Here is a 288,358-nt window from a genome sequence, read left to right on the forward strand (position 1 = left end):
AACAACAAAAGAAAACACAAACCTCCCCACTCCCAATATCCTTACCTTCAGAATGTAATTTCCAGGTTTTACATCCGTAATATCAATCCACTGGCAATCTATATCAGCATTGTAAGTGTCGTAGCAGCCAGGGCTCAGTCCCTTAAAAGTTAAGTTAAGATGGATGTCAAAAAATCATTAGGAATAGTAACATTCTAGTCATTAGGGACACTCAGACTGAAGTTCACTTAACCTTCACATTTCACTAAGAAAATTACCTCAGGAAATGAGGTTTATTTTTTCCTGTCATCTTATGTGAATATCTAAACCAGAACATGTAAATCTTAACGTATCACTTCCATAGACAGCACTGTATTACTACTGCATAAGAAACACCGATACTATTGATAGATGTTCATCTGTGAGATACCTGTATTTTATCTGTATTTCATTATCTCTTGTTACAGTACTCCTTTTATGTAAATATTGTTGATGCTGTTACTTACTGTTCTTTACAAAAGGTGAGAAAAAAATCAAAACTGACCAAAGCCTGGACCTCAATATCTGTAAATCTCAAGAAAACAGCTGCTGAGGTCCCTGAGTACAAACTCGCTCACCATGTTGGAACCTGTCTCTACTCTCCGGAATGATGGAACTTTTTGCTATAGACGCACTCTGCCACAGTGCCATCTTCAAATAGCAGAGCCCAGGCCCATCGTCACATTGAGTTTTGCACGGAAATGGCGTCTTTTTCAGGCAAATAGTGACACAGGAATCTGAGAGAACTGAAAACATCGCCTTTTTCCAGGTGAATTGTTTCTGAAAACTTCTTTGCTGTTAGGAACATCAGTAAGAATCTCCATATATGAATGTATTGGTGGTTCAAATCTGGTGTCTTTAACCGTGGCCGATACAGATTGCTCTCGGCAAAGCTGATCTGTTCTGGCAACACACAGAGTACGCGCACAAAACCTGAGTCCTGCAGGAATTCCCTCTTGACCTAGCTGGTGATCAGCTCAGACTCTTGCACGTATGTGCCAAGTCTGAGGCTGGAGGAAAGTTTTACGGTCCAATTACAAACCCCTGAAATATGGGCTTCCAGTGGAAACGCTGACACAGCCGTGATTCTAGTGACACAAATACTCCAGCTGTAAAACATGTACATTGCTTAGTTAGATGTCATAGTCTACAGAAGGAGAAAAGGTAGTTATAAAACCTCTTCAAAGCCTTTATGTATTGCAGATCATTCATTATATTTAAAATTCAGATGTGGACACGTCAGCCAGTGAAGCATACTGTCATTTCTCTGTGATAAAATAACTACCTCCTAGATTAAAAACTGCAGAATAAGGGATACAAGTTTATGTATAAATATGGCCACATTGAGTTAAACCACAGATCCATCAAGTCAGTGTCATGTCTCTGGCAGTGGTCAGCAGCAGATGCTTGAGGAGAAAAGAACACATGAAATGAGATGTGTAATATCCTTTACCCAGGCAAATTCCTTCCACCAGGCATTTAACTGTATTTAAGACATGGGGTAGCATCAGATTTTTGTGTTTAATAGCCTCCATTACGTCGCCCAAATTTTTTTTGAACCCATGTAGATAATTTTGATCTCTGCAACATCCTACAGCAAGGAATTTAATACTTTATTCATGTGTCAAAATAGCACTCCTCTCCATTTTAAAGCTTTTGTCTGGCAGTTCTTTTGGATATCCTTAAATCCTTGTACTGTGAGAAACAGTGAATATCAACAACTTCTTCTTTCCATCCAGGACCACTCAAGATTTGGTATTATTTCTGGTTTTCCAAATGGAATAGTCTATGAAATCTCTTAGTGTGGTAGCCATACTACACTGCTGATCATCCTTGTTCTCCTGGGCTTGGTTGGTTTGTTTTTTGAAGCTTTTCTGTAGGAATTTTGAGAGGTGGTGACCATGCAGTCCATGCAATATTCAAAGTAGGAGTCCATTGTGGATTTGTATAATATCATAATGGTATGTTCCATTTTTTATCTATTCCCTTAATAACCTTGCTTTACATTTGTATATGATCCATCATAATGTTCACATGGCTGCCATTCTCTCTAACAGCATTCTATATATGCATAAAACTGTGCTGCAAGTTCTCTGTGTTGGACTGCCAGCTGGTAGCTATAGGTGTTATGGGAATTCAGCATCTTGCAGGCTCATGCTCTGCAAGGGAGAAAATACTAGCTGTGAACACTGGGACCAGCCAAGGACATCACCGAGCAGTTTGTGGGGGATGAACACCGGAAACGACTCCTTTACTTACTTTGTCTGGAGTTCCCTTTAGCTCGCTTGACCAGTCCTGCAACCACAAGGACTTGTGGTGTGTTTTAATACAGTTCAGTTACCAGTGATGCTAGGCTAATGAGTGTCCTTGCATTTTAATGAGATGCCCACATTTAGCAGCACCTGTATAAGTCTCCAAGTTGCTATCCTGACCTCTACGATGGAGAATTTCAGAGCTAGTTAGGGCATCAGATAATTTAGGGCATCAGACGATTGGTAGCAAAAATATCCACAGATAAATTAGAGGGGGAAAAGAAAGTTGGTTGTCTCTGAACCAACTCTTACCTGTGTATGCGCTGTACATGCATACCGTCTATAATATCCATAATCACAGGAGGTATCTTCAAGACAGAAACTTGCTTTGTGTCCTTCAGCAACTTTTCTGTGTGAGCTTGCATCCAACAAGTCATAGTGGCTGAATTCATCCATGCTGTGATAATGTCTGTCAAACCATAGACAGATTGATCAGATCTTGTCAATAACATTTTAACATATTCCTATTTGATCTACCTTCTGTTAGATCTGGCCAAACTTTATTTATTACACAGAACTTGTGTGTTAGTATACTTTCCTACACTGGCCATTCAGTTAAGTTTTATTTTTGTTACTCTAATTTTCAATGACTATAAAAATGCCATCTTCTATAAATAATAGATTTTAATTTGTAAAGGGAAAGACTCCATAGCAGCACTGTTTTCCAAAATTTCCTGTTTCGGATCTTTTCCAATAACAATAGCAAGTACTACGTAGTTCATATTTGAATTGTACATCTTGTAACTGCCTTAGCCAGCGTTTCACTAGGAATGCTTACCTTACATACTATAAATTCCAGAGAAGTTTGCTACTTGTTAGCAAAAACCCAACAATTTACTTTCACATTTCCATGGCCCTCAATCCGTGTAACACATTCATAACATTAGAGAAAACAAAATCTGCACAAAGAAATCAGCTTCTGTGTACTGGCAATGCAGATCTCGTCCACTGCCAACAATTTTTGTAGTCGATACTTAATGTAGTCTCCATTTCAAAACTGTGTATGCTTTTGCTCTGTGCACGGTGATGCATTTTTTTTGCTCTTACACCAAGTGAGTTCTAGCTCTTAGTGTGGACTTGAACGCTTATTATTCTTGTAATTTCACTTTTTCCAAACATGTGGAAAACTGAACTTGTACTATCTACCTGCGCTTTGTCTGTGCAGCATTTGGCTGCTGTTACTTATGAACACCTTCAACTCAAGAGGTATATGAAAAAGATGTAATTAAAAAGAATTCAAATGTATTGTGAAAACAAAAAGGAGCACACAAGTCTCACAAGTATGCACGTCAAGAACACTAAAACCAGATGATGATGACTAACACTGAAGTCTGATGACTAGCCAAACTAATTGGCAGTTATAGTTCATTTCCAAATGAGCTTGTTTCACTGTCATGGAAATGATCACAAGAAATGCATTTTTTTTGTAGGCAGTGTATCATCTGTCCAAGAACTGAATCAACATCAGAGACACTTTGCATCTGGATAGTGATAGCTGGGCTATCGTGGCAGAGTAAGAAACTGCTTTTCTACAAATGGAAGATTTCACTGTTCTCTATCCATTTCATCCATTTATCAACTTTGTAACCACCGGGGTTGGGGTTTTTTTGGTGGTGGTTTGGAAGTTAGCTAAAGCATTTATGGAGGGGGGTTTTGTTTGGTTTGATTTAGTTTTAGCTTTTTGATCCCTACAAGATTTACAAACTAGTAATATCAGTCTTTTTTTAAAACAATTTGTTCCAATGGTACTGACCTCTCATTCAAAGTGTACAGCTTCTGAAGCCAGAGAGAAATATTCTATTGACTCCAGCCCACATTACATATTTTTTTAATAGCATAATACTAAGTTATTACTTATGTACCAGTCACAGCAGAATTGTATTTTACTTAAGGTGGAAGTAAGGTAAGATTTCTAGTATTTTACAATTGGTCCTGCTATGAAATAGTGAAAATTGGAACAAACCTGCAAACTGTTGCACGTGAATTTTCTGAAAAGGTACAAGTTTGCAGTGTTACCTGCTCCCAAACTGTTGAAAATGTTCTACATTTGCATTGCCAAGTTTCCAGCAATTCTGCTATTCCTAGAACAATACTGCTATGTGAAAGTATCATGACAGGATAAAGATATTGATAATACAACTCAGTATCTTCTCGTTTCAATATTGACCTGACCATCCCTTGCCAAGAACTAACCCATGAAATTCAGGTCAAGAAGTATGGTCCAATATTTACAATGATATATTATAGGGAGCATGTTAGTAAATGTACATTTTAGGGTTTTACCAGTTATTATAACATTTTATTTAGTGGTTCCACTTAAATGTAACTGGACTATAGCCTATGTAAAATATACTTAAAGGGAGAAGGTGCCACTGTCAAAACCGACTTGAGACTTGGATTTGTAATGAATTTACAGTCGTAAGAGTTCTATACTTTCAATAAGCTTCATATCCATTTTGGTTTCATGTGGCTATATAAAGAGTAATTGCCACTAACACAAAATCAATCAGACACTAAAAGGTTAAAGTTTCCCCATTACTTCCTCCTGCTTCACTGCAGTTTTAGAAAATGTCACCTTGTAAGTGACAATTTGTTAGTGAAAAAGATAACTAGAAGGTACCATACTGAGCACTTCACTCACTGGTGACAGCTGTGCCACTCCCATGAATAACGGGGTCTGCTGGGCAGAAAATCTGACGTGCCTTGATTTTTCACTCTTTGGGGGAATCTCAGGAGCACCCGATTGTCATAGTCTCTAACATCTGCTCGATAAGCTGAACTGTAATAATGCAAAAAACAGATGTAAGTATATGCAAGAAACACTTAAAAAACACATATTGTCTCAGAAGTAACAGAGCACAGATCTTTTCAGCCCCATTAAAGCTCACGCATTGGAGACACATAAGAATTCCACATGGTATGCTAAGAAGTGCCTGGTGTCAGACCAAGACCTGAGTAAGATTCAGATCTACTGCTCCTAATAATATAAACAGGAGTTTGACCACTGACTCTCTGCCTCCATCTCTGAAGCAGATCACCACTTCACTGTAAAATTACTCTGGTACCAAAAATACAATTTCATTAGTTGCTGTTAACCAAAATAACTCACTGTGTATGTAAGATGTTTGTTTCTGTTGTAAAAACAAATGAATAAATATATGCCTCAGGCTATATTTTCCTATTTCCCATAGCTATTATCTACAGTCTTTTAAGTACTGGAATACTTTAATCAACTGATAGCCAGCAAGAACATTTCAATTAGTCTTCACTGTAAAGTCAGCATAAAAAATACTGCTTCTTATGCCAGGTCTTCTTTTTCCAGCAAGTGAAGAAAGAGCACGACCCTGAAAACAGTCTGACATCAATTAATGATGTTGGTAAATAAATAAATCTGTTTTGCATGATAAGGTATCAAACAAGTTAAAATGGTTAAAAACAGCCATGTTCATTTCTTTCCAAACAAAACAGGAAAAAACCCTCTTTGCCAACTGGACAGGACCTAACTTCATAGCAAAGCTGTTATTTCAACCCATTAAAAGACTTTGAAAAACTTTTCAGGGAGATTTCAGTCTTAAGAGACATTACAGCACGTAGGCCCAGAAACAATTAGTGTGTTACGATTTTAGTAGTAACTTGTGCTGGGTTACGAATAGGGTTGTTTTGTTTTGTTTTTTTTCATGGAGTAGAATATGATCTGGTTGGATTAGATGAGGGAGATGAAAATCACCAGACTCAAGTAGGTTCTTTAGGTGCCTCTATTTTGCAAAACTCAGATATGTTCAAATGAGCCTGAAAAGAGAAATGTGCAATATAACTTTTCACAAAATGTAGGTTCTTCAAAGTATCTGTAGTTTGTCTCTCTAATATGGCAGTACGGTTTTCTTATGTGCATACCCTACCATCTGCCACAGGCTTAGAAGAAGGTTACAGACTGGGCTATGTTTCCTCAGGCCCTCCAGCCTCACTTTCCTCGACTCTTCACCATGTCCTCAGGTGGGCACAGGAGCACAAGAACCCACAGTGAAGAGGCAAAAGCCGGGGTGATGCCTACCTTGCCAGGCAGTTCTCCTCGGCAGCACATCTCAAGTTATACATGGACATCCTCTGGACGTATGTGGACGCCTGGATGTAATAGGGATCCGGGACTAAGTCAGGGAGACCTGCAGTTCATCAAACCAACCACATAACAGCAAGATCAACCCAGGACACGTCTGCAAATACTTGGCTTCCATCCCGATCGTTAGGAGCCGTCGTTTTGCGACGGACCCCTGCCCCCTATTAAGCTCACTCTCCCTTTTTGCTCAGGCCCTTCGGCTTTTCCCAAAGACCCCATCACGAGCGCGACGCCCGGACACCCCCCCCGCCCCACCGGCGGCCTTCCCGCCGGGCCCCGTGCAGCTCGCCATCCCCCCCGATCTCCCCCAAACCGCGGGGACTGCCGCCCACCGGGCTTCCCGCGGGCGGGAAGCCGTGCAAACGCCTGCCCGGTCCCGTTTTGCCCCTAGAAAGGGGCGGGCAGGGCCGCCGACCCCCCCAACCGCATCCCGCGGGACGCGCCGCGCTGGCACCGGCGTGCGCGGGAACGAGCGGGGCGGCGCGGCGGGGCCGGGGCCGGCGGGAAGGGACGGGACGGGACGCGACGGGACGCGACGGGACGGGACGGGGAAGGAGGGCTCTTACCATACTGGAAGTAGCCGGTGCCATAGCCGGGTCGGTACCTGCTGCCCTGGCGGGGCCTCTCGTAGGTGTCGTAGTAGTTGTAATAGGGGTTATCGTCCGTGTACTTGTAGGGGTTGTAGGGGTCGTCTCCAACCATGACATCTTCTCGCCCGGGTCTGAAGCTGCTGAGGGGCGGCAGACCGCCGGCCCCGGTGCTGCTCCGGTTGCCGTCGGTGCCGGCGCCGCCGGCGGGGCTGGTGGGGGCGCTGGGTCGCGACGCCCCCGAGGAAGCGCTCCCGGCCGCCCCGGCGGCCGCGGGGGTGGCGGCCCCTTGGTTCTGCTGCCCGGCGGCGGCGCGACCCCCGGAGGGAGCTTGGTAGCCGGCCTGGAACCAGTGCCGTGCGCCGGAGCCTCCCCGGCTGCCGGCGGCGGGCTGGGGCTGCGCGGCGGCGGCGGCGGCGGCTCGGGCGGCGGCTCCCCGCGGCAGCGTGCCGTTGTTCCGCAGGAGCAGGATGGGGCTGCTCACCACCTCCGCCGCCTGCCTGCGCCGGGGGGGCTGGTACTGGGAGCCGAGGCTGAGCAGGCTGTACACCTGCCCGTTGTTCTCCCACTGGATCCGCTGCCTCCAGGCGGCGGGGGGCGGCGGGGGGTCGCGGCGCGGCGGCGGCTGCTGGCAGCCGGCGGGCCACAGGCAGCTCCAGTAGATGCACGCGTGGAGCTGGGCGAGCAGGAGCCCCGGCGGCGCGAAATGCATCTTCTCCTTTTTCCTGGGTGCCGGCGCGGGAGAGAAATGGGCGAAACCTGAGCGGAGGAGGGGGGGGGGGGGGGGGGAGACACGGGTCGACGGGACGGACGGGTCGGCGGCGAGCGGAGAGAGAGAGGGGCGCCTTCCTGCCCGGGATGGGGCGGGGGTTGGGGTGTGGGAAGGCCGGGGGGATGCGGGCTGCGCCTCTGGAAGGGTTAGGCGGGCAGTGGGGTCTCAGGCGCGGCGGCACCCGGGCGGTGCCATCGGGCAGGTCGGGCCGTCGGGAAGGAAACCCGGCCCGGGGGAGGCGGCGGCAGCGGCTTTTCTTCTCCCCGGTATTTATAGGCGAGGGGATGCGAATGGGAGCCGGAGCAAACAATCAGCCTCTCATCGTCCTCCGGCCCGCGCTGGTGTCTGGAGCGAGGGAAGGAGGAGGAGGAGGAGGAGAGACCAGGGACTTTAAACTTGCTGGCACGCTCGCAAAGTTACACAAGCCCCGCTGGCTGGGCTGGCTGCGCCCCCGCCATTTGTTCACGTAATGCGGCTGGAAACGTGCGGCCCTGACAGTTCCCCCCACGGCCGCCCCCCGCCCGCCGCCGCCCGCCCCGCGCCGGGGGGAGGAGGGGGGGGCGGAGGGGGAGACGGGGCGGCGAAGGCCGGCGCGGCGGCGGGGGCTCCCCATCCTCCCTCCATCCCTTCCTCCCTCCCTCTCTCTATCCCTCCCTCCCTCCATCCCTGCCTGCCTGCCTCCCCCCGCGCCCCGAGCCGAGCCGAGCCGAGCCTGCGGCGGGCGGGCGCGCTCAGACACACGTAGGCTGCCAGAGTATGCCGTGGGGCAGCGCCAAAGTATGCAAAGGAAAAATGCGATTAGCTCATCAGCGCTGGAGAGACTAGAAACGGGGTGGCGGGGAGGGGGAAGGGGCCGCTAAGCGAGAGAGGAAACATGTTTCTGGAAAATGTGCTGGCCGGCACATCTCCCGGGCTGGAGCAGCTGCTGGGGACCTTCGTCTCAGCGCTGAGTAACAGTCGGATCCCCTTAATGACCTCTTAATTAGGAGAAAACCTCCATCAAATAAACTCTTGACTATTGACTTTTGGGTTTTCTGCGTATGAGTCACACGAGAAATATACTGGCGGTGCTCCTCCCGGAGTAAGTTTTCATTGAAAAGTGAAATTTCACATGGGAGAGGCTTAGCCCCATCACCAGAACAAATAAACCTGGCTCGGGCAGTGTCTCCCCTAAACCGTGCTGGAGAAGAGGAGCAGGCTGTGGCCCGAAAGCCTCTCCCTCCCTTCCTGCTTTTACAAGAGTTCATCAACGCCGTGTTTTGATAAGTCCAATCACCCAGCAAGCAAACGAATTAAGGTCTGTGGACTTCAGCCAAAACTCCTTTTGGGTGTATTTTTCCAAGGGCTGCTTGCTTATGAATCCTTGCAAAGGAATGGAGGAGAATACACAAAAGTTCTCCTTCACCAAAAGTTTGGTGGTGAGGATATTTTTTAAGTGATTCCTGTTAAAGGCAATCAGCCCAGGCTGGAAATCTTTACCCTACTGAGACAGATGCAAGGCACCTTCCTGCTGCTGCCAGCTTCCGCAGGTCAGGTTAATAGTCCACACGCTACTGGCCAGCCAGATATTTGCCACTGCATTTTGATGTTCTTGATACAGTTATCCTGTCTTTTTTTTTTATTTATTGTATTGTAGTTTATTTTACTTGCATATTCCTTCAAACGGTTCACACTTAATAACTGAAATCTCGCAAAACGCAGTCCTGTGTTGCGGCTGTGGTAGATTGTGAATGCTGATTTCTACTGCTGTCCAATTAGTAGTAGCAGTAGTACTTAGCTTTAAAGTAGCTCTTTATAGCCCCTGAAATCAGTGGTGCCATCCTGGGTGCCAGAGTTACGCCTGTGGGCAACTTGGTCAGAGGCTGTGACCAGTGCCTGGTGCCGGCTGCTCACCAAGCCAGCCTTGCTTGCTCTGCTGGTGACCTTGGGAGACCGGTGCTGCATACAAGTGTGCAGCCTAGTGGACTTACTTAAGCACTGTTCACTTCCCTGTGGTCACTCAAACACCACAGAGGATTACAATCACTGGGAAATCAGCAGCTAACTGTAAAAACTCCCAGTCTGGAGAACACTGAGGAGCACAGGGCAGGTATGCACCAAAGAGAACAAAGTCTTCTTACTTGGAAATTTCCCCAGTAGCAAAGTATTTGTTATTGCTGCTAGCCAGCACCAGGCTGGCGGGGAGCATCTGCTGGACTAGGCCCCCAACCAGAACCAGTAACTGGTGTCTTTCCACAAGTGGGTTGTGCCTGATGCTCCAGTTAGTCCTAGTTCCGGCAGCGTGCTACAGAGGCGGTTGTGTTTGGGTTCTCTTATTCATCATATTTGCAGACTGCTCATCCTCTCTGATCTTTCTCATTGTGGGTTTGAAAATATTATTCTCCATTTAAGGGTTTGCCTGGAACAATCAGTGACTAAGACTGAGTGAAATGGAAAGGTTGAAGATAGGGAAAATACAACACTGAAGGAATGAAGTTTCTGTCTTTCTAATCTTCCTCTAAATCTTACTAGTGTTACAAACAGCAGGTTGTTGCCCAATGTGTGATATTAGACAATGTTTCCACACAGTGGGAATCTATCCAGTTTTGGTTTTTTGATGTTTTTTTTTTTCCCTGATTAAGTAGGTATTTTTCATGACACTGTAGAAAGCATAGTTGAGGCTAGTCTTGCCCATTTGTCAGCCATTCACAGTTTGCCATTTTTTTCCACAGCGCAAGTTTTATTTGTTAATTAATTTAGGTTTCATAAACCATGAAAAGCACTATCAGCATCACTAGAGAGTCACGTCCTTCACTTATCACTAGGTGCCTATGGCCACTCAACTACTGTCCTCTCCTCACAGATTGCCTAATTATACCTAGTTTTTATACATTGGGTATGTCTAGATCATCAAAAAGCCCACCTGTATCTGTGACCAGAGGTATGGAGGTGAAAATCTCTGCAATACCTTACAAGTCTTGTAAGCAAGCCAGGTACTGTGATTGCTTTAAAAATGTCCTAAAAACTGTTGAGTACTCTGGTATTAAGCTTTCTCATAAGGTTAATACAGCTTCTTTGTAAAGCCCAGTTCTGATACTGGATCGCAGTTAATATAGTTACTTAAGCATTTGCCTACCTCTTTCTTTTTTGGCTGGAATGACTGATGTGGCTGGGTACTTGCTGCACTGGGGATTTTGATTTCTACCACCTACAGAAATAAATACAGTCTATATCAACTAAGAAATTAAATTTTCCCTCACCAGAAAATGACACTAATTGAAACAGATATCACTAAGTCATCGCAGCAATTTCTCAAAACCTGATATCAGGAGATATTTTATATTTAAATTTAATTGGTAGATTGTTGCAGTCCTCATTCAAAGGTTACAAATGGAAAAGTGTCTTCCATGGCGTGTAGCATTTGGAGTCCTGCTTCTGTGTACACCACTACTGAACAGCAGTTGTGAATCTCAAAAATGGAAAAAGATTGACCTGTTCTTCAAAAAAAAACAAGAAAAAAAACCAAACAGAACCAAAGCTATCTGAATGTGGCATAGCTTAGTACATGTCCTGAGAAAGACATTTTAAAATTCTCTAAGCTTAGTGTTTAGTGTGTGGATGAAAAAAGTGTGATAGTGTAGAAAAGGGGAAGTTATTTTAAATGACAGTTTACACCAATCACGGTATTTGTTGCTTTTAATATTATTTTTAAAAAATCAGCAATTTGGTTGTTATAGGATGGCTAATTTGTGTTCTTGTTAGTGTTACATTGGGATGCTTAGCTGGATTTACATACGTGAAGCAAGAAATACAATTAATTTTATAAATTCCTAACATGAACCTAGACAAACCTGTTATGTGTTAAGTATATTTCTTTGAAGCTAGTATTTATTTGTGTGGGATTGAAGGGTTGGTTACTGAGGAGTCTCTATGAGAAAAAGCTTGAAGAGTAGTGGTTGGTTTCAGCTTTCTGTATCTGAGGAAAATCAGTATCTGAGAAAAACAGTTTACTCATCTGAGTTATGCTTGAGTAGACGAAGATCTTAGATTGATCGCATAAACACTGAGTTGCAACTAGATTATTGAAATTCATTTTGCTTTGCAGATCTTACTTATAATATTTTTTATAACTTCTCATTTTTTTGATTCAAATATTCAAAACTAGTTAATTTTATTGCACACTAGAACACTGTGGATTTTTCTGAAGCACATTTTACAGCAGGTCCAGGTATCTTTATTTAGAAACTTACTTGTTGCTGCATTGGATTAAAAGGTTCCTAATGATAATGAATTCCCCTTAACAGCTGTAACTGAGATGTTAAGATATTCTTTACAGTATGTGAACTTCACTAGAAACTAAGAACACTGAGTATTTTCAGACTCAGGTCTGTAATGAGATTTTTTTAACAAACCAACCTAATTAGAGACCAGGGTTATAGAGTTTTTCTGACATCAGTAGTCTTCAGAGCAGACTGTAAGAATTTATTTTCCCAAAAGTTAATCTTCTGCTTAAATTTAGCTACCATTTGTAGGTCTGATTTTAAAGTCTCTAATCAGGCAGCTTCCTATAACCATAAGCAAAGTGCAAAACTAAACTTTCAGACTTTTTTCTGCTCTGAATTTATAAAGGAACACATAGATTGTTGTTGCAAGAAGAAAATGGTTAGAATTTTATTAGTAGGTAATGTCATAAATTCAAAATTATCAGCCAAAATACCTCCTGGCCCCTATCTAGTAGTTTGGGTTTATCTATCTGCATTACAAAACTAGTTTGTAGTTACTTTGTTATACACATTGTGGGTAGAGCTACTGAATTGCAGATATCTATGCCGAATGAAGGAAATTAAGCACACTTGTCAATCTCTGCAGGGTCTGACAGCATCATCGAGAAATGCAGCTACAGGACCTGAGATAACTGTTGTTCTTTTCTTGCATGACACCTGAAGACAAAAGTCTTCTGAAGTCAGTGTTTGTTGGTTGTTTTTTTTTTTGTCAAATCAGGGTTTTCCAATGAAGTTTTAATAGCAGTATTTTTTAAGTTTAGAGTACTGATGTGTTGGTAAAGTTGCATATGAGTAGTTTCACAGCATGCAGTTACATGGTTTCTTGAATCTGGATTTTAAAATAGCACAGCGAAAATTAAACAAAAAGCCTCTCTCTTCTTGAATTCACAGCAGGTTTCACCTCTTAATATTGTTTTCTAACTTTTCTATGTGTTTTCTGTTGGTCTCCCAAAGGTTTCCGTAACAAGTGAGATTTCTAAAAAAGTGAGATAGATGGATAAATAGGCAGCTGCTTCAAGTTCAATCAGAGATTTGAAAATCCGCCAAAGTTATTTCTTTTCTAACATCTCAGCATCTGTAATGAGAGCTTCCCTAACTATTGTCTTTGAAATATTCATTGCAACGGTATGCAAAACTACTGTATCTGTAATATAACCAGGTATGTTCGTTTCCATTTCAGTTAAGTTGTCTGATGACATGTACAAAGGAATAGAAATCCAAGACACTCAAAGTAAAAAGCCCACTATCTGTGCATTAATGCCTATCATTGCCAGATAGTTTCATTAAGAAAGGTTAATAAATTTAAGATTAGATTTGTACAGTGCATGTGTAAACAGTACTTTTCTCTTTAGGGAGTTCACTCCTGAATTGTCTTCATAAGCAGACCACGCGCTCAACAACTGCCTACCATCTCAGATACAACTGCCTAATTTTATTGAAGTTTTTGAATACTGAGAAGAGGTAATCATGATAAACTTGAAAAACCCAAGTAAATTCAGAAAAAAACAAATGTTTGGCTGAACAGTTCTATACACAGGCATATCTTCATTGTGGCAGGACTCCAAAATGAGTCTTCCCTTCTGCGTAGTTTGCACAAAAGCAAAAAAAAACCAGCTAGTAAATCCAAGCTGAAGAATATTGAGAAAACAATTAGTTTTGAATTGCGGCATTCACTGGACTGTTCTGAGATTAAGAAGATGACGTATGAAGAGAGAGGAAGGGATAACATTTCAAATCCATCATTTTGCTTTCCTCTTCAGCAGGGAAGAAGTCCTTGTAAATCTTTCACAAAACGGAACACTGTCCAACATAATGTAAGAGCAGAACACATTGGCAGAAATTTTGGAACATGATTTTACTGTGCATCTCATCAAAGATAGATAGATGGTCCAGCAGTGATATCTCTAAAACAAAGTTAACTTTGTAGAAATAGCATAAAGGAATTCCAGATTCATTATGTCTCATTCATCATACCCAGGTTGCTTACTTTACAAGTAGATATAATTCCTAACTCTCCTATATACCTGGACCTGATGGTTCTTTTCCATCTAGTGTATAGCATCTTCATAACCACCCCCGAATTCAACAAGGCCAAGTGCCTGGTCCTGCACTTGGGTCACAACAACCCCATGCAGCACTACAGGCTTGGGGTGGAGTGGCTTGAAGGCTGCCCGGCAGAAAAGGACCTGGGGGTGTTGGTGGACAGCCGGCTGCATATGAGCTGTCAGTGTGCCCAGGTGGCCAAGAAGACCAACAGCATCCAGGCCAGTATCAGGCATAGTGTTGCCAGCAGGACTAGGGAAGTGATCATTCCCCTGTATTTGGCACTGGTGAGGCCCCACCTCAAGTACTGTGTTCAGTTTTGGGCCCCTCACTACAAGAAGGACATTGAGGTGTTGGACCGTGTCCAGAGAAGGGCTACAAAGCTGGTGAAGGGTCTGGAGGACAAGTCTTATGAGGAACGACTGAGAGAACCGGGGTTGTTTAGCCTGGAGAAGAGGAGGCTGAGGGGAGACCTTATCACCCTCTACAACTACCTGAAAGGAGGTTGCAGAGAGGTGTGGGCTGACCTCTTCTCCCTGGTGACAAGTGATAGGACAGGAGGAAATGGGTTTAAATTATGTCAGGGGAGGTTTAGATTGGATATTAGGAAACACTTTTTCACTGAAAGGGTTATTGACATTGGAATAGGCTGCCCAGGGAGGTGGTGGATTCTCCATCCCCAGAGGTGTTTAAAAAAAGGGTAGATGTGGTACTTAGGGACATGGTTTAGAAGTTTTTTTTGTCAGGGTATGTTAATAGTTGGACTTGATGATCTTAAAAGTCCCTTCCAACCTCAGCGATTCTATGATTCTATGAATTTGCACGTCTGTCACAGAGACAGTTAATTTTCTTTGTGGAACTTCAATGTCTGATGCAAAAATACCAGGGAAGAGCCCACTTTCAAATCCTGAGGTGAATTTTCATACTTGACATTGGAAAATAATTCTGTGTTATACTGATAAGGTGCCTACGAAGCTCAATTAAAATAGCAATCAATAATGCTGTTCATAATGCAAATGTGTATGCATAGAAGATGGGACAGTGGTGAAGGTAATAAGGAACTGGAGAGGAACTCCCATATCCCTATGACTAGGATTTTAATTGCCTGCTACTTTGTTTTCACTGAAGAATATGTACACAGTAAACAGCAAACAGCTAACAAAAACACCCACATCTTTTCATTAGAGAGAATGTTTTAGAGGTGAGTATCAAGGACACTACGAATACAGTTTGCACTTTGAATTCAATAAGAAATGAGGGAAGCATAGAGATGGAATCACAGCTTTTCAGTGCTTAAAGGGGGCCTGCAGGAAAGATGGGGACAAACTTTTTACCAGAGTCTGTAGTGCGAGGACAAGGGACAATGGTTTTAAGCTGAAAGCAGGTAGGTTTACATTAGTTATAAGGAAGACATTTTTTACAATGAGGGTGGTGAAACATTGGAACAGGCTGCCTAAAGAAGCTGTGGATGCCCCATCCCTGGAAGTGTTCAAGATCAAGTTGGATAGGCCTTTGAGCAATCTGACCAAGTGAAAGATGTCCCTGCCCATGGCAGGGGGGGTGGAACTAGATGATCTTTGAAGGACTTTTCCAATCCAAACCATTCTATGATTCTATGAAAATAGGTATATTTCCAGTCCTGAAACAAATCAGCTTACATACAACAGTGGAGATATGCCAGTTTGCCTAAATTCACAGAATCACAGAATGGTAAGGGTTGGAAGGGACCTTCAGAGATCATCTAGTCCAAGGCCCTTGCCAAAGCAGGTTCACCTAGAGCAGGGTGGACAGGAATGCACCCAGACCTGTTTTGAATATCTCCAGAGGAGACTTTACAGCCTCTCTGGGCAGCCTGTTCCAGTGCTCTGTCACGCTCAAAGTAAAGAAGTTTGTTCTCATGTTGAGGTAGAATTTCCTATGTTCCAGGTTGTGCCCATTGCCCCTTGTCCTGTCACTGAGCATCACTGAAAAGAGTTTTTGCTCTATCCTCTTGACACCCACCCTTTAGATATTTATAAGCATTGGTGAGATCCCCTCTCAGTCTTCTCTTTGCCAGGCTAAACGGACCCAGGTCTCTCAGCCTTTCCTTATAAGAGAGATGCTCCAGTCCCTTGATCATCTTCATAGCCCTCTGCTGGACTCGCTCAGGTAGTTCATCCTCTTTCTTGAACTGGGGAGCCCAGAACTGGACACAGTACTCCAGATGTGGCCTCACCAGGGCAGAGTAGAGGGGGAGGATCACCTTCCTCGACCGGCTGGCCATGCTTTTTTTAATGGATCAGAATGCCACTGGCCTTCTTGGACACAAGGACGTATTGTTTGCTCATGATCAGCTTGCTGTCTACCAGGACTCCCAGATCCCTCTCTGCAGAGCTGCATTCCAGCAGCTCAACCCCTAACCTGTACTGGTGCACAGGGTTATTCCTCCCCAGAGGCAGTACCCTACACTTGCCCCTGTTGAAATTCGTTAGGTTCCTCTCCGTGCAACTCTCCAGCCTGTCCAGGTCTCACTGAATGGCAGCACAGCCTTCTGGTGTATCAGCCACTCCTCCCAGTTTTGTGTCATCAGCAAACTTGCTGTGGGTACACTTTGTCCTCTTATACAGGTCACTGATGAATATGTTGAAGAAGACTGGACCCAGTACTGACCCCTGGGGAACACCACTAGCTACAGGCCTTCAACTAGATTTTGCGCCACTGATCACAACCTTAACTTGATGGTCTGACTGGTAAGCATTCCTTGGCTGTTGAGGATTTCTTTCTGTGGGCATAATTAAGTATAACTATTCCAGGAATATTGAAAAAAAGTAGTGTCTAATTGAATGAGTCTTGGGGAAGAACTGACTTTATTTATTTACCTTCCTTATAAGACGAAGAGGACACTAAACCTATTGAGAATTTTTTTGTTGTTTGTATTCTCATCCTATCCAAATATGTGATCTCGATCCTTTTATCTTCCCTCCTTACTACTCTCAGGTTTTTCAATTGTTATGTCATTTCTCAAGCTGGATTGTTAGCTCTCCAGGGCATAGAACATGGCTTCCTATGTATAGGCTCAGTGATGCTCACAATTGGGCACTGAGTTTGACTATTACTTTTGGCCACCACTGCAATATGAAGAGCAGCACTGAATACAGAATACTGTATTGAACAGATGCGACATTTAGAACATGTGAAAACCCTCATGCAGCTGTGTGTATTATTGAACAAAGTTGACACTCAGCAATTCTGACTCAAATAAAAAACCCATGGTGGTTTTCCCTTTGGGCTAAATTTCATCATAATATTTTGTCTTACATACCAATATTATGAACTCTTTTACTATTCTGCTCTATAGTAGATCCTTTTTGAAATGCATTCCTAATCTAATTCGTATTTTCATCCACGGGTAGTTACCAGATTTCACTTTAGGTCTTCTCATTGCTCAGATGACTAGAGAAATTATTTGAAGTAAAATGTTAAGTCATGCAGTTAGACTGAAAGGAATGTTTATTAAAAGGTGTTGAAGGTGTATCAGGGCAATGACTGCAACATTTGCTTTACCAACTAACAGTAGAAGAAAAGAGATATACTTAGAAAGTGCTTGTTTGGCTTTACTGAGCTGAAATAAACTTTGATGGTAAATACTATTTTCTCTTCACAGTGAACAGACTAAAGCAGCTACTAATTGAAGACCAATATTTGAGGGTAAGCTCAGAAACTGTCATGGTATGCCAGGTTGATGTAGTTGGGTTTATTCTGTCTGAGTTGAAGCCTAACACAGTAATTGGTTTAAACTGCACTGCATGTGTTCTCAAAGCATTCAAAATTATCTCAACATTTGATGTCATATAGCCAAACACAAAGTTCCATGAAAATACATTATTCAGAAACACATGCACTCGGTTGTGCTCGTTTCAGTTGAATACTGTAGTGACAGAAGTGGCTGCTGCCTTTATCTGAGAAAGTGGAGCCCCTTCCCCATCCCTCCAGCTGACTTGTGTTGGCTCCTGTGATATATGTCTGTGCTGCGTGACTGCGTCGTGCCAGGCCATGGGGTGATGCTGCCAATAGGGTCTACAAGAGGACAGGCAATGGGATGAGGGAGAGAACAAATGACAACAGTCTTGACTCTGGTGCAACACTGACTTCTCTGTAGCTCTGGAAGAACTAGGGAAAAGCTGTGGTTTCACAGAGTGGCTGGGTTTGTGTGAGTTATCTGTGTGGTGGCATGGGAGCAGGATGTGAGGACACGAAATGGGGAAAACCAGGAACAATTAAACCCCTTACTTATCTTCCCCAGTAAATCTACAGCTGAACCCATGGTAGTTTTTCTTTTAGTCTAGTTTCACCATGCTAATTTCCTTCTGTACTTTTTCTTGTTTAGCAAAACTTCCTATATGTGCCTACCTATATGATATTGTACCCAGGTACAACTACCACTTCCCTGCATAGTTTGAACAAAATCAAACTCTTCAATCTATACAAATACACGGACCATCATAAACAAATACATGCAGTCCTAAGCTTTACGTGATTTCATATTTCTGATCCCCATCCATGCTTTTTTACGGGGAACTCAATAGGCAGTAGCTGTTCTGCATAACGGGGTGTCTCACCAGTCGTAGTATGACAGATTACACCTTCTAGCACAACAATCTGAAAGGATGGTAGGCAGGTATGCCTGCTCCTAGTTTTCTGATTTTTCTGGTGGAAGGTTACTGTGACTGCTCCATTGAAGTCAAGCTTTGTAGAGGAAGCCAGGAGGGGTTTCTCCAAAAAGTCATGAGAAATCGATAAGGAATAAGAACGTCTTGACTCGGTGGCATTATTTTACTCACTGTCATGGACCTCTTGAGGAATAAAGAGCAGAGCCTATAGGAACTCTGAGGGTGGTGAGGGACTGGAACAGGTTGCCCGGAGAGGTTGTTGAGGCCCCATCCCTGGAGGCGTTCAAGGCCAGGCTGGACATGGCCTTGGGCAACCTGGTCTAGTGAGAGGTGTCCCTGTCCATGGCAGGGGCGTTGGAACTAGATGATCTTCAAGGTCCCTTCCAAACTAAACCATTCCACGATTCTGTGATAACTGCTATAGGGCTTCTCTAGGAATCATATCAGCTGAAGAGAATCTGTAGGAAGAGAGAACCTGAATAAGCATTGGCAAGTTTAAGAAGCAAAGATGCTGCTTCAGGAGGATGAAGCTTACTGATTGTCTGGTTCCAGAAGGAGGTGTTTCCTCCACAAGCATGGAAGGAATACAGTGTGTCTGGATTCCCCTTTAAGGTTTTTGTGGACAATACTCAATTCTAGTGAATAACTCCCATGGAAATCAGCTGAGTTACACCAGGGTGGGACTTCGCAGCTGGGAGTAGAGTATTTAACGTGTTTGTATGTGCCCTGTGATGTATTTTTTAAAGAATGAAAATTCCTCCAGACACTGTATTTTTCACATTTTTTTACTGTAGCTCTGGCTTTTCATGTCTCGCACTAAAATTTGAATGGTTTCTAACACAACTGTCCTGTTGTCAAACTTTGGTTAATTAAATTTTAAATTTGACTGTGGCAGGAAGAAGGAGCAGAGCACAATTTAAAATGGTCAAGTTAATTAAGAAGGGCAAGATACTGTGTTTCTCAAACTGCCATCTGCCTTTCTGTCATTACTGTACTGTCCTTATAGGTGAATATTTGCCAAAGACTAAACAATAATAAGTAGTAACTTTAGATTGCATTACATCATGGAAGATTCAAAAGCACGTTATAGAAATCTCTTCCATCACTGTTCTTTGCACACCATTGAGGAAGAGCATGTCATCTCTCTTAAAGTACTGTTAATGAGCGGTGTTAGACAGGAAGAAAATGAAACACTCTTTTATAGAAACCTCTGGGGAAATCCGTAACTAAGATTACATGTGTTAGAATTTGGATTGGAATTTGGATTTACAAAATTTTAAAGCCAAGAAGGACCCATACAATCTGATCTTCTGCATAACACAGGCAATGGAATTTCACCCAGTAATTTCTGCATAGAAGTCATAATTAGTCGCTGAGCTAAGATATCTTTTTTAGAAAGACAGTCTTGTATTAAAGAGGTCAAATGATAGAGAGCACACCACATCCCAAAGTCAGCTGATGCAATAGTTTTTTTCTTCACTTCAAACCAAACCAATCCAAAACAAAAGAAAACAAAGCAAAACAAAGCTGTGCCTTATTTATAATTTGAATTGAACACCTCCACTGAAGTTGTCATTCGGGACAGCACCTGTCATAAGAAAGCACCTGCTATCACAAGCATGAACATGTTTTAAGCATGAACACTGGTGACTGGAGAAGTAAGAAAAATAAAGCAAAGCTTTGTCCACATTTCGTGTTCACTCACCTTTGTTAGGTCCCTCACTTTTCCCTTCTGGCTCCTTGCTTCATGAGGGAGGGTCAGGATTGTGTTGAAGAGCAGCAGAAGCTTTGAAGCGCCTTTTGAAATGAACCCTACCATTATCTGGTATTTAGAGTGACTGCTCTTCACTGGTTTTCTACCTGTGAGAAAGGAGCACATTGCTGTAAAGGAGCAGTTTTGGATGCGGCATCTGGTGTGCTGAAAATGTATTTATTTATCTAAACTTGCATTCTTCATGCCAAATGATGGGGTGCTACTGGACTGAGAAAACCACCAGTGAGTGTCAGTGAAGGGGAGGAAACCTACTTAACCCTCAGAGGCATTTTGGGAAGTTTTGATATCCAAACACCTGAAGATGGTCTAGTGCCATTTTCTTAAGGAGTGATCAAACACATTAATTAAGAGAAATTGCTAAATATTTTCTTTTTTTTTTTTTACAGGGGTATTGCTTGCTAAACACTGGGATCAGAAAGAATACTGATTATCTTGAAAAGATTCCGTTTCCTTCACCACTCAAAATTTACGTTCAGAACACATGATCATAATTGTAGTTTATAAAACTACATTTAAGATCCATATTCTAGTGAAAAGGCACACTGGGTGGAGGGACTGCTCAAAAAAAGCCTGATACTGGGGGACCACAGCGCTTCAAGTACTCAGTCCTACATTGTGATTTGCAGCTTTTGCCCAGGCTTAAAATATATCAGGTAAACTATATCCTGTACCTGAAGAAACTGGCCAGGTTCCTTTCTTTGGGGTTAAAAGATAGCAAACAGACACCAGAAACAAAAGAAAAATTTCCATCATGGTTGGTGTGACCCAGTCAGTCCTGTCTCACCTGTGCAGTCCCAGTGAATCCTGTGCATTCCAGACTGTCTGGTGCACTTCTATGCTCTATGTGATCAAATCCTTACCAAGACATACTTCTCCCAAGAAGCTTGCAAACAAGATGAGACTACTGGAACATTCATTCCCATTAATTTGAATCATTGATACCTGTGTAGCATCTAGAGAGCATATCTTACATCTTTAGGTTTTCAAATACTGTTGAGATAAATTTACCTTAATTTTTATTTTGCTCACTGTCGCAGCACCCTGATTATAGAAGTATTACTCTCATAAATAATCATGGTTTTTCTGTTTAAGAATACAAAAATTAATTATTTTCTGTGACAGAAAATGGTCATGCTGTTATTCGTATTACATAAAATTATGTTTTCATAAAATATAGAGATATTTAAAATATATTATTTCAGAAAGATGTTCCAAGTAGTGAACAATTTGTGTATGTTAAGTGTGATATAGTAATATCCTTGAGAAACACAAACTCAACTCGTTTGAACCCATAAAAATCTAAGCACTAAGGTTAAACCATAAAATGTGGTGGGCAGTTTCTCACTATGGTAAACCACTAGACTATTAGGTATGCAGGCAATATGTGTGTGTTTGCTCCTGTGGATACTGAAAGTATTCTGAATTCCTCAGGACTTTAAATATTATGTTATAAAATGTTAAACCAATACCTTTAGGACAAAACCAGAATCCAACACATGCCACCTAAATTACTAAGGTTGAAAAATAAAAAATCAGGACTCAGGCTTCTGAAGAATTTTTTTTTTTGATGGAACATATTTCCACTTCAGCTATAAAAAAACTCCAGTTTAAACCCCTGCACTTGTTTACACCTGAGAATAACGATGTACCTTATTCATTTGCTTTTGGAAAAGGTTATTTTTGCTTCAGCCAAAGCAACTTTTTTTTTTTTCTTTCCCTTTTTTTTTTTTGTATGACAGCATCTTTGAAGTTAGATGTTACCCTGTCTTTTTAAAGGGAGTTTTCTGTTAAAAAAAAACTAAGAAAATTATATGCCTCAATCCAGCAGGACAATTTATTGTTGTTTATGTCTGCAGTGGACCTAACAGCAACACATATAGCATCAAGCTTTCTTTCTGGGAAAACCAAACAAATGTTGTCCTCCTTTTGTTAATGAAAAGATAGATTTTTCAGAGTTCACCAAAAGTTAAACATTTTTCTGAAAGAGACCAAAATGCACCAAATAGGCTTCTTAAAAATAATATGCATTGGGAAAGAAGCAGCTCAGAGAGTGCATTCATGTGAAGACTGTTGTGAAAGCAATTTCTTAGAACAGATCTTTGCAATGTTTTTTCCACTTCTAAATGCTGATTGTTGTTTTTTTTAATGCAAATTTCTGTGGCATTAATTCTGGGAATATTTCCAGTTAAACACATTCTTCCATTTAGCCCAAGAGGAAACTCTCGGCAGCAATTCTGAATTGTTTTTTATTTTAGCAAGATTGATGTGGAAACCTTTGTTTTGTTTTGAGAGACCCTTAGACCTATCGTGTGCAATGTGATGATATTTAACCTCAGAAATGCAGCTACTTCAGATCCAGTGATGGGGCAAATAAAAGTTTACCCCCTGATTAAAAAGAGGAAAATACCATACCATTCAGGAACTGGGTCTTTCTAGCTATCAACAATACTCTGTGTGCTCATTGCCCTCTCCTGGTTTCATCTGGTAGTATTTTGGGTTTAAAATATCCAAAACGGGTCTCCTGAGAACATTGTGCATTCCTCTGGCAGACTTTTTTCCTTTTCCTGTCCAATATATCACTCAGGAACGTGTTTTTTCAGGTAGTACTGATGACCTCTCCCATCAGTGTACTGGAGGCAGGCTATGAGGCAGCACTGGAGTCAGAGCTGGTGAACTCTGTTCACTCCTCCTGCTGTTGTGGTATGGGTCTGCAACACGTACTTAGGGCAATCCAGGCAAAGCTGGAATTTAAAAAAAAAAAATGCTTTTGATAACATCCTGCCTTAAACACTTACAAGAAAAGGAAGCCATTATGAGATAATAGATCATTACAGGTAGGGTTGTCTCAGAGGGCAGAAGTGTATGTTTCTTCACAAAACATATGAGGCCCAGTTTTAGCAGTTTGTTCAGGGCAATGCCGAGACAAGTTCTGAATATCTCCAGGCAGGGAGATCACACATGCTTTCCGGAACCATTCAAGTGTTTCACCGCCATCACAGTAAATTATTTTTCTTAGTATTAAGTCAGGGTTTGCCATGTTCTAATTTGTTGAGCTTGTTCCTTGGAATAGGACCTTTCATTTCATAAAGCAGAAAACTGATCATGGCAGAGGAACAGTAGAGGTTAAAAATCATGACCAGTGCAAAGAAGGGGAATAGGGAGAAATTTTTTTAGTACTCAAAAATATGACCGTTGCCAAGTTTACATTAAAAAAAATGTTAAAAAAAAAAAAAGGAAAATCTTTTCTTCTTTTTTTGCCAGGATATAATTATCTTGCAGACTCCCTACTGCTGGGTAATATAGAGGAGTTGTGAACTGAATTGAGAAAATACTGGAAGGCAGAACCCGTAAGCATCTATTAAACCCAGTGGTCTGAAAGCAGCTGTGCTCAGGAGTGCTGCAGCCTGCTGACTTCCCCAGGTTAGGAGTATGTTCCCAAGGTGGATCACCCCAGACACAGCCTTGTTGGTATATGCCCCCATAGCCATCCTGTGCTGGGTACTGGCAGGGGCAGCATTCATGATAGAGGTGGCACATGTGGTATAGGATTTTGAATTAGGATCCCTGTGGCCTGCATTTATTGTCCAGAAGAATGAGAAATTTTAAGTGCAGCTTTACTGGTACGAGATGGGAAAAACATTGAAAAAAGAAGTAGCAGAGTCTGACTCAATGCAAACAGTCTTATGTGGGAGCATGAGATCTTATTTCCCACATTCTTGATTTGAAGGAAATCATCTTGGATCCCCATGTAGACTGAAGCTTCTTACTGGTATGTATGTCCTGCTTCATGAATCAGGTGTTTGTTTCACCTGCATTGCAGATAGATGTTATTATATGTCTATTTTTAATATATATATATAGAGAGAGAGAAAGAGAGAGAGTGTTTGTATTACGGATGCATGCATGTGTGTATGTATGTATAAAATGTAAACAGAATGACTACATTTCATTTAGAAAGTTATTGCCTGACCTGCTGTCCTCTGTTTCTGTGAAATGAGAATGCTGGAGTAGTAAAAGAGACTTTAAAGGCTCACATCTGGGGAAAGACTCTCCAAGCCAAGGAAGCGGGAGGGACAGCCACCTGGCCAGGTGTCTTGCAAGGACACCTTCATAAGGGTCACATCAGCAGTAAGCCTGGGGGTGCGATTGAGACATAGTACTGAATCATCCCAGGTTTTCCTGCTTTGAATGCAAAACCCTGCGCTTTATAATGCAAGATCTAATTCCTCATATATGGCATTTTCAATTTACCAAATCCCCAGGTACTTGATCAGTTAGAACACTTACATGAAGATCTACAACTATTTAAGCAAAGTTTTGGATCTCTCCAATTCATAGACTCCCACAAACACATTAATACATTGTTGTCCTGAAAGCCACAATACTGGGACGTTCTTGAAACTCCACTTTTCCTTTAGCTATGTTATTTATTAATCTACTTCATTTGAAGATAATTCTGTTCAGATCCCGAATTGTCCATGAGGAATGTTGGTGTTTCCAGGACCTCCCAGGCATAAGAGAAGTCTTTAACTTATGATGGGATGAGACTTAAACTGAATGTTTAGACTAAAGAATTTGTCTAAAATAACTTCATAGTGCTCCCAAAATAATCTGTCTGCCAGATTTAGCAGACGTTCTGGTAGGTTTTAGTGGAAATGTCCACATCCTGAAATCTGGCTTTTATATAACATGGTAACGCTAAAAAGAGTTAGAACTTTTGGTTGTTCTTCCGGATAAAGAAATAGTGATTGTTAGTATACCAGGTAACATACGCTAGCCACTAGGCATCATATCCTATGTTGTAGTAGGTAGATCTGCAACCAGATTATAAAAGAGGTTACATCATGTGTCAGGTAGAGGGAGTGAATATCTAAGGCACATCAGCATTTTTAAGTTCAAGGTGAGAAAGTCCTGTAGTTTAAACTGAAAATAAAGACGTATTCCAGAAGCGGATACACTTAGACTATTCTTTATATACCTACACGCTTTGTTCAGAACAGGTTCAAATCCATGAAAAACTTCATGGCTTTTAAGGAGAGACAATACATATAAACTGTTAGAAAGGTAAGATTCACTTTGTCTTTCCTTTAGTAAATCTTCGTGCTTGTACAGTAGTTTTTCTACTGAGGCTCAGGGTATAGTTTTATTTTCCATCAAGGGAATAATGTTCCCTGGTGAAACCAACTCAAATTCATCACCCAAAGACTTTGTGTGGTTTCACATTGTCCTGGTTTCAGGCCTAAACCATGACACACATCTATTTCCCTCTTTGTTTCTACTGTGTATAAAGTTCATAAGATAAATTGGCTTTTATTGTCATCATCATCATCATCTTGCCATTTATTCTTTGAAAAGGTAGTCATTTGCTTCTCTCCTCTTAGCCTTAGGGGTGGGTGTGTTGGAGGGAAGATCAAGTAATTTGATTTTTCAAATGGTAACACCAAATTAATACCCAGACAGAGATTTTTAATTCTTCTTTTAAACCACTATATTTTTAATGGCATTTTGTGCTCCAAGCTCATTTCTAAGTGATATGATTCATTTAACTAAGATCAGAAATCCCACTGGAGACCAAAAAAGGCAAATATTTTTCTTCTAAAAATATTTTTAATGTATTTAGTAAACCATAAATATAAAGCAATTTTAAATGGAGAGCTGGAGATTAGCTAAAGCAAGATAAGAGAATAGGTGAGAAACAATGTCTTAAATGCAGCCCAGAAGAAGTTAGACCAGATATGGTGATCTCTCTCTGACTCTTTATACTGCTATAAAATACTGTACTATATGGTGATAACAACTCAGTGGGTGACAGCTTTCTTTTGTATCACTGCTAACTAACCCTGTTGTCCAGCACAAAGGTAGGAAGTGCTGTGTTGCTCGAGGTACAGTATGTTACATAAGATGAGGGTAGAATTAGGGTTTAAATAACTTGCAGCCATTATATATCTAGAAGTGTTCATGAAAGGAAGGATGTTAGCCTTGGCAGAAAAGTCAAGTGATAATATGAATGGGTAACAACTACACCCACGTTAATTCTCCTTTATACTTGCATCATACGGATTGACGCAAAAACTACTTATAATTTATTTTCTTGTCAAAGCAACATATTTATCATGTATAAGCAAACAAACAGAATTTTGCAAGGCTGATGTGCCAGTAGTATTTATAATTCGTGTATTCTTTACCTACATAAATAAATTCAAATTAATAACTTAGCACAATAGTGTTTTTATTGGCCAAACAATTACTTCCTGGAATGTCCCCAGCCAAAATTAAATTCAAGAATTTTTATGTAGCCAAATCCAGACACTACTCTATTTAGAGCTTTAATTATACCTGTAAATGGTACTCAGATTTTTTTGGAGCTCCTGGCAATCTGACGGTCTGTGATTTCTCGTCAGGATGATTCTACGCTTCTCACTCAACTGTGGTTGTCCCAAATAGAAATTTTTTCTGAACTGTTCATCTGTTTTGGGACATGAGGTATTGTATATTCTATTTTTTTTTCCTTCAGTTCTTTTTTTCTTTGGCTACTCTTTTGAACAATACACTCCAAGTGTCCATTGCTGTTACACCATCTGGTCAAACCCACTTTGTCCCAACTAAATGGACATGATTCTTCCATTGCTTTATACTACCCTGCTGACAATCCCCTTCTCACAATTTGACAATGAAGGGTGCTGCAGCTGGTGGCTCTGCCATTCCAGACTTCTAGTCAGAATGAAGCGCTTCCAATATACAAACTAAAGCACAGGTTGCTTTAGCTGACTGCCCAATTTTACAGGAAAAGAACATTATTCCCAAATATTATTGCAGTTAACAGTCAAATTAAAAATGAGGTATTATTTTTGAAGCAAAACACACCTGTTCTACAAGGATAAGATGGGGAAACTCTCCAATAAGCAACATGAAGCAAGAAATGTTGGAGCACATAGTCCCATACTAGCATAGCTGTCATGCTTTAGACTCATTAGAGGACAGGATGTGATGCGATATACGTATGGATAAGTTTTGCTTCTTTCCTTGCATACAGGGAAACGAGGTATAGAGTCAGAAACACCAGAAAAGCTGAAATGGTCAGTTTTCATTAAAAGTAGGTGCCACATTGCATCTAAGACGTGAATAAATCATACGGTTCCCCACAGCCTCCTCCTAGAGAAACTGATGTTACTGCCTAGCCAAGTGGTCTGTGCGGTGGGTGGGGAACGGGCTGACAGGCTGCACCCAGAGGTGCAGAGGTGGCAAATAGCTCCTTTTCAAACTGGCAACCTGTCACATGTGGGGTTTCCCAGGATCGATACTGGCCCAACGTTGTTTAATATCTTCAGAAGTGATCTGGATGATGGGGTCAAGTGTACCCTGATCAAGTTTGCTGATGACACCAAACTGAGTGGGGAAGTGGACACTTTGGAAGGGAGAGCCACTCTGCAGGAAGACCTGGATAGGCTGGAAGAGTGGGCTAGCAATAACCTTATGAAGTTCCACAAGGACAAATGTAAGGTCTTGCACCTGGGAAAACATAATCCAGGAGTGCAGCACAGGGTGGGACCTACCTGGCTGGGGACCATCTCTGTGAGAAGGAAACTGGGGGTCCAGGTGGACAACAAGCTCAATATGAGTGAAGAGTGTGCTGCTGTGGCAAAGAAAGCCAACGGGATGCTGGATTGCATCAGCAACGGCCTCACCAGCAGAGACAAAGAAGTCATTGCCCCACTCTGCTTAGCACTTGTCAGGCCACACCTGGAATATTGTGTTCGGTTTTGGTCCCCATTATACAAAAAAGATGTGGGCAGGCGTGAGAGGGTCCAGAGAAGGGCCACAAAGAGATCAAAGGACTGGGATGCCTGCCACATGAGGACAGGCTGAGAAAATTTGGTTTGTTCAGCCTTGAGAAAAGAAGGATTAGGGGAGATGTTATCACCATGTTCCAGTGTTTAAATTGTGGCTACAAAGAAGATGGAGACTCCCTTTTTACAGGGAGTCACATGGAAGAGATGAGGGGTACAAGTTACACTTGGGGAGATTCTGATTGGACACAACAAGAATATTTTTCACAACGAGGACAATCAGCCATTGGAATAATCTCCCGAGGGAAGCAGTGGATTCCTCAACATTGGACACTTTTAAGATTCAGCTGGACAGGGTGCTGGAACATCTTGTCTAGACCATGCCCTTGCCAAGAAAGGTTGGACCAGATGATCCTTGAGGTCCCTTCCAACCTGGTATTCTATGATTCTTTGATCATTCTATAAAATAGACAGTAATCCAGTTGCTAAGTAAAAGTACTACATAGCAATTCAACCATTCATATGTATTTAGAAAGTGTTTCTGTTATGGCTTCAGTAAGAATTGAAGGCACAAAAATCCCTGACATAAGTAATCTTCACTGTATTTTAATAAAGCAATTCTTTTGGTTGTAAGCATTCTGGCAAAATAGAAAAATAGCAACTGTACTGCTATGAAATGTAAAAGGTTGACAACCACATAAATTGTCTTTTTCTCCAGCAGAAGAATTCATAGCACCATCCTCTCAATTCGCCCCTGTCCTGACCTGCAGGACTGAATTAAAACAGTTTGTACTTGATCCACTGCATCTTTGTATGCCAATAAGTACTAAAAACAGAGAAGGTTTTATTTCATATATACATTGAGTGACCCAGTACAAATCATGGGTCAGTAGGAAACTGTCAGACAAGTTCCTTTATGGCAGCACCACTCTTGAAACATATTGGCTAAAAATATCCTCTTTTTTTTCTTTCAAAAATATCTTTTTCTCATTTCCTTCTATCAGTAATATTTACTTTAGTCCTGTTTTGAGAAATAATGAAGCTCTGAAAAGGGAAGAAAAAAGGAAACCAGGAAAAATAAATATCTCCTAGAATCAAATAGATGAGGACTGGAAACCTTTTCTTGTGAAAACATTAATGTGTTTCAGAAAAGCAATTAAATGTGAAAGCATTTCCTTGTTTACTTCACCATACTTCAGGGTCCAGTGCAGCCACAATGTGTTTGCATTACATATATAATTTTTAACCTTCAGAAGTTTCCCAATAGCAGATTTTTCTGCTTCCTTGCCCACATGATACGCTTCATTTTATTGCTCATAGTTTGTGTAAAGCTCAGGCCATTAAGTATTAAGGGGCTGTTACAGGAAGGATTACTAGTCCCAAGAGTTCAGAACTTGTTTTAAAGTCTGTAGTTTCCGTAGTTGCCTTCAGAATTCCTTTCTTTACAATGCTTGTTATAGGTGTAATCTCAAACAGATGCTGATTTTTCTGTGATGTGTTGTAACAGATTGAATCTGATATGCTTTAACCACCACTGTCCACAACAGTGGCTTTTTTTCAGCCAAGATCTGACACCGTAAATTGCCTCCCACACCTGAAACACAGTAAAACTCCCTTAATCCTTTTTATTTTACCTCTATGTTCCTTCCAGATTTGGCACACCAGCAGAGAAATGGAGGGATCTTTTATGGTACAGGTTGACTGGGTAAATTGCAGGCAGGTGACCACTGTGTGAGACTAGTTCAGTCTGCATCAGTGCATATATTTGCTTTTGCCGTAAATAACTGCATCTGGGGCCGTTTGCATTGCTTCATAACGTCAGGAGTGTGCAAGTTCCCAAGTTACCCTTCCTCCTTCTCCTCACGCTCTCACCCTCTCCGACTTATTTCTTTCTTCATGCCTCTCTTCTTCGTATACACAAGCATGCACATATGCATATCCATGCTTATCCAGCTGCCATCTTTGTTTAGATGATTAAAATGCTGTAGATACAGTATTTGTTTTATTTTATTTATATTTCCTTTCTGTTTAATCTTCAGACCTGGTTCAATCTATGAGTTAGAGTAATGTTTTCTGGAAGATGAGAGAGGGATGTGGAGAAATTTGCTGGAAGAAAAGAACACGAAGAGTATCTTTACAAATCTTCAACACTAGTAAACTTTAAGTTTTATACCCCCTTCTAATCACAAACTGTCACTTTGCATTATACAATGTCACAGCACAGAGTAAAATAGCAAAATGGGCCTTATGGCCGGCACCTCTTTGCAGAGCTATGAAACACAATAGTGTACATTTGTACTGGGTGTCCATGGCAAGGTTTTTGCAAGGGTGGGGCTGCAGAGGCATCCTCTGTGAGAAGAGACTGGGCGCTGCCCCGTGCCAAGCCACAGCCATTCCAGCTGGCTCCAACGGGACCCCCACAGGACACAGCTGAGCCCCTCAGCCACAATGGTGGTGCTTCTAGGAAAGTCCATTTAAGAAAGGGCAGAAAATGCCATAGAGAAGGAGAGAACAAAAAGAGCAACAAACAGCACAGGGAAACACTAAGGTCAAAGAAGAAGAAGGAGGAGGTGTTCCGTGGCTGAGTAGATATTCCCTGCAGACCATGAGGAACCCATGCTGGGGAAGGTTTATCCTGAAGAACTGGAGCCCAGGAAGGACACCCACTCTGGACCAGGGGAACAGTGTGAGGAGGAAGCAGAGGCAGAGAGGTAATGGCTGTGTACTGACTGCAACCCCGCTGCACCACTTGGGGTGGGATAGAGGAGTCAGGAGTGAAGGAGTGAACGTGGGCCTGGGAAAGGAGGGTGGGAAGGTGGTTTTATCGATTGTCTTTGTTTCTCACCATCTGAATCTATTTTAATTGGCAATAAAATAAATTTCCCCAAGTCAAGTCTCTTGCCCATGGCAGCAACTGGTAAGCAATCACACTGTCTTTATCTCAACCCATGAACTTTCACAACCATATTTTCTCTGCCAGTCCTGGTGGAGGGGTTGGTGAGCAGCTGGGTAGGAGTCCGGCTCTTAGCCAAGGCTGACACACCACAATGTATTACAGTGTTGTGGTGGCACGCAGAGGTCTCAGTTGTCATTAGGCGAGGAATGACCCCTGACTCTAAAGACTATAGAGGAAGACTACGGAGGAGCAAGACAGAGAACACACACTTGTGCCACACACTTGCGAATCATCTGCATAGTCACCAGACTTTCCGATGGTCTAACACGTGTTATTGGGGAAAAGTGAAACCTTGACGTAAAGAAACACACAAGCTTGATTGGTACTTCATGTAATGAGTAATTGTTGATTTACATTGCAGCTTCCAAAAAACTGGACTCCATGGACTTTCTGTGGCAAGGCACTGCAGTCAGGATAACTCTGGCAGCAATGAGCACTCATCAGTGTGTTTAAAACTCAGTACAGGAAGGGTTTCTTTCTCTTCAATTTTGTCTAGTGAATAGCAGCACATCACAAGAAAATTTGACTCTACTGAGATAATGACAATGTAAGTGAAAGCTGGATTTGGTTTGAAGAGGATTTCAGGGCCAGGCAACAAGTCAAATGAGGTCTTTCCTCTGTATTGTCAACTTATTTTCAGCTGTCTTTATGTCCTTATTAAAAAAAAAAAAAGGAACCTGAGTTGCTGAGACCAATCCATAAACAGCAGCACTCTTCCAAGCCCACCCTGCCACTCATCTTGTCCTCAGGAACAGAGTTTCCTTTCCTTAACATCAAATGGAGACCAATGCAGCTTTAAACAAAACCTACTTAAAGCACCAAAGAAAGAAGAATGGCTCATACTGGGTTTGTGTCCTTGGATTTTATGTTTTTAATTAAAAAAACAAAACTCCAAAGTCTATGCTTAAAGCTTCATTCTAAGCATATTCAAAGTGCGTGCCCTCGGTGGCTGGGGATGAAAACAGCTTTCTCTGAGGGGGCACTGGGTTGGCTGCCTGTGTTGCTACTTGTTTGGGAATAGTTGTGTGCTCAGGAAACCTGCTCATCGACTTCGGTACAGATCTGCGCTTAATCTGCTGAAAAAGAGAACAAGCAAAGATACGTTGTACTGCTTATCTTTCTGACAGGTGTATCAACATGAGCAGGTTATCTTTTTGTTCAATCAGTATTTATTGTTTCAGAGACATGTTGCCTCAGGACTGCTGTATAGCTCCGTTAAACTGTATTGCATACTACGCCTTATTTTCATGTGAGGTTGCAAGTTCATTACACCAGGATGTTTTTCATTACTTCTGCTGTGACAGAAGGAGCACCTATATCTCAGTTTAAACATGTAAATAGTTATTCAGCTGAGTAGTGATGGGTTTTGGCAAGAGATGTTGCCTTAATATTTCACAATAAAAAAAGTAAAAAATGCTCAATGAAATATATGTAAAATCTTTCTGTTTACCCAGCTGGACAAGGCCTTTGTTAGAAATTGTTTGAAGTGGATGGATACTGATGTAATTCTGGAAAATGCATTAAACAGGGAAAAATGTTTTTCTTTTATTATAAGTCAATACCAGGAGGGAAGGAAATACAGTAAAATTTGCCGTAAGCAGTCTCTCAGGGGAACAACAAAAGTTGACTGCTTAATGGACATGGCCTTCTAATAAATTTGGAAAAGAATTTATTGGATTTTTTTAGGGATATTCAGAGCCTGTTTGTAGACAGAGCTGTCTGATAAAGTTTGTATTTTGTGTAGGGTTTATGTGTAATTTTATTAAGGAGAACATTTAGCCATAAAAGAAGTCTCTCTCTTTATAATCAACACTTTGATTTAGTAATTGTTCCGTAACAAAAAATCTTGCATAGAGTAACGTGCTGAAATATGTGGTTTCCCATGTGATTAGTTACTGTTTTCTAAATATGTTTGTTATTAAACCTCAGTATACTTTTCCCTTGAGCTGTATTTCACAGTGAGGCTACTTGAAGGGACTGCTAGGGTCTCTGCTTCTACTTTGGATAGCCAAGTGTTTTCCAAAACAGGAAAATGTTTTATTAAACAATAGTGAGGTCAGACACAAAATGACAGTGGCTTCTGACTGACTGGCTTTATGTGGTTGAGGGAAACTGGACCCTATTCTTGATGAGAAGAAGATGTGGAAGTGATAACCTACACAAAAGTTTTCCTGTGGAGTATTGCCAGGAGCTATCATGCTGCACTCTGTAGGATAAATGACTCAAAGATACTAAGTATAATCAATCTCACACTGCGGATTTTGATCTGTTAGTAATATGGAATTTGTTTGTAAATAAAACTTTCTGCAGTTACACTGTAAATTTCAGGTTCCCCCATGATGCATGGGAGAATTACGCTTCCAGAGGACCTGTGATGTATCAAAGCGACTCCAGATTTCATGGATTTAGTCAGGCATACAATTGCACAGAAGGTTACTCCTTATGGATAGCCATTTAATATTTTACTAATGGCAGCAAATCACTACCATCAGCAAGTTTCAATTGAGGAGTAGGTGCCTGTATGCCCTGGTCATAGGAGAGACAAAACTTGCCCTGTCAAGCTTACAGTTCAACTGTGCGATTAGAGACAAAAGGTACAAGCAAAGAATTCTTGTCAGAGAGAGTGTTCTTAAAACCCCAGCTATGTGAGTGTACGAGGATCTCTGCTTTCGCTGAAAAGTCAGACAACTTCTGATCCTAGGTCTCTGCTGAATCTGGCCTGTTGGCTCACTGTAGGCCTGCAAAATGCTGAAGCAATAGGGAGTATGAAACACTGGCCATTTGGTCCAATTTACACCCAGTGAGTCGGGGACAACATCTGTACCTCCCCTTACTGGCCATCAAAGAGTGCTTTTCCACTCAGAAGGCAAATAAGGAGAGCTCAACAATGACACTTTGCTAGAGTTAACCCATGATTTTTAAACTACAGAGGGAAGTCATCACATTGAGATAACAAAAATGGCACTAACTAGAGCAAGAAGTTACTTTCAAATGCTTGCCTCCAGCAAGAAGTCGCCCTTTATAAAAACAAGGAAGATGATTTTGTGCAGCTTGATCTGCAGGGAGGTTACACCTTACATGGACTCAACATTTTAAAAGGGCAATGTTTTATCTTTAGGCTTTAGACAGTTGCTGTGTCTCAGGGGATACACAAAAGGAGGCAAAATTAACAAGAAATTTAACAAGAGCTGACTGGCAATATGAGGACACAGGAGGTAGCAAGCAGCAGGAATTTATGGCCCAGTGTTGCTTTAGACACTAACACAACATGTTAATTACATTGTTTTTTACTTCAAACAAGTTTTCTTCTGTATTTTCACTATTCTGTTTGCAACCATGCAGCTATAAGATTACATGGAAAATAAGGAGGTGGTTGGTGACAGGCAACATGGCTTCACTAAGGGCAAATCATGCCTGACAGATTTGGTGGCCTTCTACGATGGCGTTACAACATCGGTGGGCAAGGGAAGACCAACTAACATCATCTACCTGAACTTGTGCAAAGCATTTGACACTGTCCCACGTGACATCCTTGTCTTTAATTGGAAAGACATGGATTGGATGGATGGACCACTCGGTGAATAAGGAATTGGATGGATGGTCACACTCAAGGAGTTGTGATCAATGCCTCAATGTCCAAGTGTTGACCAGTGATGAGTGGCATTCCTCAGGGGTGAGTGTTGGGATCACTGCAATTTAACATTTGTTGGTGACATGGACAGTGGGATTGAGTGCACACTCAGCACATTGGCCGATGACACGAAGATGTGTGGTGCAGTCAACACACTGGAGGGAAGAGATGCCATCCAGAGGTCCTGGACAGGCTTGAGATGTGGGCCCACGCAAACCTCATGAAGTTCAACAAGGCCAAGTGCAAGGTCCTGCACATGGGTTGGGGTAATCCCAAGCACAAACACAAGCTGGGTGGAGAATGGATTGAGAACAGCCCTGAGGAGAAGGACTTGGGGGTGTTGGTGGATGAGAAGTTCAACATGAGCTGACAATGTCTGCTTGCCCAGAAAGCCAATCACATCCTGGGCTGCATCCAGCTAGTCAAGGGAGGTGATGCTTACTCCCTGCTCTGTTCTTGCAAGACCCTACCTAGAATATTGCATCCAGCTCTGGAGCCCCCAATGTAAGAAGGACACAGAACTGTTGGAGTGGGTCCAGAGGAGGGCCACAAAGCTGATCAGAGGGCTGGAGCACTTCTCCTAGGAAGACAAGCTGAGACAGCTGGAGGCGTTCAGCCTGGAGAAGAGAAGGCTCTGGGGAGACCTTATAGCAGCCTTCCAGTACTGGCCTGCAGGAAAGATGGGGAGGAACTCTTTGTCAGCGAGTGTAGTCATAGGAGGAGGGGTAACAATTTTAAACTGAAAGAGGGTAGATTTAGATTATGTATCGGGAAGAAATTCTTTACTCTGAGGGTGATGAAACACTGGCACAGGGTGCCCAGAGAAGTTGTGGCTGCCCCATCCTTGGAAGTGTTCAAGGCCAGGCTGGATGGGGCTTTGAGCAACCTGGTCCAGTGAGAGGTGTCCCTGCCTGTGGCAGGGGGTTAGAACTCAACAACCTTTAAGGTCCCTTCCAACTCTAACCATTCTATGATTTTATCATACACATAGGAAAGCCAGACTGTGAAACAGCTTGACTTTCAGAAATCAACTGTGGAAATATTATGAAAACTGGATGCAATGCAAAACTCAAATAACATGAGAAAAGAACTCCTAAGAAACAGCATGAAACCCGTGGTGCTATTAGGTGCCTCCAGTGGCTACACTGGAGTTGCAGCAGTTTACCCCATGGAGGATACAGGCCACAACTTTTAACTTGGTAATTTCCCTTTAAGGATCAGATAAACAAAAATATCAATGACCTTGGCAACATGATCTCAGTGTCTTAGTTTCACTAGGATGAACTGTTCTTGGAAAAAATCCTCCCCTGTCTGAGTCACAAACAGGTTTTTCCTTCTGGAGTGGGAACGTGTGCTGTTCTTCCCCCTTCTGCCTTCCCAGTCAGGAACGCAGGCAAATTCCAGCTTACTAGTCTGGCATTTCGATTTCTGTAGGGTCTTCTCATGTTATGCCAGTGTAAGAGGTTTCACATTTTTGTAACATTCTTTCGAAACAGAACTGCTCCAGAGCACCTTACTAGATAGAGTCCAGTAGCTAGACTTTGAAAAGTCTATGGGGTTTTGCCTCTGTTCACAAGATGGATGAAAGTAAATTATATTAATCGTGGCATAAAACATAAAGAGAGGCTTGTAACCAACGATCACAGAAGTCATTATATGTAGGCGTAAGAATACAGTGGTAGGGATATTCATGTGAGAAAACAGAGGATAGCTACTATGCAATTTGAACTTCTATTATATTGTGAATAATAGATGTTTTTACCTTCTGTTGAACAAAAGAAGCAAAAATGTGTGTATTGTTCAGATCAAACTGCATTTAGTGGTTTTCTGTTTGTTTCTTTCTGTCGTTCTTTCCACAGGCATATAAACTCCCCTTCAGGAAAGAAATCATGCAGGCATTTCACAGACTTTTGAGAGAGTGAATGCTGATGGCAGTGCTTTTAATCATTAGTGAAGTGTCCAGAACAGTCAGTGATGTGGAGGATGCAGATCTGATGCCTTCCTTAGGCCACAGGAGCTGTGTTTGAACACTCTGAAGCAAAGAAGAGCTCCCTGCTCAGCAGAGGTGAGGTGGATCTGCTCTCAGCCCCTTGGGCTGCTCTGTTACGGAAGCTGGTATTGTTCACCACCAGGTTGAAAAGTCCTTCTGCCCCAGTAGCTCGATGCATTTTGAGCAGAGTAGGTTAAGTGTGAATAGACAGGTTCTTCCTTTGAACTCACCTGCCCCAGTCATAGGGCACTGATGTGACAAGTAGGTAATGTTGGTTCAAGCCTTTGCCCTGTGTCAGGCTGAAAGGATTTTTAGTGGGTTTTCTGATCTCTTAGTCATAAGTAATACCTTCAGTAATACAGTAATACCATTTTCTCCAGAACAAAGGAACCATACGCTGGCATGAGCTTATTCTGTATTACACCACTTAGAAATAGCTCTTAGCAGCAGTACACCAGCCAAAAATAATTACGGTGAATTCTCCATTAACTGACAGAAAGTAACAAGCATTTTCCCAATAGCAGAAAAACATGGATGATGCAAGTACTGGGAGCAGTCATGGAACCAGTTCTCATAAGACTGGCCAGACCTGGGAGTATCTCTGCAGTGCACCCCCCTGACACTCCAAACTGGAGGAGGACTTACTCATTCAGACACAGCACCCGACCTGAACTGACTTTCTGAGTGCACCACATTGCAACAGAGCTAACAAGCTTTCTAGGAATCCAGAGTGCTCGGCAGCATAGTAGGAGCCCGATCACGCTTGATATGGCATGAACACAAGTGCATAAAATCTGCTGGCCTTGTGCCGGCAAAGAAGAGCCCCTTGGATGCACCTCCAGAGGGTTCCACTCTACTGGTTCAGCATGCACGGTGCAGAAACAACAGGTCTGGCTCTCCACTGAGATAATTCCAGTCAAAGCCTATGCTATATTCTGTGTAAAAACTGCTGCAGTACTCCTGCATTCTGCCCCAAGATAATAAGTCAAGGAGCTTGGATAGGTTCTTGCACAGCCAGCTGCACTCTCTCATCTTCTGTGGCACAGTTAATCATTGGTACAGATCCCTACTGAAAAATAACCAAGTAAGAAATATATGGAGAAAAGTGTTATGCTCGTGCCACTTGGTTTATTGATGCTTGCTGTCTTGCCACCTGCAAGGAGGATATGGGTGTCAAACGCCACTGTGTTGTCCATGAAACCTTGATACAATGCTATTGCTCTCTTTTTGCCTTTCGTGACATCCTCAAGCATCTTCAAGGCAAAGCTGCAAGTCTGCCTCTGCCAATCCATGCTCAAAGAGAAAGTAGCAGAGAGAATGATGGGAGGGGAGAAGGAAAAAACAGACAAAGTGAGTGTATAACCAAAAGTGCCAAACTTATACACTGTCTTTAGCAGTCAGAGAACTTCCATATTTTATTAATAGACTCAAAACTTTTCATCATGGTATTGCACTTGTAACTGATGCCAAACCAATAAGAACACGAGCCCCGTTTTCACCTCTGAAAAAATACTGAAGTTGAAAATGCAAATGAGTCATAGTCTTTTTACAGTTGGCAGCTACCTATTACAAGGTGTTTGTTAATATTTTTGTTCTTTGTAATTCAAGCAAGCTCAAGATGAAGTAATAGTAATGAGTTACAAAGAGGTCTGAGCCACACGGCAAGTTTCTGTAGTAACACAGTAAAAAAACCAACCAACTAACTGCAGCATTTGCCATTAAAAAATGATAAAACAAACCACGGAGATATGATTTCAAAATTTTCAGATGGATTTCCAAACAATGTAGAGTAAACTTCTCTAAATTATTTCACCGTGCAATGTTCTTTAAAAATAACCTCACATGCCCTGTTTACTCCATATTGAGAGCATTCACATCACAGTGCACAGTGAAGCTAAAGTGAAATGGCTGATCAAAACCCCACATTCTCAGTTCTCAGAAAACAATAGGATTGAGTAGTCTTGCATTTTTTCCCTGAATATATGTCATTTAAAAAATAGGTTTCATTTATCAGCAGTATCTCCTTTTTTAGGTACCTCCCGAAGCAGGTAACAAAAGTTCCACTCTTCTAATGGCTCATGGAAGTCCCTGTTGAATTCTGGTAATACCCAAAAGTACTGTTCATATACAGTCAGAAGCAGAGCGTAGAAGTCTGCCTTAGAGTTAAGGATGAGAAAAACTACAAGGATACAAAAAGACACAGGAACATGATGTCCATACACTTTGTGAACAATTCAACAAAAGGCAACTATAAATTCCTGCCTGGAGTATCTAAATAATACTACGGGTACTTGCAGCCAAGTCCAGAAAAAAAGCAGAGCAAACAAACAAAATACCCTAACTGCCTGCAAAATGAAGTGAAATACTATTCTAAATCCTTTATTTGTTGTTACTAATGTTACTGTTTCTGTCTCTCTCCTGCAGCTCTTGGCAAATATTGAACTTAAACTATTTGGAAAAAGAATTGGTTCTTCCCACCTTATCCGTGCCTTTTCTTAACCCCCAAAATCATTAAGCATTGTGTTGCTCATTGAAATCCTGTTTACTAACGCTGCTTTGTTACGTGGGTATTTTCAAGTTTTTAAAGGAACTTTTTGTTCCTGCAGAGTGAAGTCTCCTTTTGTCATGCTGCAGCCAAGTTAGCCAAGGTGCTGATAGCCCCCTGCAGTGAAGGAACATGAGGAGAGAGAAAAACTGGGGGAAACAGAGCAGTCTTTTCAACCGTCAACATTTATTTAAATGTAATCATGAAATTTGGCTGTTCCTTGAGCCATGTGGTGTCTGCCCATTCTGCAGGGTGGGGCTGGAATTACTGCTGGCATGAATTTGTTTGGCCTCTTATTTTCATAACCCTTCAGAGCCACACAAGGGGAAAACAAGAGGCCACATGAGTACATTTGAAGGGCTAAATGTTTGTCTGGCGTGCTTGCATCATACAGGACTTGGAAGGGCCGAGGAAATCCTCTGAGCTTAGGGAATGTGAAGCGAGCTGCTTAGTTTAATATGCAGACAGAGGGCTGAGGAGAACACAGGAAGGGAAAACACTCGTGCAGGTACTGAGAAGGGTCAGTATGTGGGGGATCAACTTCAGATGAGAAAATGATTAACTTAAAAAGTTTAGCTTTGTTGTTTTCCATTATTATGACTTACAGCAAGAAGAATAATAGGGCTCTTTGTAGTGTGAGGTTTCCCCTCCTACAGGAATAGGATATGCCCTTTCATTTCATCCAACTGATTTTCAGAAGCCTTTTGTGGGCACTTTTATTTCCCTGCAGACCCTTTGGCTTCTCCTGTAGCATCTTGGTGGCCCCTGCCTTCTGAGAAGCCTCATTGTACAGCCCTCACCTCATCTCTTTGCAGCTCCCATCTTCTTGCTTAATCAGATCTGTCCTGTTCCCCACTTCTCCTGATCAGGCTGTATGAAAGAGAGGTGTGCCACTGCTGCTGCTGCTTCTCAGCAGGAAGGAAGGATGACTTAAGCAGGTGATGCTAATTGAAAAAGGCTCCCATGCGATGTCTTCAACTCCTCTGCTTCTCTCCAGAAGCAAAAATTATGAGAAGGATAGAAACTCCTAGAGAAATTGTGGGCCATGTGGGTATTTAGAGAGGCTGACAGAAATCTAGAAGATGACTGAGAGGAAGTAGCAGAAATACGGAAGGAGAACTGGAAGTGTTTTTCATATGGGCGAATTAGGAGTTCAACACAGTGCTTCCAGTTACAGGTTACTCACACGTATTGAATAGTAAATGGATACGTGCCTGGAGAAAGCAAATGTCTAGAAGAGTATCGCTGACAAAGATGGATGGTAAGTGTAGATGTTTGGGAACCTGACCATATGACTGAAATAGATAAGTGGCTGAGAAAGGAGAGAGAAAATGTTCAAATGGTACAGCTGGACAATGAAGACCAAAGGGCGAGCACACTGAAAAATGAAATGAGGGGGAAAGCAAACTGAGGGAAAAGAGAAAAAAGGATGAAGAAGGAAGGTTGGCACTGGCAGGTTTGCCACAGGAGAAGAAAACAGCACTGGAAAAGACAAGTGTTAGGAGAATATAGAGTGTAAATGGAAAGCAATACAGAACAAAGTAAGAGACAAGGAAAGATTACAAAATGGAAAAGAGGAGGCAGATGGAAGAAAGGGAGATATTGACCAATGTGACAGTGACAGATGCTTACACTTATTATTAATACAAAGGGACTGCTGATGTTGCAAAGTGCCCACTCTCTGCTTCTCAGACCAAGACTTTGCTTGGTTGCTTTCAGAATATAAATCCATGTCCTCAGGAAAGGCCTCAGGGTATGTTTTACATGTTTGGTATATGTTTACTCCGACACCTTGACAGACTGCACATTGGAGGCCTTGAAGTGTGTTCAGACCCATCTGAAGACTGGAGTATCTCTGACTTTTTTCACTGCTTGGTTGAGTGCAGAGAGATTTTAGATCCCTTGTCACATTTATAATATGCAGCTGTTGTTTTAGTGACATCTTGGCGTAGAAGTATGGGATAAAAACTGGTCTAAGCACAGTTCTTGTCTTTTTTTGGCTGTAATTAAATTCTGGATCTTGCTTAAGAGGGATTTTTAAGGAAGAACTGGAAATCAGTCCTTTCTGCTGTTATTATTCCTGGCTTATTTAATTTCCAATGCAGTTCATGGATGGAAAAAGGCAAAGGATAAGAAATCACTTATAGCTGTTCTACTTGGAGACCCATTTTGGGGGGCATACTGTGAAGAAATTGGAAGTGAGAGCCTGGTAGGTAAAAAAAAATAAAAATCTTTAACACGTTACTGCAAACAGAAATGGTAGGGGTTTAAGTCACTGAGGCTTAAATCCCTGTGGGGACCACTTAGGAAGAATTATGTGACTCATAGATTTTAAAGCCAGAAGGGATCAACAGATTGTTAGTTTGACCTACTGTGTAACATGGGCCATAGTATTTCATCCAGCTAATTTTGCAGCTAGCCTAAAGCTTGTCTTTCCCAAAGTCAGGTGGACTTGATTTGGAAATTTGAGGGGATGAAGAACTCAATGCATCAGTTAACAGTTTGTCTTCTGGTAGCTTATTCTGTGATGTTTTAAATCTGTTGGGTTTATATTTAACTGTACTTTATACAGCTTCAGCCTCTTTTTGTTGTTGTTGTTGTTTTGTTATGCTTTCTCTGCTGTATTGGAGGCCTTCGTTACCTAATATTTTCTTGACGTGAAAGATGCTTATGAAGTGAAGGGTGTACGCTAGGTACAAAAGATGTGTGAAAGAAAGGACACCCCCTGTCAAGACTGCAATAATATAAATGACTGGAAGGGTGAACATCTGTTAGCAAGAAAATTGCCTCATTCTGAAGTATACTTTCTGAAGTATACTGTGTGTAGCTGGGCTCCCCTGCAGCTGATGTGCTGCTGTTCCAGTTTGCACCTAGGTATCGATGCGAGCAGGCTAGGGGCACCGGCTCATCGATGGCTCTGCAGTGCAATAGCAGGGTAGAGCAGGCTGCCCTGGAGATAAGGTGATTCCAGCTCCTGGGACAGCTTTTGGCAATGGTGGTTGCCTATGTGGGATGTAACGAGAAGCGAGAGAGAGTGAAATGGCAGGCTGTGTGAGGCTGCAATGAGTCAGCCACTCCGAGGGGGCTGGAAGAAATGTATAGTCTGTATAGAGACTGTATTGGGCTGCCCTGAGCTGGAGGCGAGGAGTTCGGATTTCTGCAAATCCAATTCATCTGATGTTCTTGGCAGTCAGGGGAGGAAAGTCGCAGCAGAGAGCTCTGGTGTGTGAGGAGTGATGACTCTCAGGCTGCCTTCTGGGAAGACAGGCCAATAAACGTGGTTACCATGTACTGCAACAACAGCCCTGAAGAGGGAGCGTAAACTAATAGTAGTATCCAGGGCAATATAAATTGCCTCCTTTGTGGTGGAGCGAGCAGTGTATGACTAAGGGCTAAAGCACTGCACAACCATTCACAGGAAAAATTCACGTATAGATGTCTCTCATAACTAATGATTTTGCCCCTTTTTGCCAAGAGAGAGAAATTCAATGCATTAATTAAAATTCTTCTTCGTGCAAGAATTTTTCTGGGAAGTTCATCATCTCACGATCTTCGTGCTGCAATTTATTCTTCTGTGGCTTATTCTCCATACTGGGTTTGTTCTTTTTATGTCCAAACGTGAGGATCCTTTCCTCCCCCTTATTGCAATTTGGAATTTCAAAATTCAGTCTCAGAATTTCTCTTTCTCGTTAATGGTACTAATTCAGAGGATTTGACATTTCTCCTACCAATCTCTGTTACTAAGAAGTATTATCAGAGGTACTGCAGGGGCATAATTGTGAGGTAAAAGAGTTTTGGGAAAAAAAAAGCACTACGTATTTTCAGGTGGTCACACAGTGAAATGTCATTAACACTGTGTAATTTGCTTGGAGTAGTCCAACCTTGGAATGTGTGGCAGTATTTCACTGCGTGAAAAATTATTGTTGCTTCAGCTGCAGCCATATTCATCTCCCCGGGAAGACTTCCAGCTTCAAAGGGAAATCTGGTTGTACGTGTTTGAACTGTGTTTTTAGCTGCAACATAATCTTTTCTGTCTTCTGGCTGTCCATTAGAAATGGTAATGAAAACATGGCACACAGTCCTTTCAGCCTCAGTGTAACCTTTCTGTTTCTCAGGAAAGAAAAGTTCCTCAACTCAGAGGGTAATTCAGTTACTGATGTCCTTTCAGATGCTTTGAAAGTATGCTTTGTTGGAACATCTGCATACTAATCTGTAGAGTAAGACAAAAGGATGGCACCTAAAAAGGCAATGTCAAAAAATAAATACATTGGTCTCTTAACTAATGTCTTCACAACAACTGAATCATAAACACAGATTGATTTCATGGGCTGAATAGTGAAGTTCTTAAATCTTCAGTTACCAAAATATGTTGTCATAAGAAAGTCTTCAGTGGACCTAATGTTACTGCTTAACACACAGGAGAAAAGAAAGACTGGTAATGGGAAAGCCATATAACAAACATTTCTGAACTCTCAGAAAAGCAAGTTAGAAAGTAAAAATAATGTATAATGAAATGGACTTCCCTCATTTATTTTCTCTCCATGAGCAAATGAGCTATAATAAACAGTAAAAATAAAGAAGTCCTAGCAATTGACGACCTCTCACCTTCACCCCATCCAAGCTGCTTTTTAAGGCATTTTTCATACTCTTGGTTTGTTTATTGTTCCTCTGCTGCTTCCAAGTTGACCTTCAGATAGGATCCCACCCAGAATTTTGCAGGAAGCAAAATAGGGCAACAGAAGCAAAAGAGTTATTAGCTGGAATGATGGTTACAAAAATATGTGCAAAGCAATTATATCAGGGCTGTTCCTGTCTTGCTCAGATACAAATATTTTTATTGATGTTTGTCTCAGACCCTTTGGGAAATTTTCAGACACGTTGATATCCTATGAAAAACTTCTGTATTATTTCTTATATTTTCTCATGGCTTCTCTATGACCTTTCCTGTTGTTCCAGGATGCCCTGTTTGGAAAATATTAGGGCCATCATTGTTATTGTTGATTAATTAATAAGGAAAAAAAAAACAAAACAAACCAAAACAAAAAACCACAAGTAGTCTATATTCTTCACCATATAAATTTCCTGTAATTGCATATATACATGAAATGTAGATTAGTTCATATAATAAAGCCTGTTCTACCGTCTCTCTTGTCCGTTATGTGATTTAGTCTGGCTTAAAGAAGATACACAATGGAAAGCAATTGACTTCTGCTGTTTTTCTTCCTATGGTAAAAGTAAATCCTGTGTGTTTTCTTTGCATTTTATCTAGTCAAGAAGGGTTGATGATGGAGTCTGAAAAGATACAAACCAAAAGAACTTAAAGGCAATTTTGGTACTATAGAATTTAAAGTAGTGCAGAGATCTGTACCAGCCAGCTGCAGTAAACCGCATGTATGGCATATACAGAACCAATTTTCTTTTCAGTAATTTTACTTTGCAGTTAAGCCTCTTCTAACTCACTGAAATTAACAGCATATTCTTCAGACAGTGTCTGCTACCAGAGTGATAACATCTGATGTTTATAGTTAATACCAAGTAACAGTACACGGAGAAGCTTGTGCTTATACTTATTGCTGTAACAACCAAGGTCAGCTAACTTGGTTATGTGCCCCAAAACTGACCAACGGGGTATTCCATCCCATCTGCATCATGCTCAGTGTGAAAGCTGAGAGATCAAAGGGGAGGGATCAGCCTCTCTTCTTCAATGGCCGACATCCAAAGAGGGCTCTGTTCATCTGCCTTTGATCCCGATCCATGTGTTCCTGAATCCAGTTCCTGAGTTCAGCTCCTGTCCATTGGTGAGTCCAGTCCAGGACCTTTCCCAGTGCCTGTCTGTGATGTGATCGTCATCCTGAGAGCTCGATATGGGTTGTATATACTGTATATATTTAATTATTTTCTTATTATAATCTTTTCTTTTTATTAAATTTCATTAAAGTAGTTTAGTTTCTTTTTTTCAATCCATAAGTGTCTGTCTCTCATTCTTCTCTCCCTTGGCAGACAAGTTAAAGAGAGCATCTGCCATTCATTTTAGTGGCCAGTCCAGCCCAAACCACGACAGGAAACATTTTTTTTTGGGTTGTCCATTTTAGTTTTTCAAATATCTAAACATCTACACATATACAGGCATACATACATACATACATACATAAAATGCCAACCAGGAATTTAGCTGGAACGTTTTCATCAATTTTTAATATACTGTTCATATGAATGGATTTATGTAAAAATCTACCAAGTTTTATATCAACGTATATGAGAGATTAGTTTGCTTTATTGGCTATTTTTATAACATAAATTATATTCCATTCTCTTGATAAGAACTTTTTTAAGGAATTGGGTATGGCTTTTAAAATGGAGTTGAAGTATTGTTTAGTTTGTTCCTCATTTCTAATGTTCTGAACACACTTTTGTTTTTTCAAAGGAAAAAAACGTTGTGGTTTTTTTTTCCTAATAATCTTGTACTATGAGTACTTCCCTTGCCATTTCCAGACATTTGCACTGTTATCTGGGATGGCTCACATGGAAATAACAGTCTTATCTGTCTACCACTAACATGGATTCCACCTAAAATCTTACAATGGAGAAAAATATTTTCATATCTTCTGAAGACACACTGGTGAATGTAAGTTTTTACAAAATGCAAGCATACTTTTATTTCTTTTTATAACTTCTCTGTTATATAAATGAAGCAAAGGGTAACTTTAATCTTAGTGCTTCCTGGACTTCGAGTCTGTAACTGCAGTATTATTCTTTAGTATTTGTATTTGTCACATGTAGTCATCACAGTTTCATATACCTCAAATAACATGAAGCTAACAGTCTTGGGTGACAGAATTAGTGCTGAAGGTGAAGTAACTTTGTCATATATTTTCTCTGGCATCAAAGCATCCTGCAAATACTAGTAAAAAGCCAGTCTGCATCTGAATTGTGTTAAAAGGTGGGAGGTCTGTGTCATGCTGACAATAAATTTTGTGCGCTACAAATTGTGTTTGACCCCTAAGGCTAGGTGAAGGTTAAATGCCATTTGCTTTTAATCCAAGTGTTATGCATTTGATAAACACTTTTTGCCATATATAGCATAAAGTTGAATTAATTGTTTGGCATACTGGGTACTGCAGTGTCAGAAGGCCTAGACTACTCTCACTTTTGTCCTTCACACACTGGTGTTTTGCAATGCAAGTCATTCAGATCAGACAACCCGATTTTACTTCTTTTAAAGCCTTTTGTCATTTTCCTTTTCGTATCTCAGGCTTGGGAATTGATGTGATTTAGAGAACTTGATAAAACTGCCAGGGGATATGGTTAAAGAATGTGATGTTGTAAAAACCCCATTTGACATGTTTCATGTCTTCCTTAGCAGCATACCTGCTACACCAAAAATTTCAGTGTGAAACAGATATGAGAATTTGTTTGCAGTACATCTCTGTTGCTCAGCAGAATACAAGACATTGCTCTTGCTGAGACACCAAGCAAGTGATGCCTGTTGTGCATTTTAAGGTCTTCAGTAATTGACAACTGAAATTTGTTCTTCAGAAAAGGGTAGAATGGAAGAAGCACTGTGGGCTTGGACTTGCAATGGGAACATTTGAACCAGTGGTGTTTTCTTGTAGCAATTATTTATCATTGTTTCTGTGGAATTAATTTCCATGTAAAATATGAAGCTCGCAAAAGGTAAATATGAAAAAATGTTGAGCCAATTTGGCCAAAACCTGGGAATTTTCAAACGAGCACAGTGCACGGCTAGGAGATGGAATTAGCGCTCCTTATGCTCTTATTCTTCTCTGTTGCCTGGACTTCCCAAGGAGGCCATTTGCCTCTTTTTGCCTAGTCAAGAGGGGAAAGGCTTTAAGAGAGAAGACCCTGCCCGTGGATGCAGAGCCTGGGTGGGGACCTTTCCCACAGAACAACTTGCAGGTGTTAAGTCGATCACACAGACTTTCGCTCCCAAACATATTTCTGCCTGGCAGGAAAAGACCCGTTTTGCCCCAAAAGCTGGTCAGCCAAGGAGCTGCCCGTGTCCTTCCACACCAGCCACGACGAGAGGGAACAGGCACCCGGCAGGCGGTGCCCCGGGGGCGAGGGCGGAGCTTGCCCGTTCTGCCCCGCCCCCGCCGAGCACGGGCTCCTCCCTCCTCCCCGTCACCGCACAATGGCGTCGGCCAATCGGCGCCCGGGCAGCCGGCAGACAATTTGCATGTGTTGACGCGTTGCCGTGGCAACCCCGGGGGCGCGGGGACCGCGGGACTCCTCCAGGGCGCCGGCCGGGGGCGTCGAGGGGATGCCCGGCTTAAAAAGTAAAGCAAGGGCGGGGGGAAAAACTAAATATATGGTGTGTGGGGGGCGAGGTGGGGTGGGGGGAAACGTGTCTGGGGTGTGTTCGCCTAACTTTGCTGTTCAACTCTTTTCTTCCATAACGAGCAAACTGAACCAAAAGGCGACATCAGAGAAGCCTTGTGAAAACTCGGAATTTTTGAGCCACTCTCTGGAGTAAAGGTAATGTTTAGGAAGACATCGGTAGCGTGATGCCTTGCACGATCTCTTGAGCGTTGAGCATGAATAAGCCCGTGGAGTTTTTTAGGCTGGAAGGTGGAGGAGCTGTTGGGTGTGGAGGCAGTGTGGTTTTCCTTCAGTCCTGAAGTTGAAGCAACTCTCCTGCCTAACCAACAGGCGTGGGCAGATGGGATCCTCTGAGCTCGGATCCCAGGTTTCCTGTGTTTCACCTAATTTCCTTGTGAAAGTCAGGTGATGGTACTGATAACACGCCTGGCCTGCACCTTATCAAGCCAAGGATTAAATAATGCAGTCCTGTGTCCTGTCCTCATCCCATTGCATCAGTGCTTGACACCAAACTACCAGACAGGTGGATTCCAGCGTAGCTCAGAGGCCCGGTTATAAATAAGTAAAAAGGTCGATGGGCGATGACTTGAGTGACTTTCTCCCCTCTGACCAGCTAGCTGGTAATAAATGGGTGTGTAATAGTGCTTACTGCAAGGATAATGCATTTATTCTCTGGAATTTGTTTCCACAGAGATTTGCGTGGCAAAACCAGTGTGTGAGTAAGCAGCGTTTACCATGTCAGATGCTCTGATTTCCTAATCCCGCCCTTCACTTTTCTTGGGAAGTGGACTGAGTTCATTTATGCCTATGTTTTAAGGGGCAGGAGAATATAATTGGAATCATCATGGGCAAGCGTTTGGATACTGAAAGCTAGAAATGTTACTCTGTGTAGAAGATAACTCTATCTGGCACATAATTACTCATTGTCCCATATAACAGAAATTACCTCTTTCAATTCTATGCTTGGAAAATATGTTGTGCTCAGCAGTAATAAGAAGATTTGCTATAAAAGCCACAATATTCTTTTGGCTTGCAAAGCCAAGGGAAATAGAAAACTTTGCTGTCATTTCCAAGTGGTTTATCTTAAAGCTGATTACAAAATTTCTTCTTAAGAAACTTTCAGTGAACTGATTGCTTGACTTATAATTAACAACATTGACTTCATTACAAATTTATCTACTTATTTAAATTTACTTTTCTATTTATTTAATTCCCTAGGACATTGATCTACAATAGGATGCATTGGTTTCTAACTAAGTGAAATTATGGTTACACAGATAAGAGCTCAGACGTACATGGATTTTTACATGGCTGTTCACTTAACCCACGTTATCTGGGGATATTTCAGGTTTCTATTGCATATGTATTTCTACTGGCTCATGGAATTTAGTAATATTCTGTTAACTAAAGACTTATAAAACAGGACAATATAGATAGATACCTAGATAACAACTTCTAATATAAAGTGAGAAAAAGACCGCAGTTAAACATAACAAATTACAGAGTTGCCAAGCCCCAGGTGCCAAGTAAAACTTGATTAAATTTATCAGCTGTGTTGTCTCACACCAATTATAAATTACTGTTGATCTAATCTGGAGGAGAAAAAACAATGTAAGAGAATGATGTTTTAAGATTTGTTACCAATAAGTCTTAAAAATGAGTGTTCTCCTACCAGTAGCCATCCTCAGCCTTGTACTATAACGCCCTCAAGTCTCATGCTGGATATGATGAGTGTTTTCATAGTCCTGTTTTTCGTAAGAGACATTTAGTAGGTGGCAATTTTCTTTTTGTGTCACTATGTTATGAATGTTCTGCAAAGTATTAGGATGTGCTGTGTTGTTCATGCAAGATACAACGATGAGTATTTAATAACTTCTTGTTAGGATTACCAACATTTCACAAAAGAAAAGGGATGTCCAGAGTTTTGTTGTTCTAGCCATTTTCCACTTCAGATCATTTCATCTGCTTGTCTAGATCCCCTCTGTCTGTTCTCTGTCATTGTGGCTTTCTGCTCATCGTTTAGTTTTCATATTACTTTTAATAACTGGTGTATCTTTCTCAGCATAGGAATTGCCATGGTAATCAGATTACCTAGCTGAATACCCGGTTCATAAGAAAAGTAACAAAACCCTTAATTATGGAGTCCTTTGTCAGCAGGAACACTTTCTTTCTACTGAAAAATTAGGAAGGTTGATTTACATTGTAAAAGATGAGAACATTTAGCCCTTCTGATTATTTTATCCTGTATAACGTAACCGTGTTAATGCAGGTGAGAAGTGTCTTTCCTGCATTGAATCACTCTACACTTCTAGTGACAGGCCTTCAGCACATGTACATTGTCATCCTTCTTCTGATTTCCACTGACTTGTGTCACTTTGTATAAGTTGACATGCCTGGCTTCTATTTTTCTTATCAAACAGCCTCATAACCAATTACGCATTTATCCATCCGTCTATTTTTTGCCCCTAAAAGATCAACCTACTTTCTTGAAATTACTGCACAAATTGCATACTCGCCATCAAAATCACTGGGAATCAGCCAGATTCTGCACGCATCAGTTCCAGAAATGGAAATGTTGAGCAAAGATACCTGAGCTAGGAAGTACAGGTAGCTCACTTGCTTCAGTGTCTGTTTGCTCTCATGCTCCTGTGCGGTGGGCATGGTGAACACACCCAGCCTACTTGTTATTTGATGCATATCTGATATGCCCTCTATGATTTGCGTAGTGTTAAAAATTGCAGATCTACGGTGGTAACGGACAATGATTAAGAATGTGATGCATAGTAGCCCCAGTGTCACCCAAGTTGGGAATATGTCTATGCTGACTTTTACACAACAGTAGATGTGGAGGCAAGGTAACATTCATTTAAAATACGTAATGAGTGTGTTAAATAGTTGTATGTGAGTAAAACTAAGGTAATCGTCACCCTGATAAGTTATAATGCATCACTAAGTAAAATATGAAAAGCAAGAACCTTGTTTATAGAGCATAAAGGATAACTGAGAGAAAATGGCATTACTGGAGCAGATCCAGAATTTTGAAATTGTGTCAAATTACATTTTTTTTAACTAAAAATGTTTCACTTTTTCCATATATTTTAACTAGTATCTGTCATAATTCTTTCACAAAAGGTTATGAGTTTAATCAAATCAAAGGAATTATTTCTTATGTTTGGACTGAGGAGGACATAGTCACATGAAAGAACTGCTGCATCACTAGAACCAGTCTCCAGCTTTCTCTGGCAACACTCTCATAAACTTAAACAAATTTAATTAAATAAAATAAACTTAATTATTGCATAACTATACATAAGGTCTCCTCAGATGCCAAGTATACAGTGACTGCTAATGACATCAGTGAATTTTGGATTGACCCATTAAGTTTTAGGTAGGAAGAGAATCTGATCCAAAGATGTGGAATAATAAGTCAGAGGAAAATTACAAAAACCCCTGACTAGGTTGATTATCTCATCACAGCAAACACCTTAAATAGTTCTTTATCAGAATCGTATAGAAACCTTGGGGTTATATGTTTTCCTTCTCTTACATTCCAATAAACCTTTGCACACACACACACACACACACACACACGGTAGTGATTTCTCTCTTGTGTAATTGATACAGGTGCATCTTTGAAGGAAGTTTTAGTTTTGTCTAACTGACACTTTAAACAGTGGGGAAGAAAATATTTGTTAGAAAATTCCCAGACAGTTCTAAGCCCAGCTGTATACATCAGAAAACAGTGGCTTTTTAACCTGGTATATTTGGGTTTGAGTACTCTTACCTTGTCCTTTTAGCTGGCTGCATCTATGTTCAGTGAAGGTGTAACCACCAACCTCTGGGCTGCAGATAGAGTGGGGGAGAGGTTACTGCTATACGTGCAGCTGATCCTCTGATGGAACAAGCTTCATACTTGGATGTTTCTGAGTGTGCATTACTCATAAGACATTTAAGCCAGGCTGCTGTGATGTTAGATTTTACAGACTTACAAAGTCTTGAAGCTGCCAGAAGTGGGGGTACATGCCAATATTTGTGTGTTCAGAGTTTGCAAATTGTTTCTTGAGAAAGAAGGATGCATAAAAACACGGGTCATGCTCAGCTATGACAAGATAAAGGGTCCTGGTGTAGAAACTATGGATTTCCTACATCTCAGTGGTCTTTATTTAAGTTTAATCAAATAATAGATTACTCTTTTCACGTGACTGAAGGAAAAGATTAGTCTCTAGGACTAATCAAAGGAGACTCCTCCAGCCAGGAACTATGGAGAAAATGTAGTGCTGAGCTGGAAAAATGTGAGGGTTTTAATGTGTGGTTAATTTGCTAAAAATATTGTTGGAAACATAAGAATGTTTTTTCCTTTTATCTTTCAGTGAAAAACAGATTCAACAGTAAGATACTACAAATTATCCAATATTTTTGTCCAACTTATGTTTGAGTACTTTGTCTTAACAGATTTCTAAAATGATTTATAATTGACCAGTACAAAACAACATTTAGCACAAGAGAAAATACAGCTTAAGATGCTGGTTTAATTTCATTTGCTTTCCCTTAAAGAATAACGGGAAGCCTCATAGAAAACATTTTATTTGGAAAGAGCCTGAAGCAAGGCTTTTTGGCACTCAACACAGGATGTCAGTTTGGTCCTTTCTGACACCTCTTTTATATGCAAATACAATGAAAACCCAGTAAAGGGGAGAAAAAAAGACTTACCTTTACTTTGACTATAAAGTTAGGGACCAGCCTTAGAAAATCCTGTGACCGGACTGATTTAGTGTTGGGGTGCTAGAAAATCTAGATTAATTTCCTTTTCTTTCTGACTTGCTGTGTTTTATGCTCAGCAGATCACTTCATCTCTCTCTTTCTATAGCTTTTGTCCTTTTAGTCTGAGTTGTTGTCCTTTGTCTTTTTACACAATCCTGCCCAGACTGAGAAACCAGGATCTCTGGGTACTATTGTAGCACAAGAAGTTGTTGCTTGTTGCTTCTCATTTAAAGCTATCTGAGACACTTGTAATTTATTTAACAGTAACATTAGGTATCACAATTGAAACCACTTTTCTTTTAAAATACTTGTGAGTTTAGTCCAATTTACATGAATCAGCTTTATTAAATGACCCAAATAACAGCAACTGTGATGTCACAAAAAGAAAGCTTACGACTTCAAGCATTGAGTGATGAACAGGCGGAATGAGTATACAACATCGAGTCTGGTATTGAAGGCAAACAAAGGGAAAGCTTCTCAGAGTGAAGTGGGAGTTTGCATAAATAAGGGCTTACACAGCCAGGAACTCTTGAATCCGAGATACTGGATTAACCAGTATCTTTTCGCAAGCTAAAATTAGTTTATTCTTTTTTGATGCTAGCAGCCTGATCTGTAGCTGGGCTTCCACCAGGCTGTTGTATTTGGATGCCACCATTTTGGAGCCATATATTTCCCGCTTCCTTTATTGTATCTCTGTGGCCTGTCACACACTTCCACAGGCAGAGCAACCCACGCAGACATTCTCATAACTCTGTTACGTGAATCCTGATTTTGTAAGCACTCTCCAATTACAGATAACCTCTCCAAAGAGCCTCCTGGATGTAAGCCAATGCCACCTCAAGCAAGTACTTCATATAAATCCTTCTCATAGCTTTGTCAAGCACTGTTTTAAAAATAGTAAAGGAATCAGTTGTTCCCACTATTTATTTTGCTTGTTTATGGTTCTCCTTCCTAAATCCAGATGTGAAAATTGTCTCTGCCTTTAGAGGGAGTCAAGCATGTCCAAGGGGTATTTCTCTGAGATGTATAAGCTTGAAAGCTCTGTGACCTTTGTTTTAGCTCTGTGTTTATCCAGTGCAAGCATTTATCTTGTCCTTTTCTGTGCTGGCAGATGGGAACAGTGACAGTACGCCAGCCGTTCAGTTTAAATGAAGTTTACAGCCTGATACAGCTGTACATGGAGATGCTGTGCTATCAATTAGCTTTCATACACTACACATAAACAGATTCCCCAAATTGTCACAACTGTTCCTGTATTTTGTCCGTTGAATAAGCACAGTTATGTCCTGGCAGCAGGAGGCTTCACACAATGTGTTCTTCCACAAGGTAAACTCTGTTTTTTTTTCAGCTGGGAGGTCTCCATGTGGAATTCTAGCTAAGTCAAAGGCAGTAGTGTTGAGGATTCATTGGAAACAGCCAATTTAATCCCCCAGCTAGCTCGAGTATGTTTTGTTCAATTTGGTCAAGGAATCCAGGCTTATAAAATGACCTTATAATGGGTTTTGAGGAATTGTTTACATGAGAGAATCAAGAGAGATGAAAAACAGAGAGGGTCACTCTTTAGAAATGGGCTGCATACAGGAAATAGGAAACGTATGTGTCAACTTTGCTTCCAAGTTCCAACACCGACATGAAAGAAGACATAAAGAAGGCCATTTCAGGGAAGAAGTTTCCACTTGCCTGTATAGGTTGAATAACACATGGCAGCTAAGAGAAGGCAACATTTCTGAAACATGGATAATAATGCTATTGTTGCAATTTCTGGTTAGGATAAGCTTAAAAACAGTGTTCAAGGGTTCCAGTTTCCTCTTCAGGACAAGAAGGTAAGAGAGGTACTGAGTTCTTTGCACACTTGTCATTCTGCTCTATTTTGGATAAAGTGAAGCGCTCAGCCTGATGCTGAACTAGCCATAGTATTTCACTTGCTTTTAATTAAATTGAACTCATCCATTAGTTGCAAGTGCCCTGTCACTGCAGTTCATAAGATTGTTTTTCAAGTATTGTACTCAGTGGAGCTGCAGAGGGATGTTTTCCCACAGCAATACACAATGATCAATAGTATCTTCCCACTTTATGAAATACCATGCTGCAACGTTTTTAAAAGAAAAAAGTAAAAAAGTTTTATATTTTGAAAAGAAATGTTAAATCTTAATCCTGATTTACTTCAACATCTTTACCACTGAGCTCAAGAAAAGAAGATTTGAACTGCTCATATGTCTTTTCATTTCACACTGAATTTATAGGAAGTTTCCAAATAATAACGGTCAACTTGGCAGGAATAAATGTAGACCAAATGGTGTAATCCCCACAAGGAAGCATAATTCTCTTATGAAGTATTTACAATAGCAAGCTTGGAAATCCAACAATAGGTTATATTGTTAATAGGTTGTTTATAGCATCTTTTATTGACTGATTCATTCTTAATGGTAACAGATTTAGTCACCTAACATTCTTCATGTGGCAGGCAGTTCGATGTCCGCTGTTGCTTTAAGAATCCTCTCAGGTAGCAGAAAGTACCGTTCTGACATAAGTCAATAAATAGGACATAAATAGGACCTTGCAAGGTTCAGAATTTCCCTGAAATGTAGCTGAACTTTCTGATGCTCCCTTCCTGTGACCCTCCAATAACCCTTATCTCCCCTGCCTTCATGACCCTTTAATGTTTCCCTGGCTTTCCATTCCCTTCATCCTCCTAAAGAGCTTGGCTGCTTCCCAAGTTGGATTCATCCAATAGGCCACCCTCCTTGGAAACTCTCCCAGTCTTTGAAAGGGCCTTGCAATAGTGTGGCCTCAATGCTCGTTTGCAAATTTAAATTTCACATACGGTTGAACCAGTCACCTAACCGAATCACACACACAACCTGGTCAAAACTGGCAAACTCCTGCAGTGGGAAGTTGTGGTACAAAGTCATCAGCCTTCTGTAAAGTTAAGATCAGAAAATCTAGGCCTTCTATGAGGAAAACAAGGGAAAGGCTTTGGGATTTGTTGTACAAATAGCTTTTGTAATACTTTCTACACAGCAAAGTTTTTTTGCGTTAAGGGAACATTGCTGGTGGGGGCAAAAATTGTTTCTTTAAAATGGCATAGCACCAGTGTGAAGCTAGCTGCCCGAGTATCATTAATTGCTGCTGTCCAAACTGCTTGTAACCTTTGTTTATTAGTTTGTAGTATTTTTTTACACTAGATATTATTATAGATATTACACAATTATACATTGTGTAGGAGTCAGACAAAAAAATCTTTTTTGATATCTGAAACAAAAATTCCAGTGCTACAGTTTTACATATCCTTTAACATACATTATATGCTTATCTGGTAGCTTCAGACATGAGAGGATACTGCAGTCTTGTACTTTACTATATTTTTCCACAGACAGCAGTTATCTAATAGAATTTTAGAGGAGATGTTAACTTTGAGTGCTAAGTATAATGTCCCTCAAGAATTTTATTTTTAACAACTAACTGCAACACACTTGTTCACAGAGATTTGTTCCAGGACAAATCACATATTGGCTCTGATAGTCTTCACATCTTCCAATTTGCATACAAACAAATCTGAGTTTCACCGGAGATTTTGTAAAATGAGAAAGTGTCACAGGTGTCCCTGGAATATGCAACTTTGTGAATATTTAAGCAAGCAGTGTGAATGCAGCAATCTAAACATCTCTGAGTGCCTGGCAAGAAGATGACTAATGGTGTGAACCTGGTGACAACTCGTTTTTTCACTATTGCCCATGTCCTTAAGGTATCCCCTAGAATATTTATGAGAGACTAGAATCAGCTCAGTGCTTCTCGGTGGCAAAGGCAAAGTTTAGGTTTGCCATCTCAAGGGTGAGACAAAACTGTGCCCTCACCCTTGGGCAAAGTAAAATTCAGCCCCTGGGTTTAAAGTTGGGAGTGATAAGGGTGAAAAGGCTGCTGAGTGGGACCAAAAGTCTCCCATGGTGACATGACGAAAGAGCAGTTCAGAGCAGATCCGTGTTGGTTGGCGACTGCAGAGAAAGTGACCTGAGATGGGTCAGTGGGATCTCTGGGTAGATAAGTTTGGGAGTTAGGAAGTCTCTGAAAGTTTGGAAGGGTTGAGATAAAGTTTGGAATATTTTGTAAGGGCAAGGTGACTCTTAAGTTGAAGGAAGAATTGCTAACCCCAGAGCAGTGGCCATTACACCTTGCCCCTGTCCTTGGTGGCAAAATAAGCAATAATCAGCTCTTTCTTCTATTATAGATGAAGTAGACCATGGTGACCTTGCTATCCTTGGCAGTTGCCTGTCTATGCAACCTCTTGCTTGCTTATAACTAAAACTAGTCTGCCAGTTAATTTTTTGTTCTTGCAATAAAACAACAGTCTTGACTGTAACATGCTTACAAATTGAATTTCATTTTCTGATCCTTGGAGGACCAGCACAAAAGATTGTCTCCGTGAGGAACGAACATTTAAGTGATACAACACAAAGTTGTCTGTATACAGGGTTAGGCTGCAAATTGAAAAACTGAAATAAGTTTAGCACTGTCTTCTTGGGACTAAACAAATACAGTGCCCTTAACGTCTCTTCACATGACATGTGCTTCAGCCCCCAAAGCATTTCAGTAGCCCTTGCTGATAAACTTGCTCTTTTTAATTAATATCTTCCCTGTACTGGGAGAGTCCAGACTGGTCAGAGAATCTGAGATACCACCTCACAAGTGCTGAGTAGAGGGGCCTAATAATTTCCTTCAACCTACAGACTGGGAATGCTTTTCTTGCTAACTACCCCTTTGGAGACTGGACATTAACATCCCTCTTCTAAGGGACTTATTTTCATTTTTCTTAAGACATGGAAATTATGTTTAACTATCAACATAAATGGCTTAGAAATTAAAGACTGTGTCAGAAATACCAGTTCTGTCAATAACTGAAAATAAAGCATATTAACTTTACTCAAAACCACATGTATTTCAGCAGCTTCAGTTTGTGCGAACTCATCTTCTTTCACGTCCTTCATGACTTTACACCCTTTGAGACTAGAATTTCAGATTTACATTGTTCAGCTGATCATTGGGGGTAGGATATATTTGATATTATTTGTCTGCTATTTAAAAATATAACTAAGTAGTAAGGTAAACTGAACCTTGTGATAAGCTACTGGTTGGTAACCTTAGCAAAAGAGATAGTGTTTATTAATATGTACTGATTTAATTTGTTTCATGTTCATGTAAAACCAAAAGGCAAAGCGCAAACTCTCAGAAACTCTCTTTCCCTACTGAAATTGCCATTAGGTGCGGTTTTCCAGCTGTAAAGTCCATAGTATATTCTGTGTGGCCCATGAAACAGAATTAAGAAGATGGAGCATCATGCTGAATAACAGACTTTCCCAAGCTCTTTATACGTAAGAGAGAAAGAAGTTTCTTGAAATGTTGTACACTCCATGGAAACAGACATCAAGAAAAAGAATGTGAACAAAACCTGTAACGCTCTGCCAAGTGCTGGAGAGGCCCCTGCTGTTGTCTCTAGCATCTTGCCTTCAGAACAGGTTTCACCGTCTAATGTGTCAGATCTTTCCAGAATTTTGCCCAAAGTTGTACATCTAGAAGCTGGACCCCAGAAAAAGCGACCAGGCACTGCAATAATATCAAAACGGTCAGATTCTTCAAACATGTCACGGATGCCACTCAATCGACCCATCATCCCACCAAGAAGACCTTGCTTCAGGGTATGCTATATCTGTGGCAGAGAATTTGGGTCACAGTCTATTTCTATACATGAACCTCAGTGCCTAGAGAAGTGGCACATTGAAAACAATCAGCTACCAAGGCACCTCAGAAGAGCAGAGCCCAGGAAACCCGAGGTCCTTACTGGTGATTCCTGTACACCTGCAGCTGAAAATGAGGCAGCTTATCATAGCGCTCAAGCCCAGCTCCTGCCCTGTGGAAACTGTGGCCGAACCTTCCTTCCTGACCGTCTCATTGTACACCACAAGAGTTGCCGAGGAGGTAGCAGCAGTATGGGGCTGTCAAGCTCTAGCCCCCGTAAATCTTGTAAAGGCCCAAGCTCTGTGTCTGGCTCAGCAAGTGATGATCCATCCAAGACCTGTCAAGGAAAGAGCGGGGCTGCCCCAGCCGTATCAGACAAGGTAAATTGCTAAACATGTGCTGTATGAAAGGGTGTGGATGCATTTTGATGCTAGGCACTCCAGAGGAATCTGGGTCCCCATCAAATTTAAAATCACTTTCCTTCAGAAGGATCTTTTGGCTCCGTGCAAGTGTTTCTCTAGTGATTAGCAGGTAAAGGAAAAGGGGAATACTGTGTGCCTAAGGGAAACTATATATTCGTATTTCTTTTGATTTTCCTGTTGAAAGGGAGTAGTTCGGTTCTCATACTCTGTGGTCCTGTGAGAGTTACATCCCCAAAAGGGACTGTTCTGTGCTGTTGTCCCCTAGGAGATTTTGTTGAGCAGCTTAGGCAAGATTTGCATGTTATATGTTTTAGCAGGTTTTAGGTATTTTTATTTAGCTAATATGAAATAAAATGTTTTGTTATCCTGTAAACACTCCCGTGATTTTCATTTTTTACCGTTATTCTTAACCTTGGCGTGGAACACAAGTTTACTGAGGACTGCATGTTCAAAGGCAGCAACTCAGAGTATAACAACAACAAAATAAGACTGCACATTTCTTTCCACTGAATTTGATTCAAGATCCAGGAATAAAGAAGCTGATTCACATTATCCAAAAGCTACACAAAGTTTTGGAAAATGGCATATTTCTGCATTTGTTTCTGCACAAGTTGTCTTTTGGCCAGGAGTTTTGTAAAAGATAGATGTCTAAATTTAGGCCCAGTGTCTAAAATAAAAGGCGCTTTTTTTTTTTTCCCTGATGAGTGTTGGACTCCTGATTGCCTACGTTACATTTGAAAATGGGATGTAACTTTCTCAGTCACCAAAGGAATGCAATGCTATGCAGAACATTTCTTAAAATGTTTTAAAAGACAAAGCATGCTGTATTTCAGTTTTTCAGCTGCTGAATATAATGGAGGTAATAGCATTATCCTAACAAACATAAGAATAAAGACAATGTGATGCATTTTTATACTACTCTATTTGAGCCCACTAATTGATATATATTGGCAAATTAGATCCACTCCTGACGTCTTTTGTCAGCAAATTGCAAGCAACCCGCAAAGAGTTCAAAGTGCTGCACAGGTGCATCTATAGCTATAGGAAAGGTGATGTTCTTGTTGTGTTACACTACATCGTACCATTTACCAAAAAACCTGGCATTGCTTTAAAGCTGACTGTTCAATGAAAGGCATGGGTATGAAGCAGAGAGTTCTGTCCATGACACATAATTCTGTATCTTTAAAAAAAGAAAGCGGGAGGGTGAATGTCCATAGTTATAATGTCATAAAAAACCCAACAAGTTTAGAGTGTGGCTTGGCATTGAGAGTGACTCTGTAAAAATGTTGCCCTCTTGCACAACATATCTGCTCCCTGTGTGGATTCAGTCACATCTGGTGACTTGTTGAACAACAACTTTATTACCACTTTTTACTTCTGTGAGCTCCGCAGAGCCAGAATGAAATGTATTCGAATCTGTTCTCTCTTCTTTGTGAACAACAGGTTTCTTCCTTTACTTCCAAGCAGTTACAGTTCCTAAGTTGCAGCAGAACTAATGAGGCTGTACAGCTTGCTGTTTGTAATTGACTCTGAAGGACTTTATTATTAACAGTGATTTTCAGGAAGGGATGATGGATTTTACCCCTCTGAGATCCTTTATTATTTTTAGAGCTGTCCTTTTTTACAGAGGTGCACATGGGAGGCAGACACAGGAATGGAAAGAGTGAAAGAAATATCCCGAGATCCCACGGGCTGTTTAGGACTGGCAGACTGCTTCTATAGGTGGTCAAATGAAGCCTGTTTTCCATAGGTTTAAATTTTCTGTGTGAGGGTCTCCACCTCCAGTTGAAAGGTCCACACATTGAAGGATGTTGAAAAGCAATAAGCTCATGGAAGGACTGCAGATTCACTATGAACTGGGATGAGGTCTAGGTCTCCTCTACAGTCTTCATCTTTTTCCAGCATATGGTTTTAATTTTGCTCACCTTACCAGCTACTCAGCTGCTTATTAGTTCTGTTAAAAAATAGCAGTAGTGGAGCAAAACAGCAATATGCTTTGGTCTTGGCAGGAAAGCATTTGGGTCAGTCTGTGTCTCACTTAACAGGCCTATTCACTGTGACAGTGAATTATTTAAGTACCTGTTTAAAGTCCTGATTCCGCAAAAAGGTCAGAGGCAAGGAATAACTGAAAAAAACCCCAACCCTTATGTAAGTGTATTTAAGAAAGGTAGTGCTACTGTCAAATTAATTTATGCAATGAAAGATGTCCTAAATTAAAAAGCTGGGTTTTCCTTATTTTAAAAATAAAGATTTGGTGGTACACGTGAAGGGCATTTTAACTTTACAACTGCAAGCACTTTTTCCTGTGTGCCTCTGTCCTGGACCTCTATCCCTTAGCAAATGCAGGATCAGCCAGACCAGTATCAGTATGGACAAACACTTAATCACTTTGGCATTAAATGCCTTTAGAGGTGGGGACTCAGCAGCATCCATAAGCCACCTCTTCCACTGACTGTCCTCACTCAGAATGCCTGAACACATCTGAGCTAAACATGTCTGGCTGTGTAAAACAAACAAGAGCTTATGCTTAAGAGACTTCCAAGGATCACACCAGCTCAGAAATTCTGGTTTGGATTCTGCTGTGGTACCCCAGGCAATGGAAGTGATGTCTGGAACTACTGAGATTCAGACTTGATCTAGAGCAGAGTGTGCTTTTTATTCTTTCATAGACTAAAATGTCTGCTGCATGCAAGTGAGTGTTAATGACTTGCTGTGGGTATATGTGTTACAGGTTATTTTGACAACAGATAATGCTGATACTAAAATCCTATCAGACGTGTCACTAGCATCTGGTGCTGCCATCTGCTGTTTCCTTCTTATCAAGTTAACTACCTAAAAATATTTCAGTGATCTTCCTTTACTGTACTGTAGTGCATTTTAACACCACATAAGTCTTGAAAACATGTGTAACAACAAAATGTTGATGTTGTATCCTGATCTAACATGAAGTCATGTAGTCACTTGGTAAAATGAAAACTTCAGATGCTGTGTAATTCTAATGAAGGATAAGCTTTGCCTCGGTTGCGGCAGTTTTGAACATCTTTTTAGGACAAAGCTGACAAATACTGTAATGCTGTAAATACAGAAAGTTAGATGAGGATGGACAGTAAATGGATAGTTTAAATGAAACTTATTGAATATTATCAATGAGAATGAGTGAGCTTCCTGTCTTTCTGCTTTTATACAAACGCTGCATTCATAATACTGAGGTATTTCTTCCACAAGATAGCACATCAGGAGTAAAATGCAATATTCTGGTGCTTCCAGTGGAGTAAATCTTTAATTACCTGTGTAACCTGGCAGAATAACCTTGCTGCTCAAGGAAATTTCATACACAGGCGTATGACCAGTCCAAAAGTTAGTCTGTTGTTGTGTCAGGGCAGTGGCTGAAAGCACTCCAGAAGGCTGTGAAATGCACCTTTGGATGGTCATGAGAGCCATGACAGAGCTTGTCCCTGTCCCTTATGCAAAATGCCTCTTACTTTCCGGAGAGGAATGGATGGAAATGGCTGCTTTCACACAACACGATATTGTTGCTACAAATTTGCACCAATCTTTTCCTGAATCTCTGTTCCTTGGGCGATTCAAGCCTATGATGAGAGCTCTGGCCTGGAGCAGGAGGCCTCCCCTCCTCCCATTAAAATACACGGATAATTAAACTAATAAGAAAGATGGGGGTGTGTGCAGTCTTGGATGATAAATATTTATGGAGGGGAGTTTGGGAGTCAGTCTAATTGAGTGTACTTAAGAAGAAATTAAAAGCTTTGTGCAGTATGGGAGGATCTGACCTCATGTAACACCACAGCAGCTGCCTGGGGCTAACCTCAAGTAATGTCAGGTCTATTGAAAATACATAGTTGCGTAGCCCTCTGAGCTAAATAACTTCATTCATGGTCACACAGACATACTTAGCAGTCTTGGAGAAAAAAGAAAATACTGAGACACCAGAGGAAAGCCTAACTGCACTGCTAGGTATTTGTAGGTATTTTTATAATAACACATATCCTCAGAAACAGACCTTCCCTACAACCCTTTTTAAAAGTGAAAAACAAAGCAGTGAGCAGACAGCCTAGTCACTGGCCTGTGAGTAGTTTGGGTTGGAAAATTGTGGTGATTCCAAAAATAGTTTAGTTTCAAACTGCAGGCCTCCAGATGTGACATTTGGGATAGGCACACTCTGAAGAGAAAAAGAAATAAAGGATAAATATCATCAGCTGTAGAAGTTCCAAATAAAGCTTATCATACCTCGTATTCCCCAGTCAAGCCACAAAAGAGGTGTTACTGCCACTATTAAGGATATTCTCCTTCATGTTTTATTTTTCATCTTTTTAACATGTGTGTATTTACAGAGAAGGATTTGCGTATATAATTTGATGTGCGGTGATGGTTCAAACTCACTAAATTTCTGGAAAAAAATAATTCCATCCTTAGAGTGGTCTGATTCCTTCTAATTAATTCTGGTCTCTGCTATTGTTTCTGTACAGTTTTTAATTGTGGAAGTTACAAAACAGAGACATTTCTACTTGAACACATTTTTTAAACACTTTTTTTTCCAACAAATAGGATTTAGTTATGACTTAATCCCAATTGATAACTTTGGAAAACAGAATCCTCTGTTTAGCTGTAGACCTGTTTTTGCTCAGTTGCAGCACAAAATCCACCTATAAACTCTCTGTCAGGAGAGGAGGGATCACATTACTGCTCATTCAGTCTTTTAGTTTTCAGGTGAGACTACCAAAAGGACCTTCTCGGAACTGTGGAAATGTATCCAGATTGCACTGGATGGAGATCACTAACTTTGTCTTGCAGGTCCCTGGCAGCTATTCAGTAGTGGGACATCACAATGACTTTAGAACAAGCGTAACTGACTTGAATGAAGCAGTCAGAGTTACAACGCTATCTCCATTCACTACGGGTGGTTTTACACCCAGCATTTTTTTAGAAAACCATTTCTAAAGTGTTAAAGCATACACATAGCAAGCATGCACACTGAAATGAATCCTCTGACCTCAAGAGTTTACACTATAGTATCCTTATCTAAAGCTCTACAAAGCCTACAAAGAAATATACACTGCCTTCAGAAGACTCTGTGTCTGGATCCAGAGTCTTGTCTCCAAATCAGACAAGGTCTAGCTCAAGTGCTGAAGGAAGCAGGCAAAAATTGGTAATGAAAAATTAGAGGGCATTCCTAAAACAGCTGTTACTATATTCAGTTATGAATAGGAAGAGAAGGAGATATATATATATATATATAAAATACATAAAAAAATACCTTGTTATCGAAGATGGCTAGGGAAATTCCATTTGGAAGTTAAGAGGATGAAAATGTCTTTGGAAAGACTGTCTTTGGATAAGTTATATTTAAATTCACTGTGAGAACTTTCCAGATGAAGTCCAACTTTTCCCAGCAAAAATACACTTTGTAGAGTAGTATTTCTTCATGTAATTGAGTTTACATGTGTGATACAGGAAAGAAAGCTTATGCAGATTGTTCACTAATGACATTTTCAGACTGTAACATAAATGCAAGAAGAGCTGCCCAGAATTTCTTGAATACACTGATGGGCTGACAGAGGGAGTCGTAAATACTGGAACAGGTTATGCTTTGTCTTACACAGCAGCAGAGGAAAAAATGAAATCCCCCCACCTCCCTTGTTTGAGTGAGAAAGGCTTCCCGTGTTTGGTCTGGCATGGCTGTCCCTCCACCTTGTAGGAGGGCAGGGAATAGCTCGTCTCTTACTGGTATTCTGCAGTCAGGAGTGCAGGAAGTGCTGGCAGCTGTGAGACCCATCACTGTGCCCCAAAGTGCTGTCTCTGCAGTACGTTTTTACGCTGCTACTGGAGCAGGGCTGGTATTGACACCACGCCTAGCCCGGGACGTGCCTAAGGACACAGTCAAATCCATAATCTGCAATACCACAGTAATTATATGTTTTTCGAGCTTAGCATATGTATTTGTGGGGCTTGGGGTTGAGGGATTCTTGTCTTCTGTTGAGCTGTTTTTCTCTGCAAACAAAAGCAGATCTGCAGTGCAGAAACAATGACTTGCTTAGAGTCCACTTCTGCCCTCGCTGCAGTCACTGGCAAAGTTCACACTAAGGCCTGCAGGATAAACAAGCAACAGCTCCTATTTTGTGCTCCCCCCCCTATCCTGAAATATCCTGGATTGGTCTTAATCCTTCAAGGACAAGAATTCCACCAGCTAACTCATCTGTGGCAGAAGTAATGCGGGGTTAGGGACCGCAATCACAAGCCTGAGACAGCTGCCCTGGCTGTCCAACTTAAGACAGATGCTAAGGCTGGACACAGCGTTTCAACTGTGTTATGCCTGGAGGTGGGGTCTTTGTGCTACTGCACTGGACACCAGCAGTTCAGCTGAGGAAGCTTTTGTTGCTGCTTCCCATGTTACTTCTGTTTGGTAGATAAAAAAGGGGCTTCAACATTTAAGATGGACACTGTGCTGCAGGAACCTCATCAAGCAGGGGAGTTATTTCTGCACACGAAGACTTAGCATTTCCATGAACTTGGTGTGGTGTGAAAATAAAAGAGCTAAAACCTACCTAGCTAAGTATTAGTTAGGTGACACACATGAATTTTTAGCCCATTATCTCCAGAAGGAGCCTACCTGTTCCAGGTGGCCGGTTAATGAGGCAGTATCTCTTACAAGCTTCAAGACTGAATCCAGACAAAACAAAACTGCTATAAACGGTTACACTGATTTTACAGATATTAATCGGTTCCTTAATCTACATGATTGTTTTCATCTAAAGTTGTTCTGATTCAAAATGAATGTTGAAAACAGTATTTCTTCTTCTTCACAATTCTTATTTGCAGGCACAAGTGATAAGACGGCCACCAGCAGTGATTTGTTACATATGTGGCCGTGAGTACGGAACAAAATCTATCAGTATTCATGAGCCACAATGCCTGAAAAAATGGCACCAGGAGAATGACATGCTACCCAAGCACTTGAAAAGGTCAGAGCCCAAAAAGCCTGAAGTCAGTGCCGTACAAGGTAAGCTACAGACAAATGAGGAAATGGGAGGAAGAAAGTGGGAGGGAGGAAAAAAAAAAGAATTTTAAGCAGTAGCTTAATGATTTCTAAGTATTTCTTCATTTTGCTCCAAAGAGAAGGTAGCTATCATGGCTTGTTTTAAGCTTTCTTTTAAGTATGCTGTTCTCCTTTTGTGCTGCATCCATGAGAAGTGAGGCTAGTCGTTGCCTTGTGGGATATCCCTCCTGGGACAGTCCTCTTTACGTGTCAGTGTGCTCTGAATGAAAACACAAGAAAAGTAGCAACCTGCTTCACAGCTACATCACTACCTTTTGACTACTTTCAACACTGTAGAAAGGCATATTCTAAAATGGGCAAAAGCGCCCAAGAATAACGTGAGGACTTGACACATGCAGTCGAATACCCTTCAGGCAACATAGGGATAGACACTTCAGCCAGATTGTACAACTATAGTATTGGTTGTAAAAAAAGCCTGACGCTAACACTTAGCAGTGGTAAACAGTGAGCGGCCATGAAAATTGGAGTTCTGTGGTGAAATAGAAATACAATACTAGATGCATGATGACTGGTAGAAAATAAGGTATTTGTAAAACCTACCGATAACGTACACTGTAGTTTCAGGTTTATAGACGTGTTTATAGATAAAAACACACTATCTTCTAAAATGAACATCCGTGGATGTTGTTGGTCCCTTTTTATTCACCAGCCTTAGAAGCTTTCTTTTTGAGACATTATAATATAAGCACAGTGGGGAAAAAATATATGTAGTATAAAATAAACATTTTATTTATGCCAATTGTGTGTGTTTGTGCTGTGGGTTCTGTTTTGTAAGATGCCTAGATCCCACTTCTTCAAATCAATAAAAACTGATGATCCTCAGCACCTCACAGAGCTGGGCTCCCATATGTACCCCAGGGGTGTGTGCTTACTGTAGGAGCAAATGGAAACCTTATCTGTGCTTTGCCTGGAAGCAGCTCCCAGGACTTCCCCATTCCCACATAAAGTTATTTCACCATTTCATCTAAATGCTTTCCCTGGCCCTGCCAGCTGGTCTGAGCTACTTTGGGCCAAGTTTGGACCACTTGTTCACAAGCAGTTAACTCACCCACTTCTTTTTTTTATATATATTCCTCATAATTTCCTGCAGCTTCCCCTAATGTCTGGAAAAGTAGACAAATTCTCCTACAACTCACTGTGCAAGAGTCATACACTAGATCAGTTTACAGCAGTACAAAGAAATATGTCCCCAGAAGACACACGCAGAAGAGAGCAGGCTCACTGGGAACACTAACCAGCTGTTCAAAATAATAATAGTCGCAGCTCAAATAATATCAAATCAGGACTTCGTTAGCAGATGCTAAGCAGCAGAGTTGAATCTGCAGTAAAAGAGAGGTTCAAAAGACATTTTCGTTGTATTTTCTCTTTTTATTGTTAAGCTCTTTTTAATTATTACATGTTGAGTGGTAGAAAAAATGAAGAAAATGAGAATTCCATCTGACAAAGGCGGATGCAAAGGACAAATCAGGTTATTTTGAAATACCCTTTTCTTATTTTGAGGCAGTGGAAGCAGCAAGACAACCACTCTTTGAGAGAACAATCCAGGAGAAGGCTCCCAGATATGAATCAGAAAATTGTCTCATTTATGCAATGAGTCATATCAGGCGCCGTGCATCTCCTATGAGGTGTTGTGTGCCCACGGTTCCCCAGGGGACACTGACCTGCTTCCAGCATCTGTCCCTAAATGCCTGCTGATGCAAGTCTGATCAGTTCTGTAGCTTGAGCTGAAATTGTTGTTCCCCCTGCGGTTGCCTCATGCTCCTGGCCTCGAGAAAATAATCTCAGTGTTGTTCTTTTTCCGTAAGACTTACTCTCGATCATCTGGTAAATGCTATAACTGACCTTGAGACCACATACACGTACTGCATGTCTCACAGTTTCTCAATTTAGGGAGAAGGGATTACCCCTGTTGTTGAATGGAACAGGCACTGTTCAAAAAAAGCTCAGAAATATTAACTGCTTACATAAAACTTTTTATAACTTACATAAATCTTTTTCTGAAAACTCAAGTGTTGCAGGGAGACAACCGCTGCCCTGATTACACAGTGTTTTGTTTGTGGAATGCCTAACACATGCCTGCAAGGAGAAAGTCATCTCTCTTTCTCTTTTTTTTTTTTTTTTTTTTTAATATTCAATAAACTTTCCAAAGTACAGAAAATACACGTTCATTTCCTGCAAGCAAAGGGGTTATTTGTCTCAGCCAAGAAAAGAAACACTACTTGGTTGCTCTTCTAACAAAAAGAACATTAGGAACAGGCATATTAAGAGATCTAAGGCTTATTGTGGTTATGTGAACCATTGGATATGAATCATATTAAAACTGTATGGGCCTTTAATGAAGAGCTCTATCATGTGCCAATGACAGAAACCATGGAATATTTTTATATGTACAAGTCCTTTTCTTTTAAAAATTGTCTGCTGCTAACAGTTCAAAGACAAAACCAATTTTTTAGTCTTTTTTTCTGTATTGTCATACCTTTTGAGAAGAGCAAAGCAAACATGTCTTCAGATCAAGCCATGTAGATTTTTTTATGCATGTACTTCAAATGAAAACTCTTAAGATCTAAATCCAGGTATTAAGCAACCTACCTGGCTTTTTTGGAAACCAGTTTGAAACAACACTATGTGAGAGTCCATTTCAAGATGAAAGTCCATTTCAAGATGAAAGTAAACAAGATTTTTTTATACTCAAATAAAATCTTGAAAATACATCTGATGTGAGTGTTTAAAGAATGCTCCTGAGCTTTCAGAGCAGTCACTCTTCCCACAGTGGAAAATAACTGAGGGTAAGACTGGATTAGTGTTTAGAAGACAATAGATGCATCAGTGCAATGACCTCACTGGAAGTCGTGGCTTAAAAGAACTGTAGGTTTTTTACTGTAAGGTTTTAGGCTTACCTAAACTTTACTCCACTTATTGGCAAAACTTGTATAGACTTCAACAGGAAGAAAATTGGGGCCTTTGTCCAGAGCAGTACAAAGAGCATAGTACCAAGTACGATACGCTCCCACCCATTGCCATGGTCAGATAACACATGCACATTAAACAGAACTTGAAGTAAAGCCAAAAAGTGAAATTTGCTGATAATAGTAAGTATGCAAAGATGTTAATAATTAGCTGAGAATGCATATCATAACACACAGCATGATGTTTTCTCTGTACTTTCATACAATACAAAATGATTCAGTTTGAAGTTAATTTAATTCAACCCTTGGGACAAAAAGCAGAGTCTTTTTTTATATATTTTTTACTCTTTTGCTTCTTTCTTTTCTTTCTTTTTCATTTGCAAAAGCAATATGGTTTGGTTAAACTGAAAGGCTCAGTCAACAGGTATTTCCTGAAAATATTTTCCATAAAGAGTTGAATGTGGGTCTCCAGAATGAAAGCTGATACTTTCTTTTTTTAATTTTCCAGCCAAAGTTTTCTATGATCTTGATTCTTTAAATGAGGCTGCCTGGATCAGCGCCCAGAACCAGCTAGTTCCATGTGATATTTGTGGGCGTACTTTTCTTCCAGACAGACTGATCGTCCACCAGAAGTCCTGTAAACCGAAACCAGCAACATGAAGTGGATGCAATACACATGCATGCATATGCATGCATGCTTACACACACGCACATGAATACACACGCATTCATCCATATCTTTCAGCCAAACCATTAGAGAAATAAAATCCACCTGGAGAGCCATGGGAATCAAAACTGTAGGGTGTCATCAGATCACATGACCCAAAAGTCTCCAGAGTAAAATCAGCAGTTGCTACTGTATTGTAAGGTCAAATATGGTGACTTTTTAGTCCAGAAGTAGCAAAAAAGCCTCCTCATTTCTGTTGTTCAGGTAGCATCACCTTGAAACCACAGTTTGAGAAGGATGGCATAAGAATACTTGAAAGTAATCATAGAATCATAGAACGGTTTATGTTGGAAGTGACCTTGAAGATCATCTAGTTCCAACCCCCCTGCCATAGGCAGGGACACCTCCCACTAGACCGGGTTGCTCAAAGCTCCATCCAGCCTGGCCTTGAACACCTCCAGGGATGGAGCTTTCACTACTTCCAGTTTGTTAGGTGGTAGATTTGTTAACTATCATCTTACTTCTCTCAAGCCTGTGCTTTGTTGAGTGCAGGAGAACACAAGTGAAGAATGCTCCCAGGTTGCTTTCTGAATCGCTGTGCTCTTGTCATCTCTGTTGGTCGAGGGTGGAATGCTCTTCAGGCCCATTCCTTTCACAGCCTTTCAGATCTAGCTATCTGGACCTTTGAAAGAAGTTGGGCCTTCTGCATGCATTTCCCATTTTACATGGTATGTTTGTTGTTTGCATTCAGCGAAGGGCAGAAAGAAATGAGCCATAGCTGTTAGGGGCCTTTCAATGCAGACACCCCCAAGAGAGTATCCCACAGGGATCTATCTTGTCGTCTTGCTTTTCCACAGATCTGTGAGACTGGGAGAGACGGTATAATGTCAGGAGCTCACTTGTCCGTGGGGACACTTGGCTACATGTCCCTTGCTCAGTGAATATATTCACCTACTGTTTCAGAAACTGAAGCTTCAGACAACTTTTAGGAAATGAGAGCTTCAATGAGGAGTAACTCATTGAATCTCAGTGGAAGCAAAGCCGGAGTCACGTTGATCAGGAAAATTCTTTGAAAATTTTGTTTTCCCTCTGTTGAAGACTTGTCTAGACTGACTAACCAGAGAAACTAACTAGACCCTTTGAGTTTGTTGTTTTGGGTTTTTTGTCTGTGTCCTTGTCCATCTTTGACACAAGACTATTCATTGACTCCCACTCAGAGCTTAAATCCATGGAGCACTCCAGTGTTTACATCCTTGTGGGACAGTGCAGCCCATGAAGCCCTTGACCGCTACTAGTGAAACATTGCCATATAAAGGCATCCAGCCATGGGGTGGAAGCAGAGACCGGCTGTTATTAGAAAACACCCCAAGAGTGCCCTCTTCTTGGAACATTTCTTGCTTAAGAATGATACTGACCATGTGATTTATCCTCAGCTCAATAAAACGATCACGCAAAAAATTTTGTAAGTCAGAGGAGCACATCTTTGTCGTGAACTTGGTAAAAGAAAACGTATTTTTATGTCAAGCCAAAACAAGCATGATGTGTCAGATGGATGGAATAAAATGCCACCCTGCCCTCTGTGCCAAATGTGACCATAACAGAGTGCCAGTATGAGCAAAAGGGGTAGGTATTATACAAGAAAACAGTGGGGAAGGTGTTTTAATGTGCTGTTTTGAAAAATACTATTATGTTACGTAGCAGAATCAGTGCCAAAACACGTCAGTGAATAGGTTAAACACATGGAGGAGGTAATATTTACTTTAACAAGGTACAGCAGAGAGCAATTTTTATTATTATTTTACTCACTCTGAAGTGTTTTATTAAGTAGTCAGTGAGGTTATTCAAAAGGTATGAAAAAATCCAATACAAGTTGTTAACCAGCAATATAGGCTTCCTGATATCATGAAAGAAACTGTACCTCATGTATGTTTTCACCTTCAGGCTTAAGGCCTACAGCTGGCTGTTATGTATTGTGTGACTGATGTGACTTTTCTCAGAGCATTCACACTTACTATTGTACTTGCAAATCAGATGAAGTGGATGTCTTCATACACACTAAAATGAAATATGGGTACTAGCAACTTTTTTTCTTTTCCAAGCTATCAAGCTGTGTGATTTGTGGCATAAGTGAAATAAGAAGTAATATCATTGTTCTGTTATTAGAGGAACGCTCCTGGCTCCAGCCCTGGCGGGCTGTTAATTCAGACTGGGAGAGGTACCAGCATTCTTTGGTGAAAGTAATTTCCAAAACAATCAATGGCACCTCAGCAGCCCTTTCATCTTCAGAATGAGAATTGTATTGTCTGAAGATAGATATCTTCAGGAGTCAAAGGTTCCGTTTCTGTTCTACAGTGCAAAGCTGTGTAAACCCCACAAATCTGTCCTTGTTAGTGTCTCCAATGTAAGGAGAGTCACTGGTGGAGCTGGACGGGTGCCATCCCTCCTCCTTTTGGCTGGGAGAAGGCATGTGGCCTGAGGAAAGAAGAACAGGGGCACTAGTTTGTGATTGCTAGACTGTCTCCTAGGAGCTGTTGGCAGGCAACATACATTGCAAGACCCTGGCAGCTGTTGTAATTCACACCAAGTGCTGGCCTGCTGATGAGTGGCTTGGTAACTGGAAGATTATGGATGTCATGCAATCTCACCTTTGTCTTCTCTCTTCCTCTTCTTGAACCCCGCTTCGTGTCAGACATGATATGCATTCTTTTACTACATATGCCTCACAGAGTCATCAAGATTCATTATAGAGTCACTTCAAGAGCAGAAACATGTTTTAAAGCAAATAAACAGCCTTTGCAGTCTTTGGCATTAAAAATTTAGCCCTGCCTCTTGGTGGGATTCAGATATCAGAGTCCCTGTGTCATTCTGAAAGTTGGAGTTGGAGGCCTGGTGATTTTAGATCTGTCAGAAATTTCACCTATAACAACAGTTTTTCTGTGTTTCATTGTTAGTTCTACTCTTGTCTATTTTTTATTTTCTGGATTATTATCCCGAAAAGCAATAAAATCTGCCTGATGACCTGAGCAGAGTGTTTATAAACAATCACAAAAGTACTGATATTAACTGTACTTTTAGTGTGATGTTGTGTCTTGCCCAGAAATACCACTATATGGGAGCTCCTGAAGCCACAAGCCTGAAGTATGGTTTCTACATCAGCCTTTGAGGGAGTCAAATAATGATTTGGCAAATTATGAGCTGCCTCTACTTATAGGTGATTGCTGCTGAGCTCTGAACTTAACATGGGATCTGTGACACAGTGTGCCTTACCACTCACAGAGGCAAGTCAATGTTGGGCTGTGAGGGCTGATGGCTATACCAGAGCACGCAGGAATTCAGCAGGAGGCAACACCCCTCAGAAAGACCTCAGAGGCTGTAACTTCCCTGTCCCTCCATAACATCGTGCGTACAATGCTTTTCAAAATATGTAGAAACACAAAAATCACTAACATGGGAATCCATATTGTCCCATTTCAAACACTGACAGGATATTGCTGTCCCTCACATCTCCAGGTTACTCTGTCATGAGCTTTTCTGCTAAGCTCACCAGCTCTGGTGTTAGTTTGTGCCAGTGTTGATGATGGTGAATTCTGTGGCAAGATTTGTTCGCTGGGGGAAATACTGACAGTGCCTTCATGGTTTGCTCTCAACAGAGTTAAAATGAAATCTTATGAGCATTTTTCATTATTGCTTGGCATTTATCAAACTGACTTTTTTGAAGAAGAGGAAAAGGAAATGAGAAATTGAGCTACTTTGCTTCCTTTGTCTCCATACTTTAGCGATTTGTCACTTAACCTTATCTCGTCCACTGTTGGCTCACGGTGATTTCCAGATCAATCCCACGTTTCCTACTGGCACAACACATTTAAAGAGCTGAAAAATGTTTTCTTGTACTTCAAAAACAATGACATTCCATCTAGTTTTTCACAAATATGCTGATAGCGGCTAAAACTATTCCTGGACAAAATATACAGAAAGTCAGAACATGGATTGACAACCAAAGTCCAATCACATTAAAAAAATGAGCATCCACTTTCAGACTCTAAATAAAAGCCCTGACTGATGTTTTAGTTCAGCCAGTTGGACCTACCAGTTCCAATTAAAAAATTACACATTTTAGAAAAGCAATCCTGAAGATAATAGTCAAGCTAAAAGAGTTTAATTGCAGACTTCAAAAAATTGGACATTAATGAAGGAACCCATAACTGCAGATAAATATTACATGTAAAGTAGTATAGTTTAGCAAGTTGAGAATGTCACAGTCCTTTAGTTCCCATACAAGCTTCAAAAGGTCCCACATCTTTAAGGGCAGTAGCAAAAAATACCCATCAGGGTTTAACAAAACAGTTTCATGGACCCTTTTTCTTAAAGAATACCAGCACTTAGTAGACCACAGCTTGAGGAATGAAAAAATTGTAAATGCAATGTCAGTTTCTATCTAAAAGATAGTGAGAACCTACATAGACCTGTGAATTCTCCCAGGCATAGACCTGGAAAATATCATGAAGTTCAACCAAGCCAACTGAAAGGTACTGCAAGTGGGTCGGGATAATCCCAAGCACAAATACAGGCTCATCAGAGAAAGGATCAAGAGCTGCCCTGAAGAGAAGGACCTGGGGGTGCTGATTGACGAGAAGCTCAACATGAGCCACCAACGTGTGGTTGCAGCCCAGAAAGCCAACTGTATACTGTGCTGTGTCAGAAGAAGTGTGGCCAACAGGTCAAGGGAGGTGATTCTGCCCCTCCACTCTGCTCTGGTGAGACCCCACCTAGAGTACTGTGTCCAGCTCCGGAGCCCCCAATGTAGGAAAGACATGGGCCTATTTGAGCAGGTCCGGAGGAGGTCCATGAAGATGATCAGAGGGCTGGAGCACCTCTCCTCTGAAGACAGGCTGAGAGAGTTTGGGCTGTTCATCCTGGAGAAGTCTCCAGGGAGACCTTATTTCATCATTCCACTACTTAAAGGGGGCCTGCAGGAAAGATTAGGAGGAATTCTTTATCAGGGAGTGTACTAATAGGATGAGGGATAACGGTTTTAAACTGAAAGAGGGTAGATATAGATTAGCTATTAGGAAGAAATTTTTCACTCTGAGGGTGGTGAGGCACTAGAACTTGTTGCTCAGAGATGTTGTGGATGCCCCATCCCTGGAGGTGTTCAAGGCTAGGCTGGACATGGCCTTGGGCAACCTGGTCTAGTGGGAGGTGTCCCTGCCTATGGCAGGGGGGTTGGAACTCGATGATCTTCAAGGTCCCTTCCAACCTAAACCACTCTGTGATTCTATGATATATAGCACCATATAGAAATTATGTTTTCAGCATGGGCTCCTGACCACTGACAATTTGTATACTTAAGCATACAAATGTTCAGGATTTGTAAACATAAAATTTGATTCTGTACTCACTGAGGCCAAGTTGCACACCAGCATATGGGTACAGGATTGAGATAGAAAAGCTAAGGGATCAATCAGATGTTGACTTGTATATGCCTTAATCAAACTAGTTCCTCTAGGTCTTTATGATGGCACACAAGATTTCATGGCCTATGTCTGTTTAACAACAGAATTTCATAATTGACAATTAAGCTCATTTTTATTACCCAGTTCAGGGAGCTGATCCATGGAGAAGGTATTCTAGGGAGGCTCTTGTCTGAATCAATATTTTCTTCAGGGCTCCTGTCTGCCCAGGTGGTTAGTTTTGCTTCACTATCAGTGGGATAGGGTTTCCTGAATTCTGTATTTCTGAATTATGTCAACCAAAGTAGGTTCAAATTAGTTTGCTGTGTCTGGAGACATGCCACACTCAGCAGGACAGTAGGATCATGCAAAAGCAGGATTCAACAGGGGGCATGAAGTCCACTAGGAAACAAAACTTACAAGCCTGGAAAACCCTCCAAGAAGTTTCCTGAGTGACTGTCTATGTTCTTGCATGCTGTTACTCACTTGCTCCTCAGTCAGTATCATAACTGACGTACACAGAGTATTATTGACTCTAGGGCATGCAAGGGTTAGAGACTCACCCTAAATATATATTTCTTCTGGCATTTGCAACTCAAGAAAAATCGTTGTAATCTGCATAGGGTTGAGAAGAAGCCATGATTATAGAACTGGAAAATCTACCTGACAAGTAGGACACGAGGAGCTCAGACTATTCAATTTTTCAAAAAACAGATTAGGAAGTGCCTCACTGGTGTCCTGTACATATCCAGATTACAGAGCCTTCTTTCCAGAAGAAAATATTTAATAGTCTCTGAGGCAGGAATTTTGTGCTAGACAGACTCAGAAATAAGAAACTCAGAACTTTGAAACAACGGAGCAGTATATTGAGATTTGCATTGGATTGTCTATGGCAGGATTTTTACAAACTAATAATGAACATTTTTTTAAAAATTATTCATAGGTCTAATATGAATAAATTCAGGCCAGCCTTGTGTTACATTATAGCCTGTTGGATATTGGACTAGAAGACTCGTCCAGATTATAACGAAATATAATAATTGATATATAGTTTTCAGGACAAAAACCAGTTTGCAAAAGTCTAAGTAATATATTGCAAGTAGCCAATGGTATCTCTGAATTAGGTAGTTAAGACTTCAAAGGTAGCAATTAAAAAGTAAAAACTGAAAGATGCATCTTTTAAAAGTATTTGCGTCGTCAGGAACCTTATCTGTCCAAGAATGTAGACCCCATCAAACATGTAAGTAACAAGAGCAAACTACTTCTGAAGTCACGAGCAGTTGACCTGGAGTAGGATTTGTACCTGGATATGGAAGTTGGATCAGACTGCAAAGTCTGATTGGGATAAGGAGGTCTTCAGAGCAGCAGTGGGAGAGATTTATGTACACAAAATTTTTGAGATACAGTCTCAAATGGAAGATAAGCTTCCATTTTCCATTTCTGACCATTTTCTGGATAGAAAGAGGAGATGATTGATTTCAAAACAAGTAAGTGTTTTGTCTTCATTGCTTTCTCTGGCACCTTAAGGGAAGAAAGATTTACCTAGGTTACCTCATTGGACTTGTAAATCTAAACGGTTAGGAAACTGGCTCTTTCAGTTTGGTTTCTTACTTTGTTTTTGTAATACATCCAATTCAAAACAAGTTATACTTACTACTGTCTATTTATACCAGGTTTAAAGGCTGGAAAGAAGCAAAAAAAGGGCACCATCAGATGTAGCTTGTGATAAAAACAGATTTCCAAGCCCTCCTTTGCCAGTCTACTCCCTCTTTACACAAGTGCTGGGTTTTTTAGTGTCTAGGAGGCAGACAGGATATTTCAGGAGCAAGATCAGAGCACAAGACTATGGTGCCAGACCTTGGCAGTGATGGAGTCCATTTGTCAACGTGTAGTTTACTTACAAAAGAGAACCCCATGGGCCCTGTGCAGCCCAGACTCAGATGAGTATAAAAAAGCCACCCCAGCCTTCCCCACAGCTGTCTTCCTCCCTGCGTCCCCTCCTCCACCATTTAGCCTTATTTGATGCATTTGGACAGAGGTATCTTCTCTTAATACATCTTGCAAAAGTTACACTTCTCAGTATATTAGCATGGGGATGCAAAATATGTGCAGCACGGAAGAAGCAGGAGTCAGAAACAGGGGTCACACAGCACGCGCCATGTTACAAAGTAGTAAGCTGGATGCACTCAAATAATTCAGCAGAGCCACAAGGAGGGATTTTAATCCCTTAATATGTAATATTTACATTATATCACTGGAAGATAAGATTTAAAAAGAGCATGCAGCTTGAAAAACAGTTGTGGCTGTGAGAATAAAGAGGCTCAGTCTGTTCAGCTTATCGAAGGGAAGACAGAGGGGTTGTTTGATCTGCCATGCATGACGTATTTGAGCTCTGATTTTTTAAAAAACAAAACAAGTTCAAGGGTAGAAATGAGCACTTACAATCACAGAATTCCAGTTCTGCATACTTAACCTTGACATGCCCATGATCCTCTGTACGTTTTACAGTCTTATCTCATTTAGGTAACATAACTGACTAGATACCAAATTCTTCACTGATGTGGCACTAAAAATACTCAGCACAATTTCTGGAATATCTGATTTAGCAAAACTTACACTTCTTAAAAGACAAGGGAGGATACCCAGGCCAGTTTAACTCACCTCTTCTGAATCAGTCAATGGAAAGTATCTGCAGGTTCCTTAGTGTTTTCCACACATTATCATCTGTGAAGCTGACCTGAATGCCAGAGAACCCAGCCCCAGCCAGTTGGTTAAAATGCAACTATGGTATGAGGTGGTCTGGACAGGCAGTTTCTTTTCATGGGAAGTAAGAGACCTTTCTACTTCACCTGTGAGTCTGTGATTAAAGGAGATAGGTGCTTACATACCTCAAGGGATCCAGCTGTGATTAACTGTAAGCTGCCTAAATGATGGAGGGAGCTGTTGGCTTGTGCAAAGATTTCTCATGTATCAGGAAGGAGCTGAAGATGGTCTGTGGACTTGATGATGAATAAGTGACAAAGGTAATGTTAGGTAGCATAGTCTTTCTAAGAGTGAAGAATGAAGGGAGCTCCTATCCAGTAGAGTTCACAGCAAGGATATATATGTTATGGATGTCTTGAGGTTTCTTATTAGAACTAAGAAAAGGTTTCTGGAATCTTATCAGAGCTACAGTTTGATTTCTTCCTGTGACCCTTTCAAATTTTGGCAGACTCTGCTATTCTAAGGGAAACCTCTATGCAGAGAAGGGGAGGTGGCCGCATATGTCCCGAGGTCCCTGCTCAGTGGCTCCAGCCTGGGAACGCTAGCGCTGACTTCCACGTCCGGGGTGCACGCTGGATGTCAGCACATTCCAGTCAAGCCTAAGGGTTTCACAGCACTCCAAAAAGCTCAAGAAGAAAGACTCTTATCCTTAATAGCTGGCACTTCTTTGTAAGACAGTTCCAGCAATCCAGCCTGAGGTACAGGGAAAGATCAACTCATAGTTATCTGAAGCCAAAGTTTAACACAACACAGCCCTTATTCTGTTTTTTTCTGCTTCTTGAGGGTTTCCTTAGTCCAGCTTATAGACTCCATCTGTCTGTATCACCCACCATTTGAGTTCTGCAGTTGTTTTCATGCCCAAAACCTGTTTACAACACCTCTCATCACAGATGGTTGTTTTGCTGGTGACTTGTTTGGCTCACTTATGGGGTAGACTTTCATATTTTCTTTTGAAATTTACTTTTAATCATGTATTTTCATTCATTTAAATAAAATTGCATAGAAAATTCTGCACAGTACAATTACACTGATACAGCTAATTAGTTTAAAACAACCACATGAAATAGCTATTCCTTGGCATCCAAAAGCTGCAGTACCATACCAGTAAAGTGAACCAGCCCTTGCAGAACCATTTAGAGATCTATTTTATTGCCAAAATCAGCATGAAGATATGTCAAAGCTCCACTCCGCTCATTAGTGAAAAATACCATAAAAACCCAGCTTAGCTGGGATGGAGAGTGGCAGTCTCCAATGCAAGCAAGATGTTTGTCATGAACAAAAAGTGGAGCAGGACAAGGATGGCAGTTGTTGAGAGCAGTTCTGGTGCATACCCACTGCTTTTCCACATTGTGGTTACACAGATGTTTCCAATCAGTTCCGCTTGGGCCAACAAGGTCTGAGATTTTCTTAGAGGAAAAGCTGTAACTGAAGCTGACCAACAACATGGCTATGCTGCAGTCTGCAGCATTGTGTTCAAATGTCCAGCTAATTTCAATTTAGCAAGGTCTGATGTCAAAAGCAGTCTAATCATGATGGTCCAAATAGGCTAATATATTTTATTTGCAGGTAGATTTTGCAGTATGTGTGACGTTCCTTGCTGTTAAGGTCAAATTCTGAACTGCGCCTGCCTGAACTCCTTTAAAAACACCCAGGTATTGCCACGTATGTTGCATTTCTCAGTGTGCATCATCTTATGTTTTGGAGCAATAGCAAGCTAGAACCCTTTGAAGAATGCCAAACATATATGGGAAACCTGTTTTTTCAGTTACATGTTTTCTCAGAAAAACTTAGTTAAACATTTGTAAACCCTCTGACCTTGGGCAGTGAGAGAAATGAAGCAATTACACAAATGAAAGCTGAACATTTTTAGGGTTGGATCTTTTGCTAGTTTTAGGAAGTTATTTGTTTCTGTTCAATAGCATAATGAGGAAGGGAGCGAAATCATTTTACGATAAAAAATTAGAGGACTGAACCATTTCTTTAACTTTGGGTTTGAGTTTCAAAAATATCTTTCCCCACCTTATTTCTTCTTTCATCCAAAGAATTTTCAGATTCAAAAATTCCCCAAATATATTGTCTCCTTAGATTTAATTTCACTTGTTTCCTAAAAGATATTTTTGTGGAAGAATGAATATTATTATTACAGAATATATGACACTTCAATGGCAAATTCCCACATGCAGCATTTTCCTACTAGTTGCTACTCATGATTTTTCTAAATCTAAAGAGATAAAAGATGTTTGGAAAGCACTTTGTTTGTTTCAAACTTGTCACCAGTTTTGGCCATCACACACACCTACACCAAGTTTGCTGCATCATCTTGTAGATGAGCTGCATTGTATAAAACTATACTAAACGATAACTGCATTGACACAGTTGAGTTTGAAACTGATATAATCTCACAGTAGCACATACAGCACTCTACAATATTTGTATAACCACAGGAGTGACTAAAATATTCAGCATATAGAAGGTGTCAATTATTCTAGAAAAAAAAAAAGATTCAAGTACTTATTTTTACACTGTCTTTGCAGTATTAGATACTTCACTATAGCAAGAGCACTCTACTATTCCGTATGTTGAATATATTTTGTCCCTTCTTGTAAACAGATACTTTCACATGTGGTAAGAGTTGCCAAACACTCAACTTAAAAATGAACTTACTTACATTTTAACAAAAAGTAATTTGAAAAATCGATATGTTTTATGAAGAGGAGTTGATGTTTGGGGATTAGCCCAAGTACAAAATAGCTAGAAGTAGTGTGTTGGAATGATTAACACTGATGGTTTGGGGTTTTTTTTTGTGACCTTGTCTGTTCATTCAACTTTAAATGATGGACTAGTCTGCATCTGCATGAGGCATTTGAAAAACAACGCACATTTGTGAAAGACCTTGTTGATCTTCCTTGTTTGCTCGTGAATAGACAAAGCCCAGCAGGTGGCAATATAAGCACTTCTCGTAATTTAAAATCATTCAACGCTTGTCGTCCAATAGCTTTATTATGATTTAATCATTTACAGCTCTAACTTGCATGGAAAATAAGCCTCAACACTGAAGGTGATTTTATTCACTAAAATAATGCAAATTCCATATGTGAGAATCTGGCTTTTTTTCCATCTCTGGATCTTTCTTCTGTCGTTGGGATTTACCAAGTACTATTACATCCATCTCAGGTTGAACAATGTCTTGCAGTTGCTGAGAGCTGATTACATCTAGAAACACACCTCAGACATTTTCTCTATTTCTGCAAGTTGACAGAGAAAGGTCTGATCAGACACTTCGCCTGAAATGCTGTTCTAAGAGGGGTTTAGATGAGTCACATGAAGTAAATAGTCTCATCTGGTTAAGGTTTCAAAAGTTTTACTCTGTCTGCAATTAATCAGCTTCCTTCAAGAGCTCAATATGACTTCAAGAGCAAGTCTCCTGGTAGCTGACTGATTACCAGTTAGTTTTGTACATGAATGTACACTGTTTGGAGATGAGTGAAAATACTTGAGATGGGAGTAGGAAGATTTACTCCTAAACAGACTCAAACAAAGAGCTCATGGAGAAAGGCATGTGTAAGTTAAAAAGGATATATTTAAAGAAGGTGTTTCTAGCTATAAAATGCTTTTTTAAAAAGTGACTTGAATATCTGTATATGCTTAGAGAAATATATGGAGAAAGTGAGCCTAGTGGACACCAAGTTTTCTTCCGGGCTTCTGGGTACTGAAGTAACCGGAGAATCCCCCAGGGTGAAATTAAGAACCAAAAGTGCTGGAGAGCCTCTAGGAACTCTGCAAGGACTGCTAAGAGTTCTGACAGGCTCTAATAACTGTAATACTTTTCACTGCCATTGCACCTTCCATTCAGAGCTCTCCAAGTACTTTAAAACCAGCTTACAGCCTTCACAAGGCAAGGCTCATTAACGCCATTCTAAAGTTGGGAAACTGACTGCTGGAGTGCAACATTATGAATCAGTCCTGTTTTCCACTGCTCACCCTGACATCCAAGAAATGGACCCTGACTAAGCTGCTTGCTAGGAACTTGAAGTTTGCCAGAAGCCTGATCTTCTGAACTATAGCAGGCAATCTAAAAATTAAAATTCATATCTAATATTGCAAGATTGGTTCTAGAATAAGTCAGATGCAGACAGACCAATCTGTCTATGTAAAATCTTTGCCATATTCTGTAATGTTGAGGAGAAACAGGTCTTGCAAATAGGGTACCAAAGAGGGATTATGGAGAATGGAATGGGTTGCTTCTGCTCACACTGGTACAGCTGCTTGAGAAATGTGTTGAATAACCTGCTCAATGACAGGTCCTTTATTCATCAGTTATACTTATGTAATACCTGCTACTTACACTAATGTCATACATTGGAGGGAAAGATGCCTTCACCACAGACAAACCATGCACGAATGAGGGACTGGTTCACGCCAAGCATTCCTCCTGACTCCCAGATGCCTCTACATTAAGAAGAAATTCTTCAATAATTTCCCAATCCAGCATGTGCCAGGGAAGCCAGGAACTATCCTTATGCTATATGAGAACAATTCAGAGGATACTATAAATACCTATATCTGACATACTGCACAGCAATTTTCTTAACATTTGTCCTATAGATTTCTGGTACACTATTTGCTCTTTCTCCTCTAATTATGGCATATTTTTTTTCTTTCCTATTTTGCTCTTTCCTTTTCAAAAAAAAAAAAAAAAGAAAAGAAAAAGAAAAAGAAAAGAAAACAAGAAAGAGGAGAAAAAAGAAAGAAAAAACTTGTTGTCTCAGGCCCAGTCCCAGTCACAGGCACAGATGGGGTCCAAAGGAGGTCACCGTTTGCCTTCTGGTAAGGCTATGCCAGAAGAGGGCTCACAGTTTTAGAGTTAAGAGGTCTTCCTAGAGGCAGCACCAGGAACCCGAGCATGTTGCTTTTGCTGGCTATGACAAGAGTTGAGGCCCTGTCAGTCAGACAGATGAAGTCCATCTTTTTTCTAAGTCAGACTGTCTGACACCTCCCCATGGGAAGAGACCACAGTCTGACAAGCCAAAGTCTCCTGCCAGCACTGAGTCATGGTGCTACTCGTGGTCTGTGACTCCCTGGCCTTGGGGCCTGGCCTTCAGACGTGGCCCCGTGTGGAAGAAAAGCACCAGGACTCTGGCCCACCATCACCATCTGGGTTTGATGAAAACAACTCAGAGGCGAGGCCACCCAGTAAGAGTTGGGCATGGGCGCCTCCCTTTCCCCAGCTATCCAATGTCATGTAGACCCTCAGCTACCAGGCAGGAGCCCTGCGTTGGTAAGGATGCAGCTTGGCTAACATGTTTCAACCTGGGTAAAGAGGAGGTGGGAGGTGGGTGGGAGAAGATGCACATTTTGGGGGGATGCTGGGTGGAGTATGGGAACTGTCAGCAGCTTCCAGCGCTTTCCCACATCACTGCTCCCTGCTCTGTACCACCCACAGGCTGCAGGGAGGAGATCGCTGGCTTAGTGGCAGCTTCCCATGCCCAGAACTGCCACTGCTGCGTCGCCGCTCACCTCCCCCCAGCCCCAAGTGATGCGCACAGCGACAGCGATGATTTCCATTGTACGCTGGGCTCCCTGACAGCCCTTACAGGCGTCCACAGCCTGCCGCAGACCTGGCACTGGTCCCACACACAGGAGGCTGCTCAGCAAGCACTCACAAGGGATGGGATGAACATCTCTCAGAGACATTCGGCTTCCCAAGTTTTGAGATATATCGCAGAATCACAAAGTCCACCAGTTACTCTTCCTAAGACGGGGAAATCCAAGTCATGCTCATTGGAGTAGTGTCATAAGGCTCAAATTTCTCGGTGCCCAACCTACATTTGTTTAAAAGCCTGGGTGTCTATTGAATAAAAAGACATATTTGTAATGCAGGCAAGGAGGTGAGCCTTTTGGATTCTAGCACATATTGATTTTATCTTTTTACTAAATTCTTCAAGCCCTTGCTGTTTCATCTCTTCTTTCCTCCCTCTTATTTTCATTTACTATCTATCTATCTTACCATGTCTATGTTAGCTCGCTTTAAGTTTCAGAAGACATACTTTAAATGTTGCCAAATCTTGATGGGGAGAGTTTCATTGTGTACGCTCTACCACAGACTAGGAATTTTTGTGGATCAGAAACTTGGTGGAATATCATATTTGCAAAAGGAAAAAAAAAAAGAGAGAGAGAGAGACTGAAGCCTGAACCTTGGTCTTGTTTACATCAGAGAATACAGTAAAATTATTTTTGATTTCTGTGTGTGTAACTGAGATCAGACTTTGGCTATAGCCATGTATTCTGTCAAAGGGAAAAGACCACAGTCACCTTCGGGATAATGGTCAATTATAACCATCAGGCTGCCTTTCCTGTGCAGGTGGTGCAATGTCATATCATGTGTTTATTCTCCCCAAGTATTTGACTTACTAGTTCTGCAGACTTCCCAGTCTCTATGAGCTGTTCTGTAATGAGAAAGAAATTAACGATCAAAATCAGCAATAAGCCACAGAGTTCAAGTCCAGACTGGACCTTTGTAAGAGCTGGGGCTGGGAAGGAAGGTTTGGTTATAGGGTTTCAGCTCATCTAGTAATAGGGAGCAGAAATGGATTGGGGGAAGATGTTTGGCACCTGCAAATGTCTGCAGGTGCTCAGCACCGATTTAGGTATGGCTCAGTGTGAGCATTCACAAGTGTAAAAAGAAATTGAACTATTCCCCACAGATGCATGCAGGATTACAGAGAACAGCAGGAATAGCATTTACAGTATCCTCCTGACCCTGAATTCACCTCATCCTTTTTCACTACATAAACTACTGTAAATATCAGATGTGACATACTGCAGTTTGATGCAAGCCAGTACAAAATTGCACGTGGTTCATTTAAAGAAATACCTCCTCTTTTAGCAACTGGATAGAATCAAAGATGACTGCATTTCCACTGTTTCCTGTATGCACCTGATATTTGCTTCTACAGGTTCTCAGTTACTGCTAGAAACACAGCACATCTTGTGCAGTAATGCCAAAAACAAGAAAATCTTTGCATTGTACTGAAGTATAGACATGGTTCTTTTTTATCCTGGCAACGCAATTCACCTTTTAATAGCTGCAGCAAACCCTAAGCTGAGCATTATTTTAAAGGGTGGTGAGAGATACGTTTGAAGTTAGAAGGCAGCCTTCCCAATCCCTGCCCCATTTCCTTACTGAAGACAGGAATGGAGGGTGAGGTTCCTGTGACGTGTTGGAGGACAGACAGGGCCAGTGCAGGTCCCCACAGACTCTGCTTGCAAGAATATAGATGCAAACTTCTAAAAAAGCTGAGCACGTACAGTGAGGACCCCTGAACCCGGCTTTGGAGAAGAAGAACACGTTAGATACTGGATGAGTATCTAGCTAGAAGAAGTAGCTGCTAGATATTGGATTAGTGGTAATTCCCAACAGTCCTCCTGTATTCCTTTCCTCTCCAGTGTCTCAGGATGCCAGGAAGAGCAGCTGCAGCTGTTGGAGACAGGCGTGCGTTAACCAGCTTCACTTCTGAGAGCTGTCAACAGTTTTCAATGGGGAGAATGGCCGGCCTCTGTCTCCACGCCAGAGTGTCCTCTAGGGAGATGACATTTTTCTTACTCACCAGGTGTCCAAAAAACTAATACCCTCTGCAGTCTGCTGTGTCAACCTTGCCCTGATGCTAAAGCCAGTATGTTGGTTTCAGCTGGGTTTTCTTCTCACCACACACATCAGTCAGGCTCTGTCTCCAACAGTCAGATGCTCCCCACGTGCTCTTTTGATGACCCACCACTGGAACAGAGCCTTCAGGTCAGGTTTCTAACTTGGAGACAAAAGAAAGGGCTGTAAAATTTGAAAGTGATTCCAAAAAAGAACTAATAAATATTTTAAAATAAAATGCATCCTCTTCCTCCACAAGAATGTTAACTATACATGACCTAACCAGCGAAGAATACATTTGAGAACAAAACCAACCCTCTAAAGTGGAGATGAATACTTCTAACTCCATCATAAGATCTCCTGAAGAAATAACATGTCCACAAATATAATGGGCAATTTCAGGGTTTTACAAGTGACAACCAGTTAAATATTTTGTAAAGGATGAACTGAGAAGGACACTGGAAATTAAGAATACTTAACTACCAGTTAGCTTTTGCCAAACATTTGCCTTTTATCTTTGTCCATATCACAAGCTCTGAATCCCAATCTCCGTGTCTGTGAAATGTTCTAGGAATAATAATACTTAACAAAGTACAGGTACTATGCAGCACTAACGTATTTAATATCTACAGGGTATATGGAAAACTTTACATGAAATATTTTTGAATATGGGAAAGTATTATTTTCTGTTCTGTATCTCATGCCTAAGAAATATTTTTTCTTTACAGTCATAGAAATTGTCCCCTAAAATGTATATTTCCATTAATCAATCATCACTAAAAGCCAGTAAATATCTATATGTATTCCAGACTTAATAAATATACCCCTGTAAAAATGCTAATCCACAAGAGTAGTGTGCCTCTGTGTGTTCATGTAGGTGTGCCTATTAGGCAAAGAGGAGACACTGACGATTGCTTCAGAAATGAACTAAGGAGATTAAATAGGTATGGCAGGCTTTTGTTTCAGCACCTCCGAGGTTGTTTGTTGTGTAGTTAACGTACTACATTTTCACGAAGTATGAAATATGCTCAGAATTATGGGTGCAACACAAATGTGTCATTCTTTAAAAGCTGACGTGTAGTACCAGGAAACACCAGAAGAATGGATTTTATCAAAAAACAAGGACTGGGCGAACCTGGCAAGTTGCAAGATATCAGTAGCCAAAAGATTATCATTCCCTAGTGGATTAATTTTTACAATACCAACCCCATTTTATTTTTGTTCTGTTGGAACATGAGCTATACGCCATTGCCGGGAAGGGATACTGCAGTTTTTGAAAACAAGGACAAAAGCTCCAAGGCAAGCAAAAGACTGTATGCTGAGACTGGGTTTTCATTGTTTGGAGCACACCAGGAGGGTCTGATCTCAGCTCTGTCACTAGTGTGCCATGTAACTTTACAGAAATGTTGTGCTTGAGTTTCCAAGTGAGATACTGCTACTCAGCCTTCCCAGTGACGTTATTGCACTGTCTCAGGCATCTACATTAGTGAGGGGATTGCAGAAGTTCAGTTTACAGTGCTGCTGTTGTTAGTCATGAAACATAACAAAATAAAGTCCAACCACTTTCTGGTGCCACTAAAATGACCTTTTCTGTTCTTTAGGGCCTTGAATTTTATCTTCATATCTGTTGTACCTTTGTGTAAATCAGTCCTTGTAACAAAAAAAAAAAAAAAACCAAAAAAAAAACCACCACCATAAAACCCTAAAGCTAAAATCCTGACCCTAGAAGCCAATAAAAAATTGCCATTGATTTTTGTCAAGCCAAAAAATTCCGGGACATTTACCTGACATAGTTCTTTAACTGAATTGTACTGTATTAGTTGATTATTCTGTGAATGGTAAAATAACATTCGTGTTTCTAGCAGGGAATTAGCTGTCTTTTTCTTCTGTGGCATGGAGTTGCAAAACAGTCTTGGCTCATTACACAAAAAAAAGTTATGATGTGTTAGCAATAAATGCATAAGTGAAGCAACTCTTCAGATCTGCAAAACAATACCCATAATCTGGGTATTTTTGAAGGCTCATCAAATTCTCCTTTTTCCTGTAGGTCCAAGTTTCTTGTCATATCATTTCAACCAGTCTTTTTAAAATTGACATAATTACCTTACCTCTAAAAGACTATTTAGCTTGATGGATGACTTGATGTAAATTTTTTTGCCTAAGTGAATACTTTGTTCCTTTAAGACACAAATTCAAATCCTAGCAGCACCAATTCACCTCTTCTTTCCAAATCAAATCAGAATTTCATGCCCTTTTCTTTGTTAGAAGATTATGAGTTATATTAATTATTCTCTGGCATAAAATGCCAGAGATTTTTCAGTACCTTTGATCAATCTTCCTTTCTCCTCTTTATTGCTGAACACATTTCATGTGTGCTAGTTTTCTCTCCTTCATGACAGAGGAATAAAACAACTCATGATGCTGCACAGATCTAATCCCTAAAATGCTTTGTAATAAAACACAAACAAAAGAGACACTGCTATGTGAAATAAATCTAAAATACTGGTATGTATTAAAATGGTTTTGTGGCGCGATAAGAAGCTTCAAAAAGAACATTTTTAAGAGGCAAAACAAAAAAAGCATTGGTGAAAGATTATCTCACCATTCTCGCAATGCACCAGTGCCCTGTATGACTCGTGCCAGCCCATAAAATACAGTTCTGATTTCATCCTTTTTATTAGGCTTTTTTATATTCCTAATTTACCAGGGTATATAGGAATTGTATTCATCAAAGGCTTGGAAAAGAAGAAGAGTTGTTTTTCTTGTATGCTTATACAGTGTTTATGCTGTCTTGGAATGTTTATCCAGAGCATACTTGTTTCCAAAGGATAATGGCACTTGGTCCTTCCTTCAGTGAAGTGGGCAAACCAAACAGCATCATTTTTCAAGTAGGCAGCATCAACAAAAATAAAAATATAAACATTCTGTGGAAAGTACCTGATCTTACTGTTCAGTCATCCTGACTAAATTTCCCTTTCTTCTGATTCTAAGAACTAAGTTCTCCAGTGCACTTTCTTTGTTCAGACACCAACCCACAAGCAAATGTGAGCACAACAGAAGTGACAGCATCCTTTTTGTCTACATGCAGTATTGTGCACTTACCTTGAAAAACTCCATTTGTAGTATATGAATAAAAAGGTTTGTAACTGTGACTAATTAGCATTTTGCAAACTTTCAATAATAATTATACAGAAAATAGCTCACTGGGACCTGTACTGTTCAACATCTTCGTCAGCGACATGGACAGTGGGGTCGAGTGCACCCTCAGCAAGTTGGCCAATGATACCAAGCTGTTTGGCAAGGTAGACTTGCTGGAGGGGAGGGATGCCATCCAGAGGGACCTGGACAGGCTGTAGAGGTGAGCCCAAGCCAACCTCATGCAGTTCAACAAGGCCAAGTGCAAGGTCCTACATCTGGGTTGGGGCAATCCCAAGCACAAATACAGGCTCGGCAGGGAATGGCTGGAGAGCAGCACTGAGGAGAAGGACCTGGGAGTGCTGATTGATGACAAGATCAACATGAGCCAGCGATGCGTGGTTGCAGCCCAGAAGGCCAACCGTATCCTGGGCTGCATCAAAAGAAGTGTGGCCAGCAGCTCAAAGGAGGGGATTTTGCCCCTCCACTCTGCTCTGGTGAGATTTCACCTGGAGTACTGCATCCAGCTCTGGAATCACCAACATAAGAAGGACATGGACCTGTTGGAGCACGTCCAGAGGAGGGCCACAAGGATGATCCGAGGGCTGGAGCACCTCTCCTATAGGAGAGGCTGAAAGAGTTGTGGCTGTTCAGCCTGGAGAAGAGAAGGTTCCAGGGAGATCTTATTGTGGCTTTCCAGTACCTAAAGGGGGCCTATAAGAGAGCTGGTGAAGGACTTTTTACTAGGGCATGCAGTGATAGGACGAGGAGGAATGGCTTTAAACAGGAAGAGGGCAGGTTCAGATTAAACATTAGGAAGAAGTTTTTCATTCTGAGGGTGGTACGGCACTGGAACAGGTTGCCCAGAGAGGTTGTTGAGGCCCCATCCCTGGAGGTGTTCAAGGCCAGGCTGGACGTGGCCTTGGGCAACCTGGTCTAGTGGGAGGTGTCCCTGCCTATGGCAGGGAGGTTGGAACTCGATGATCTTCAAGGTCCCTTCCAACCTAAACCATTCTATGATTCTATGATTCTATGATTTGGAAAACATTTCCAAGATGGCTATACGAGAATTTATATTATTGCCATGACCTTCATTTAAGCTACAAGACATATTCTGTTACCTTTACTTCAGCTAGTGTCTTCTCCTTGAGTGGCAGTGACATTTTGTGTGAACAGAATCAGACTTACTGTATAAGACTGTAAGACAGGACAGTAAAACCTGTCCTGCAGATCCTTTGTGTCATTTTTGATGCAAAACAGCTCTAAAGCTGTTGTAGCTTATGACAGAAGCCCAACTTCTAGATGAACCAAAAAGGGATAAATACATTTTGAGTTTTCTTTTTAAAAAAACCTTCATACTCAGTGTTTAAGATTTCAGGGTGTGATTGGTGGTTAAAAAAAAAAACAAAAACCCAACAAAAACCAGACAAACCAAAGCCCACACTTGTCAGAAACAATGGATTTCCATTTTGGAGCACTTTTAAAAAATAATAAAACAGGAAAAGATATGACAGGCTGGACTGGCTGGCAGCATCCCTTTTTCATGGCAGCTCAGTTATCAGAGAATCCATCATGACACAGCAGCTCTAGATTCAGTCACATCATCTGCCTGTGGGGATGGAAACAAACAGTTCCCTTTAGTGTATCCCAGCCCCCATGCAATACAATACTTAGTAATGCTGGAAAAGCTTTTGTGAACAGTCTTATTTTAAAGTCTTCCACTTTGTATAAAGCACAAGATAGTTGTTGGAAGAGACGAGTTCTTTCCCCCAAAAGAATGTCAAAGGCATCCATCAATGCAAACAGCATTTGCATCCTCCTTTGCAACGGAAGCATTTCATACAGTGTGAACGGTCTCTCTTAGGAGGAGATGAACTTTCTTGTTTGGCTAATCCTTTCTGAGCTGGACCCAACTTCAAATCTGCTTGCTGCCTGAAAAGTGCCAAGCTGAACTTGTCAATCATTTCAGGATGAGCTATATCATATTTGAGGGAAAACGACGGTACTACTCACGTAGTGCCACACAGTTTAAATTGTGACACTGCAACCACTGACCAAATATCCAGAATTTGGCCTACTAACCAGTAACATCAGCAACCAGGCTGCCTATGCTTACAAGATGCTGGAAAGGCACAAAGAACCTTGGAAACAACAAGCGAACAAAGTGTAGAAAACTTTGATTTTTTTGTTTTTCCTTCTCATTCTGCATGATCCCAAATGTAGTTGAAAACCTATGATTTTCGTTTTTTGTGTCAGCAACAACACAAAAAGGATGGAATTATTTTTACCTTCTGGAAAAAAGCTTACTCTTAAAGCTTAAGCCACAGTAAGAAACCTGTTTCAACAGCTATTTGATCAAATTAAAAAATATTCCAATTTTAAAGATTTTTATATCATTTTCTCAAAAATTTCACAATAATTTTAAGAATTTTCACCATGTTTACTTCATTCTTTTACCCACTTTAGGCAAATTTTACATCCATTTTATATAAGCTTTACACTGCAAATTCTGTTGACTATCATGTTTGCAGAGTGTGAATTTCAAAAGTTTATGGGCAAAAGCCTGTATGGGAAATGTCTGAGCATTGATCAAACAGCAAGCACAAACAATACCATGACAATTACAGTTTGGGTGACTGTCAAATAATAGCATAAGACTGGCCATAAAAAAGCAAGTCCAAGAGATCCAAAATTTCACAAATTTGGAAAAAAAGAAGTCTGATCATTGATACTGCATAGACAACAAGTAAAACAAATGAAACTGGACATATTAAAGGAGCAAATTATTCCCACAGTTGTCAAGTCATCTTCAGTACAGAGGGTGGGGAGATATATATATTATATAATAATATAATAATAATTATATTATTAAATTTTCAGTGTGTAGATAAAGTGGATGTTTAAATTTTCAAGGTCCATGTTTTCCTTCAATTCCTGTGTTCGAGGCTTCAGGAAGCCTCTAACATAAGAGCCGGAACATCAGCTTAGTGTTTCTTTCTCTCAACACCAAGAAAAGCAATGAGGGTCTTGATAAAGCCCTGCCTGACGGCCAGCAGAGCCCATGCCTGCGCCCATGGGCACGGGGAAGCCCAGCTGGAAGGCTGCCTTACACCAGGAATGGGTGAGCAGCCACAGACCTGGGGGACAGACACAGAGCGCTGACCCTGAGCAAAGGAGCAGTCAGGGTGTCAGAGACAGCTGTGCTGAGGATCCTGAGCCCTCACCAAGCTGGGGGGCATAATGAGCACCTTCCGCCCTTCCCGCCCCACCAGCAACAGCAGCATCTGACAGAGCCAGAGAAGCCCAGAACAAGTCCTCTTTGTGGCTTCCCATAACTGGTTTTGGGAGGTAAGGGAGCTCAGGGCAATGGAAAGTGTCAGCATATCCTGGTTTATGTTGTTGCTGTTGCTGCATGCTTCCTATATCATCCATCTTCTCCCGCTCTCATCCCTGCCACTTTGATCTGTGGATCTGTCCCTGTGTTGGCTGCACAGTGGGATTTCTGGGCTGGGGTGGGTCAGAGGCACTAACGCATGGCAAATAATAACAATACAATATGTAGTGAGTAACACAAAATGGAAGTAAAAGCTGCTTTAACTTGGCCTCATGTAACCAGGCACTGTAGATATTCCACAAGCAAGTACCATAATGATTGGCATTAAAAGTATCTCATTTAGAGTGTAATTTTATATAATGTATATACTGAAATACAGAGCCAGTGAGTGAACTAAGGCATATAGTTTTGCCTTTTTAGTTTTAAGAGAGACAATTAATTTTAATTGACATAGTTTTTTCTTACTTTTGAACATAGCACCTACAGTAAAACAAAACCAGCTCTTATTGTCCTTGTACAACTTGCAAAATCCAAAAGGATCAGTTATATCTGTAGGAAGCAAAGCCCCTGCTCTTGACACCGTATCCCGCCTGCAGCTTCTTTGGATCAGATACATCTGTGGAGCCATTAGCAGTGAGTGCCTTTTATGAGACATTGCCTCTGATATTACTATCAGAGTCTCCAGACATGATATCTTGAGAGAGCTGTCAGTGTGGTGCTCTGATACAGTATGTCACTGATTTTTTCCGTAACGTAGCTGAAACTGTCACAAGAAATAACTTAGTATGGGTGGTATGTGAGTGCACACAGCTTGTGTGCTGGGGGAGTTGTTTAAAGTAGTGAAAAGCATCATTTCATAGTAAGAACTAAGGGACTTAGCCTGCATTTCTTTTATTGTTGCCAATGGCAGCTTCTTTTATCCAAAGAGATTAAAATATGCTTTTAAGTGCCTGCAAAGCCCTGGAATTTGTGGTTTACAACAGTATTAAGAACTGACCTATAATTACAAATAGACGTGGCACTAGTAATTTATTTGGTAAGCTTCTGAAATGCTGACTGCTTCATTCCTTCTTATAGATTGAATTTAGGTTGTACAACAACAGGCAAAGCAGAAGGTCATGGTTTCCCCCCACCTCCCCTTCCCTCAGGAATTCAAACAAAGCACGTTATTTCTGCACACAGCCTAGATCTGAATGTTTCCTTTCCTTCAGAATCCACAGTACCAGAGCATCCCCAGCTCTGTCTAACCCAAGCTGATGCTGGTCAGTTGTTTTTTATATGAGAGTCTTACTGGCAGGGGTTGTCCACTATATAACAATGATGTCTGCAGATAAAGCAAGAGGTCAACAAGGCAACTTTAAAAAGATTGGGAATAGCCTGTAGACATCACGTTGCTGTACAAGTCCTCTATTGGTAGAAAGCCTTGGCACATTTGCAAGCATCAGAAAAGTCCAGACACTGATTGCTTGCCCTGTGTCATGTGAAAAGACTTTAGCAGAGACCAGCCAGCAGACAATGGAAGCCTTTGTCCTTACTGTTAGTTTGATGTATTTGCTCAGCCACTGAAATGTACCCATCACCTATGACCAGAGGACTAGCCCTCAAAACAGGGCTTAAAGAGTAAAACCGGGAATTCTGCCTCATATGTATAAACTGGTGGCTGATTTTGATGTTATTGTTATAAGATTTACAAGTCAGCTCAAGTCAGTTTCTTAATCAACTTTTCAGTAGTATATCGAACATTAAGAAGTGAAATCCACTTGGGCTTCTTTTAAATCAAGGTTCATGCAAAACCCATGAAAATTTGTTGCAACAAAAGCAACTTGTAATTTTTCATCAGACTGTCATTGTTATACAAATGGCACCGATTCTTATATTTAATCAAGCTGTGTAAAGAAAAGCAGTGAGAGGGACTGGCCAACTGTGCTTTCTTGAAAGAATTTAGAAAATGTTATTTTCATTGCATATGTTGATGCACTTAATTCAGCAATGACACATTCAGAACTGGAATCCCTGAGATTAAGTATTATAGAAATGGCAGAAAATTAAGCTGACAAGGCAACCCTGTGTCAAGAGACCATAATCTGAGAATTTCAGGTTCAAGAGTTACATCATAATTCTTAATGCCAGTCCTAAATAACAAAAGAGATGATTTCAGGATTGCCGTTTTGGAAAGAGGTAGGTACTAGTTGGATCAGTGGCTATTGCGTGTTTTCACCGCTTTCTTCATCTTGGTCCTCATAATTCATGAATTGACATTAGTTGAAACTCTGACTAATTCAAAATATTTTTTTCTTTAAGTGTGAGAATTTGTCTTTAGCAAATATTATGGCAAGAAAAATGGTAATAAATCTGTTTTACTTAGTGTTTACTATAGGGTTAAAGTGTCATGATGCAGTGTGCTAAATATAGCAGCTGGAAATGGAAGATGGTTATAATGCTTATTAGAAAGGAAGCTAGAAGTTTGTCTTCTTACACAGGTGCAAACCCCACTGCCTGTGCCCCAAGCTAGTTGGTGATGGGTCTGTTCCAGTCTGGAACTGATTTTAGTAGTGGTAGTCAAGTGCTGTAAGTAATTCAGTAGGGCCTGCTGAGAGTTTTGCTGAAAGGCAAACGTATTATCTCAGGCCCTCTGCCATGCTAAAGCACCATATAGTTTCAGCTATCCAGAGTAACCAGAGAAGTATTGGTCTCCTTGCAGCCTCTCACACAGGCATGGTCTCAGAGTCAAACTCAGAAATTTAGTCCTAAATTTGCCTTTAATTTTGTATTTTTAACGTTAAGAAATTGCAACGATTCCATCACAGATTTTCCCAGGAGTAAGAAAGGACAGAAGCCTTTTGAATGTTGGAAAGGGGTTTTAGAGAATAATTTAGGTTGGAAGTAAGTTCTAGAGGTGCACATGAAGAATTTTTTAGGCTTGCCAACTCTTAAGAAATGGATGCCTTAAGTAGTTTGGATGTGCAGACAGAAAGATATAGATATCTCTCTTTTAAGGAGAAGAAGCAGCGGAAGAAGCAGAAAGTTTCAGTGAAGCAAACATGCACTAACCCACATAGGAACAGGAAGACAGTTGACCCCAGCCTCTGCCCAGAGTTACAGTACTGAAAAGACAAATCAAGACACATAAATTGGTGAGTATTTCACTCAAAAATTACCACCTTCAGAAAAGGGTATCCATTTTCATGAATGTGACAGAAGTTAATTTACATTTTTTTCTATATACATTTTTTTTAATCTTGTTTTCAGTGATTCTTGGCTTTCTGTCTCTCTCAGTTGATTGGCCAAAAGATGCTTTTGATTCTGTTAACCACATCATCAGACAGCATATAGTACACCTGCAGAAAAGGCAAAAGAAAAGCACATAGTATTCTTTCTGGCACTTCCTTACCTCTGCTTGATCTCACTTAAATGCACTAGCCCTCTCTGCTAATACAAAAGAATGGACTGATGGTTTAACTCAAACACCAGAACGTGACTGTCAAGTGCTTACAGAAGTCTTTACAGAGGACAATTCACAGGTAAGCTCTTGGCTGTGGTATCTTCTTAGAAATCATTTTACATTAGTTACTGCCTGGACAATGGGCATATTCACACAGGGGGGTTGATGGGAAATTCCCAAAAAAGAGATGAATTTGATGGTTGTTATAAATAAGTAATGGAGGCAGCAGAGGAAAGGCAAATTTCATCATCTTTTCTTCGTGTATATAAAGGTGGCAGCATCACAATCTTTACAGAAAAAAAATACTTCACATTAAATTTGCAGTTGTAAATGGGGAAGCAACAGGAGAGGTTTAAGTTACAAAGAAAACATGTTATCAAAGACTTCTAGAAGCAAAGAGCTTTAGGTTCTGAAATATGGAAGAGCCTTATTTGTTCCAGTTACAGGCACGAAGAAAAGCTGGGTGACAGGAACAGAGGATAAACCTCCATGCCTCAATCTAGACTTATTCCATGCGCCAAAGTGTAGAACGCAGACAGTAATGTGGATATTTTTATCTGTCCAACCTTGGTCTGAGTTCTTATATAATGCATTTCTTATTTGGTATCTTTTCCTTCCTTTTACTGCCCGTTTTGCCTGTAGCCTGCTTACTTTGGCTGATTATCTCTTTAGTCTCCTCTACTGTCCTGTGAACAGAGAGCCCTTCTTCTCTAGGCTATAATACACCAGTTGTGACTGCGTACTTCACAGATCTCACTTTGAATCAAATTTCATGGAGAATATAGTGAAAGACACAGCAAGTGACTTTTTGGATAATGTTACTGGATACTTTATACTTTCGGAAAAGGTGATCACCAAGGACAGGTAAACTTTCCATCATTGTATTTTTGTTTTTCAAAGACATACCAGTTTGCTGTGGTTGTTACAGTTGACCAGAAATTATGTAAATTCTGCTGTGCTTGCAACAGCAACCTTAATACACTCAGGGGTATCAATATGTCAGGAAGTGAGCTGTGGGAGGAGGTAGTTGTATTCCTTTTGCTGTGTCTTATCACCCCCAATAACAATATGTGCGATGGCCTCAACCATTAGGGTCTTCAAATATTTCAGCTTATCATAGAGTACAAGTGCTTGAGTTTGTTTGTCTTACATAAAAGCAAAATTCATTGCAGAAAAAAACCCACAAACATTGGTCTGATGTTCTGTCCTTTATTTACCCCAAAATTTTCTTTTTAAAACAAATGGATTTACTTGCGTGCTCAAACATCAGCTGATAGATCTAACTCCTGCCCTACTTTTCAGACTGTGTTAGTCTCCTTGAGTGAAAATCTTATATGATAACTTTTCATGAATTGGACTTCCAGGACTATAACTGAGAAAAACACTGACTTATAAAGGTGTTCTTTCATGCGTAAGGAGAAAGGTTTATCCAGCTTGATCCTATTATAGACTCTGTTAGCACAGCTTATACTATTACCATGGCAGTGCTCCCTAATACTTCTGTATCTAAGTATCTGTCAGCAGTTCTCCAACACTCATCTCTTTGAACAACACCCACCGTGTGTTTTAAACAATTTGCCTCGGCTAAACAAGGCACACAAATATTTATAACTGTAGTCGTGTAATATTGTAGGCTGCATTATGTACATTGAAAATGCGCAATAACATCAAAAGCATGTGAGCAAAAAAATACAGTGGTGATGAACTTATTCCTCAGTTTTAAGAATGACAGCTTAGTGGAATAAATAAGTATCTATTCCCATCAACTGTCTGCATTTTTGTCTTACCACATAATGTCCTCCCTAAATCTACAAAAAGAAACGAGAACCTAGGCTTATTCCACCCTGAAATAAAGCATTGCTTTTAAAACTGTTTGTCTAGCAGAACTGAGGGGTCTGGTACTTCAGACTAATCTGCAATCTAACCCCATTCCTACAAACCTGAACGTATCTTGTTATTTTAAACAGTGAAAACAGTTTAAATTCAGAAGTATAGGATTACATCAAATAAAAGATTTCCTTTCTTAGCAGTTGTTGCACTCTCTGAATCCCTCAAAAAGATATGAATTTTATTGGTCTGCCTCACAGGATATGCAAAAACCAAACACAGGTTAAATGGCAAATGAGTTGACTTTTGCAACATGGAAACACGGCATCTTTGAAGTAAAATCCTGACCCCAGTGAAGCCAGTGGAAAATTTGTCTTTTTCTTTTTGGTAGAGCCAAAATTACTCTCTGCATGGGAGCATCTAACACTTTGACAACCCACTTTGAACCCTGAACATCTTTTTTTAAAAACAAACGAACAAACAAACAAACAAACAAACAAACTACACTGAAAAGGATTGTTTTAACATCTCTTCACCATGGACTTAGTGACAGTGTCCAGTTTACTCTGAATAGCTGTGTCAAAACAACAAAGCAAGCAGCAATCAACAACATAAAATTAACAGTAGGCAGTCCTTGGGAGATTGAATTGGTCCACACATTATTGAATATGGAGCTATGTTACTATATGTTTCATCCACAAAAAAAAAAAATAGTCTTTCATTACCTTCAAATTCACCAACTGCAGATGAAAAGAACTCAAAGAAACTCTAAATAATTTTTGAATATTTACTTTTTCCATGAAATCTTAAAAATCATGAGGTTTCTGTAGCCAACAATAACTCTGACCTTAAACCTTCATCCAATTAGCTGATGGGATAGTTTTTCAGCATATGGTCATGTTCACAATATATGTAATACTTTCTGTATTCCTGACTACTTCCATTGGAAATCTGTTTTGGCTCTAACTTGGAGACAAATGGTGACAATGGACAGTGCTTTTCAATGGACATGAGTATCTAAATATATGACAAATTTGCCTTGCCTGTTGTTGATGGGATAGTTGATGGAATAGTTGAAGCAGGTTAGAAATTAAATAAATTCCACTGCAGCATGTTCACCAAACACTGTATGCATCTCTAGCACATTTAGCTTAAGCCACTCTGCAATCAGAAGTAGAGATTCAGCTTTAAGTGGCAGGCATACTTGGTCATTACTTGCCATAGTGTCATGATGCTGACAACAGGGGAAAGTGCAGGATAGATATGGACTGAAAGTATGGAAATGCAGATTTCCACAATTGATATATCAAAATGTAGGGAGCTAAAGTAGGAGAAGAGAGAAGATGAGTGATGAATAAATCACAGCCACCCCAGGGAAATTAGAAGTGGCAAGTAATTTTTCATTTAATTTGGACAACAATTACCTGTGTAGTTATATACAGGATTTTGGATCAGATGAGGCTATTTTATTTGTTTGCTTTTTCCTGACAATACTCTTGTTGAGGTTCTTTTCTTGTTGTTTATCCCTGGTTAGTGTTACATATGGAAGAATGACATGAACTGAAAAAAAAAGAAGCAAATAGAGCAAACAGAAGGGATACATCAAGTCAAGGATATTAAATCTAAAATAGCAGCTGGCTGAGAGAATATTTGGCAAGGGCAAGAACAATGCCAGAGATACGCATCTCGGTGCTGGGTCAGGATCACTTCATATTCAACTACATGAAAAGTTTTACTATTTCCTTTAAGTCAATAAGGCATTGAAAAACCATCCAGCAGTCCAGTGACACGTGCTATTTCTATGCAATGTCAGAACAGATGGTCAACAATGAGCTGACACTGGCAATGACATTGTATTTTCATCTAAAAAGACAAACAAAAAGAATACAAGGAAGAATTCCTCTACCTTATAAATGTCAGTTGGGCACCTTCGTGGGCACCACTCTCTGTTCTCACCAACAAAAGAACTATACATTTTATAATTCCTCCGCGCAGCCTGAAATTCCTTGAAGGTATTTGTCTTGCAGTTAAACACTGCTCTTACCTATTTTCTCTCTGGATCTGCTGACTGTACTCCCAACCTTCTTACATGCCATAATCGAGTTCTCACCCACACTAGACCCATTATAATCCCTATCCTGAATGTTTCCTATTTTTTCTCCGTTCATTGTGCCTTCCTTTTCTGCTGTCAGGATTCTCTCCACTTTCATCTTCCAAGCTACGTTTGGAAAAATTTTGTGAAGTCAGTGTTTAATCTTGACAAGATTCCCCTGCTTCCCTTAAATGGGGTGGCTTCAAAGGGAGATGTGGGGTTCTGGCACCTATCAACGTCAGATCACAATTACTCTTGTTTTGTCTATTTTATCCCTAAAATTCACAAATCCTTCTTAGCTAATTCACAGTTACCTCCATGATCTCCAACGCTTGAACTTTCACTTACATTTTACTTTTGCTGATATCATCCTTAACTGAAATAAAGGACCTCAGACTCCTAGGTATGGTTCTAAACTTGGCCTTTTCATGCTCTGCCATTACTACATACCCAAAAAGCAATAGCTGGCAAAAGTACCTTGGGTTTTGTGGCTGGCCAGGAGACATCCTGTTTTGGCAGATGGAGATTTGGCGAGGATGACCAGAGAGCTTGTGAGCCTTCAGGCTTCATTATTGCAGTGTACCATATCTGGCCCAGAATAATTTCCCACATGGTGAAGGATGTGACAGCCTATTCCTGTACAAATACTGATAGTACAGATACAGCATCTGATCCAGTAGGTTTCTGGGTTAAACTCCAAATTCTTGATGCAGATTCTCTGAGGCATTCAATCTGGACTTGGCAATGACATAAAGGGGTGTGGGGGAAAGAGGACTGAATAGCTTGATCCTCATGTTGGTCCAATGCCAGCTCCCAAACGGTTTAAAGCAACCAAAAGGCATTTCTAAACTACACCAGCTGCTAGCAGCTCCAGAGCAACCATCTGCCAGGTTAGCACATCCCAGTGCAGTCATGCCTTGATTGTGCAGCTTCCAGTTCTTGCACTGGGAGGACAAACTGTATGTAAGACACCAGTTAGATGTTAACATAAGGCTTCCTTGGAAATTAGGAATTTCTGTTCTGGCAACTGACAAGTTTCAAGCCCCTTTGTAATCCTCTCGTATAACAAAGAGACTTGAAGAATGAGAGAAGATATAATTTCACATCTTCATTTTCCAAGTTCTCAACAGGCTAAGTATTCTGCAGTTGTCCTTATTATGCAGGCACACTACAATAACAACAAATATCTAGAACAATTGAGTTGTCACTAAGCGCAGGGGCTGGTACTTCCATGGTGGCCCATGGATGGGGAACATGCTGCCAATAGAGATTCAAATAAATCTGCTTTCTTTTGGAGAAAAAAAAAAAATGGAACCTGTTTCTTTGCCAGTTCAAATAGCAATAATATCTCAAGGGAAAAGACACAAAAGAAAGAGGAGGAGAAAAGGAAACGTCTGGAGAAAAGAGAAAAATAACTCGAGTGTAGTACACAATACTAAGAAGACAAATACAAAGGAAATATGAATACTACATAAGATGTGTTATCATTGGCTATTATTATGATCCTTATTGACATATTGGAAGGAAGAAAATGAAAGATCAGAGCTGGAATCTCCATGGGTGTAAATCAGCATCATTATTTCTTGACTGCAAAAAGTTATGACAATTTAGAACAGCTGTTATTTGGCCCATTTTTTTTTTTAGGGTTTTTTTCTGGTTTTATTTTTGTAAATCACAGTGGTGATCATGGGACAGAGGATGGATTGACAATATGAGCTGTGAATCCCATGTGACATGTCTGCTGTTTCGAGTTTTCGAAGCCTTTTGAATGCTTAATACAATGCTATTTGAATAACTAACACAATTTTCTTTGGCAGAAACCCTATTTGGTATCAGAACAACTAAATGATGATTTCAAATGATAATTACCAAATTGTGTTATTACTGGTTCATAATTGCATGTTTGAGTGTTGGAAGAGGGAGAAATTAAATTCTGTGTCATTGACCATGTCAGGAGAACTGTTGTTCTGAGTTCAGGGGGAGTTAGTTTAGACTTCACTCCAGCTTTCGCTTTGAAAATATACTTTCTTCCTCATGGACAACAACATGTTGTTTCTTAATTAGGTTTTGGTCTATTTTGTCCATAGTCCTTATCTGCTTGTCAAGGATATTTACAAAGAGTACCACAATCCAATATGCCTTTATAACAGGGATTCTTTTACAAATGATTTATGCAGACAAATAAGAGTGCATATTATTTAGTAGCAATGGCAGAATTGGAGAAAAAAGAATATAAATTGTTCTTTAGTTCACAAGTACTTTAAATAGCTATCTCCTAGACATCAGAGATGGCAAACAGATAAATAATTACAACAGAGAAAGAAAACAACATTGAAATACACCATAGCACAGCAAAAGGAAAATGCTGCCTGAAATAAACTTGTTTGCAACTGCCTCTGTACAAGGGTAAGAAAAACACTCTCTTCTTATACTGCCATCAAGCAATCAGATTAAGTCAGTTTGAAGATTCACAAAACAATTCACTTTATCTTTGTAAAAATCTTTAATTAAAAATATTAATTATGGCAAATTAAAGCACAATTCTCCCGTACTTTTCTTTGTCCACGGTACTATTTCAGATCTTATACACAGAAGTTCAGGCAGGGAGGTGGTTTTAGTAAGCTCTGGTGAACACAAATTTGCTAAATAAAAAGTCATGTGAATGGGAATTTTTTTTCTTAACGTGAACTCTAATGTTCAGAAGCATCTTGCCAGCCACTAAGGAGGTGAAAACCCTCAACACCTGATCACAAAAGTCAGACTCCCTTTTCTCTGATACTAGAGGTGAACTGGTTGTTTTCCAGGACACAGCAGCACCTTTAGTGAACATGGCTGTAGCCTCCTGTCAACACTCATCCACAAAATGCCTGTACTCAACTTCCATGCAACTGCCACGTTCGTTTGCCATCGTCTGTCTCAATGTAGGGAAACTGTCATTATTTTTACCCAAAGTAGTGCCTTTGATCTTGACAGGAGCATTTTAAGAGGTTGTTTAAGAAGGCAGCACAATGTGAGTGCTCTGTAACTGTGCAACGTGGCCACTGTTAGTACCCTTACTTTTATAAAAAGCAAAGCAGACAACTGTATACTTTCATTTGTTGAGCTAATCCAACAGATGAATCCTGTCTTCTAAGTGATTCACAGAAATTAAGAGGGATAAAGAATTGGTGTTTACTTCCAAGGACCGATTTTCAGGGCGAGGTTTAGCTATCACTGTGACAAGTTCCTTTCGTAAAGATAGATATGCAGATAGACATATGTGTCTGTGCGAATCTGTGTATCTGCATGTGTTGTCTGAGATCCAACAGGATAAGGAAATAGAAAACAGCCACCTCTCTAACTGCTTAGAAAGTCCTCCTCTGGTCTCTGTGGCCCCCAAGTTGCCTCCACCAAGAATTATTGCAGAACTCTTCATTTCAGCAGAAAAGTACCAGGCCCCAATGCAGGCATTTGGTCAACTCCCAAAGTTGAAGCTTTTCTGCCCTATCTTTTTAATGAGAAATAGTCCTCCTTTCTCATGTGGAGATTTATTACAAAGTAGTCTATAAGTCTTACTTTGCCTTCCTTTTAGGCCTTTATTAGGCAGTCAGCTGGTCTGCAGATATTTCTCCAGACTGTTTTTTTGGTATCATTATTTCAGCAATTACTTAAAGACTGTTTGAAATGTCTTGCTTTGACCTAATTCAAGAGATGCAGACTTCTGCCAAGATTGATAGTAAGCGTGGATTTAAAATCTCTCAGAATAATGCCATTAATGGAGGCATCTTCAAAACTGTTGAATCAGTGTATCAGCTATTACTGTGAAGTATTTCATTAATTCAAAGGGTTGCTGTGATTAGAATTCACTTTTGACTCTTACAATGAGTTTATGGTGGTATAGATTTTGCTTAAGGCTCAAGTGAAACATAATATTTGGTCTTAATCCAGTTTAATGTGTTGCCCAGTCAGGATTTCCTCTAATGACTCATTCATACCCCTACTGAATTGAAAAGGATATGTGTAAATCGACATTGAACTTAAACTCCAAGACTTTTGACTTTTTTATTTTATCTCTAAATTGGCAGCATACAACTTCTTTATATTCTAATCATATAAAAAACCAAATCTTTGTCTTTTCTTTGTTTTTCCTGTCCAATGAGGTCACATCAAAGAATGCAGGTCATGCATACAGGAAGGGACAAAAGTGGAGTGTTCATTCTGGACAGGCAACTGCACTTGTATGCCCAGCATAAACCAGTAGCTGAGTAATCCCACAAGCAAGCTACAATGCTGTAAGCTAACGCAGGAACCACTGGGGTTCAGCTGCTTTGTGGGATCTGCTTCTGTGCATGCTCTCACCTTCTGATGGGTGCAAGCTTGCTTGCCCCTTAACAAGAGTATATCCTCTTAGCAAGTGATCTGACTTCAGCACGGGAGGGAGAAGGAGCTATACTGAGTCACTTATGGGGCAGAGAATGTAATCCTCTACTTCAAAGTCCATCTTACCTTGTGGCAGCTTCTTTATGTGGCCACATCCAAAGGTGGTCTTTGTACCTATAACAGAGGAATAACAGATAGAAAAAATAAGATGTATTACCGTCTGTGATTCGTTTTGAGGACCACAATTAAAAGCTTTTCAATTTGCCGACATTTATTTTCAAAATGAAAATCCACGATATCAAATATTCACGAGTTCAAAGTTGTGGGCTTGTATTATTGTCAAAATCTCAGGGAATTCAAATAAATCCTTTATAATCTATCCAAAAATATTTTGAAAAGAGGCTTGAAAATATACTGGAAACACATAGATGGTAAGAAAATCGACGAGAACAGAGAGCTGCTTATTTACAGCAGGCAAAGGCAAAACTAAAGCCAATGTCAGAATTTTAAAACCAAAACAGCTGAACAAGAAGCTGGACCAAACATACATAATTTAACAGTGAAGCTAATTATCTATTACAACAATGTTGTTAGGAGTGATCAGGATTAGATCACTTTCTGAAAAAAATTCTCTAGTTCAACCAGGAATTATGGGGCTTTATGCCAAAAACTAGAGTAGCTTATTATGGTAATTGTCCCTGACCTTTTGATCCAGTAATGCCATGTACTGGCTTTCCAAACATACATATTATGTTCAGTTCTTCTTCTTAGCTGTGCCGAATGTGTGAGCAGGACCTTGGATGCCACACTCTGAAATGGTCCACGTGATTCACCCAACAGAATAGATAAAATTAATAAGCTTTTAATAAAGTCCAGGCTTGAGACTCTTCTCCCTTCATGCTAGTTGCCAAGTAAATGGCCTCGTAAGATTGCAGAAAATACCTTCCTGCACAATCCCAGAAGCAAAGCTGTAGGCATGGAAAGATGTTTTCGAACTAAGTTTTCATGGAAGTTGTCTTCTTACTGATAAGGACCTGACTGGCATTCTTTTCAAAGCAACTTCTTGCTTTCTGAAATTTGTTGACAGCAGATTGACTGGGCTAACGGATCAGGCTCAGACATTATAAACACTGAAAACAGTTCAAAAGCACAGCAGAAATACTATTCATTTTTATTGCAGTCCCAGGTATGCAGTCTCACAGTTCCTTCAGATATAGCAATTTCATGAATATAAGATGGTAAACTTGTTTGTCAGCATGTGTGGTACTGTTTGTTGTAATCAAAGCGAAACAGTAAGTCAGTACTTCTAACAGCCCACGCAATTTTGTCATCATTCTCTCAGACTAACAGAATCATGCCTGTACCGTTATGTGCTATAGTTTTACATGCTTTTCCAAATGAAAATGTTTTTCCAAATTGAGTAAAATATTTGATATATTGTAGGGCGAACTGAAGGTGGGAAAAACTAAAACTGATGTTTTTTGAAAGTCAGGTGCAAGGTTGACTTGATCTGTGTCCCATTTATCTCCACTCAGAATCTGAAAGTGAAGATAGGAACAACGGACCTGGTTTGGGCTCACTCTTGAAATGAGTACATAAATTCCGTCATGCTGTAAAAACAGTAGTTATTCTTACCAGTCCTCAAAGCTGAATGGGATGATTTTATTTTTTTTTTTTTTAAGGAGAACATCTAAGCTCCCCAATGACTGCTTTGAATGACCGTGAGTCATCATGGATCATCATATGACTGAGTTTGAGCTTGCTCTTTGTTATTTCAGGAGATACACTTACTCTGTAATTGCTAGGTTTTGCTTAGTATGATATTGTTGGTGATGTTTCTTGGTGGAGATATCACACATCAGCAGTCCTAGGTCACCATCTGGAAGTCCACAGGCTGTCTTTATATATGAAGGACTTTAAAAACCCTACACTGTTACCGACTGTTTAAGTTACCTGTACGGCAGAACATTGATTCCCAACCTGGCTGCTCTGAAGAAAATAGCAACAGACTCTGCCTTACTGGACTTATCACTTCCAGGCTCCTGCTGCCTCCTTTCTGTTCCTGCCCGCTTTTTCCATCACAGGCCTGCTGCGCATTTCCAGGAGCAAGTATAGAGGCATCAGAGTTGGTCCTGCACCAGAATAGGTTCTGCAGGACATATCTCTATGGGCTTCGTGCCTTAACTAAAATGTGGTCATGTCTTCATGAGCAGTATTATCAAGCACCACACTTTTAAATCTGTCTCAAGGTCCTCTCAGAGAAGTTTCAAAAGTAATGGAGGGGTTTCTGTAGCGTTCATTAACATCAATGGGTGTGATTACTCATGGATGTTGTGATTGCTGCTGACTGCCATGGGCCCCGATGGGGGCCACAGAATTCAGTTTTGCAAGTGCTGCTAGCCCACAGAAGATCTGCCTTTTCTCATGTGCATCCAACCATATGCTGTGCAGTTCTGATGCAAATACCAGTCTCGGCTTCATCAAGCAGGAATACTGAGGTTCAACAAGCCATTAAATGATCCTGGAGAAACGTACCAGAAAAACAATGTGCAACACATTTTCGAACCACTTTGCTCCATTGGGAATAGGATTACTGATGAGAATTCATTTCTATTTCAGCAAAATTTTGTATCTGCACACACAGTAAGAAGAGAGCTAGCGTTATGTGATTTTATTTTAGAAAAAAAAATAATGATGGTGCCATGTAACTGGCAGTAAAAATTTGTCCTGAAATTCTTACAAGAACTGAAGCAGTATATCATAATTTAGTTTTTGTACAGCCACATAGCCTAATCAGCACTTCTTTATTCAAACAATATTTCCAGCAATGAGTTCAGAAGTAGATATGTAAACAGGGTTATCAGCTCTAATTGAGATACTATCATATATAACACATACAAAGAAACTTGGCAAGCTTTTATCTTACAAGTTGTATTTGCACATGGATGGTATTTATAGCCTCTAAATTAAAATAAGGGGGTTTTTTGGTTTCGGTTTTTCATCAACGTTGTTCATCAAGCAGGCCATACTCCTATATGACATTGTGTTCTGGAGCTGACCTGCATTCCTTTCAAACCATTTAATCACACACAGCTGACCAACATTCCTGTATAAAACCACCTAATCAAATGCATTACAAATACCCCAAATGGTTACTTAATCTCCATATAAGTACAAGTGTGAAACGTGCAGTGTCCAAATATGCCCTTTCATAAAACGGATGACATAAAAGCAAAAGACGTTTCCAAAGTAAACCTCCTCTCCCCCCCTCCCCCAATCAGCACAGACATTTTTAAGGTGGTTAAGATATTATTGCTCCACATAGTTGACCTGGCACATGAAGATTAGAACTCACTGCCATTCATATTCGAGCTTTTTTTCACACATCTGAAAAATGCAATTTAAGAAGAAAGAAATATAACAGCTTTCCACTTCTGGGCAAATATGGCAAATGAGCTGCAAAATATTTGAAAATCCATGACGCTGCAGCACCTTGATAGCTCAAGGAACACATCATGGAGGACTTTCATCTCCAAGCCCCTGGGTTCAGATGAAAAAATTCTCAAGGTTGTTAGTGTCTGATGACTGTGTCTCAGGATTAAGTGGAATGAGGAGGGTTGGGGTTTTTTGTGGGTGCTTTTTTGTTGTTGTTGTTTTTTTAAGTCCAGTAGCCACGCTTTGATTAGCGCCTTTGCTAGAAATCCCTATAGGAAGGCCAGAGACCCACAGACCTGGAGGCTGAACCGTTTTCCCTGTTTCCAGAGGTACTTACTCGTCCGGAGCGGTGCTACGCGCTGACTGATGTGGGCATACTTGTGGTACTGCTGAGTGTGCTCTACGTGTTCTCTGGGCAACACTTTTCCAAAATGCCAAACTAGCATAAATTCACTTTAATTTCCTACATGCATCTTTGGGGGTTTTGCAGTGTTTGCTAACCAGAGAAAATGAAATCTAAGAAGTTATGTGCTTGAAATGTAAAAAGCACACAAAAGCAGGGGGGAGATGGAAAGGTATACAAAGGGATACATTTAAGAGACAGGATGGAAAATGTGCCTATGAACAGTAAGAGGAAAAAAAAATAAAATATCCCTGTTAATGCTGTGAAAGCACGGCACAGAACAGGCTGAATCACAAAGAAGAAAACCAGCCAAGGTTCACTTTTCTGCTCCTCTCCTCTCTCCGTCAGATGCCCAGGCGGCAGATGCCTCAGGCCGACCTGTTGGGGGGACTCCTTTCTCCCCGCAGCCCCCGGGGAACAGCCGGCGGGTGTCCGTCAGCCTTACCGAGCTCCGGGGGCGGCGGGGGGCGAGACCGCCCTTCGCAGCGCGGCTGATCCTCAGCGCTGGGTGAGAAGACACGCGTTTCTCGCCGAGGCAGGTGACACCCGTTCCATCCGAAGGTGTTCGGAGATGCCACCGGCTCCACCCCTCATGAACCACAGGGGAAGCAGCGGCGCTTTCCAGCTTTTATAGCAGACCAAAAAAAAAAAAAAACCGAACCCCAAAATACCACCCCCCCTCAAAAAAAAAAAAACAAACAAACCCAAACCCACCAAGTTTTTATTTTAAACAGATGTGAGCGGACTGAACTCAGTATTTTCAGGTATTTTTAGTGGAACGCAGCGCCACGCGCTTCGCAGTTGGCGCGGCGGCGCAGCGCGCTCAGGTGCCGCGGGCATCGCCGCAGACACGTGCGTAAAACCCGCGTGGGGCGCTGCCGGACCCCCGCGGGGGCGGCAGGAGGCACCCCCACCGCCAACGGGGGTTCCCGGCGGGCCAGGGGCTGCCTCCGCGCCGCCGCGCCCCGGCCATACCGCCCCCACGGCGCCCGCGGGGTCCTCTCCCCCCCACCCCGTGAGGGGGGGGATGAGGGGGAGGTGGGTGCCTCCGGTACTGCCCGCCCTCCCCCCCCCCTCCCTCCGCCGGCGGTCACGTGGCAGCGCCCCCCGCGCCCCGAGACCGCGGAGCGCGGCGGCATTGTGACGCAGCAGGCCTCCGCGGCGGGAGGAGGCGCGGGCGCGGCGGGGCGGGTGAGTGCCGCCCCCGGGAGCGCGCCGGAGGGGTGGGGGGGAGCCGAGTGCGCGGCGGGGCCGGCCGGCCCCCTCCCTCCTTCCCTCCCTCCCTCCGTCCGTCCCGGCCGCTGGCCGGTGGAAGGGCAGGGGCGGAGGGCGGGGCGGCGGGAGCCGGGCCGCTGCCGGAGCCCTGCCTGCACCGGCGGGGAGTGGCGGGGGGCGGCAGCCGAGAGGCGGCACCTGGGTCCTTCCCCCGTCTCCATCACCCGTGAAACGGCCCCGCGGCTGAGCGGAGCGCAGGGGTGAGGTGAGGCGAGCGGAGCGTGCAGGGCGGGAGGTGGGTGGGATGGGGGGCTTTGTTGCCGCCGACAACGCCGTCCCCTGGGGCGGCGGTAGGGGGGCGCGGAACCGGGCTCGTGGTCCCCCGCGGGGGATACGGGAAGGGGGTGTGTGGGTAGCGCTGGAGGCGCCCGGTGCGGTTGCGGAGCGTCCCTGGGGGAGAGGGGGGAGGAGGTGGCGGGGGAGAGGGGGTGCCCGGGCGGCGAGAGAGGCGGCCGGGGGGGGCGGGAGGACGACGACGGAGGGGGGCGAGCCCCGGCCCCCCGCTAGCCCGCCCCGGGGAAGTGCTTTCCGCATGAAATCAGGGCTGAACGCGGGGGGGGGGGGGGGGGTATTGGGGCTGAGCACATAGGTGATGTCAGTGCTGCGAAGTGCCGCCGTGAAACCCCGCGTAGCGCGGCGGAACCCGCGGACACCCGCAGCCGGCGCGAACGGTGCGCCCCTGCCCGGCCCGCAGCCGGGCGACCCTGGCGGGGGCGCAGCCTCCGGCACCCTCCTGCCCCGCCGCGGGGGGATGGGGGGGGGGGGCGAAATCTGGAAGAAAATCAAGTAGGGGTTGCGTGTTTGTAACGACGGGGAAGCAAGCGCAAAGTTGACTGGTAGAAAAGCTGCGCCTTGGCTCACGCTTGGGTCGGTCCAGCATCGTGGTTTTGCAGCACCAGGGATCTAACCGTTTTCGTATCCGTATCAGCGAGCGTTTTTACGCGAGTGAATGCATTCTATATGAAGAAGAGCTCGAGGATCGGGTCCTGGTGGTACTGGATACAAACCAGCTCCTAAATAGTCTCAATCTTCATTGTCAGTGTTATCACCTCATGGCACTTTCAATGGCTGGCTTAAAGCCACAACTCTTAGAGATACTAATCAGTCACAACTGCTTCTCGAAAAGCTCCCCCGCTCCAAAACCCACCAAAAAACTGCTAGTGTCTGTGGTTCCACAGAAAATCTTGGAAGCATTGTCTCGTTGTACACCTCAGTGATCGAAATGCAAAAGGTAGCTAAAAAACTTTAAAAAAATTTATTCTGAAGCAAATCGCTTGATTGTTGGACCCTTTTGTGTTATTTAAATGGCTGAAGAAAGGGATACAGTCGTAGCAGAGGAAAATCAAAATTACTTTATATCTTGTGCAAATAACTGATCCTGCAGACAGGAATTATGTTGAATGATGTGCGTGTATTTAAGCCTTGTGCAGCGTTCTGTAGCAGACTTTCAAAGTGTCCTGCCCTTACTGAATTTAGTAGGTGTATGTACTGCATGTACTCCTAATGAGCCATAAATGATATGACCTATTTTCTTATTACCACCCATAAACATGAGCTTCTTCACCCTAAAATCCTCTGCAACTAGCTCATGGGCTGCCTGGTGGACATGGTAAGCCAGTTCTTTCTTGGTACTGCTAAGCCTGCAAGTATGCCTGGTGCTACACTGGAGCCATATTTTGAAGATTTTGCACCTAAGCTGGAAGCTTGGTCTTGAGAGCAGGGTTGAGTGGTTGCTCAAGAGGGATTTAAAACACAGTGAGAAGGGGTTTTCATGTGAATAAAACAATTAGAATTTGACCTGTCGAGTTGTCAAGAAGAAACTTGCCTCACCACTATAGTTCTAGTTCCAAAATTGTATAGCAACTTTTCCTTTAGGTATTCCTTCAGTTAACACAGAGGCGTAGTGCCATGGCTGTGAAAAGATTCCCTTTGTAAGGTGTGGTATGTTCCTTTCTGTGTGTTTTCCCATTTCAAAGACTGACTTATGCAAACTGACTGTTCCACTTCACCTAGTCACTAATGGTATCTTAAACCAGCAGTTCATGCATTTTTCAGATCTTTGTAGTTTCTGATCTGTGTCATTGACTCAATGTGCTGTAGAAAGCAAATGTGGCTTGTAGCTTGTTAAAAAAGTGGATAAAATAGAATTATATCAGAGGAAGACGCCAATGAAGACTTATCTCCAAATCCAAGGAGTCTGTAAGAGACCAGTCTGTTAAAAAAAACTCCTTATTTGAGTGAGTGGTCCACTGTGGGCTACTCAAAATACTTCAGGTGGCATTTTGGCATAATGAGGTAGACAGTCTTTCCAGTAAGGAAGTCCTATAGAAGATAGTAAATTATATTAGCAACCGCTCCTCCTTTTAATGTTTTTGTCTAATGACAGCAATGTGGTAAGTAAGTATGGTGTGATTTCTTTGGGGACAGCTTCTGAGTTTACAAAGAGCTGCATGTAAAAGCTAGACTGGTTGGGCAAGGTGACTAAGTGGTGCCATTGGAGATGCAGTCCCTCCTCTGAATACTGGGAGTAAGTGATGGGTCACTTTGAATTTATTTTTTTTGTGGTTGGAAAACCATAATCCCAAATATCTACAAATTTCTTAACCATATTTTGGCAAAGCATCAGCAGAGCTTCAGGAAACTGGGAAGTGCTTCTTACTGCCCCTCTGTTTCCCAATTGTCCAGCCTTGCTGGGAGCCGAAACCTGTCCCCATGTGAACTCCATAGGCGCAAGAAGCCTTCCCACATGTACCTGAGGTGGGATACCATCTGCACTGGTACAGCTCTCGTTCTCGCACAGTCCTCTTCCAGGATGTCCCAGGCCCCTGTTGTCTCTATACCCACAGCAGCTCCATCCTACTTGGACTCTTGCCTGATTAGAACCAGGAAGGGGAAAGCGTGACAGCTCTGCTGCAGCCACTCTAGTTTTTGTCTTCTGAAACGGAGACAAGCGGGTAGTGCTGTCTCCACGTTGTAAGGAGATGCCAACAAGGAAGGGGAACACACAGCCAGAGGCAGCCCAGTGAGTGAGCTCGACCGTGATGGACAGCAGCACCGAAGTCGCGTTGGCAGTAGTTCAGGGATGTTGGTACCTGTAGTTGTGTCATCGTTTGGTGTCATGTATGCATGGAGCGGTGATGCTCCACCTCACAAGCACAAAGATCAGTAGTTCCAGCAGCCTTTGTAGGATGCAGCGTGCTATCTCCCCTCACCAATTTTTTTAACGTTTCAGCTGACTAGATGGGATGTGCAGCAGAGCTTTATTTCCACTCCTATCTGTCTCTGATTACCTGCATGGAGCTCCAGAAGCAACCCATGAATCACGAGCATGGTTACAGGAGCAAGGAGGGGAAGAGAAGAGAACAATTACTAGTTTTATTTCAGTTTTATTGGAATAAATCTACATCTATTTCAGGTTACAGTTGAAGGTAAAATGCCCGAAGGAGAATATTCTCATCCTTCCTTATGCAGCCATGTTAATTAACGCTAAGTAAAATAAAGGTCATATTTTTCAGGTGAAACCCTTTGTAAGGAACCTGTTTGCCAATGCTGTACTGTATATTGCTTAGAAAATACAGCGATTTTGTATGGTTGAAATATATATGTTTGTGGTCAAGATGAAAAATATGTTAAAAATACTTCAGAAGTACTGGATTTTGGAAGGTCAAGTAGTTGTTCTTTTCAACTGTTGTCAGAATAGGACCATAGCTAAACTAAAGGAAATAATGCTTAGATAATCGGCAAGAGGACTTGGAGGAGTGTTGTGTTTGTGCTCTCTTTTTCTGGCAGATCTGCCTTTTTCTCAAAGGAGGCAGAGAAGATAGGCTTACATGGAGCAGGTGCATAGTAAACACAAGGGAATTTCTCTTTAAATGCAAATGTGGTTGTATGATAGATTTATATGCACAGTAGAACCATTGGAAACAAGAAATTAGAACATATGCATCAGATGCCTTATTGATTTAAGGTCCCAAGAGAGTTTTCAACTGAGGGGAAAAAGAATAATTAATTAATTAGTGTGATAGAAATATGACCTGCTGCTTACCTGTCTAAGGTGGAACTGTAATTTCATCTTCTAAGATAAATCTTCAAGTGATTCAGAGATATGAAGATCTTAGAAGTATCAAAGAGAAGTATAATTCAGCTGTCATAGTTTGGAAGTTGGGGTAATCCTTCACTAGTTGTATTTTCTTATATGTTAAGGAGCATTTACAAAAGCTTATTTTGAATATGAATGTGGTTGATTTGCACTTTATAAAGAATTGAGTAATGCTTGAAAATGTACTTTTTCTGTTTAAAACAGGTTTGGAAGGTTTGCTGTAAGCATTTCCTTTTCAGTTCCGTTTCCTCCCCAGTTCTTGTTTGCAGTCAAACTGCTGGCATTATTTTTCTTTGTTTATACTGGAGAAAAAGGCATTGTCTCACTTATCTTTTAAACTCAATACAGTGTATTATATGACCTCTCCTTGTGTATAAATCCTTCCCCCCCTCCCCCCATCTGTTTTATTGTTACTGTATCAATCTGGAACTTGCCAGTTAAAATGAAATTCTAATCAGGAACTTAACACTTCCCTTCAACCCCCCCATTTTAGCAAAGTTGTTTACATCTGTGAGTAAAAATCAGGCTGTGCTGCATAGCTTTCTCACATGTGCACGACAGGGGTACGCACATGATTATGACTTGAAGCTCTACTGCTCTGTGGGTTATTCATCCATGTAGTTCTTTTGCAGGATCTGGCCATACCGACTGGCATTTTTCCTGAGAAATAGGAAATACATTCAACTGTCCAGACTAACAACGTATAAGTGCTGGCATGTTTATATGTGCATGTACATGTCTTGTGTTCACTTCTGCTAAAATGCAACTGTGAATGTTCTGCCTTTTGTATGCTATGCTGTCAGTCCCAGTTGAGTCACAGTAGTAAATTTATGAATTGCTTTTGAATTGGCTTGAGATTTTAAATGTTGAAGTTGTCAGCACAATGAGAGATTTGAATATTTGTAAATGTTCTGTCCAAGATGTTTTCAAAAACAAACAAACAACAACAAAAATACCCCAACCGAACAAAACAAAGCAAAATAAAAGTGGGAAATACAGTGCACACAGAAACAGAAGAGTGCTAGCAAGGTAAATAAGCTGCATGTCTCGTTGCCCGACCCACACTTCCATTGTGCTCAGTCTAAGTATACTTATTTCTCCTCTTGTACCTGCAGGAAGTCCTAAGGTATGTTTCCTAATTATATTAAATACTGGGATATTATCATTTTGCAAACTCATAAGTTGAGCACTGGATAAAGCACAATATTTGTGCTTGTTGCTAGGACATGGGCAAAAACTTGAGTTACATAGGTTACATGGAATCACCAGGAAATTGAGTTATACTTACATCACTAATTATTCGCTTTTCATTAACCTAAACCAGATTTTAAAGTAGAGGTAAAGGAATTCATGGTGGCTAAATGTAAGCAACTTTGAATAAATACTGTAATCTTGAACTCTGCCAGTGCTTTTCACTTTGTATCTGCAGGATCGTATTTACCTGGGCCCCTTGACTGATATTGTTCATCTTGAAGTTAATGGGCAACTTTGTGGTAGATGTGGATGGAGTGAGGTGGTGTACCCATGGAACAAACAACAGGTTAGAAAAAGGAGGATTCCACTTTGCACTGTCCTTTTGAATATGATACATTCTACAACATCTTGGTGCGATATTTGCTTAAAGCAATTTGATATCATAATTTTTAGGGGTTGTTTGTATTCCTCTATATACACCTTTGTATGAGTGATTTGCATATGGCATATTAAGTTTTCCATAGGAAAGGGAGAACTACCTTTTAAAGTCTGATTATGATAACAGTAGTTGCTGTTACGATTGAACAGGCCAGATCTTGGAAAAAATGCCATCAAAGCAATTAGTTGCAAGTTAAAAGAGAACCAAATTTGTGATACAGTGTTACAGAGGATGCCGTGCAGTTCCAAAAAATAATAGTTGGAGGTTTTACATTTAGTTCAACATGTTTCTGTTAATATTTGTTTGTGTTGGTGTACCATGTTGCATTTTTGATGAATAGTAATGATACTGCTTTTAGTGATGAGTTGACTCTTAGTTCTAGATTCAGGAAGCCTCTGTTTACAAACAGCTCAATACGTTTCTTGGAACAGAGTTTTGGGAGCAGCAATATCTGAGAGATTAATATAAAATCATTACTTGTTTTTCAGCATCATGAATCAACTACTGGTATACATGAGACAAATTTAGCAATTATCTCAGCTGCTCAGTAGTGCTTTCAAAGGCATTGATAATGTCAGTCAAAGGGGTAGGTTTTTCACACCATACTTGGCAACTTTAGCTATCGTTCTCTAAGACTGAACAGAGAGCAATTAAACTTTCACCCACTTCCTTACAGTTGTTCTTGAGGGTCGTAGGTGAAGCGTGTTGGCAAACAGTGTAATGGAAACTACATTTCTGCTCTTTAATGTGATGCTCCCTATGTGGAGGAGTTAACCGTCGCCTCTGTGCACTTCCAAGTAAAGTGCTTCACGAATCGGATCTGAGATGATGGCTGGAACATCGCTGCACAATGACTGGAGGTTTAGCTGTGATTGAGTGCCGAGATGCCCAGGTCCAAGTGGAGCCAAGCGGAGCACGACTGTGCACATCCTCAGGGTTTCTGTAGAGAGACAGGCAGCAGCACGGGATTTTTATCCCTGTGCCCAGAATTTTCTGTATTTCACTAGCTCGCTTCTTCCCATGGTAAATTAGCCTGTATGTAATCCCTGCTGCTGTGATCTGATTCCTACCAGAACTTTAATTGTCTGAGTCAACACTAGCTTGTGTGTCTTTATACTCTCCTCATAAGGCAGCTAAGCGTGCTGAAGAACTGCATTCCTTCTTAACTTGTCGTCTGGTTGTGATTTAGCAAAACGCACACAGAATCTCCCTGGAGTGAATCATTCATTACGCAGTCAGTTTACGAACATGCGTAAATCCCTTTGGTCACTTGCTGGACAAATAGTAATAAGCCATCCCTGAGAGGTCGTAGTGTCTGTAGTAGTTTGTAGTTTGTAGCTAGCAGAGGATGTAGTGTTGCAGCTGTACGGCACACCACCGTTTGAGGGGAGGAGGTCCTTAATTTGAAGCACTTCATCAGCTCCTGGGTTTCTGCATCATGGTAAGTTCTGCCCCTGGTAGCAGTGGTAGTGGATGAAGGCGTTGTTAGTATCTTGATGTTCTTCTGAAATAACTAGCCTTGAAACAGATAACTAATGTGCCTGCTTAGGTTAGGGCTTTGGTGTCTGGCATTAGTACGTTATGAAGAGGAATGAGTGCCATTTACACGTAACACAGTTGCCTCCAGCTGCCTGTAGAGTGTCGCAGTGTTTCTTCATTAGACAGTAGGTGAGTGACTGTACCTGAAGGATCAGGTTAATCTGGCCCGACTCTGTGAATCCCCACAGGAAAGGCCAACCAGCACATGTTATGGTGTCCTCTAGGAGTACAAGGGAAGCAGATTGTGTAGGGGAAGGAATTAGCCCTGCTAATACAATTTAGCAAAATGGACACTCTCCAGCATGTGTTCCTCATCAGGTCCCGTATGCTTTACGGTATGTTCCCAGGCTTTGCTTTTTGCAAATGCAGTTTTTAGATGAAAGTATCTACAGTAGCACTATTTCTGGATGTGTCTACACTGCAATCAAGTAGTGTGATTGCAAGACGTGCAGACAGATCTGCGCTAGCTTTGATCTGTATGTGATGTGCAGACATGCCAGCCTAGACTTAAGAGAGGGCTGTCCAAGCCTTCTGGACAGATTGTTAAGCCATGCTGAAGTCTGCTTTCATCTGTCTTCACTGCTATTTTTAACTGAGCTATCTAGATTAGCACTACCGTGACTACTCCTACACATGCTGACATAAATTCACGACTGCATGCCCTACAACATTGTTGGTGGATGTTCTGCATCTGGGCCCGTGTCCCTTATTCTTTGTACTGAGACAGTCTAGTTTTCTTTTTCACTGAGCTTAGTTGTTTATTTCATGATTTAATTCCCCTCTGTAAGGAATTATAGAAAGAGCAGCGGAGCGTAGGAGAGACTTCTGGCAATTTTCCACTCCAAAAATTCATTTTATAGTCTCTATACCAAGTTTGATTGTTAAGCTCAGCCTTAAAGAACCTCCAGATCCAGGCCACACGTTTTTGCAAGTGTTAAAATCCAAGTGAGAAACCAGGTTGATGTAACAATGTTCGAAAGTTAACATTTTAAAATGTTCTTTATGAAAGCACTGATTCTAGAGTACAACTATGTGAAAAAAATTGTGAAAATATATGAAAAATACCAGCAATGACTGTAAGGTGGTTATCTTATATAAAACACAGTCCCACTTTATTAAAAGGATTTGAATATCTTTTTAAGAGAAGTAATGTGTATGGGTTTTGAATATTTCAAGGAAGAGCCCCGCACTGCTAAGAGTTTCTTGTTGGTTTGGTTTGTTTTTTTTATTTGTTTTGGTTTTCTTTAGTGGATGTAATAAGGGTTGGGTTTGCCTTATCGGTCAGATTGACAAGGCTGTGGAGTAACTTAACAATTAATGAAGTGTGCTTCTAATTAAGGTACCATGTTTCAAGAGTAAAGTTTGACAACAGCAAGTATACTTGCACATCAGATGTTAGTATTTTTTATTCAGAAATAGACTTTCACTTCCTCATTAAAACCCAACCAACCAACCAACCAACCAAGACTGCAAAAACCAGCAAAACTGATGTGTGTCGAAGGATATAGTCTGAAAAAATCTGTTGAGTATCTAATTCTTTTACTGTGCAATTTTCATGCTATTTAACAAAGAAAAGGGAGAAAACATGGCTTGAAAATTGAAGTTAGGACATAAAAAGATGAATTCATGCAAATTTTTTCATGCCACAAAAATATTTCACATAAAAGTGAGTATTGTCAAACAAAGAGGAATACAAAATAGACTCTAATAAGGCATATGTTTCTGTGACATGAGACACGCTGTAGACGAGTAAGGTGAAGCTGAGCTTTTCAGCCTGGTGTAATGTTGCGGCTTACTTATCTGCCATAAAACTATTTTGTTCTAGATAAATGATTGAACTAAAATAAATAAAATATTCCCTCATCTTTGCTTAAACAGTTCTCTTAAAAAAGCATTTCTTATGCCTGTCCTAGACACCTTCCTGAGGAAAAAGAGCAGCCGTGGTTCACCTGATGGAGCATCAGGATGCAAACATGTACCAGCTAAGCCTTGTTCCAGCACCACATGGTCTTGAATAAATTATCTAACTCTTTTCACTTATCCGCCTATAAAATGAGAAGAAAATATATTAGGGAGCTGCAGTAGCAGAATTGTCAATAGCAACATCTTTTTGTAATATGGAGATCTAACAGTGCTTAATATTTTGCATTATGAAAAAGATTCATCCTTTTCCTGACCAGCTGCAGCACCTCCACAGTTTGAAGGTGCTACAAGCTGAGTGTATATCTCTGGTGGTGTGCTTAGTTTTCTTCCGTTCCCTCAGTGGTCCTGCATAATGTTAGGGGAGCTCTCCCACAGGTCTGTGCTCTACACAGGTAGCTCATCGTGTGCCGGAAGGGGAGAACTTGAAGTCTTCTTTTGATTGAAGCTCCTTGAAAAGAAAAAGCCATCATTGGAAATTACATGAATAGTTAAAAGATTTGTGATGGTTACTAAGCCAGGTGCTTTTAAAAGATGGGAGAGACACCTTATGCTGTTGTCGCTCTTCCCCTTTTTGGCAGGTTGCAGGGTGGTCAGGGATGTTTAGCAGATATCCTTGGTTTGTTTGCTAATGGAGCTGGACATAGATAACGGGGTAAAGAAACAATATGGGGGACCTGGTTGTGCAAGACATGGAAAAGGTGGAAGTACTGAATGCCTTCTTTGCCTCAGTCTTTACTAGCAAGACTGGCCTTCTCGGGCAGAAGATTGGAGCAAGGAAGTTGTATCCTTGGTGGAAGAGGATCAGAAGAAGGAATACTTCAGCAAACTGGACATACATAAATCATAGAATCATAGAATTGTCTAGGTTAGAAGGGACCTTAAAGATCATCAAGTCCAACCATTAACCTAACACTGCCAAAACCCAACACTAACCCATGTCCCTAAGCACCACATCTACCTGTCTTTTATATACCTCCAGGGATGGTGACCCAACTCCATGGACCCTGATGGGTTGCACCCGCAAGTGCTGAGAGACCTGGCAGACGTCACTGTGAGGCCACTCTCAATAGCCTTAGATCAATGATGGTGACTGGAAGAAGTACCTGAAGATTGGAGGAAAGTAAATGTCACCCCCATCTTCAGGAAGGGCAAGAAGGAGGACCCAGGGAACTATAGGCTGGTCAGCCTCACCTCAGTCCCTGGGAAAATGGTTGAGCAGATAATCTTGAAAACCATTTCCAGGCACATGAAGGACTAGAAGATCATCGGTAGTAGTCAGCATGTTGGAAAAGTCATGCTTGACCAACTCTATAAACTTCAATGAAGAAATGTCTAGCCTGTGTGATGAGGGGAGAGCAGTGGGTGGTGTCTACGTAGGCTTTATTGAGGCCTTTGACACTGCCTCCCATAACATCCTCACAGAGAAGCTGTTTATGTACGGGCTGGATAAGCAGGCAGTGAGGTGGGCTGCAAACTGGCTGTATGGCCAGGTCCAGAGGGTTGTGACGGGTGTAGCAAAGTTTAGTTGGAAACCAGTGACTAGCAGTGTACCCCAGAGGTCAAATCTGGGTCCAGTCCTGCTTAACATCATTGTTAATGATCTGAGTGCACCTTCAGCAAGTTTGCAGGTTACACAAAACTGAGTGAAGTGGCTGATATGCCAGAGGGACCTCAACAGGCTGGAGAAGTGACAGTAGTCTCTCAGGTTCCTGCACTGAAGTGCAAAGCCCTGCACCTTGGGAGGAACAACCCCCCACACCAATATATGCTGGGGGCTACCCAGCTGGAAATCGGCTTGGCAGAAAAGGACCTGGGGGTCCTGGTGGACACCAGATTGAACATGAGACATCAGTGTGCCCTTTTGGCAAAGGCAGTGAGTGATGTCCTGGGCTGCATTGGACAAAGTATGTCAATCAGGTTGAGGGAGGTGTGTCTTTCCCCCTACTTAACACTGGGCTCCCCAGTATGAGAGAGACATGGACATGCTGGAGAGAACCCAACTAAGGGCCACAAAAATGAGTACGGGATTGGAGCAGTTCACATGAGAAAAGGCTGAGAGATCTGGGACTGTTCAGCCTGGAGAAGGAAGGCTCAAGGGAAGATCTTATCAATATATATAAATATCTGCAGGGAGGGTGCAAGGAGGATGGAGTTAGGATCTTTCCAGTGATGCCCAGGGACAGGGAAAGGGGCAACAGGCACAAACTGGCACAGGTTGCCTAGAGAACTGGTGGAGTCTCCATCCTTGGCGATACTCAAAAGCCGCCTGGACGCAGTCTTGGGCAACTGACTCTAGCTGGTGCTGCTTGAGCTTGGGGTTTGGACCAGATGACCTCTGGAGGTCCTTTCCAACATCAACTATTCTGTGATTCTGTGAAACTGCAAAGAGAGACATTATAATTAATACAGACAAGGCAACACTGACTAGTCTGCGTCTGCCTCTGTGCTGGTGGCCTTGTATGTTGCTAACCATGAAACCCAAATCATTATGTAGCAGGTGGCCAAGAAAGCTGTATACTTTCACATTTAGGTTGTCTACATCGAGCCTTTCAGCGTCTGATATGTAGAAGAAATTAACTGCAGTGAGAGCTGTCTCCCACTTCTGGCAGAGATCAGTATGGTCTGGAGATAGGGACAGATAGGCAGGTACTCCCATGTGCTGTTTCTTGTCCCGTCCCTTCTGCTGCATTATTCTGTGGCTTCCCATAAATCCCTTTGTCTCTGTTTCCAGTTTCTGAATGGGGATAATAATGCGTTTTCATCTTGTAGTGGATATTGTGAATGAATTAATGAACGATTGTGAAACACTTGGACGATACTGGTGAGTTTCCCTGAAAAAGCAGTAAAGGTATGAATGATCTTCCTTTCACTGCAGGGCTTAGATAGACTGAAATAAATAAGATTTCAACTAGCTAAATGTTGGGTGGGGGAAAACAGGAAAGGGAAATAGCCACATGATATTTCTGAGTAGTTCTGGTTGTGCTCTGCGTGAGGTAGGTAACCTTTTGTAAAACGTCTAAGGTGCGTATCAAAATCAGTACAAGCAAATGAATGTCCCCATGGGCAAATTTTGTAACATTGTGTTTTTTTGATGTAGTGCGTTTTATTTCTTTAACATAGTTTCAAAAATGTAATTCAGTTTTTGTAAAGGGTTTTAGGAGTCTCTGAAAGAAGACAGTACAAAATTAAAGCTTAAAATAATATTACTTCTTCTATAGTTGGCATTTCTGCCATCATTTCATCCCACACTTTTGTTAGAGCACTAATATCTGTACAACTGAGCGCTAATATTGTGTCATATCTGCTGCCCATATTATATATAAAAAAGTAGTATTAGATAGCAGTACAGTACCTAGGAGAGCATTGCATAGCTGTGGAAGTGCAGTTGCAGTCTATTTCTCATTTCTCAAATGGAAAAATAATGACAGTTGCAGAAGACTACATTCTGATCTCAGGGGCATAGATGCCTCTCAAGAAAAATTTAGGGTTTTTTTCACTGAATTTTCCATTTTCCACTGAACCCTAACTGAAATGAAAATTCCTTGTTTGACAGTGCTTAAATTTACAGTAGTTTACACTGTTTAACTTCTAAGAACAATGCCATAGTCTATGTCTAGGGAACAAGGTATGAAAAATTGTCAAGTTTTTGTCCTTTCTTCATTTTAATTCTGTCAAAACAAAGATACTTGCACAGATGTTAATGGTCAAGTGCCATTGCTAATTATGAAGAAAGTTAATATTTGCAGTAAAATTGTTAAGTGCTTTTTAATAGTATTTGTTTGCTTTAAAAGTAAATACCTGTAATATATGCACACAGTCAAATTTGTGTGACTCGTCAAGTAGTCTCAAATGAAAGTGGGCTGGTCTCAGTGACAAGGAGGGTGAGTTCTTGTGAGTGAGTTTTTGAGTTCAAGGTTTGGGGGTTTGGCCCGCGGCCACAGTATGCACAGATATATGCTGCGTGTGATGTGCCCTGCCAAAGGCTGAGCCCTGTACCGAATGGCAGTGTAATGCTGGTTACCCACTGCTGCCCCTGATCCTGAGCGTGAGTAAAACCCTCTCTGCAGCAACAGGAAGTTTCACTTTGAAATTGAGAGTATTACAGTTTGTTAAGAGTTTAGCCGGTGAACGTCCCAGTGAACGTCAGTGTGCAAAGGATGGGACAGTAGCGTTGATTGCCCAGAAGATACAAAAGAGGTAAAAAAAGGGTGCAGGTGGAGGACAGAATAGGAAAGTGTTTTGGCCCTTGTTGCAGAGCAAACAGGGCTTCCACACGTGAGCAGGACCATGCATAGACTTCACACAAATGGTGGATACACTTGACATATTGTGACCTTTTTAGGGAATGTTACTTACATAGGAGTTTTCCCTTAAATTTATAATTAAAGCTCACATGAAGCAAAAAATCATCATGGGACTAAGTGCAGGATATATATTTTGGCAGGCAAATGTAAATGAGGCAAGTTCTAAATTTCTAACTTCAAATGCAGCATTTGAATGTTACAAACTTAAGAGAGTACCGTTTGGCATTAGTTCTTTCCCAGGATATTTCTAAAGGTAATTGAACAGAGCGCTATGGGACTACAAGGTGTTGAAACTCTAATGGATGATTATTGAATTTGGGTTGAGGAAATTAAATGAGAACATGAAAGATGCAGAGAAGTGTTTGAAAAATGCCTTTTTCTCATCTTAAAAATAATAATTAAAAAAACCCCAAACCCAACATGACCTAACAGATGCTTTGAGCATTTGGAATATATTTAGCAAAGATATCTCAGATTACTTGGTTTACTGAAACAACAGTTATAAATGAAATGTGTTCTTCAATGAAGAAAGCAGCTCAGGAAGATTTATGGGGATGGTATACCGATTAAATTAATTCCACATTTTTCTATGATCAGTGCCACTGCAGAAAATAAGGTGAATAAGGATGTTGCATGGCATTAAGGAGAAAAACCAAAGCCAGGGTTTGAGCACTGCATCACAAAACTGCAGTGTGAGATACTACAATTTAATTGAACTGATCATACTGAGAGCAGAAACTCAAGAAGGATTGCTGCCCCGGTGCTAGTACCCTCAGTGCCGTGCCATTGATTCAGTGGAAAAAGCAGAGACCTCGGTTTCTGATTTTAAATGAGAGTGCGATGAGTCACATCTGCTTTATTAAAGACATCGACACAGAATTCCCCACCTCCCCCCAAACCAACGCATGGTTTGGAAGGGCTGAGCTCTGCTACGCTTGATTTCATCCTAACATAAGTGCTGGAGCCTGCATTAGCAGTGGTAGTTGCCATAAGCCCTTTGCTGCTCTGTCTTACTTCAGGGCCAAGTATCTGGTTCCTTGTGGATGCCGTTACTAGGGTGTATTATTTTTGGATTTTTACACAAGGACTAGGCTACCAAAAGAAGGCATCTTTTTTATTTCTGTAGTTCATGAACTTGCAACAGCCCTGCAGATGTTGAATATTCATTACCTTTGCCAAAAGACTTTAGAAGTTGTGAACACTTTTACAGCATAGTACTTTTCAAATTGTACCTGGAGCAAACTGTTGTTAAAGCAAAACATCATGCATGTTTGTATGTATCACTTCCTTCTGAAGTTGATTTGGAATCATATGTAACTGTTTATTTCCTGAATGTTATGTTTAATTCTCCTAAAAATGCATGTCTCTGAAGTCTTGCTCAAGTGAATACAAGGACAGTGTGTACGCTCACACACACTCTCTCACGTGGCACTTCTTTAGTTTGGTAAAGTTTTACGTTACTATGGAGTGGGTTTAGGTGGCACATGGACTTTATACCTCCAGCCACCGTTGAGGATATAATGATTGAATTTTCATTTTTCTGTGTCTTTTCCATATGGAACCAGTCGTGGTTGTTGTCTTGACTAATGGCTTATGGTACACTACAAAGCTTGTTAGGAAATGTGGAAATGCAAAGCAAGACATCGTTAGTATTCAAATAGTTCCTTCTTATTTGACGATGTTACTAGCTTCTCAGGGCTCTGCTCTTTCTTTGCTTACATTAGCAGTGTACTGATTGTGTCAAATAATTTAGGAGTCCTTTCAGCTGATCTCTCAATTGTCATTTAGTAGTTGCCTCCTGAATTAAAGAAAAGGAGTAAGAACTGGCTTTAATGTTGAGTGCACTGTATTTCAGTTGCTAGTATTCTTTGAAATAATGAAGTGAACTGCAAATAATCTTGACATGAAATAGTGCAGCATTTTATGTCTCTCTTTCAGTGTTCCAAGCAGCCATGGCTTGATCCATATAAGTCTTTGGTTCAGTCTCAAATCTAAGTTTAATGGAGGATTTACAGAAATGTTGAACAGCACTAGTGCTCACACATGATTGATGCAGTGTTCTATATATATTTTACAGCTCCGCATTATAAATTATTTGGTGTTTCAGTATTAAAAACAGATGACAACCTATAGCTTTAGTATTATGTATGCATAGAAGATGGATATATACCCATACATACTCTCTGTATTTGTGATTGTTGACTCTCTATACTATATTAAAATGTATTATTCATTTCTGCCAACAATCATGAGTCAGTGGAAAATAATGGGCGCAATCATTTGAAAAATGCGCATTCACAATTTGCTTGTATTCATCTCAAAGTTCAGACTGCAGATGTGTAACCATTCATTTTACTGTTCTCAGTGATGCGTGTAAGCCTCCTGAGGATTCACATTTATGAACTTCCTGCATTGCCATTGGTATTTCAAGTAGAACAGATAGGTAACAGGAAATAAAATTTATTTCTGTCCTAGAATTTACTGATATAAGGGGTAGTTATAAAAAAGAAAAATCAACACAACCTGATTTTGTTAGTTCAGCTGCTGTGAAAATTCACTTGTAAAGTCATAAATTCAATTTGCAATGGGCTTTTCCTACTAATTGCAAGTATTGTATGTGTGTTTTCTCCAAGGAGTCACACTTTGGAATAGAAGCAGCTCTTTTTCCTAAAATTTTGCAGGAAGTAGAGAAAAAAGATGAGTATCTTTTAAGCTTACTTTGTTAAGCAAGCTTTTCTGGTCAGATTTCATGTTTCTAAAATGACTGAAGAACAGATTTGTTAATTCCTGATGTTTCTGCTCAGTGATAATTTTCCATGGAAAGTTATGTCATACACAATCTCCTGATCTGTATGGGAATGTATTATTTTAACCTGGGTTTGGTGTTAGCGTTAGATTACTGATACTCAAAACAAACGTGTTTGAAGACTTCTTTGGGTAGCTCTGCTTTCTGCCTAAGAAAATATTTTTAAAGCACAGAGGAGGTACAAAGAACTAGTTACTAGCTGCACAATTTAAACTTGAGCCTTTGTACATTCAGTGCTCCAAAATATATCAATGGCAGATTTCCCACTGTTGTGCATGTTCTGTTTTATTACTGATTGTTCCAGATTGTGCTTCTGGTCTAATTTAATCTTATTCATAGCTTGATAGGAGATGTAATTTTTTTTTGGCCTTTAGTTCAGTTGTTTTTATTTTGGTTTACTCCATTCATTATTATATCCTTTATGTTTTTTCACCATTTCAAAAAGCAAAGGAAAAAGCCCTTTCATAGACGTTCTTAACAGAGCTGCTTTTTACATATTGCTGCATTCTGGCAGTTTCAGAGGTTGTTTTGATTGTGGGGATACTGCAGTATGATTAATCATAAATTCAAACTTATTAGAACCTCCATAATAAAATATTGCAGTATCAATCCATTGCTGTATTTTTGGCTCTTGAAACAGTTTGGAATCGAAATTAAGAAAAACATTTATTTTCTTTTTTGTTTAATTTTAAAAACATGCAAAGATTGATTGCTGTGATGGGGGAGAAAGTGAAAATGATGTTTTAACTACAGGTAATGTAGTTAAATAGTATAATGTTCCCTAACTGTATTTTAGATCTCCAACTGCAATGTGAAAAATGCAAGTTTCACCAGGACCAACAGACACAAAATTTTTTTTCCCGTAAATGGAGTGGTTTAAACCAAACAGGATGCTTGAAAAATTACAGCACTTACAAAATCTTTTAAAAATATTTGCAGATTACAAATTTTTTAGACATGGGCCTCCAGGATGGCCGCATAATAAATAACTTGCTTTGAAAGAGATGGCTTCCATAAAATTGAGAAAGTGAAAAAATCACCAGTGCTGTATTTCCATCACCGTAATTCTGCAGAGTGAAGGAAGTCATTCTCTTTATTGCTTTGAAAACTAAACTTAATGTACATCAAGAAGGAGATAGTAATCTTTTTTTTTTTTTTTGCATCCCTCACTCACACCTTATGGAGTACCCTAAGGCACCCTCTTCTGGCTGAGAGGTGGTGACTTGGAGCCAGCGCAGCTGACGCCAGAACTGTTAGGTCATTCCTTGGTGAAAGCAGGAGGATAATCAGTGCTTGCTCTTTTCTAGACTCAAAGGGAGCTTTTCAGATTTCTGTACTGGAAAGCGCACATATGTGATGACTTCTGGGGGCTAAAAGTACCTTCCCCTGAGTTCAGTTTTGGAGACTGGCTGATTTGGCAGCTCCGGTTTTCAGGTGCATACGTGAGTCTGAGTTACATTAGCAGCAAATCCTGTCTGGTTGTTCAGTGTAAATCTGAATTTTGGGTTCTGTAGTATATTAGAGCATGATATTCTGTAGAATTGCTTGTTATATGCACTCTCGGTTTCTGTATATACGCAAGTACACAACAGTGTATTTTCTGTCCTAGTGAGACTGCCAGCTGATTCTGAAAGATCTTACTTAGTTCTGACTTAGATCCACTTTCCTTAGCATGGAAGTAACTGCTTAAAAGGTCCTGCTCCATTTTCAGAGAATTTGTACAAGCCTTAACTATCTCGCAGCCAAACGGAAAGTTCAGTTATCTTGCAGGGAAGAATGTGGCTTCCTAAGTATTTTGGTGTTGGGCTCTTTGAGTCTATAAGTTAGAGGAGAGATTATTGTCTTTACCACTTAAGGCTCTACAGATGTGCCTAATCTCTTGTCGAAACTCCCGTAAACTGCTTAGTAGTTTCTTTGTGTGACTCTCCAGCGCTTCCTTCTTACAGCTCTGCATGCATTTCTGCAAACCCACAGAGAATGGTACCACTACAAAACTCAGTTGTGCAACTGCAATTGTGACTGTGTTGGATCTTTGAGTGTTTGAGCAGCCAAGGTGGGTTAAATTCGTCACAAATGGTCAGAACTTTGAGAACTTGGCTATGAGGGTTGGAGACTCTGTCGAATCCAGGATTTCCAGCAGATTCAGAATTCACTTGCCCCTGTTATTCTGCCTTCTCTGAACTCAGTATCATTTTTCAGGCAGTAAAGTTGCAAAATTTTTATGTCTGAACAACTGCCTGTTCAGTGCAGTATCTGTACTGTAGTTCACATAAGGTTTTACTGTGATAGTGCAACTATTTGCAGAAAAGAACTGATGGTGATGACATAAGGGACATTTATATTTAGGTGAGCCTGAATCACCACAGCACTTTGCAGAGTCTGACAGCTGCAGACAATGCACTCTCTTCTTTACCCAGACAGTGTTCTCCTGGAATTGTAAGACATCATCTCTCATCTCCTAAGTGTATTCATGAGGGTTACAACTGACTTTTGAGTAGCAAGAATATACTTCTTGGAAGATAGATTTGCTAGATAACAAGCAACCTAAGATCATATTTGTCAGTAGCAGCTAAGTGCTGAACTGAAATTGCCATCCAGAGCTCCTTTTCAGACTATACGGCTATGATAAAGATCAGTGAATCATCTGTATAATTGAAACACCATATGAACATCCTGGATCACATAAGGTTCCCAAATTTGACAGCATTCCACAATTCAAATTCTGGGATTGGCAACACTTTCTTCTGTGTAGTAGGATACATGAATCAGGAAATCCTTGTTCCTCCCTACTCACCAGATGTAATGCCCCTTTACCTTGCAACAAGTGAATGGAAAAGGTTGGAGCTGGTTTGAAAGGAATAATCTCTTAAACAGTTGCAACTGGCGCTGATTTGTTCTGAACAGTATTAAAGCTGTCTTCTCTTCCTGGAACTGGGACAGATCCTACATGGAGTGTTGTTGCTTGTTTCAGCGTATGTGTGTGTGGGAAAAAGGGGCAGTAAAAGAAATATTCCTGTGTTGGAAAAAATGGTATAACAGTCTTACAACACTGCTTAGCCAACTGCATTTATTCCCAGTAAAGGGACTACACTTGTACCTTGGTCACATGCCAAGGCTGATGATGTGCTTTGTAGATGCAGAAAATGATGTTAATAAAACTACAAATGATAGTGCTACTATCCACAAGCACAAGTTTTCCTATGACAACGTTGTTTACTTAAAAACTAAACATTATAACATTGATGCTAAATTACTTGCGCAGATTTTAAACCAAATCTAGCCAATCAGTGTTTCTGCTTACTTGTCAGTTGCGGATAACTAAATATTTGCTTGTGAAGCTAAGTTGCTGTCTGCCAAATGTTCTCAGTTTTGGGGTTTTTTTCCTCAGTAAATAGATGTTTTCCCCATTTCTAATTTTATTCTTTTATGCTGTCCTAGAACTAGACATGCTTTTTACAATTTTTAGTGAAAAAACAGAGATTGTGGTATTTGGCCGTACATTCTTTCAATAATCCCTGTCAACAGATTGTACTAAATGTAACAGCTGTTCCTGATGGGCCCGATAGTCACTACTAGAGAAGAGTTCAAGAGTGCAGTACAGACTATCTCAGTGGAGGTGGAGGAGTTGGGGAGACTGGAAATGAGGATGATAGCTCAGTGGTGAGAGTTCCGTCTTTCTCTGTACGATAAGCAGGTCGGGCATGCAATTTCTGTATCTTAAATTACAGTCCCTTTCAAAGGTCACCCTAAGAGATATGGTTGCGTAATTTCACTTATGAAGTCTAGCAGCTAGGAATCAGATTTGGATATTAGTTAATAGTTACCAGAGACCAGAACCATCTGGTTTTGGCATTCATTCTTGTCGCCTTGAAGGGAAATATAGTTGGTGTCAAACAAAATAAAGCTGCTGCTGAGTAAAAAAACTTAGTTACAAATCAGTCAATACATAAGTGTATTTCTGTTGTCCAATTCTGGTTAATCACCAGGCCCTGTCTGATCATCTTTAGCTATTAAGTTTCCTGGTTCTCACCGTCTAGCTCATAACACAGTTTGATAGCTTTATGAATGACACCTTGTTCAGTGAAGTTTGAGTAGAGTATATAAAAAGAAAATAAAATGTGTTTTTAACAGTTTCGATAGGCTCATCCGGGTGTTAATATTTTTGTTTTTTTCCATTACCTTTGAAACGTTGACATCATTACCCCAGTTTTTCATTCGAGGCTGATTTTTGAGTCATTTGATTTCTTCAAATGCTTGAACACGAGACACTAGACTGTTTCTCTCAGCTGCAAACGTTTCCTGTTATCCAGCTCTGATTTTTCCTACTGTTGTCACCCATGTCCATGTATTCTGGTGTTTTTCCAGACAACAAGGCTGCTTTTTGGCTCCTTCATTTCCTTTCCATATGTCCTTAATTAACAGTGACACCCACAGAAGTAGCTAGAGTCCTTTAGGCAAAGCACTTAAAATCTTGGGCTTTAAGAGAGTCACATGTAATGGAGCAGAGGAGTCTGAATAGTTGTCTGGAGAGTAGAGTCCTGGATGGAAAGTAACAGAAGTGCAAATGAAAAGTTTTCTGTTTGTTTTAGTAATTTATAGTGTGGAGTCAAACCCAAGAGATAGATTTAAACGTTAGCGGTAGGACATCTGTGGTCTGGTTTCCAACTGTAGTAGCAAGTCATTGTGGCCAACTGACATCCAAAAAGTTAAAAATACTATTGCAATATTTTTGCATGTGGTAAAGGAAAACACACTGGTTTAGAAACTAATCTTACCATCTGTGATACTTCAACGTGGAGGGCATCAGTTACAAATTTCTGTATGTTCATTAAAGGTCTGATTTTTTTCTTTGCCTCTCCTGCATTTTCTGCAGCTATTTCGACCGAGACAGAGTAAGTGTAAGTGACAGTAAAATACTGGTAAATCTGAATGGAGGACTTCTAAATCCACGTTCTACAAATGTAGTAAATTATACAGGGCAGAAGTGCACCCACCGCCTTTTCTTATCTGTGCTATCTTTTAAACACATAATTTAAACTTGCAGAAATTGTAAAGGTCCGTATTGCTTCAGTGAGTGGAAGACAGTGAGGCATGCCTGTTCATCTGTCTGGTAAACAATTCTGGAAAAAATAGCAGTTGAGAGAGTGAATTATGCGTATTTTCAGGGACGACATACACAGTATTCCTGGCAGAGTTCTGACTGCTACTGGTTCTGGGTTTGGTAAAAATATATAATTACAGTAGGTGATACTGGATCACAGAGCTCTTCAGGAAGACTAATTGCTAGGTGTCGGATTTGAAAGAATATATTTAGAATTAAAATTTGAAGGTATTTCTTGCATTTCTCTCTGGTTGCATTCAGAATGTTTCCATGTCTAGTGTGATCTTGTTTTCTTTAACTGAATTGCCTTGTTTGATCAAAGTCAAAAATGAAGTAGTGAAGGAAAAATAGCTGAGGGAATCATGATGTCCATTTTAGATTGTAAAGAGAGTTCTACATTTTTCAAGTGTTGAAGTTTTTTAAAATTTTCATCACTGTTAGTGTTCTCCATCCGGAAATTTGTGATTTTTGTATGTCCCTAATGGCTTATAGATATTTAGCTGAATGACAATTAGTAAGGGAGCTGTGTTGATCTGTTTGTGTTCTTTTTGGCATATCAGTCAATAGTAATAAAAAGCTGTAAGATCAATTTCAAAACCTCTTAGCAGCCACATAAAAAATAACAACTTTATTGATTTCCCTGATAATTGTCCTGGAAGAATGGTAGGAGCTTAATAGTATGAATGTAATGAAATGCATTTATCAATAGACGATATGTTGGATATACTGCATTAGAAGCCTACAGTAAGATGCTGTCAGTGGGTGGTCTAGATGTAAACTTTCATGGTCTTTTTCACAGGTGATGAAAGTGCAGAACTCATGAAAATAGGAGGGAAAACAGACAGTGCAGAATACCTGTAGCAAAAGGCAGACATTTGAAAGGAAATGCAAGAGTAATGTCCCCTTCATTAATCTAGCAAGTTCCTTAAAAGGACGTGAAACATACTCTGTCGTACATATGTTCTAGATTTTATAGAAGAGACTTTGTGAGAAATATTTTCAGACCCTGCTGAGATATAGCCAGGATTGTGGCAATTTCCCATAAGAACATGTGTTTACCAGCTCCAGCTTCCTTTTGAAACACTGTAAAGAATTGCTTTCATGAATAGGTTGGGGTTTTTTTCTGTTTGAACAGGCAGAACAAACAGGATATCTTGGTCATAATGTGCAGCATAATGAAATGATAAGTATGTCCTAATTGCAGCTTGTTTATATCATGGTTGCACAAACAATTGTTTTGATAGGTATTTCTGTTTCTACACACCCTAAAAAGTCTTTAAACAGTAGTGTCTCTTTTTTTTTTTTTCTTTTCTCTGTTAAATACTTCAATATATAAGAAGGATACTAAAATGAAAAAGCATTGAAACCGTGCCAACCTGTGAAAATGTATATAAAATGCAAAATTAGTCTTCATCTCTGCCTTGCGTTTAGTTTTCAATGTTGGATATCCTACATTACTAGAATTATGATAGCCAGTGTTTGAAATGTAAACTTCCTTTGATTTAGTTTCACGCAAATTTATAAGCCAGCAAAATAATAGAAAATAAATGCATAGAGAAAGAAGTCATTGTTAACATAACAGCCACCAAGACTAGTTTGTACAGCTCTTTGGAGATCTGCTTGGAAGAATCCCATGGGTTACAGCCCTGGAAAGAAGAGGAGTCTGAAAGCACTTGTAGATATACAAGGATCACCTCCCAGCTCAAGAGAAGTCCATCCCAACAACCAGGAAATCAAACAAAGGTGGCAAGAGCCAGCCAGTCCTGCTTGATGCATGAATGAACCAGGAGCTCCTGACTGAACTTAGAGAAGAAATGTACAAGAGTTGGAAACAGAGGCAGGTGACCCAGGAGCAGTATAGAGTTGTCTGGTCTAGCATGAATAGGGTTAGGACAGCCAAGGCTGACCTGGAGCTGAATCTGGCAAAGGATGTGAAGTGTAACAGTAGAGGCTTCTACAAGTACATAAACAGCAAAAGGAAGACGAGGAAAAACATGAAGCCACTGCTGAATGGGGCAGGGGAACTGATGACAAAGGATGCAGGAAAGGCTAAGGTACTCAAAGTCTTGTGTGAGTCTTTACTGGTATGACAGGCTACAGGAATCCCAGGCACCTGAGATCAGAGGGAAGGTCTAGAGCAAGGGAGGAGGAGGAAGAGGAGAACAAGGTGAAGGACAAGGTTAGGGAGCACTTAAATTGGACACACAAGTCCATGGGGCCTGACAGGCTGCACCCACGAGTGCTGAGTGACATGGCTGATGTCATTGCGTGACCACTTTAGATTATCTTTCAAAGGTCATGATGACTGAAGACGGGAGGAGACCAAATGTCACTCCTGTCTTCAAGACAGGGAAGAAGGAAGACCTGAGGAAAAACACACTGATCAGCCTCACCTCAGTCTTAAGGTGATGGAGAGAATCTTCCTGCAAAGCACTTCCAAACACATGAAGAGCAAGAAAGTAATCTAGAGTAGTCAGCATTGATTTGCGATGGGAAACACTGCATAACCGTCTTGACAGAGTTCTACGATTAGGTGACTAGCTTGGTGGGTGACAGGAGAGCAGTGGATGTTGTTGACTAAGACTATGACACTGTCTCCCGTAACCTCCTCATAGACAAGCTGACAAAGGTTGGGTGAGATAAGTGGACAGGGAGATGGATTCAAAACTATCTGAGTGGCTGGGCACAGAGGGTTGTGATCCGCAACACAAAGTCTAGTTGGTGGCAAGTCACTAGTGGTCTACCCCAGTGGTCAGTACTGGTGCCAGTACTGCTTAAAATCTCCATATTAGCAGTTAAACAGACCCACCCAGCCTAGGACATTCTGTGCTTTAACCTCAACAACTCTGTGCTGTTTTGGGGAATAATGTTGATCTATCTATGAGCTATTTCTGTGGATATATAAAGGTGTTAAAAATGTCTTTGTTCATTTTTTCAATTTTTTGCTTTGAGAAAATTAATTTTCCTTTTCTGAAAATATATTTTTGTTGATAAAAAAATATTTTTTTAAATTCAGCATTTGCTGTTAAAGTTTCTGCTTGTAAGTGCACTGTTTGCCTCAAGTGTCCTTTTTTTTGAAACCATTGGAACATTTAATATGAGAAAATCAAGTATATTTCATGTCGAAGATGCTGATCTTTTTTGTGAAAAAAGTGGCCCTTTCATACCGGAATGATAAGAACGTCACACTTTAAGTAGCTTTCTTTTTTTTTTGACTATTTCACATACCTCTAGATCATTGTTTTTTAAATTTACAAGTAGACAATTTTAAATGGACATTAGTATTCTTCTGTAACAGAGATTGGAGAACTGTTACTCTCTACATTAAGCAGAAACTCTTTGTCATTTTAGAGTCATGCTGTCACAAAACGTTTAGTGGAAAGACTGAACAAATTCATTTTGAGAACGAGCCGTAACTGAAGATAACATGAGGTTAAATACATATTCATAGAGCAGTTTAAAGGAAGAAGCAGAAGCTGGTTACCGTTTAAGACCCTTTTTAAACAAGTGAAGGGAGCAGCCATCATGTCCAAATAGGGTCAGTGGCTGGCGGGAAGTAGTACACTACAGCTTAGGTAAGTGGGATGAGAGTAGCGGTGGAAATAAGTAGAACTACAGGATATTTTCCACACTTCACTAGTTTAATGTCCTTTAACAAAAAATGGCTGAGAAGAAAGAACAGTGCATTGTTTCATGTTATCTTCCCCCAGAGGTAAAAATCTCTTTTTTATGTGGAAAATTACTAAATAAGGAATGAGCTTATAGAAATTAATGGTTAAAGTTACTTTGTGGTCCCTGTGTGTGAGAAGTATAATGTGTCACAGTGGAGAGGAAAGGATGCTGCTGCAGTGCACTCAGTCAGCGTTACCTCGTTTAAAGCACTGCTTTTCCTACTAGCACAAGTTGGCGAGTGCGTAAGTGGCAGAGCCAGACCAGGTTCCACTTCTAATGCAAAAGTTAAGATGCTAGAAGTTGGAGTAAATCCCACCACCTGCTTTTCTTACAGCTTGGCTGCACACTGCATCCAGGGCAGCAACTGTATGTTCTGCTCCAAATGCTCACAGAGCATCCAGTACAGCTACTATCCTGTGCTGGCCTCTGTTGTCACTAGATCACTACAAACAGTGGCATTACAGAAATAAATTATGGTGATGGAACGGCATGTATTCTTGCTGCGTGTTCTAGTGAGGTCTCTGTCCGGTCTTTCCCTCCATTTGTGCATATATGTACATATGGCATTTACAGAGGGGAGGTTTTCAATCTGGTTTTGATCTGCATGTTGGTGAGTCTTAAAGCCCATGGAAAGAGTTAGCTGGTGTGAAATAACTGAAACAGTTGCCATATAAGCTAGAGTAGAATGAAGTAGGCATATTAATTTTGCATGACTGTAGGGTATTTCATACAAAGAGCAAATAGCCTTGTAGTAGTTCAAAGGGAATAAAAACATAAATTAAACAATTACAGCCAATGAAATACCTCTTTTTCAATAGATCAATTGACCACTTATTTATTTTGAACCAGTCATTAAAGCTAAGTAGACACTGCATTAGCTTTTGTACAGGGCTTGAATCATGTGTGCTGTTTCACTTTAAAAATAGCAGCTATTCATTCCAGCTCCGAAGGTTTCTCCTTCAAGGCTGATTGAAACAAACAAGTTTATTTTTCTAGGCCTCATTCCAGAATGCTCAAGTGCATATATTCTGGCTTAATGCTTGGAGTCCAGTTTTCTTTATGCTTGAATCTTGAAGGAAATATAAAAACGGTGGGGTGGAAAGGATGGTTTTATTATGAGAAATCTGGGGTGGTTTGCAGTGAGCAGATGTCTTTCAAGCCGTGTTACAGTAAAAACAGTTAGATCACTCAGTAGCCTGAATATTGATTTCTTTTTGTTAGGTTGCTGTTTTCTTTTGTGAATGAAGAAGTAGAACCACTTTCTTTTTAATATTAAATGTAATGGTTATTCATGGGAGCACTAAATGTAGTATTTAGAAAAGCAAGAAAGAAGTACTTCCTAACAGCCAAATAGACACTCCTTGCCTCAAAGTGGGTAACATCTTAGTCACAGGGGTATTAATGGCAAAGCTTGCTTGTATTTTACTGAAGCTCAGATGTCATCCTTGGGATAACACTTCCCTTTTGCAGTAAGGGAAGTGACACTATGTAAGTTATTCTATGTTTCTATGATTCTAAGTTATGTGGAGTGCTATTCAGTCTGCTAAAAAAAACCCCAACAAATATGAGGAACTGTGTCTTATAAACATACTTTATCTTCATTCTGTGCATCCTGATGTACATAATAGAATCATGTATGGTATAGAATTGTTTAGGTTAGAAAAGACCTTTAAGATCATTGAGTCCAACCGTTAACCTATCACTGCCAAGTCCACCACTAAACCACGTCACTAAGCAGCACATCTACATGTCCTTTAAATACCTCCAGGGATAGTAACTCAACCACTTCCCTGGGCAGCCTGTTCCAATGCTTGAGAGTCCTTTTGGTGAAGAAATTTTTCCTAATATCCAATCTAAACCTCCCCTGGTACAACTTGAGGCCATTTCCTCTTGTTCTGTTCTCTGTTACTTGGGGAGAAGAGACCAACCCCCACCTCGCTACACCCTCCTTTCAGGTAGTGGTAGAAAGTGATAAGGTCTCCCCTCAGCCTTCTTTTCTCCGGGCTAAACAACCCCAGTTCCCTCAGCTGCTCCTCATAAGATATGTGCTCCAGACCCCTCACCAGCTGTGTTGCCCTTCTCTGGACGTGCTCCAACACCTCAATGTCCTTCTTGTAGTGAGGGGCCCAAAACTGAACACAGTATTCCAGGTGTGGCCTCACCAGTGCTACTTACAGACTACGTAGTGTCAGTCATTGTAATTGTTAAAAATACTTGATGACAAAATGCTTCCAGTTGTGATGAATTTTCCATGCAATGCATGGGGGTAGAAGATAGAGTACACCATACAGTATTACCTACCTCCACAGGACTTCTTCAAAATCAGAGAATCACAGAATAGTTTGGGGTGGAAGGGACCTTCAAAGGTTATCTAGTCCAACCCCCCTGCAATATGCAGTGACATCGTCAACTAGATCAGGTTGCTCAGAGCCCCGTCCAGCCTGACCTTGAATGTTTCCAGGGACAGGGCATCTACCACCACTCTGGGCAACCTGTGCCAGTGTTTCACCACCCTCATTGTAAAAATGTCTTTCTTATATCTCGTCTAAATCTGTCTTCTTTAGTTTAAAACCATTACCCCTTGTCCTGTTGCAACAGGCCCTACTAAAAGGTCTGTCCCTATATTTCTCATAAGCCCTATTTAAGTATTGAAAGGCTGCAATAAAGTCTCCCCAGAGCCTTCTCCAGGCTGAACAACCCCAACTGACTCAGCCTTTCCTCATAGCAGACATGTTCCTTGACTATTCGTTTTTGCGTCCTTCCTCTGGACCTGCTCCAACAGGTCCGTGTCTTTCCTGTGCTGAGGACTCCAGATCTGGACGCAGTACTCAAGACGGGGTCTCACCAGAGCAGAGTAGAGGGAAAGAATCACCTCCCTTGACCTGCTGGCCACCCTTCTTCTGATGCAGCCCAGGATGTGGTTGGCTTTCTTGTCTGCGGGTGCTCATTGCCAGCTCATCTCCGTTAAGACTCCATAGGATTGCTTTCTGTCCAAGCAATAGGGATGAATATGTGATCTTGAGGTCTAGGTAGACAACTAGAAGTTCAATTATGTTTGGCCAGAAAGAAATACATTTGTTCTTATCTAAAACCAGTGCTTAATGTGCATTGACTTCATTAGGAACAGAATTGGTCTCAGCATTTGTGCCTCTTCACAGCTGTGGGTGGATTGTTTCTGCGTGTCTGGAATGCAGAGTTTTTCTGAAGTTAAATTTTAAAAATAGCATCTTTTAGTCTTTGAAAATTGTTGTGCTTTGCTGCATTCCTTCTTCCTGTCCTGTCCATGTAGTTTGTGCACTGATGGTACTTGCATGGTGATTAAAAGCAGTGCTTTTATTTTGACTTGCTTTAGAAGTATCACACAATTATGAATTGCTGCTGTGAACTTTTAAACTCAGGAAAACTTCTGAATAAATGTGATAAGGGATAAGGTAATCCTGGTCTCAGAATTCATTCCTTCACTGAAATAAATCACATAATTTTTCAGCCTCACTGTTAACTTTTTTTTTTTTTTACAATAAATTGTTATTTAAAATTTGTCTTTACTGTTATCCCTGGTCCTATTGAGCCTTTCCTTTATATTTTTAGATTTAAAATTTGACTGGACAGATTATTTCCTTTGTATGATATACTTTTCTTGGCTTAGACAGAAAGAAGTAAAGTAAATAAAACAAACTAGGACAAGAGAGGTGATCAGTAAGTAATAGACAATCCAGACACTGAGCATGACAAGTAATAGAAAAAATGTTATTTCACGTAATTAGAAAAAACACTTTGGGAGCCCTAGAAGGTAACAAAAATTAGTTGTACAATGCATTTCAGACTGCATTCTAATATCACAAACCTTTACATGACTTGAAAGTGTCAACGTAGTGCAGCCATATGTCAGGATGTCATTTTATTTGAGTGCATGAAGCTGAAGTGGTGTGCTTGAGAAGCAAATGAACCACCATTTGAGCTGCAGTGTCGCTCTTTACTTTCCTGAAGTCATGTGCTTTAGTATTTATTGATTATATCCAAGTAATTTCCTCCTTAGAGGTAATAAAGAGAATGTAAATATGAATAAGGAGCTGGGGTCTTCTTAAGAGTGCATGTATGTATAGTATTGAATTTAAAGTATTGCTCATGACTAGATGATCATTGTAGGTACCTTCCAACTGAAATGTTCTGTTCGATTCAATTCAATTCTGTTCAATTGAATTTGATTTGATTCATTTTGATCCTAAAAAGATGAAACTGCAAGTTTTCTATGTCTTTGATGCTTTCTCCTTGTGTTCTGCATTTATCACCTGCAGTGGTTTGGTGGATAAAGATTTTTAGTTGTCCTGGGGATCTCCTGCAAATATGACCTCTTACAGAGTCTGTTGCGGTATATTTGCATCATGTTTATTATTTAATTGGATTAGTCTTGTACCATGGAGTTCTGTTAAGCACAAGCAATAGGAGGTGTGATAGCTGGAGAGGTGGTGGTGTTAGCCCAGACTAGCTTTGCTAGGACCCAGTGGCCAGGCTTTCTTGCTTTCATTCAGTAGTCCAGCTCATATATCCCCTAATTATGGCAATGCTCCAGAACATACTGTAGTGCATTCCTTATAGTGTGTAGTAAATAGGGTTACAGGGCCAAATTAATTTTTGGTAGAACTTCACTGTTACAGTGGAATATGAGGATGGAGGAACTGAATTCAAAGTTCTAGATATTTCCTGACAGATGATGCACCTGCCTGAGCTGTGGATTTTAATCGGGTGCTGGGGTTTTCACTGCATGCTAAATAGATTTAACATAATGGAACTTTACCCTATTCTATTTGTTTGAAAGTGAAGAAACTTGGTTTTATGCTCTTGCTATTTCTTAATGTTAGGGAATGAAATTCAGATGCTTACCAGATTTCAAGCGTTACTTGAAACACATACTATGTGCTTAAAGATGTAACGTCTTTCCTTTCTGCCCATGGATCTTGTTCATCTTGAGCTACTATATAGCCTCTGATGCTTAGGAAAGCGCAATATGTTTATTTTCTTATCTTAGACCTATAATTGTGAAATGTAACCTTATCCCCTAATTAAAAAGCAACCGTCATGGCATTCTGACATTTAAAGCCTAAATCTTTAATATTAACTGTGCTTAAGGAAACAGCTTTTTGCCAACCGCTATAGAAGTATTTACATCTGATTTACTTTATATGTGATTGAACGTTTAAGTAAATCCCCAAATATTTTGGTATAGCAGTTCTGAGATGTGGAAAATAAAACCCCATGTGGCATTTAGCAGGATTTCTTAGAGTTACAACTGAAGTAGACATTTAATTGACAGCAGATATTTTTATTGTTATTTGTTCTTGTTATTTATGTATCCATAAATAATTAAAATGATGCATTCTCAATTAGTTGTTTTGTTTTGGCTCAATAAAGGACATTTCCCCTGTGCTCCCTCTTGGATTTGGTTTTTCACATGCAACACCGAGACTGTTTTTGGCCGAGGAACTGGATCAGATTCCTTTCAAAGCTGCCGAATTCGCTATAACCTTGTTGCAAAAGGGGTCACTACAAATCAGTTATGCTTTTTTACTCCATAGTTTGGCATTGAGCAAAGAGAACGAGAAAAACTGAACCTTGATGCTTGCTTACTTTCCGCCTCTCATACCAGTCTCTTCATTCACTCAATTTATTGACAGATGGCAAATGCTCGCCTGTATGGCCATGTTCTTTCTTGACGTGTATTAGTATGGAGAAGGCAGTGACCATTGGCTTCAGAATACAACTCAGGACGAACTGGCTTTTAAAGCATTCCTGCCGTTCCCACATTGAGCCTTCTTCATCCTCAAAAGGCACACCAGCCCCTCGGGATTGTTGTTGGTGTGACTGTTTTTTGAGGCTGTGTGGTGAGACAAATCCAAGGCTTTGATCTACCTTAAAAAAGAAATCTGTGAACAATGTAAGCATTTCACCTGTAGATAATGCGTGCCATCAATCTAGAGTGGAGTTTTAGCATTTGCAGAAATTGATGGATTTTTTCCCTGTATCTAATACTTCATTGTTTTTGTTATTATTATTCTACTGGGAATTGCTTTTTTGCCTCTTTTTTTCCTCATTCACCTAACTGTACTGAATGTTTCTCAGTAACAGGATTTGAGATCAGACAACTAGTTTTAACTGAGAAGGACAACAGGAGAAGAAATCTTATGATTTGGAAAAACAATAAGGATTGTTGCTGTTTTTTGAAAAGGAGAAGGATGAGGGTTTTTTTTTTTCTTTATTTTATAACCTAATCACTGTTTAGTATCTGTTGCAACGCAACATATGCAATATGTTATTATATCAATACTAGTATTAACACATTTTTGTGTGGTAATTTCTAGCTGGATGATTCCTCGTGGTGGAACTGTTTCATAAAACTATAAAAAACACTTTTTCTTGAGTATAGATAAGTGATGTTTATGTGGTTTTCTTCTTTTAGCTGTGAATTCTGCCAGAAGACAAGATTTCTTTTACCTGTATAAAATGTGTATGTGTGTGTATGTGTCTCTGTACAAGCCAAATAGCCAGACAAGAAATGTCCTTTTTTGGGGTTAAAATTTTGTGGCATATTTAATGACTAGCTTCCAAAATACAGTTAAGAAAACTGATCAGTTAAATGTCAGACATTTCTGCTGGCAGGCTAGAGGCAGTCTTCTGTGTTGCTTTGGTGTTAATGCTGGAAATACGTTATTTACCTTATGTCGTCCATTGCTGGCAGTTGCAATTTTGGTTGCAATTTTTACCTTGAATTTGACCAGTTTTGCTTATGGTCTGCTTGTGAATGCTATTCAGACTGTTTATACTTCTGGTGATATCCTGGATTCATCCATTGCAAAGATGGTTTGCATTATACATGGTGTAGTTCTACTATGATAAATTGTGTCCAAAAAGTGCATCTCTTGAATAAGACTCCAAGTATAGTCATGGGAAATCTTATTTCGTCGTAGTGTTTGTCCTGAGATGCTGTCCAGTTTTACCTCATCAAGAAAAAAAATGAAAATCTTCTAGCGAACAGAATGCATGAGTCTCTTGCCCTTTCTTTACATATAACTGAACACTATCTTCAGAAAGATAAGTTTTCCACAGAGAAAATACGTTTGTTTTGGTTACCAAATTTCTCTTCAGCCTTTGTGTGTTTTCTAGTCCTTATATTTTGAGAAGACGGAAAATAACATTTTGGGGAAGTAATGTTGCAAGACTGTGGACTGGCATGATGAGTTTTGTACATCTCTAGGTGAAATGCAGTCCTTCCGTCAGCCATGGATGAATGCAGCGTTTTTTTGCCTCAATGGCTTCTTGCAATTTAAAACTAAAAAATAAGTTTGAAAAGTGAGGATCTTTTTGTTCTAAAATCTTGAGATATGTGGTAACCAGGAACAGTAGCTCTTTTATTAAAGCTGTGGAGTTTTGTTTTGTTTTGTTTGTTGTTTGTTTGGTTGGGTTTTTTTACCTGAATAAATCAGTTTTAATTGCAAAATAAAAACTTTAGGTTACTTCTTGATTCTGGCTAATTATGTGGCATGTTTGGAGTAGCTTTATTTATTTATTGCATTGATTTTTAAACATACTGGGTGGGGGTTTTAAAAATCCATTTAATTCCAGTGAAGAACTGAAACTCGGTGAAGCTTTGGTTTGGTTTTAGGCTGTTTGTGTGTGATGTAGTCCATATATGACTTTAACCTTTAAACTTTTCTATTTGAATTCTTATTCTTACTTCATACATGTATCACCTTATGGAATGATACTGGATAGCTTTTTACAATCCTGTAATTTGTATAGGACAATACGTATGCAGTTGTCATATATCTTGCCTCTAAAACTGACATAATGATTTGGTTTGAGCTGATATCAATAGTCCCAGTGATAAACTGACACCTATTCTATACCTCTGTGGTGGGACACTGGGATGGGTTGACCTTGGCTGGCTGTCAAATGCCCACCCAGCTGCTCTTTTATTCCCCCTTCTGAACCGGACAAGGTGAGAAAATTGATTAAAAAGGTTAAAAAGATTAAAAATTAGTTCATGGGTTGAGATCAAGAAAAGGAGGTTGCTCATCAGTTACCATCGCAGGCAAACCAGACCTAACTTGGGCAAAATTAATTTAAGTTATTGCCAATTAAACATAGAGTAGGGTAGTGAGAAACAAACACAAAAACTAAAGCGCTTTCCCCCCACCCCTCCCTTCCCAGGTTCAATGTCACTCCATTGCTCCCAACTCTTCTGCGTCCTCCCCATGAGGTGGCACAGGGGGACAGGGAATGGGGGTTGTGTTAAGTTCATCACATGCTGTCATTGCCACTCCTTCCTCCTCATGCTATTCCCCTGCTCCAGCATGGGTCCTTTCCATGCCGTACAGCCCTTCAGGAGAGTGACAAGTCCTGCCAGCAAACCTGCTCCAGCATGGACTCCTCTCTCCACAGGGCCATAGGTCCTGCCAGGAGCCTGCTCCAGCGTGCGCTTCCCACGGGGTCACAGCCTCCTTCAGGCATCCGCCTGCTCCATTGTGGGGTCTTCCACAGGCTGCAGGTGGTTATCTGTTCCACCATGGATCCCCATGGGCTGCAGAGCAACAGCATGCCTCATCATGGTCTTCACCATTGGCTGCAGGGGAATCTCTGCTCCAGCACCTGGAGCACCTCCTCCTTCTCCTTCTTCACTGACCTTGGTGTCTGCAGCATTGTTTCTCTCACATTTTCTTACTCCTCTCTCCGTTGCTGTTGCTCAGCCGTTTTCTCCCCCTTCTTAAGTATGTTATCCCAGAGGTGCTACCATCATCACTGGTGAGCTCAGCCTCGGCCAGCATCAGGTCCATCTTGGAGCTGGCTGGCATTGGCTCTGTTGGACACAGGGGAAGCTACTGCCATCTTCTCACAGGAGCCACCTCTGTAGTTCCCCCACCACTACCAAAACCTTGCCACGCAAACCCAATAGAGTGACCGTGCACTTTGTCAAAGGTAAGCTGTAGTGTCACCCAAATGCAATGTTAAAGCATAAACCTTTAAACAATATACTGAAATTCTGTGTTTCTGTTAAGAAAGCAAAATCTCTAATGTGGAAAAGAGTCTGTAGACTTGAATGTGTCACACCTTTTCACAACAGCTAATTCCTTTCATTGCAAGGATTCTATCCGATTTTAGTAGTTCTCTCTAAGAATAAACTTAGCATTTGGGAATTTAGCAAGATGAATGGCTTCTGATTGGTTTCACATTATAGCCACTTCTGTTTCCTTATGTCAAGTTGGACTGAGGGCTTTATAACTTTTCACCTTTTTGTAGCCATCTCCTTTTCCACTGCTTCACTCAAGTCTAACAGGCACAGTAAGAGCAAATAATAGGTAGCTGAGGTTGTCCTTACATGCTGCTTTCCTCCCCATTTTCTCTTCCCCAGGAGTTCTTTCCTTCTCATATTGCAAGGAGCAGAAATATCCTAATACATTAAAGGAAACCCATGCTTTTTTTTTTTTATTTTGCTTTTTCATTTAAAGAGAAAATGATGCTGAATCGTCCTTTATTTTCAGTAATTTGGTGAGAAATAAAAATTGGCTTTTACAGCTCTTCCAGCTTAAAACTGTAGATTTGCCTCTTGGTTCTTCTTCTAATAACTTTTCAAGAACAGGTGTCTTAAGATCAGCTTTGTGCTTAGGCGGAGTGTTATGAAGGAGATTGATGACTGCGGGTTTGTTTGCCAGTAAGTGTAACACCTGCAGAAATGCATTTTCTTCAAAACCCTTATCCTAGGAGATTCTTAACCGCATATGAATGTTTCACACAATGATTTTATTTAGACCTACACAGCTGACTTCATTATTCATAAACATATTTCTTGGCAGTTATCATGTGAATAAACTGGGCTTGTATTTTTTTTTTCTTCAGGCATTTCCTTTTGTTATGTACAAGTACTAGAAGGATTTAATTTGCTTCCATGATAATACTTGACACTTATGCAGTGCCCCACATTATTTAAAAATGTATTACGCTTTTCTTTTTCATCTTCCTTTAAAATAGCTTCCTTTTCCACTTTCACTTCTGTTGTACTTGTCTGTAGTGGTAACGCACACACACCTTCATACTAGTTAGGATTAAGAAAGTAAGAGGGTTTTATTGTCTTTGAGCATCTGATTGTTTAAGCTCCAATTTATTCAGGATTATGTATTGACTTTTCCAGCCAAGAGAGTTTTCTCTTTGTTTTTCCTTGCTGTGAAAAAATGGTTAAGGCCCCTGATAATCAGTGCACATTGATATAATTCTGGTTTTGCCTTGGTTACTGTTTTGGGGGAATTTTACTTGCAGACTGAGGAAAGAGAAATCATCCCTCTGTAAAGCACTGACTGCGTTGTGTGTTAGTCTGCTTGTAAATGGAGGTAAGGTGTGACAGGATTTTGTTTTCTGTGCACAGCATCATTCTCAGTTTTTTTCTGCCTTCTGCAGAAGAAAACTATAATAATAGAAGATGCTGTGTTCAGACCAGTAAAGTAATAGCATCCATAAGAGAAGCTACATCATTAACGCAGCTATGGTTGCAAGGTCATGAGGGTGCTCAGCAGCTTAGGTCTTTACACCTATATTGAACTTCTAGGACTGAGCAATGCCAAGTCAAGTAATTTTGACTTCCAGTTCAAGTATCACTTAGCTATTCTCCCTAAAAATTGAAATGGCTTCTTCATGATATGCAGAATAGAGATGGCAAATCATATTTAGCTTTTGGGATTAAGTTATGAAAGACTTTCCAATACAAGTTAAATGTTTTCAGTAATCTAGCAACTATATTAAACCATTTCCATGTGGTTTTAACTCTTTAGTAGACAATCCCTTTCTCTTTTCTTAATTAGGTCGTTACTACCGTGCTGACTCACCCAAAATGTCCATAGAAGAATAATGGAAGCCCCTGAATACCTTGATTTGGATGAAATAGATTTTAGTGATGATATATCGGTAAGTACAAGTCTTATTTTGTTTGTTCAAGTTGAGACAATCTTAGATATTTCAATCTTGATATAGTAAACAACACTGTTATTAGAAGCCACACTCCTTTTTACCTCATATATAGTTTAAATGTTTAGATAGGTTCAATCTAGAATAAAATGAGGTGTTTTGTAAAAGAAATATAAGCTTGGAAAGAAAAATTGATTCATCTCTTTCAGGTAGAAAAAATGATTTGCAAATCAAATTAATTAGACTTTTATTTCTGGGTTGCTTATCTACTGTATTGTCTTGAATTAGTTATATGAGCTCAAAAGCTAGCCTTAGATACCAAAATTATGAGTTTGCCTTTTTTTTTTTAATTGAATGTATTTCAGTTCTAAAAAAATCCTCCTGCCTCTCTCACCTCTGAATTGCTCCTTTTTCATGTAAGTAGTTACTCTGCCCTTTCCACCAGTAGCCATCTCCAAATACAGCAAGATTTTATCAGTACATGTGACAGCTACCTGTGACATGTAGAGTACAGAAAAAGACAGAAAGAATTCCAGGGATTCATAGACAGCACTGAACTAAAACAACTGCAACTGTAATTGCAAGCAAAAATACTGTTCATCTATATTGCTAGGCGTTCTTAGGAAGCAGTGATACAGTATATTCTATTACTCATAACAGTACTCCTACAGCCAGTGTTTCTGCTATTTGTGTAATAGTGTTGCTAATATGGTGAATGTCTAATTAATAATGGACTTGAATACATAACTTAAATCCACTATAAGAAATATTTTTAATTCAATTTTCAGGTCAAAGAAAGTGTACCACCATCTTCTTCCACACTTTTCATAGTTGAATAGGTTTTTTTCTTTTTTTCTTTTTTTTTTTTTATTACATAGGGCCTGGTTTTCTCTTTAGCATTTGGGACTCTTGATTCATTTTAAAACATTCCAGATGCTTTATTCGCAGACAGATTCCTTTTGGAGAGGATTTTTTTTTAACCTATTGTAACGTTGAATTTTTATTAAAGAGGAATATGGCAAATGCCCAAAATATTACACGACAATGAGCCAATCTTGAGTGAATACTTTATTCTGGGCAACTTTCTTTTTATTACTGTTATATGCTAGATCATGCCCTGGTATCTGTTTCTATACTCAGTTCTGTAAAACTGTAAAACATAATAGATGTAACCTCTCTGTGTCTCTCCCATTGTGGCTGTTGCTGCATACTGGTGGGTTAGGTTACTCACTTTTCCGCTGAACAGCTCAGGCTGCCTGTTTTAATAGGTTGTTCTTTCATTGGACACTGAATCTTGAATAAAAAATCAGCACAAATTATAGAGGTAGCAGTTTTACTCTCTGCTTTAGCAGGTAAGAGAACAAAAGATTTGTTGCCAGAATCCAAATTAACAAGAGAATTCATGGTTATTCTAGTGCTCTACTCATATCTCACCGTATACCATTTAGAGATAACTGACCTTTGCATTTTATCATTAGCCTTCTGTGGAAGGAGCAGCTGCACAGCATCAGTGTTAGCAATTTATATTGTTCCTGTTAGCCCTCTGGTTCTAATCCAGTGCAGAAAAGTACTGACTAAAAATAATGGCAGCAAGAAGACTGTTAAAATTATGCACTTATAAATGTACCTGAGTTAGAAAGGCACTGTGTATAGTCCAGACCCTTGTAGACCATTTCAGCCAAAATGTAATAGACATAAAAAATAGACAGGAGTTTGTTTTAAAAGGCAAATAGATATGTAAGTGGTTTCGGTTTCTTTTTTTTTTTTGCTTTATGTTGCATTTGTACATAAGAAAATGAAACTGTACATTTCTCCAATATCATAGACTCATGGAATGGTTTTGGTTGGATGGGACCTTTAAAGGTCCATCTAGTTCCTACCCCCTGCCATAGGCAGCGACATCTTTCACTAGACTAGGTTGCTCAAAGCCCCATTATGATGCATTGACCTTGGCTGACCACCCAGTGCCCACTAAGTAGCTCTATCACTCCCCCTCAATCAACAAGATGGGGATAAAAATACGACAAAAAGCTTGTGGGTCAAGATCAAGGTCAAGGGAGATCACTCACCAATTACCATCCTGGGCAAAAAAAGACTTGACTTGGAGATACTGATTTAAGTTATTGCCGAACAGCATAGGATAACGAGAACAAATCTAAAACCACCTTCCCCCCACCCCTCACCTCCCCAGCCCTTCCTAATCTCAACTTCACTTCTGACTTCTTTACATCCCTGTCCCAGTAAGCGCAGGGGGACGGGGGGAATAGGACTTGCGTTCAGTTCATCACATGTTGTCTCTGCCAATCCTTCTTCCTCGTGTTCTTCTCCTGCTCCAGTGTGGGGTCCCTTCCTTGGGAGGCAGTCCTCCACGCACTTCTCCAATGTGGGTCCTTCCTACAGGCTGCCATTCTTAATGAACTGCTCCAGTGTGGGTCCTTTCCACAGGGTGCAATCCTTCAGGAACAGACTGCTTCAGTGTGGGTCCCCCAAAGGGTCACAGGTCCTGTCAGAAAACCGGCTCCAGCGTGGGCTCCACTCCACAACCCACAGTTCCTGCCAGGAGCCTGTTCCATTATGGGCTCTCCACAGGCTGCAGGTTCCTTCAGGGCACATCCACCTGCTCCAGCATGAAGTCCTCTATGGGCTACAGGGTGGATATCTGCTCCACCATGGTCTTGTCCATGGGCTGCAGGGGAATCTCTGCTCCGGTGCCTGGAGCATCTCCTCCCCCTCCTTCACTCACCTGGGTGTCTGCACAGCTGATTCTCTCACATTTTCTCACTCCTCTTTCCCAACTGCTCTTGTGCAGTTTTTTTTTTTACACTTTCTTAAATATGTTATCTCAGAGGTGCTACCAACATCACAGATGGGCTCACCCTTGGCTAGCAGCAGGTCCATCCTGGAGTCGTCTGGAACTGGCTCTGTCCCATGTTGGGGCACCCCTTGGTGTCTCCTCACAGAAGCCACCTCTGCAGCACCCCCCTGCTAGTTTGCCACATAAATCCAATACAATCATCAATGATGGGCATCCACCACTTCTCTGGGCAACCTGTTCAAGTGTCTCATCTCCTTCATTGTAAAAAAATTTCTTCCATATATTCAATCTAAATTGGCCTTTCAGTTGTCCCTTGTCCTGTCACTATAGTCCCTGGTAAACAGGCTTTCTCTATTTTTTCTTATAAGCCCCCTTTACATATTGAAAGGACATAAGAAGGTCTACCTTTCTCTTCTCCACGATGAACAACCCCAACTCTCTCAGCCCTTCTACACAGGAGAGATGTACCAGCCCTCTGACTGTTTTTGTGACCCTCCTCCAGATCCAATTAACAGGCCCATGTCTTTATTGTACTGGGGACCTCAGAGCTGGATGCAGTACTCCAGATGGGGTCTCTCAAGAGTAGAGTTGAGGAGGAGGATCACCTCCCTCACCCTGCTGACCACACTTCTTTTTGTGCAGACCAGGATACAATTGGCTTTCTGCTCTGCAAGTGCACGTTGCCAGCTTATGTCCAATTTTTCATCCACCAGTATCCCAAAGTCCTCTTCTGCAGGGGTGCTCTGAATCCCGCAGTCTGTATTGATACTCGTGGTTGCCCTGACCCAGGTGCAGGACCTTGGCCTTGTTGAACTTCATGAGCTTTGCATGGGCCCACTCTTCAAGCCTGTCAAGGTCCCTCTGGATGGCATCCCTTCCCTCAAGCGAATCAACTGCACCACTCAGCTTGACGTCATGTGAAAACTTTCTGAGGGTGCGCTCAGTCCCACTGTTTATGTCATTGATAAAGGTATTAAATAGTATTGGTTCCCACATGCACCCTTGAGGGAACATCGCTCATCATTGGTTTCCACTTGGAGACTGAGCCATTGACTGTAACTGGTTGGACATAGCCAATTCCTTTTCCATCTAACCATCCGTCCATCAAACCAATATCTCTCCAAATTAGGGGCAAGGATGTTGTGTAGGACTGTGCCAAAGTTCTTACAGAAGTTGAGGTAGACGATACCTGTAGCTCTTGTCACTCCATCATAGAAGGCCACTAGATTAGTCAGGCATGATTTGCCCTTTGTGAAGCCATGTTGGATGTCTCTGATCACCTCTCCGTCATCTGTATGTTTCAACATAGTTTCCAGGAGGATCTGTTCCATGGTCTTACTGGGCACTGAGGTGAGGCTGACTGGTTGGTAGTTCCCAGAGTCCTTGTTTTTACCCTTGTTGAAAATGAATGCGATATTCACTTTTCTCCAGTCATTGGAGACTTGACCTAACTGCCATGAATTTTCAAACGTGATTGAGAGTGGCTTAGCAACTACATCTACCAATTCCCTCAGGGCCCTGGAATGCAAATACAATGCTTATTTTGCAAACTAAGATAGTACTGTTCCAGATCCATCTGGCATAGTGTATTTGAGTGTAGTTCAGACAACAGAATAGGTTTCTGGAACTCTTGTTTACATTAAACAAAAATAATATTCTGTCTGCAATGACGTTAAGCAGCCAAGCTGAGTACTTTATTTCTTCATGAATAACTACTCACAGAAAGGAAGAAAAAAAAAATTATGACCTTTAAGTTGCACTAAATGATAGATGTACTATTAAAAGTATGCTTTAAACCTTCCCCTTTATCCTGTTACTACTCTTCATTTTTGCCCATAAATTTATTCCTGCTTGTAAGTTGTAGGCCGTTGTTATGGTTACCTGAAGGTTCCTAATCCTTTAATTGAAAAGCAGGATTTGTATTGCACTGGCAAATTGTGCAAATTGAAACTGTTTTATTTCTTGGTTTACAGAAATAGTGCCAAATTACCTAGTCATAACCAGAGTTCCTGGTGGTAAATATTTTGTAAACTATTTGGGGTTGAGTGTATAGATTATTGCTCTGGTCATTCAAACCACTCTATATGAATGAAAGCCTGGCTCACTGGTGCCAGGGCAGGACTGGGCCTAATTGGAAAGTTCATGAAACGTGAGTGCAGTAAGCGAATTCAAACATAATTAAGCAGCTGTTGAATTGTCAGGTATTTTGAAACTGCTTCAAAAGCTTCCTCATGTCCATCCTCGCCTGGCAGGGCAGATGTAAACTATGTATGGTCAGGAGTGTGGCCTATCTCCTGGCCTCTCATTTACATGGCATGGGGCACCTCCTGAGCCTGCTGTCACCCTTCCACCCCTCAGGCTCACACAGGTGTACAGGCGTCACACAGCCAGACTTTGCCTACCCAGTGACCAGAACTTCAGGGCTCAGCACAGAGGGTCCCACACAGCCCTGCAGGCACAGTCACTGACTGCAGCAGGCTGATTTATTTCCCATCCAGCTGATGGATTTAGTTCCTAATTCTCTTTTCCTCCCCCTGCCCTGTCCCTTTTCAAAATGAAAGAAAATACAGGAGGCCACTAAAACGTTTCACAGAGTATGTTAGAATCGGACAGACATTTTGTGCCTTCAACAGTGTTAGTGTCTATATAGGTGTCCTTTAAAGTTAAAGGGAAAAAAAACATATGGAGTGTCTATATAAGATGCTATAAACAGTATATAGCACAAATAACTTAACCAGTACTCCAAAGATGCTGATCACAGTAAGAAGCTTATTTCGGGGAGCTGTTATTTCTCACATGCACTATGCCAGCCTAATCTCCACTTTTTTGCTCTGGAGCTGCTTAAATTGACACTTCTATTGAGAAAAAATTTCCTGCAACCTCAGGCCAAGTATTGTTGTTTTGCTTGTTCTCAATGTAGCTTGCTACTCCTAAATAAAATGTCTAGGAAAAAGGGTGGTGTTGCACAGTTACAAACGATTAAGCAAATGTAATATAAAGGTATTAATTTAATGGGATTTGAATACTAATGAAACAGTTTATTTGCTACTATAGCAAATAAACTGAAATGAGACTGTTAAATGGCTTACAGTAATAATAACACCTGGAAACAAATTAGCTATAATGAAAAAAGGTGTCTGTTTTCTCTAAATGAAAACAAGGAGCTGTGCATTTAAGAGCAGGACACAGTCACTGGTGTCTTGATCCAGTGGAGGTGAATCTGTTGAGGTTTGATACTGATTCCAGCTGGAGCAGGACATGATCCTTAGTGTTTTGGGGGTGTCATGGTTCTGATGATGTGGTCTGAGACTCACACTTTGTGTCCAACTTTGCCCTTTGACTCCATTTCAGGAGACATTAAAGGTATTCTCCACAACAGAATGTTAATAAATAACTTTTGCGTTTGATTTTACATTTTTTACTATTTTGTATATACAATTCTATGCTACAACTCATGATCCAGTATTCATTCTGATATTTCTCAGACATAAGTGAGTCTGCAAGTGGCAGACAAGTGGCACAGCACAGACCAACCTTGCTAGAGATTGAAGGGGTTTTTCTCATGTGTTAGGTTTAAAATTTATTGCATTAAAATTTGAGAATCATGTGAAATTTAAAAGGTTAACATTTGCAGTAATTCAAATTGTGTAGTGCAGTTTTACGTAATGAACAAATGTTTTGTATGATAATGGAGGTCCAGGTCCCGTTTTCCCCTGAATTAATAGTATCTGTTGAAGAAAATCTGGAATATCTTGTATTTCTGTGGAATACTTGTTACTGCTTCTTGTCTTGTTTGTTGTTGATACTGTTCTTCCATCTTACAAATTCCTTAAGGGGTTTACTGAAATTCACTATTTCATATTGGTCATAGGCGTGCCTTGAACGCAGAAAAAGAACCCAAACCTAAAACAGCAATCAAAAAGTGCCATTACATGCATTATCCTGGGGAGAAGCCCTTAATTTTGCTACTGAATTTCACCATCAACCACAAAACACTTTGACTGAATACCAAAAATCACAGTAAACATTGACTAACAAACTGACCTTATGTGCTTAGTTCTCGCATTGTCACTTATACCTTTGGGCATGGCCCTCAGCTCCAGTTGACTTGGTTACTCTAATGGTGAAATGGGAGAAATGGTGTTTAATTTTCCGTGTAGAACAATTTAAAATTATTGAATGAAAAATGTGACATAATTAATTTTAAATGCCGTTGAATAAGCATTAAGTCTAAAATTGTGTTCCAGGGAGGGGTTGCCATCTCAACCTCTTTTGCTGTCCCTTAGTGATACAGCTAGTCACCTTGAAATTTTTGGTTGAAGAAAAGCTGACAAATGTTACTGATGATCAGAGCTGGTGCTAGAGTATGAGACAAAGTAGTTCTAGAGGGAAGACCTGGCAATGAATTGTTTTTATGGTTGGGAAAGTTCCACTTTAAAGAGTAATTTTAGTTGTTTCCTGCACGAAAAGCCAGTTCTCCACATGTTGACCACAAAATACAGATGGCAGAAATGTAAATGCACAGGAGTCTTTTCAAGGACAGAGGTGAGTGGGAGGAAATCCATTAATGAAATCAAACCAATATGATTAAAATGCATAATCAAATTTACAACATTTAATAAGTTTTTGGTGGTGGGATGTGGTAACTGAATACATTTTAGTGCAATGTTGAAATAGAAAGAAAATCTGTTCTTCCAGGAAAGAACAGGAAAAAAGACAAAAAGAAAAATGGCTTTCTGTTTTTGAGGTTGTCTTACAAAACACATAGCAATGGAATACGAAAGGCCTCATTCTAATTGAATTACAAACTGTGTAATAGTTTAAACTGCACCAGCTGGTCTTATGAAGCTACTATATTCCTTGGAGACGTGTTCCTTGGATTCTCTTAAGAATCTTACTGGACCAGTTCAACACTGCCTTCTGAGTCTCTGTGCTGAAATAGCGAGATGTATAGCTTAACAGCTCGATCTTTATTAAACAATAACTAGAGTGAAGTGCAGCACATGGTGTTTGTGCATGTGTGTGTTTAACTTGTATTAATGTGTGTTTAGTAGCATCTTTCTCCCTGTCTCTGTTCTTCTGCTCTTTGTTGCTTTAGGCTGTCACATCCTCGAGCAGTCAGAGCCTTATAGACACAGCCTTGTTGAATGGGGATTGGAGTCACTGAGTAGTTCTGTGGAGTGCTGCTACACAGTCTAATTAATAAGTTCAGTGTTGATCCTGGGAATACTTATGGAAGTCTCTTGTTGTAGTTGAGGTTTCTCAATACATCCCTGAATCAGGACAGCAAGGAAAAAAGTAAGGCATGAGGGGTTTTTGAGGCTTAGTAAAGTAACTACAATCCATTGAGCAACAGTCTTAAACTTGCACCAGAGAAGTAAATTACTTCTGCAATTGGTCACATGAGGTCAACTTTAGTTTGAAGTAGATTGCCAGCTGTGCATTAGAAGCACATCAAACTCTGAATGACGAACTATCAACAAAAAACAGGACAATGTATGACCATTTCTTTTTTTGTGTGGAAAGCTCATGTGGTTTTATATGTAGTTGTTTTGCTTCATTGGTCAATAGCACACCAGCTAAAAATATCTGTTGCTTTGAAAACATATGGTGTTTATATATTCTTTAAAAATTTTCAGTTGTGCTAATCTTAAATGCTTTTTTCTGTTTTAGTTTCCAATATACTGTTTTTAATAGGCCTTTTTTTATATGAACAAAGCCATTGATCTTTCACAGACATAATGATTTTCACTTGTTTAAGTGAAGATTCCTGTAACATTTAAGTATTTGGTTAAGGAAGGCATGCTATTAAGTAACTTGATTTCTGTATGTCAGAACGTGTAGTTTTATGACACTGGGTCATGTGTCTTACCAAGGGTATTCCACAAGTTTATAAGAAGAAGATTTCTGTTTAGTAAGATACATGTCATCCCTGTTTTTTTTTTTTTTTGTTTTTTAATGCTGAATTCAGAGAATAACATACTGATTAATATCAGGCATATCCTGTCACATCAAAGTAATAATGCAACTTTGCTTTAATAAAGCCTAGGTTAGCAAAATGAGCCTGTTGCCTGATGTGTATATGTACATGCAACCCTCTATGAAATCAGGTGTCTGCAGTGCAGATATTCTGCATTACTTTTACATATTGGTTTGTGAAAGCTTGAATTCTAATTTTTAAGCATGAAGTATCTTGCAGTATAATCACCATAATAGATGCCTAGGTGGGCAAAGCGAGACCCTCGATGTTTACTGTGAAGCCTAGATCTATTCTCACCTTTGTTGTATCTTGCATCCCTTTGGAAAGGATGGATATATAAAATGTATTTGTGACTTGAATAATGGTGATCTGCAGGAGGAAGAATCTGAGGTGGGGAGATGCTTTGTTGTAACTTTGAGAGTCTGTTTGATATCCCTCAAGGTGGGACACAAAAGCAGATGCCATCTACTTTTTTCATGCAACTTGAGAAGACCATCAGACTACTGGAAGTACCCTTGTGTTGTAGATTTAGGCTGTGCCCATGATACCATGACCTTTTGAAAGTCTTATTTTTTATCTTTTTTAATGAATTACTTCATATACATTTTTTCCTTTTTTTACAGTATTCTGTAACTTCTCTCAAGACCATCCCAGAATTATGTAGAAGGTGTGATTCACAAAATGAAGACAGATCAGGTATGATGCCTACTTATGTCTACCCATCATTTTCTAGGCTGCTTTTTATCATGTACAGCTTGGCAACAATAGCTTCTTGGCAGTGTTCTGGTTTTGTGTTTTCTCTCATTTTTGTACAGCTTTCTGGAAACATGACTTTTTTTTTTTTTTTTTTTTTTTTTTTTTTTCAACAGATGTTAGTTCATTAGAAGGAAAAAAAGTTCCAAAAAAGGATTTGGCTGTATACAGATAAATGTAGGGATTCATCTCAGCAGCTCCAAACCACAGTATATGCAACAATTTACTTGAAAACCCGAGAACCCATTGGTGACAAGAAGTAATAATGTAGGCGCCAATGAAAAAATGTTGGATACATTTACTACCCATATGGCCACGACCAGTTTGAGGGATGATGTTTTGCCAGAGTCTGAAACTGTATCAAGGATGCTACATGATAGAATCTACTCTAAGGCATACTGTAATAGTTAAGATTAAAGCCGAGTTTTTTAGTTTAATAGTGTAAACTAAATGAAGAATCATGGCATATAGATGAGAACCAGCTGGAGACCTTCCCCCTGCCCCCCTGACAAAAAGTGCAGTCAGTGTTGTTTTTCACTCTGTAAATCAGATTAATCCGCTTTTGTTTTTCTCTTCCTGATGGAGGAGAAATGAATTGGTGAGAGGAGCATTTCTGTTGAGCTATGAAAAGTTTATTATGCTTTCTAATGTTTTAATTGAACTTTCGTTAATGTTATTTCATCAAATACTTTTATAACAGAAACAGGAGACCTGGAATTTGTGGGATGATAGGAGGCTTTAAGAACTGTGATGTACTTTGGCAACTTTTATTTCCATATTTTCTTTCAGAGAGTTGTAAATTTCCAAGGTGTGTGACTAAGTCGAAACTTTCTGAGAGCTATTTCTTGTACCAGAGTCATTAAAGGCCAGGTCATCACAGCCATATGCCACTGCCTGATTGTGCACATGCTATTACCTGCTGCAAGCAGAGGCAGGGAAAAAATGGAAAGGGAGAGGACCCCTGATTCACCTCCCTCAATTTGCCCTATCTCACTCTATCCCAATCTTCCCCCTGTTCTCCCTCATCCTTTGCCATCCTCCCCTCCATATTCCCCGCATCCTCCCCACCCACCCCCATTACACCCTTCCATCCTTGCCCTGCCTCGCCCACATCCCTTTTCTTCATACCTTCTTGCTCCTTCTTCCCCCCCCCTCATATCTTTCAACCTCCCTTCTTCCCCTTTTGTCCCCTCTCCTTCCACTTCTTCATCTCTCCCTCCCTCCTTACACACTCTTAACCCCATTCTCCCCACTCTCTCCCCATTCTCACCCCATTTCTCACCCCATTCTTCCATCATTCCTCCTCTTTCCTTCCCTCCTGCTTCCCTCTTTCTCGCCCGCTTCTTCCCCCCTTCTACTCCTCATTTTTCCTTGTCATCCTCCTTACTATTCCTCCCCACATTCCTCCCGCTGTTCTTCCCCCCATTCCTCTTCCCATTCTTGTTTCCCTGTTCTCCCCACCATTCTCTCTGCTGTTCTCCCCACTGTGTTCCCACCTGTTCTCCCTGCCATTCCTCCCCACCATTCTTCATCCTCATTCTCCTCCATGTTCATCCCACCATTCTTTCCTCTATTTCCTCAGAGTTTACCTTTTCTTCCCCCACATTATTCCTTCCCTAGTCTTTCCCGTCATTTTTCCCCACAAGTCTTTTCCCTGTTTTTCCCCTCAGTTTTTACCCCAGTCTTCCCACCAAGTCTTCCGTTATTATTCCCATCATTCTTCTAGACCCTTCTTCATCCTGTTCTTCTCACCATTCTCCTCCCTACCATTTGTTGCCCCTCATCGTTGCCCTCTTCATTCCCCACCCAGTACCGGCTTCATCTGTTCCACTTTTCCCTCTCCCCCATTTTCTCCGTACTGCCATTTCGCATCCCCCCCCCCCCCCCCCCCATCTCTGCCTATCACTATTAGCAGCTGATCACGTGGCAGCAGGACATAGTCATGTCTTGTCATAAAAAGAGCTAAAGCCACTCATTCACTCAGCTGCACCAGGAGCAAAATGAACCAGAGTCGGAGAGCAAGAATAGCCCCTAAGACATATTGTCCTGTGCGTTCATAAGGATTGCTCAGCCACAGTGCCAGCATCAATATCTGTTTTCAGGAAGAAGAGTATATTCTTTTTAAAATTCAGATAGTAGTCTTAAAGTAAAATGCAGACCAATAGCAAGGATGAAGCACTGGTTATGAACTCTTCCTTAAGACCATGGGATATTGACAGCTTACTGTGTAGCTCTGTTGTTTCATGGTTGCCTCTGCAGTCAGATATTTTTCAATGATGATTTTAATTACATCTGCACTCATCTACTGCCTTGAAAAGGGGTTGACAGAAGCAAGTACAGGCATTGCTGGAAGACAGTAGTAGCACTGGGGAGCCTGCCAGTGGAAGTTAATTCACAGCTTTGTTTAAGTCTTGAGTCAAAAAAGAGGTCTTTAGCACTGATAATAGCATTGGCAAACTGGAAACAGTAACTAAAATCTATTTTTTCTTTCTACTTATCACTTATGAGTTTCGGTGAATTGGAAATAGTAGTAAAATCTGTTTTATTTTTACTCTGGTTAATCACTGGGTAAACATATAGCGCTGAACAGGAAGGTATCACTTTATATCTCTGTGCAGACTTCAGTGACTGAAGTATCTTGAAATATTGAGCTGCATCAGTCAATGTTGTGTAAGGCTCCATCTGTTGATTTTTCATAGTTGCTTTTGATGCAATCTCTTGTCTTCCTCATACCGTAGACCATTAAAAAATGTTTCCCAAATTATTGTTGCTATGTGCTATTTTTGATGAAGATAGATTATTTCATAAATCTTTAGTATGCATGACATTCATACTATTTTATATATGTATTCCATTGGCAATTTAAGTAGTTACACACAGAAAAACTCAGAGGTTTTACAAAGAGCTGATCCAGCTTTCTACCTCATACTGACTCCTGCTTAGTTAGACGTTGCATTTCTTCTTTAAAACAGAGAAGAACGTGGAAGTAGATCTCTTCAAGAATGATATTTTTAAAAGAACTAGGAGTTAAGCATAGGTTAGCCATAGGATTAGATATGTCGGTACCCTAATAATCTAAAAGCTAGTTCTCTGTCAGATTTGTCTCAGAAAAATATTTAGTTCACCAAGGCAGTTAAGACAGAATTATAGAGAAAATAAGGTTAAATTTTATACTTAAAAATATATATAAATATGCAGACAACCATTTTCGCCAGCAAGATTGTTAGAACAGATTTAAACCAGACAGTTCCTCTTTGTGGAATTACATTTTTTAATCATATGGCTGAAATTATGGAATTCTTACTATTCATCATTCACTGATAAGTTTAGTAAGTAGCCCTGTAAATCCCATTTTCTTTCCCAATTTCGTGTAAACATTCAGTAATATGTTAGTAACATATGAAAGTGTTTGGTTACATTGTTTTCAAATTACTCTAAGCACTTTTAATCCTAGGCAAACATACCAGTGTTTACCAGTCAGTGTGCTTTCTCAAGCATTTCACATAGACCTTTCAACATACTTTGGGGCTTTTTTAACTATTTCTGCCTGCCTGTAACTTTTGCTCAAATAACTTTTTATTTTGGATGAAGAGAGATTAGAAAGTCTGAGAAAGGATTTTCCTACGTGTAGTTTTTCCTCCCTGAATTTCCACTGTCCCTTCCCTTTACTGGACAGCACTGGCCAGTGATCTGCACTGGAGGGAAGGTCCTGTGGTTCCTTCCTCACCCTTTTGCAAGATGTGCATGAAAGTCGTGCAGTCGGCCCAGTCTCAGTCCTGACTCCTCTTTGTCCTTCCTTGGATTTAGGGAATTCTGACTCAGGAAAATTCCAAGGGATCCTTGGAGCCAAAGTCCGTGGGTCAGTATCCCCAGATTACAAAGTAAAAGATATATGAGTCTGGAGAAAAGGTGTAGGGCAAATCCTGGTTTATCCACAATAAAGGCTGATTAAGTGTAATTGTTTTCTCTACCATCATGCTTTAAGAGAATGATCTTTGTAGCTAGCATAATAATGACTACAGTGGCATTATTATTCTTCAAAGATAGAAAATTAAAGAGTATAGTTTAAAAATGGATCTAGCTAACTCATTTTTCTGAAATGAAGTGTTAGCCCATTGATTTCCGGCATTGTCTAATGTAGAATGATGAACTGAAACAGAGATCAGTCCTTTATGCTTTTGTTATTAAGCATGAAATTGGCTGCTTTCTTTCTGGGCAGATTTTCTTAGGCCACTTGAGTAAATGGTTCAAGACATCTGTGTTCAACAAGCTTCACTGAGCCATATCATTGTTGAAGTATATTCTATCAGCTATGATGACTTTTGGTTGCCATTAAATGTATGTCTCAAATGAGAACAATATCCTATTCTAGATCTTTATTCACAGGTTGGTAAAAGCAAGTTCATTTTTAATCTCCAGCAGTTATCCTTCTGTACTGCTTTATTCACTCCCAAAGTAACTGTCATTCACAAAATTGTTCACATCAGTTTCCTATTTGAGAAAAATAAACCCATGAATATAAAATTGCACACGATTTCTGTCTCAAGCTGTTGGTAGGTTTTTAGCTATAAGAGACATTTTCTCAGAAAAAAACAATAATTGGTATGCAGTGACACTTGTGATAGCTATATATATTTCTTTTCCTACCTCATTTCCACATCCTCCCTCTTCCTGTTTTACGCATTTTGTGCCAGAATGATGACTTCTGATTTTTCAGCAGAACTTTACTTGCTACATCCCTTTTACATCCTTAGATCAGTCTGGACAAGGGTAAACCAAATTTATTAATTTTGAAATTTTCTTTGCCTCTTCTATGTTCTCTACTTTAGAAATGACAGTTTCGTAGTGTTCTTCCTCAAGCCAAGATAAGAAAAAGTACTGATTCACTGAAGCTCATATTAATGTTTCAATTACCTGGAAAAGTTGCATGCTTATTTAAAAGGACAAATTATTGTTTCCCCTGTTTAACCTTTCTTTCTCCTTTAGAGTGTCTTCAAATTCCACGTAAATGGGAACAAATACTCTCTGTTCTTATCTGTGCAGGGTTGTTCTTTAATTCAGGTTCTCGTGCTGTAGAGCTTACCCCAAAAAGGTACTCCTGGAAGTTATTAATATATTAAAACTGTAAAACAGTGCCACCTTCAGTTAAAATTGTTAAATATGATTTCAGTGATATTAATAAAACAGTAAATAGATATTCAGAACTGGTTTTAATTATTCATCAATAGGTAAGGGACATCCCTTGCTCCATCTCTTGGACCCCCAATATTGCTGCCAGTGTTGGAGATAAATTGATGTTAACAAGTATGAGGAATTTTCTAAAAAATTCCCTAGTGTAGGAAACACCTCATTGTCTGTATACAAAGTCAGAATCATAGTGCTCTAAATGGACCTGGAATGAGTACAGGTCTTAATTGATTCAAGAGTCTCCGCTGAAGTCATATCACAAGAAGGAAGTTCAGGTATTTCTTTCAGAGGACAGTGAAACTCCAAATATGAAACTTTGTATATACTTAGTGCAGGTCCCCAAGTGATTATATAGTACAAGAGCAATATGGTGAAGTACTGCAGTTAAAAAATATTTAATAGGTATGGGCAGTTGTCAATGCTAATCCCAGGCTTCCTAAGTAACGATGATGGGAAGTGAAGTAAACTCCACAGTAAGTGAATTTTTAAAGCAAGGAGGAAGAGTTTCAGGTAAAAGAAAGTCATTTGAATGCATTCATTCTTTGGTAACAACAGAGTCAACCCAACAGAATTTGTTCTTATTTATACAATCATATAATCCTAGAAGGGTTTGGATTGGAAAGGACTTTCAGAGATCGTCTACTTCAACCCCCTTTTCATGAACAGGGACATCTTTCACTAGATCAGGTTGCTCAAAGCCCCATCCAGCTTCAGCTTTGAACAATTCCAGGGATGAGGCAGTCACAACTTCTCTAGGCAACCTGTTCCAGTGTCTCATCACACTCATCATAAGGGTGCAAGACCTTGCACTTGGCCAGGTTGAACTTCATGAGGTTCACATGGGTCCAATCCTCAAGCCTAGGCAAGGTCCTTCTGGGTAGCATCCCATCCCTCTAGCAAACCAACTGCACCACTCAACTTGGTGTCATCTGTAAATTTGCTGAGGGTGCACTCAGTCCCGCTGTCTATGTCATTAATAAAGACATTGAACAGTACCAGTCCCAGTACAAATCCCCAAGGAACACCACTTTTTACTAATTTCCATTTGGACATCAAGCTATTGAATACAACTTTTTGGATGTGGACATCCAGAGAATTCCTTTTGCACTAAGTAGTCCATCCACCAAACCTGTCTCCTAATTAAGGGCAAGAATGTTGGGGGCCAACAGTGTCAAAGGCCTTACAGAAGTTGAGATAGATGACATCAGTAGCTCTTCCGTTGTCCACTGATGCAGTCACTCCATTGTAGAAGGCCACTAAGATTCATCAGGCATGTTTTTCCCTTTGTAAAATTTTGTTAACTGTCTCTGCTCACCTCTGTCATCCATATGCCTTCACATAGCTTCCAGGAGGATCTGTTCCATTATCTTCCCAGGCATAGAGGTCAGTATTTCCCAAGGTCCTCCTCTTCACCCTTTTTAGAGGGTAAACAACTGAAGCCTAAATGGTAAATAAACTTCTCGTTGTGCTGTAAGCAAGGTTAGAGGGTACCACTAACTTGGGAGTTCCCAAGTACATGTTGACAAGGTCTTGAGGTAAAAGCCACCAAACAGTGTTTCGCTTGTCTCTTTGTCAGTTTTGCACTTTGTGTGCAGTCTTTAATTATTATTTATTATTATTTTATTTATTTTATTTATTAATAATTAATAAATACTACATGCAGACAGGCGGCGTTCATTCAGGGTGGCTACATCTTCATCATAGCATAACTTAAGTCAGAAGGCACCTCTGAAGGCCATCTTGTCCACCTCTCTGTGCTCAGAGCAGTTCCAGTTACACCAGATTGCTCAAGGAGGACCTATTCTTCAAATGAATGCTGCAATGAAGAACATTGCAACTAATTTACTTTGGAGAAGTCTTATTAGGGAAGCAACCATAATGCTCCCACTTCTTTGTCAACAAGAAATAACAGTGATTCAACCTCAGAGGTTCACCTTCATTTAAAGGTCTAGTAGGCATGATAAAATCAGCAGATAGTCTTACAGTAGTCCAGGACTCTCAGGTCCAGGGCCCTAGAAGCATATTGTTCTCCTTTATTCACAGTTTTACTCTGGTTTGTGACTGCACAAATATGGAGTTCATAGAAAACAAAGGTTGAAATACGGAGAATTTAGAGTTAGCACAGCCTGGATGCAGATCAGGTCATTAGGTGGAAGCATCAATGTCATGAATGACTGATAACTGTTTGGATAAAGGGAAGTCGTCCAGTTTTTCTCCTAGACAGTGGTTCAATGCAGTTAACGATAAGATACTGCTCTCCATCCTGAGAAGGAACAGAGATAGCGAGCTAAAAAGGCTCAAGGATTGCATTGAGGGATGTAGCATAGTAATGGGGATCACTGGTTGCCACTCACAGAAGAACGGAAGTGAATTGATAATCTTTTTCATTTCTGCTAAAGCAGTGTGTAGGTGTCAAGTGACCTAGTAGAGCAACATGGACTCACTTGCCAGCTGATCTACAAAGGACTTAGATCTTTATATCCATTTTCCTGCTTGCCTTTACCGCTGCCGGTTGTATGTCCCAGCTGTTCAACAGCAGCATTCGTGACTACAGAACACTGGTCAAAGCAGAAACTTAAATGAGTCCATGGTGACGATGAGAGAAACACACTGTTAGGAGTTTGACCATTTCCTCAGTGCTCTTTGAATGTCAGTCATTCTGGGTTTGTGAAGATCTGGCATAGCAACGTCTACAGATACCACTCTGCAGTCTGTTCAGTTCATTTTGTAATGGTACTGGTGTGTGATATACAGCCATTTGCCACCTCCTGTTTGTGTCACCAGCGCTGTAAACTTTATAAAGCCATCAGCATTTAAAGAATGCTACTGTACCCATAAGCCAGGGAGACAGGCTCTTGGACACACACCACCAATGAATTTCAGTAGGAGTTTCCTTATAGAGCTGAAGTGACAGCTAAGTTCTTTCTTATTTTTATTGTACTCAGGACAATTTAAAGTTATTCTGATGTTTTGCATTAGATTGTAAGTATCATAGAAACTGCCTGTCACAAGGGTAAAGTTTCATCTGTGCATGAGGTAGTCTTGATGTTTGTACAAAACTCATATAGTTACCCTACAGATACTCATATACCAGATAAAACTCCCCCTTTCACCTCCCCATGCCCTAGATACAGAGATGATATTGAAAAGTGCTCTGAAGTCAACAGATGCTTCCAATTGGGAACATGTTATAAGGGTTTTTTTAGTAAGTTAAAGGTAAATTTTGATTACTAAAATAAAATCTGATAAAGGGATTAAATTGCAAGAGAAGTTGCTTCCTAATTGTCCCCTTTTCTGGTTATTGGCCCCCAGTAATTCTGGGGTGTCTATATATAAACAAATAAATAAATAAATAAGTGAAACTATAAATAAGCCTACAGGCCTCTTTGTTCACATTTTGCAGTTTCTCTCCTTCAAGAGCATAGAGCCCAGTATATGTGGTGAAGGACTATTTTTGCAAATTTGACCCTTACAGGTTTTCATCACATACTATTTTCTTTAGTGCCAAGAAAATGCTTTGATACCTCAGGTCTATCAGGCAGCACGATACTTTTTTACTGATGTGAATGGAATCTCCCCAGTTCTTGTGTTCCATTCCTTTTTACTTCAGCAACACAACAATGGGATCGTCCAAGTCTCTCATATTAATGAATAAAAGTTAAAGAAATAATTTTGACAATGTAGTTGGAAAAAAAATTGTCGTCAGCTTTTTACATTTGAGGTACTGGGGCACAGAAGAGATATGGCTTATCCAAGATTATACTAGAATTCTTTGTCAGATTCTGGAATCAAGCTAGCTGCTCCACATTCTGGTCCCCTGCCTTAAACACTCAGACCATCCTTTACTGTTGTTTATAAAAGAATCAAACAGTATTTATTTGACCCAGACTTTTAATGGCCTCTGCCTGAGTTCATAAGTATGGAGAGATGAGCAAGAGGCTTTTCCCCTGGAGCAGCTGTTGAAGACTACTCGCAGAACTCCTGCTGTGCTGGTGTTTTGGAGGACATAGGCAGCACTTGCTTTTGCTTCTTCAGGGAACAAGCCTCTGAAAGCAGAATGGAACAGCTTCAAGCCATGCCCCGGTCCACTCTGGCCCATGGGTTCAGCATCGTGTGTGGGGAAACTGTGCTGTAACTGCCTAAGCACTGATGCAGCCAGAACAGCACCCAAGTAGAAAATAGCACAAAGAAGGATTGCGTCTACCAGTCTGACTTGCCTTCTTCCCTACTGCTATGCGGTTAAATTATATATTCTAATCCTTTATTAAATGCAGTGTAAATTCATCATCCCAGTTAAGCGAGGAATGTGTTTGTAAGTCTGTAAAAGTATTGCTAACTGTTATCACGGTTCCATTTTTTTTTCTCAAAAAAACAGTGTTTGTAAAGAGAAGTTGGGAAAAAAAACAATAAAGGAATGGAATTACTTTACTCTTTTCTAACTGTAATGAAAGAAAAGAGAAATACGTGACTTTGCAGTGATCTGAGACAGATTTGTAACAAAGGTCATTGCTTCTTTGCCGTGTCCGACTTTACAATTTTGTCATCAGTGGATTATGTAAATGTGTGTTATTAAGGTTAGAAAGTGGAGAAAGCAAAGCAACAAAATAAATGTAAGCTTAAATAAAGTGACGACAAACAAAATGTTGATGCCTTTTTCTCTGTCTAGACCCCTGTGTTGAAAGCAGTGTTTTCATAAAACTCAGACAGAATTCATTTCCATACTGAGTGCTTAATAGTTCCTGTCAGAACAAAACAGCTGGGAAACATATGGTATCCATTTCCCTGTATCACTTGGAAAAAATTTCACATGTAAATAAAACCAACATAAAAGTGTAGGCCTTTGAACCTAGAATCTTATACAATACATAAATAAGTCAGTACAGTGCGTTCTTTGTATTGGCCCACTAAGTTACATGCCTTTTGATTATTATTATTTTTATTTCTTCTTCGGAAATGTATTCTTAAGCGGTTCCAAAAGTATCAAGGTAATTTTCAGACATCTGTAACTACTGAGCCATGCTAATCTTTCACTTCAGGCATTAATGTTGCACTGAAAGTGTATATATCTGTTTCCTTAGGAAGGTGTTCATGGCAAATTGTGTGTTTTGACCACAAATTAGATCCCACTGATATGCAGTTAGCACGTGTAATAAATCTGCTTTGTTTAAACAGTATTCTTGACTTTCAGAATGCAAATGCATTAACTCTTAGTGTACATTGAAAGGCACGTAGAAACTGCCTAAAGGCTTTAGTGTTTTTAGTGCTGTACCTCAACGAAAAATAACAAAATAAGGAAAACTATTTGCCAGAGTTCCACTGATTATGGTGTCCTGGTTCTGATGGGGATTGGGTTAATTTTCACAAGGATCTGGGACATGACACAGCTGGGTTGGCTGACCCAAATTAGCCAAATGGGGACATGCTCAGTATATAGCTGGGAGAGCTAAGCAGTGGTGGTGGGGATGTTGGTGCATGGCTGTACATTAATGGTGTTTTGTATATTCCTCTATCAGTATTATTGTTCTCGTTTTCCTCTTTCTTTTTCTATTCTATCAAACTGCCTTTATCTCAAACCCCAAGTTTTGCTTTTCTCATCCAATTCTCTTTCCATCCCACTGCTGCTGGAGGGGAGTGAGCAAAAGACCACGTGGTTCTTTGTTGCTGGCTGGAGCTAAACCACAACAGTCCTTTTTGGCACCCAGTGTGGGGCACGAGGGGTTGAGATGGTGACAGATCTGACCAGAGCATGTTAAAAAAAAAATCGTTATACTCATTTATTATATTAGTTAAATAGTCACTGGTCACAATGTTGCTTTGTTTGTTTGCATGACTGTGTTATGTAAATTCTTATGTGCTCTATGTACTCCCCACAATGCTGTTTATCACTTCTGGGAGAAGGATCAGGATTATCATTTTGCTCTCCTGTGTAATATCAACTTACAATATGATAACATCACTGTTGAGGCAGTTATGTTGGTGTGTTTATGTGGCATTGCTGTCCTGTCCATACCTCAAACACCATCTCACAGAATTTATTAATGGGTGGGGATACATTCCCCAGCTCTTTCACCTCCCTTTTCTCCTTTGGGCCACGTACAACAGCTTTTGAGAATTTTGAATATCCTTGGGATGTTCAAACCAGCATGCTCCTATTGCTATGTCTCTTGAAGGTGTTTCAGGTCTTGTTTAGGGTTAAACTCCTATTTAAGAATACCACCCAGAGATTTGCCCTGAGATTGGGTAGTCACGGGTGGCATGGGAGAATATGGGCAGGTATGCAGAGAACTTCTCACCTCCAATGGATTGTAACTTCATCCCCGAACAACTAGAGGACCCTGATAAAGTGATAGAATATTTGAAAGGAAAATGCTGTGGCTGTTCTCGGGAGGAACAACTTGCCACACTTTACTGGGCCTGGCCAGCATCTACCAAAAACTGCTCAATCTTATGCAGCACCCGTACTGGAAAGCAAGAGAAACCAGACAGACAGGCACTACAGCTACTCCAAGCCCTGTGACAGGTACTCTGGCTACCACAACCCCCATGGCAGGCACTACTGCTACTCCAACCTGTATGACAGGCACTGCATCTACTCAAACCCCAGTGGCGGGCACTGCAGCCAAACAAGAAAACCAACCCGTGCCGGTATCAGTTGCCCCAATACAGAAGAAGAAATACACGAAGAAATCAGTTCACTTAATAAGGAATGATGATGAACCAGGGCTATCACAAGAACAGGCGGAAGAGGCAGAAGCAGAGATAATCACTCAATCACTATCCCTGAGTGAGCTGTGAGATATGTGAAAAGGTTTCTGCCACCAACCCAGCTGAGCACATTGTCAACTGGCTGCTCGGATGCTGGGATAACAAGGCCAGTAGGGTGGAATTGGAGGGTAGGGAAGCCAAGCAATTGGGATACCTGCCTAGGGAAGGGGGCATTGACAAGGCAGTTGGGAAAAAGACATGAGCCCTCAGCCTCTGGAGGTGACTTCTGTCAGGTGTGAGGGAAAGGTACCCCTTCAGTGAAGATGTATGTCATCCAAGCAAGTGGACCACCATGGAGAGAGGGATTAGCCATGCAGGAGATGGTTTATTATGACCTGGATAACATACAGTTACCCATAGGTCCCGATGACATCCAATGCACATGGCCCATGTGGTGGAAGTTTGTACAGAGTGCACCATCGTCCTATGCCAGCTTATTGGCAGTGAAGGGACGGAAGGGTGAAGAGGGACCAACAGTGGATGAGGTGGCTGGCCAAGTCAGGCGATACAAAGAAAGTCTCTCTTCCTCCCTCGTCTCAGCTGTGGAGAAGGTGTCCTGCAAGGTCCAGCAACTCAAAGAGAATATGTCCTACTATCCACCTGTACGTGCCAGTATCTCAGCTATTAGGAGCAGGCATTTCTCTGCTCAAGAGAGAGGATATAGAGGGTACTCACCACGACACACCCTGTGGTTTTGCCTGCATGACCACAGAGAGGACATGAGGAAGTGTGATGGACAACCTATTCCAACCCTAGAGGCATGAATATGTGATTTGCAAGGAAGAACAATCACAAAAGGGGACCCTCCCAGGAAAAGTGCCATTCCAGTTTCCAGCAGGCAGTTCCCCAGACAGAGTAGAAGGCCCGATCTTGCTTCTGATCCTCTTGAAGGGACTTCTAAGTCATTTTTGCAAGAAGTGAGTAACAGATGCTATGACCAGGATTAGAGGGGCCCTGCCTCCAGCCAGGTGGAGGATAAGGACAACCAAGTTTATTGGTCCGTGTGGATTTGATGGGCTGGCAGGTCAGACCCACAGGAGTATAAGGCTCTAGTGGACACTGGTGCACAGTGTACCCTAAAACTATCAAACTGTAAAGGGATAGAACCCATCTGTATTTCCAGAGTGACGGGGGATCCCAACAGTTAACTGTATTGGAAGCTGAAGTGAGCCTAACTGGAAATGAGTGGCAAAGCACCCCATTGTAACTGGCCCAGAGGCTCTGTGTGTCCTTGGCATGGACTAGTTTAGGAGAGGGAATTTCAAGGACCCAAAAGGGTACTGGTGAGCTGCCTTGGAGATGGAGGAAATTAAACAGCTGTCTACATTGCCTTGTCTCTTGGAGGACCCGTCTGTTGTGTGGTTGCTGAGAGTCGAAGAATAACAGGTGCTGATCGCTATTACAACAGTGCACTGGTGGCAATATTGCACCAACCAAGACTCCCTGATTCCCATCCGTAAGCTGATTCATCATCTGGAGACCCAAGGAGTGATCAGCAAGACTCACTCACCCTTTAATAGTCCCATATGGCCAGTGTGAAAATCTAACAGAGAGCGGAGGCTAACAGTAGACTATTCTGGCCTAAATGAAGGCATGCCACTGCTGAGCACTGTCATGCTGGACATGTTAGAACTTTGATATGAACTGGAGTCAAAGGCAACAAAGTGGTATGCCACAGTTGATATTGCTAATGTGTTTTTCTCAATCCCATTGGCAGCAGAGTGCAGGCCACAATCTGCTTTCACTTGGAGGGACAGCTGGTACACCTGGAATCGACTGCCCCAGGGGTGGAAACACAGCCCTACTATTTGCCGTGGACTGATCCAGACTGCACTGGAACAGGGTGGAGCTCCGGAACATCTGCAGTACATTGATGACATCATTGTGTGGGGTAACACTGCAGAAGAAGTTTTTGAGAAAGGGAATAAAATAGTTCTAATCCTTCTGAAAGCTGTTTTTGTCATGAAATGAAATAATGTCAAGGGGCCTGCACAGGAGATCCAGTTTTTACGAATGAAATGGCAAGATGAACACCATCAGATCCCAGTGGTTGTGATCAACAAAATAGCAGCTATGTCTCCACTGACTAGTAAAAAAGGAAACACAAGCTTTCTTAGGCCTTGTGGATTTTTGGAGGATGCATATCCCAGACTAAAGTCTGATTGTAAGCCCTCTGTATCAAGTGACCCATAAGAATAATGATTTTAAATGAGGCCCTGAGCAACGACAAGCCTTTGAACAAATTAAGCAGGAAATAGTTCATGCAGTAGCCCTGGGGCCAGACCAGGCAAGGCAAAATCTTAAAGATGTGCGCTACACCACAGCCAGGGAGAACAGCTCTACCTGAAGTCTCTGGCAGAAAGCTCAGGGGAGACTGAGGTCAACCCCTAGGGTTTTGGAGTCGGGGATACAGAGGATCTGAGACCTGCTATACTCCAACTGAGAAAGATATATTGGCAGCATATGAAGGGGTTCGAGCTGCTTTGGAAGTGGCTGGTGTAGAAGCACAGCTCCTCTTAGCACCTCGACTGCCAGTGCTGGACTAGATGTTCAAAAAAAGGATCCCCTCAACAAGTCATGCAACTGATGCTTTGTGGAGTAAGTGGGTTGCACTGATCACACAGTGGGCTTGAATGGGAAACCCCAGTTGCCCAGTAATTCTGGAACTGATCACGGACTGGCCAGAAGGCAAAGATTTTGGAAAATCACCGGAGGAGGAGGTGACACGTGCGGAAGAGACCCCACCATATAATGAACTTCCAGAAAATGAGAAGAAATAAGCCCTGTTCACTGATGAGTCCTGCAGTATTGTTGGAAAACACTGAAGGCGGAAGGTGCTGCGTGGAGTCCTACACAACCAGTTGCAGAAGCCACTGAACAACAAGGTGAATCGAGCCAGTTTGCAGAGGTGAAAGCCATCCAGGTGTCTTTAGATATTACCGAACAAGTACTTTATCTCTATACTGACTCATAGTTGGTGGCAAATGCTCTGTGGGGGTGGCTACAGCAATGCAAGTGGCAGTGCAGTGGCAAACCTATCTTGGCTACCCCATTGTGGTGAGATATTGCTGCCTGGGTAGAGAATCTGGTTGTGAAAGTACATCACATAGATGCCCATCTACCCAAGAGTCAAGGCACTGAGGAATATCAAAACAACCAGCAGGTGGATTGGGCTCCTAAGATTGAAGTGCCTCAGCTGGATCTGGACTTGCAACATAAGGGTGGGCCCATGATACTTTAGGCCATCAAGGAAGAGGTGCAACATATAGATGGCCATGTGACTGAGGGGTGGACTTGACCATGGACACTATTTCACAGGTTATCCACGAATGTGAAACGTGCTGCAGTCAAGCAAGCCAAGTGTTTGAAGTCTCTCTGGTATGGAGGATAATGGCTAAAATATAAATATGGGTAGGCCTGGCAGATTTATTATATCACACTCCCACAAACCCACCAAGGCAAGCACCATGTGCTTACAGTGGTGGAAGCAACCACCAGATGGCTGGAAACATACCCTGTGCCCCATGCCACCATCTGGAACACTATCTTGGGCCCTGAAAAGCGAGACTTAGGCAACATGGCACCCCAGAGAGAACTGAGTCAGACAACAGGACTCATTTCTGAAACAACCTCATAGACACTTGGGCCAAAGAGCATGGCATTGAGTGGGTATATCACATCCCCTATCATGCACCAGTCTCTGGGAAGATCAAGTGTTACAATGGACTGCTAAAAGCTACACCGAGAGCCATGGGTGGTGGGACCTTAGAACATTGGGATACATCTTTAGCAAAAGCCACCTGGTTAGTCAACAACAGGGGATCTGCCAATCGAGCTGGCCCTGCCCAATCAAGACTTCCACAAACTGTAGAAGGGGATAAAGTCCCTGTAGTGCACATGAAGAACATGTTAGGGAAGACAGTCAGGGTTAGTCCCACATCAGGCAAAGGCAAACCCATTCACAGGATTGGTTTTGCTTAGGAACCTGGGTGCATTTACTGGGTGATGCAGAAGGACAGAGAGGTCTGATGTGTACCTCATGGGGATTTGGTTTTGGGTGAAAATAGCCAATGAATCAAATTGTATGATGTTAATCGCTAAATAACCCTGCCACTGTATGTCATCACTACTACAATTGCTCTATGCTATATCAATGGTACTACAGTAAGAATCACCCAAACTAGTGATAGGTGGACTTTGATGAAAGCAAGTAAAGTGCAGCAGTCATGAGACAAGAACTGGTTTTACCAACTGGTGCCCAGCAACTTCCTCAAGATCGACATCTTCAACACACAGATGGTGGACGTGGGCCGTGCCAGATACACCAGCCATGAGCTGCGAATACAGCATGCAACAGTCCAGCACCACACACCATCTCTCCTGCCCTGAGAGACTGTTATAATAGATGGAACCCAAATTCATGGATTAAATTAACTCAATGGACATTTTAGAGGGATGGCTCATAAACTAAAGGAATGGTATCTGTATGTATATTTATATGTATATATTAAAACCAGGGAAAAGGGATGGTGATTAATTGGAAAGTATAAGATCTGGGCATGATGTAGATGGTGTAGAATAAGGGCTGGATAATGTGCTGGTTCTGGCAGGTATGGGGTTAATTTTCACAAGGAGCTGGGATGGCACACAGCCTTGTTGGCTGACCCAAAGTAGCCAAAGGACTATTTGATACCATGTGGCACCATGCTCAGTATACATCTGGGGGAGCTGGCCAGGTCAGAGGCAGGAGTCACTGCTTGGGAGCAGGCTGGGCTTTGGGTTCTGGTCAGTGAGTGGCTGCACATTAATCGTGTTTTGTATATTCCTCTGTCAGTATTGTCATTGTTGTTTTCCTCTTTCCTTTGCTGTTCTGTCAAACTGCCTTTATCTCAACCCACAAGTTTTGCCTTTCTCTTCCAATTCAACCTCCATGACACTGCTGGGATGGCGGGGAGTGAGCAAAAGACTGCATGGTTCTTTGTTGCTGGCTGGGTTTAAACCACAACATATAGAGATCGTAAATGTGACCAGCTGGGACTGTGTGAAAGAGTGCAAGTTCACTAGGATTGAGTTCAAGTTCGGTAGGATTCGGGTGCCTTGAGCTCCCTTTCTTCTTTGCAAGTCAGATTCACTGGTCAAACTCCGTATCTTGCAGTGCCTTGAAATAATGGTCTGGAGGGTCCAGAGCTATATGTGTGTGTGTGTGTGTGTGTGTATGTATATGTATATATGTATATATGTGTATACATATATGTGTATACATATATGTGTATATATGTATACACAGACAGGTTATATATATATAAGGGATGGGAAGTTTGACAGAGAACCCCAGCATACAGAGGAGAAGTGGAAAAGGAAGCATCATACCTGATGAGTATCGTGAAGAGCCTTGCTTCCGCTTCTTCATTGCTTCCCATCTTGTGATTATACACAAGGATAAGGTTCTTCCTGACCCTTCTTTTCTCCAGGCTGAGCAGTCCCAGCTCTCAGTCACTGTTCATATGAACTTCCAGTTCTTGTATGAAAAATTAATCTCCCAGAGATAACAAGCCATAAAAGTTAAATTGTTAAAACAAATCCACTAAAGTTTTGACTGACCCTTTTTTTGACTTTATGATGCATCTGTGCAATAAAAAAAAAGCAGAGGGCAAACTAGCATAGTTGGACAGGACCACTGTAAAAGTCACTAGGCTCTTATTGATGCCCATTACTTAATTAAAACTACTTTATTTGTAATTGATTACAATATATGTGCTGGATGAAGAGCATTTCTTTTCTGGAGTGTCAAATTCTTTAGCTGTTTTAATAGAGATGCCATTAAATCTGCCTAGATATGAATGTGGCATGTAATTCTTCTTTCTGGTGTTTGGCCAGGTATATCTTTAAAGCATGCTATGCATGTCACATGTCTGGTAGTAACCACTTCTAAATCACATTCCTCTATTTCTCTAGTTTCCAGCAGCAACTGGAACTGTGGAGTCTCAACTCTTATCGGAAATGCACAGAAACCAACAGGAATTGCAGATGCGTGCAATAAATTCAGACCAGTGAAGAGGGTTTCCCCCTTAAAGCACCAGCCAGAAAGCTCTGAGAACAATGAAAGTGATGACCAGAAGAACCAGAAGGGAGAATACCAGAAAGGCAGTGATTCTCAATCTGCACCTCCAAATGACGACCAGAGTCCAGGAGAAGGAGAGAGCCTTAAAAGCAAAAACATCGAGCCTGCCGTTCTCCTTGGAGAGCTGGAGCACTATGACCTGGATATGGATGAAATTTTGGATGTGCCTTATATTAAAACAAGCCAGCAACTTGTTCCTTTTACAAAGGTAGCTCCTGAGAAAAAACTTTTGGCTGTATGTTCAACAGTGAATGGTCTTAGTGTCAAGACCTGCTCTGCAGGGAACACAGAGAGCTCGCCTGCTGGCGGGACGCAGTTCTGTGTGCTGTCTCCTGTGAAAGGCTCTCAGCTGAGAAAAACGCAGCCCATTGTCCTTGATCAGCACAAGCATTTAACAGAAGAATTAGAGCTCTCCCAGCCTTTAGTTAAGTGTAGCTCAGTCCATGAATCTGAAGCCCAGGGCAAGGGCTTCCTCAGCAGGACATTTGTTGATCCTCATGTTCACAAAACTGAGAAGACTATGCCAAACTGCCACCTGAGGACTTTCCACCTGCAGACGGCAGTGGCAGAAAGCAAGCAGCTAGAGGAACTGAGTATGAACTGGAGCAGTGCAGGGGGCCCAGAAGAGAAGAGTGACGAGGTGAAGAAAATTAAGACCATCTTAAACATTGTAAAGGAAGGCCAAATATCTTTACTGGTAAGTACCATCTTTTTCATAAAACACATAGAACAAGGGTGATCTGTGATGTGGTTTATTAAGCCAGCAAAGCGGATTAAGTCTGTATTTGGAATCGCTGCCCTTTTTATCTTGTACGCTCCTTAGAAATTGAGCATATGGGCTTCCAAATGGGAAGTTTTTATCTTTAAATCAAATATCTAGCAAAACCAAGACACTAGTTCTGTGCCAACGTGGCCAAGATTGCTAGTTTATGCAGTACCCTGAAATCATATAGAAGGCAGGCATTTTAACTATTGAGGTCACTTAAATATCGAATTTAAATCTTAATTGAGTTTAGCCTTTCACAACATTTGAGGGTTGCTTTGTTCATTTATTGCTGGTTTACCTCAGTTGTTTAGAGGCTGATGATGGGAACAGAGGGGCTTCTGTTGTATTCTGATTATTATTCAGGGGTGTTTATGCTGTCTCATTGCAGCGGCATTCTCAGGCAGGAGCTTTCTCTAAAGCCTCATTGGCCTCTGACCCATATGAAGTTTTTTAGTAAATTCTAGCACTGTGATCATGAAACCATCAATGATGGTTTCCAAAGTAACTAGATGCACGCTAACACAATGATGCAGAGCATGTGATCTCTACTTAGAATGGCTGGTGGTGGCACAGTGTATATATCAGAACTGTTTTTGTTAGATTTTTGTTTAGCTTCTCTGTTTGCCAGTCTAGCTCAAGCACAAAGCCACACTATTAACATAGCAGCAAGAACAAAGGCAGATATTCAAAGGCTAGGCAGAGGCAGAAAAGAATATCAGATTGCTCAGTAAGAAATAAAAGTAAATTAAATTCACCCTGAAATATAAATGGGGGGGGGGAAGAGGTCATCACAGGTGGATAGATGGATTTTCCAAACTGGTCGAAACTTCTGAATGAAGTAGACTCATTGAAGAGTATTCTGGCAAGTCTGCACTAGGCTAGGAACTTACCATTGCTACTGCTTAACTCTGTCTTCCTTCTTCCATTTTCTTTCTGGAGTTTCTTAATCCAATTTTTTTGTCTCAAAATTAGATTTGGCTGGAAATAATGTATTAGGCCATGGTTGTGTAGTACTTCAGGTAAATATTCCAAGGATTTTTTTTCATGGAAACAAGCTAACAAATAAAAGTGTTGTGTGTTTAAATGTGTTTTAACTACATTTTAGATTGTGCTTAACACAAGCTGCCACTTTTGTGATGAGCAAAATTAATCAGGAACTTTTTTTACAAGTCATGGATGTTTTCTGTTCAATTACTCATCAATATAATGCCAAAAAAAAGAGAGTAACCAAACACAAAATAGACAGAGATTGTGAACGTGTGTGTATTTTTGCAGCTGCTTCATTGATCAAACTAAAAAAAAAAATGAATAAAGATACTCAAGATCTTGCACTGTTGTATGACAATTGCATGAGAAGGAGAAAAACTAAGCAGTGAGTCAAGGCAGTGAGCATCCCACCCCTACACTTTTGCTAATAGTTACCAGGTTTTGTATAATGAAGGAAAAAGCTACTGGTTTTGAGTTATAAAAGAGCATGACTATGGGGAAACATCCTTGTATTGTGTCTTGGGCTGAAAGGCTTAATGTTCTGTGTATCTTTTTATCCTTAGTTATAACTAACATAATGCTTTTTTTTTTTAACAGCCACATTTAGCAGCAGATAATCTGGATAAGATCCATGATGAATGTGACAACAATCTGTTGCATGTAGCAGCATCAAAGGGACATGCAGAATGCCTGCAGCATCTCACTTCTCTGATGGGTGAAGACTGCTTGAATGAACGAAACATTGAGCAGCTAACTCCAGCTGGATTAGCGATAAAGGTAACTTAGTCTCTGCCCCTGCTGAAATGCGACATAAAGGTCTTTCAGGTTTTTTTGGTGATAGCAGTAAGTAATACATCCAGCAGGATGTTATTTTTCAAACATTTTATTAAGTGAGAGCAAAAAGAACTGTTGGCTGGTACCACATAAGCAAATAAAAATGGATTACTATGCAGAATACCATATCAGCTGTATAATATTGAAATTTTATACATTGTTGTCATTGCATACACATTCATTTTTAAATCAGTTAACTGACTCTAAAAAAAAAATTGTTATATTTTAAGGAACTTTGATTTAACTCAGATGCAGTTGTTCCTTCAGAGAGCATAACAGTTTCTTGGTTTTTTTACAAATACAGGTATAATCTTGTAAGACAAGTGTGAGAACATGTTTACAAACCGTAAAAAACCTCTGATCCACATCTGGAGGTGAAACTTCTTGGTTGTCTAGAACAATCACATCAAAATTAAAATGTACGTGCTACAGAACAACCTATCAGAAACTGCAAAAATTAATGTCAAAGCTAACAAGAAAACCTATTATGTATGAAAATGTGAAAATTATTGCTGTTTCTGTGCTAAAATAAAACATAATGGTGTACAGGAAGGCCGATAATTTAACCATACTGATTTTGGTTCTTTAGTAAGCGAGACTGAACGGCTGAATGCCGTTCCTTTTAGCCACTAAGTACCTTAAGAAGAAACCAGGAAAGGGGTGAAACATAATACAAGAGTTTCTGTTTCTTCCGGGGTTTTATTGTTATTTGCTTCTTGGGAAGACTTTAGAAACTGGCAGAGGGCTGTTGGACTCCAACCTGCAGGTTTTCAACTTTGAGACATCGTTTCAATGACCTAGGGCCCTGGTGCTGGTTTCAGGGTTGTTTTTTTTAAAATTTTTCTGGGACAAGCCATGTGAATATAAAATTAAACTGATATCTAGTTGTACTAATGAAATGCTATTATAAAAGTTAGGTATTTAGCTTCAACACTGTGGCCCATGTCCAAACTGAATAGTTACAGTCTGCCAATTCAAAGTCTTACAATTTTAGTTGGAAAGAATTTTCTGTCTTGTTTTTTTCAACCTAGGTATATAATGTGTTTATAAGCCAATAAAACCCTTTGTCTTTCTCTCCAGAAGGATTGGCTTTTTAAATAATTGGTTCCTTTAGTTTCTGTAATACGTAAGCATGCGTGGACATTCACAGAAAAGCGTGTAGATGTAATGGAATTCTTCATGTAAGTGAGGATGCTCAGGCCCAAGTGTTTCTAACAATGACCTGCGTGGCTGGACTTGACCTGGATCATCGCAAAGTTTTGTGAGAGCCTTAAAGTAATTTGGCATAACTAAACTTTATAGCTCTCGATCCTTACTCCCAAAGTGGTTTTGCACACTGATAGAACAGACTTCATTCTTATTTCTCTTACTTTATACCACTGTAACTCCCATAACGTTATACCATGTGGGACATGCACCTATGTTCCACAAGAATGGTGACTATCAGAACGGAAGAAAACTTGTATACAGGAACATAAATTTCCCTGGGAGAGATTTTCGACAGTTATTGATAATGCATAACATTTCCCAGTAAGGAATGAATTAATTAAAACTAATTCTTTTGATTCAAGACCTCTTTCTGACTTTGAGCTATGAGCTAGAGAATGAAAATGGAGCAGTACATTATGGCCAGTCTCACTGTCATATTGATAATCTATTTTAAATAACTGTGGAGAAATCCTTTCTACATTAGCAAAATTATCTTATTTAGCAGGTACTTAATTTTATTAGTTCTTTACCTTAATTTTAAAAATACAAAAATATTTTACTTAGTTGTGATACAAAGGAAAATAAAATAAAAAATTATTAGTTAGTCATTCTTACTAATATTTGAACCCAAATATGATGAGGATTTTTCTAGAATATTATAAAGAATACAAGTAGTTTTATGTTGTTTTACATCATTAGTGAAGTTGAGAGAAATAGAGGAAAGTATGTAAAGTGAAATGGTATGCATTTTTGTGTTTATATGCATACATTACATATGGAAGTAATAAGACAAATATCAAATTAATTTTATTCCAATTTTTCTTTCTCCCTTATAACTTTAGATGGTTTCGTATTTATTACATTCTTGTTTTTATAAAAATAAAACTGCAACTTGAAATGGATGTTTCTTTCCTTCTCATGATAGCTTTTTCCATTTTATGAACACAAACAGCTTTTTGTGTTATGTATGTTGACCTCTGCGAGGTTTTGACTGAGCAATTGAAATATTTGTTTCGGCTATAAAGAATATAATAGCCTTTATGAACATGACAATTCAAAAATTAAGTAAGAGCAGGCTGGAATATAGGTCATGCCAAATTGCACTTACCAAGGTACCATCACTGAAAAGGGGCTGCATCAAGAGAAGCTGCTAAAATCTCTTGCCCTTGCACTGGGCCACAAGCGTGCTCTGAAGAAAACGTTCATCTGTTTCCACAGCATCTACATTCCACTTCGTAGTAACTTGCAAGCTACCAGGGGTGTGCATAGCAACTTGGGAATCATGGGACTAGGCTGTAAAAGGTGTTCAGGGCAAGAACCATCTCCTTGCTTGTACAGTGTTTGTACAGTATCTATTACAGGTAGGTCTTAATCCATGAGGATTCATGGATGATGTGTTCAGAGGATTCATTCTATGATGTGTTCAGATACTACATACATAAGAATAACTTTGGAAGCATGCATTTAATTAATGATCAGTGAAGACTTGAATTTGTAGGGAGGCTATTCACTCTGCTCCAGCATATGATCTCATTTAGTCATTGAGCCTGGCTGTACAAGTGATGGAAACAGAACTACGGTTTTGCTATGAACAATCTGAGAGTAGGGACCAGATTGTGTATGTAATACTATTTGACTGCCACTTTCACGTTGCCACTTTCGCTATAATCAATAGCCAAACTATAATTGATCCAGGACAGCAAGATAAGTGCATTGCATGAGAGAAGATAAAAGAACACATTTTTCAAACAAACTGGGATTTCATAACATTTTAATAATTCTGATAAGCTTTTCCCTGTTTAGTACATGTGTTTAGAACTGAAACATTTATAATTGAATTTTTTTAAAAATTTGTTTAGAATGGTCAGCTGGAGTGCGTTCGATGGATGGTGAGCGAAACAGAAGCTATTGCAGAATTAAGTTGCTCAAAAGACCACCCAAGCCTTATTCATTATGCAGGTTGCTATGGCCAGGTATGACTTTCATTTACTTTTTCAAATGTATTATTTAGATGCTCATTCAAGAATTCCAATTTGAAGCATGTTTTTAATTTTGTGGCTTTTAGTTACCCATGTTCTTAATCAGTTCAAATATAGCAAAATCTTTTCCCACTTAATCTCTGTATTTTTTTCAGTATTTTCACTCCAGTCTTTTTTTTTTTTTTTAAAGATTTAAGTAATAGCTAGGAGAATAGCTGGCATATTAGGCCAACCTATCAATCCCAAGAACATATAGGGAGATTAGCTGCCACGATCCCTAGAGGACTCCTAGGACACATCAGAAAATCATCAAACATTTGGGGATAGTTCACATTCTCTTTCCAGGAGAGGCTAATCTCAAAAAATTTTGGCAAATTGAGACAATTTAGGAATTCAGTATATTGGCAGTCAAGTGAAGTGTGGTGAAACTTGAACATCATCTGTCTATCTCTAGCCAGATTTATTTAGAATTACATGTAAAAATACATTGTAAACCAATCCTGTTGCACACCTAACTTATCTATAAATCTAATGATGAGAAACCACAGAAGTACAGCATTTCAGTGCTTTGCTAATGTCTAGGGAAATATATACCACTTAATCGCACTACATTCTCTTCCCACAAAGTCTGTTTTTCCTAAGTAGACCTTGCAATAACCCCTCTTCAAAGAACTTTCTCCAGGATCTAGTACGCAAGGAATAAGTGATCGGTTGTTCTCTAATCTCTTTGGCAGATGGGCCACTTTATCACCCAGTTTCTTCAAAAGACATTAAGGATAAATACAGAAAGCCCACTATTTTTTTGCTAATGCATTTTTTCTCTTACTTGTTAAGAGAGAACAAGCAAAATGTAACCACTATAAGAAAATTATCTTTTTCTTTCTTGTAAAGCGTGGTTGTCTCATTCAATGCCATACAATTGCTGTGGCGTGTTTCTGCTGTTAACTGTTCCTGTCCAAGCATGAATTTACTGGAAGGGGAGGGATGGAGGGGAGCAGGTTTGGAAGGCTATGGAAAGGGAAGTCTGCCCATTCTCCTGCTGTTTCCATAGGCACACAGGCACCCTTGTTTGCATGCTGTGTAGAGACGTCCATTGCCTTTTCTCCACTATGCAGATGTTACTGGTGAGGACCCTGATGGACATAATGATTGGTTACATCCTGCCTTCTGTAACATGTTTGGCCTCTAAACTTAGGACTGTATATAGGGATGCTGGGAGCCAGATCAGGACTGGATTTGAGAGGCATGTTTGCTACTGGGAAGAAAAAGTTTGGATGAAAAAGTTTCATGTGAACTTACATTCATATCTTCAGCTGATTAGCCTGATTTTGTCCTCATCTCTAAAGTTAGTTATACAAACTAAATCCAGTGGAGCTTTGGGTTTTTTCAGTGAGCTATGCTGTCTACTGCCAGGAACAGATCTGGCACACTTTATCTAGATTCTTTTCAGAGCAGGACGGAAGCTCTACCAGTTAAGAAATACCAGTTACAATCAGCCACCCATGAAATTTAAAAAGGTAACACATAAATTTTCTTAGTTAGCTGAATGCCAAAGAAAATTCACATGTAATCTCAATTATCCTTTTCTTTTGTAATCCATAAACATCTTACAAACATGAGAGAATGTTGAGGCTGAAGGGATGCCAGACTATCTTACCGAACTGTGTTAAGAAGAAAAAAAAACTTTGAGAAATTCAAATGTGTAGTTGGCGCTATCCTCGAAGCTTTAATTTATTTTACCATTACTTACACGAGAGATAATCCATGTAAACACTGGTCTTGGCAGAATTACAAGAGTAATATTTTTACAAGGAAGACCTGTTATTGAATCATTTTCCAAAAGAGTCAGTCCATCCATTGTTTCCCCAGGCATTAGGCATATGCACCATTTTTTTATTCAATAAATTTCGTTTAGAACGGGCAGCAAAAGTGAGTTCGTAGCAAAGATCTTATGTTAAAGGTCATCTAGCCACAGTCATGGCCTGACTCCAAAGGCATCTCAACAACATTATACTGATCCAATGAGAGACCACATAAGTTTATCTGATGGAAGAGAAGAGCTAAAAGCCAATCTGTAGCCTGATCAGCATACCTCCTCCTTAAAGGTCTTCTTTAAGCATGGGATTATGCAAGAAGCAACGATGGTTGTTGGCAGGCCTCTCCATGGCAGGCAGAAGTGATGGGTACATGGCAGATGGTGTACCAGCTGTATCTGGCACAGTCACCGTGTGACAGGAAAGAGATGGTGGTGCAGTCCTAGGTGCACATAGTAGGTCCTGACTAAGAGCTTTACAGGGTGGTAATTTCTTTCCAGCATGAACTGCACAGGTAAGAGGCAGAGGGTGGGGAATGCCAAGAGTTTGTTGCCTCTGAGCTCCAGATCGTCTAGGGGGACTTTGGGGAACCAGAGCTACAGCATGAATGAGGACCTAGAAGAGCTTCTGTGCACCACTTGGTGGTGTAGTGCTGGAGAGCACAGTGGGGAGGAGCGTGTGACATTCAGCTATGCAAATGCCTAACAACACACCTTTTTTGTACCTCAGGCTACTTGCCTTCCTGTCTAATGTCATTTTTGCAAGGATAATGTGTTGTTTTCACTCACTCTTACTCCTCTTCTCTGAAGGGATACTGAGAAGGGCAGCTTATTTAATTAATATCAAGTGATGGTGCTAGGATTAGCTGTAGAGTCAGTAGGCTTCACCTTGCTTATCCTTCCATTTGTAGTCTATTTAATGATTTAAATGGTCTTTGTTAATTGTTCTTTCTGCTCCAAAAGCCAGTTGATGGAGCCAAAGTCTGCAGTCTGTCCCAAAACAGAAATTACGTACTGTGACATTTTCCCAGAATCTTTTTTTATGGAGGTTTGAATTATTGTATGTCTAGAATATGCCAGGGGGATGTTGACCACTGCTACAACATAAGAACATTGTAGGTCTTATAATTATCAGATATATGGAATAATTCATCAGTATTTATCAGTTCCTGTTAGATAACAAATATGTGATTATTTTCCATTATCTTAGTCTCATGAATTTTATTATGCCTCATTTTGTCTGAATAAATTGAATTGATAACTATAAACCTATTCCTAAGAACACTTTTCGTCCAAATACATGTGAGTGTCACTAAAGCAATATATGATATATTTTGATATATGATGCTTTCATTTTTCCTAGATGTAAGTGAAGAAAATAGTTGTTTTATTTTTCTTTCTTTTTTTTTTTTTTTTGTCAAGGATACATTTGTTAAAAATCATAGTCATTTGAGAGAAACACAAATTATTTGAGTAGGCCTCTGACTTGGTGCCTGTGAACAGCTGATGCACAGACATCTAAGTACAGGTGATCACATCCAGCCATCCAGGTACTTGATTTCCATGTTGATAAGATAAATGACTAGAGTACATCATTTGCTCCACACTGAAGGTATTCATAAAATTTCAGAACATGCTTAACATTCTGGTCCCTGTTATGTTCCAAAGAAATATATAATTTCAAAGCTGTAATTGTCTTCCAATTCTGCAGAGGAGTTTTGCTAAAATATTTTTCTTTTAATTATTAAAACATAAGGGCAATTCATAGGAGTAGTGTAATCCTTCTTCACTGTTGGCCAACACCACAGGCATCTCAAGAAATTGCTCAAAATTATTTTTAAAGGGTATGTGATCTGAAGTCATCTCTCCATTCTGGCTGTCAGCTGTATTGGGCGTTCAGCCAAGGAGAAGTAAAAATACCTATCCCTTTACCCTGTAATGAAAACAAAACTGCTGTTAAAGTGGAAATGTGAACAAGTTAAATTCCAGACAGACCAGCCCTCTGAAGTAGCAAGCAGAGATCCAGGTGCTTGAATGGGCGGAATTGTTTGGAGGAGACCTAGAAGTCTGAGGATCCATCTCCTTCTCCTTGACATCAAAATTTCTGTGGTACTTTTATAGAAAAAAAAGAGGTTTGTACCCAAGGTTCCTGGCTAGAATTTCCTTCCCTCGTTTTTATTTTTTCTCTTTCCTACCTGATTACTGCTCAGAGTCCTAGACATGCTTTCAGTACTGTTTCATTTAGGTAGACTTCACTTTTACAAACCCACATATCTAACTGTGCACAATTACGTACTTATATGTATCACCAAAGGTGCTGAAGTGCTGCAATTTTAAGTCTGTGCATTGGTGTTTGCCTCACCAACACTAAAACCAAAAAAGCCCCTTTGAACTAGAGCTCCTAGCCAGTATAACACGATATCAGTGGAAGATACTAAAAAATACATGTTTAAATAGAAAAGCTTTAAGCCAGCAAGTAATTTATTCTTTTCAACTATCCAGGTGCAAAAACTGGGAGTACAGCTGTAGTCATCTATCCTTTAATGTAATCTATAGATTTATTCTAGATTTTCAATATGTATCACATTCAGCAGGGCATAATGAAATTTAATCTGGAGAGATATAGAAGGTTCCTAGAGAGAAGAAGATTTTTCCTAATAAACTGGCTGGGGAAAATAAGAAATCAAATAAGCTTAGCACTCATATGTAAACTCTCCATTGCTAGGAAAGAATACCCCTATAAATGTGTATTATACCTGCATACACCCACAAAAAGTGATGTTAAAAAGAATTAAGTTGGCACCTCAGTTTTGGCTTCCAGACTTTCGCTTGCAAGTTTTGCAGTCCAAGTCTTCCCATCCTTCCCAACATGCAGGTACATAAAATGGTCCATTAGTCAAAATACTGAGAGCTTAGGATAGATTTTCTCGGTTTAGTTGTGTTGCTTCTTCTCTCGCGCATCAGTCCAGAGCTGAGGTGATAGATTTGAAGAATCCAGTTTCTCAGCTCTGTGATCTATGAATACTCCTGTTTTAATTTTCCAAAAAGACTTGTGAAGTTTCACCAAATTTCAGAAGCTGATTTCCAGATTGACACACAGTCAGTTCTGCCTCAGGTCTCCTCTCCAACATACAGGCATGCCTGCTTTTTAATGTACAGTTTCTCAGAAAGTGTTCCAGTACTCATATTTTCCTATTATGTCTTTTTATAAAACAAATAAAGTGTTTTGTCTTATTTCCATGGGAAAAAAAAAAACAACAAAACAGGGGCAGATCCATGATACATTAAGTCCTACAAAGTTAAAAGAGACTGAAAACAAGAAATTATTGGACAGTATTAGTAACAGATGACAGTACCAGTATTCCTCTAGTACATTTAGTTTTTCATTATTTCTTATCTTTTGTGACATTTCTTTCTCCCTGCCCCTAGGAGAAAATCCTTCTGTGGCTTCTTCAGTTTATGCAAGAACAAGGGATTTCACTGGATGAAGTTGACCAGGATGGAAATACTGCTGTTCACATAGCAGCTCAGCATGGCTATCTAGGATGCATACAGGTAGAGTGATAGCTATATCAGAAACCTCTTTACATAAAACTTTAGGAGATCTTACAAGCAGGAATAATTATTTATATAGTAAAATATACTAGAAGGAAGAACTTTAAACCAGTAGGACTCAAGACTGAAATACCAAAAAGCTCTGTGTTTTTATTCTATTCTCAATTATGCTATTGTTAGCCTAGAGTATCTGTTGTATTGCAAGAAGAAAGCATGATTATATTGTTTGTACATAAGCAGCTAATGTGTATGTTTTTATGTTACAAAAGAGCAGCCAGTGTAGATATGCATACTCTTCTTACTGTTCTGATGTTTTCCTTCTATTTCTTTTTCCAATGAATAGTTGTAGCTCTCTGGCTTTGGAAAAGTCTAACAGATAAATTTCTTCTATGTTGAAGGATTTCCACCTTGAGTAAACCATCCTCGCCAGACTTGTAATCTGTGAATACATCTATGCCAAACAATACAGCGTGATGATAATTTCTAACTAATTCTCAATGAATCAGCTTGACCACTGGAAGCAATGTAGTTCTGTTGTACAGAGCTGCTGAAAAGGGTACTTTGTCCTGCTGAGGAGGCTTACACAGCTACAGTACTTTTGGGAGCCAGATCTGAATAAACCATTTGGATACCTCCGTACAGTACCAGTGTTCAATGCAGACATACCAAAAAAGCTGTAGGGTTGAACTGAATGGCTAGGTGAATTGTCTCAACTTTGCGTTAAATTACAGGTGTACTCTCTGTCCATTAAAGTTACTAGAACCATTAGTCCAGGAGTACCTTTCAGTATTTGGCGTTGCCAGCACTTTGAGTGGCAGGTGTTTGGAGAAGAAATAATAATAAAATTATTCCAGGAGATTGTAGAAAGGTATTAGAGAAGCAAATTAGTCATAGGAGAAGAATAGATACAAGAATAAATAATGATATGACAGAAAGGCAAGATTTAAAAATCAAAGTGATCAAGTCAAGTAGACGAAGAAAACATGTCTAAGAAGGAGTAGTAATTCTCAGAGTCTAAGGACTCAGGTATATATCAGTAAACATGTTACCACACATGAACTGATCCACAGCACCTCCTGGGCCACTGGAAATACAGAGGGTTTATATTAGTTCAACCCTAAAAGAAATACAGCTAGTCGGTTCTCATTAGCTAACCTTTTCAGAGAGCTAAATATATTCATATATATTGCTATGTTGAATCTACAGATGCATAGCTGCTTATTATTATTATAGCAGTCTATTTATACACCTGGACACAGAGAAGACATAACTCCATAAAAGCCAGTTTGAGTGTCTCACACAATAAAAAAAGAAAAACAGTTGAGCTGAATGAATAGATTTGAAAAGAACACAGTCAAATAGATTTGCAGGACATGACTGTATCTGCATTTTCTCATTGATGGGACATGTCTTCTTTTAAAGATGTCAGGAATGGACCCTGTACAAAGTCTTCTGAGAATAAAATAAACAAATGATCACATCTGTGCTAAATCTAGTATTTTTATTATTGTATTGTAGACAATTGCTATGATCAGTTGGAAAAAAGTGGATAGAAAAAATGATTATGATTTATTAGTGGGAACCACCGTTGTGGTAGGGTGTGTGCTTAGGGTTGCTAACTCAACAGTGCCTCATCAAGATGTACAACGCACTTGAAGGAGAAATGAGAGTAGATGATTTTGAACAGAGTGGTGACATCTGCAGGCTGTTTTCATGGGTAAAACTAAACCAAAAAGAGAATAGCCCTACTTTCCCCATGAAGAATAAACATAATAAATGACTTAGAATTCTCAAGGTCATTTTATTGTAGATAAATATACAAATCAACAAGTGTTTTGTATTGAAGTCAAGCCATGAGAAATAAATAATGAAAATATCTAATGACAACAAAAATGTATAATGTTAGTTATGTCACTTCATTAACACCTCACAATCTTAAGTGTAGTTGATGTTTTATTGTGCTGTGAAACCAAATAAGCCCTCTGCCCCATGAGCTTATAGTCTAATTTAAAACAATGTACAGTAAGTTATCTGGTAAAAAGAAAGAAGCTGTACAGGAGGCAGGGAGATTATAAGTAGCAGTACAAAAGATGGAAGGTCACAGGTTGTCAGTGATTTCCCGTATCTTTCATTCACTCTGTTTATAAGCAGGTGACACTCCTGTCATGTTCCAAACTATAAGATTGCTTTCTGCAGGGTCATAACTCTCCCTTCTTCATTTTCTTTATTGGCAAATTTATTGACATGAGATGCAGTGCACGACTGTTCTTAAGTTCCCTTTCTGTATAGATTTAGCAGGCCGGGCAGTCTATCATTCCTCTTTTCTGTCAGCAGATGTAGGCGTCTATGCGCCTGCTCTTCTGAGTCAACAAGGCCACTCCAGTCCTCCATGGCTTACCAAGTCAACCAAGAGCTCAGCCACACAGTTCCTCTTCTGCGTATGTGTGTATAAGGTTAACAATGCTATAGTTTTTGGATGCACTATGATTTTGTTCAGAATTTTTCCAAAGTGCTGAGCAATGTGTGTCTGAACATTGCTGAGAACATTTAGGTCCTATTCTAGGCTCTCCAGTAAAGCGAATAGTGCATAATACTGATTATCACAAACAGATCAGAAAGAGTGAAAGTTTGGTCTCAATTCTTGCTTAGTTATTGGATGTCTTTAGGTCAGCCTGACAGAACTTCTTTTGCCCTTACAATGCTCTGGATTCCAGTCCCGGAGGTAAATCAAATGTCATGCTCAGAACCTGGACATCCAGCAACAAGCTAGCGTTCTCCACTAGTACTGTGAGTAACATAGGAGTATACATCAGAGTATAAGCCATTATTTTTCTTAAAGACTAAAAGCTGACACATATTTGTGTTTCTCTTTAAAAGAAAATAGGGAGTAACCAAGCAAGTGCAAAGCAATGAGACTTCTTTCAGCATTAAAAAAAAGAAAAAACTGAAAAACCCCAACCAGATTGAAAAAGTCATTGTACAGATTTCATTCTGCAAAAAGAAATTTGTGCCTGTCTGACCTAAGGGAGTTGTTGGAAAGTATCTGCCATACCTTTCATATCCAAACATCATTTGGCTAAGGAATCGGGATATTGAGACTGCTGCGTTGAGTGCTTTAAATTCAGGGATTCTGCTGTGGTAGGAAATTCAGAGCTAAACCACAAAAGGAGTCAGCACATATTGTAGCAAAGACATGCCTAAAATGAGATTCTAAGGGTGCATTGCAATGCCTTGCATTGCAGAGGTCCCAAGAACCGCAGATACCAAACCTGGTAAGCCGTTACAGCTCATCACCACCATCTATAAACTGGCTGGCAACGGGTTCATACTGCCCTGGACCCCGATGTTGTCTCGCACAGGTGTTCTTTGAATTGCACTTGTCTGTGTCTTCTTTTCTAGATGAACAATGTGCAAATTAGCACAATGTTCATTAATGTATAGACAGATGCATCTGAAAAAGTTTATTACTGTGGCTCAGGAGAGAACCAGTAGGTGCCTAAATGTAAGTAAGTAAGTAAGTAAGTCCTCTGTTTTCATTTGGTGGTCTCACTGTATGAATGCTACAAGTCATGTTATACTGTACAAACAAATGAACAAAAAACAAATTGTGTAGAACTGCAAAGGAAGAGGAAGGAAGAATATAGCCCTTTTATAATTCTTCTGAACCACAGCTCACTATTCTGTTTTAGTCTTGCACCTGAGTGATAGATTTTAGTGGTATGTGTTCTGAGTTCAAGCTGCATACAGACTTGTCAGTGACTGATTTTTAAAAACTATTGGCTTGGACCAACATTTTCAAGCATTCTATTCAGGAGTGATTTGCATCCAGCCATTCCTCTGGTTGACCAGAAGTCACAGCAGAGACTTAAACTTACAGGTGTCAATGTTTCCTTTTGTGTTTTTACAGACATTGGTTGAATACGGAGCAAATGTCACCATGCAAAACCACGTGGGAGAGAAACCCTCACAAAGTGCTGAGCGACACGGGCACACCATGTGTTCCCGCTACTTAGTAGTTGTGGAGACATGTATGTCACTGGCCTCTCAGGTTGTCAAGCTAACTAAGCAGCTGAAGGAGTAAGTGTTTCACCGTTAGCAGGGGGATCATTCTTAAAACAATACCCTACTTTGTCCTCAGTTTATTAGCAAGTGTCTGTTTTCCACTTCTTATATATGATATTTTCAAGTCCTATTTCTACCTTATTTCTCCACTCTTTCCTGCTCCCAAGGTGCCCTTTCACCTTTAGCAGCTCAGCTTTTCAGCTGTTCTCTTTGTGGCAGCTTGCTTTGAACATGGATGAAGGGAGTGGGAGTGGAAAAGAGTACGTATGAAGCAAACCCGTCCCTCTTCCCTTTGCATACCTTGGGATCACATCAGTGGTAGTCATAATTTCTGTTCGCATAGCAGGCTTTAATGCACAGTGAGTGGCGCTTCCCAGTTACAGTGCTGGGTGTTGATGTTGGGAGGAATAATGGAAATAGTAGTTGGAGGGTGTTTTTTAGACTTGGAAGGTCACCAAAGCCCACAGTGGCTACTCAGGAAATATCTTATGTTCTGTTTTTTTTTCTTTGTAGGAGCTGTTTTTAATATTTTCTTATAGATTTTAATAAACTTTCTGTAAAGAGCCTCATATTTTGAAACATGAATTTGCAATTGCTTGCTTTTTACTGTAGGTGCATTTACTGTGACTTAGCATGTCAATCAGCTCATAAGATTAGAAACCATCAACACTGACCTAAAATTGTTCCAACTTAGATACGTGATCAAGAGCTTGTCAGCTGCCACAAGCCATGAAAACGGCTTCTGACAATCCCATGTTTGGAGAAGACCATATCATTTTATGCAAGCAGCATGTGGGTAATTGTGCTGGGTATAAATTACACGACTCCCTTAGCAGGGGAGCTGCAGGGCTGGCCTCTGTGCGAACAGGCGAAGGGCTGCCCTTTGCTGGACACAACTGGTCCTTGTTGGCTCCACTCCTCTCTGTCTAGTTCTGACAGTAGCAGTCCTTTCTGTCATTACAGGATACCTTCTTGCATTTGAAGTATGGGGTTTTTTTGCATTTGTACCTCTAGGTTTTATGTTATAGAGGCATTTCTTCTTTGTGATATCTTCAGTCTTCTTTTACATTTATACTCCCATAAATACAAACAGTGAACTAAGGATTATTATATTTTTTACAGTTTTCATAATTTTACAGTCCTGACGCTGTTCACTGGACATTTCAAAGTACCAGATGTTTTGTAGTTGGTTCATTTGTAGAGAAATACTAAAATATACAAATCAGCTGATATAAAGGAAAAAAACAGAACATAGGGTTTTTTCTGAGTAGCCTGCAATAGCACTGACTCATCTCAATATATGATTAAATTTATTTTGCCCATAACTCAGCAAAAATAAACCACACACACCAGGAGGTAGAAATGGCAACCACGGATTCTCCAAGTTTCAGTTCTCTTCAGTGCTCACCCAGTGCTTGATATAAGTGTTCCCTCTCATACGGAAAAGAAAGACTTGTTATGTCAGACAGCAGGCTGTTTACCCCCATGGTCATAGCCTAATTCTGACTTTCCTGACAAAAGCATTAACAATTTTCCAAGTCTGCCCCCCCTGTCATCTCACAAACCGCATGCATAGGAAATCATTTAAGTGATTCTTATCTGGCTCCTGATGGGTTCCTTTGCTTGTCTCAGCTGGAGGCTAAATCTGCTTCCCTTCAGCAGCCTGGTTTCTTAAGCTTCAGATTTAGCTCTACTAAGTGCAGCAGCAGCCTTTTTCTTCCTCTTCTACAAAGAGATTTAAGTCTCTTGTGCAAGTCTTGTTGCAGTTTACCGAGGCAGTGAAATATTCTGTTTTCTGCTTGAAAGAACAACTACTCCGTGGCTGTTTGGGCTGCAGGACTCAGGCCATGAGTGGCTCTCATAGAAGCAATGGATCATGTTCAGAGGCCCATGCTCAGGAGCCAGAGGGGTTGATGGAAGAAGACTCTTGCCCTGTTTTTCAGCCCCATCCTGCATAAAAATTCAAGGATGGTACGAAGTGCATGCCTGGGGCAGCTTCTCGAGGGGCCTTAACTCTGGCATAGCAGAATTCATTGACTACAGCACCTCCAAAGATCCTGAAATCATCAGATGGCAACAGATGGAAGCCCACTTTACACTCTGAGTCACTTCAAACTGCTGTTACATAGGAATAGCTCCAATTTGAACAGCTGAGCTGGCTTTCCTGTATTTTCCCCACCTACTTCTGCTGGTCTTAATGGATATTGTTCTAGAGACAGAGGAGTTATGATTGTATCATGATGAATTACTTGAATGGTCAATAGCAACACAGAAGGACCTTATGTGCTTGCCAGCCTTCCCTCAGCTGTAAACGTGACATGATCGTGCAATCTTCTTTTATTCTGGGTGCCTTGTTAGCCAGGGATAAGACCCTCTCTCTGATAAAACTGTGTGTCCCCAACCACAGGAAGACTGGAATGGTTGATATTGTGCAAGAAGAACAGCAGCGCATAAACTGTCTTAGACAGAACACTAGCAAGGCCTATCTTCAAAGATCCTAAACCAAAGAAGGAAATACCATCTTTCATTCTCTTTTTATGAGCTCTTCCAGTCATCAAGGCAAGACAGAACAGAGAAGTTACCCCAATTCATCACACTGTTTGGAGACATTTCTGAAAAGAAGGCACAGAACCAAAACAATAAAATCACATTTTGCCAGAGTCTTCACATCTTTCAGCTCTTTGATCCAATGCAGCTCAGATGACAAATACAGCAAATATAGCAAAACCTTTTGAGTTGGGTCTAAGTCTCCATTCAGAGAGAAAAGCCTTTATATTAGAAAGAAGGAAATAAGTGCTAACTACAAATGTTCCACTGAATCTTCACAAGAGGATTAACTGAGACTTTTCCCCAAAAGAGGGAAGGAACCAAGCAATTCTTTCCATAAGTAAAAAGGAAAGTGGCCCACAAAAACTGCTTTTACTGGCTTCAAAACAAATTTGCATCTCTTGCTAATTATAGAAGTTTGGCCAATCCAGTAGGACTTTCTGAACTGTACAAAATGCTTAGGACAATCACAAAAGTTTCTCACAGTCTATACAAAATATTGGCTTTCATTTTACTTCCTGAAGTCTCCATAGGTCTTACAATCTTAGTTATTCCTTCACTGTTTTCATCTGAAATTCCTACCTGCACAAATACATGGTTTCTAGCACTAATGACATTAGCAGTAGTGACTTGTATTGTTTGGGCTTTCCTGGCCTGAAGAGACCGAGTCAGAGCTAATGACATAAAATTAATGCTTCCCTAGACTTCTTTCACAATGCTGCTTGATGACAGACCATCCTATCTGCATTCCCAAAGGGTTGCACTGTCCTATATGTATGGACCTGGATGTGCAAAGCAATTAATGAATAAGACACCTGTTGATCTTTTTGATACACTACCAAGCCAAAATCTCTGGCAAGGCAAAGAACAAAGCAAACCATCAGTCAAAAGATGAAGATGAGAAAGTAGTTGAATATCCTCTGTTGCCACCGCTTTTCTGTGTTCTGTAAACAAAATCCATGATTTTCCTGAAACTTCGTAGATATAGCTGTAAAAATAGTCGAATAAAAAATTAATGTAGTAGTATGGTAAGGTGTGTGCAAGTTGCTGGTTTGTTTGTTGGGGTTTTTTTTGTGGTACTAAGATGTATAGTATAGATGTATAGTAAGAAACCCAGTATAAACTTCATGATGTTCTTTCTTACTTTGTTAAGCTGTTTTATTTTCTGCTTTGTACAGTGGTCATTCTTGTTTTATTTGAAACAAAATGGAGAAGTAAGGCATCATACTATAAAAGACACTTCAGTAAAGCCCAGTGCCTCCGTCTGTTCCCTGTTCAGTTACCGAGCTGCCTGCTTTCATTAGAAGATAGCTGGGGTCCTCAATAAAGTAGACACAGAAGGGTCCTTACATGTTACTTACTTACATTGTCTAAGCTAAGACACTCAGAATTTTGAAATTAAATATCATAAAGTAAGTAGACGCTCTTACCCGTGAAGCTACAGTAATCTTGTCTCCTAAATCAGTCTGGTTTTAATACATAGCAATATTGCTATTCCAAGAAGTTGTCATCCCTAGTTTTCAGTCTTATCTTAGATATATATGTGTATGTTATATATCTTTAGGGATAGTGCTGGCAAGATGTGTGGGTTTCTGCGAGCTGTTTACTAACTAGTTAAGCTGTGAAAATGAAGGAAACTTTAATTCTTTTAGCACAATAAAATGTTTAAGTGGAATGAGAACATTAACTCAACAGAAGAGGCGTCAGAGATTTCCATTAAAGCTAAGAGCATAAGAAGCTGTTATCTACATTATTTAGATATTTAGAAATAGAAGTTGAAGGAAGAATAAAAGGCAAATAAAACAGAAAAATTGCATCACAATCTAATCTCAAATGAAAATTTCCCTGGCTCTTAAAAGACAGTGTCTGGGGAGTTACAATATAAGCCAATGTTGACAGATGGTAGGAGTAATTTTAAAATAGTCTAAGGAAGTGTGTAGGCAAGAGGAAGGAAGATGGAAAATTAAAGGAAGAAAGGGTCTACATAAAGCATGGTTGTATTCTAAAATGTGATGGCAAGGCAGTATGTCAAGATCCAACCTTTTTTTCTGTAGCACTTTTCAGATCCACTCTGATAAGTTGAAAGTAAAATGTTTGTTCTCTGCCAGCCCTCAAGTACAACCCCTAGTCTAAAAATTCATCTGGATTCTTTCTGGCTTTGACATTGCCAGTTATAAAGGCTGCATTTGGAACTCAGCTAACTCTTCTGCTGATGGCATGTAAGCTAGGAAAAAGTCCAGCTCACTGGCAAAGAACTGTATTAGTTCTGCAGATCCAATAAGAATAAAAGTACTAAAAACATATTACTTCCACAGCAAAAGAAGCAGAGCCTGGGAGAAGCAGATAAAAAGTCATTTTCACATGGTCATTTGACCAGGGAGAGGGAGTAAAACAAAATATACCAATTGTATTCCAGGTGAAAGATAGCATATGTACAGTAAAGAAAAGCTGTAAGTCTCTTGTTTCTGTCTGTGCCATGTTTAGAGGCACTGGAACTTACAGGTCACTAGACAAGACTGAATGTTATCTATAGTGGCCAACAAGCTAAAGAGGTATTTTGAAGGTCTAAATTGGATGGGAGCAGGGAGAGGGAGAAGAACATTTTGTGGCAAATTGATCTATTCCTTCATTTTCATAGAACTACGTGAAGGTTTGCAGGTTATCTTGTTCAGCTGAGTCCTTCCTATGGAAGGTGCAGGACAACAGAGATTGTGATTACAGTTCTATGGTAAATGGAGTTTCCAGTATGGCTGTCATTTTCAAATTACTAATGATTTATATCTACTATTACAATTTTTTAAACATTGGTCTCTAAAGTTATTCACAATGCAGTATAGATCACACCACCACAGTGAAAGCAATAGACTGCAGTAAGTACAACACTACTGACTATGAGGTGAGTGCAGAGCACAGGTAGGACCTTTGGTAAGGTTGGGCAGCAAGCAGATGTCTTTTTTCCTACTCCCCTGGATACACGGAGGTCATACTTAGCTCCATCCTGCAGCTGAAGAAGATTGGACCAGCTCTTCCCAGTGGACAAAGGGTCCTTTTTGAGTTCATTTGCAGATAGAAAATGAGAGAGTGGTTGTCTGAGCTATCATTCAGCCAAGTAAAAGCCATCCACCAAATGTAGGAAGTGGCTTCTTTGTCTGTCCCTTTCCTCTTCCTTTACACAAACAAGTACGAACCAAGTGGCCTTAAGTTTGCTCTGCCGTATCTTTGCTTCTGGACTAATATTTTATGTGAGTCACTCAGTTCCACTGAACTGCTGATGATGATCCCACCCTTGTCCTTATATGAAGTACAATAAATAATCTCTGACAATTAAGCAAGTCTCAGTTGGTCTTGTCCAGCGATCACAAAATGTCCTCAGGGATTCAGAGACACATACAAACTTTCTGTTTATGCTATTATTTATAATTTCTCTTTTTATTTACTATGTAAAGTGTAGGTGGTGAGGCCTTCTTTTTTTTGAATACAAAATTGAAGGGATAGTGTCAGTTGTCCTGTAGCTTACTATTGCTGACAGTTTTACAATGCAAAGTAAACAGTCTTACATTTTCTTGCAGGCAGACAGTGGAACGTGTAACATTACAGAACCAACTCCAGCAGCTTTTAGAAGCCCAGCGGTCAGAGGGCAAGTCACTACCCACGTCCCCAAGGTAAGGTGACTGGAATTGCACTCCAGCCTGGATTTGCACAGTTTCATGGTACATTGGTTATCGGGAGAAGCTGTGACCTGTCTAAATAGCAGATGTGTTCTGTAAAGTAGATGTGGGGGTTTTTTACCTCGTGGTCTTGAAGCTGAGCTTCTAGAATTTGACAGTGTCTAATGTTGTATAAATATTGGAAATTTTGAGTAAGAAATGAATAGTGCCTGTTTCCCAACAGAGTGAAAATCAGTTTTACGGTGGAATGGAATATATTTTGTGTTAGATGAATAGCAGAGGATCTTAGAAACTCCTAGGAAGGTTGTAAAGTTTGACCTTGTGGTGGTCTACCATACATTACTGCCAGCAGTAATTCATAAAGCCAGTTACCAACAAAACCTGCTTTAAGATTAATAAGACTCCTTGTGGTCATTAAATCTTTTGCCTGCAGTAGTTTGTATAAAAAGTCAAAACTCCAGAAATTTTATGTATCGTTTACATGTCCTATCAGAAGTCCCAGAAATAGACTCAAACTGAGTAACATTAAAGAGGAGAGAAGTAAAGACAGAGAACTGGATCTGGAGTCTGCTAAGTATATCTCTGTGACTTCTGCCAGAGACTTCCAGGGTGATACATGGAAGTCAAGCAAGCACATGACTTCTCTCTGATAGCAATCTGAAGAAGACTTTGAAAGGAATTAAGTGACTCACATGCAAATAGGACTGAATTCATCATTACCTTCTAATTCAGTTTCCTCTCTGGAATACATATACAGTGCTTCTTGTTTAATGGTTGTTAGGGAGCTACATATATGTTAAAGTTTAAAGCCAGCATAAAAGCTCCTGCAGGCATTGATGGTCAGAGCTTTGGGTCATCAAGAATAAATTCGTAGGATCAGTGACTGTTTATTTCACATTCTTACAGAATCTCAAGAGCTTTTCTGGACAAGTGCTCCATGTCCCTGAATTTCATGTGTCAGTGTTTCAGACAAGTGTAAATTGTTATAGAAGTAGATAACAAAGACATTGGGATTGGAGATACATTTGCATAAAGGAACTTCAGCTAGGAAAGGGCTGTAAACTCCAAACTCCTGCTAAAGTAGAAAACCACAGTGAAAAGGGTTGATTTGTCCTTTCTTTTAGTATCATGGTCTGTCTGCCAACTCAACAGGGACAATGTGACCAAATGCAGTCTTCTAGCTCATTTGGTTTGAGTGATTTTTGCTGACTGGTCTTTCCAAGTGGTCTTGCATCTGACTACTGGCGAGAACCAGAACAGTTTGGTTTTCAGTATCTGATAAGATTGGGTGAGAGGCGATCTCTCATCATTCTTTATTCCTGTAAAAGGGTAAGTTTCAACATCTTTTTGGTTAAGCGAGCAAGTCTGAAAACGATACTCTTATTTAAATTTTTATTTCATATTTGGCTATTACTTTTCCTTCCAGCTAGAACTCACTTGTTGATATTATCATCATCCAAGGAGCCCATAGCAGATCTAAGAGAACCTATCCCTTTTACTAGGAATGTCACTGTAGATACATGAATGTTCTTCAGTGTCTGTTTTGGTTTGCCACAGGAGAAAAAGTGCAAAATGAATTAAAGAGGCACGTGCATTTTCTACACTATGAGAACTATGGACTCATCAAAGTAGAAGTTGCTTGCAAGAAAAAAGGAATTAAATTTATTAATTCACTGCCTCACAATAACCTTAATTTTGTCACCATACCCTTGCTTAGAGGAAAAGTGCTTTAAAATAAGAATGTGCAGTATTATAAGCTCTGGCATATGTCACAGAGAAAGAAATGGTCTCTGTAATTTATGTTCTTTAAAAATCCGACTTACTTGAGATTGCTGTTTCCTCACTATATAACATTTGGAGTTCCAAAATTAATTTATTATTCTAATAGTACTGAAATAAATTCATGTCACCTTTCTCATGCTTTTCAGTATTTCATATCAGAAAAGGTTTTGAGTGCAAATGGCCCTGATTTTTTATGAGGTCTTATATGGCTATTATTAATACCAGATGAAGTCTAGATTTATGAAATCACTGCTATGCAGAGAGCTGGTACTTCTGCAGTATTTCGAATAAGCTACTTTTGTATTACGATGTGACTTAGATAGTAGGCATTTGGCCTTGAGGGTTCTTTTCGCCTTTTAAAATATGTCAACTCCCACAAATAGGAAACACTAGTTTCTCTGAAGTTTTCTTCAGAAAGTCATCTTTGGCATTGAAATAACCATTCTAAGTTTTGATTTTAAGGAGTTTTCTATGTAAGAGAAAGTGAGGACTCTCAAATCCTAATTAGGAGTGGAAGGAGGGTTACATCCTTCTCTGTATAATCTTCACTGTGGCATCATAGTGATGAATTCCATGTGAATAGCGATGAAGAAGATAAGTAACAATAAGTGGAGACAAACACGTACACTGGAAATGGCTGTTTCATATTTTGTATGTGCGTTAACTTGGCTGTGGTATTTCCTCCTCTTTTTTTCTTTAAGCTCACCATCATCCCCTGCTTCTGGCAAACCCCAGTGGAAACCATCAGAAGGAGATGAATTGTCTCCACCAAAAAGTAAATTGAACACCCAAGATGGGATTCAGATTCTTGGCAGCTTGGGAACTTCTAGTCGCGCTCGAGCCAAGATAAAAGATGAGGACTCAGATAAAATCTTGCGCCAGTTGTTGGGGAAGGAAATCTCTGAAAATGTCTGTATGCAGGAAAAGCTGACTTTGGAATTTCAGGATGTTCATGCATCCTCCAAGAACGTGAAGAAGATTTTGCCAGAGAAAAGGGAGCTGAAGTTAGCCAGATTGAGGCAACTAATGCAGAGGTCACTGAGCGAGTCTGACACAGATTCAGCTAATTGTGAGGACCACAAGAACACCCCTATGAAAAGAACTGACAAACCAAGGCCTCAGCCCATAGTGGAGAGTGTTGAGAGCACAGAGAGTTTGCACCTGATGATTAAGAAACACACTTCCACAGCAGGGCGCCGCTTCCCTTTTGGTATCAGGGTCTCTAAGTCTGTGGATGGCCACAGTCCTTCCCCTACTTCAGAGAGCAGCGACGTGGATAATGAAGCCCCGTATCAGTCTGGTACTGTACCTCAGAGCCAGTTTTGTGGAGACAACCCTCCGTCCAGCACGGACAGTGCTACTGCTCAGAAGGTTGCCACCAGCCCTAAGAGTGCTCTCAAGTCTCCATCTTCAAAGCGCAGAACCTCCCAAAATCTGAAACTCCGAGTAACTTTTGAGGAGCCTGTGGTGCAGGTGGAGCTGGCAGAGTCAGAACTAAACGAGGAAAAGGATAAAGACCGGAGCAAAGGACTGGGGCGGGCTCCACCCAGCTCTGGGGAGCCAGCAGGGGATCAGCTGAAAAGGCCTTTTGGAACCTTTCGGTCCATAATGGAGACGCTGAGTGGCAACCAAAATAACAACAACAACTGTCAAACAGCAAACCTGATCAAAACCTCATCGACGCTGCCTTTTACCTCATTAGGAAGGAAGACAGCAGACAGCAAGGGAAATCCAGCAGCTCTCACAAAAGGAAGAAACAAGCCAGTGAGTGCACTGAAAGGAGGAAGGGCCTTTTTTTTTCCTCTTATCTCTTTTAAGTAATGAATAAGTTTGACAGCTTCTTCTTCCTGCCCTTCTATAGCAAAAGGATGCACACAAATACTTCACTGTATTTGACCTGTAGAAAGCCCATCCACTGTTTTAATTTTGGAAGGCTTTTCCAAGGAGTGTCAGGTATTGCTCGTATACAGAGTCTGTCCTCTTAGTGCACATGGTTCACATGTTCTGTGTTGAAAGCTTTCCACAGGGATGTGCTTCACCTGGAAACGATGTTTGATGTTGCTCTGGATGACAACTCATACAATGAGAATGTCATGCTTGAATCCATGGGATATCTGCGGAGTGAATAACTGACAAACTAGCCCTGTCCTGTCCTATAGCCAAGACTGATGAGGCAACGGGATAAAAATAAGTGGTAGAATATAAAGAGGAAAAATAGCAGAAATGGTCCTTCCTGCTTCTGCAGGAGCTCCAGCCATCCCCTGGGTATTGAAGCTGTCAGTACCCAGCATTCTTTGCCCACCATCTCCTGACAGCACGCAGTCTGCTCCTGTCAGAGCATATGGTTGGTCTGTAGCAAAATGTACTGGATCCAGATCATCGCCTCTCTGCAGTCAACAGAGTACCCTTTCTGGGATTCCAACAGAAAGAGGGGTGTATTCAGTTAGGAAGCTGGCTCTCTTGTTCGGAAGAAAGGAGAAAATACTTTGAACAAGCGTACCTCTGAAAAGAAAGGAAAGGGTGTTGAATGAAAGAGACAGAGGTAGGGAATACTGTAAGTGCAGTGTGTTTGTGGAGAGGAGAAGTGCGAGTATCTGGAGACACAAAAAAAAGTTGAGTGAGAGGGAATGGTAGATGATTTAATCCTCTATGAAAGGCAGGGTGGGAGGGAAGGGGTGAATGGAAAGACATGAAGCAAAAGAATAATTTCAGGATGAAAAAAAGAACATAAAGCAGGCCAAGAGGAGGAGGAGGAATAGTGAATTATATACTGTAAAAAGTATGACAAGGTAATGGGAGAAAAACACAGGAAAATCTTAGGCATAGAGGAGGCAAAATGAGTATGGAAAAGAAACAGTGGAAAGAGAGAACTGGGAAATGGTGAGCATTCCATATTAGTGGGTACTGCTAGAACAGTGTGTGTGTATATATATATATAACACATATCGGCTGTAGCCAAATGTGGAATGAAATTCAAAATTCAAAGGAGACCTAATAGGCTAAATTGAAGTGGGACTGCATTTATTAAGGTTTACTCAGAATCACAGCATGAACTACTGATGTGAGCCTTTAAAGACACACACCATCTAGTCAAACAGATGATTGAACATAGAAGTATTTTCATAACACAATGGCAATTTTTTTCAAAAGAGTGATTCAGATTTTTTAATGGCAGAGGAGAAGACAGTCTGTCTTCAAAGACATTCTCATAGATTGCAAGGTCATGAGCAGTTTTCACAGTTCCCTAAGAAATTTGAAGAGTTGGATGAGGGAATTCTAACGGTATAGATGCTTGCACTGTAAAATGCATGTTGTCTGTAAAAAGGCCATATTTGCATGTCATTGTTGCCAACATCAAAATTGTGGAAAGAATAAGTTTTCTTACCAACCCAAAGGGCCACAGCACACATCTCAAAGAGGTAACAGATTGAGCCTCATTTACTAACTCAAAAAGAAATCTGTTAAAATGTTATTGTGGCTATTTGGTTGCATGTTTTGATAGATTTCCTTGGTATGCATGTGGTAAGCTCAGTGCATGTTTTTAACTGATATGATGTTGTACTTTCTTAGGGTCCTTACTTCAGCTACACCAGTCTTTCCTCTAGCACGCTGAATGAAGAACTTCTGTGTAATTATGCTTGGTACGTGCTTATGCATGGTGATGCGTAGCATCTCTGTTGCTTTGTTTTCTCAAATTGCATGCGTTTGCTAACATTATTCATAACTGAAATACTGGAATTGATTGATGCACAAGAAGGGAAATAGATGAACAGATGAACATATAAAATCCTAGAAAAGCAGAAATTTATGATGGATTTCTGCTGATGTCACCATTGAACTGGCTACAGGATTTCAGTTCCAAGCAAGTATAGAAAGTATTCATAATTGTAAATCCACCAGGGAGTATAGCGCACTTTGGCTGAGTATTCAGCCTCTGTTGAATGAAAGTCAAGTACCAGATGAGAATGGAAATTAAATTTCCTCTCATGAGGAAGGCAAAAAGACCACAGTTCATCTCTAAATGGAGAGTACGGAGAACTTGAGGCAGAATGCTGTATTTTAAGTCTAGTGCTCTCCTATTTTCACACATTTTTCTTGCTCTCCCTCAGACTTTGACGTTAAATTTTTTTTTTAAAAGTGTGGTAACTTTGACTGTGTTCAAACTCCTTAGCTTAGACGTGTCCCATCAGGACTTTTCAGGCAGACAGAGACCAGTCCCTCAAGGTCCACGAAGACACGTTGGAAAAGACAACATTTATCAAAATGTGTGTTTATTTTATAAGCAAGTCCTTTGTAAAAGTTACCTGTCATTTTTCTTCAGCTCTTAACACTCACAAGTTCTTGTAGTGATATTTTTTTTTCTGTTAAACTGAGATGTAAATCCTTTCATTAGGCCTGGAAATTATTATTGCTATTCACACCAAAATTATACATTTGAAAATACTTCTGGGAAAATTATAAATTAGTCATTCTTCAGTTTGGGAGCCTAAATTACTGTCAAGTTACTCTTTTCTAAACGTCTAGTCAATTAGACCTTCCCATACTTAAAAACTCGATTTCCGTCATGGAAATGGGAGTCTTGTTCTGAAGTCGTTGGCACAGCGTACGTGAAACGAGAAACAGAACTGTTAAGGTTTCCAAGCGGTTTCATTCTCTCCTGAAAACAGAAGGAAATTCCAGTGCAGAAAACTGACTGCACAGCAGCAGTTTGAGGGAGCATCAGTGGGCAGCCTCCAGTCAAAACACCCCGCTGCCTGTCCAGACCGTGGAGTAATACAAAACCATTAATCTTATCCTTATGTTAGAGCCGTCTCCCAGATGTAGCCAGTTGTTGTAATTCAACATTGCCTTGTGTAAATGCTCTTGTGTGAGAAATCCCTGGCAGCGTGGCATTTCCCCAGAAGCAGCAAGAGACAGAGAAGGTCTGGCTGCCGCTGTAGAGTCACCGTCTGGGAGGGTGAAGGTTGGACCTGAACTCCTGCCTATCCCTCCAGGCACTCCTGATCCAGGCGCCACGTCCTGAAGCTGTCCCCGTGGTGGTGGGCACGTGGGAAACCAGAGAGTAGGAAACTAGGAGCAGAATGCACTAGGGGCACAGCTTGAGGAGCTTGAGGAATCTGTACCCACAGATTAGGACAGAATCGGGCAAATTGTGTGCCAGAGTCTGGGGCACGAGATTTCCAAAAGTCACGTAAGAATGGAAGACGCGTTGTGCTTTTCAGAAATCAGAACGCAGACCTGAAGGCTCTCAGAGCTTCTAAGCCAGCCTTGGCAAAATGGGTGGCCGTCATTAGTTCGTTGCATGCTGCCTTGTAGCCTGTGAAATTTAAATAACAGAAGAACATCACCATCACGTGCACTACAAGCCCCTGGACACTGTCTGAATTTTCCCTGGATGGTCTGGAGACACTGTGTAATTATCGCTTCAGAGCTATTTTGAAAATAACCTTTCTGGAAAACAGCACAGTCTTTGGTGTTTTAAACCTTTGTAGATTATTATATTGGGGGGGGGGGTGGGCATATTTCTGGACACAGTCCCAAACCCATTTGAACTCTAGACCCTGATATAGGGGATTTTATTAGCATCTTCTGAAATCTGAAGTAATTATAGAAAATCTGCCTTCGGTCAGATGACATTCCTGTGCACCAGTTTGCAGCTTCTTTTCTTCAACTTCTGTTTATTTCATTTGTTTTATTTTTTTCATTCAAAATACCCAAATATATCAAGGCTTTGTAGTTTACTTTTTTCAAATTGGTCACAGCTTAATAGTCAAGGATTGTATTCAATTTTCTAGTGTCCTTTCAAAATTTGATACACCCTATTTTTCTTAAGGCCCTAGAGTAAATTTCGGATGTGCAGGACGTTTTTTTTTTTTTCCTTTTGGAAGGATTGGCTAGTTTCTTGCATATTACAACTCCAAGCAAATGCTTGGAGTTTTTTTCCATCTTACATGTATGCCAATGAAGGGTTCTTTCCCACACTGTAAATCATCTGAGATCTGCGGTACATTAAAGTAAGCGTTAACCCACCATATCAATACAAACCCCTGTATTCACCACAGCTATCAACAGCAAAAATTGCTTCATACGTCAGGGGCAATCAGCAGAATCTACCATCAGGTTCCTGTCAGGTAGTAAACTGGGCATGCTTCTAAAATAGTAAGTGCATCTAACCTAACAGATACCCCACTGCCATGCGTAGTGCTAGATAAATTACAATTTCAAATATGTACTCTAGAAAAAGGATGCTTATCTGTATGTCTAATAAAATAGTTACGATTCAAACTAGTACAGCATGAAATCAATACGAAAGTAATTTAGGCCTCGTCCCAGACAATTTATGCTTGCTCTGTTGTGACCCGTTATGATCGTGCATCTGTGCCTGTTGCGGGAGGGGATGTTTAGTATTTCTGTGGTGACACAGGCACCAGAAGATATTAGAAATTTGGTTAGTAATTAGAAATATTGTTAATACGTTTTGTTGAGGTCAGCAGGCACCGTTGTGAAAGGTATGTCTGTTCAGCATTGTCACTTAGAGACATCTGCATTAGCTAAAAATGGTCCTCTTCGAGGTCAGAATGCAACTCCAGAGCTGCACAATGGGGTCTTTGGAGTGCCCAGTGAGCCTCCACACGGGGGACTCACCCACAGGGTCTCTCAGCAGTGCAAGTCTAAGCTAATGCAGTCGTTAAACCTACCCCTAGCACCTGTCCTCTGCAGCAGCAAACCAGCTAGTCATGATTGTGTTGTAGGAGTTTTACTGTTCGGCAGCAGTAACTAAAATATGAGCCTTTTAACCTGTTTGCAAGTTGCTGTGGTCTGGATGGTTAATCAAAAATCCTTCAGCTGGAGCGTTAATTGAAGAGAGGGGGGAACATTCTGGCAATTCAGAACAAGGGCATACGAAAGGAAGTGAAGAAACTGAGTGTTACAAATGTTTACTGTTTAATTTTTCTACTTTAATTGGCATGCTGTTATTTGAGTCTCATACACAACAGATAGATTTTTAGGGTATTTTTTTAATTTAAGTTCATCTAGTGTGGAAATGAAGACACACTATAGAGAAACTATCCTTATCTGCCTGTCTAATAAAACCTTAATGGTTTGAATAGAGATTTTACCTGAATTACAATGTTAAAAGAGATACGGGCCCCATGTCAGAAGGAGAATCCCTGCTTGCTGTTTTTCCTATGGCCTTTACCACCATCCTCTACTTAAGTGGGCACATAAAGTAAGTCCAATGAATCACCTTCTGAAAGTGTTTGTTTCTCTCTGGTGATTATTAACAGGGACTAGTTGATCCTCTTACAAATAGAGTCAGAAATGAACAGGATATTTCTTATGTTTGTTGTAGTGGATATTTTTATCACTATGGTACTCTTCCCTAAAGGACAAGGAATTTTTGGACATTCTGTGCATTACTACCAGAACATTATGACAGTGTACTAATTAATACTGTGACTTTAAAAGCTCCTTATTGTCCCATTGTTTTCCAGTTTGGGTTTCAGAATAGAAGCTATAAGAAAGTCAGTAAGCATTGACAGTATTAAAAATTATTTTGTGTGGGACGTGTCTAGAAAAGTAAGCCCAGAGACAAAGATTAATTCAGAGTTCAATACTTGCAGATGGAATAAAACAGGGTAAACAAACTCAAGGCAAATCCCGCTGTGTTGTTAGTGTTACCAGGAGTAATTTTCTTCTTTTTCTCTCCAGGCATGATGACATCACTAGGAAAAGCCGGAAATCCGTCAGTCAAAAGAGTACTGAAGAGCCAGAGCTGCAGGAATTCTTCCTCTAAACCACATCTCATGATGTCTCACTTTGAAATACCTGAAGTATATCCTTTTGAATCACTAATATGAGACATATCCCTCACCAGCAAAGCGGCAGCTGTTAGGATGCCTTAATTTGTAGCAGTTAGACCATATACAAACTTTTTTATGATATATGTGTATATGTAACTATTTTGTCAGCTGTGCTGTGTAAAGGCATGGGTGAGCAAAAGTAACAATTCGAAAATTGTTATGACACAGGCAACCTCCAAAACGTTTGTTGGGCCACAGAACACATTTTGTACTTTGTGTCTTGCATGGATATAGTGTCATATATCTTTATTTCCCTTTGTCAATGGCATATACTGTCAAAGTTTCAGCCAGGACTCTGCCTGCTCAGCTCCTCAGCGAGACCAAGGCAAAAGCATTGATTTTTTGGAGTATGTTTTGTCTGTTGTTATTTCTGGTTTTTGTAAAAAGGAAATAAAGATGGTGTTAATAAGACACACTGAGTGCAGATACTTCTCATACTTCGCTGTTTCGTCTTTTGAGCTTTAAGTGTTTTATTGGTCTTTTTGGTGTTCATAATGGGACAATGTCTATTACCAAGATTTCACTTCAGTATGTCAGTTGAGTCAATAATTGCTTGAATGTTTAGTGGTCCCTTTTCAGTGTTAAAATATGTAGAAATAAAAAGAAAGCACAAATGTAATTTTAAATTACTATTTATACTTACCAAACACTGGCAATGTGCTCAGCTCTGTTCAGATTACTGAGTAATCTTCTAAGACCTAGTCCATATTCTTTCAAAGCTGTCATGATCCTTTTATTGGATGTTCTTTGAACCTTTCAGAGAAAATGCAATCTCTTACTGAATTCACTTCATTTCTGGTAAAGTATGTGTACATTCTACATATGTGTCATACAGCACAACATCCAAAAGCAGACTACTAGGCAAGCTTAACTCAATACATTTATTTATATCAAATATGCATATATATTTGCTTTATTTTTATTATATTGATCTATTTCCATTTGAAGACTGCTACAGTTTGATGAGGAAGATCTAAATACATGAGGATTTATTTTAGTTACTGTTCTAATAGAACACAGGAAAGTCATAGGAAGTTTGCCAAAGAAATTTTTTATGACAAAGAAAATCATAGAATCATAGAGTGGTTTGGGTTGGAAGGGAACTCTAAAGATCATCTAGTTCCAACCTCCCTGCAGTGGGCAGGGACATAAAAAAATACGAGATTATGCAAATTAAATTCTGGCAATTGCAGAACTAGTGAGTAAATAACGTGGACACTCGAGGATTTTGACTAAGTACAATGGAGTTGCTTTCTATGCAGTTTCTCTGCCTGTTTTTTGCTTTGTTCATCTTGACTATTGGGCCTCCTTTCTGGTCTGTGAGAAGAGAGAGGGACTTGCTGCATGTGATTCATCCTAGCTATTACAGATACCTCATTTACAGGAGCGCCAGTCCATTCCTACTTACCACAGGGGAAGTTGAGGTAGTAGAGCTCTTGGAATAGTTACTTAGCGTTTGGATGCCTTTAACTGAGATAAATGTATTTCTTTGGGTCACTTTTCAGAGTGATGTCATGTTTGGCCATACAGACGCCATGGACCAAGATGACTGAATGCCCCGGGGACCCTGCTTATAGGCTTTGGATGAGCACAGAGTACTACTGGATAAAATGGAGCCAATTGAGAGATCAGCAAAAAAGCCCACAAATAGAAATAATAAAAGCGTGCACTTACAGAAATGAAATTCTGAGTTTCTTTCCACAGTTCTTATCTGTGACTTGGCAACACTTTGATTTTTGAGCTAAAGTAATAAACCTAGCACTCTAGCTGACCTGAGCTGTGTTGTTTAAAGAAACAACTAAACCTCCAAAAATATCTGTCAGCCGGGAACAGCAATACCTCTAACTGGGCCTCCTGTCATCTGTGTGTGTATGAAAAATCTGAATGCAAAGTGAGAAGAGACACATGTGCTGCAATTGCCAGAGTGCTGAAAGAGAGCATAAGAAGGCGAGATCCTGTGTCTGGTAGATGGGCTTAAAACAAATTGGCAATTTGCATTTTTGAGAGCGTGAAGAGTGTTGACTATGGTCATGTGAATGGCAGGAGCAGCAATCCTGCTGAGTGATCTTGTCTGGCTGGAGATGTGTAAAGTCTGCCATAGCTATCTGTAGTATCTAGCTGAAGCTATGAAGATAAAACTGAACTTCTGTTAAAGGATTTGAAACAGACCAAGGTGTAAGTATTGTCAAATCCTGGAAGAAAGAAATTGCCTATTCTGGAGACTGAAGATTTAAAAGTCACCTGCTCTCTGCAGGGTAGCAATTTCTACAGAGTATATTCTCATATAGCACATGGTGGGTCAAATTATGCAAGTCTTGTAGGGCAATAGAGATTACTAAATGAGACAGGATTGGGATGCCAGAGGATGTGCAGGATCTGTGGTTAAAGATATCTGTTAGGTAATTGATGTTGTGTCAAAGAGTCCCATCCCAGATAACTGGATAACTGAATACAGCTGGGGAGGGCTGGGAGTTTCGAGTGAGGGCTACACGTGCAGTTCATATGGCTATCCACAGTTCCTGAGCACCTTGGGGCAAAAAGCTGTTTCACGGCTAGCTAGTGCAAAAGAGAGGCCAAATTGAGGTAAGCATGAAAAGTAGTGTCTGGAGGGTTTTATCTCTAGAGAAGGTGAACTCATGTTGTATAAAATGCTGATTTTATTGTTCCTAATTTGTAGTTTCTTTCCTACCTAGGGCCCCAAAGCCTACATGTGGTACAGTCTGATGTCATGCCTATTAGAGAAATGCTGATTCTGTGATCTTCAGCTGGCTGAAGCGTGTGCTCTGCATATTTGTATCCTTCGTAGCTATAGAATCCAGGTGCCATAACTTCTTGTGTTTGGTTTATAATCCTCCAGGCACATCCCTCCTGGCATGAGTCTAAGTCAGGCTTCTGTCAGCAAAGCATAAGCATTTCCCAGAGGCGGAAGAGCTGATCAGGGATTTTCCAGCAAGCGTCTTCTGAAAGTATCAGTTAGCCAAAGCTTTTAACAGGAGCAAAACCCCCTTTTGATTACAACCCTTGGCAGAAAAGGTCCTCCCCGTCCTCCACTCAAGTTTCTGATCAAAAGAAGGTAGTGAAATAATTTGCCTAGTGAACCAATGTGTGTCCTAGTAAAACTGTATCTGTAGACACCACAGATGCAAAGAATGGCTTTTCATGTTCTGTCACCCCCAGAGATGTCAGAATAAGACTTCTCTGTGTTTGTCCTGTAGTTCTGTACCGAAGGTGATCATCAGGGTGTTGGAGAGCAGGAGCGAATTCCCAATTTCATATAATCTCTGGCTCTTTTTCTGAAGAATGAAAATCATTTGCTAGGAGCCTTGCTTTTTCATGGTTGGCTGATTCATTTGTTTGTTTCAGGCATTTGAGATGGGCAGCGTATGGATACGTGCAGTATCAAGACTGCAAGTATGGTACTGTATTTCATCAGCAGGATGGTGGGATACGCTTTGTCCTGCACTAGTAGAGCAGCATTTTAGTAACATTTTATTTATTTGTCTTTCAGTCTCCATATTAGAAGGGAAATACATTGGTTCACGAGGTTACTAATGAATAAAATAATAGTCAGCATGGTTGGTGTATGAAGGAGATGAAGGAGACAAGTGAGACAAGCAGTTTGATTTAATATTCATTTCACTGTAGCTGTCATTCAGAAACCTTTTCGTAACATCAAGCTGACATAAGATCAATGGTATAACAAAATACAATTGACAGCGTAACAGTAAAAAAATACTTCAACATCCACTTATTTATAACAAAATGGTAACTGTCTCAGAAACATGTTCTCTGAGAGCTGATTTGTTGCATGTTTCATCACCTACCATTACAGCAATGTCAGAATATGGCCATGCAACACAGTCAAGAGTAAAGTAAAAATGTCAGCACATCATGTGCTAGCTATGAATTAATGGATTAGTGAATGGATCTCATGGTGAGACAACTTTTGTCTGCTTTGTAGACTAAGATTCAGCTCCTAGTACCCTTGAAATATTTCCTAGCCTTTTAAAAACTACTTAATGAAAATTTGACAGAAAGGTCTGTGAAAAATGTAGTCTGTGTGTTTGTAGCATCAAACTGCAAGGCTAAATTGTCTCTCATGAAATGGTTTCTCCATGACATAATAGGAATAATTTCTCAAATTATATTGCATTTCCTATTGTAAGATCAGAAACATCTTTCTAACTGTACATCAACTGTACACAAGTATAGCCTGTTACATAATTAGCTTTTGTATAACCTTGTTTCTCTCTTTCTAAATGCATATTGAGATTGCAAGTAAGCACACAGTTGTGCGTGAGAAGTAAGTATAGCACACGACCTGTAACAAAAATGTCCGTCAAACACAGAACTATGCTGAGTATAAATTGCCCAACTGAAAAAGCCCAAGCACTGGATAACCTGCAGTTCATCCTCTGCCTCTGCATATCACTGCCATATCACCTTCTTGCATACACCAGACATACTGCCCACTATTTGTGCCCCTCTTTTCTTCATTATATTGACTAGTGACTATGTAACTTTGACCCAAGTATTGGAGTCTGCAGCCAGGAGAAATCAGGTAGGTTCTTAATAAGCCACACGACCTCTTCCACATAAAGAAGGGGTGCTACATACACAGCTTCCACCATCTCTCCTTTTTACACGCATTTAATAATGCATCATCAGTTTTCTGGATACTCCAGATTTTGTAATGTGGGCTGTTTTTTATCTAACATATATGGACAGCTATAAATACTAGCTCAAGCCATCTGTTTCCTGAGAAAACATTACTCTTTGTCTTTGACGTCTGCACAGCCACTTCCTTTCCCACTCTAGCTGCTAGGTGTTTTGCCAATGTGCTTACTGGCAAGCAGTGTACAGGAGGAAGGAAAATAATTATTCTGGGTATATTTGGGAAACTGATAAGAAATCCTGAGGCTGTTAGAACACAGAGCTAGCTTTTACGTATCTCTTTTGTCAGTCAGCAATACTGCTCCAAGAAAAGACAAAATAAAATCATGTGGGTCTGGAAGGGAAGAGGCTTGAAAAGAGTTCACCCTCCCTCCTGTACAGACATGAAAATAAACTTACATGTAGGTGGTGTACAGATATCTGTAGAACCTTGAAAAACTGCAGAATAGGGTCCAACTCAGGGGTTTTGCAATGCAAAAGTCTGTGACACGGCCGTACACATATGTGTCTGTGTATGCATGTATGGACATGCAGCAGAAGAAGAGGTTGCCCAGAGAGGTAGTAGGTGCCCCATCCCTGGAAACATTCCAGGTGAGGTTGGACAGGTCTCTGAGCAACCTGATCTAGTTGAAGATGTCCCTGCTCACTGCAGGGGGGTTGGACTAGGTGACCTTTAAAGGTCCCTTCCAACCCAAACCATGCTACAATTCTGTGATTCTAAGAGAACCTTTACATTTTTCTTCTCAGCTGTGGATATGGACAGCAAAACTAGAAATATAGTAAACAATGAAACATGAAAGTGCACAAGCGCAAAGCCGTAACACTGAAAAGGAGTTACTTACCAAAAAAAAAAAAAAAAGACAAGTGACAAAGACAACTGTCTTCCAGTACACAACTGAAAAGGAGGATGGGAATAAATGCTTCTCCTTTTTGCTCTGCACATGGTCTACTATAGGTAAAGCAAGAAGCAGTGAATATAGGATTGTAGCAAAGGGGGTGGAGGTTATGTGTTAGCAAAACTTTCCACAAGTAATGATAGCACTAGAATCAATAGCCTGGGGAAAGATGTGAGAGAGTTGTAATTGGAGGATTTTAAGAACAGGTGGGAGAAACAACTGTCAGAAATGCCATGCCAGAAACAATCATCAGAAATGCCATGGGGCAGGCATCTGAACTTGGCTGACCTTCTAAGATCCCTTTCAGGCTGCTCTCTTTTAATGGGTCTGTGATTCAATTGTGGCAGAATCAGCTTAAGAGAGAAAACTGTAGAAGTCTTTACAGCTCAGGGCTTCTATGGCACTGTCAAGACAACCAACAGTTCTGCCAGAGGTCTATGATATGGCATTTATTATCTGAGAACATTGATCAAATAATACGCACATACAGGTTTGTTAAGGAATCGAATAGGTGATGGAACTTTAGGCTTCCTTGAAAATGTCTGCTAGAATTGTGGCAGCTTCTAAAATAAGTTTCTGGTCCATTAAGAAACCAGATAATATCCTTTTGCTCAGTGCAAGGCCAGTTTTCACTAGGTGCCAGGTTTCTGAGCTGTAAGAAAAGGTTCTTTTACAGGATCCTCAGATTTCACTGTACGTCCAGTGGCAGCACAGGAGAAACGACGAGAGATCACTTACTGAGGGTAAGTGGTCAGTCCAGGTTTAGTGAAAAGGAAGAGCCTTCAGCAGCAGCTTAAGGTGCCCGTGTTGGAGAAGAGAAGCTGCCACTACCCGAGCAACACAGTGTAGCAAGTGTGGGATGAGACAGTGGCAATCATGGGAGTGACCCTGGTGCTGTACTTAGCCCTCAGTTCCCTTTCCTGTTGCTCAAACATGGATTCTGTCTTTCCCTTGCTGGAGATAAGCATTAAAAAAGCATCCTGGAGATACCAACAAGATAAACATGGCTTCTCCCAGCAGCACAGGAAAAAGTTACTTTTGCCGTTCCAGTGATAAAGCATTGAGTTCTTGGCATGAAAAGGGTGCACTGGCAAAGGGGTCTAGAAAGCCAGATGTCGTGGTTTCAGCAGGGATGGGGTTAATTTCCCCAGGGATGCATCAGGGGACACAGGTATTCCATCCCAAGTGACCCATGCCCATAAGAGGCGATACCGGGGGGGGGGGGGGGGGGGGGGGAACAGACCACGACAGTCGCCACTCTGGGGCGGACTGCGGCGGTTCGGGTCTGGTCGGTGCGCATCAGTACTGTAATCGCGTCTGTATATCCCTTTATCGGTGTCATTTTTATTGTTTTCTCTTCCCTTTTGTTGTTCTGTTAAACTGCCCTATCTCAGCTCACGAGTTTCGCCTTTTTCTTCCGATTCATCCCCACGGCTGCAGGGGGTCGATTGAGCGGCCGTGTGGTTCTTTGTTGCTGGCTGTTGCCAAACCACAACACCAGACTTGCTGCTGCTGCTGCTACTGCCAGGGCCTGGGAGGAAAAGAGGACAGGAGAGTTGCATCTTCAAAACCAGCTGCTGCTGAACGTACTCCCACCTCTCAGCAATAACCACTACCATATCCATTGCCCTGACGCTGGCAAAGTGGCAGCAGCGCTGGTGCCCTAACAACTGGTGCCTGCTTTACCAGTAACGGCAGGAAGACCTGCGCAGAAAAGAAGAGCCGCACTGAGAGACTGCATGTGAAAAACAGGCTGTTGGCGAGCCTTTTGCTGTTTTTCAGAGGGAAATGTGCGTATGATGCCATTGGGTAAATCCATTACAAGTACTGCTAACTCTCTTGGGTACCGTGTTCTGCAGAGCCCTCGCTTGCTGCTCTGCTCACTGTTCGCGGCTAGTGTCAGGGGCTGATCTTGCTCAAGGTCTCACTTGGCAGTGCACAATAAGATGCTGGTTACATCTGTGTCGCTCCAGGTCCTTTGTTTATCTGGGCAGGACCAGGTAAATAAATCAGCCAAGTTCTTTTGTTTCCTGGAGCATGATACCTGACAGCTCTCCTAGAGCAGACAATAACTTTATTTTAGAGTGAAGATTTACACCTCAAAACAGTGGCTGAGGCTGCTGCATTTGTATTAATTACTTTCTGAAACACTTTATAATGAGAATACCCCTTATAGATGATGTTACAGTTCACAATTGTAGTTTAACTTCATAAAATCTTAATGGGAGAAAGAAGTATGCTCAAAATCTGTAGCCTATAATTTCTGGATGCCTTATTTTTCCTGGGAATCCATTTGCAAGAAAGGAATGTAAATGCATTGCTTTTAAGCAACATACAAGCAGTGCTGTGTGCAAAGTGCTGACTGTTCTCACCTAAAAGTCACTTGGATGTCTCACTTGCTCAAAAGTGTCTGCCTGATGTGTTCCCAGGCATCCTCTCCTGAGTGGCTTTTCCGAAGCAATTTTCCCTTTATACTATGAAATAGTTAGAAAACAGTCAACTATACTCATGGACATCTGTAGTTCTATGATGGAAAATTGCCATCCAGTGACATCCAGTGTCCAGTGACATCCAGTGTCCAGTGACAGCACTGGAAATAATTTTTTCCCTGTTTTCAGTAGAATTGTGGTGTGTCTTAACAAACCTGATGGTGCTGAAGGGAAGTGCTTTAAAGAGTACTTCAAATCATTAAGAGACACTGTGCAAAGAATAATTACAAAGAAATTCCAGTGTAGGTATCCACCCTGAAAGATTTTGCTGTGTTCATACGAACAAGCTAAGCAAATGCTGCAGTAGAGCCAACAGTAAAAGAAACAGGAAGAAAATCCTTTTTTATGCTGTAGCAATAAAAAAAAAACCAACCAGGCATTCTCCTCCTTTGCTTTTTATTATTCTTTTACAACAAACAAAATATGCACGTATTTCATTAGGCAGTGTTAAATAGACAAAACAACCATCTGGGGATCAAATGCTTATGTATGTTCCAATTTATTTTGAGGTTTTATTTATAAAAGTCCTCTAATGAAAACGTAGTGACGTTCACTCTTTTTGAATTTCTGGTTTCCTTGGGCAAAGAAATTTGCCACATGACAAATCGTAGGCATTTTTAGGGAGCTGTTATTCATCCCTTTCCAGCCTTTTTCAATAGAAAGAGAGGAGAGATTTGTACTTCAAAATAAAACTTTTAGGCCAGAATCTGGGTGTTGTTAACAGGTCCATTATCTGCTCTGAACAGCCTTTAAAACAAGGATCAGGCCATATCCAACAGAGACTAAGGGGAAGAGAGTTTGGTGTTGATTAAAACCAAAGAAGCTAAGAACCTTGGAGATCTCCATTGCTGTCTGTTAGAGAAGTGCTTGGTAGTCAAGAGGCCACTTCATGCCTCTCCTGTGACTGCACCTTTTGAAGCCTTTGGAAGCCATCACCATCTCTTGGACTGTTAAGTCAGATACTGGAACAGAATGAATTTATTCTGAAAGCAAAGAGAGGACAGGGGTCCAGTGAGAAATCCATTTCTAACAGAGAACAATTTTTCACTTCTACCCTTGTCCTATGGATGGATGGAAGGGTAGATAGATATTCTTTCACATGTATATGTAAATGTTTATATATATCAGAAGAATTTAAGATATCACTTAGGTATAAGATAAAACTTGGCAGCTACCTGTTACACTAACAGGTTTTGTCTGGCATTTTGTGCTCCTCATATTTGTTTATGTAGCAGAACATATGTCAGTCAAACACTGCTCATTGAGAATAATAGTTACTTCAAAGCAGTGAAAGCATGCTGTCTAAGGCACCAGGGAGCTGTTTAAGAAATATTTCAGATAAAAGCCTTTTTAGGAGCCAAAATTTTCCTAATGATATATTTAGAACTTGTTTCAACATAAGTTTGGAAAGATTTTACATACAAACTTTTTAGAAGTTAAGTTCAAACTGTGTGCATTGAAGTTATATTTGAAACCCAATAACTACAAATGCATGTCAGTGGTATGTATGATCATCCAATTAGCAACTGTCCTTAGAGTGTTAGTTTCTGTATTCCAGATGCTTTTTTTTTTTTTTTTTTTTGCGCCACTTCAAGTGCAGCATGCTCCAGGTTTTAGACCGCAGCTCTTTAACGTGGTCTGGCATTAAAGTGTTACAGGAACATATTTCAGCAAGCTGTTGACAAGATGATTATTGCAGGGACCAAGCTGTTAAAAAAATAAGGTTTGCGGGGAAGAATGCAGACATTGTTTGCATACAATCATTTGGGGTTTAAGTGGAAAATGAAGGGTATCCTGCGTGTAGAACACGAGTGCCAGAGAAACTGCAGCGGCAGACAAACCAGGGCAGCAGGGAGATGCTCGCTGCCGTGTGGCCCCGTTGGTCGCCAGAGGGAGACAGAGCGTGTAACATTTCAGGGTAGCGCTGAAAGTGGCAAGACACGCTCGGGGGAGAGGTAGCACACAAGATTATGCGAGTTTCCAAAACCGCTATAGATATGCATAATAATCAGAGTTCACTGCTTTGCTCTGTTTGCCTAAGGGTGGGAGTGCATATGATGAGGGAGAGAAGAGTAACTTCATGTCAGCTGAGGGCAAAATATTCCTAAATAAAGGCAGACTCACTAGTAACCTTTTTTCTTTTTTTTTAAATTCTAAGTTAATGTGATACTTACACAAACGTGAATGCTTTGACCAAATCTACACAGATGCACGTGTGTAAGTGCTTTGCTGGGGTGCAGACTCGTTGGGAGATAACTCAAAGGGTGTTTGAGACCTCATCTTCAAACCGGAGGAAACCTGTTGTTATTAAAAAGGGCATGTCTACATCAATATTTCATTGTTTCAAAACTCGTTAACAATAATGTAAATGTTGGTGGCCAGAGTACTGGAGGAAAAGTGTGTTCTCTTTTATAACCACTGTGCTTGCAATTAGCTTGTGTTACAACAAGGATGAAAAGACAGCAGAGATCATCTCTGCCTGGGCGCCAGGGCCTGACACCTGCAGAGCGGTGAGATCAGCCTGTGGATGATAAACTCAAGCCTTCCTTTTTTTCATCAGCAAAAAAAAAATGATTTAGAAGTCTACAGTGGCTGTAGCAATGACTGCTGGAAAAAAAAAAAAAAAAAACTGGCAGCCAAAAATCATGGTACTGCTCCAGGCAATAGACCTGGAGATCTCAAAGACATCCTAATTACCTGGATGAGATGGCTTCTCACAGCTACCACAGCTAATCAACATCCCCTGCTCTCAAGAATTTGGATTTTTCTAACTTCCTGTCTGGCTAAACATCTTCATTCTGCTTTCTATCTTACCTTATTGATGGGAAAGAAAAAATTGGCAACTTAATGATTTACAAGTAGTCAGGCTGTCAGACACTGTTTTTCACTGAATGCCCATTCAGTGTAATTTCCTTGATGTGTCTGAGAACAGAATCATACTGTCACGGTGAACGTAATGTGGACTCTCAAGTATTCTGTATTCCAAAACACACGCAGAAAATTTATCATTTCTTCTGTGTACCACCCATAATTGCAGGAGAAATGGATCGCTTACACAGCACTCATTCAAATTAATAGGTATGTTACAACTTTCATCTATACAAACACAGTGAGAAGAAGAGCTATTCAAAGTATAGGAGAGAAAAAAAGAAAGACACAGCAGCTTCTGACGCATGGAAAGGCAAAGAAGGTCTCTTAATCAGATATCTCATTTTGTTCTGTTCAGAATAGTACCTTCATGTATGGCTCTGGCCTTGGTTCATTTTGGCTATTGCAATTGTTTCAAATTTAGTTTGGAAAAAGTGTCCCATATGACAGTTTTATGAACCATTTCTTTTGCAGTACTGAAATAATACCATTTCTGGATCAATCAGGCCAACAGGTTTACCTGGTTGTTAACTACTTGGATTTGGCTTTATTGGAAACTTTTCACATATAAGAATAAATTTAAACAGATAAGCAGACACATACTGTTCTTATTCTATTTCCTCTCAGATTTGCCAAGTTTCTTTTATTTCTCATATGAATTCTACATAGTGGGTAAAGAAAATAAGCCGTATATATTTTTACAGGTAGAACATGTGTTCATCTCAACATCACCTGAACTGGAAGTTTCTGTGCTAGTGTAGCATGGTTTGCTTCAGGAAATCTCTCCGCTAGTGCAAACAGAATCTTAAACAGGACAAAAACTTTTTCAAGAAGGCAAAAGCCTAACATTATATTTATTTTGATCATCCATTATAAGATCACTTCAGAAAATACACACTACTCTTGTTTTTATTTCATCATCTCTTTTCCTCTTTTATTTAGTCATTTATACTGTATTCATCTTGATAAAATTTAGCCATCTGTACTGTGTCATATGAGCCAAATATTCATTTTAATGAAATTCCTTGCAAATTTTGTCATTAATTTTCAGCTATACTTGGAATTTTTCCCAGTGTTTACAATTAAGTAATGTCTTTCATCTCCAGAGATCCTCAGTGTTTCTCACATGCTGTGGACCTGCCTCCAGTCATCCTTAGTTCTTCAAAGAATTTGTCTCCAGTGATGGGATTTAGGTTTTAGTTCAGCACATGCAGTGTTGGGTGTGTATATATAATGTTTTTATACCAAAAGCAAACACCGTTTTTGTGTGAGCGTTTGAGTCTGTACATGCACAAGGACAGGTTATGTGTTTTAAAGAGCCATTGTTTCATTTACTGGCAGAGCCTAACAGGGGAGAGGCAGAGGAGATATTAACCGTTTTGGCCTGGGAGTTAGGAAGACAGCTGAGATCCAAAGAAGCAATTTGATGCTTTCTCACCATCTGCAAAAAGATTTTCTCAGCTGGTTGGTATAGGCTGCTACGGACCACGAGTGACCTCATGCCTGTGTCTGTCTCGCAGAGCTTCCTGCTGCAGTCGCTGGAAAGCCCATTTTCTCCCTCTGCAGTTTCAGGCAACTTTGCTAAGGAAAGACCATGACAGCATGAAAATGCAACACACGAGCCCCTCCTATGAGACATCAACTTCCAAAAATTAGTTTTATTCCTTTTATTTGGTCTTTTGATTTAAAAAATGAGTTTGATTAAATAGCAATAGGAAAATGCTAATAACCTTTCTTTGATTTCCATGGTTCCTGTTGGAATCTAAACTGCATTGGCCACTAACTGCTGCTCAAATTCTTCCTCACCTTTGCCTGTGTTCTTTCTCCTTTCCTCTCCTTGTGGAGGGAAGGAAGGGTTAAGTCAATGTCCTCACAGAGGAGTAATAGTTCTTCCCAAAACACAAGTCACAAGCAAACTATTTAATTGTAAACGTCTCACTGAAGAATTGGTACACGAGTGAGACATGACTTCATCCTTTAACCCACATGCTTCTCTGGTCTAGGGAACCCTGGTGGGTTTGGCCCATTTTAGTCATAGTTGTCATGGGAGATCCTTAATGACTTAGTAAGGTAGCTAAAAAAATCTCCATACAGAATCCAGCATATGGTATATTTATTGGCAAATGCTAATCCCCCTAGGAACAAGTTCTGTAGTAACAAATGATGAATTATGTGGCTTCATAAGCACTCATGTCATCAAATGCACCATTGACCTTTTTACATTTTCAGGGGGATTTTCTGCTGTGTGCAGTTTCTCTGGTTTGGAAGTGAAGCAGTTTAACAACACGTCCTGAAGGAAACAGGTAATCAATAATTTCAGTTTTGGTTACTGTAAAAGGTAAATGAGACCCATATATTTGTTGGTCAAGTAAGCAATCCAGGGTTTAGCGAGGCTTAAGCAGGGACTAGAAAAGAACATGAATACTTACAGTACAGGAACACAAAGTAGAATTCCTTGACAGGAGGAAAGAGGTAAGAGTAGGTCAAATAGACTTCACAGTGCCAGAGGAAAAAAATATATGGTCGTTTAAAGCATGCTTTTTGGGGACAAGAAGCAAAACTGGGAAAATACCTCACTTCAGTGAATAAGTCTGTTATGAATTGTAACAGAAGATGCTTATAAGGCAGCCTGCATTTAACAACCAAGAGGATGGATCCCCATTTAGATTAATCCGACAGATGATCTGAATCCATTGCCTGCATTATAATTTTGGTTTGGGGCTTATTAGAACATGGAAACTCTAGGAATGGTATTGAGAACTGGAGAAGGGCTGCCTGAAATGGCCAGATTGAGAAATGAAGCAGAGAAGATAAGGAAGGATATGGTCATGTCTGGCTGCCCTCATATCTTGAGACTAATCTGCCCACAAGAACAGTGTCTGAACCATCAATTCAGCAAAACTAGGCTGCTGCAGGAACCAGAGCACCGTTTCCTGCAGAATGGTTTTTCCTAAACTCACATTTTAAGGTCTGATAGAAAGGATCAACTATTTCGATGTGTATATAACACACAGTGTTGTGTGTACCGTACATAGTCTGTGCTGCACGTGGGTACCCACTGACTGCAGCACAGGCAGAGCTGCAGCAAAGAATGCTTTCTTTTTTGCGTTGACCATAGTCCGTGTTAAATTCAAAACTATACCCTGTGTTCAGCCAGCTGATGAATTTGAGCTCTTCTGTCCTTGCCTCAATCACTACCACAGTCTGCTGTTCCCAGAACCATTTCTGAAACCTGGATGCTAGAGCTGGTATCAGGTCAGGCAACACATGTGGGAGAAAATGAACCTACGTTTCACAAAGTGCATCTGCTGCCAAGTGAAACCATGGAATCCATAGCTACAGTGGTAATGTAGTTATTTTTGGTCCTGATCTCTCCCTGCGCTCTGTATAACAGCTGAGGTGAACTAACATAACATGGTGTTGCAATGCACATGCGTGCTGCCCCAGCCATGGGTAGACAGATAGCTGTCCAAAACACCTTTTTCCCTTGTGGCTGAATCTGTAGAAGGCATGTAAGTAAACAGCAGGTAAGTTATCTTGATTGCAAGTCACTTGTGAGGTAGATGTCAGCACAATTCTGAGGAACAGCTAGTATTAATGTACCATGCATTGCACTGGCACACTGCATGCCCCTAAAATCAGCACTAGGAATTTTTCAGTGATTAGTCAAAGGGAAAGGATGAGCTGTTGGTTGGATCGCCACCAGTGTTTCTTTGTTTTATTGTATTTCCTATGGGGCCATTCATCCGTGGCTTGACTGGGCTGGACCATGCTTCACTGTAGAAGCTGAGCAGGGTTGCAGATGAAGTTGAGCTAGAAGCACCACCTTTATTACTTCCATGAAGGCTGACCGTAACCATAGCTTGGGTGAGGGAAGCTGGGCACTTCTGCAGCTTCTCTCCCATCACACACCTCAGGCTGCCCATCCACATCCACAGGGACTGTCCGCTAGAGACCTCTCAACCACCTTCCATACCCCTGCTGCTCACCCTCAGGCCCCAAGGTAAGTAGATGCCTCATCAGCATCACGGAAACAATTCTTGAGGTCCCAGTCACCCCAGAAGTATGAGGCAAACCACAGTAGACCAGCACAGGCACACTGGAAAAAAAAAAAAGAGTAGTTTAAGCAGACTGAATCGCTTGGGGCTTGGGCTGCCAAGAGAATTTTTGGGCCCTGAGAACATTTATATGCCCTGGGCCTGGGCTGCCTTCTCCATCCCATCGTGACTAATGGTCCTAATTGATTGGAACTGCCAAGCCCGGCTGCCAAGCAGAATATTTTTACAATCCTGGTTGTATTTATGCACTGACAAATAGAAAACTCAGTGTCAGAAAAGAAAGTGCAAAGCAGAACTACAGGAAAAGAAACAAATCAGCAGGCCGGACTGTGAAATGATGAATGACAAGGCACTGAGGGGGGGTACCACATGTGAATACCTGTGCCTGGTGCGAGTGAGTGCTGAGAGCGCCTCTAGAAACAAGCCTCTAAAAGAGCATTTGGCACATATTTTGAAAAGTTGTTTTACTTTGAAATATCCACTGGCCTCTGCTGGAGACGCACTTGCTTTTCTGCTTTCAGTCTTTTTCAGGGACAAATGCCATCCAAATTTGTCACGTCTACCAGAGCACTTTAAAATATAGAACCGAACCTGATACAAAATGACGGCCACAAAGGATCTCAGTAGGAGCAGATAATTTTTATTGTCTATGACAGAGAAAACCTACTCTTTGGAAAAGACTGTTCCCCTCTCAGGCAGCACTGCAGCTTTTTTACGCAGGCAGAGGAAAAGGTGGTGTCCTGGTTTGATTTCTTGTGCTAAACCAGAATAATCAGCACATGTCCACTTGTTAGACAGAGGAATCAGCTTGGAGGAGCATGGTATTCTTAGGTCTGGTTTTTATGCTAGCGCATGATAACCCAAGCATTTACTACAGCTGATCCAATCTAAAATATCTTTTCTACCTAAAAAAAGATACAGAAATAGTAACAACTTCTCTCACAGCATCTCCTCAGCTCTGCTACTACTTCTGTGCTGACTGCAAGCCTTCACAAGCCTGTTTGGCTCATCTTTATTCAGATGAGGCTGTCCTTCCAGTTACAAATACTGTAGTTTTATGAACGGATCATGCTTAAATTAAACACTTGGAAAAAGTCAGAGAACATTTCGAGTAGACTTTGTGAGGCAGGAAGGTGAGGGTAATCTGTAAGGTGATGATTTGTAATTTATCCAAGTTTGGATTCTCTCCGGTTTTGCTCTTTTGCTATTCAGTATTATGGACCTCTGTTTCCTGTCTGTCTCTGAGCCCAACCCTTCCTCCAGGAGAGGCTGTCTGCAGCTGCCCATCAGGCTGGTAAAATCAAAGAGTTAAAGTGAGAAGTGGATGCATTTTCAACACTTGGTAATTGTTTTTCTGCACTTATATATAATTTTCTCTGGGTTTCTTGACTGTAGCAATGAGGAATGAGATGCCCAGACAGAGACTGGAAGCAGGTAAACTTGTCAAAGGACAATAGTGAAGCAAGGAGCTTCAGTAAGAAGCTGGGTTACTCAGTAAGTAAATGCAACAGCAATCACAACAGAGGAGGCAGACGCCAAGAATTGCCTTACTGTAGTAAGATCAGTGCCCCTATTCATGCGTGAAGTAGATGACCTGATCTTTTATGTGATCCACCAGGAGTGTTTTATAAGCAGAACTGCCACACAGTCATTTGTCACTGTAAGGCCGGGAAGATGACTGCTGAGTTTTGCCCTTCTGTCTGCCTCCAGATATGAAAATTGAGTGTGTATTGATTGTATGGTATATTGGCTTACTGCTGACATCATAAATAAGGGCTGTAAATCTGCCCACTTTTTCACGGCACTGGCTAAGGCAAGAGACTGCCTACATGGGATGAGGGCCCTACGATGCTTTCCCATCCAGGCGTTGGTAGCAGCAACAAGGAGGAGAAAAATGACCGGTTATCTCATGTGACATAATATGAGACCATGGCATGGCCAGGTAGCAATGGGCATAGGTGGAGAAAAATGCTTGTGAAGTGACCTAATCAACTTTCTTTCCTCCCACACAGCCTTGCTGGAAAGAAGAGATATCAAACTTTCCTTTCAGCATCCCTCCAGCGGGAGAGATGCTAAGGCTTTAACATTCACTCTAAAAGAAAACCCCCGTGTCCAAGAGCGCCGGCGCCGACCGAAAAACAAAACAAACAAACAACAAACAAACATACAAAAAAAGCACATTTTCTCTGGAAACCCATTTCCTCGAGGAAGGCAGCAGAGGGGGCCCTTGTCCCGCAATGAGGCAGCGAACCGCCGCCTCCTGCCTCTTCCCCCCCCCCCCCCGCCCCCCCGCCTCCGCTGAAGTTGGGGTACCAGCACACGCAGGCGGTTGCCGGGGATGTCTCCGTCCGCTGGGAAGCGACCCGAGCTCCCGGAGGGGCAGGAGGTGTCAAGAGGCAGAGAAAACCCTGCCGCCCTCCCCCCTCCCCCACCCCTCCCCCCTCCAGCCCAGCCAGCGGCGGGGAGCGATGCCCCGGACCGGCCCCGTGTCCCCTTCCCGCTCGTCGGCTTGGTTTGTCCTCTGCGAGTGGGGAGGGAGCGAAGCGGAGGAAGGAAATAAGGTTTGCCAGGCGCTGGCCCCGGGTTAAAGGATGAGTTTCTGTGGCGGGGGAGGTCGCGCTGTCCGGACTCTTGTCTGTGCTGCCCCGTGCAAAACTAAAATTAAAAGTTAGCAACCCGGGAGAAGCGTGACTGTGGGCAGCTGTGTCCTTTTCCCGTTCCCTGCACTGGTCCTCATGCCCTGCAACAGACGATCTGAGAAAATGCACTTCTCCACGACCCGGTGACGAGTACAGGCACATCTGATGTTTTTGCTCACTTTACCAAGGCACAGGTTTGTCTTGCATGTTTGTGGAATGGGCAGATCTCAAAAAGAAAAGAAGATAAATTCAGTGAGATTGAATTGCTCCTCTATATTCAGGAAAATCAGCCACAAAGGGTGTCATGCTCTCAATCCTGTCTGATTTTCCAGGAAAGTAATTCACAAGAGCACATGTTTGCACGTATCATGAATCAAGAACATGAAATGAGAACTTTCCACAATATCTGCCCTTTGCATAACAAGTGTATTGGATGAAACTGACAAAAACTACAGAATGAGTTTTCACTAACAAGGCAGCGTTTTTTTAAATCGCACATAGAATTAAAGGATAGGTAGTGAAGAATTGATTTAGCACTCATCACCAGAATTCATCTTATCCCTGGGCCTGATTCAACCGCACAGCATTAATGCCAACGGGATAGTGTACAGAGGTATTCAAGAGGGAACCTCGTAAGACCGTGTCACAAAGTACAATCATGATTACAGCCACCACTGGAGAACAGTTTGTTTTAGTAATTATTATTTCCTGAGGTTTAATGTTCTCTACAGGAATAAAAGGGTGCAGCATTGTCATGTATAATTCACACTTATTCCATTCGTGCTTGTTAAGCAAAGACTATATACCTTAGCACAAAAGGCAATCAATCCCTGATGCAACAGCATACAATTCAGAGACAGGACAGAAACTGAAAGGAAAGGAACAGTGAATGGCAACAAAAACTGGTTTTATTTACTTGTGATGTTTATGCTTTCCCTGGGATTCTACCTTGCACAGCTGTCTCACTTCTTGGGGCATTCTGTCTTCAGGTGCAATGTAATACTTTATGTTCGATTCCTCAAATAGGCCAAAATTTTCATGACAATCTGGAAAAGACTTTGTGCCAAAATTGTAAAGTACTTCCTTACTACTTTTTTTAAAGTGTCTGAGCAACAGATAGACTGCGAGGGAAAAGAAGGGATAAAAGCACCGGACTACATAATCCTATTTTAATATAAGTTTATAAGTTCCATGCATAAAGGAGATCATAATTTTCTTTTTCATAGTTTTTAAGTAGTAATCTGATTATTTAAAAGCTATGACTAACACAAATTTCTGAGCAATTTTTTCTCTACAGGAAATTTCACAAGAAATGTTAAAGTTACTGCAAAATTGATCTTCATGAAGTATAACTCCTTAAGTATAAGGGAAATATCTGTACATTTTTTTAAGAAAATTTTTGTGATTAATTTTGTCATCTTGCTCTTTTGGGGATCAGAAAGATTTTGCTTCTTTGCCAAATATATGGAGGAGAGAGAAAGGTGTTGCGCATGCAACAGTGATTCAGATGGAATCCTCCAACTGTCAGCGCTGTCCATCCATCAGGACAACCTGCTTTGGATAAACAGTGAGAAGCCAGCAGGAAGATACTAGGTTTTAATGACTGCTAGAGACGAAACATGAGGGAAAAGTGTGTGAAACAGAAGACAAATCAAGAATTTGAGATGAAAATCACCTTCCTTCACCAGAGTTGTGCAGAAAGTCCATCTCTGGGAAGGCATCAACAAGGTGGCATCAAGCTGAACTTGCTTAGGAGCAGCTGGAGCATCAGTCTGCTGCACCTCACAGCACAGCACGGATATACCCTGTCTGTAGCCCTCAGGTGTCCCCACAACGAGGAACATAAACTCAACAGAGATTAAGAACTGAAAAGATGTTTGCAGCTCTTTGCAGCTCAGAAGCATTTGCAGGTCCCTGGATTTTGCATGTCTCTCATCTACCCAAGCTACTGTCAGCACACTTCTTTGGTGTGTTTGTCTGCCTTCCTCTCCCTAGGCAGAGAGCGTTTGGGCAGCTGTAGCAGAAATGGAGTCACAGGGAGGAGGAGCAGCAGCTCATGGAGAGGGAAAGGAGTGCTTTTGGGAGGGCCATGCAGCAGGCTGTGAACCTAGGGGCAGTGAGAAGGGCTGGAGAGAGAGAACAAGTGGAAGCAAGGAAAAGACAGAAATTTAGATCATTTGCTTGCACCCATGTGCCTCTGTGACCTTTTGGCCACTTCATGTCATGCCATTGTCACCCTAGAGACTTGGAGCAATTTGATGTGCCCATGTGCCAGTGCGTGGCCAAAAAGCACAAGGAAGATGGAACTTGGGCTGGCAATTATCATCAGTGATGCTGAAGCACTGGACACATTTCTAGCGAACTTAGTGCTCAAAGTTTCACTGACACCAGTCAAAGCTTCTAATGCATCTCTGAGTTGGGTAAGAAACCACTGTTGCTCTGAGTTTTCTGATGAAAGAACAATGGCAGAGTAGGTATGTGACTCTCATACCTGTGAAACATCTCATCAGCCATGTTCCTCCTCCCAGCTCTCTGCTCAGCATTGTACCAGTGTCCCCCCAGTCACTTTCCCATGGGACCGCACACTAGAGGTGCTGTGTTTCTGTTACAGTGCATATCCACCTGGAAAGAGCTAAATCCTCTTTGATACTTACTGTGTCATCAATATAATTGTGCATTACAGTTTTTACATTTCAGTGGATCCTGGTTTTACAATAGGCCCTGTGAAAAAAAAAGTTGGAATAATAAATGAGCATAAAGAATGTGCAGTAAGGATCTTGGATCTGATCTTTCACAGTATCCAGGAAAACCATCCTTTACCAGCTTGCATTATGCTGCTGAGATGCTGCTACTAACCTGATCCTACTTCTTGTCCATCTTGACTAAAAAGGTAGCATTTGATTTGGAAACAGTACATTTTTTATTTTAAATGGAATAGAAAAAAATTGATTTCAAGCCCTAATTGCATACATGTCAAATAACATGTCACATTTAAAGGCTGTCATGGGAACCAACCAGTGTAATTGTATATGGACAGTGCTATCTAATTTACCCTGGTTTGTATGATTTACTGGTATGTTTTGCTGTGGGTTGCATTATTTAGTTGTTTGATAATCTCTTTTCTTTCTGTTGTGATTTATGAGATGGCATTTCTGTTTGTTTTATACCAGCGTGTTATTTTGTCAATCAAAATCTCTTTGTGCAACAGCGATATACAAAAAAAGAGATAGTGGAGAACAACCCACAGAGTGTATCTAATGTTTGCTTTAAACAGATTATTTATGGGAAAATACATCGGAGGAACCAATTTGCAAAGCAACGGTTGGTTATACGTAAAGAACAAATGCTGCAATCAGCACTCTGTGGGTTTGCTTGCATATGTTTTGTGGATCTGTACCGTTGTCTAAATGATTAATGAGGACAAAATGAAAATTCCTTTTTTACTTTTGAGCCTTTGTACTTTTCCCCTCTGTCTCCTGATGGTGGAGTCATATCCTCTGTCTTTGCTGCATCGCGTTTCCTCCTCACGTTTCGAGCCTTATCTGGGACCAAGCAAAGAAATAGCACAGGGCCTGGCTGTTGCCCTTCCCTGCTGCGGAGGGTACTGCTGCAGGCTGAGGAGGTTCAGGCATTTTTGTCTGATTTGGTGGCTTTGTGCTCCTGAATCACAGCTGATGAGAGAAAAGGGGGTGGAACACATCCTAAGCATTCAAGGCTGTGTGTTCAAGAGGCTATGTATGCATGTCAAAGGGAAGACGTAGAAAAATAAGTTACTTATGTTCCTTAATATCTCCTAGTGAGGCGAGAATGCAATTGCTTCATTCAACCTCTTTCTATGTGGGTATCAAATTTTGCGTTTCATAATACACAATGTTACAAGCTCTTTCACTAATCACTTACTGATATTTTTTTATTTATGAAAGCCACCAAAAAGCAAGAATTTACTGAAATTAAATAAAATGCACTTTAGACCTGTAAAACACAAGTCTTACTATGAACTGTTCACAAAATATGGCAATGCAATGACAACGATGACAATACCCTTACATAAAGTAGAGACAATGATCTTGCAATGCTACCCAATACTTAAAAGAAAATTTCGTATCAAATGTTTTCCATTTTATTAGAACCAATTCCACTAAGACAGGCATCCATTCAGATACATCAACTTGAGTCCCAGGCAGTTGAATGATGATGTATAATACACACAGGCAGCCTTCTTAGATCACTACAGGGGCATAAATACAGTGTTACATTGGCGCTGTTCAGTTTTGTGCCAGTATGAATTCTTGTTCCTATTTCTGGCAATAGCAAAAATCACACTGGCTTCTGTTGGGACTCAAATTCACCCATGATATTAATTTATCAGCTAAAGCATTAAAATCTCTGATTATTATCTCGTTTATTTACTGTACATATGATTCAGATGTCAGCATGATATTATCAGGACTTTAGATGCTTATAAGGAAAAGAAAGAAAACAAAAATATAATTACTTCTACTGACAAGGAGCAAATATATGTGTCTGAAATAACTTAGGAAGCTGAAGCTTTTTGGTTGGTTTCAAAGAGCTTCAGACAGAATGTAAAATACTTAGTACAATATTGCATGAGGTGTGCTTATACCTTTAATACATCTCACATATTTGTCAGGGCGAAAAAGTGAATCTATTTTTAGAAACAAACTTTGCCAGGGAAAAGGGAGCATGAGAAAGTGCAGTTCCCACCCAAGCTGCGAATTGGTATTTCCGGGTTAAGCAACCAGAAGGCTTGATGGCCCTAGTCAGAATTACAGGTTTACATGCTTTCTTTCTCTGCCTTTATCTCTGCGTTCACAAGCTCAATGGATGCTGGGTATTTAGCTAAAAGATGACGATTTATTCCCTTGGAACAAGAAAACTTCACACGTCCAGATGACTTTCAAAGTTACGACACAAACAAAAGCAAGAAAGAAAAGAAATTAACACAATTCTTTAGCATCGAAGCTCATGCTAAAAGAAATTCAAGAGTATTCTTATTTTTATAAAATAACTAGACAATCAAAGAGCATTTTCTAAGGAAATAGGAAGACAAGCAGGGTGCTGGTTTAGATGGAGGAAATAAACAGGTATGGTATTTTGTTATCTTTCTGAAAAAAAGTAAAAATTCAAAAAATTAACTACAGAGGCAGTGTTCAGAGCCTATATAAACCAAAGGCTCTCGTTTAATCCTTTACTAATCCCTTACTTATCTCTCCTACTGTACATGCATTGTTAACAAAGATACAAACGGAGCAGAGACACGCAGGCACTCTAAAGGAGTTAAATTCCGATACTTCAAGTACAAAATGAAGAATACCCTCCACTGAAAAGGTCTTTGTACTGACCATAACATGTTTAATTTTTAAGATTTATAAAATGTTTTCACAGTAGTTAGTAGCTCACATATGTGCATTTCTGGATTATAGAAACATTTCTTATTTTTTTAATTAAGACAGACATAGGAGATTTTTAAAGATAATGTAATGATCACCTTTGAATTATACCAATGTACTAAATAATAAATTAAAATTTAGGAAAAAATAGCAGGGATGTAATTAAACTTCTACATTTTTATGTATATTTTATGAGAGAAATTAAGTTAAAATGTTTATCTTTTGCTAGAAAAATATTTATAGTAGAAGAAGAACAGAAGTTGGTCCCTAAGTGATATTCCAGTCCTTTTCTGAAATTTAGTTCAAGGTGAAGGTTGGTGGAAATAATATAAATTATTGACAGTGAATGCACTGCTTATATCTGAAGAACAGACCATTCGTTGTGATAATGAATTTGGCATTTGAGTATTTCACAGACCTTCAAGATTTTGTTAAAGGATATGATGCAACTGGAATTTTCAATATCTGCCTTATTTCAGACAATTTGGAATAGACATGGCTACAAAATTGAAGCCCAACTTTGTTTAACTTAATCTTGGAGTTTGTTCTATTTCATAAGTTATTTCTCTCTTTTGATTTTAAAATTGCAGTGAAGGGGAAAGTCTTTGCAGATATGACTTGTATAATCAAGTGTTGTTGATTCCACATCCTTTAGTGTATATTTTAATGGCCAAATGTGAAGGATTATCAAGTCATCAAGTACGGAGGTGTCTGTGACTATATCATTTAATGCTAGATATTTTTATGAAAAATCTGCACCACTGTTCATTGTGTGTATGATGCTGCTCCTGGAGGAGGTGTGAAGCAAAGTTACAAACAAAATAAACTAAAAAAAAAACACACCCTAACTCTTTAGAGACTGGATAAATAGTAAGAAGCATGTTTAATACAACTAATTTATAGATGAATGTGGTGCCAAGCCAGAATACATTAACAAGGTAAGGCTGCAGGGTCTCTAGGTAAGATAATATATTGCTTTCATTAAAAAGCAATCTGCATGGACCATATCCACTAACACTGGAAACTCTGCAGCTGTCACCTTTATCAGGGGAACAAGAGCAAGCCACTACATTTTAATCACTGGAGTTTGTCAGGAACGAAAAACAGCCAGCTTCCCACAAATCAACAGACATGTATCCTGATAAGGAGAGTGAATTGGAAAAGGACAGCTACACCCTGCACTACACCACCTATTCTGGAGTGATCAAAGCACTGTAATTGTAGCAGATAAATCTACTGAATTAGGCTCCGGGATGAAACACACATCTTTTCACAAAACAAACACATGCTTACTTGAGTCATCCGTGACATATTTCACTTTTTAGTTTGAGTATTCCCAGTAGTTCACAAAGGCAGCAGGAGAGAAAAATGGGATGCTTGTATCCAAAGTCCGGCAGCATTTTTTGCAAAATCTCTTTCCTGATCATTACACAGTAATTAATATCTGCACTGCAGTTACTGAGCTATTCTTTTGAGTAGCTCTGCCAATAAAAGTAAACATAATTATTTGTTAATACTCCTAGTCTTTGTATTTGTCATATCTGATATATATGAGAGCAGATACTATTTTTCGATGGTAGATAATTATTCTTCAAAGAGATGGCGCTAAGGAATAGAGAGGGGCAACGCTTGGGATAAAAAGAACTTGAAGATTCTTGCACAATACACAAGAGTCAAATTTTAGCCTCTAGTGCGATCACAGTTATGTGATAGCTATATGGTAGGCAATGATAGCAGATATGACCCTATAATATAACCAAGATTTCCTGTAATGAAAGAAGTATTAACTATAAAACTGTCATGGACAATTATTTTGTCCAAGGGAAATATGGAAATATTTGCTTGTTGTTGAAGGGATGACTGTAACTTTTTTTTTTTAAGGCAGGGAGGGACTGATAGACAAGATTTCTTTTTTCATGAACTAGTGCAGTAAAATAAAATTAGGTTTTGGGGTGAGGCATTTTCATTTGCAAGAGCTTTGGAGCACTGATTAGAATCAGTACAATGTAACACAGGGATCTTTTAAAAAGGATTAATTCTAATACTGTGTATACAAAGCTTGGAGAGAATGAGATATATAGGCTTCATAGAATTTACAGTTCTGAACTCTCCACTAATGTACTAAATTGGCTAGGATTAGCCCATTTCTGTGAGCTGGTATGATCCTTGCTGGCAGTCCATGTGAGAGCACTTAGCTAAACAGCTTATTACTATTTGCACTAGCAGTTCGGGTTCTTAATCAGCAGTGAGAGGAGAATAAAATAACTATTAACTCACAAGGTAATAGTATTAATCTTGAGAAATACAACAAGGATCATTACAGGGATCTGTTACTTTCTGCTCATTAGAAGATCAAATTTAGATGGTATGTGTCTTCTTATTTACAGCATTTCAAAACTTTCTAGCATTCAGAAAATATTCCAAATAAATCAAATAAATACATGTTATTAGAATCCTTCAAGGTAGTTTCGTGTATGAGAGACACTCTCCCATTGCTTATTTTTGTACAGTTAACAATCATCAAACGTCGAAGCCACAGATCTCAGAAATTAATTTGAGTTCATAACTAGGAAAAGTTATTGTTAGGCTGTCCCGAGAGCTAAGCCTCGGAGAGATCATCTGGTGGTGTAGTCTCCATGAGGACACGCACCCCATATACAGCAATTAAAAAGGCATGTGGAGGCAGGCACTGACAGACACAGACAGGTCACCGCAGAGGCTCAGGAAAGTGCCGGAGCAGTTGTGCAGGACATGCACCCAAGCCTCCATCAGGAGTCTTGGACACGGGGAGTTTAATTTCCACAGGTACTCTTACAAGCCTGTGAGATGTGCAGCTGCGTGACTTTCTTCTCCCCATGCCCCTTTGCCAGGCTCACCCTGTTCTGCCAGGGCAATAAACCAGAGTTCGCAGGACTGTCCACCGTATCTTTTTGCTGCTTGTAGACCTGGCCGGCTATCCATGAGAACGGCGTGAGGCGATTACGGCGCTCACATGCTAAGCAGGTAGCTACACAAACCAGCCCCTGTCACTTTCCCGCTGTGTTTTTGTTCTTGCTAAAAGCTGTGATATCCAGGCATTACCCCCCAGCGCTCGGACGGAGAGCGAGAGGTACACGCATGAGCACTGTTCCCCCATGCTCAGACGCGCTGTAGAATGAATACACATAATTTTCCCTTGTATTTTTGGGAGACTTTATTTATTTATTTATTTTAATATTGCAGTGGTTCTATATAACTTACCTGCTGCTGGCATGGGGACATCAGAATTTGTTCTGATGGATGTAGGGAGCCCGCTTAGATAGCAAAGAGCTGCCTACCTCTGTTTTCAGATGCAGTTTAATTCTACTATTGATCTCAAAGTGTAAGAAAATGATGCTGCTAAACTCCTCTGGAAAAAACAGGGAATTGTGTTTGCATTTTCTAAATTCTCCAAATATTTGTCTGTGAGAGAACCCCAGACTGGATTTTATCATATGCTTGAAACCTGTTGGTTAGCTGAAGTCCAGAAAACCTAATATGAAATCACTTTATTCTTATGTTTCACCCCTCAAAATCAATTATATTTATCTCTTCTGCATTTCAACAGTCCTTTTAAGGGTAAAATAATATCCAGAATGACATGAGAATCAAAGATTTCTTTTTGGCTATCGTTTTCTTCTAGAATAAAAATTCATGTAATCCATCATCTGGAGAGCTACTGAAATAAAATCACCAATACTCTGTCAACACTACAAAGAAAGTCCCATTGTCTTCCTGTTTTCTTGTACTTTACAAGAGAAGATCAGAGTATTTCATGTTGATTGCTTGATTGGCTGCACTGGGACTCTTTAAAAATACTAAAAAAATCAACAGTCTGGTACAAATCAAACACAGGCTTCTATCAATCATGAGCCTGGGGTATTATCTGAGGTTTTTACCCAGAAAGATGTCATTAAAAGTTGCAGAAATTAATTGGTGCCATTGGCTGTAATGGCCTTTCCTGACATACTTTCTCAAATGTAAAGAAAAATTATGGATAAGGCAAATTCCTCATGGGATTTTTATAGATGTCTGCTTTGTTCTGTTATTGTTTATTGCAAATGTTATTACTGTGATCTATTGCCCCATCATGCTTTGTCTATACTGCTTATGCCATTTCGCAGCCCGCAACAACTGAGGGCTTCTGTCACTGACCAAGATAACATTTATTTTTAAATTCTATGTTTTGTATATTCCTATAGCAATCTCTGGGTGTTAATTTTATGTGTTTAAAATTTCATACTCAAACAGATCTTGTTCTGATTGATTAAATGTTGCTAATGATCTTCCTAGAACAATCGTGAATCTTCTCTCAGTATGTGCATCTTCTTCTACGGTTAGTTTAATCACTGTACAAAGCTGCAGGAGTAATTAGTTTATTTCAATTGTTCTGTTTTGCATATCTACAAAACAGGTCCGTCACAAGACAGTTTTAACTCCATTCCTTTTTAAATTTATTACTTATTAAGACCATCTTCTTAATTACAAGTTAGATTATCCTGAGAGATAACCTTCCAGAAAGGTAAATCTTTCAGGAGCAGAAAAATAAGAAATGCAGCCTGTAACTTACAGCAGTGCAAATATAGTAGCAAACGAATCCCCCCAAAAATTAGATTTGAGATTCACAAAAGGTTTCATATTTAATACCAGCTGGTCTGCTTAATACCGCCACTGAAGTCAGATTATGCAATTATATTGCATTGCATTTTCCATTCTGGGGCTTGAAAGATCCACTGAAAGGCATTTGGGACCATAAGTCTTGCTTTAAAAAACTGCTGTGAATTAAACTTTAAAGCATACTTTTCTTCATTAAACCTCCTCAAAATACACTGTGTATAATTTATTGGACCTCTAGGTTAACCTGTTCAGTGTTTTCTGTAAACTGCAATAGATCGAGTGTGATATGCTCTGGCAATATAACCAAGACCCAACAAACATGGGCAAAGAGGAAAACTTATTGCTATATTATAATTTCAGCAATGTAGGAGTGTGTTCTTTTTTCCCCCTAGGCTTTGGGCTCATCATACGCACATGTGGAGTAGTGTAAAAGGATCAGCAACTTTAACCATCTGCCCAGCCTACAGTCTGTAAAACGCCGATGGTTAGCCTGTCATCTTTCAGTTTTAATCTGCTCCTGCTGTGTGCATTAGTAATCTGTCTTCTGTCCATGCATTTTAACTCTGTCTGGTGATGCAATGCCACTACTCCATCTAGTTCTGGTAACTTCATCGTACAGCTTTCAAACACACACTTTATCTCTTTGTGACTGTTGGTTTGGTTTTGTTTGGATAGTTTCAGAGCTGTGCTTCAGTCTTCAAATTGATTATCCTGTGCTAAAATTGTAAATCCTCGCAGAGCCCCGGCAAAAGTTCACTGAAAACAGGAACAGTGGGCTGTGCGGGCTCAAGGGATCAGTAACAGAAACACAGTTTTTCTTTCTTATGTTTTTTTTTTTGTGGTACGCCTTCTCTTACCATTGATAGTCTTATTCTAGGGTAGGTCTCTGGTGGCCTATTTTACATGGCATTATAGTCACATCCTAGTTGTAATGGTAAAATATGCCAGTAGCAAAAGTATGACCATTGTTATTTAGATTTTTACTATCATTCTCAGGGAAAAAAGTCTGCATTTTAGTAACTTTAGAGGTTGAATACGACCTTTCTCATAAAGGCAATTCCTGCAAGGCAGCAGTGTTATACTGGAGATGTTGACAAGTCCCATCCTGTAAATCTCAGGTCAACAGGAAAGGGTTTTTTCTACCCTTCCTTGGTGACTTCCAAGACCACTACTCTGCCATCTTTCTTGCTTCACATTTACCATTTCATCCTCGTCTCTCCATTATGGGTCAGACATCCTATACGATTTAATGGCTCTCACTGAGGGTATTAGGGAACTGCTGAGAACAGCTGTATGTTTGGTGTCACATTGGGTCTTCAGGTGACCCCATCAAAGTGGCACAAATCTAAGCTGGAGATGCCAGTCACATTGTTCCCACCTGGAATTGTTACTTTTAGGACCACAGACACCACTGTTCATATAGTGGGACATCACTGTTTACCATTAAAGCAGCCAGGGCACAGGTATTACAGCAAAAGCTGTAAGTAGGCAGACACAATTTTTAAAATCAACTAAATTACCTATTCGTCATATGATTTAGATTCTTAATTATTTTGGAAGGTTGTGATCTATTCTTAAGCATCTCACAAAAAGGCTACATTTGCCAGATTGCGTTCAACGCTCTGTAATTCACACTTAGAAAGCTAAAGTGACGTGCCTGAGATCTCATAACGAGTGTGTGTCTTTGTACTGAAAATGGAGACTGGGCTGTATGAGAAGTGCCTTGGTTATATTTGTTTAATTTCCTGGGAAGCGGGACCCTTGGGCGGTACTCTGCTTCTTCTTTCTCATTCAGATAAACTTGTACAAAGGTACTCAGAAGCAATGCATCGGAAAGATCCCGGCTGCTCATGTGAACCACCTGTACCTAGCATGCTCCCTTGGCTCCCAGCTCCCAAGATGAGACCCTGAGGAGATGCAAGGAGCATCTCCAGAGAGGGTGGTCAGTTATCTGCTACAGTCATTTTTACAATGCAGTGTTACCCTTGTGGGGTAAGGAGCCAGGCTGCCCTCACTCACCTTTCATTTCCCCCAGGGGCTGGTCAAAGGATATGTGAGATGGATGCAAGAACACCAGCTTGCTGGAGCTCAACCACTTGCTCCACCTTCCACCAGGCTGCAGTAGCGGAAGCCAACAGGTCTCAGAGTGGTACTTCCTCATTATACACTATGTATTGCTCTTCTGACAGCCATCCTTACAAAGAAGAGCTATAAAAATCAGCCTGTCAACATGCTCAGGGAGTGGGGTTAGGTTTTCTTAGAGGATATTGTTCTGATTTATTGAACCTGCTGATCACTTGGAAAAGTTAACAGAGAGAAACCTTTATTTTTATTGGGTCATCCATGTAGTCAGGCTACGAGCCTCTGTGTAAAGACTCTGCAAAAAAAATAGCCTGTTGTGCTTCTGCTAGTGTTGAGGCAGCGTGAAGAGGACCTGCGTCTGATTTCTCACTGGTGTAGTTGTGCTGTTCCCAGAGATGCAGAGACAATACATAAGAGCATAGTCAGGTCCTTTTAAAGACCTGAAACAATGGGATGCAGACCAGACCAAGTCTTTTACAGAAATGAGCGTGGGCTTGATCCTCTGTTTGTGTAAACTGGCAAAGCTGGGGCTAGCTTTAGCAGGGAACTGTGGCGATTTAAAGCATTTGAGAGGCTGGCTCCCCAGGCAGAGCAATGAGAAATGTAGGACAGCCAAAAAGAGATACAGACCATTAAAAATATGTTGATAATAGAGAGTTTTTTTATATACTGCAGACTTGTCTTTAATCTTTAAAGTTTTAATCTTTTGCTGTCTATGAGACAGAACATGATGTATTTTTGATATATTTTCAAAGGTCAGGCCCAAAGCCATGCTCCTTTAGAGGTCTTATGCCTGTTTGTGCTTTTTTGATGTTTGTACCATCAAGCAGACCTGATAAGTAGATGAATGACCATGATAAATGTGCATAATGAGAAAGTGATAAGAATTGCAGCATCTGACATGAGTTATGTCTCTGTTGTCCAGAAATGGAGATGCTCCACTTTTATCTTTACTCTCTAATTTCTTAATTAGAAAGAAAGCATATTTTCCACCCAGTGCATATGTATTTGGCAAGCATGCTGTCTAATAACAAGATATCTCAGCCAATGACCTTATTATAGATACTGCTGTAATTTTTTGTTTAAAAATGTCTCTCCTCCCTGTAGAGCATGAGCCACAGGACCAAGCTTTATACAGTGGTATACAAAAAGAAAAAAAAAAATTGCTAGACATAAAATCTGATGGGATCCTGATGATTTGCAAAAAAAAAAAAAGAGGGATTAGGGCCCAATCCGGCAAGCTTTTGAAAATACATGCTCATTTTCTCACATATATGGTCTGAATCAAGTTGCTGGGATTCGTTATATGAGTAATGACACGCACATGTATTTTGAAAACCCAGCTATCAAGATCAGATTCTAATCTGAGATGCCCAGAAAGTCTGCATCCAGAAAGCCTTATAAGGGCAAAATTCCCTTTAATGAGATTTCTCCCATTGATAGGACTCTTGCTTTAGAAAGACAACAGAAGTGTAGCCATTGAAATAGTCCTCTAAAAATGAGCCACTGCATGCTGTTGGAGAATTAGAGCTGTGGATTCTTTTAGAAAATGCAGTCTGCATTCAGGGACCTTAACTTTCCAGAAATCAAGTGAATGTTTTGAACTAATTTATACCAGGGATGTTTTCAATCCAGTGATTGTTCACTGTCTTGTGCCTCTACTCTGCAAAGATTCACACACTTGCACGCTTTTTCATGCCGAGCGCTTCCGCTGAAAAAGGATATACATTTGTGGCAACAGAGCTTAATGGATTGGACCTACTTCTCTCAAAGTGAGTGGCAAAACTGTTCACTTGAGTGAGAGGAAGATAAGATTAACAGCAATAAAGCTATACCAAGTTAAGAAATTCACCATGCTGTGAACAGCAAAACTGTATTGGCTTCAAAATCATACAAAGAGAAATTAAAATTAATCTCTTTTGATTACATATTGCACAACTGTCATAATACAGTATTTTATTCTGCCAGTTAATTATTTGCATTACTTTTCTATAATAATACCAAATTACTTGTGTTTAAAAGCTATCACAAATGGTTGAAAGCAACAACCCCAGGTAACTGTGAAACCATATTGTGCATACGTTTTTGTTTTGGTTGGATCAAAGGGCAAAGTTTATAAAATGTCGCCAATACTATGTGTAGCAAAGAGGAGAGAAACATTTTGTGGAGGGTGTTTATTTAGATTTTCTTGGTTTCCTTTCAAACTAAGATTTGTTTACTAGAGGCATTACAATTTAGTGAGACAAATTAGGCTAAACTTTTTATCTCTGGTGGTTTGCACATGCACTGATTGAACTAGTATTTCTTCTAAAGATTGCCTAGGAAGATAAATGAACAAGAGGAGCAATTAGAGTAGGGAAAAACTAAAGATTGGCTGACATGATTTAAGTTTACCTCTAAGGCAGTTTGTCATTTTGTCTCTATAATCTCTATCAGAATTGACTAAAACCGTAAACATAAATCATTATACTAATTTATTTCACCACACTGTGGTCTAGGAGAAGAAGATTTCATTTTTTTTCCACAGACTTTGGGGGATTCAAGCATTTGCAGAACTTTTTTAATATAGTAAAAAACCAAGCCAGCCTAAAGAATCATTGATTAGTATTTCAGCTTCTTTAAAATCTGATTTTTTTTGGTGTTAGGCCAAGAAATGATTCTGTTACTATTGCTAAAGTAGCTATTAAGAATTCAGAATAAATGGGCACGGATTTGATATTTTAAGTGACTGTATAATGCTTAATGCACGACAAAACATAATGCAAGGCCATCAGTTAATACTTCACACTACACCAGCTAATAAGCAGCCTTCTCTCCTGAGATGCATCAGAACGAAGTCTGTAGGACCGTGGAATACCTTTGTGGGAGGGAAACCAGTAGATATCTGAGGACATCCTGCAGTATAAATCTCTACGGGCTGTCATGAGGCCTGTTATAGACTCTCCAAAAATAGAGCACTGTATATCTTCATTAGGAACCGTACTAACAACACTGGCCGCCTGCAATTTTATTCAGACACCAAGGTAAAGCAAAGATTATATTATGTTGCTCTTGTCAAGTGAAATATTCCTTATCAGTGACTTTAAGGGACAGATTTTCTAATGACATTTAGACATCTACGTCCTGCTGACTTACCTATTTGTGAATGGTCTCATTTAGTTCAGTGGAGCTCCTTGCATATGCCAACGGCAGCAGGAGCGCTGCCTAAATTGTTCCCCCAAAGGAACACCATCAGAGATTTTGCCCCCCCTCCCCGTGCCCGCACTCCCGCAGACCCCTTACCACACAGGCTTTGCGTTGCCTAATTTCACCGCCAGCCAACGCTACCAAAACCGAAACACATGAAGGTTAGTTTCGATAGCTAGAGTCAATGAAAGGGAGGAGAGGGAATGTGTCCCCAGGCCTGGGAGGGCAGCCTGCAGCTGAGTCTGGTTAAGCATATTGTGAATATTCTGAACGTATTTCTACACCTGGGCTAAGGGTGGTGCTTTCCTACAAAACCCTTGCTTAAAAATAAGTAATTTGAGGATGACAGGGACTTCAGGAGTCTGATTTCCGATGGATTTGTGTCTCCTGGTTGATTAACTTAGTCGTTTCAGAAGGAGAGTGTCTGGCACAGGCACTTCCTCTGTCATATTATTTACAGGATTCTGTGCCATGCCTTGGTACCTGTTTTCATGAAACCTTAAGGAGTTTAACTCTCTTTCAGAACAGTCCTCCTGCACCTCCCATCACTCTATGTAATCAAGGGTTCAAATGCTGTTTTAAAGGAATACACAGACAAACATTACACATACTTACAGAGCATGATTCCATAAGCCATAGGAAAATAGGATAAACCAGGATCCATCAGCAAGTATTTTTAAGCAGAAAGCTTTAGGGTTTTCAGAAACCTAGCTTGCTTTGATAAATGTTTCCATTATCAGTCTTCTGTGTCTGTACGCTACTTAATTTACATTAAATTCAGCACAAAGAAAATATGGCAGAAAAACATGTCATTTCATTACTTCATTGCTTCTTAACATAACACATGCACCACAGACATACACACCTCACTGAGAAATGTGTGCAGGACTTGGTGTTCCATTGATTTCACTGGCACATCCACTGTGGGTGGCAGTTCATCTTCTGCCCTGTAGTGATCCCTTGTAGTTCCTGCAAACTACAGAAGCAGCCTATGGGGTTGAGCGCAAGCACTGGAATAAACTTTGCTACCTGTATTTTCCTTTCACTTTATGCTTTTTTTTCCCCCTTTTTCACTGGCAAGTATATGTAACTGAAATCCCACTCTTTCTTGAATTTTTATTTCTAGGCCATAGCTTGTACCGATTAAGTTGTGTGAGCAGCTTTGAACACAAACAAAAACCTGTGGCTATGAACGGTCAAATGCCCACAGAATACAGTAGAACTGCAGGGGCTGTTACTTTTTTTTTCAACTTGATTTCCTATACTTTTCCTTAGAAAGCATGCTGCAAAAGGTTAGGTGAGTTTCTTACCTCTTCCCCACCCCCCCTTCCGCCTTCGCTGTGATAGCTGGGACTGGCTGTTAGGGCTGGAACAGTAATTTCCGTAATGAATGGCAATGTGTGGGAACAAGAAACCACTGATGCTCAAAAATGCCAAAGACTTCTAAACTTCTTTGAAATAGTTCTAAAGTCAAGATAAGCATTAGTGATGTAATGAACCAAGATTAGCTCCGCTGCTGGCTTGGCCCTAAAGTAGAAGATGCGATTTCAAGAAGCAAATATTTCAGTGCTCTACCGGTAGGCCAGGCTGAGTGAAAGCCAGAAAAATTCCTGCTTAGTTGTAAACTCACTGAATGGAGGGAAAAGAGGAAAATAGTGCCAAGCCTTCTGCTTGAGCAGGAAAGACGTTTTATGTTAAGAAAACGCTCATCCCAGCTTTGAACTCCAGAGGGCAATAGTCCACAGCATGACAGGTGTGTAGGCTTTTATTAAAAAAAAAAAAAGTCATTTCCAATAGCTTTATTGATACTACCAACAGGACGGGGGCCATGCCAATAGACACATAACAATGGTGGGTGCAGAACATACAGCCAGGGTTGCCAAAAGTGCAGCTGGTAACAGAGTATGGGGCTAATTGGAAAAAAAAAAAAAAAAAGTACTCTCTGAAAACAGTCAAACAGGAGCTCGGTAGCATGCTGGCAGAAAAGCAGGGTAGGACATAAGTGAGGAGATGTGATGCGGAAGCAGGTCAGAAGGGTCGTGTAATTTGGATAAGTCCTCATGTGTGCTAACTAATAGCTTCAACCTGAGTGTGACAGGTATATTAAAACTTATACTTATTTATTCTGATTTTACTTTAAAAAATCACACTTTTCTCATGTTAGGAACACAGAAATTCTTGCAAGCATCATCACAGCTTTGTTAATGCAACACGTCATTTGACTATGATCAATCAGGAACAAAAATATCTTGATACCATTAAATTCTTTAATATTGCCATTGTTTTTTGAAAGGTGCATGAAATAGGGCCCATGTTTTTTCAAGTAAACCACTCCCATTCTGTCTGTGTCACTGGTAATACCAGTAAACCCTTTCAAGCTTCTCGCAGGTGATCACTGCCATGGTGGCTTTTGCTACTACCTGGAGTCTGTGAATTGTTTTAATCCCTCACCAAGACGTCTGCTGCCTGCCTTGTCACTGCTGGCACTGTGCCTCTTCTCCAATCATGCAGAGGAGGTTTCCTTGCCCTGGTCCTGCTCTGAGCAGAGGTAACCTTGCCTGGGCACCTTTATAGGTTTAATCACAGGCTCAGCGAAGCAAAATGGGCTCTGAACAAGACTTGAATAGACAGTATCAGATATGAAAAAAAAAAAAAAGAAGAAACTTAATTAATGTCATTAATTCATGTTTTTCAAATAAAGACTTTGCACTGTTTGCTGTTACATGCTAGCATCACTTCTCTCCCTGAGATCAAGGAAGAGCTACACCACCTGCCAAGGCTTTGCTGGGGTAGAAAAGTTTGCCAGGAAGTAGTAGGAAGTTAGTCAGCCACCCATCTAGGATTAAGAGAGATGGGGAATGAAAAAGTACTTCACTGTAAATAAATATTTCTGAATATCTTTTTTTAAAATCCCAAATTTACATTGTACCAGATATTACTGTTCCTGTAGCTATTTGTTTATGTTGTAAAACTAACTGGCTATTTGACTTTATTATTTTTAGGTTTTTTAGGGTTTGCCTTCCCACACTAGATTTCAGAGTGGATACTGTACAGCTACATTTTGTTGTAGTTTTACAGGGTAAAAGCTCTATTACCCACCTGTAATGTAAAAAGCACCATCTCAGCTGCTCACTGAATAATTGGAAGCTGCGTCTGGTTCAGGCTGAGTACAAGTAAATTTGAGATACATCTAGGTTCTGGGGGATTTTTTCCTTTATTGAGGTTATTTCAGCATTCTTTTTAAAACACTGAAGTTTTAGGGTTTATTCTCTTGAACCATTAACTGGAGTAATGGCACGGGTTCTTTACAGTTCCACATATACGTATAGAAGCAATACCTATGATGCCAGAACATTTCTATATATCCTGTTAATCCCAGAAATGGGCACAGCAATCACAGATTTGTTATCCCTGGGTGTGGCTTTTATTTTTAAAACAGCAATCACCACATGGGGCTTAATATTGCCATGCTTGCCTGTAACTAAATCTAGAATCTGTTCTTTCACTGCCTTCATACTGAAAGCACTACATTTGCCTGTTTTAGATACCTGAGAGTCGTATTTCCTCCTGCAGAGATAACCTCTTGTGGCAGTTGCATTCCACTGTATCCAGGAAAGTGCTGCACAGTGAAACTAAAGGGGATCTCGGTTTTTCTTCTTATTCCTCCTCATTAACAAGAACAAAATTTAGAATGGATGTATTGACACAGTACAAAGGGACACGGAGAGAGAGGATCACATCAAAGACAAAAGAAAAACTCAAATTTATGCTTAAGTCTTCGAGTTCAATGTGAGTTTAAAATAGAGGGAGCAAATAATCTGTCTGATAATTGTGAAAGCTTTGGCATATAAGTTCACAAGTCAGGCAGTAAAAGTTTATAAGAAAACTGTGATACCACAATCAACTTCACAGGTCCGTAGCTAGCAGTTTATAGCTAAGAGAAAACAAGTGATCCAAGCATCTTATTGTCACAAAGTTTGATACCATCCTTCAGTAATGGGTTTTGCGGAGAAGGTGAAACAAAGATACCTGGACTTCAGTAAAGTATCTCATACCCTCTAACATGAAAAATCATCAGTTAAGGTAGAGCTTAACATAAGAACTGTGAAGTCAGGGGTAACTGGCTAAAAATTATGTGGCAGCAGGTTCTTTTGAACAGGAGATTAAAGGCCTGCTCTAAAGTTACAGGTGGAGTTTCTGAGAGGTCACCATGGGGAGTGACATTACTTAGCCATCTTTACACAAAAAGTTACAACAGTTGTCCAAGGTGCAGAGCTGAGAGTAACTGTCAGCAGAAGGGCATCTGAGTGTCCTGCAGGAACAACCAAATAATGCTGAGGGTTACAGTAACAGAAACAAAAGAAAAGTTAATCATAAAACCTTCTGGATTAATGACATAGGTACTGGTAAAAATCTCTGCTACGAGTGAGAGGCTTTGTACTTCAAAATGAGAGAGGAAGAGAAACAGCAGTGGTCATAGATCACAATATAGTCCTCATTCGTGTACAAGAAGAAAAAACAATGATGATATAGTAGACCAGAAATATTGTACAGCAATGTTGTACAAAGACTTACTGAGATTTCATGGGGATGTATGTGGCATGTAAAGTTTTAGTGTCTGTTAAAGATAAATGAAGTCTGCAGGTGTTATAAAGATGTTCAGGGAAGATGGGTAGATTGCAAAGTTACTTGCCTCTGCTTAGGTCCCTTTGATGTGTCTTTAAGGTGAAGAGAGTTCCTATACTCTTTTGACTCACTCTGATGTTACAGAAGATGGCTCTTTATATGTGGATTTGTAATTGTCATTAATTTTGTAACTTGCATACTCTTTCACCCACAGACTCTCCTTCTTGATGTTCTTTTTTTGAGGGCAAGCCTTTCAGAGCTCATTTCTAATGGTGTTGTCTTTCTGATTGTAGAAATGCAGTGTCCTTGGCTTTTGCCAGACTGTTTCTTCTTGTGCTGTTTGTAAGCTTAGAGTCTAAAATGTTTCCTACGTGCCATGCTAACTAACATCAATGGTATAACGAACCTCAGCATTAAATTAAGGTTCTAAAGTTATATGAGAGAATGGTTCCAGGTTAGGAGTAGGTGCATCGCAGGTATTTTTGTATGAAAACAGAGGCAGGCAAGTTAAGAAAGTCACACAGAAAATACATTAGTGGTCATCCTGTGTTGTGACCAGCACACAGTATAGAGTGTGTGGCTTTTTATTTCATGTGCAAGAAAGATCTTTTTCAAATCCTGTATTGGGTAGGATACATTAAAAAAATAGTTTTGCATTGAAGCAGCAACTCACATAAGAATGTCTTTGCCTCACTGAGCAGCTTGGCATCTATATGAAAAAAATAAAAACATAAAAGTAACACTTTAATACTACTGAAATATGCAATTAAAGTGGCCCCACCTTACCAACATTTCCGCTACTACTGACCTATATTAATCTCGACATATGTGAAAAAGATAGTTTTGTTCCTAGCACAAGCTTTATTTGTATCAAAGGCATACTGTAACTTTTAGCGCAAAAAAAGTATGACTTTTCTGTAACATGAGTTTATATCCACTAATTCCATGTTGTTCTTTCCACCCTTGCTTTTCCACATCTCTCCATTCCATCTACTTGCTTCGCAGGGCACACACAAATTAGATTAATTATATTATATGGCAGAACAATTAGTTTTTAATCATAAATCTTTTGCATGCTGTTTTTCATGAGGCATAGATTTGTTCCCTATGTATTTTAATAATTATCTTCTAAATTTATATCCTACTTTTTGACCTTTTGGACCTGTGCCTGCCTGATGCTTTTAGAGTGCTGATGGTGAGCTACAATCCTGCCCTGCCCCTTGTTCCTTGAAGAGGGTATCCTCTGCCAGAGCATCTCCTGTGCTGGCCACAGATTCCCTGCACCTCCAACACTTAAAAAAGACCCAGTAAGTTAGTTTCCACTGTTTCCATGTGGGGTCAAAGCATAAGGATTGCAGGGAAAATAACAAGGGGCTCTGTTTTAAGGTGTAATCAAACCCTCCCGTAGCAAAACCAGTACTGAGCTGTGTTTAATTATTTTTATTTGTTTCCCTAGGAATGGTTTACTGAGGTATCATAGTACCCAAGTCCATACCGCTCACGTATATTTTATTCAAATACATCTTTCAAAAGGGTGGAAAAGGTATGACAGACAAAACATGTGATTGCTAACAAGAGCTCATACAACTTTCAAAATGCGACGTGGCAGGCATCTCTTCACACTCTGGGCAAATGGCACACGGTACCGGGAGACATTAGGTTTTTAAAAGTGAAGTTAAACTGATAAATTAGACCTCATTTATTGAACAGCAGTTACAGACAATTGCCCAGGGAGTCATTTGACACCTTTGAAGACCCTGCTAACTTAATTGGTGATAGTTTGGGGGCTGAAGGAAACATTTAAGCCTGTAGCAGCAGGACACCGTGCAGCATGAAAATGGAGAAGACAGGCATTCTCACTGACAAGGGGAGTCATATATAGATTTTTGTGTCCATTGTTTTCGCTTATTTGTGTGTGTGCTTTACTCAGTCAATCAAATATAATTGACACCACTGGGTTCTGTTGTTTTGTGGATGACAGGAGCTAATGCAAGGGAAAAAAGCTGGAAGTAAACTTCCCCCTGAAAGGCTGTGTAAAGGTTTTTCCACTGGGCTTGTGACATTTTTTGCTCAATTGTATTAATTGATGTAGTGACAAGGCAGTTGAAAAGATGATGGATACTGATCACTACACTTTTCTTTTTTTCTCTTTTTTTTTTTTGAAGTATCTGGGTATTAACATAAACTCTGATTTTGTGTAAGCGGTAGGAATGCAGCCAGTAAGAATGTAAGATGAAGGTTTAAGCACCTGCAGACCAAGTTTATGGGACTCAACAGCCATGGCTGGAGTTTACTACAGAATGAGAAAGGGATGTTGCCTTGGGACAGACTTTTACTCAGGACACCCGTGTTCCCACCTTGACTCTTCTGTTCCATCTTCCCCTTGTGTTGGAGCCCTCCAGATGTACTGGCTCCTTGTATCAACTCAAAGGACATATTTAATTAAAGCTAATCTGGCTCTTCCCTAGTTTTAAAGTATCTCCAAAGTCAGGTTGGAAACTTAATTGCCTGAATGAGGAGACAGAGGAGGTCAGTAGATTTTGGTTCCCACAGCTAATTACCACAGTTAAGTGGGTGGCTTCCAGCTCTGCAAAGTACAATTGTGGGTGATCCCTGGAGTCTAGGTACAATGTGGTAACTACCCTGTGCCTTTCTGTGAGGACGCTGACAAAATCATACAAATATTTGTTATTCTGCCTCACAGTTTTCCACAGAGGACACTGTAGTCCCAGCACAAAGGAGATGCCCCCTGTGTGCACATGACCAAGTGCAGAGTCAGAGGAAATGTAGTAACACAAGCATAGCTTTGCCTTTGAATACAGATGCTTGATCTGGGCTAACACAGACATCAATCAGTCAGTTTCCTAAAGGACGTCTTCTCTGGAGTTGGCTCAGTATGTAAATTGCATAATAATAATCTTAGTTTTTCTGAAAAGACACCAATGTCAGTTCCTTTCTTCTGGACTTCATTCAAAGGAGGTGGCTATAAAGGGACTTTGTAAGAGTCCAGACTTCCAAAGGAGAAAGTCTGAGACCTTGACACAAAAATGTAAGCACGCCTGTGAATCAACATTAGGGGGAGCATAGGTATCATCTGTGAACACACAGGTTGAGCGAATATTGAACCAGTCATACTCTTCCATTTACTCATTGTCTGCCATTGTGGTTACTAGGCCAGGATGATTAATGCATTTCATGTGTTAACCTCCTAATTAGAAACTTGGCTTTAAATGTCCCACCATCTTCCTCGGGATCCTATTGCATATTATTGGCTTATGACCTACAAGTAAAAAGGGGCATTGCTCAGAGAAAGTTGTCCCCAGAGATGTCATCCAAATACAATATTTCATGAGAAAAACTCAGGCAAATTCAGGAAAAACAAACCTTTTTTTTTCTTTTTTTCATAAAAGGGTTGTGACCACAGTTTAAGTGGTCTGAATTCAATTCCTCCTCTACCACTGACAATGTGTAAGGTGGCAGCAATTTAAGGTGAGAGCCACAAAAGCACTTAATATCTTGCTCCTTCTGGAAATCCTCACTACAAAGTAAAGGACTATTTCCTCTCCCCTCCCCTCTCCTCGCCCTCCCCCCCAGTTCAGAAAGCCACATGAGAATAGGATACCCACAAAAAGGCAAACTGTCTAGAAGTCCAAGTTAATCAAAAGCAAATATGTGGGAGCAAGAAACTCAACTCTGCCTCTCTCTGTGAGTCAGGTAAAGAATGGTACGCCTTTTAACCAGAACTGTAGCCAGGTACAATGTCCTTTCTCTAGATTTCTAACCCAGTTCTTCTCACACAACGTGCCTCAGTGGTACATTGGCTCAAAAGAAATGGTGCCTTGTCATGGGTTTGCTGCCCTCCTGTCTCTGATGTGGCTTTACCTGATGTTCTGTGCCTGGGGACAGCATCTGTCCCCAAGTACAGTTCTGTACCTTGGGGAAGCATCATGACCCCAAGTCTTTAGGACACCAGATGAAGGTTGTCCCACTGGCTCTTGCTAGAGCTATTTCAGGAGAGGTGGACCCAGCCAGCCCGAAGCGTGGCTTTTGATGGTGGTGGCTGTGGTCAGTCATTCTCCTCTTTGAGCAATGAACAGTTTGGTGCCAGGAGCTGTTTGGTTGTGCAGCAGCAAAAGCGAGTAAGAGTTTTACTGGTGGACATGTGAGAGTCTGGAGACTGCCTCTTTTTATATTTGTAGACTGCAAAATTATTTTACCTGTATTTCCACAAATCCACAGGAAAAGTGCAGCAAAGAGAATCCATTGTTTCCCTCTGATTTCAAGCTTGACGGACTTTCCGTTTTGGATGCCCTGGTGTGCCTGATCATAGTGCATAGTGTGCAATACGTGAAATGTCAGATCTCCTGCAAGGGCAAATCTCTTTAGAAAAAAGTGGAAACAATTGCAGATTAAGTGATAAATAATCAAAAGCAGATACTAAAACAAAGTAAACAATGTCAGTGTAGAATTATGTTAATAGTTCAGCCAGAGAGTAAGAAATTCTTTCTTGTTATTTCTGTGATACCTATTAATACAGTTTGCCCATTTGGAAAGTGGAGATCCATCAACCTGTGGTCACTTCAAAATATTTTACTGTTATCATTTCTAGTCTCAGTCAAAAGCCAGTAATAAGCTGCATACGGTTAGACTGTATAGATGTTTGTATTGTGTACTTTTAGTGCATAAGCTGACAGGGAATGAAAACCTAGTCAGAGATGCATTCCTGCTTGAAGAATGCCAAGTAGCTATCAAAGGGAGAGCCATGAGTTTCACACTTCATTGAAGGATACAGCTGTTTACCAACCAGTGCAGACTCCTGATATAAAAATGTATGTTTGCATATCCATAGAAAGGAAAACCTTTGGCTTTATTAGGAGGACTAAGGTCGAGTAAGAGGATTAAAGACACTACACCAGCAAGTAAGGAAGGGAGGAGGGAGGGAACAGAAAGTCATCTGAATGAGGGAATGCTTTTTTGATGTAACCTTAGCATAAGCAAATTAATTGCTCTTCTTGTTGATTCTTCAGCTTTGTCTTTTGTATGTGTAAGTGTTCCGCCTGTTGTTAGATTTTATGGACAATTACTGTACTTAGCCTGCTTTGATTAGTGGCTTAAGGGAACTAGAAGACAACATGATGTTCCTCACCCAAGGATGTGGTGAGTCTATAAAATGGGGCCCAGGTACACCTGAAATGTTTCAGCTCCTCAGCACGTCCTCCACAGTCTAGCCAAAGGACATCAGACAGCTCTTTGAGCTGCACGGGCCACAGGAGAGTGGAGATCACAGGTAAAGAAGGCAGAGGTTTCCCAGTGACTGTTGGCACCAAAGGCTCTCTGCATGCAATAAAATCCTGGGATATAGGCTTGAGCTTGGAGGCTTACAGAAGGAGATGTGTCACATTTGTGAAGATGAAATTTTCTTACTCATGTAGGAACATGTAAAATTTTAAGGAAGACAAAACTCAGTGTCTTGAAGGAAGACGTAAATGTTAAAATATTCACCTGACTAAACAGAAATGCCTGAGGAGATTTTCAGTTTTGATGTCAAGTTCAGCTAAAACATTTGAATTCAATTAATTTCAGTAAACTTTCAGTCACAACCCTGTAATGTTTAAGAATATACAACATCTCCTCCACATTCAGAAGGAGTATGACACAAACGGGTGATTTCCCTGGGACAACATACACAGCAAACTGCTGAATCAAATCTGGAACTCAGTTCTTCTGGAACCAGTGTGAACCCTTGTCCTTTGAAATGTACCGTTGTTTCACATGGCTGATCCCACTAGGGAATTAGTATATTACCGTCCTTGTAAGTTAACAGATAGCTTCTAAAATGTGTAAACAGAACCAGCCATTTTCTGCTGCCAGTGAGAGCACCACATGGCTGGAATTGTGGATTTCTTGCAAGGTGCCATGAAACTGGTAACACGTGCTGTGAAGTCCCCTGGAGGTCCAGCAGTACAGGTCTGCCAAAGACAAGGACCTACACATGATTTGGACGTACACAGGTGAAATGGTGTTTAGAACAATTTTTATTATAATTGGTTTTTCCCCTTTAGATCCCTTTCAGATACTTCTGAAAGTAGGTGTCACCCTGGAGCTGACCTTACTAATTAATCCTTCAGAAGTTTGATCATGTATGTATCGATTTATGTTTCTGTCACGTGTTGTGTCATTATATGAAGTAGGAGCATGGCCTGGCATCACTGAAAAAATCTGTCAGTGGATGTTTTGTTCCATTTCAGCAGGAGATTTTTGTTCTATACAGTCTTTGTACGAACAGAGAGAGAGTTATTTTCAGACATTCCTGAAACCAAAATAACTCCACAGTGTTAGTACAAACAGTGTGAAACAAATGTACAGACACTTCTCTCTGCAGATGTTTTTAATTTTCTGGTTAATTCTCCCAACGTAACTATGGCAGTGTGGGAAACATTGGCAACAGTGGGTGAGTCTGTACTCAACATCCTTTCTGTATTTCATTATGAAGTTGGAAATAGTCTTCTGTGCTAGGAAGATAAAATCCAGCACAGTTTGGGAACTCAGGCTCTAGAATCTGCTCTCTCTTCATAGGGAAATCAGTTTTACTTTAAATCAGAATCCAAGAAAATTAAAAAGGTTAATAGTGGTATTCCTTGTTGAGATGGTGAACATCCTAACTTAAACTTCATTACAACAATTTTTTCAGTTATTCTTCTCTTGTATGCATGGTAATTAGTTAAGTCCTTAAGATAAACAAGTGGAAATCCTTATGCTAAGAATTGGAAGGAAGACTGAATTCATTCAAAGCAAATGTTTCTCAAGTATTCCATAGCTGTCATTTGTGGTGACTGTGATGCCTTTAGGAAAGCTCACTAATGCATGCTACAGCTCATCATTCAATTCACCATCCATCTATTGAAAAAGATCTGTGCATTGTTATTTATTGTTCTCCTTGAAGTACACTGATTGCTTCACAGATGACATGGAAAAACGTGACATTTATTCAAGGGGCTTTCAGTGTATGCTTCAGCTGTATCACAATTGTGACAAAAATAGAGGCAGCAATGGATGTATCCCAGTATAAAAAATACGTGTGATTCTTCACTGTGGTACTGAGGGAACACAGTCTCATACTGCAGTCAGTCCCTTCATCCTTAGTCATATATGCTATATCTTCTAATCAAACAACATTTTTTATTTCCAAACCATCACTTGAATACTCCTTGATAGTATCCTTTGGATGCATATAATCTATATGTCATACCAACCTGCAGACAGATGATGGTGCATGTTAGATGACTACAAATCTATCTAGAATTGCATTTCAGTGTTGCTGTATCTGTGTGTAAATGCAAGTATGTGATTGATGTTTATGCAAAGCCAGATTTGTCCATTTATCCTCTAGTCAGATTTGCAGGAATGGAAAAGGTGTAGTTCTCTTTTGGACGAATTTGATGAGGTTGTACTGTGTGTGGCATGTGCAGTGACCAACTCTTCCATGCACAGAGATGCCCCTAATCTATGTGTACATGCTAAATGAACTCATGATATTTTGTGCTACTCCTTTTAGGTCTTTGATAGGTAAATTTTGTCTTAAAATACACAGGGATTCTGATTAACGCCCACTGAAATTGTGGATGTAAAACAAGCAGAGGGTTTATGTCAAGATAGAGAAGGATGGAGCAGCAATACCTGAGCCGTCCATCACATCATTAATGCCGTGTGGCGTATCTCCAGGTTATGGCAAGAAGCCACCACTTCATCACTTTTTCAGTTTCCCATCCACAGCACAGCCAAATGCAGTCCTACACTCAACTGTCTTGCAGTAAATGGTATGGGAGCTGGCTTTTTAAATATACCCACTGTTGATGCCTGTGTAATTAGCTTTTCTAATAGAATTTATCAGTAAGCAATGCACTTTCCTACTTCATAATTAGCACCTAAATTATGCACATTAGCTCAAGATTTTAATAAGGCTTCAAAGGATCTAGGTTTGGAGAGTGCATCAAGGAAGTAATAAATATTGTAAGGAGTAGCATGTATAACATATGATGTATATTTGGAGATTGTAATGGAAGCGCATTACTTTTTATAATGTCTTGGGTTAAATATTCTGAAATCAGCATACCTGCAGTATAAAATTCTGTATTTTGTAGAATTTAAAGACTGCAGCCCACCAGAGCACTTCACTTCTGTTTTTTCACTCATAGCCAAGGCAGGTTCTTGGATGTGTATGCAATTATGTTAATGGGCCTTATACGAATGCAAGCAGTTGCCAAAATTGACTGTAAAATCAGAACCTTCTTTAGCAAATAAATGAAAGAACAGCTTTTGTACAGGTCTGTTGACACTTTTTTACTAAATTTATTCTAAAAACAGAAGTCATTTAGGCAGAATAACAAAATTCAGTAACATCTTAAAAACAGGGAAGGGTCAGGAAACATGTAATGAAGGTGACCATTTCAGTGAGTTCTCTTACCCTTCTGTTTCTGCCGAAGCTACGCCAGTATCATATAGGTTTAAACTTTGTTTAATCATCATGTTCGTGTGTATGCTTGCATTTGCCAAGCAGGATGATTTTTTCAGCTGATTTAAACCAGCATATTGGATCAATGCTGTTAGTGTTTTACATCAGTGGAGAATGCTGCCTGTACTATGCAGCTGGCATGCTAAAAGAAAAAGCTAGCATTTTCTTGAACTCACTACCTTGCTTGCCACAGCGGGAAGCAGAAATGTAGGGCACATCTGAACACATTTATAGGTGAATGAACGTGTGGTGTGCAAGAAAAACTTGACACCAGATGCAGTTGGAGTCATGTAATAGACCAATATTTGTATGGTTCACTCCAGCTTTTGACACCTGCTCTTCACCAATCAAGTGTGATCATACTTGCACGTTGGAATGAGGCTGACAGTATTCTTGCAAGCCCTCCAGGGGCTTATGTTTTCACTTTTCACAGTGATAGATGAAAAATGAGCAGAGCGAACTGTTGGTGTGGTTATCCGAAGTTCATTTTCTCTTTCTGTTTATTGTCCTGCAATTTTTTCTTTAACCCACCCTATTGATCTAGGGAGGGGAGGTTTAGCGCTGTGCCACAGTCACCTGTTCCTTGGGGAAAGAATAAACAATGCCAGAAAAAGAAGGAGAAGAAAGGAAGGGGGAAAAAAAACCAAAACCCAAACCTGAAGATTGACTGGGGGCCCTAGTGGATTCAGTCTTACACCAGAGCATCATTTAAGTCTATGTTCTTCCATCTACCTTGTTTGCTGTAAATAGCTGCCCATTATGTCAGGTCAGGCAAGCGCTGTGGCGTCACAGCTCAGCAGCCGTGATCCGCTTGCCAAGCATGCAGGGGACGGCCTCCAGGGAGCAGACGCATGTGTCAAGTTCTTGAGCTGTCAAGGCTCAAAGCGACAGTTTATCTGGAGGGTTTAAAACATCCTTGCAAAGTTTCCCCTTCTTCCCTTCCCCCCTCCTCTTGTTGACAATCTGCTTGAAAGAAGACAGATGCTGGAGCAGTTTTCTTCAGACTTGTTTAATTCCACAAGGTGCAATGCACCAAATACAATTCCGCCCGTCTTTTAAAAGGCCAACTTGAGGAGGCAGACACATTGTTGGGGGGAGGGCAAGGGGTCCTTTATGCTAACACAAATATTTCCAGATGAATTTGATGCTGTCATTGCAACTTCCTAATGTTCTTGACCCAAGTAAACAAACTACATTAAAGTTCCTAGAGCAACCAAAGAATTGTGTCTGGGGTGACATTCGTCAAGCCACTTTTCAACCGCATTTAGTTGAATATTTTATAGCCCTTTAACGCAGCACCAAGATATCAATATGACATATATTTTTCCCCTGCATCACTTTAGCCTTAGAGCACAATAGGGTTGTCTGTGGATTTGTTTGCATGAAAATAAGATTTATCTTGTATATGGAGCTGAATCACTTATGAAAGCATATCTTACAATGCCAGTTTCATATCACTGTCACCTTTGCAGGCTGATTCTGCTCACAGTACAAATCCAGCACCATTTGTCCTAGATATCATGTCCAATAGACTAAGTTTTAGAAGTATAACCTTTCAAAAAGAAATTATTCTGTAGTCTCTTTGTAGTTTGCCATCCTCTGATCACAAGGAAGCATATTTTCACTTAGGGCAAACCTTTTTCTGTTCCTGAGTGCCTTTTGCCACACATGAAAGATAATTTCTATATTTTCTTCCTAAGTTGCACCTCCGTCAGGAGGAGGGGAAGCATATCCTTTCAAGACATCTTCTCTCTTTTTATTGTGCTTCCTTTCTGTCTTCTACAAAGCTAACCCAGGCAGCCAGTAATATAAAAACTTCCTTTGAGATGAACCTGCCATTGCTCATCTCCATAGAACAAGAACAGTGATAAAAGTAGTGAAGAAAAGCTGAAATATTCCTGCTTCTCCACCACTTTTGCCATACTTGATCTCCTTGAAAAACTGTCTTTCTCCATGAGAAGTTACAGCGTTTAGAATAGATCACAGCAGGGAGAGGCACAGTTTAAACCAAGGGGTAGACAGAAAGGTGCATCAGGTTTATTCTCATGCTTCCTTCATTCTTCAGACAGGTTAGAGGGTGTCCTTGAGCTGTTTGCATCTGCACAAAGTGATCAAATGCTTTGGACTTCCACATGTATCTCCTCAAACTCAGGGTCAGCAAACTGGCCTGTATGTCATTCTCACTTCTCTGTATGGTTTCCCAATGCAGATCATGATGCATCTGCAGATAGCAGTGAACAAAACGGCACTCACTCATCCTTCCTTCAATGAGTAACCAGTCAGGTTTGGAGTTAGCATCATGACCCTGTGGCAGCTCTGTTTGATTTATATCTTCCAAAAGTCTGCCTAGAAAACCTCTTCTCACAGAAGCCATCTGACTAGCCAGAGAGGTCCATTGTAGCATCCATCCATCCTTTGGTATCTATTTCTTCAGAAAGGGAACGCTCACAAAAAGCATATTTGCAAAAGAAGAGACATCAACTAATGTCTGAGCCTCTTCTTAGAGGCTCCTTGCTAAATGTCTTTAGGTGGCCATAGTCTTTTCAACCAATCCCTATGATTTTCTTCTGATTTCCACCCAAATTCAGATAAAAGAAATCTATACTGACCCTGATAGCACCAGCAATGGCATCAAGTCTATTTCTCTGGTCTAGAGAGTTTCCTCTGCCTGTCCAATTTTCTTAAATACCTTATGTCAGATATTGCATCCAAACTTGACAGGTTAGTTACTGCCAGCAGGGCAGGACTGTTAATCTCACTCAGATATAGCACAGTATGCCTTACAGTTGCACTAAGCTTTACACATGTGGCCTGCACGATGCTGAACTTGTAGCATGCACAGCCTGAAACTGAAGAAAAGGAAGTGCAGTCACTGTTGCACAAATAATTTATTTTTTCCCATACTGTCGGCAGTCTGTTAAGATAATTTTTGAAGAAAAAAAAAAAAAGTTGCAAATCAATTGTCACAGGTTATTTATCATTTGATTGCTCTGCAAACCTTTTTCAGTTGCACCCTCTACTTTTGCCTGGCAGCTTACCAGCCACTGGACGAGCATCTTGGTCTCTTTCAGATCCGCAAACTGAGCCAGGATGTCATGGCACAAAGATGCCACAATATAAGGTCTCTGAGCAAGTTGCCACAAAAAAAAAAAAAAAAAAAAAAAAGCAGAAAAGTAAGTTTCTCCAGCAGTAAAATTTTACTATCAATGCAAGTACATATAGCAACTTTTAGGCTTCTCAAGCCTACGCTTAGCACAGCACAGGCTCAGTGGAGCCACGAAATGAAGATTGTGAGTTGCATCTGTGTTTGTGATCTCCTGCTGGTGGCCTGTGCTGCTTGGGCAATCTCATTCCTCTGTGCAACTGCTTCACAAGGACAGCACAAGCTGGCTTTCCAGAACTAAACCTACATTACTTTCAGCCCCAGTTATCCCCTCTCTTATCTGTCCTACTGGTATTCTTCCAGTTTGTTGTATCCAGCATCCTTAATCTTTTCCTCCACTACGTGACTGCACGCTGTGTGAGAAAGATTGAAGCAAATGGAGCAAATGTAACACTCCATGTTAGAGTTTCTTTACATCCTTTACATAAGCTGGTAAGTGGCATAGAAATGCTCATGGGGTGATTAACCTTTTTTTAATGCAATGGAAGGTGTGAAGGGTGCATCCTAAGCATAGGGCTACACTCTGAATAATGAAGAGAAAATAAAATATTGAACATGTTTTCTTTCTCTGTACTGAATAACAAAATGAATCTATGAAAAATATGTGATCATAATGCATATGACTGATTGGACAACCTCGCAACTGTCATAATGAGACTTCTGAGGGCATAACGTTCTATGCAAACATAATGTTATTTTAACAAAGTTTTTTGCCTGCAATACAGAAACTGAGCAGATAGTCTGTACAGATGAAATTTTTTTCTGAAGTGGCTTTCATATATGTCTCCTTGGAGAGTAATGTTTGTTCATACCACACTGGAAAGCAGGAGTTAGATGATAGAAAATGCCAAGCACTACAGTGATTGATGAATGCATATTTTAAAATTATTTTTTCCTATTACACTGAAATCAATAATCTCGATACGTCTCCTCATGACCAACATGATTTCAAAATCACAACGTTTCTATCTCTTCCGCATCTTCCAGTAAATTGAGAAAGTGATAAGCTTATCTACTTTATGTGGCATTTAGATTTGTTTTTGACAGTGGCCTATCAACAGTGACCTTGTTCCCAGCAACCCATGACCATGTCTTCTGAAAGAGCTCTTCTATGTTGTTTTGTGACAGCTTTGAAAGATATATCACCATCATTAGAAAGCCTTCCTGAACTTTGAACAGTGTTTTTAAAAAGATGTACTTGATCTTAAATAGCCGAACTGTATGGATTTGGCTTTCTCCACTAAAGTTCAAGATTTCAGAGATGGTAAGAGAATCCAGGATACCACTGTTAGGATTCTGTTAGCATCCTTCTGATTAGATGGTGCAGTGGAAGCTTACTAAGCCATCCTCTAGGATACTAAGTCCCTATCCATTTCAGGAATGTTCAGAATTATAACAAGGGAGCACTTCAATTCATAAAAAACAAGCTCCAATCAGGAAAAGATTTATCAGAATGAAGTCTTTAAGTAGTTTTTTTCCTGTTAAAATGCATCAAACTGAGTAACTGAGTTGTGTTATTGCTATTTGCGGAAAATTTACCTAGTGATTAGAAAATGTCATTAAAAGGAAAATGATTGGCTGTAAAAAGTCTTTCCCTGATAAAATGTGTTGACCTAAATGATATTCCTCAAAGGTAAGTCAGAGTGTTATGTGATGTTCTCTTATCGATTGTTGATTCTATGTGTGTACCTCTGGGAACAGAAACCACAAAGAAATGTTTTGAAAGGAAAAAGAGTGACCTTTTCTATGGAGGCATTTTAATACTGTGTGATGCTGAAATAAATAACTGAAAGTATAACAAAGGGGGGGGGGGAAATCTTTGTAAAAAAGTAGGTATTTTTATATATTCAGGATGAAATCAGAGTTATAATACAGCAACTTCTAACTGCACTGAATGCTATAACTTCAAACCAGCCCTTTCTATTCATGCATTCAACATTGGAGAGGTAAGGTAAAGCAGCAATATTTTGTATAGAAAGCATGAAAGCCCCATCTGGGATGATAAATAAAGTGTTGCATCATTGTCATAGTTGAAAAACAGAAGTTTCTACAGTAATTTTTTTGCAATCCTCTTATTTTAAAAAAAAAATATTTTCTGGGGCTTTTTTTGTTTGTTCAATATTTCAGTCAAAGAGAGTGGTACTGTTTATTAGCCAAGCCAACTCTCATATTTTTAAAAGAAGAGGTTTGGTAGATGCTACAACAGTAGAAGGAAATTAAACTACATTTAGTTAGCTGAAATAACTTGAAGATCATGATTACTTTTAGTGCAATATTTGAATCATGTTACTGGAAAGCTTATTTCTGGCCATCTGTCAGGCTGACTTATATATGCTGTTATATACAAGACTTACAGGGAGCACCATGTGACTTATTCTTCATCAGTTTCTTTATGGTCTAAAGAGAACTAAACAATCCATCCTAAGCCTAATGTATTCCAAATCCCGAGAGGAGGAAGGAGAGTAAGTGTGGATCTATAGAGGGTTATGACCTTTAAGAGAACTCCAATTACAGGTACTGTGGGTAATTTCTCTTGGATCTTTACATGCCTCGAGACTAAGTAGTTACTATTCTCGTGTTCAAGATATGCCTATATAAACTAACATATATCATGAAAGTAATCCTAAACATTTTAGTTGGAATATATTTTCGACATGGTATTAATGAATCATATGAACAGTTTAATACTGAAAATCAAACACAGCAGAATGGAAATAACAAGGCATTTATATTAGAAGGAGTTTTTGTAACATAGTGCAAATATAAATATATTTTGTTTAGACAGAATATTCCATCTGTGTTTTGTATCTTGTTATTGCTAAATTATAGCAGTCATAAAACTGAGTAAACTGAGAGAAGTAACTAGTATTAGGAACTAAATCTAAAGATGGGATACCAAGTCTTGACACAGGATGGAGTAGAGGCTTCACCTTTCCCTCCAACAAAACAAAAATTCCCTTTTTTTTTTTTTTTTGCCTTAGAGAGAAAACTTCTTAAATTGATTCCAGGTACTTCAGTTTTTCTGCATTCTAAAAATTCTAGCTGGAATTAGAAATAAAGTATAGAAAAATGCATAATATTGCCAGTCTGTTCTTGGACAGGAAAGCAGAGCAGGCAAGCGCAGGCTTCCTAGTATTTGGCAGGAGCTTTGTAGCTTCCTTGCTGTGGTATCAAAGGCATACTCCTGTACACAGAGCTTTTCCCCTCCAGGTTTGGACAACCGAATTTGTTCACTTTTTTAATTATCATTTCTGTGAATTTACCCACTCTTTAGTTTATCTCTGCTTCTCATCAGCATTTGAAGCTGGGGAAATATGTCATTCTGCCATGACCTGCAATTATGTCTTTTTCTTTGGGGCAAAGTCTTTCCAAACTCAGAAGCTATGTGGTGATAATTTACGTTCTTCTACATAATGACACAAAAATTGATCTCCCTGTGACTGAAGATGTTTAAATTTGAATGTGAAGAGGATGGGACAATAGAAACATTATCTAACAATGCATTGTGGTTCAGCTTATGTATTCCAGGCAGGAAGACAGGGGAAGGGGCAGAAGCCCCTAGGGCAGAAGCTGGGCTGGAGGTCTGCCTGCGTTAAAGTAAGTTAAAAGTAAGCCAGCACCCACCAGAACTTGGGAAGGCAGATGCTTCAACAGAGGAGACAGGTGGGAAAGGACATATTCTCCTTGTCTGTTGGAGAAGCTAGCTGCAAGGGAGGAGGAGGATGAGAACACCTGGCAAAGGAGAGCACTGTGGAGCAAAGCAGTGTTTCGATACTAGTCAGGAATTTCCCCAGCACCTCCAGGGCTTTTTTGGGTTGAAGAGATGGATCAGGCCACTAATATCACACTTAGCCACTTCTTCCTCTCCTGTCACACCAGCATATGGCTGCTCTGTCAACAGAATGTCCCCTCCAGGTGGCTCTTCATGTTAGCCCACTTTTCACTTAGGCACTCACCTAAGCTCCGGCACCCTTCCCCACAAGCCACTTGTCTGCTCTCTGCACTGGCATATCTCCCACCCCCTGTCACACTCCAGTGGCCGGAGCTCCTGAACAAGAAGTCATCTGGGGCTCTGCCTGCCGTGGAGACCATAGCAGCCACCATCCAGCCATGCAGCCTGAGTGTTGCCTTCCAGCCCTTGCACCTTCCCCTCAGCCATCTCCGCTCTTACTGGAGCAGTTGTTTCCTGCAGAAGCCATTTCGGTAGCTGTTACCGTGTTCAGTTCTGGTCACTGTTTCAAATGCCAGCACAAGTTTGTATCATTTGCACCTTTTGGTTTATTTTTTAATTTTTGTCTTCCTTTTATGGTACCATGAATGTTACCATCTGTGTTTTCTCAACACTACAGAATATTTGCACGGTGAGAATTGTCACTACCTACAGCCGCTTGGTTTTTACATTTTTTTAGTGTTTTATGACATTTTTTCAATATTTTTATGCACCTTTGCTGTTGTTATTTTCCTTGAATATTTGCATTAACATTTTTTTATTTTTACTATCACTGACTTCATTTACTTTTTCAGTTTGCTCATGTAATCTGTTTGCATTTGATTTCTATTCTTATCTCTCTTTACATTTGATATCATTGTTTGCACCATTCATACCAATTAAATGTTTCTGTTTCACTGCACTGTTTGCACAAGCAGCCTGCCTTCCATGTGAGAGGCTCAGGCATGAAGGATTGGGGTAACATTAAGAGCTGTGCAGACCCCATTGTCTTCCATACACAGAAGGTGGAGGGGGAAAAAATAGCAAAAGAATAAGATAAAACCAAATGGGAAATGGTGTTGGGGGAAACACAGAAAGAAGGTGGTACGAACTCAGAAAATATGAGATACCCAACATTTCAGGTTCCTTAAAAAACAGTGACTTAGACTTTTCTTGCTCTCATAAGTAGCAAAACAAGAAAAATGTGTCCCACTGTTCCCACTTGAGTGCTATGATCCTATCCTCCATTTGCTGTAAAATATAGAAAAAAAAAATTTCATTGTCTAACTGAGAGTTAGCCTTGAATGTGATCCAAATAGGCTTCTGTCTTCCCTTTCAGGCCACCAAACATTCCTTGCAGTGACATGTGGAAGCCACCAAGGCAGTAACTGAGATTCCTTCATAAGGTGTCTTGATGCTTGTGAACATCTTTGTGAAGCAGGGGGCACACAAAGGTGGTATTGTCACACATAGGTAACAACTTCAGCTCTGTTAATGGCCGGGGCTCCTGTGACTGTTACAAGCAGTCCTGGCTGAGCTCAGCCCAACTAGAGCTGTGAGACACACAGGTGTCACGCAGCTCCCATGCTGCCTGCCACTTGACAATGGTCACATACCAGTGGTGATCCACCATGGCTTGACAACACAACAGTACGGTACCTTCACAGAAATGGTTAACAAACATTAGAACAGGCTGCTGAGGGAAGTGGTGGAATCACCATCCCTGGAGGTATTTAAAGACATGTATGGTGCTTAGAAACATGGTTTAGTGGTGGGTTTTGGCAGTGTTGGGCTGATGGTTGGACTCAATGATCTTAAAGGTCTCTTCCAACCTAGATGATTCTATGATTCTTTTTTAGCTTAAAAAGACCTTTACGGCCCACAGGAGAGAAAACAGAGTTTAGCACCCTGTCTGTAACTCTGATGCAGCCCATGCACACAATGTTCCTTGTTTTGGTACAAACATCAAATCAAGACAGTGTGGATTGCAAACAAGCAATGCATTCTCAGGGACTGCTAGGAGGATTGGCGACCTTGCTACTCCAAACATCTCAGGAAGAAACTTGGAACTGCCAGGAGCAGTTGACAAATGACTAGGAAAGCTGTTTTTTTCCTTGGAGGTGAGGGAAGAGTGCATTAATTCACTGATGCAACCCACAAAGGCCAAACTCAGAAGCAAGCCCTGTGAATACTGTCTTACTGCCTGTGAACATCAACACCTTTTCATGATCCTCCCTGCTTTATGGGCTGAACAATAATCACCACGCTTGCCTCTCTCACCTACACAGACACGGAGTGGCAGGAAAAGGTCCAGGGAGCCGTTACCTGCTGATGGGTGTGACTGTTGCAATGCACTGGCAGCAGCCTTGTGAGAACACAATAATATACTTGAGAAAAAACATACCTCATCAAATAATTTCCTAGAGAGCAAACAGGCTACCAAGCATGCCAGAGTAGAAGGCTAAGAGCAAGAGGCTACACCCACCAGAAAGACTTCCTTGGGGGATGAAGGTGTCTCGAGTGGCATGCTCAACAGTGGTACAAAAACTCACCCTGTGCTCCTGCTAATTTCATACAGATCACTCCCAGCCTGATCACATCTTAAACTGATGCATCAAGTGATCCAGTGTAATCCACCATGAAAACTCAGCCTTCTCAACGCGTATGTGCTGGTTGTAGTTCTGCGTTGGCAGTTCTAGCCAGTGGTAAGACAAAACCTCAGAAGGCAGCCTTTCTTACTAGTGACAGTGACTGATAGAAGGAATTAGGTTTTGGAACTGAATTTTGCAAAGTTTATAAAGGTTATGAGACTACCCCAGGGCCTGTCAGTGTAGGCCTTTAGTATCCTCAGGTACCTTTGCTTCAGGGTTGAAAAAGCCAATGATGTCTCAGAAGGAGCCACTGATATTTCATGTTCTCTAAGGTTATATTAATAACCTCTTTTAAAGTAGGTGCCACAAATGAAAAATTTAGAGGGAGTAAATACCTTCCTATGAACTAAGAAATGTGACTTCAGGTATAGCGAAGACTTGGCAGTTGTGATTGGGAGTACCCTACAGCGTACGCATATGTACAAGGTACTGTCACTGGAGCAATTTGACTGATCTCTTTATGCAAACCAGTACAAAAGGTTTGTGACCAGACTCGATAACCACAGTGAACACAGTTGGTGTGCAGAATTTGTATGTAAAGGGATCGGAGATCTGTTGGCAAAACATGCTTCCCTCCGACATTTTGTCCATGTTCATCTTTTACTTTGTTTAAGTTCATTGCATCTGGGACTGGTGTCAACTATTTAAAGTAAAATAAAAAGTGTTAGTGTGGGTTAAAAGCTTATTACCTAGCCTTGATCTTCTCTAAGTAATACCAGGGGGAATAAGCATTCCAGAGGGAATGGACTAACATATGACGTTAATCAGATATATTGAGCCATAGGATAATTTCTAGATGAGCAGATCCTCTTTAAAAAGGTCTTTTACAAAAATAGTGATCATTCCTTTACTTTCACATTGTGTGGCCTGGATCTTTTGAAAGTTCTTTCTTCACTTCTCTACTAGGATTTCATACATTTCTAAATCTTATACTTTCCTGTGGAACTGCTGAACCTTTCTAATGATAGCTGCTCCATTAACCTCCCCTTCAGAGCTTTGTTCTAATCTGTAGAAGCAATTTGCAGAGTCACCTTACAGCAAAATAAGCTGAGTCTCTGTACTAAAGTCAGTGAGGTTACAGAAATGTTTAATATAGAGGAATCTATCTGCAGATGGCTGGAAAAGTAACCTTATTTTTGAGTTAATATTAATTAGATTGTTTTGGCGTAAAAAGATCAGAAGGAGGGGGAGAGTAGGCTGGAGGAAACATTGTGTACGATACTTTTCAACCACAATAGAGAGCACAATCTCATACCAGGTACTATTCTTTAAAGCCACAAAGCAGTCTTTAGCAGTCAACGGACTAGAGTCCATGCCTTGAAGAAGACAAACACAGTTTAGTGTTGCCATACAGATCTCTCTCTCTTTTTATTTTTTCTTGAGTTGTAACTAATGTTTGGATACGTCCTGATAACATCTCTCCCATGTAAGTTCCAGATTGCACAAGATCAGGATATTTTTCAGAGTCACATTTTTGCCTTACAGCAAAATGTTGATACAATCAAGACTGGCTAGATTACAGGCAATCACAATTTTTTAAAGTCGTGTTTCGTATTAACACAATAAATCTATCACCTGAGCAGATAAAATTATACACTGGATAAGATCTTATAGTTTATTTGTTTACAAAACTGCCAGGATGATTTTTAGGACCTTATTTCACTGTGTCCATGTAGACACAACTGATATAAGTGCTGGATAAGATTACAGTTTTGTTCTGCCTCCAAGAAAATGTATAGTATTCTTCTTTTGTTGGGTGAAGTTGCCATGGCTTAGTTTTTCCCTGAACATCTCTGGGTCAGTGGCTGGAGACTCTTTTAGGCATCTGGGAGCAGCTGTAGAACTATTTTAATGTTGTCTTCATTCTTTTTAAGGTGTAGGTACTCACCCTGAATTGGGGGGGGTGGGGCGGGGACGGGACGGGACACGACAGTAAAATGAGCCTGTGGGATAGGCAAAAGTCTCACATGAACTAGGAAGCAGGAAAAACATTCTCTGGTCTCAGGCTGTGTTTGTTCCCACAGGGGCTCCCAGTGGATGGAAGAGTGAGCTCTTGTCGTTGCCGTCCCTCTTGGGGAGAGAAGGCTTTTGCACAGCACCTGGCAGTGAGGACCAGGAGGCTTGTTTAGAGCAAAGTCTTTGGAAATCATGGGAGAAAAGGCATGCAGCAGTCAGTGACTAGCCATGCCTTTCCCCAGTCTTGTCAGCCTGGCGGGCAGAGGGTTGATGCTGCTACTTCACAGGGTTGGTTACTGTCCCTGGCCAAGGGAGCTCAGCATCACTCCAGCTTTTTGCTGGCCATGGCCCATTCTCCTTTCTCATAAAAGTAACCCATCACATGGAAGTGAGTGGTAGAAACATGTTGCTTATGGCTTATGGGAGCATCACAAGGGACAGCTGCACGTGCTGCAGGGAAATGTCCCTAAGGTGGCTGCAGCCAAGGCTGTGAGGTTAGAGCACGCCAGTAGCACCCACAGAAGGAAACCACACTGAGAGCACCTTGTTGACCTGAGAAAACTGGAGTCTGTAGCAGTGCATACACTGGGTATGGATATCTGTCCAATAGGCATGTTGGGTATGTTTTGTTCTTTGGAAAAGAAATGACAGGGCAGAATATTTTAAAAGCCTTGGATTGCTTTATTGTATGTTGAACATTTACTCGGTATTACAAACCAGAACAAACATACCCAATATATAGCTGACACAGGACTGTATGGGTAGTATCAGTAGTAACCTGCACTAACAGTAGTTATGTTCAGTAACTGATTATTGCAAGTAAATAGGGATTTGTTTAGCATCTGCTTTCATTGTAGATCTACATGAAATGTGTCTTTGGGATTTTTAATTGAAACTGTTACCAGATGATCCATTTTGCAATTGTTCTGTACAATAGTGAAAAGAAAAGACTTTGTGATTGGATTTGTACTCCTCTGTCCTTAGTCTGTATATATTCCTATTGATTCAGGTAATGCATCCATCAGGGAAATAAAAATGTTAGGCCTTATTTAATTAAACCAGATTACTTTTGTGGCTTTTACATACTTTTGCTTATTTTTTTCCCTTCTGGGAGTCCCATTAACATGTGTTGAGCTTTGCATTTTATTTGTAACCAAAAAAATAAGAGCAGAAGACAATTTCTGTGAATTGCAGTCATATGTAACCTCTCAGACAACACAAATCAAAGAGCATTAAGTGAACATCCTTTGAAGTAACATTTAACTTCGGAAAATAATCAGAAAGCTGGAGCATCTAAAATTACTTGGCTTGAATCTCTGTTGCCATATTCCTTTTGATACCTCTTTGTATGAGCTGACTGCAAAGCAAGTTCCAGAATGTGCTGCATTTGGCTGGGGTAGAGTTAGTTTACTTCCTAGTAGCTGGCATGGGGCTATGTTTTGGATTTGTGCTGAAAATAGTGCTGATAATACAGAGATATTTACGCTATTACTGAGCAGTGCTTACACAGAGTCAAGGCCTTTCCTGCTTCTCACGCCACCCCACCAGTGAGCAGGCTGGAGGTGCACAAGAATTTGGGAGGGGACACACATGGAACGGCTGACCCCAGTTGACCAAAGGGATATTCCATACCATATGATGTCATGCTCAGCATATAAATCCGGAGGAAGAAGAAGGAAGGGGGAACACGTTCAGAGTTATGGCTTTTGTCTTCCCAAGTAACCATTGGGCATGATGGAGCCCGGCTTCCCTGGAGATGGCTGAACACCTGCCTGCCAATGGGAAGCAGTGAATTAATTCCTTGTTTTGCTTTGCTTGCGTGCATGGCTTTTGCTTTACCTATAAAACTGTCTCTATCTGAACCCATGAGTTTTCTCACTTTTATTCTTCTGATTCTCCCCCTCATCCCACCAGGGGGAAGTGAGTGAGCGTCTCTGTGGTGCTTCATTGCTGGCTGGGGTTAAACCATGACAGTCCTTAACTGGCAGTGAGGAACACATAAATATCTGTAGGTAAATACCTACCCAATACAACTGTCAGTAGTAGTTTAATCTCATCTGCAGGGCTGGAAGAAGAGTTTCAGAGTACATATTCTGGAATACCCAGGCTTGCCGCTTGTAAGAGTAATTCAAATCCATAAAATTCAGATATTACTTTGTACATCTTTCATCTCCAGCACTTGCAAATCTGTTAATGATTGTGTGAAAAGTGCTGGCTTCAATATGTATGTCTCTATGCACCTATGTGATTACAAAATAAGTGAACATAGGGAACATAAGTGGCAAACCTGCATATTCCTCACCATTTTTGTGTCTTACACTTGCCTGGAATTGCCACAAGCAGATTTAGAAGGAGCTCTAAATGAACAGTAACACTAAAGAAACCAATTTCTTCACTATATTGAACAGTTTTTATAATATTAATAATTAGATTCTCAGCCGAAATAAACTTTCATGTTTCTCATCAAAATTAGATTTTTCTTCCCTCTGCAAATCTTCCAAACTATGCAACAAAGAGTAGCCTATTTTTCCTGTGGAGTTTGTTTCAATAATCTACTCTGAAACACTTTCTGCGTTGGGGGGGGTGAGAGGGAGGGAGTCTCAAATAAACAAAGAATGCAATATCTTACAGTAGCCAACACCTTCTCATTTCTTTTCACAGCAACTTATAATGGATACATCAGTTACTCAGGAGGACAGTAAATACATTAAAGCATTTATTTGTTTTCAGTAAGAATGTGTCTGTAAATAGCTAGACGAGTACAGAGTGAGAATTTTACTAGCAGTCATTATGCAGCAACTTCCTGAGCATCCTGAGAATGTTGTAGGCTCTTTCTGATTACAGTAGGCTTTCATTTTCTTACTTGCAGGTTTGGTATCACATAGAATTTCTGAACTAAATAAATAGTTTTTCACACTATTTGCTACATGATATAATGCTGAAAAACAAGCTGGGTCTCTGAACTTAAAAACACAGATTATTTCACCCTCTTAAGCCTTTTTTTTTCCCATATGCAATATATATGCAGTTACAAATACATTGTTCACAGATATTACTGTGTTTCACTAACTAAGTTAAGTGAGGAAAAATTAATAAGAAAGGCTTTAACAACTGAATTATATTCTGAGCAAATGTCTCCCATTAACTCTACAAGAACAAGAAGCATCTCCCTACAGATATTAAGAAAAAGTGTTAACTCTAGCTCTGTCTGTTGGAGAGAAACTTATGTGCTTCCTGGATTGATTAATGCTCCTCATGAGTGAGAGAGCTTTCTCTTTTTTCCCAGATACCTGTTAAGACTGTCTTAAGCCTTGGCACTTTTAAAGAGTATCAAGGGCTGCAAGCGAGCAGGATGGGATGGGACAGCCAGGCAAGTCACAGGAGAGTATGATGGAAAATGAGAAGTCATTCAGCACACCGCTGTTGGGAGTGTGCCAGCACCACAGCTAACCCAAAGAGTTTGTAGTCCCGATTAGGGCATAGTACAGTAATGGGAAACCATCAGACTCATTCAGTATTCAAGGTGGGCAGCTGTATAACAATTTGTTTCACAACAAAAAGTTGACAGAACAAATCCAAAACAACTCTGTGTGCATGTTTACATGGGAAGCTATTGGCATCAGCAGTGCATTTGAAGGTGTGCTTCAAGTCCCTTATGCTTTTTGTAACATTTTCAAATTCATTGCTGTCTTCAAGATGACAGGAAATTCAGGTCTGCCTTCCTCCTGGGAGATCTTTATTCACAGACAAGTCAAAAACCCTTGACAAAAGGCAACCAAGGGAACTTGCTGACCTTTTAGCTGCCTGTCTAACATCAGTGCAAGTATTGCTTCCTGATAAAATAAGAAATTCAATTTAAGGGGAAACGTAGCAGGTATTTGAGTAGGCGCTTATTTTATTTTACTTCTTGGCTGTCTCTCAAACAGAAAACAAATGTAAATAAACAGGATTTCATCCGTCATTTCTGTGCAGTTACCAGAGCTAACAATGCTGCACACATGGGCAACATCAGTCTTGCACCATTGTCCACCCCTCTGTCTGATCTCTCGTTCACTCATTGATGTTTACCTCCCCAAAATACAACCATCATTTAGAAATCCGACCTTTATATTACCCCATTAATTTTTGTCCTTGATTTTAGGAAGAGAGGTATCTTTCATTGAAAACAAATCAAAACTACATTAGTTCTTTGGAAATTAGCTGATTCCTCAACCATGGTTAACCACAGTATCTTCCATAGTTTGGAGGACAGGTATAATGCCAGCACGCACAAAGCTTGCTGGGTTATAAGGCTAGACTAGATTTGTGTCCCAACGCATCCAAAACATTTTCTGTATGAACCCCTTTTCATCTTCCACACTTGCCCCAAATGGACTATTTGTTTCTAATCTGATCAGTCTGAAAGACTTGAACTTTCACATGGAAACTCTTGGCTGAAGAATGCATCAAGGACTGGAGCATCTCTCTTATGAGGGAAAGCTGAGAAAGCTGGAACCGTTCAGCATGGAGAAGAGAAGGCTCAGGGACGTCTCATCGATATATGTAAATACCTGAAGGGAGGTTACAGAGAAGACACGGCCAGGCTCTTTTCAGCGATGCCCAGTGACAGGACCAGAGGCTGAAGGACAAACTGAAATAGAGGAGGTTCCCTCTGAACTTAAGAATACTTTTTCACTGTGAGGGTGACTGAGCACTAGCACAAGTTGCCCAGGGAGGTGGTGGAGTTTCCATCCTTGAAGATATTCAAAACCTATCTGGACAAGGTCCTGGGCAACTGGCGCTGGGTGGCCCCGCTTGAGCCCCTTCCAAACTCAATTGTTCTGTGATCATGTGATGCACGTAGGACATTTGAAGCCAATAGATAAACTGGGTTCTTCAAAGGAGAAGAGATGCCGTTTTATGTATAGGAAGAAAATGAAAAGAACATGGGTCTCCAATTTTGAGAGAGAGACATACATTAAAAATGCTTGCATTAATATGTTATAATTTGGAAGTATTTCCCTGTTGTACTCTCCCAACCAATTTTTTTGGTCTTTAGTGTACTAACAATTGAAAACATTTCATACATAAAGTTACCTTCTCTGCTTTGGTGTGTTCATAAGGATATATTATTTTATTTGTATATAGAACACAAACTACAGGAAAGTTTCAAAAATAAATTCTCTGATGCTTGTAGAAACTAACACACCAGTCTAAGAGTAAGTTGTGGTCTGTTATGAGAAGTAATCCCGAAATGTAGAAATGTTTAAGTACAAAGTAGAGGTTTACACATCAGGTTTGACTTGTACATATTTATTGCATATCTTTGGCATCATTAGTTTAAATTTGTCAAGCTGGTCAATACAGCTAGATTTGGAAGCTTGTTAAGAGTTTGTTCCTATCCTAAGGCTGCAACAGAAAAAATTTCCATTGTGAAGAGAAAAATAGAAAAGGCAGAACATGATTCATACTGTAGTATCTCATTTTTTTGTTATTTGTAGATGGTGATTTTAAGAAAAACAGCACTCTAGCTTAGCTAGGTATTGTAGTATGGATGTATCTTGGTGTTCCTTGTTTCAGTTTACTGCAAGCAGCCAAAATACACTTGGTAACTACTTGCCTCCCTCCAAGCAATCTATAAAATTTGTGTCTAAGGAATGGAACAAAACAGGGATTCCTACTTCCTGCATTAACGTCCAGGAATAAATATATCGCATGAGACCTATCTGCTTTCTTAACAACCCTTGCTGGTTATAAGAACTGTACTGTGTTACAGCTTATGGGAAACATCCTCTAGCACTGGAGCACAATTATCTGCCACAGTAACCTGCTAAAATTCCCTGGCACAGTGCAGCACCCTGCAAAGCACATAGAGCATTGCTGGGACTGTTCCCAACAGGCAGCTCACATGCAGCCAGCTTGTTTTGGACTTAGAGAGGGTTTATCTATATAGTTTTGGGCTGTTCTGTGCAACTTTGTCTTAGTTGACCCCATTTAATGCATTAGCATAGATTCAGCCTCTAATCTGGGCTCAGGCAGGGCTGCTGGTCACCCACGGAAAGGTCAGTTATAGCAGAATTTCTGCATCTGCACAGCAGTTTTTGCAGCAGTTTCCGTTTCGATATATTCTTCTACTACTCTCTCTACATCTAAGAATCTAACTGCTGTTGAACAAAACTAAAAATCTAGTAGTATTTTTCTTCGGGTAATTAGTAACATTAATATCTGCTGTAAAGATGCATATGGAAACTGATGGGACCAGCACTGAACAGCCAAAGCCTAAGAAAGAGCTGAAGTCACTGGTCTTCTTTGCTTGTAGCCTCCCCTCCCAGTAAAGCTGCAGTTACGGTGGATGTTGATGCACAAGCCCCAGAGTCATTCCCCATGACACCACCAGCAAAATTAAAACTATTAGGAGCTATTTTTCCTTCATTCATATCCATGGCAACAAACATTACCAGATATATATACTGTATGTGCAGGTCTGCAATGCTGATTTCCACTCCTGTCTGAGCTGTGAAGTTATTTTCGCATTAGTATTTTAGCTATGTATTACTGCCCTCCCTGCTTGGGCAGTAGGAAATAAAAGGGTTTATTTGAAGTGACTTTATGGAAGGCAGGAAAAGGACAAGGAATTTTGAGGAATGAACTAGAAATGTAGAACTGCCTCATTTCTCCTGAGCTTTCAAAAGATCTGAGTAAATGCTGCAGAGATACCACAGAAATAGCATTTCAGATTGACACCATAGGGCTCTCTAGTATCTCTCCTAATTATTACATATAACTCCATAGGACCAACATTTTTCAGTATGTCATTATCATGACTCTTGGATTGCTGATGACTTTGACAACTGGAATTCGATGATTGAAATGCTGTCTGCATGCTCCATCAAAATACAAAAAGCTTCTCACTGGAAACGAAAACCCACTTCCCTATGTAATCCTGTCTGTTCTGCATTGCTTCAGTGATGATGTATCTCTCTTTTTTTTTTTTTTTTTTAAGTGACTGTTTCAGTATACTGAAGATACACTAAGGACATACAACAATCAGATTTTACCAGCTGTTTCATATTCAGCCCACACAACCGGCTAGGAGTGGAAACTGCCCTTTCAGAATGGCCTTAGCTTCTGTGTGGACAATGACAAGGCAAAACAAATTGTCACAACTGATAAAAATGACCCAGCTGCCTTTCCAGGGAGAGCTGCCTCTTCAGATTTACATTTGCTAAAATGGTCAACTTTGTGCACTGCAGGCCGTCCTCCTCCACGTACATGTATGTTCTGGTACAGCCCATTAGTACGCTTAAACTTTACCGCAGTTATGTGTACAGAGAACAGGTGGGATGGTGGATCAGTTTGTCAGACTCACACACCTACTAGCCCTGCTGCCATGGATCATCACTCAATCCTAGAAACCAGTTTTCTGAAACACTCAAAAAAAACAGTTTCTTCAAATGTCAAGCTGGAAAGAGAAGTGCAGAAGTAATGAGGTTTTTTGATACCTCTCCAAGATTTTTTGCACTTCTGTTCTCTGTTCTGGATGAAATTTTGCTGCTACAGAAAACCCTGATAGTTCAGGTTACATGAACCACAGATAAATGCTTGAACTAAATTGTGGAGCTTCTGACATCCTACCTATTATTTTTCTAACATGTACAACCTTCCTTGGACAGCACCAGTCAAGGTTAGCAGCACAGAATCCCAGACCAAGTTTTAGAAAAGTTAGATGATCACTTCCTTGATTCTCACTGGTGTTTTGCTTTCGCTAAAAAATGGCATCATATATGCAGAAACAATTATATTACTTCTATTTGAATTCAACTATTATTCACTACCATAGTGCTGCAACATGTTAGGGCTTCATGAGGAATAAAGTCGTGTTATCTAAGGGAAAAGTAAATGAGAGAAAATGACTATGCAAGACCACTTAAGAACATGTATTTGTTCACTTTTAATTTTCCAAATTCTGTTTGCATACAGCAGAAATGCAAATAAGTTAATTATGCAGAGGTGCATATCATCTTTTGATAAATTCATATGTGCAGATTAACCTTTTAAGTACTTAATACCAAGATTTTAGCTAAGCAGCATATGTTCCCATATAACATTGCCTTCGGCTGTCTGTGATTATGTAGTTTCTGGTAGCTCCACATGAAAATCTGAAGGAAAGCCTTCCACAAGGGTGAGCTGAAGGACACTCCTCTAAGCTGTAATGGTTGCTATCACTGCAGCGTTCCTGAGTTCTGAATCACTGGTGTGGGAGCAGTTCAGTGGCTGTCAAAAAGAGAGTATTTTGGGGTGCAAAAGGGGTGCAACTCTCTGGGGGTGCAACAGGTCATAGCAGTGTCTATGATCCTGTAAAGAAGAATAATTGTTACTCGACCCCAGAAAAACACAGACATTTCCATGTGGAGTAAAGATGTACTGTATAGAAAATTTTCCTTGACGCGTTTTTGTCATACAAGAAAAGATGGTAGTCAGTCGTACTGTAAATTTTATTCTTGCCATGTCTCATTCTGCAAAAGTTTCAACACTTAAGATATGGCAACAGTGTCGTTACACAATCTGAATTATATCAAGCTAAACTGTTTTCTAAACCTGGCTGCAGCATTCACCATTGGGAAGAGTTCAGAGGTACAGTGTAACATGTGGCCTCAGAAAGATGTCACACAGAATTCTCTTGGTGACATTAATGACCAAGGACGCAAGACATGAATGCGTAAGCTGGAATAAGGAGAGTGTAGGAAGGACTGAAAAAAGAGGGAAGATGTAGTGATCACACAACATACTCCACATTTACTGGAGTGGCTGAGATGTGTTTAATCACAGTCCGTAGTGGCAAAGCTGGAATTCACCTACGCCTTACAGCATTGTTGCTGGATCCAGGAGATACTGGCTTATTTTTCATTTTAAAACAAGGCTCCTTTGGGGCTACTCTATCTTCTTTCTAACCACAGTGCCACTTGGTCCCAGCTGATTGCTACACACCCAACAAATATAACCACTCCAGGGCTTTTTTTTTTTGTCGTCACAACTGCTTCACCTGCCTTGGGGGCACTGCAAAGCCCCTGAGTGAAATAGGCATGTAACACTGGGACAACATTTTTGAAGTAACCCTGGGAAAAGATTTGTTCAGCGTGGCCTACCTGAAGTGAGTTGCCAGGCTGATCAGAGGCGACATCTTTGCCTAGGAGGTGACCTCTATAAGGTATGAAACATCTAAGCATGGCAGCATATTACTATAATGAGAAGAAACTCGTAAACATACCTGTTTGTTATGGCTTTAGAAAGGAAATTTCTCTTGTGTCTTGATACAGTCACCAAGTGGTGAGTAACAGGTAAGGAGAGACGCAGGGCTTGCCCTTTTAAAAAGAAGAGCACTGCTCTACGGCATAAAAAGAAAACAAAAAAAATGCACATCCCAGGCTCCCGGTCCCACACAGTTCCCATACCCTCATAGCATTTTTGCCAAGGGGCAGGCCCCGTCACAGCACCGCCACAGGGAATGTCTAGCTTTGGAGAGAAAAAAGGTAATTTTCGGCAGATCTAAAGCCAGCAGAGGCAGTGCATCTGACAGGTCTCCTGCTGTAAAGGATGTGTTGGGTTGGGGTTAGACTGAAATGAAAGTCTGCCCAGGAAACTTTCAGCTGGCAACTGGTCCCAGAGACCGCGCTATTTTCATTCTGGGCCAAGGCTGAGGATGCTGTGGCATGAGACAAGGGAAGCAAAGCAGATCCCTCAGGCTTCGGTTCTTTCCCCAACCCTCCATTTCTCTGCTGTGTGCAAAAAGGATGAGGGAATACCCTGGAGAAAATTTACAGTCCAGTGATCTATGCAACCTACAGGATTCAAACTGGATTTAGAGATAAAACAAGGGTAATCCAATAGGTTTTTCAGAGCTTATTCCTGCAAAGCTTGTCATTCCATCAGTGTATTTATTGGTCCTGAGTCTGGTTCTGACAAGGGATATCAATAAAGTGGACAGATTTATTATTTAAGTTTAAATCATATTAGATAGAATTTACTGGTTAATATTTTATTGTGTACTAAGAGTTCATCTAGAAATAATATTTTGTCCTAATTTTTTCAGACACTTTGAAGATCTCTGCACCCGTCATGAAGAAAATGAACCATCTGCGGGCTTTCATGAAATGCGCTTTCTGGCAGTTGCCCCAGCTGAAGCGCAGGTTCTCAGGAGACCACAGAGGAGACCCAGACCGCTACACGCTATTGATCACAGATGAATGGGCTGCAGTAACAAATCCTAGAGATAGCTCACCACTTTTTTTCTGAAGACCTTTTCAAACCTTTCTCTAATCACTGGGTAGAAAGCAGTAAATTAAAGCAGCAAGTTCAGGCTTTGGAAATGCTTAGCAGGCAGGGTGCAGCAGGAGAACGTATAAGAGCTTGAGTTATTGTATGCTGTAACCTTCCACGTTTACATTTGAGTCATAAGTTATGGAAGTGAGCATAAATAAGAATTAAATATCTGCAAAGTCTTTTTTCTTCTGTCCTTTGATTATAGCTCTATTTTATTTATGACTCCCAAAAGAGAGCCAAACTTCTATTATGTGACATTTCTTCTGTAAATTGTAAAAGAATCACAAAAATGAAATACTTCACAGCGGGTTTTTCCTCTATTGCTACCTGCCTGTGGTATTAGCTTGGTCCCTATCCCAACCCCCTCTTTAGCAGGTGATTTTTTTTCTAGTAGGGAAGCATCTTATTATACTTTGTCTGTCTCTTTCTGTGATTTTCTCTAAAGCCAGGTAGTTTAGCTGTACAAGGTGTTTGATGCTTCTGCCACTTGCTAACTTGTTGTAATATTTTCACTGTTAGAACCTGCAATATATTAAAATAAAATTAAATTTAAAAAAGAAAATCCTTGCATGAATATAAGGCATGTTGTGTTTTGAACAAAGTTAGAGGCTATATAGGCTTTCATGTGGCAGGTCAAAGCAGCGTTTTCTTGCCCCTTTTTCTGGACCTCCCTGCTCTGACAGAAATGTTCCTCTGAATTTCAGCCTCAGTTTATTTATTGCCAGGTCATATTTATTTTTCCTTTTATCAATGTTCTCCTTAGATAGCTCTTCTCCCTCACAGCTATTCATACCTAGCTATATAGCCAAGGGTATGAGGGAGCTGCTGGAGTTGCTCACCAAGCCTCCTTCCATCATTTACCAGCAGTCCTGGCTAACCGGGGAGGTCCCAGTTGACTTGAAGTCAGCAAATGTGACACCCATCCACAAGAAGTGCCGGAAGGAGGATCTGGGGAACTACAGGCCTGTTAGTCTGACCTCGGTGCCTGGAAAGGTTATGGAACAGATCATCCTGAATGTCATTACGCGGCACATGCAGGACAACCAGGTGATCAGGCACAGTCAACATGAGTTTATGAAGGGCAGGTACTGATTGACAGACCTGATCTCCTTCTATGACAAGGTGACCTGCTTAGTGGATGAGGGAGAAGCTGTGGATGTTGTTTACCTGGACTTTAGTAAAGCCTTTGATGTGGTTTCCTGCAGCATTCTCCTGGAGAAACTGGCTGCTCGTGGCTTGCATGGATGTACTCTTCACTGGATGGCCATGCCCAGAGAATGGTGGTGAATGGAGCTAAATCCAGTTGGCGGCCAGTTATAAGTGGTGTTCCCCAGGGCTCAGTGTTGGGGCTGGTTCTCTTTAATATCTTTATTAATGACCTGGACAAGGGGATAGAGTGCACCCTCAGTAAGTTTGCAGATGACACTAAGTTAAGTGGGAGTGTCGATCTGCTTGAGGGTAGGATGGCTCCACAGAGAGATCTGGACAGGCTGGATCGATGGGCTGAGACCAATGGTATGAGGTTCAACAAGGCCAAGTGCTGGGTCCCGCACTTGAGTCACAACAACCCCATGCAGCACTACAGGCTTGGGGCAGAGTGGCTGGAAAGCTGCCAGAAAAGGACCTGGGGGTGCTGGTGGACAGCCAGCTAAATATGTGCCAGCAGCGTGCCCAGGTGGACAAGGAGGCCAGTGGCATCCTGGCCTGTATCAGGAATAGTGTGGTGAGCAGGACTAGGGAAGTGATTGTCCCCCTCTACTCAGCACTGGTGAGACACCACCTGGAATACTGTGTTCAGTTTTGGGCCCCTCACTACGAGAAAGACATTGAGGTGCTGTAGCGTGTCCAGAGAAAGGCAAAAAAGCTGGTGAGGGGTCTGGAGAACAATTCTTATGGGGAGCAGCTGAGGTAACTGGGGTTGTTTAGCCTGGAGAAAAGGAGGCTGAGGGGAGACCTTAACGCTGTCTACAACTACCTGAAAGAAGGCTGTAGCAAGGTGGGGGTCCAGCTCTTCTCACTCGTGACAAGTGACAGGACAGGAGGAAATGGCCTCAAGTTATTCCAGGGTAGGTTTAGGATGGATATTAGGAAAAAGTTCTTCACAGAAAGGGTTGTTAAGCACTGGAACAGGCTGCCACTGGAAGTGGTGGAGTCACCATTCCTCAAAGTATTTAAAAGACTTGTAGACGTGATGCTTAGGGACATGGTTTAGTGATGGTTTTGGGAGTGTTGGGTCAATACTTGTCCTTACAATCTTCTAGGTCCCTTACAACCGAGACAATTCTACTGATTCTATATTTATAAAACAGTCTTTTCTTCCTTCAGTTTTCATTTTGCTAGACTAAACTGTCCTAAAGATGTAAGAAATGGTGCCATGGAGGGCATAAATCTGAAAGTACCATTTCTAAAACTTCATAGGCTACTATATCATTATTTGTTTCATTCTTCCCCAAGAAGAGCACCCCCTCAAGTACTGGAAGCATGATTACTAGTCCAGCCCATTTCTATTATTTCTGTAATACTTGGTTTCACCTCTTGCACCGGTAATGGTTGTTCTTGCAGCATGCTCTCTGAGCTGCCTGCACCAACACTTTTCAATTATTTCACTCTGGCCACACTCAAATTCTCTGATGAATTATATCCAGCCCTTTTGTTGATGATTTTAGCAAGAATTCTGCTGTTATCCATATTAGTCTTCCTTTTTCTTGTTATCCTTTTTTCTCTGCTCCCTTTTTGTCTGCTGTTTTGCTATTTCATACCTGAGGTTTTTGAATTAAAACTAGATTTGGAGGATACCTAACTGCTTTCCCTTGATTTAAAGTTTCTGTCAGTCATGGCAGTACTGGGACCAATCCTGTTTAACATCTTTGTTGGTGACGTGGACAATGGGATCAAGAGCACCCTCAGCAAGTTTGCTGATGACACCAAGCTTTGTGGTGTAGTCAACATGCTGAAGGGAAGGGATGCCATGCAGAGAGACCTGGACAGGCTTGAGAGCTGAGCACATGCAAACCTCATGAAGTTCTGCATGTGGGTCAGGGTAATCCCAAGTACAAACACAGAGTGGGTGGGGAATGGATTGAGAGCAGCCCTGAGGAGAAGGACTTGGGGTGTTTGTTAATGAGAAGCTCAACATGACCCAGGAACATGCACTTGTAGCCCAGAAGGCCAACTGTATCCTGGGCTGCATCAGAAGAAGCATGGCCAGCAGGTCAAAGGAGGTGATTCTGCCCCTCTACTCTGCTCTCATGAGACCCCACCTGGAGTTCTGTGTCCAACTCCAGAGCCCCCAACATAAGAAGGACATGGACCTGTTGGAGCACGTCCAGAGGTGGGCCATGAAGATGATCAGATGTCTGGAGCACCTCTCCTATGAAGACAGGCTGAGAGAGTTGGGATTGTTCAGCCTTGAGAAGAGATGGCTCAGGGGAGACGTCATAGCAGCCTGGGGACCTATGGGGAAGATGAGGAGGGACTCTTTATCAGGGAGTGTAGTGATAGGATGAGGGGTAACAGTTTTAAACTGAAAGAGCGTAGATTTGGTTTATATATCAGGAAGAAACTCTTTACTGGGAGGGTGGTGAGACACTGGAACAGGTTGCCCAGGGAAAGTTTTGGATGCCCCATGCCTGGAAGTGTTCAAGGCCAGGTTGCATGAGGCTTTGAGCAACCTGGTCTAGTGTAAAGTGCTCCTGCCCATGGCATGGGGGGTTGGAACTAGATGATCTTTAAGGTCCCTTCCAACTCTATCCATTCTATGATTCTATGACAGCATCCATACTTAAAAGATAATGCCTCGGGTCCCGAGTCCATCTGCCAAATAAGGCCACTTCTTGTGAAAGCATCTGTGCAGTTGACTTCCTTATCGTGTCACCCTTTCCTCTAGAGCAAGATGTCATTTTTGAGCATCTTCCTTTTTCATCCCTGATCTTTTCCCAGAGGATCTCGTACTGTCATTTGTCCTGATAGGAAAGCTAGTATTAGATCAGGATTATTTCCCTACTTTATATGCTCTCCTACATCCCATTATTGCTCCCAGTGGTTAGTGACTCCTTTCTGGGGCTGCTCAGTTGCCAGCCTGACTTGTTCATCTGCTCAAGGAGTCCTTGAGCTGCAGGTCAGCTGCTGCCTGCTGGTGCCAGCACAGCATTTCTGCCTCCATCCTTGCAATGCTTGTCACAGGTCAGAGATCAGTGCTCTTTACTGTCACAGCATTACACCCTGGGCCATTGACTATCTTTGTTATCCTGCATTTCCCAGGGATAACAAAGAGTTATTCCACCTCCTCTTGTCTTTTTTCCAAGAAGTAGAAGCTCAAAAGTGTGAGCTTCCCGGAGCAGGCAACAGGATGATGCCTGTGATTCCCAGAGCATTGCAGTTCCCATACAGCAGTGTTGGTTGCCTGTGGGCATGAGCTGAGTACTTGTCAGAGGTTTCCTGCAAAGCTAAAATGAATGTGGCAAAATCTATACAGGGAGATTGTGTGTTTCACCCCCAGAGCAAGCCTCAGATTTGCAAGATGGTGATTGGGTTGATCTTGGGTTTTATTTTTTAAGAATTGCCAACAAAATGTCTCTGTTTAAGACACTATTCACTCTTCTGACAGCAAGGACTCTGTTGAGTATCTGAGTAGAAGCATCTGCCTTTTCATAATTCTGTCTAGGTAGTTCAGTCAATCAAGCACAGTGACTCAATGACCAGCTTTAGTAATTTTTATCTTTGTGTAGCTTTTATAGTAATTTTAGTTTCATTAATTTACATGTTTATTGTTTCAGTATTCTTTTGAGAAGAGACTTAACTGATACGTAAAGAAAAATCGTGCTTAGGCAATGTTCCTAAAGCCCAAATAAAAAGTAACTGTTTTGTTTAATCCTGAAAATAAAATTAAAAAGAAATATTCAGACTGGGCTTTCATAAAGCTGCTTTTTTCGTTGTTTGTTTTACTATTTCCTACTTTCTGCCTGTTTCTGAGATAATTTTCTTCTGACCTGTGTTATAACTGAGGTTGGATCCTGCAAACCATTAATACCTGGAATAAGGTTAACTTTTCACAGGCTTATTTTGGGGTTCTGGCCAGGTTACAACAGTCAAAAGGCAAATTGCTGCTTGAGCCTTTAGTTGCACCTATTCATTCCTCTCTCTTTTGTGGTAAATCATGTGTATAGTGTTATGTAAGAAACCATTATTTAATAATAGATGCATAAGCAGACCATACATGTTGTTAAGCACTGCTGTCTTCAGCATACAGCATTGACAGGAGATGACAGAGGAGATAACTTGCCCTCTGACACCTTATATCCTCATTCTCAGTCCATTATCCTAAATGCTGGAAGAGTCTGGACTGAGACCTCTTTGCCATCTGGCTGTCTTTCAATGTTTTCTCCTACGACACTTATCTCCATTCTATTTATGGACTGAAGGGCATATATGGAGCTGGATCATCACCCCACAAACCTTTCTTGTATCTGTGTCAGCACATGGAAATAGCAGTGTCTGACCACAGACTCTGTGTACGCACAACAACTGTAATCCTAGCAATACTTTTAACACATATTTGCAAAGAAATTGAAATCTAGAGAGATCCCTTCAATCTAGAGTTCCTGTTGTTCCCAAATGCAGAAAACAACCTGCAGCAGAGAATAATTGACCTCATCAGCCGTAAACAGTAAAGGCATATATATCCCAGTACACAGACATAGTTTGAGTTAAACTCCACAAATTGGAGTTATTTCTACTTTTATTCATTAGTAGTATGTTATCAGTAAACTCACAAATAAAAGTATATCACACTGTCATCAGCCTTTTCTTAAGGTACTTTGAAAATATTCATCATCTAAATCTGTTTCTCTCTCAAGCCCAACTCTGGAAGTGAATCAAAAAGATTAAACTGCGTTCTCCCAGCTCAGGCTTTATCGCAGCAGACTGACAGCGACACTCCCTCTTCTTCCTGTCTCTTGTTCTTAAATGTTTTCATAAGCGAATTTATTGTTATTAGTTCTCATTAACACTGCCAATTTGGGGAAACACATTGCTCCTCTTAAGATGCAGGCTGTCCACGTGCTCCTTTCTGGGACTGGTGTAACAGGTTTACATAAGGATTGTGTCAGTGAAAGGAAGCGAACAGACTATCAACATTCCTCTTTTCTTGGCCAAGAAATTTCCCCAAGATTTCTTCAGTGTGCAAGTTGCAAAAAATGGCTGTAATGCAGCCATTGTATCAGACAAATCTTGTCTTTTCACATGGATATTCTGTGTCTGGATGTTCTGTGCTTCCATCTTAGACCAGCCTAATCCCACATCAGACAAATCTCAGCAGCCTTCCAAGTGTCAAATGTCTACAGGTACTCCCTACATTTGCCTTCTTGTTTGCATTAAATTGTTCAGCACTGGCCCATTTATTGTCGACACAAAATATTTCTTTGCCTGTACAGCATACAGCAATGTGTTGGGGTCACATAATTACCACTTGCAAATTACTAGTATTATGCTGCTTTTATACTTTTTCTGTCTTCTCCTCAGAAAAATAACTTTTTTTTCTTTAAAATAACCAATTTTACTACATAGTGACCTTTACTCTTCTCAATTTCCATGTTTTTCAGCATTGTGCCATGTAAACTACTCAATATTACTACATAATATTGTCCTCTGACAGAATAATCATCTTTTTCTTACTTAAAAAGTAACTTGATAATTAAAAGATGCCCTTTTTCCTTAGCTCATAGTGAGCTTTTTCTGTTTATTTTAAGAAAAACAAAACTTATGTAATAGCACTCAGAAACTAAACTCCGTTTCTTAAATGGAAAAAAGTTATAGCTTGGAGCACTGATTTGCTAATTCAAGTTTTCTGTTATTATTAGACAAGCAGATCATTAAATACAACGAGGAGAAAGAAATTCCATATTTTCAAATGAACATTCTGAACAAAGATTTAAGAAAATTAATGGAGGGCCATGCCTTCTTTTGGGAAAACGCAGGGACTTTCAAAGAAGTAAAATAAGCAAAATTTTCTGATTTCTAATGGCATGTCAGATACCTTAATGATAATCACGCTCAATTAGGTGACAAGGTAAATTATTATTTTACTCCTCTTTAGTGTTTAACACTTGGGTTATGTTTTATATTGGAGGATTTTTTGCTGTACACACAGCAGAGAGTATATCATGCCAGGTAAAAATGCAGTCCTTGTAAATCAGGAAATTCAGGCCCACAAAACCTTGCCTCTGGTCCCTGGTATTGACACTGGCCAATTTTCCGCATGCACGCCAGCATCAGCTAGTGAATAGCTATGTTACAGAGAGGGGAGTGTAAGCTGGACCAGTTTGGCATAGCAGTGATATAGAGCTAGTATAGCCTGCACTGGAAGAGGGTACCACCATCCACCCAGGAGACTGCTGGCGGTAGAGTAACCGTGTGTGTTAATGGCAAATAAATGAATTAGAGAGTAAGCCAGCAGCATCCAAAGCTATCGCCTTGCAAAGTGCAGGAGATATGCTGTTCTTGCCTGTGGAGTAAAGAGGCAAGAAGCTCTGACACAGCCAGGGACCTCTCAAATTCCCCCTTACGGTGTTGGTATTTCATGGCAAAGCTTAGTGTTTCCTTCAGCAAATGGGTAAGGGACATGATGAACTATAAGCAGCACATGTTAAACCACTGAGATCCTCTGGGACAATCTCATTGCTGTGATTTAATTCCTTGGGTGTGTCCAATGCTAGTAACATCTCTTGACCTTAAAAATGTTTTCTTTAGGAGCTGTGTTCCAGGAAGCTCTGGCTCAAATTGTTTCAGTTTGCCTTACTGATTCCCATCAAGGAGCCTAAGGAAGTATCAGAAGAATGAGCTTTTACACTGACAATGAAAGTCAATTATAATTTAGCAGTCACGAAAAATGGTGTCCACTCTTAAGGACCTTGTCCCTCATTGCTCCGTACATATCCATTTTTGACCAGAACTCAGAGACTGTAAAATGATAGAGAACTTGTTTGCAGTGCATTTAGGTAAATACTAATATATTGGAAACCAAATGATGCATATTGTGTTTACACACATTTGAGACCTGACATTCATATTCTTCCCTTACGGTCACATCTGGCAGCTGAAACATCTGCCTCCCAGCCACAGGGAGTCAAAGCACCCTTTTCCACTGTTCACTGCTTTGTGATTACCCCGGCTGTTGTTTTGGCTCTCCTTCCCTCTCCTTTTTCCTCTCCTGGAAATCAGACTGGATATTTAGTCATCAAATCTTCTTCCTGTTTTCACATAACCTATGAGCTGCCTCTCTAAGGGCTTAAACCACACTCATGTAGCTACTGACTTGAGCAGAAGGTTGCGGAGTTGAGTCTGGAATCTGAAAGGTGTGGTTTCTTTCCAGGTTCTTCTCCCTGTTTGAGCAGTATCAAGAATTTTTGACATTAAGTCTCTGATGAATGGTATAATCTGGATGTCTGAAGAGAAAACCGCTCCATCCCTGGTGCTGCAATGAAGGTCTCATAAACAGATACTGTAACATCAGCCCGTGAAGACACTGAGAAGGCTGGCATCCTTAGTGCTTTTAACATCCCTGCTCTGACATGAGATCCTATACTAGTCTGCAAGCATCTGGCTGCGGGGGGAAAATGTGCAGACGTCCTAAGAGATTAGATATGCCCATCTGAGCTTAAAAGAAATGGAAACTAAAAGTGATGGAAACATGTCAAAGTCCTCAACTCCTGCCCTTCTCGGGGGGCTCATCCCATACCCGGGATGAGAAGATAGAGTTTTGCATTTCTTACCAAAGTGGAGAACATACCTTCTGGGACAATAACGAGGGTCAGAATTACAAGAAATGCCGGGCACTGGCATTTCAGCTGTCTCAAGCCATGGGGAGACCTCTGCAAGGAGCAGCCCCCATCCGCCTCCCCCCACCACCCTGTGCGGTGCTGCCGACCTGGAGCCCCGGCTTCCCCGCACGGCGGCACTGTCTGAGGCGCGAGGCGGTGCTGGGCCCACAGAGAGATAAGGACTGATGGATGGCGTGGATGGCCTGGGGGATGAGATAACGGCCTGGGACATACCCAGCAAGTATGCAGTGGGAGGAGATGCTCCCTGCTACTGCCGCGGCCCTATCTCCCACTGCTGTTTGGGAAGGAGGTGAGGACCTGACCCTGTGTTTATTGTTATGAGAGCATTTTCACCTTCTAAAATGGAAAATCCTACCTGAGAAAAAGGTTGGAAAGTGAGCTCATACCTTCAAAAGCCTTTACCAGCTTTACCCATGCATATACTCCTCCATCACACTCCTCTGGTTCCTTGCCTTCCTGCTTGCTTGAGGGCAAGGTCCCCGGTGACCACAAGCGTGTTTGTTAGGTTATTCCCCTGTCTTGTTGGCACTTCACACACATCTCATTTCACCTCTTCTTGGTATTGTGGTGCAGGAAAGTCTTCCATCCCTTCTTTCATGTTTTAACATCTTTAAGAGAAGCCATTGGCTCTCAGTGTTTTATAATATCCAAGTCATTCTTGCAACTGGCGAAATTTGCTATAACCCAGCAGGATAAAAGATGTTCTGTAAAGTTTTTCAAAAAAACACTGCAAAAAGAGATTTCCACATCTGTGCTTTCACCTTTCTTTAATTACACAGTTCTATATGTTACATTTAAAAACAAAACCAAAAACAAAACACACCTTCACACCTTCCCAAACTTGAGAATAACCCTTTGGATCTTACTAATAGGTTGCTAATATTGCTACTGTCACAAAGATAACTGCAAAGATGAGTTGGGTTTTTTCTTAAAATGAAGTTGAAAAAACGGCTGTTTTTAAAAATGTGAGGGCTTGGAATGTGGGAAATAAGAACTGACTAAATTTATTGTTATTTGAAGACACTTTTAACATTATCAACTAAAGCCAGTTGATGGTCTCTTTTCAGGAGTGAAGTCTCTTCAGCAAGCGAGTGTTTAATAATCCCTATGCTCTCATTTTTGTAATCATTTCAGTCTGATATTAAATACGACTTGTTCAGATGTCTCTCTGATACAAGGTATGTGTGTCAGTGTTTGGACAGAGAATAATTGGATTCATATCTCTGTTATGCTTTCAAATTGCTAGGTCAGATTTGGGTCTCTGGCTGTAAATTCTTCAATTCTATACTAAGTCAAAGGAATGTGACAGATTTAATACCTAGAATAAGTTATTAACTGCAATGATGCATAAACCAGTTGCACTTTCAGAAATACTAGTCTAATAATGCTTCTGTTTGCTAAAGAAGAAAGTAAAATACAACCTTATTTCTTTGTTTCTTGCAGTTCTTGTAAACATTTTTCTTGATTAGTCCATGAAAAACTTGAAACTGATATACCCATAAATACAATCTTCTTACTTTTTTATTGCAGTAATAACTTCTGTTGGGATTACTTTTCCTTTCAAAATTACAAAAGTGAGGAGAATTTATACACACAGGTGGCATTCAAGCATCACTAGCTATAAACAGAAAGTTCCTGTTCCTACCACGAACTGTTTATGAAAGACTAATACAGAATTACGGGCTGTGTGGAAAGAAATCAAGAAAGATTGGGCGAGCAGGGAGCTTTGCCAGCCTGTGCACATGCTCAGCTGAAAAATAGATAGGGCAACCTGTTGACTTTGCAAGACTGAAAATACGTCAGTTTGCCTCTCTTGCAAGCTGGTTAGTTATGCTGTGCTCCATGCTTTCCTCCTCAGCCTGTTTTATCCCTGGTATTGCAGGGACCCTGATATAGACTTTTGACATGGAAGGTGTGGTTCCTACACACAATTTTGCCGCAAGTCCCGCAGGCTTGTGGCTCGAGGGTTATCTTTTTCTAACCCTCCTAACTGGCATTGTTTATGAGGACAGGTTGCTACACATCCTTCTTCAGGTAATGGGTGATTGTTGGTGACCACTGATGGCTTAGGAGAAGGCAACCTAATACGTTTGCCAACATGTTTTGGTTTTCAGATACTGTCAGGAAATTTGTCCCTCTGTTACAGTCTAAAGGATCGCTTAAATGATCACTGGGCTACTCCAAATGTCTGTATTTGGATGAAGGTCTATGGGAAAACGTAGTATTTTTTACTACATAAACTGATACATCCAGAAAAAAAAAAAAAAGAATAGAGTAGCACTCCAGCACACAGACGGGATTTGGGAATTTTGATACATGAAATGTGTATCTCTCCACAGTTGGTATTTGCTCAATATAAGCTAAAAAACAAAGATCATTCATCACATTTTGCATCATGATATCCTGAGAAACTGGCCAGAGCACTGCGCATATCATTACTGCCAGATATGCATGTTCTCTTTACTGCTATTTGCATGAATAACTTAAGAAACAAGCCAATTTTCAATTTTTTTAACCAATCATGTATTTTTTTCCACCAGGATATTATTTTCCTTTGTTGTCAAAATGGTGGAACTGGTCTCCTAAGTTACTGCAAGAGAAATAATGTAGAGTGTGGACTTGAACTTGGGGCTCCTACATCCCAGAACAACAGCATAATTTCAGAATTACGGATCATTTTGACTGTGGAATTTATCCTAGATCTGAAAAATTGATGTTTTTGTAAAAAGTTTGCATTTCGGTATCTGCTTTCAGAAAAAGCTTTTACTGAAATGTTGCCAATTAGCCCTAACTAGAATACAGAATATAGCATAGAGAAACTCTTGAAGAAATCGACTTTAATGAGTGTTATATCATTTCTACTACAACTGTGGGGTTTTGGGAAAACTGCTTACTAGGCTAGAGCCAAGAGAATTCATAAAGCTGTCATGAAAGCTTACGAGAACTAGCCTGGTCTACCTGAAAAGGACACTTTTGCTTACTAAGTAGCATAATAATCACAAGACATGATGACAATGTATTGTCCTTTTATGAGTGTTCTCATGGCAGTTTTCATTCTTCCCATTCAGAAGCCATGTTTAATAAGCATTAAATATTTTCCCTGAGGCAGTCAGTACCAGAAGGTCTAGCAGCTCTTAGCTGCTAGCTAGCTAAGCACTGGTGATGAGGGCAAGTGACTGGGAGATACTACTTTATATTTTTATGATTGAGGTAATATCTTGACAACACTTTAACATTGCTTTTCATTTTTTTTGCAATATTATGCTAAGTAATTTAATACATATATATATGACATCATGATGGCTAAGGGCTTTGGCTAAAGTGATAAATTATAGGAAATCTTGAATCTGAGACCGCTGTGCTATCTTTAATTCACCATGTTGTGTCTAGTTACAGCTGGGATCCCAGAGCAGTGGGGAACATTCTGCACCTATAAATCATGACCAGTCATGTTCACACTTATATCCTCACTCTTTTTTATGAGAATCACTTTCCACTATTTTCGGTACCCTTGTCATTTCTGATGGTTTATGAATAGTTACTTTTATACCAAATGATATATTCTGCTGTGACAGTGCAATCAGAGACATTTTGTCTTTTGCACTTTATGCCAGGTCATTGCTCAGGCCACCATTTATTAGTGGTGTCAATAGCACCCTAGCACCAAGAGCCAGTATGAAAGTAGGAAAGTACACAGGATGGTCGAAACAACTGCAAAGGAGCTTTTTAGAACCGCTTTAATATTTTGCATAACTAAAAACTGTAACTGCTATAGGAAGGCAATCAGTGGACTGAAGTGCATAAGGAATGACAGAAATCTGTCAGTGAGCCGATTTTGATGTAAAGGTCCACAAAATGCAGGAATGAGAATCATCAGCATGAAAGATGAGGGAGCGCACAATTCAGAAAATTGCTACTAGGTTCCTTCAGTTGCTACTTTACACTATGTACAAAGCTACTGTGGTGAACTTGATGATTTAAAAGCTGTTGTGTTTTTTTTTTTTAAGAGTGGGAAAAAATCCAGCAATTTTGGAAGTATGGCCAACAGCATTGAAATTAATTCAGTAAGTACTGAGGTTCCAAATTTTGTTTTTTAGGAAAAAAAAGTAGCAAAACCCAAGCCATATCTTGGAAAAAATGTTGAAACAGGCTTTCATTTCATACTTTTTTTGATGTATTGAAGGTAGTTTTCATGATGTCATCCAGATAGTTTAAATAAACTGTTTGCATATAAGGTTAACAAGCTGCAGTGGTAGCAGGGTCTGTGTGGGATTATATTAGAATTAATTTGATCAATTACTTTTAGTTCCAGAGGTCTCCAGATGAGACAGAAGCCAGCATACGCAGTTTGGCAGATGAAGAATCAGTGTAGTCAACACATGCCGTGAAGGTAATGAACATTCTTTCAAACTTCATTTTTCATCCTGAACAGAGAAGACAACTAAGCCAAGACACTGCTGCTCAGAGCAGCCAAAATGATAACCATAAATAATCATAATAGAAAGCCCGTGGCTTAAATGCAATTGAGAAGGATAAAATAAGTATTTTGCCATTAAAATGATGTTGTTAAACCAGGAATTTTCATTATGATTTGCCCTGAAGCACATGGAGATTCCTTTACCTTGAGATGCAGCTTCTGAATTAAAAGATTGCTGAGCATTTTCTTTTGATAAACTGCTTGCACAAAGAAGCTGGGATAAACAACATTTAGTCAAATCAGGGGAAATCTCTATGACAATGCATTTAATTTCCACAGCTGAAGTGAAACTCAGGCGGATCGATTCCACTGGCCAGCTCTCTTGGAAGACAGTGGGAGACACACCTGAGAAAGGATGCCGTGGGCTCAGTGCTGTCCAGTGCTCATAGTCTCACAAAACTCCTGATGATTCATTAAGAGTTCTTAACTGTGTGTTAGAACTATAAAACAGGATCACAGATTTGCAACATTCAACAACAGCAGCAAGCTGCCTGCAGTCCATATCCTGAATTTGCTTCATGTTAATAAGAGAAATTAGTTGTTGGCTTGAAATTTGTCGGAATCAGAGCATAACTAAAATGATACCATAGTGGCAATTGAAAATTGTGACAACCAATGTAAAAATGTAGTCTGTCATGCATTGAATTACACATTTACACTCTATTTTCTATCAACTGCATTTTCTTTCTTCTCCTGGCTATCACTAATAACTTCTCTGTATGAGCAAGCTCAATGTACTTACAAGTCATCCATAGGCCCATCAATACCAAACAGTTTGATATTCTTTCTACTAAATAAAATAATGTTGCTCTTCTAAAAGAAAGCTGTTATATATTTGAATATCTAAGTGTATATTTAGAATATTATACCTTATTTATATGGGAACCCTCTATAAATTTTCATTCAAATGTAGGTGCACAGTTTCACATTAAGTTGAAATTGTTATGTGTTGTATGTGTTAAAAATGTGAAAGTTCAGGATTCGTGTTTCTTGTTGTGTAAGATTTAGACAGAAGCTAATACGGTTCAAAAAATCTGTCTTCATTACAAATCTGATATATCTGTTGGAAAAGAGAAACAGTCTGATTATTTCAATGCAACTTTCTAAAATCACCGCATTTAAAGATGATGCAGAAATGAAGCACATTAACAGTGCTCAAAATTTTATTGATCAGAATTGGTTATACCTTCAACTTCTTCTTTCCAAAAAATTTGTGATAGCAGTGTTTGCAACCTGGTAATTTTTTATTTTATCTTAATAATTTTATCTTTTATTGAAATATAACAGATAGTTAAATTCACTGCAAGCCATACTGTTCTGATTTTTAAATTCTGAGATATATAGTATCGCAATATTTTTGTTTTACCTGCACAAAAGCAAATTTCAGTTAACCAAGATCTGATGGCCAGACATCCTGTTTCTCTCACTACTCAGTACAGTCTGCTCGTCTGCAGGCAGCTATTACCAAGTGATTTGCTTTACGTTCATGCCCTGGCATTTCTCAGTCACGCAGCCGTTGCACTTTTTTACCTTTGAACAGAGATTCTGGGCAGAAATCCTGCAGTTCGCCTGGCACATTGATTATTGTCACGTAAGATTTAATCTGCGATGTAAGAGTAAAGATGGTTTTATTAGAGATTGTATGATGCCTGTCTTCTTCCTTCATATTTCCCACAGTTTTTTCAATAGTTCAAATAAAGGCTCTTTCAGCCTCTTCCATTTGCAGCTCCTCACAGAAGCAGCAAGCTGTACGTAGCGCAAGCATAGTCGCCAGCGTGTGGCCATCAGGTATACAGCAAAGCCGGTCATTAAGATTTGCAGTCTGTAGGGAAAGCAGGGAATTTGGTGTGTGTAATCAACAGCCACAGTTCATTAGACGCCTCTTGGTTGTCATAAGTGATGTTGCCTGTCAAGTGGTAACAACCCACTGCAGTCAATTTTGATAACATTATTTCCCTATCAAAAATTTGGCTATCACAGGTACAATGAAATGTTGACAGTAGATGGCTTTAAATTTTTTTAGTGTTCAGGTACTGGATGATACCACTCACAAGAGACAGTTGCTTTCACCATAGCTTTTACTAGATAAGAAACACTACCTCCGCCCTGCATCCACAGCATTATTGGCTGTCAGGACATGCTCCTTTGGGCTGTCTTGCTTGTTCTGTTCTATCTGGATACATAAGAATGCACATCTGAAGAAATGTTTACTGACTTCAGTGAGATTTAGAGTTCATATGTCTGGGAACACTCAAGAAAACTAATTCAAATTAACTAAAGGTGTGAATTCAAAGTTGTGATTACTTTAACTGCATTACGTGCACATTCTCATTCAAAATTAAAGTGGCCCTAATTTGATTTAACTACATTTACTTCCAAAGTAAATTAATACATTCTAAATGAGAGTTGGCTACACAGAAATTTAATGTGGTTTAGCCAATCCATTTTAAAAGTTAATTCAGATTGATTTTTCTGCATGTTATAGTCAAAACCATCAGCTCTTAAATCAGGGCCGAAATGGAACGTGAAATCCTATTTCATTTAGGTGTGTAGTCTAAAATATTACTCACTAGCTCCCCTAAGGATTATTCTGCATGTCTGCAGCCTATGCTTTATACCTAAATATATTTTTTTGAGAATCAAAATACTACTTTTGTCATTGGAGGAGTTTCTACATTACAATGCCTTTGCAATAAAGAATTCCTACAGGAACACCACACATCTGGACCCTAGATCAGCAATTATTGAGTATTTTTAAAATATATTTTTTGATGTTAGGCGTTGAGAGATGTTATAAGTCTTCAGAAGGAAGAGAAATTAGCAAATTATGATTATATCATGAACCAGTGTGGAACAGAACTCAGGATCATAAAGAGTATGCGCATAAAAGGCGGCATACTGGGCTAACTTAGAGAAGTTACTCTGAAGTTAATACACCATACATACATACAAATCCAAGCTCTTCAAAAATTAAAAAATAATGGCTGTGGACTATAATGCGTAACACCAAAGATCCACATTAACTGCTGGGCCACTGTCAGAATGTCACACACTTTTTTGCTGGATCTCCTAACAGCAGAGTGAAATGTAGCAAGAAAGATGACTGCAGATGATTCTTGATAACAACTGCCCCTATTAATACAGAGGTAGTTAATGGTATTTTCTTAGAGTACGTTATCATGTAGTATGTTTTACCCAGTTATCAAATTCAGAGCAGGAGAGGAACTACTATTTTTTACAAAGCTAAATCATGCTTTATTCTTCCAGGGAGAACTGTCAGTGTGCCATTAGTTCACCATTAGCTCAACCCCATTTGTTGATTGATTGATAGATGGACAGAACAGTATTTATTATATGTATAACCTGTAAAGATAAGTTAGAGGAAGACTTATGAAGTGCCTCAATGAGTTAGTATAACAAATTTTACTGGCAGTCAATAAAGATTTGTGTTCCTAACCTTCTTGGTGATTTTGATGAGAAAGTAAAGATATGTCTGCCTAGGAAAGTGCAGTTGTACCACATCCTAGTATACCACTTCTAATTTAATTAAGGGTCCCTTGAGAGTTTCTCTTCTGATAGCACACACTAAGACTGTGCTGCTGCAATTGTTGTTGTTGTTATCAGTGGTTCCCCTATGAGGTTGGTGTGGATAAACTATCACATGTCACAGTCGTGCCTTCATTTTGTTGTGTAGAGGAACCTGAAAAGGATAAAGCTTCTTTGAAAAATAGCTTACTATCTAAATTAGGTTAAAAAATAAATAAAAATAAATAAATAAAAAAAATGGGGGCTGTGAAAGTTAGGGTTAGGAAGAACTTTAGGATTTTTAAATTCTGAATTATGAAATGTGGGATAGATTGATCTTCTGGTGTTTGGCTTGTATGAATACTTGATTTCACTTGCAACTGGAAAAATTTAAATACTTAGACTCAGTTTACAGGTATGAATTTATTCACACTTAATACGTTCACAATTTTAACAGC

The 288,358-nt window shown here is 40.5% G+C and overlaps 3 protein-coding genes across 3 annotated transcripts in view; 2 read left to right on the forward strand and 1 right to left on the reverse strand.

Moving 5' to 3' along the window:
* Positions 1-7,798, reverse strand: part of LOX (lysyl oxidase) — a gene marked incomplete at its 3' end in the record, with an annotated part of 8,012 nt that extends 214 nt beyond the window's left edge. Inside the window, exons 1-5 of the mRNA XM_082497861.1 lie at positions 7,011-7,798; positions 6,382-6,490; positions 4,972-5,109; positions 2,583-2,739; positions 46-141 (exon numbers count right to left, since the gene is read on the reverse strand). Coding sequence (XP_082353987.1) covers positions 46-141; positions 2,583-2,739; positions 4,972-5,109; positions 6,382-6,490; positions 7,011-7,743 — 1,233 coding nt within the window. The 5' untranslated portion in view covers positions 7,744-7,798. The remainder of the gene's footprint in view (positions 1-45; positions 142-2,582; positions 2,740-4,971; positions 5,110-6,381; positions 6,491-7,010) is intronic.
* Positions 7,799-57,946: 50,148 nt separating this feature from the next.
* LOC309683091 (zinc finger protein 474-like) lies at positions 57,947-79,078 on the forward strand (the record flags this gene model as incomplete). The annotated part of the gene is given in 6 exon segments (XM_082497294.1): positions 57,947-58,651; positions 65,528-65,708; positions 78,913-78,959; positions 78,961-78,987; positions 78,989-79,048; positions 79,052-79,078. Coding segments are annotated over 6 exon segments (1,047 nt in total).
* Positions 79,079-108,665: 29,587 nt separating this feature from the next.
* SNCAIP (synuclein alpha interacting protein) lies at positions 108,666-203,588 on the forward strand. The gene is made up of 12 exons (XM_082497269.1): positions 108,666-108,700; positions 144,417-144,519; positions 153,938-154,010; positions 171,975-172,837; positions 174,491-174,670; positions 177,796-177,909; positions 183,158-183,283; positions 187,191-187,360; positions 193,462-193,554; positions 196,044-197,106; positions 198,913-198,983; positions 203,056-203,588. Exons 2-12 carry the CDS (start codon positions 144,463-144,465, stop codon positions 203,138-203,140), a joined length of 2,895 nt encoding a protein of 964 aa, XP_082353395.1. The 5' UTR covers positions 108,666-108,700; positions 144,417-144,462; the 3' UTR covers positions 203,141-203,588.
* Positions 203,589-288,358: the final 84,770 nt, after the last annotated feature.

Source organism: Vanellus vanellus, assembly GCF_965231255.1.
Source record: "Vanellus vanellus genome assembly, chromosome: Z".
Classification (NCBI taxonomy): Eukaryota; Metazoa; Chordata; class Aves; order Charadriiformes; family Charadriidae; genus Vanellus; species Vanellus vanellus.

Excerpts from the sequence above, each read along its gene's own strand:
- SNCAIP (XM_082497269.1), top strand. The coding sequence starts at position 144,463 with ATGGAAGCCCCTGAATACCTTGATTTGGATGAAATAGATTTTAGTGAT. Across the intron at positions 172,838-174,490 it reads AAGGCCAAATATCTTTACTG|CCACATTTAGCAGCAGATAA; the intron begins GTAAGTACCATC and ends TTTTTTTAACAG. Across the intron at positions 187,361-193,461 it reads CTAACTAAGCAGCTGAAGGA|GCAGACAGTGGAACGTGTAA; the intron begins GTAAGTGTTTCA and ends ATTTTCTTGCAG.